The sequence below is a fragment of the Salmo salar genome, chromosome ssa11 (genome assembly GCF_905237065.1).
Source record: "Salmo salar chromosome ssa11, Ssal_v3.1, whole genome shotgun sequence".
NCBI classification, from domain to species: domain Eukaryota; kingdom Metazoa; phylum Chordata; class Actinopteri; order Salmoniformes; family Salmonidae; genus Salmo; species Salmo salar.
This window is the reverse complement of record NC_059452.1, coordinates 75,689,232-75,940,540: the sequence shown is the minus strand read 5'-3', so window position 1 is coordinate 75,940,540 and position 251,309 is coordinate 75,689,232. Positions and strand designations below refer to the sequence as shown.

At 43.7% G+C, this 251,309-nt stretch overlaps 3 protein-coding genes and 1 long non-coding RNA gene across 7 annotated transcripts in view; all 4 read right to left on the bottom strand.

Moving 5' to 3' along the window:
* Nucleotides 1–1,694: 1,694 nt before the first annotated feature.
* Nucleotides 1,695–4,690, bottom strand: LOC123725187 (uncharacterized). Its single transcript, XR_006757636.1, has 2 exons — nt 3,553–4,690; nt 1,695–2,607 (listed from the first exon to the last, which is right to left on the bottom strand). It is a non-coding gene; the product is annotated as an uncharacterized lncRNA (long non-coding RNA).
* A 3,070-nt stretch (nt 4,691–7,760) lies between these two features.
* On the bottom strand, nt 7,761–130,509 carry whrna (whirlin a). Of its 2 annotated transcripts, none has more exons than XM_014128373.2 (12): nt 128,814–130,509; nt 73,583–73,801; nt 73,049–73,174; nt 44,854–45,062; nt 38,003–38,039; nt 19,433–19,645; nt 18,566–18,787; nt 15,702–15,785; nt 12,723–13,263; nt 12,344–12,510; nt 11,669–11,791; nt 7,761–8,483 (listed from the first exon to the last, which is right to left on the bottom strand). In XM_014128373.2, exons 1-12 carry the CDS (start codon nt 129,558–129,560, stop codon nt 8,301–8,303), a joined length of 2,871 nt encoding a protein of 956 aa, XP_013983848.1. In that variant the 5' UTR covers nt 129,561–130,509; the 3' UTR covers nt 7,761–8,300. The 2 variants fall into 2 exon arrangements, with proteins under 2 accessions (XP_013983848.1, XP_013983849.1); XM_014128374.2 differs by having other exon boundaries at nt 15,714–15,785.
* Nucleotides 130,510–140,493: 9,984 nt separating this feature from the next.
* On the bottom strand, nt 140,494–154,201 carry man1b1a (mannosidase, alpha, class 1B, member 1a). Of its 2 annotated transcripts, none has more exons than XM_014128376.2 (14): nt 154,100–154,201; nt 152,642–152,785; nt 150,687–150,795; nt 150,308–150,543; nt 149,981–150,117; nt 149,714–149,835; nt 149,374–149,565; nt 149,073–149,221; nt 147,855–148,043; nt 147,331–147,521; nt 147,008–147,128; nt 146,617–146,811; nt 145,947–146,078; nt 140,494–145,039 (listed from the first exon to the last, which is right to left on the bottom strand). In XM_014128376.2, the coding sequence occupies exons 2-14, from the start codon at nt 152,741–152,743 to the stop codon at nt 144,830–144,832; spliced, it is 2,085 nt and encodes a 694-aa protein (XP_013983851.1). In that variant the 5' UTR covers nt 152,744–152,785; nt 154,100–154,201; the 3' UTR covers nt 140,494–144,829. The 2 variants fall into 2 exon arrangements, with proteins under 2 accessions (XP_013983851.1, XP_013983850.1); XM_014128375.2 differs by having other exon boundaries at nt 153,698–154,178.
* Nucleotides 154,202–171,582: 17,381 nt separating this feature from the next.
* The window catches only part of LOC106563133 (collagen alpha-1(I) chain), a 143,542-nt gene continuing 63,815 nt past the window's right edge, over nt 171,583–251,309 (bottom strand). The window contains exons 1-63 of one of the 2 annotated variants that reach the window (XM_045689932.1): nt 238,390–238,763; nt 212,484–213,182; nt 206,355–206,390; nt 205,877–205,996; nt 204,881–204,919; nt 204,575–204,628; nt 204,252–204,305; nt 199,753–199,860; nt 195,596–195,649; nt 193,472–193,525; nt 193,131–193,175; nt 192,969–193,022; nt 192,810–192,854; nt 192,601–192,654; nt 192,180–192,224; nt 191,981–192,034; nt 191,785–191,829; nt 191,620–191,673; nt 189,368–189,412; nt 189,129–189,182; nt 188,896–189,003; nt 188,749–188,802; nt 188,452–188,505; nt 188,188–188,232; nt 187,640–187,693; nt 186,890–186,934; nt 184,620–184,673; nt 184,328–184,381; nt 184,182–184,235; nt 183,868–183,921; nt 183,681–183,734; nt 183,503–183,547; nt 182,237–182,281; nt 181,957–182,064; nt 181,603–181,656; nt 181,312–181,365; nt 181,173–181,226; nt 180,971–181,078; nt 180,743–180,796; nt 180,252–180,359; nt 180,026–180,079; nt 179,573–179,626; nt 179,364–179,417; nt 179,201–179,254; nt 178,992–179,099; nt 178,732–178,785; nt 178,499–178,552; nt 178,187–178,240; nt 177,955–178,008; nt 177,685–177,738; nt 177,504–177,557; nt 177,260–177,313; nt 177,118–177,171; nt 176,105–176,158; nt 175,836–175,889; nt 175,274–175,291; nt 174,959–175,012; nt 174,595–174,657; nt 174,322–174,487; nt 173,916–174,025; nt 173,337–173,417; nt 172,961–173,143; nt 171,583–172,751 (exon numbers count right to left, since the gene is read on the bottom strand). In XM_045689932.1, coding sequence (XP_045545888.1) covers nt 172,599–172,751; nt 172,961–173,143; nt 173,337–173,417; nt 173,916–174,025; nt 174,322–174,487; nt 174,595–174,657; nt 174,959–175,012; nt 175,274–175,291; nt 175,836–175,889; nt 176,105–176,158; nt 177,118–177,171; nt 177,260–177,313; nt 177,504–177,557; nt 177,685–177,738; nt 177,955–178,008; nt 178,187–178,240; nt 178,499–178,552; nt 178,732–178,785; nt 178,992–179,099; nt 179,201–179,254; nt 179,364–179,417; nt 179,573–179,626; nt 180,026–180,079; nt 180,252–180,359; nt 180,743–180,796; nt 180,971–181,078; nt 181,173–181,226; nt 181,312–181,365; nt 181,603–181,656; nt 181,957–182,064; nt 182,237–182,281; nt 183,503–183,547; nt 183,681–183,734; nt 183,868–183,921; nt 184,182–184,235; nt 184,328–184,381; nt 184,620–184,673; nt 186,890–186,934; nt 187,640–187,693; nt 188,188–188,232; nt 188,452–188,505; nt 188,749–188,802; nt 188,896–189,003; nt 189,129–189,182; nt 189,368–189,412; nt 191,620–191,673; nt 191,785–191,829; nt 191,981–192,034; nt 192,180–192,224; nt 192,601–192,654; nt 192,810–192,854; nt 192,969–193,022; nt 193,131–193,175; nt 193,472–193,525; nt 195,596–195,649; nt 199,753–199,860; nt 204,252–204,305; nt 204,575–204,628; nt 204,881–204,919; nt 205,877–205,996; nt 206,355–206,390; nt 212,484–213,119 — 4,602 coding nt within the window. In that variant the 5' untranslated portion in view covers nt 213,120–213,182; nt 238,390–238,763 and the 3' untranslated portion in view covers nt 171,583–172,598. Of the gene's footprint in view, nt 172,752–172,960; nt 173,144–173,336; nt 173,418–173,915; nt 174,026–174,321; nt 174,488–174,594; nt 174,658–174,958; nt 175,013–175,273; nt 175,292–175,835; nt 175,890–176,104; nt 176,159–177,117; nt 177,172–177,259; nt 177,314–177,503; nt 177,558–177,684; nt 177,739–177,954; nt 178,009–178,186; nt 178,241–178,498; nt 178,553–178,731; nt 178,786–178,991; nt 179,100–179,200; nt 179,255–179,363; nt 179,418–179,572; nt 179,627–180,025; nt 180,080–180,251; nt 180,360–180,742; nt 180,797–180,970; nt 181,079–181,172; nt 181,227–181,311; nt 181,366–181,602; nt 181,657–181,956; nt 182,065–182,236; nt 182,282–183,502; nt 183,548–183,680; nt 183,735–183,867; nt 183,922–184,181; nt 184,236–184,327; nt 184,382–184,619; nt 184,674–186,889; nt 186,935–187,639; nt 187,694–188,187; nt 188,233–188,451; nt 188,506–188,748; nt 188,803–188,895; nt 189,004–189,128; nt 189,183–189,367; nt 189,413–191,619; nt 191,674–191,784; nt 191,830–191,980; nt 192,035–192,179; nt 192,225–192,600; nt 192,655–192,809; nt 192,855–192,968; nt 193,023–193,130; nt 193,176–193,471; nt 193,526–195,595; nt 195,650–199,752; nt 199,861–204,251; nt 204,306–204,574; nt 204,629–204,880; nt 204,920–205,876; nt 205,997–206,354; nt 206,391–212,483; nt 213,183–238,389; nt 238,764–251,309 lie in introns of those variants that run through there. The other variant, XM_045689931.1, reaches the window with a different exon arrangement.

The window sequence follows — 251,309 nt, the reverse complement described above, 5'->3', positions numbered from 1 at the left end:
CTCAATTATAGTGGATTTAACGGAGGTGACAGAGTTTCCTATCCTCAGTGCAGTGGGCAGCTGGGAGGAGGTGTTCTTATTCTCCATGGACTTTACAGTGTCCCAGAACCTTTTTGAGTTTGTGTTGCAGGAAGCAAATTTCTGCTTGAAAAAGGTAGCCTTGGCTTTTCTAACTGCCTGTGTATATTGGTTTCTAACTTCCCTGAAAAGTTGCATATCACGGGGGCTGTTCGATGCTAATGCAGAACGCCACAGGATGTTTTTGTCTTGGTTAAGGGCAGTCAGGTCTGGAGAGAACCAAGGGCTATATCTGTTCCTGGTTCTAAATTTCTTGAATGGGGCATGCTTATTTAAGATGGTGAGGAAGGCATTTAAAAAAAAATAACCAGGCATCCTCTACTGACGGGATGAGGTCAACATCCTTCCAGGATACCTGGGCCAGGTCGATTAGAAAGGCTTGCTCGCTGAAATGTTTCAGGGAGCGTTTGACAGTGATGAGTGGAGGTCGTTTGACCGCTGACCTATTACGGATGCAGGCAACGAGGCAGTGATCGCTGAGATCTTGGTTGAAAACAGCAGAGGTGTATTTAGAGGGCAAGTTGGTTAGGATGATATCTATGAGGGTGCCCGTGTTTACGGCTTTGGGGTGGTACCTGGTAGGTTCATTGATCATTTGTGTGAGATTGAGGGCATCAAGCTTAGATTGTAGAATGGCTGGGGTGTTAAGCATGTCTCAGTTTATTCCCACAGAATGATGCCGCCACCACCATGTTCCACCGTAGGGATGGTGCCAGGTTTCCTCCAGACGTGATGCTTGGCATTCAGGCCAAAGAGTTTGGTTTCATCAAACCAGAGAAATTGTTTCTCACTCTGGAGCTCTTTCAGAGTGACAATTGGGTTCTTGGTAACCTCCCTGACCAAGGCAATTTTCCCCCGATTGCTTAGTTTGGCCTGGTGTCCAGCTCTAGGAAGAGTCTGGGTGGTTCCAAAATTCTTCCATTTAAGAAAGATGGAGGCCACTGTATTCTTGGGGACCCTTAATGCTGCAGAAAATGTTTGGTACCGTTGCCTCGACAGAATCCTGTCTCGGAGCTATAGGGACAATTCCTTTGACCATGGTTTTTGCGCTGACATGCACTGTCAACTGTGGGACTTTATATAGACAGGTGTGTGCCTTTCCAAATCATGTTCAATCAATTGAATTTACCACAGGTGAACTCCAATCAAGTTGTAGAAACATCTCAAGGATGATCAATGGAAACAGGATGCACCTGAGCTCAATTTTGAGTCTCATAGCAAAGGGTCTGAATACTTATGGAAATAAAATATTTCTGTTTTTTATTTGTAATACATTTGCAAAACAAAAAAGTTTTTGCTTTGTCTTTATGGGGTATTGTGTGTAGATTGATGAGGGGAAAAAAACAATTACATTCATTTCAGAATAAGGCTGTAACGTAACAAAATGTGGAAAAAGTCAAGGGGTCTGAATACTTTCCAAATGTACAGTACCCTGCTTTAGGTTTTCACTCCAAATCCAGTTGTCACTAACCTGGTTCAGCTTATCAACCAGCTAATTATTACAATCAGGAATCTATCAATCATCAACATTTGTCTACCCTTATAGATTCACAGAAGATATTAATATAAGCTGTCCAGGGCTATGTGGTGTCAAACAGATGCTAGACATTCAGATATCCAAAGAATGTTTGTTTATTTCTCAAAATCTAAAATAGAGGAGATTGTACACTATTTAATGCTAACTCAAGAGAACAACAATGTTATATGGTAAAAGTAACATACAAAAAATGGTATGAAAAGTGTAGTACAGTTCAATGTGTCAGAGTGTGTCTCAGGTGTAGAGACACACAAGTGCCGAAAACTGTAGCTACAGATTGTTACGCCAGATAATGTGATTTACCCAAAGATTTTTGCCGACATCTTGTCTATTTCAAGTCTTCTCTCACAGAGCTCTATGTCATGACACAGATAGCTGTCTCGATCAAAGAGAAGACTTGAAATACACACGATGGCGGCGCACATAGTTTGATTACTTGATGGATCAAAAAAAAAAAAGTATTTATTTTAATAACAGAGCATTTTCTAAATTCAAACTGACCCCCTGCAACTGGGCACAAACATTTTGAGAGACTCCTGTTTCTTCGAATCGAGGACAAATACGGCACCGCTAAGGTTGATCTTTCTGTGCTACACCAAACACTACCTGTCCTGTAAGTCCCAGTAATGGATACCAAACATCTTTGGTTAAATCACTGGTGTTATCTGCTGTAACGATCTGTAGCTAAGAGAACTGGTGATCAGCAGATGATGGGAGAGGTGGCCATGATAAAATTGCCATTCCAAAGAAACAGTAAGATCAGGGAATGCTTGTAAAAATGTGGGAGAAGTGGGACGATTGTTGTCATGATCAAACTGCCATTCAGCTCCTCGTGAGTCATCTTCTTGAATTCCAGCATAATGTCTAATCGCTCGAGATGGATACAGTTCACAGGATACAGTTCTGCTACAATGACACACGCAGGCAAATTAATTATGTTTCTGTATCTAGAATTCACTCCAGGATGTTGTCCAGGCACCAAACGGTATTGTCTTTAAGACAGAAAAATTATAATTATACTCTATTGAACATTTTGAGCAACAGTTGAACCGTGCCAGCATAATATCAACATTAGGGTAGACTAGTTGAACATGCATACATGTGCACAGGCAGAGAGATTACATTTACATCAATATCTATCCTAATAGAAAGAAATATGGCATAACCCTCAACCATTTTACAGTGACCAGACTGTACAAATGTGCCTAGGTAGGTAGGCAGACAGTATCTACCTACAGCCATGTCTATCAAGCATGCTGTGGAAAATATTTTTAAAGTAAAACCAGCTTCAGTTTTAGAGATTTACAACAGTAAATTGTTGTATTACTGTTTGCTAGTAAACTTATGTAGCTAGCTGGCTGGAAATTCATTACTTGTTATTTATATCTGTTGGGAATCCTATCTTGCGTCATGCCTATAATTCTGTGAGATTGAAAAGCATCCAAGGTCATAATCATAACCAATTTCAAACTTCGTCAATTACGGTACATACTGTAGCTAGCTAGTCAAATTATTTCAAGTTGCTGATGTTACACGTTTGCTAACAAGTTACAAATGTGAGGCGTGGCGCATAACAAGTTAGCAGGCGCTAACCTTTGCTGGTCAACCTAGCTTTAGGTGGGTGGGTGTAACATTGTAGCTTGTTGCTTAGTAGCTAGCCACATCTACGACATATTTATCGAGATACAAAAGATCTCTGATTGTAAAACCACTTCTATTTTTAGTCATTGATATGGCTATCGGTAGTTGTTTAGCTAGCTGACTTAGCTAGTTAGTGAGATAGTTAGCTTACTACATAGCTAGCTAAGTTAGCAAAGAGAAAAATAATTTGATTTTCCCCCACTGTAGTATGTTTGCCAGCAATACACAATGTGGGTTTCAGTAGATAAACTAAAGTTAGCTAGCTAGCTAGGTGGCTTTCTGGAAAAATAACTTACTTAGCTAGGCACCGTATTTGTCATCTGCCCTCTTGGTGCTGGCATCGGCTGTAGCTGAGCTTCTAACATTAGCTAAATCCAACTCTTTATTTAGAATCCTCTTCACTATATTCCGGTTGAAACATGTATGGTTGAATGTCACCATGTAGCTAATAGATGCTCCATCGTTGAATTCATGTTGATATGAGGAATCACTTGAAGCCATAGCGTCTGGTTATTTTTTTCAGTTTTGCCCAAAGGATTGTTGTTAGTGTCTGCCTCTTAAAAAAAAAAAAAAAGCCTGTCTTGGGGGAGGTACAGGGGCTAGAGCATGAAGTACCTACCCCCCCCAATACACCGGAAGCCGTCATTGGGTGTATCATTCAGCGTGTGAATCCCTGACCTGCCTTCCTCCTGGGCAATTACATCTCACCGTCCTCGAAATGCCGCAGACATAATGAAAACAAGCCCAGATTCCCCCAGGGTGAAATTCCCCTTTAATACACGCTCCTCCGGCTCAGCGGCTCCAGAGACGTGCACCGACCCCCAACTCTCTGTCATGTGCGCAGGGAAATAGATCACGAGCATATGGAGGAAAAAAACATATTTAGAACTGATAATTGATTGCAATAATGAATGCAATTATTTGATTATTGAATGTTATGATGGACACAGATTTGTAGAACCAAAACATACGCAGCCTCTGCTCAACAAACTCGAACTCCAGAACAAATCATTTGGGGGGGGGGGATGCAGTTCACGAAAGACATTGTGCTTATCACCCTCACGGCAGTCATTTATGAGTCCTTCACAATCTAGACCGGTTGTGGCCACAACCACACCTCATTTCAAATGTTTGAAGAAATAGGCTAATCTTATTTGTATGCCTAGCAATCCACAAATGTACATTGCTCATAGCACACGTTTACATGTCTCAGTCACAAATGGCAGCTCCAATAAGCCCGCTATGGTGAACGAAATGTGAACGAGAGACTTGTAGAATCATGACTCTTTCGATTTTTCAGTTAATCGTTCGGCGTTAGGGGGTCCTGTGTGCTCTGGGCTTTACCCACTCAAATTATCGAAATGAGTCGAACAATTTGTTATTTTGACTGAACGCGTTGAAAAGATCTTAGTCAATAAAAAGAGACAAACTTCCCATCACTACCTTCCACCCCCCCACCCCCCCCCCTTTCCCCCTCTCTCTCCCAGAGAGGAAACAAAATAATCCTCTTGTTCCTCCTTCCTCTCTTCTTTCTGATTGGCATGACTCCCTACTCATTCCCGTATGCATGTGTGTGTGCGTGTGTGTGTGGTAAGACGGCATGCCTGCGTGTGTGTGCTGGGCCACGTGTGTGATCTGGGAGTGTGCTTCTGTAGCAGCTTCTGTAGCAGTTCCTTTTCCCCAATGCCTCATTACCACTTCTTAGGCACAGTAATTACTAGGTGACACAGGTCCCAGCAAGCCCTCTGCCCAAACACAAACAGAGGGCAATTAAATCACAATCATCTCCATTACTCTTCACTTGAGGACATGTTTGCAGAAAAGCGGAGCGATTAAGGGACTTAACAGTTACACTTTGAAGTATTCAATTTTTTTAAGCATATAAGATTAGGATTTTATAATTCATAGATTATCTTTATATATATATATTTTTGTTGTATGTACATTTGTTCATTTGTACATATACAAAAACAAAACGGCATTGGAAAATGGTGTTTCCCCCTGCATCTTCCGCTCTGCTGGAAGGAAGGCAAGCCTGCGTCCCACCCTGTTCCCTATTTAGTGCACTACTTTTGACCAGGGCCCATAGGGTTCTGGCCAAAGGTAGTGCACTATATCGGAATAGGGTGCCATTTGGGACACAGCCCGCGCCCTCTAACGTGTGCGGTTGTCTCTCAGACTGACATGGATTAGTAGACACCGACCGCAGACTAACCACTGTAGGAGCACGTCTTCAGCTAGAGCTCTAGTGCCGATGGCCTCATTGTCCAAGTGTCCAATTGAGATCCACATAATGTAGCCACTAGCCAACACAGAAAGAGTGACAGCACATGAGATATAGATACACACAGGCAAGAGAAGGGACTGCTACAGGGAGTATCCCACAAACCACGGTCACAAGGACGGTGGAAGTCCATGATCCATGGGAGAAATCTCGGTAACACTTTACTTGACACCCAAGCGTCATAACACGTTATGACACGGTCATTACCATGTCATAATATGTCATAACACTGTCATGACACATATATTTAGGCCTGTGTTGACATATATTGCGTTATTCTATGGCTGGTTATGACACCTACATAAGTGTGTCCAAACTCACAAAACCTACCACACAAGGCAAAACATTCCATTACACAATAGCCTACGTGTCAACAGCATGTTTATGTTGTAAACTCAGCAAAAAAAGAAACATCCCTTTTTCAGAACAGTGTCTTTCAAAACTAATTCGTAAAAATCCAAATAACTGCACAGATCTTCATTGTAAAGGATTTAAACACTGTTTCCCATGCTCGTTCAATTAACCATAAACAATTAATGAACATGCACCTGTGGAACGGTCGTTAAGACACAGCTAACAGCTTTCTACTGACTCTGAAAAACACCAAAAGAAAGATGCCCAGGGTCCCTGCTCATCTGCATGAACATGCTTTAGGCATGCTGCAAGGATGCGTGAGGACTGCAGATGTGGCCAGGGCAATACATTTCAATGTCCGTACTGTGAGACGCCTAAGACAGCGCTACAGGGAGACAGGACGGACAACTGATCGTCCTTGCAGTGGCAGACCACAGGTAACAACACCTGTACAGGATCGGTACATCCAAACATCACACCTGCGGGGCAGGTACAGGATGGCAACAACAACTGCCCGAGTTACACCAGGAACGCACAATCCCTCCATCAGTGCTCAAACTGTCCGCAATAGGCTAAGAGAGGCTGGACTGAGGGCTTGTAGGCCTGCTGTAAGGCAGGTCCTCACCAGACATCACCGGCAACAACGTCGCCTATGGGCACAAACCCACCGTCGCTGGACCAGAGAGGACTGGCAAAAAGTGCTCTTCACTGGCGAGTCGCGGTTTTGTCTCACCAGGGGTGATGGTCGGATTTGCGTTTATCGTCAAAGGAATGAGCGTTACACCAAGGCCTGTACTCTGGAGTGGGATCGATTTGGAGGTGGAGGGTCCATCATGGTCTGGGGTGGTGTGTCACAGCATCATCGGACTGAGCTTGTTGTCATTGTAGGCAATCTCAACGCTGTGCGTTACAGGGAAGACATCCTCCTCCCTCATGTGGTACCCTTCCTGCAGGCTCATCCAGACATGACCCTCCAGCATGACAGTGCCACCAGCCATACTGCTCATTCTGTGCTGATTTCCTGCAAGACAGGAATGTCAGTGTTCTGCCATGGACAGTGAAGAGCCCGGATCTCAGTCCCATTGAGCACGCCTGGGACCTGTTGGATCGGAGGGTGAGGGCTAGGGCCATTCCCCCCAGAAATGTCCGGGAACTTGCAGGTGCCTGGGTGGGAGAGTGGTGTAACATCTCACAGCAAGAACTGGCAAATCTGGTGCAGTCCATGAGGAGGAGATACACTGCAGTACTTAATGCAGTTAGTGGCCACACCAGATACTGACTGTTACTTTTGATTTTGACCCCCACTTTGTTCAGGGACACATTATTCAATTTCTGTTAATCACATGTCTGTGGAACTTGTTCATTTTATGTCTCAGTTGTTGAATCTTGTTATGTTCATACAAATATTTACACATGTTAAGTTTGCTGAAAATAAACGCAGTTGACAGTCAGAGGATGTTTATTTTTTTTGCTGAGTTCTATATATATATATATATATATATATATATATATATAAATTATCATTGTAATTACAAACATGTTGATGTCAGACATGCACCTACCCCAATGCTCTGTTGCTGATGACTGGGATGAATGCAGGAACAGATTTCAGGACCTAGACAAGACACCCTCTTTTTGACTGATGACTGATATAAGGGCATGTACGTGATAGGCCTATCTGGCTTATATGATTATGATGGTCGTAATGCTTCTTGACAGTGTCATAAAGTGTATTTTCTTAGTTCAAGTAAAGTGACACAGGATGGTCATAATGCTTCTTGACAGTGCCATAAAGTGTATTTTCTTAGTTCAAGTAAAGTGACACAGGATGGTCATAATGCTTCTTGACAGTGCCATAAAGTTATTTTAAAACAAAGGATTTAAGAAACAAACTTTCAAACAAAAGGAAACTTCTTGGCAGGGAAAAAATACATTTCAATAAATGTGGATTTTGACACCCTTATATAAGTGTCATAACCAGCCATAAAATAACGCAAAATATGTCACAACAGGTGTAAATATATGGGTCATGACAGTGTTATGACCATATTATGACAGGTTATGACAAGTTATGTCAGCTGTTATGACATATTATGACATGGTTATGAATGTGTCATGAAACTGCCTGTCAAGTAAAGTGTTACCGAAATCTCATGGGTGCAACTCAACTTAGAGTGCAACTGTATCCATGTCTAGTTGTGTGGGCTAAAGCTTGAATTAAACTGGAGGATACTAAGGTGGAGGGAACAAGGGTAGTTGGTAGATGAACCCATGTAAAATACAGTATGTAGGCCTATGCCACTTTGCCCCAACAGCCCCCCTCTCCTCTCTACCTCTGCTGTGCCTATACCTCATCCCTTCTTTCTCCATGACAAGTCTCTCTCTCTCTACCTCCTCTACTTCTTCCTATAGCGCCACGTTGAACTCGGTGACCAGGAAGTCCACGTGGTCTCTCTCGTTGGTCTTGAAGGCCTCTGCGATGAGGCGTGCGGCGTCCCTGTGCTCCCGTCCCCTCAGGGAAACCCCGTTCACCTCCAGGATCACCTGACCCACCCGCAGCTGCCCGCAGTTATGCGCCGAGCCGCCCCTCTGAGAGAAAGAAAGAGATTGGAGGAGAGAGCGAGAGAGAGGAAGACCAACAAAATGAGTGATAAAGAGAGCACAAACAGATGTCAAATGCTCGTTGGTGATTGGTCACCATTACAACTGCTAACGAACCAGGAAGCAAAAGGACCTTTGTGATCTCATCTCTCACCACAGTTCCAGTCCCTTAAATGCCATGCATTATCAGCATGATTATCACTATACGTTTTGTTATTTAGAGCATTATTGGTTCTCTTTTTTACTGAGCTGGCCACAATTACCCCCGGCCACTGGAACGACATGGAGATGGCTGTGATAGGGACCGCAGCAGCAGCAGCTCAGGGAGTGTGGTATGGAGTGATAGTGGCCGCAGCGGCGCCTTCACTCTACAGGCCTACTGGCCTGGAACGTTCACCACATCGTGGACTGCGCTGACCTGGGAGACTGAAGCTACTACAAGAGGAAAAACTAACGTTACTACTAAAAGACTATTGTAGTGCTGTACAGGGCCCGGGGAGCACCAGACGGACCTAGATATGATCCCGAAATGTATCATCCTGAATGAAACGAACGTCTTAGGTGTTGTGAACGGTTGTGAATACTCTATATGTGTATACGTGTGAGTATGGTGTGAGTAAGCAATCATTCAGGAATGTTGCTAGGGTATGATGTGAGCCCTGTTTACAGTGATTGATATGTCTGGGACAAAGTATGCGTCCCAAGGATGTGCTTTGGTCAGAGGTAGGAAACAAGGAGCCATTTGGGACGCATAGTTCCATAGGTGATTTCGAGCCAATTAACGCCCAGTCCCATATTAACCTCGCTGATAATGGCATGGGTTCTTCACTGGAGCTACAGTGGAATGGGAGAGGTTATGATTGGACCATCCGACCCCCTCAACCAATATCGATGCTGATGAGGCCGTGTCCCCTGTGACTGATTGTGGACACTGTGATGTCATAGTAGGGGAGCATGGCAGCGCCACGTTGATATGAAAATCAGCCTGGTTGACGAGCGCGCTCGGATACTTTGTGCCGACTCCCAACTCCTAAGATAGTGAAAAGCGGAAAAACACATAAATAAAGGGAAAGGGGGATGAGACAAAAGAGAGGAGAGCGCGTCCATATATCATGGCTCATGCATTTTGTCTGTGCATTTCCATTACAGCCGTTGATGAGGAGAGCTACGGTCCTGGAATTAAAACCCACTCATGCCTGTCTGTCGCTAGGCCGCCTCTCTCTCTCTCTCTCTCTCTTTCTCTCTCTCTCTTCCTCCCCTATCTCCCCTTCTCTGCACCCTTTCTCAGTCCGCGTCCCCTTTATTATTAACACAGTATAACATATTCTCTTCTGTCTCTGTATATCTCTCACCCCTCCCTCTCTCCCTCTCCCCCTCCCTCTCTCTTGCTGTCTTTGATTTTGAATATGCTGATTTCCCAGAAAGAGCCTTTGTCGCTCTCCTCGCAATCAGTGGCTCTTTTATTTTTCATTAGCCTTTCACGCCGGTCGCACCAAAGCATCTTTCGAGCTGGGGCTTTCAGTGGTTCACTGAACTCCAGAGAACAGCACAGCTCCCTCCCCAGCCCTCCTCTCTCCTCAGTCTTTATGCTAATCAATAGAGGCACAGACAAATCAGAGCAGAACGGAGCTTCAGCCAGACTCACTGTTATTACCCTCAGCTTCTTATAGCTGTGGCCTTCAGCCAAGCTGGCAACACTTTTATTCCACATAATGGTCAGTGCTCTCAGTGGATGTACTCTTTCAGGTAAAGGGAGAGAACATGCTCAACTCTTATCTTCTTGCGTAAACAAATGAAAGGGTGCTTAAAACAAGTAAAAAAAAAACGTTTTGATGTACTCTTAGAGTAATCCATTCATGTCAAGCACCTGGCAAGGGTGATTCCAACGCCAGCGTAGCCCGATAACATTTGGGTTATCTCAGATTGTTCTGGCAATTTTCACATAGAAACTTAATTGGGAGGTAGGATGTTTGACCTGCTTTTTAGATTTGTACCACCTTTTTTTTTATCATGATGAAAGTGGCTATTTTCGGCCCTTACCTCCTGTAAGACCCTATGATCTGAGAACTATACACGATACAGACAACAGCTTGGTGACATTATACTCCTTATAGTGTGCTCCAACAGTATGTCTAGATTCAGAAATAAAAATGTTCACATTCATTTATTCAACATTAAATATATTAATAGTAACATCTCAAGAGTACAATTTTGGATTTTGTCTTTTTAAGACATTATTAGGAACATTATACGTACTCTACAAGTACATCACATTTCCAGAGAGGCTGGAAAGTTTTGATCCATTTTATGAGCACCACCATATTTGAGAGCACATAAGAAGTATGTCACCAAGATGTTTCGTGTACAGTTCACAGATCATAGGGTCAAACAGAAGGTATGCATAGGTCTAAAAAGGGCCACTTTCATCATAAAAAAAATAATAATTGTGAAACAAATGTACAAAGCAGATCAAAACATCCTTCCTCCCAATGAAGTTTCTATGTCAGAATTGCCAGAACAATCCGAGATAAATATTTTCGGGCCATCTTGAACTAGCCCCCAACAGACATCTTACCTCAGCCACGAGATCACAGGGTTTATGTTCGCCCCTGTTGCTATGGCTACTGCAATATTTGAATCTAAACCCTTCCCTCTTTGCAGCAGTTTCTCGCTAGCATACCAACACAGAACGTGCCATATGTGGAGTGAAAGGTAGCCTAGTGGTTAGAGAGGTTAGAGCATTGGGTCAGTAACCGAAAGGTGGCTCGTTTGAATCCCAGAGCCGACAAGGTGAAACACCTGTCGATGTGCCCTTGAGCAAGGCACTTAACCCTGATTGCTCCAGGATTGCCATTGAATGGCAGACCCTGGCTGTGACCCCACTCTCTGAGGATGACACATTTCCAATAGACACTTGTGTTCTAAAGGTTATAAACCTATAAAAGCTCTCAGTTTGAGTTCTCTAGTTCCAGCATGTAAACGCAGACTGATCTGACAGAGGCTGTGTTGTGTAGCCATGTGTTGAAGAGGAGGTGGCACGGACCAATGACAGCGCAGAGTCGCAGAACAATACCATAGTTGGATCATTTCTGACAGGTGCAGGGGATTGCCTGGCAAACTGTCATTTCGGAGATGACTTGAGATGGAGGGATGTCAGGCTGTTTGACACCCACCTGTATGGTGACGATGCGTGGCAGGGGCTGGCGAGTGTTGGCACCCCCTTCGATGGCGATGCCGAGGGTGCTGGCACTCTTTGCCACCCTCACTAGTGTGGAGGTGGGCTCCAAGAGACCCGGCTGCAAAAAGACAGAGAGAGAGAGGGTGGATAACATAACTCAGCTTTTTTACTCAAATATTGACCTTGGAGAGCCTGGTCTGCCTGGCCTGACCATGTACACTTTTGTTTTGCACCTTTGTTACCTATTAGTCCACCCATTCAGTTTGGAACGAATCAACAATTTCCCTTCCACCCAACCACCAATCAGCAATAAGCATAAAGGGACAGGCAGAGGACAAGAGAGACCTCTACTGCAGTATGAGATGTGATTGAATGGATGAGAAATCATTGAAAGGACACAGAAATGAATCAATGAGCAAAGAAAGAAAAACTATGTGCACAAAGAGAGAAGAAAACACAAAGAAATCACAGTTAGGATTGAGAACGAGTTCCAAGGGAGCAGTGACGGAAGACAACTCAGCTCTATTTCTCTTCTTGTCATCCCTCACTTTCGGCTCCCCCCATCCATCATCCATCCATTCATCCACCCATCCATCCATTCAACCCTCCATCCATCTCCCTCTTTTCTCTCTCTGTGTCTTCTCTCTTCCCGCTGGTGTGTCCTCCTCACCGGTTTGGCGGGGGTGTCCCCTCCTGCCCCCTGGGGATGTCGTGGGGGGCGTATGCGGGCGGGACGCGGACTGCTTTCCTTGCTGAAACGCCCTGACTCGCCAATGTCCACCCCGCTGTCCTCGCTCAGCGTCTGTCCACTGTCTGACAGCTGGGACAGGTTGGCACCTGGGGGGGTGGGGGGATGGGTGCAGGAGGTTAGAGACTGGCACAGGAACACACTCAGGTAGAAACACATACACCTATGAGTACACATAGACATGCACTTCCTCTTATTTGTGTAACCAATCCTTTGCGTCCAAATCAGCTCTCATGGTTTTCGGAGTCCAACTTCCAACCTCCTCCCTTCAGTAATCCTGGCTGTCCCCCATGCCTCTTACCTCGTGCCTGGGGCAGTGACCGCACCTCGTTGACATCAGACTCTGCATTGGGCCTATGGACCTCCACCATGACAAAGTGCTGTTTGTTGGAGCCAGGGGAGGACTTGTCCTGGCTGTGGGGAAGCGGAGGGGGTGCGGATGGGGCAGTGAGCGGCGGCGGAGGGGGTGGAGATGGAGAGGGGGCGGCAGGCTTGGTGGTCCTAGTAGGGGACTGGACTCGGGGGAAGGGGCCTATAGGGTGCTTGTTGACCATGGAGAGCTGGGCAGTTGCCATCTCCTTCTTAGGGGGGGCAGAGGGTTCCCTCTTAGGGGGGACTGAGGGATCCTTTTTGGGGGGGACCTTGGTTGAGGAGGGGGGCCCTTGCTCCCCCCTCTGGTCAATGGGGTTACGGGAGGGGGCGGTGAAGTAGAGCCCAGAATGGGAGGATTCGGAGGAGGGAAGCTTTTTGACCTGGTCCCGTCTGCTGGGGCGTCTCTGCACCCCTGGAGGGGGTGGGGGTTTGAAGGTGGGGGGAGATTCGGACGTGGAGTGCACCTCATCCTAAGGTAAGAGGAGAACAAATAAATCACATTCCCCTCATCCCACAAAACACTCATATACTACAGCACATCTCATCATTCCACACACACACGCACGCACGCACGCACACACACACCACCAACAGTCACGCCTCAGAACACAACACAACTGAATTAGTCAGGCCAGGACTCAGTTATGGTCTTTGTGTAACCTCAGGCTACACCTCCCCAGTCCGCGGCAACAAGCTCTCCCCTCCAACCAAAACCAACAGTGAAATGAACAACGAAAACAGTAACATGAGTGGCCAGAGAATGAATGAAGTGATTGGTAAAAAAAATTATAAGAGAAAGCAATCAGAACTAACACAAATATGTTCTGGCTGAATGGAGTTCAAGTGTTTTTAAGACTCTTCAGGTCTCTGCTTTCTGTGTCCCACATTACATCGCCTTGGAACCAACACAACCTCCCATCAACATCGGTTACCGTTGCTCTGGTAACCGTGGTAGGTAATTATAGCTTTTACCTCAGGTGTCAAACAGAACTAGTTCCTCCTTAGTAAGGAGGGAGGAGGAGGAGGAGGAAGAGGAGGAACAGGAAGAGGGTGTGAACTAATATCTATCTGTAAACAGACTCCTCCACAAGAAAGAAAGAAAGAAAGAAAGAAAGAAAGAAAGAAAGAAAGAAAGAAAGAAAGAAAGAAAGAAAGAAAGAAAGAAAGAAAGAAAGAAAGAAAGAAAGAAAGAAAGAAAGAAAGAAAAAGAAGGGATGAAGGCTATATATACACATATAATGTTGTTTAATATATATATATATATATATACAGTACCAGTACAAAGTTTGGACACACCTACTCATTCCAGGGTTTTTCTTTATTTTTACTATTTTCTACATTGTAGAATAATAGTGAAGAAATCAGATCTATGAAATAACACATATGGAATCATGTAGTAACCAAAAAAGTGTGACACAAATCAAAATATATTTTAGATTTGAGATTCTCCAAAGTAACCACCCTTTGCCTTGATAACAGCTTTGCACTCTTGGCATTCTCTCTACCAGATTCATGAGGTAGTCACCTGGATTTAATTTCAATTAACAGGTGTGCCTTTTTAAAAGTTAATTTTTGGAATTTCTTTCCTTCTTAATGCATTTGAGCCAATCAGTTGTGTTGTGACAAGGTAGGAGTGGTATACAGAAGATAGCCCTATTTGGTAAAAGACCAAGTCCATATTATGGCAAGAACTGCACAAATAAGCAAAGAGAAATGACAGTCCATCATTACTTTAAGACATGAAGTCAGTCACTCTGGAAAATTTCAAGAACTTTGAAGGTTTCTCCAAGTGCAGTTGCAAAAACCATCGAGCGCTATGATGAAACTGGCTCTCATGAGGACCGCCACAGGAAAGGAAGACCCAGAGTTACCTCTGCTGCAGAGGATAAGTTCATTAGAATTACCAGCCTCAGAAATTGCAGCCCAAATAAATGCTTCACAGAGTTCAAGTAACAGACACATCTCAACATCAACTGTTCAGAGGAGGCCGCATGAATCAGGTATTCATGGTCGAATTGCTGCAAAGAAACCACTTCTAAAGGACACCAATAATAAGAAGAGACTTGCTTGGGCCAAGAAACATTTGAGATTTTTGGTTCCAACCGCTGTGTCTTTGTGAGACGCAGAGTAGGTGAACGGATGATCTCCACATGTGTGGTGGAGGAGGAGGTGAGATGTGGGGTGCTTTGCTGGTGACATTGTCTGTGATTTATTTAGAATTCAAGGCATACTTAACCACCATGGCTACCACAGCATTCTGCAGTGATACACCATCCCATCTGGTTTGGGCTTAGTGGGACTATCATTTGTTTTTCAACAGGACAACAACCCAATATACCTCCAGGCTGTGTAAGGGCTATTTGACCAAGAAGGAGAGTGATGGAGTGCTGCAACAGATGACCTGACCTTCACAATCACCCGACCTCAACCCAATTGAGATGGTTTGGGATGAGTTGGACCGCAGAGTGAAGGAAAAGCAGCCAACAAGTGCTCAGCATATGTGGGAACTCCTTCAAGACTGCTGGAAAAGCATTCCAGGTGAAGCTGGTTGAGAGAATGCCAAGAGTGTACAAAACTGTCATCAAGGCAAAGGGTGGCTACTTTGAAGAATCTACAATCTAAAATATATTTAGATTTCTTTAACACCCATATGTGTTATTTCATAGTTCTGATGTCTTCACTATTATTCTACAATGTAGAAAATAGTACAAATAAAGAAAAACCCTTGAATGAGTAGGTGTGTCCAAACTTTTGACTGGTACTGTATATATACTGTATATATATAAAACTGCATATCCGTTGTTTCCTCTCCCTCACTCAGTCTTGTTGTTTTTTTCCCCTAACCCTCCATCCCTCCCTCTATCTTCTGCACTGTCCATCTTAATGAGGTTGTGGGTCTGGGTCTTACTTCAAGGCTCACCAGAGATATGTCAGGCAGCGCATCCAGACTCTCCTGAGTATCCCCCCCATTACTCTCCACCGTACTGTCATTCTGAGAGAGAGATAGAGAGAGAGAGAGAGAGAGAGAGGGGGGGGAAGAGAAAGGGTGGAGGGGAGAGTAAGAGAGAGAGAGACGAGGGGATAGAGAGAAGAGAGATGAGGGGATTGAGAGAAGAGAGAGCGGAGGGGAGAGAGAGAGAAGAAAGACAGGGAGTGAGCAAGAGAGGGGGGAGAACGAGGGAGAGTACGTGAACAGATGACAAACACAGCTGCTTGTTTATCCCAAAGCAAATGTTGATCCAAATTGCATTTCGTACGAGTTGTTCCATCTCTCCGTGGGAGGAAAAATAACTCAATAGCATTCTAAATCTACCTTCCAATCTCAAAGTTTGGGAGGCAGATATAGAACAAACACACACCTCTTTACCTCTGACCTTCAAAATCTCTAAGCTTGGAACGCAATACCACAGGTGGGTATTCGTCACACACACGGCACACAACCAAAAGTGCAAACACACAAATTGAAACCAAAGATATCTGCATGGTGTTGTTCACTGTTAGTGAGTTCAGAGCAGCAGTGCCCTTCATTAAACTCTTCCTGTACCAAAACAAAACCCTACCTATTCAGCCTAATTATACACTCACTATCGGCACGGGGAATACTTAGCTGTTTATTTATATGTGTGCGTGTGTGACAGAGAGAGAGAGAGAGAGAGAGAGAGAGAGAGAGAGAGAGAGAGTGTGTGTGTATGTGAGCGCACACACATGTAATCAGCTGTCAGTGTGTGTGTGTGTGTATGTGATTGGGTTTGTGACTGTACACCTCATTTTGTGTCTAGTTGATAAATCCAATGTTGGTGATCCCCCAGCCTCACTAATCTCTCCAAAACAGTAGCAGCAGCATTCAACTGTGACTCAAACATAAACAACTATAAGCTGGGCCACAGTCCAAACCACACACATGCACATGCACACACATACACACACAAACACACACACACGCATATACACACACAGAGATCTGGAGGTCTGGCCTTGTCCACGGTGTGCTATAGTAAGACAGCTGCAGATTATCTCAACTGTCCAGAGTGGATTGAGTCTGTGTGTCTGTGTGTGTGTGCATATGCCTGTGTGTGTGTGTTTGCACGTGCCTTGGCGTGTGTGTGTGTACGTGAATGCATGTGTGTGTGTTTGAGTGTGTGTGTGTGTGAGTGCATGTGTGACATAGCTAGCTGGTTAATAGTGTTGTCCTCTGGTTTGCGCCCCAGAAGGAAACATCAATAGTGGACGGGCTAGCAGCAGCTTAGTCTGACTGTCTGTAATTACTCCTGCAGAAACAATGTGTGTGTATGCACTGCGAATAGGGAAACACATACAGACACATGCATGCAAGCACACACCAGCATGCATGCTCATGTATGCCGCACGCACGCACACTGCCATGCGCACATACGCAGACACGCACACACATCAACACACACAGTCTTGTTTTACTAACCTTGTGGGGGGGACACAATTCTATATCCTATTTTTCCTAACCCTAATCCCGAAACCCAACCTTAACCCTACACCTACACCTAACCCTAACTCCTAACCCTAACTCCTAAACCTAACCTTTAACCCCTAACCCTAAACCTAATTCTAACCGTAACACTAATTATAATCCTAACCCTAAACCCCCTAGAAATAGCCTTTTTCAAGATGGGGACCGGCAAAACGTCCCCAATTTGTATTTTTTTTTGGTCCCCACAAGTATATGTCCACACACATACAACACACACAGGGATACACAGAAATGTTCAAAAGGACAGTCACATCAACAGAAAAAGTTAGATCCATTGTCTTTATGCAACCTGACAAATGAATGCAGACTGAAGCACTCCAAACCATATTCACTTCAAAATTAGAGGCAGAGAACCACTGCAAATGGATGTAAAATAAGAGAATTGGCAACAACTCCTACCTCCATCATATCTATCAACCACAGCAGTCTTTCCTGGGGGGTTGAAAAGGCAGGCGGGGAGTCGGGGTTAAACGGAGGAAGTTTCTAGATAAATACGTCTCTTTCATCTCTAGTGAAGGGTTTAGGCCGGGGTTTTAAAAATACATGTGGAATTTTCATTGTTGGACATAAAAGACTGTAAAAACACCAGAAAATTAGCTCCAAGTGATTTTAATTTAAGAAATCTGTTCCCATGTATTCCCACGCATAATAGAGAGACGTGATATTATACAAAGGTAAGCATGGTTTGAAATAATTATATTTCCGTCGATTTGCAGTCTACAAATTATTTGTAATTATGTTCTGGCCCCCCGCCCATCCGCTCCAGAAAAAAATCGGCCCACGGCTGGATCTAGTTAATGATCCCTTGTTAGGCCCTTTCCGACTCAGCAGGGGCACAGTGCTCTCATCCCTGACTATGTCCCAAATGGCACCCTGTTCCCTATTTAGTGCACTACTTTTTAAGGGGCCTGGTCAAAAGCAGTGTACTATATAGGGAATAGAATGGCATTTGGGACACATCACCTCTGTCCTGCTGAAACCCTTCTCCTTGCCCCATGCACTCCGAGTAACGATATGTCATCCTAACAGCTCTATCCTCTACCCCTCATCAAACAGGGACACCTTCAAATCGGTCTACTTCGAGACAAAAGTGACACCTAAAAATGAGGAGTGACTCAGACTCTCACAGACATACAGACAGACAGATGGACAGACGGCCAGACGGACACGGCAGCCTGACAGACAGACAAACATAGCCAGCCAGCGACAGCCAGAGACAGAGCCAGACAGACAGACAGTTTGGGTCCACTGCGGCCCAGCCTTCCTACCCGTGCTGAGCTGAGGGTGGTGGAGGTCATGTAGCTGGCTGACGAGGAGGCCAAGGTATCTGGGTAGGAAACCATGGAGAGGGAGTCAGGGTGGAGGGCGGCCGCACTGGCACCCCCCTGCCGGGCCTTCAAAGCCTGGATCTCGCGGCGCAGCACCATCCCATCGAAACGCTCCAGATCCTGGGGCGTCACCAGGCCACGCACCTCTGATAGCAGGGAGAACTAAGAGGAGGGTTGGGGGAGGAGATGGAGACAGGGTTCTAGAGTTATAGGGAGCTATAACATGCATCAGGAGACCATGAGGAAGACTGCAACAAAACAACACTGTTTAAAGCACTTTACCAATTGTGAATTCAATATATTTGATAAATCATTGTTTTATATGAGGTGCAGGGCAAGGACATTGACAGAAAGACAAGTGGCTTTCTAATAAACTGAGAAAAACAGATGTCTGAGCAACCACAAAAGCCTTAACATAAATCACGGAAAGTCTCACAAAACTTGCCATTCAAGTGATGGATGTACAGAGAAAAGGCGAGCAATCACCATAAGCACTATGAGTGAGGGAACACAAGAACCCAACACATGATGCACCTCACAACAACGGACACACGCATGCACACCGGAATTTGTCTTTCTCTGTTTCTTGCACACATGTATGCACAAACGATTCTAAGTCTCTCTCTCTCTCGCGCTCTTTCTCTCAAACACACACGCGCACACACACACACATACACACGTGCACACACACACATGCACACGCACAAATACAAACACACAAAAGATACCCATCCACCCACCCACACACCCATCCACCCACACCAACACACACACACCCCACGCTGTCTCTCCACAGTCACTCCTCACCTTGGCGTGTGTGTTGAGCAATTCAAACAGGGCCATGACTAGTTGCTCCACCCCTATGTGTCCGTCTCGGTACTCCTCCATGTAGTAGCCCATGGTCTGCCTCTCAGTCTCCGTCAGCAGGTGGCGGGCCTGTTCCTCCAGCATGGCTCTGCTCTGGTTCACCAGGCTGGAGAGGGTCACCTGGGAGCCCGCCACACCCTTATAGAACACCGGCTGGAAGGGGAGGGGGAGAGGAGGATGGGGTGAGGAGGAGGGTTGGAAAAGGGACAAGGTGAGGGAGAAAGTGTGTGTGTGTGTGTGTGTGTGTGTGTGTGTGTGTGGGGGGGGGGGGTGAGAAGTAGAAAGGTGACACAGGAGAGACCCAGAGGTGAGGGGGGAGGTGTATGTCAGGCAGGAAATGAGAAACAAAGGGACAGAAAAAGAACAAAGAGAGAAATCATGTACATGCATTTGTCATTGCTCATCATCCATCCATCCATCCCACCCACAGCTGGCGTGGAGGGGCCAGAGTACATCACTCTAACACTGGGCACTAAGGCTCTCATCTCTTCCACAGAACCACAGCCTACTCTATGCAACTGCCCTTCTCATATGCCACAGCCAGCTCAGCCAATCCAATCAATTCACTCAGCGATGGCACCACGGCACTTGAGAACCAGATGAGAATATTACCCCGAATTCATACATACACACACACTCTCTCTCTCTCCTTGCTCTTCCTTGTCCTGTCTTTCTCCCTCTCTTCCTATCTCTCTTTCTCTCGCTCTCGGTATCTCCTCACAAGCAGCTTTTCTTTAATTAACTCCTTAATCAAAGACACCACTTCAAAGTCACCAGCCCCAAGGCTGTGTAAGAGAGAGAAAGAGGAAAAAAGATGGGGAGAGGGAGAGAGAGGGAGAGAAGAGAGTGAAAGATGAAAGAGAGAGAGAGATATGGGGAGAGAGAGCGAGAGAGAGAGGGGAGGGAGGGAGGGAAGGAAGGAGAGAGGGGCAACTCACCCTCCCCCACCTGCCCCAGACTCCTCATCCCAAACTCTTAACCACTCTCATTCGTCTGTGTTAGCCACCAGGTCTGGAGGAGTGAGGTGTTGCAGCCTTTGCCAAACATAAGTCCCTACCCCAAGGTGAAGCCACACTTAGGCAGTATCCTAATTAACTCTATGCTTACAACATGCATTTACCTGAAGAATCCTATTGAAAAGTGCACATCGGTTGTGTCCCAAATGGCACTCTATTCCCCATAGAGCCCTGGTCAAAAGTAGTGCACTATATAGGGAATAGGGTGCCATTTGGGACACAGCCTGAGTATAGTTCAAACCTACAAGGCGTAAGAACAATCAATCCCTTAATGACAACTTATTTGATGGTTGTTAGGACATGTATGATGCCAATGATAATAATTAAAGAGATTAGCCTCTGAGACTCAGTTCTAACCTGTATCCCATGTTAAACTAAGACTCACAGGCTGACTACACCGTTCGCGTCACGTGCGCAAGCGTTGCAAACTAAATTTAGAAATCTATATTATTCAATTATTGCACCCACACTGCTTGCGCGCGCCAATGAGCGTCTGCGTTGCCAAGGGCTAAAATAGAAGTCAGTTCTATTTGTGACACAGATCGCGCTGCAAGTCCTGCCTCTCCCATCTCCTCATTGGTTTATAGAAGCAGGTACTGTGGTGGAAGAATCCAAAATTAGTTGTGTAACATGGATAATTAAGATGTCTTCTCTGCATAATATGCTTATGTGATATACTTGTTATTAGAATGTATCCCTTCGGGCTCTGGTGTTGGCAGTTGCACTTATTCCCTCAGCTGGGGCTCAGTCCCCTGGGGCCCAGAGAGGGGAAAGGTCAGGCTTGTCTTTCACATGTCCCTGGTGCTATGCAGAATATCAGAAAGGGAAGAGGACAGGAGGGAACATTGTCTTCATATGTGAATGCGTCTACCTATTCTTAAACCATGTGAAGGGATTGCGTGATTAATGCGGAACTAATTACTTGTCTCCACAATGTCTGTGCGCCAGTCACTCCCTCCTTTGGCATTGGGGGATGTGTGTGGTAGCGTCTGGAACCATTGTATGTCATCTCTGATGTTGCACTTATCCTGGGATAGTGTATGACCTAGAGGCTCACTCCCCTCAGTGAGCTTGTCCAGGAGTGGGGTCAAGAAGGGGTTTTACATGAGATGGGTGTATCTGGAGTTGACAATTGATTTATGCCATTGGATGAGTTGGTGTTTTTGTGCTATGAAGTACCAGGAACGAGCAAGGAACCTCGTCTTAGGGACCAAACTGAACGATAATTTATAGTGAATGCTATCTTGCTATGGGATACTCCTTTCTCATTTAAAAAGTCTCATCTTGTGACCCGTTCAAAACATCTGTGGTTTGTTATGTAGACTAGCGGGTGGATCTTTGCTATAAAAGATCTCAGTAGCCTTTGTGTTGCCGCTCTCAACGGATCATCAGAAACGGTGATTCAACGACAAGCCATTGCTCTCACTATTAAAGATTTAGTTTAAGTATGACTCTGACTTGTGTGATAAATTTGTCTCTCCTCATTTGATAGTAAAGAAATTAACCACCACAGTACCCATGTGCCATCTCCTCATTGGTTATACCCATGTGCCATCTCCTCATTGGTTATACCCACATTCCATCTCCTCATTGGTTATACCCACGTGCCATCTCCTCATTGGTTATACCCACGTGGGCAACTTAAAGACGAATGAGGTCGGTGGCGGTAATGCACCTAATTTATGAAAGTTGCCAATCGCAATATAAAGTCCAGAGAAGAAAAAGCCTAGAAGGAGGAGAGATGACTAGAAACAATTCGGGTTGACCATTTTATTATGTGGATTAATTGTCGGAGTAGAGGACCTTGTGCATTTCAGGTAGAATAACAACTCAATGTTTATATCCCAGGCCAAATTAGCTAGCAACAGCAAGCTATCTAAATAGGACACATTAGCTAGCAAGTGCAAGCTAGCTAGCCAAATTGACAGAAATGTTTAATGCTTTTCGACCTGTCCCCAGATTAATGTAATTGGTTCAGAGTTTGTTTTGATATTTTAACCTGCATGTCATGATCGCGTTTAGTGTGGGGGGCCAAAATAAATATGTGCACAATGTTGCACGATGGTGCACGCGCGCAGCCGGTTTGGGTTACGTGTCAGATCTAACCTGTATCCCATGTTAAACTAAGACTCAGATCTAACCTGTATCCCATGTTAAACTAAGACTCAGATCTAACCTGTATCCCATGTTAAACTAAGACTCAGATCTAACCTGTATCCCATGTTAAACTAAGACTCAGATCTAACCTGTATCCCATGTTAAACTAAGACTCAGATCTAACCTGTATCCCATGTTAAACTAAGACTCAGATCTAACCGGTATCCCATGTTAAACTAAGACCCATTAATTAATAATTAATCAAATACTACAATGGCCAGTGTGCTGCTGGATTCCATCTGCATGCCAAATGGCACCCTATTCCCTATGTAGTGCACTACTTTTGACCAGGGCCCATAGAGCTCTGGTCAAATCTTGTGCACTATGTTGGAAATAGGGTGCCCTTAGGGACACGCACTGGGTCTTTGTCAATTCTCGGTGTGCATTCTGCAAGACAAGATGACTGCTCCCTTTACCAAAGGCATCCACTACAAGCACCACTGACCCCATTCCAATGACTACCCAGAGAGAGGGATAGGACCAAAACAAGACAAGATGAGATGGAGACCAGACAGGTCCAATTCGCACCACTGCACTGTCTAGCACTCTGTTGTAGATCAATGTTGTAGATCAATGTAGATCAATGCCCTTTGATAGTAGGATCAAAGTGCTTATATTAAACTTCATGACACTGCTACCAGGGCCGTCAATACATATGAGGACACCCAGGTCCGGACCTCAGCAAGTTCAGATTAAAAAATACATTTTAAAAATGGGGGGGGGACTCAGTCGGGGTCTTAACTTCCTGTTGAGAGCTAGAATAGTAGAATACACAGGGTTGCAAATTTCAAAAGTTAGTTGTGCATCAGCAGTTTAACTCTTGTAATATGTCACTCACTCAATTAGCCCATGGCAGTAGATTTATAGATACAGTTGAAGTCGGAAGTTTACATACACTTAGGTTGGCGTCATTAAAACTCATTTTTCAACCACTCCACAAATTTCTTGTTAACAAACTATAGTTTTGGAAAGTTGGTTAGGATATCTACTTTGTGCATGACACAAGTAATTTCTCCAACAATTGTTTACAGACAGTTTATTTAACTTATAATTGTCACGTCCTGACCAGTGAAAGAGGTCATTTGCCATAGTAGTATGGTCAGGGCGTGGCAGGGGGGGTTTGTTTTGTATGTATTTTGGGTTTTCTGTTTCTATGTGGGTTTGTTCTAGTTGTCTATTTCTATGTGTTGGTTTTCATGTTCGGCCGGGTATGGTTTCCAATCAGAGGCAGGTGTCTTTCGTTGTCTCTGATTGGAAGCCATACTTAGGCAGCCTGTTTTTCCTTTGGGGTTGTGGGTAGTTGTTTTCCGCTCTAGTCTAAGTACCTGACGGGACTGTGTTGGTCGTTTTTGTTATTTTGTCAAGTGTCTTCATTAAAAGATTGAAAATGAGCACTATCCACGCTGCATCTTGGTCTCCATTTCACTACCCCTATGAAAATAATTCACTGTATTACAATTCCAGTGGGTCAGAAGTTTACATACACTAAGTTGACTGTGCCTTTAAACAGCTTGGAAAATTCCAGAAAATGATGTCATGCTTTAGAAGCTTCTGATATGCTAATTGACATCATTTGAGTCAATTGGAGGTGTACCTGTGGATGTATTTCAAGGCCTACCTTCAAACTCAGTGCCTCTTCACTTGACATCATGGGAAAATCAAAAGAAATCAGCCAAGACTTCAGAAAAAAGAATTGTAGACCTCCACAAGTCTGCTTCATCCTTGGGAGCAATTTCCAAACGCCTGAAGTTACCACGTTCATTTGTACAAACAATAGTACGCAAGTATAAACACCATGGGACACCGCAGCCGTCAAACCACTCAGGAAGGAGACAAACGTACTTTGGTGCGAAAAGTGCAAATCAATCCGCAAACAACAGCAAAGGACCTTGTGAAGATGCTGGAGGAAAAGGGTACAAAAGTATCTATATCCACAGTAAAACGAGTCCTATATCGACATAACCTGAAAGGTCGCTCAGCAAGGAAGAAGCCACTACTCCAAAACCGCCGTAAAAAAGCCAGACTACAGTTTGCAACTGCACATGGGGACAAAGATCATACTTTTTGGAGAAATATCCTCTGGTCTGATGAAGTAAAAATAGAACTGTTTGGCCATAATGACCATTGTTATGTTTGGAGGAAAAAGGGGGAGGCTTACTAGCCGAAGAACACCATCCCAACCGTGAAGCACGGGGGTGACAGCATCATGTTGTGGGGTGCTTTGTTGCAGGAGGGACTGGTGCACTTCACAAAATAGATGGCAACATGAGGGAGGAAAATTATGTGGATATATTGATGCAACATCTCAAGACATCAGTCAGGAAGTTAAAGTTTGGTCGCAAATGGGTCTTCCAAATGGACAATGACCCCAAGCATACTTCCAAAGTTGTGGCAAAATGGCTTAAGGACAACAAAGTCAAGGTATTGGAGTGGCCATCACAAAGCCCTGACCTCAATCCCATAGAAAATTTGTGGGCAGAACTGAAAAAGCGTGTTCGAGCAAGGAGGCCTACAAACCTGACTCAGTTACACCAGCTCTGTCAGGAGGAATGGGCCAAAATTCACCCAACTTATTGTGGGAAGCTTGTGGAAGGCTACCCGAAATGTTTGACCCAAGTTAAACAATTTAAAGGCAATGCTACCAAATACTAATTGAGTGTATGTAAACTTCTGACCCACTGGGAATGTGAAGAAAGAAATAAAAGCTGAAATAAATCATTCTCTCTACTATTATTTTACTAGGATTAAATGTCAGGAATTGTGAAAAACTGAGTTTAAATGAATTTGGCTAAGGTGTATGTAAACTTCCGGCTTCAACTGTAATTAAATTAGTCTAGTTAGTCTAGCAAACTATCTAAACTTGTAGTAATCATAGCGAATTACCGACCGGGCACGCAGGGTACATGCCCATGGGTACTGACCTCCCTGGGTGCCCCATTGATTTTGATATCATATTAACATGACATCTCATGGAACAATTTGTAGAATTACAGGAAATTAGCTTAAAAACTGCAACAAATTATCCCCAGCCCATGGCAAAAAGTGTGTTTTTATCGTACTGTTTCTGCTAACAGATCCTACTGTACGTATGAAATTATAGTTTTTAATCCCAGTGCTGAGTTAATGTGAGTTCATTTGTAGCGGCTAATTGCATAGCTAATAGGCTAGATGTTTGTGGATCGACTGAGGTGAATGGAGCTACAGCAATCGGGGGGGGGGGGGTTACGGCCCTGACTGCTACTAAAAGTACTGGATGGGGGAAAGCAACATACCTGGCAGATCAGTGAGAACTAAGAAATGGGCATGAACTAGACCGTGGGAAGGGTGCATCATTAGGAAACCAGTGTGAAGGGTGTTTAGTCTATTTCCCTACCTGTCCTAGCCTAGCCCCTCTGTCCCAGTATGGACTGTTCCAGAACACACCGATGCTGCCTGACACCACTCAGCACAGTCCCTAGTGACAATGACAGCGCTCTCTGTTTCCTCACGCTCAGTGTTTTTGGAGAAATGAGAACATTATCTTTCACAGGAGGGAAGAACACGTCCAAGGCTGCAGCTCAGGGATATATAATGACAGAGGAAGAGGAGGAGGAAGAGGTGAGGAGAGTTTTCACCAGGGGTAAGAAACATGTCCACGCAAAGGGAGGACAAATCGATTTCACATGATGTGGGACAGATAAGGTGTGACCTTGGAAGGCATACATCCAGGTATTAAACCCTATCCCTACTGAGAGTGGGACCCAGCAGACACGTATGTAATGGAACGGTATCAGGCCCAGGGACACATTCTCGAGTCTAGAACCCTTAAACCATGCTATACATTTCTACCTCTTCCAATTTCACCACATGTCGAAAAGAAGCCCAAACAGTTGATTTACAGTAAAAGCCTATGGAAACCAAAACAAATGAAATGTTCTTGTGGCTGAGCGTCTAAAGCTAGGCAGTTATCACAATCACACTGGGCATTTTAGATGGTAGGCCATTAGTGTATTGATTGACATCCATCTTTCCCACAGGGGAATGCCTGCTGATTAAATCACTTTACCAGACCACAGTGCTCCTTAATAATCCAATCCGATAGAGAAATGAAAGAACTATTGTTTCGTAGCAATAACCATCAAGCTAGTGTACTGGACTGGAGCATCTTGGACCCCCTGCTAAACCATGCAGAATCAAACGCTCTCTGTGTCCTAAATGGCACCAAATTCCCTGTGTAGTGCACTACTTTTAATAACCAGGTCAAAATCTGTGATTTGGGACATATTCCCAGTCTCACTCTTCATCCTCCTGCACATATCACTGACCACCACAGAAGTGAAATCAACCTCTAACCTAGCAATTAAAGGTGCACTATGCAGAAATCACGACGCCATTTTCCTGGTTGATAAAATTTCAGTTTGTATGACAAAACAATCAAGTATTATGCAGAGAATCATTGTACCATCTAAACTGCTGTGAAATATATTTTCCATAATTAAACACATTGTATGTTCAGCTGTTTGAAGCTGTTGTACAAAACCAAAAGTAAAAGATGCAAAAACTAAACTTAAGAACGGGAAGCATAGAAATAGTGCACATAGAACAGCTCTACCACTTCTTAGACTTGCTTTCAATGAGAATGACAGATCTATAACTCACATTACTACATAGTGCATCTTTAAGCGTTAGATTCAACTTCATCAGAGGGATGAGCTCTTACCTAGCTATACCGAGGGGCAACTTATCTGTGTGACTGTCCATGAGGAGCAGTGAGGCCCTGGAGCCACACAATGGCTACATCCTGGTACTAAACACACAAAGCCTTGTGACAGCTATTGGTCCCCCTGAAGTGGGGGTAAGGGTCAAGGTGGGGGGAGGGTGGTCTGGAGTGTGTGTTTGTGTGAGTGTGTGTGTGTGTGTGTGTGTGTGTGTGTGTGTGTGTGTGTGTGTGTGTGTGTGTGTGTGTGTGTGTGTGTGTGTGTGTGTGTGTGTGTGTGCATGCATATGTGTGTGCGTTCCACTGTTCCATTGTCAGATGTAAACGGAACAATCCAGCATGCTATCTTCTCCACTGATTGTGTGAGCTTCTCCAATCGATGGCTGAAACGGAGAGAATCGTATGTAAAAGCGTATCCACCTCTAAAATCTAATTGTGAGACCAGACTTTGTAATTCTTTAGACAAGGTTTCTTTGGGGTGAAAAGCTATTAGCCAATAATAGCCGTGTCAAAATCGATTAGAGCATAGCCACTGATTGGGCTATCCCATCCATTCACCATGAAATGAAAGGGGTCATATGCCTGATCCTTTGCTATGAGACTTTTGCTGCGCTGAACCCGTGCCCGGTTTGCCGTGCAACCTATTCTTAATTAATTAGCTTATCGGCCCATTCTGGCCTTTGGCTCTAATTAAAAAGAGAGGGATGGAGGGAGGGAAAGAGGGATGTGGCAGGACGAACAACGGTCCCTCTATGACCAGTGTGATGGACTGAATCAAGGTGAAGGACAGAGAATGGTGTGCAGCGGACGACAGTTCTCGGCTTGTGAAGATGTCACCATCTGGCTATATCTTCACAGCTGAAACGAGTTGAGAGCTGTCGACGTTGTATACGAGGTTGGGGTGGATGGATATTTAACTTTACAGAGTGTTCCTCCCTGTTCATATCGAATAGCTCTGAAGCTATTACACAGTGTATTAACAGCCTTCCCAACTAACAGCACTCAGACTGCAAATCCATGCTGCTCGCTTGCATGTATTACAGCCAGCTCTGGGCATGGTAGCAACTGGCTAGGGTACACTTTGAAAACGTATCGAAACTCCCTCCCTACTTCAGTAGAATTGCCCTCCTTATCTTCTCTCTCTCTTTCCTGTTCTCCCTCCCTCTGTCTTCCTCAACCTCTCCCTTCCCCTGTCCCCCTTATCATCTCTCTCTCTCTCTCTCTGAAGAGTGCCCTGTGTTTTTGTTTACTTCAAAATCCTTTTAAGAGCGTCAGCCACAGATTGCCAATTACTTGAAAGCAAGGTGTTTAAGTTAGATTGAAGGAGCTCAGAGATGTCTGGAGGGGTGAGCAGAGCTGGAGGTTTCTCTCTGCAACAACAATTACAATCACTACAGTAAACAGTCATCGGGGTCAGGAGAGACCTCACCTATCAGCACGCACGCACGCACGCACGCACGCACGCGCGCGCACACACACACACACACACACACACACACACACACACACACACACACACACACACACACACACACACACACACACACACACACACACACACACACACACACACACACACACACAGGTCCAGAGGCTACAATGGGGATTAACCCTGCTCTGCCTGGGTGTATTTGATTGACTTGACAGGCAGTCCATAGTGAAAAAACACTGACATTGGGTCTGACAGAGTGACAGATAATGGCTTCAGGTCATATCACAGAACCGCTGAATGAACCTTGGATGTCCAACAACATCCCAACAGAGTTCGTTTAAAAAAAAATGTGTTAATGAAACCAATGTCCTGCCTGTCTTTTTTGGGGGGGTCAGTTCAACCCCAGTCACAACCATAATCATTTGTATTTCTATGATCACAACCCTATGGCTGATGATGACATCACCATGCTTCGACTAACACTAGTCAATTCTCTGCTGTATATCTGTTAAAAAGCTGGCCTGAGGCTCTGCACAGGCAGACATGACACAAGAGCTTTCTAGGGGTGAGAGGACGCAGGGAAAGCCTGCTGGCTATTCACGAGTGGGACTCTGAAGCTGTGTCCCAGATGACAGTCTGTTCCCTACATAGTGCACTACTTTTGATTATGGCCCATAGGAATCTGGAGACAAGTACTTCATGTAGATTGTTTAGGATGGTTTGACCCAGGAAATCAAAGAAAACCAAATACATCCCATTTGAGTGATGCCCTTTTCAGGAAATAGTAGATACGTACGCATGCACACATACACAGAACTGTAGTGTTATGCTCCCCTCCCTCTCCTCTCCTCTCCCTGTCACGCCCTGATCTGTTTCACCTGTCTTTGTGCTCGTCTCCACCCCCTGCAGGTGTCACCCATCTTCCTTCCCCACTTATCCTCTGGGTATTTATACCTGTGTTTTCGGTCTGTCTGTGCCAGTTCCTCTTGTTTGTTAAGCTTACCTGCGGTTTGTCCTGTCAGCTCCTGTCTTTTCCCAGCCTCTCTTTATCTCGTCCTCCTGGTTTTTGACCCTTGCCTGTCCTGTACCTGCCCGCCTGACCACTCTGCCTGTCCCTGAGCATGCCTGCCGTCCTGTACCTTTGCTCCTACTCTGGATTATCGACCCCTGCCTGCCTTGACCTGTCGTTTGCATGCCCCTGTTACAATAAACATTGTTAGTTCACACAGTCTGCACTTGGGTCTTACCTTGATACCTGATACTCCCCCTCTTCTAAGCCATTATAAACGACTGTCCTGTCATAGTATCTGCGTTCTCATGCAGGGTATCATTTTTATGGAAATATATATAGTTTTGCATATGAACCACTATTGTTTTCACTATATATTTTACCTCTTGGTGATGTCATTCGGAAACATAATGTTAACTTTCACTGCTATGCGGACGATACACAGCTGTACATTTCGATGAAACATGGTGAAGCCCCAAAATTGCCCTCCCTGGGAGCCTGTGTTTCAGACATAAGGAAGTGGATGGCAGCAAATGTTCTACTTTTAAACTCGGACAAAACAGAGATGCTTGTTCTAGGTCCCAAGAAACAAAGAGATCTTCTGTTGGATCTGACAATTCATCTTGATGGTTGTACGGTCGTCTCAAATAAAACCGTGAAGGACTTCGGCGTTACTCTGGACCCTGATCTCTCTTTTGACAAACATATCAAGACTGTTTCAAGGACAGCTTTTTTCCATCTAAGTAACATTGCAAAAATCAGAAACTTTCTGTCCAAAAATGATGCAGAAAAATGTATCCATTCTTTTATCACTTCTAGGTTATACTACTGCAATGCTCTACTTTCCGGGTACCCAGATAAAGCACTAAATAAACTTCAGTTAGTGCTAAACACGGCTGCTAGAATCTTGGCTGGAACCAAAATATTTGATCATATATATTGATATATATTGATCAGTGCTAGCCTCTCTACACTGGCTTCCTGTCAAGGCAAGGGCTGATTTCAAGGTTTTACTGCTAACCTACAAAGCATTACATGGGCTTGCTCCTACCTATCTTTCCGATTTGGTCCTGCCGTACATACCTACACGTATGCTACGGTCACAAGACGCAGGCCTCCTTACTGTCCCTAGAATTTCTAAGCAAACAGCTGGAGGCAGGGCTTTCTCCTATAGAGCTCAATTTTTATGGAATGGTCTGCCTATCCACGTGAGAGAACGCAGACTCGGTTTCAACTTTTAAGTCTTTATTGAAGACTCATCTCTTCAGTAGGTCCTATGATTGAGTGTAGTCTGGCCCAGGAGTGTGAAGGTGAACAGAAAGGCACTGGAGCAACGAACCGCCCTTGCTGTCTCTGCCTGGCCGGTTCACCTCTCTCCACTGGATTCTCTGCCTCTAACCCTATTACAGGGGCTGAATCACTGGCATACTGGTGCTCTTCCATGCCGTCCCTAGGAGGGGTGCGTCACTTGAGTGGGTTGAGTCACTGACGTGATCTTCCTGTCCGGGTTGGCGCCCCCCCTTGGGTTGTGCCGTGGCGGAGATCTTTGTGGGCTATACTCAGCCTTGTCTCAGGATGGTAAGTTGGTGGTTGAAGATATCCCTCCAGTGGTGTGGGGACTGTGCTTTGGCAAAGTGGGTGGGGTTATATCCTGCCTGTTTGGCCCTCCCCAGGGGTATCGTCGGACACAGTGTCTCCCGACCCGTCCTGTCTCAGCCTCTAGTATTTATGCTGCAGTAGTTTATGTGTCGGGGGCTAGGGTCAGTCTTATATCTGGAGTATTTCTCCTGTCTTATCCGGTGTCCTGTGTGAATTTAAGTATGCTCTCTCAAATTCTCTCTCTTTCGTTCTTTCGTTCTTTCGTTCTTTCTTTCTTTCTTTCTTTCTTTCTTTCTTTCTTTCTTTCTTTCTTTCTTTCTTTCTTTTGGAGGACTTGAACCCTAGGACCATGCCTCAGGACTACCTGGCCTGATGACTCCTTGTTGTCCCTAGTCCACCTGGCTGTGACGCTGCTCCAGTTTCAACTGTTCTGCCTGCGGCTATGGAACCCTGACCTGTTCACTGGACGTGCTACCTGTCCCAGACCTGCTGTTTTCAACTCTCTAGAGACAGCAGGAGCAATAGAGATACTCTGAATGATCGGCTATGAAAAGCCAACTGACATATACTCCTGAGGTGTTGACCTGTTGCACCCTCGACAACCACTGTGATTAGTATTATTTCACCCTGCTGGTCATCTATGAACATTTAAACATCTTGGCCATGTTCTGTTATAATCTCCACCCGTCACAGCCAGGAGAGGACTGGCCACCCCTCATAGCCTGGTTCCTCTCTAGGCTTCTTCCTAGGTTCTGGCCTTTCTAGGGAGTTTTTCCTAGCCACCGTGCTTCTACACCTGCATTGCTTGCTGTTTGGGGTTTTAGGCTGGGTTTCTGTACAGCACTTTGTGACATCAGCTGATGTAAAAAGGGCTTTCAAATTAAATTTGATTGATATGAACAGAGGGGGATTTCACAGCATCTTATGAAGCTCACTCATCCACTAAAAAAAGCTCATGACACTTTGCGAGGGAACGTGTTCATCCTACAAGATCGCTCTGACCACACACACACACACACACACACACACACACACACACACACACACACACACACACACACACACACACACACACACACACACACACACACACACACACACACTTAGGGCTAAAGAGACCTTAGAGTTCTCCACAAGGTAAGACGACTGACTTTGTACACACAAGGGTTGTAACACTTTTTGTGGAAGTCTCCCCAATACCCCTCTCCTCTTCAAGTCCCTGTGGACTCGAAGACACTGCCTTGTAATATCAATGGAGAGGGTCAGCACTTCAGGAGATGTGTAATCGATGGTGATCTCTTCGCGTCTCTTCCTCTCCTCTTCTTCCCTTGCTGTCCTTCTTTTGGCAGCTGCTGTCTCTCCCAACTCTCCACCTGTCTCCTTTCCATCTAAATAAATCTTCCCTGTGGCACTGATGGCAAAAGTCAAGCACACCCACTAGACTATACAAACCATATACACCAGGGTTTGTCAACTAGGTTTGGCCTTGGGACAATTTCTTTATGTGCTAATAGTTGCCAGAACAATATTAGCACAATTTATTGGCCTACGCTACAAATTGAGCAACATTTTTAACACATCTGATTAGTACATAATAATTTCAGTGACAACAACAATCATTTTGATCGGATTACGCTCGTGAAATCATGTCTCTATTCAATTATTTGTGTCTATTTCTCTGTGCGTTGATTGGTGGGGGAAAACATTCGTTCAGAACAATTAGCTTGATAGCGAGAGAAAATGTCCCTCTCACAAAGTATCAAAAGAACAGAGAGAAATGCGCTCATCTTACCATCTTTTCCCAATGACAAGCCAGTGTGTCTTATTTGCAAAGAATTCAATCTCAGACATCATTATGAATCTGGAACTTTGAAGCATGGAACTTTCAAAGTGGCCTTCCTGTCCCAGACAGAGGCCCGAAGCAAAAACATCGAAGCGCTAACTGCAAGCAACGCACACAGCTTTTTTGCCTGACATTCTGTAAATGAAACGGGTTAAATCTGCAGTGAAAAGGAAGAGGGAAAACAGTGGTGGACATGGTGGGAAAACTTGAGGCCTTTACTAGGAAGCTTGAGTCGTTCGATTTGGACTTGTCATCTGGAAGGCAACTGCACTTCAGCACACTGAAGAAACAACAGGCAGAGGGACCAGGCCACAGCATTGTCACAGAGGTGATGGAAGATTTCAACAAGCAGTTGAGGGACAACTTCTCCACTAGATTTGAAGATTACAGCATGCCCAAGAATATCATTGCGTTGCATACGTGCTCTTCTCACAGTCCGCTCTGGTGGAGAATTCTCCTCCCTTGCTAAGAAAATGATTCCCTCGCTGGATGAGGCCGCAATTCAAACTGATCTGATTGAATTCCAGACATCGAGACAAATCAGGGATGCGCTCAGGAGAGCCGAGTCCTTGTGTGCGTTTTGGTGGCATGCTTATCCCTCTCTCTGGTCTCCCTACCACTCTCCAGGTCACTGAGACTCTGTTACAGCAGGTCTTCCGGCACTATGGCCTTCTGGAGGACATCGTGTCCGACCGTGGCCCCCAAGTCATATCACGTGTCTGGAGAGCCTTCATGGAGAAGCTGGGGGTCACGGTCTACCTCACATCCAGGTACCGACGTCAGTCCAACAGGCAGGTAGAGAGGACCAACCAGGAGCTGGGGAGGTTCCTGAGGAGTCACTGTCAGGACCAACAGAGGGAGTGGGCCCAGTTTCTTCCCTGTGCGGAAAACTCACTTCGTCACTCCTCCACCGGGTTGTCTCCCTTTCAGTGCGTCCTGGGGTAACACCTGGCCCTGGCTCCGTGGTACCTGAGCTAGACCGAAGCCCCTTTGGTGTATGAGCGGTTCCGACGCACAGTAGAGGTTTGGGACACTGCCCACGTGAGGCTCCAACGCTGATGCCGTCCCCCACGACACCCCTCCGCCTCCCCTGGACATCGAGGGTAGTCATGTCACATCCACTCCCACTAGACCCATCTCCAGCGAACCTTCATTACGCACACCTGGGCACCTTCATTACGCATACCTGGGAACCTTCATTACGCACACCTGGGAACCTTCATTACGCACACCTGCGCCTCATTAGGCACACCTGGACTTCATCACTAGCCTGATTACTTCCCCTTTACATAGCACTCCGTTGTTATCACCCACCAGGAAATATTGTTTTTGTTTCCATGTTTAGAAGCTTTTCTTGTTTTGTATCGTTCCATGTTCGTCGTCATTCAACTCACTAACTGCACTTGCTTCCGGACTCCCTGCATCTACATTACAGTTGAAATGAATTACTCGACTGGTGTAGTTTTTCTCCATCTGTTGCTGTGTGCCACTTGCATCAGACGTTAGCTATATTTTCAGCACCAGGCGCTGTTTACCTCCTCTTGATTGTGCTGGGGTTGCAGCTTTACGTTTCAGCACCACAAAATGGTCCGCTGCCTGCTTTATTAGTTGACTGTCTCCTGCATTCTCTCTCCTCATGAATGAAATGAAAATGTAACGTTTGCATTATTTAGGTGGGGTGACTCTCTTCTTGGGATATTGCATTTAGGACGTTTTGCATCTCAGGTTCGAGATTTACTCATTTCTTTATTTTAATGAAAATAATATTAATAATTAAATTTGGGGGCTTTGGTGGGGGCCCAAACAATATTGTTGGCGGGCCAGATATACACACTCACACACATTACATTGACACGCCCACACAAAACCCACAGACATTAACATACACTACATACGCCCACACACACACGAACAACACACACACACCCAGACTGACAACAAAAACACAAATACACATTGCACACATGCACACACACTTTTACACTCATCATATGCTGCTGCTACTCTGTTCTTTATTTTACTCTTATTATTGTCTATCATGATGCCTAGTAACTTTACCCTGCCTTCATGTACATATCTACCTCAAATACCTTATTATTATCTATCCTGATGTCTAGTCACTTTACCCTGCCTTCATGTACATATCTACCTCAAATACCTTATTATTATCTATCCTGATGTCTAGTCACTTTACCCTGCCTTCATGTACATATCTACCTCAAATACCTCGTACCTCTGCACAATGATCTGATACTGGTACTCCCTGTACATATATAAAACAAAATGTCACCTTTATTTAACTAGGCAAGTCAGTTAAGAACAAATTCTTATTTACAATGACGGCCTACACAGGCCAAACCCAGACGACGCTGGGCTAACTGTGCGCCGCCCTATGGGACTCCCAATCACGGCCAGATGTGATACAGTACATTCTACAATACATTCTACAGTACATTCTACAGTACATTCTTGTGTATTTTATTTTATTCCTCTTGTGTTACTTTTTTATTTTTAAACTAAGCATTGTTGGGAAGGGCTCATAAGCAAGCATTTCAAGGTAAAGTCCACACCAGTTGTATTCAGCGCACTTGACAAATAAAATTAGATTTTGAAGTCAAAGACAAAACACGGACCGTCTGTGAGAAACCGAGGACCTTTTAACTACAGGCTCTTTCTGCTGATCAGGCATTTCTCTCTCTCTCTCTACAGTACAAGCATACTGGGACATCATGTTCAGATAGAGCACTGCATGGTCAAGTAGGTGAAGAATGACAACCACAAACCACATTACATATAGTGCCTTAGGAAAGTATTCAGACCACTTGACTTTTTCCACATTCTGTTACGTTACAGCCTTATTCTAAAATAGTCTTTTCCCCCTCATGAATCTACACACAATACCCCATAATGACAAAAACAGGTTTTTAGAAATGGTTGCTAATTTTCTGACATATCGCATTTACATAAGTGTTCAGACCCTTTACTCAGTACTTTGTTGAAGCACTTTTGGCAGCAATTACAGCCTCGAGTCTTCTTGGGTATGACGCTACAAGCTTGGCACACCTGTATTTGGGGAGTTACTCCCATTCTTCTCTGCAGATCATCTTAAGATCTGTCAGGTTGGATGGGGAGCGCTGCTGCACAGCTGTTTTCAGGTCTCTCCAGAGATTTTTGATCAGGTTCAAATCCGGGCTCTGGCTGGGCCACTCAACGACATTCAGAGACTTGTCCCGATGCCACTCCTGCGTTGTCTTGGCTGTGTGCTTAAGGTCGTTGTCCTGTTGGAAGGTGAACCTTTGTCGCAGTCTGAGGTCCTGAGCGCTCTGGAGCAGGTTTTCATCAAGGATCTCTCTGTACTTTGATCCATTCATCTTTGCCTCGATCCTAACTAGTCTCCCAGTCCCTGACACTGAAACACCTCCCCACAGCATGATGCTGCCACCACCATGCTTCACCGTAGGGATGGTGCCAGGTTTCTTGTGACGCTTAGCATTCAGGCCAAAGACTTCAATCTTGGTTTCATCAGACCAGAGAATCTTGTTTCTCATGGTCTGAGAGTCTTTAGGTGCCTTTTGGCAAACTCCAAGCGGCGTGTCTTTTACCTAGGAGTAGTTTCCATCTGGCCACTCTACCATAAAGGCCTGATTGATGGAGTGATGCAGAGATGGTTGTCCCTCTGGAAGATTCTCCCATCTCCACAGAGGAACTTTGGAGCTCTGTCAGAGTGACCGTTGGGTTCTTGGTCACCACCCTGAACAAGGCCCTTCTCCCCCGATTGCTCAGTTTGGCAGGACGGCTTGCTCTAGGAAGAGTCTTTGTGGTTCCAAACTTCTTCCATTTAAGAATGATAGAGGCCACTGTGTTCTTGGGGACCTTCAATGCTGCAGATTTCTTTTGATACCCTTCCCCAGATCTGTGCCTTGACACAATCCTCTCTCGGTGCTCTACAGACAATTCCTTCGACCTCATGGCTTGGTTTTTGCTCTGACATGCGCTGTCAACTGTGGGACCTTATATAGACAGGTGTGTGCATTTCCAAATCATGTCCCATCAATTGAATTTACCACAGGTGGACTCCAATCAAGTTGTAGAAACATCTCAAGGATGATCAATGGAAACAGGATGCACCTGAGCTCAATTTCGAGTCTAATAGCAAAGGGTCTGAATACTTATGTAAATAAGGTATTTCTGATTTTTATTCTAAAAACCTGTTTTCGCTTTGTCATTATGGGGTATTGTGTGTAGTAGATTGATGAGGAAAATGAAAAGAATGAACAGCATCAGCAAGCTGCACGTAATGCCTTGGACCAGAGCTATGTACAGTCCCTCTCCCCCTCCTCAGGTCATGTTCTCTAACGCTGGCCTCTCGCCCTGCTGATGCCCTCACACTCAATAACACTGGGGCCCACCGCGTGACATGGCTGCAATGCCAGCGTCCCTTTCCCCCTACAGGCTGACATGATGCCACGCTGTCACAGATGTGGACACAGATGGAGAGAGAGCAAATATGATCATACAAACAACATCTGACAATAACATTTTATTTTATTTGAAACATGATAATGTGCACACACACACACACAGCCTCCAGTAAACACACAAACGCACAACCACACAAGCACGGGAAGTAAGTAGTGCGTTCTCACACACATGCGCAAACACACGCACACACGCACACAGACAAGCACATACGCATGCACACACAAGTATACGACTACTGATTTCAAAGACAGATCTCCGTGTGGAGGTGGGCCTTACCTTTCCTGATGCAGAGGCTCCTTGGTCCATGGACAAGCTGCAGGACACACAGATAAACAGAACACATTATTGCACTGTACTCATGACTCATGACAGTTCACTCTAGACACAAAGGTATCACTGCCAGCATTTTCTAATTTCCTGTCTGCTCTGAGAATATGTGGACACACACAAACGCATGCACACACACATGCACGCACACAAACAAACAAACAACACTGTCACGCCCTGACCTGAGAGAGCTGTTTTTCTCTGTTTGGTTAGGTCAGGGTGTGACATGGGGTGGGCATTCTGTTTTGTATTTCTTTGTTTTGGCCGAGTATGGTTTCCAATCAGAGGCAGCTGTCTATCATTGTCTCTAATTGGGAATCATACTTAGGCAGCCTTTTCCCTACCTGTGTTTGTGGGTAATTATTATTTCTCTGTGTGTTTTGTGTGCGCTTCAGTTGCGTCACGTTTCTTTCTGTTTACCTGTTTAATGTTTTGTTCGGTTTTCTCCAATAAAGAATGTAGAATTACCGGTACACTGCGCATTGGCTGATATATGACAGGGAGTTTGAAGATAGCGAACATGACAGAATTACCCACCACAAGAAGGCCAAGCAGCATGCGCTTGCTTACTGGGAAGACGAGCTGGCCAGGGGAGAATCAACAACGAGGCAAGCACGAGAGGCAGCCCCCAAAACATTTTTTGGGGGGGCACACGGGGAGATTGGCTAAGTCAGGGTTCAGACCTGAGCCAACTCCCCGTGCTTACCGTAGGGAGCAGGTGACCAGTCAGGCACCGAGTTATGCTGTGATGTGCACTATATTGCCAGTGCGCATTCATAGCCCGGTGCGATCTGTGCCTGCACCCCGCATTTGCCGTGCTAGAGTGGGCATTCAGCCAGGACGGATTCTGCCGGCTCAGCACTCCTGGTCTCCAGCGCGCCTCCTCGGTCCAGGATATCCTGCGCCAGCTTTACGCACTGTGTCGCCAGTACGCCTTCACAGCCCAGTTCGTCCTGTGCCAGCGCCCCACACTTGCCGGGCTAAACTGAGCATCCAGCCAGGACGGGTTGTGCCAGCCATACGCTCCAGACCTCCAGTGCACCTCCACGGCCCAGTATATCCTGCGCCAGTTCTACGCACTGTCACCAGTGCGCCTTCACAGCCCAGTTCGTCCTGTGCCAGTGCCCCGCACTTGCCGGGCTAAAGTAAGCATCCAGCCAGGACGGGTTGTGCCAGCCCTAAGCTCCAGACCTCCAGTGCGCCTCCACGGCCCAGTATACCCTGTGCCTGCTCTGTGCACCCAGTCTCCTGTGTGTCTCCCCAGTCCGGTGAGACCGGTTCCAGCTCCACGTAAGAAGCCTCCAGTGATGATCCAGGGTCCGACGCCTCCAGTAATGATCCATGACACGAAGCCTCCAGTGATGATCCATGGCACGAAGCCTCCAGTGATGATCCATGGCACGAAGCCTCCAGTGATGATCCATGGCCCGGAGCCTGTAGTGATAATCCATGGCACGAAGCCTCCAGTGATGATCCATGGCCCGGAGCCTCCAGTGATGATCCATGGCAAGAAGCCTCCAGTGATGATCCATGGCGCAGAACCTGTAGTGATGATCCATGGCACGGAGTCTGCAGCAACGGTCCCCAGTCCGGAGCCTCCAGCGAAGTCCCCCAGTCCAGAGCATCCAGCGGCGGTCCCCAGTCCAGAGCCTCCAGCGGCGGTCCGCAGACTCTGGACTCCAGCGGCGGTTCGCAGTCGAGAGTCTCCAGCGGCGGTCTCCAGTCCAAAGTCTCCAGCGGCGGTCTCCAGTCCAGAGTCTTCAGCGGTGGTCTGCAGTCCAGAGTCTTCAGCAGCGGTCTGCAGTCCAGAGTTTTCAGCGGCGGTCTGCAGTCCAGAGTCTTCAGCGGCGGTCTGCAGTCCAGAGTCTTCAGTGGCGGTCTGCAATCCTCAACACGGGGGCCCCTCAGGGGTGCGTGCTCAGTCCTCTCCTGTACTCCCTGTTGACCCATGACTGCATGGCCAAGCACGACTCCAACACCATCATTAAGTTTGCTGATGACACAACAGTGGTAGCCCTGATCACCAACAACTGTGAGACAGCCTATAGGGAGGAGGTCAGAGACCTGGCAGTGTGGTGATCAAGACAAACAAGATGATTGTGGAGTACAGGAAAAGGAGGGCAGAGCACACCCCCATTGACAGGGCTGTAGTGGAGCAGGTTGAGAGCTTCAAGTTCCTTGGTGTCCACATCACCAACGAACTGTCATGGTCCAAACACACCAAGACAATCGGGAAGAGGGCATGACAATGCCTATTGCCCCTCAGGAGACTAAAAGATTTGGCATCGGTCCTCAGATCCTCAACATTTTCTACAGCTGCACCATCGGGAGCATCCTGACTGGTTTCATCACCGCCTGCTATGGCAACTGCTCAGCCTCCGACCGCAAGGCGCCAAAGAGGGTAGTGCGTAGTACAGGGTAGTCCCCAGTACACCACTGGGGCCAAGCTTCCTGCCGTCCAGGACCTCTATACCAGGCGGTGTCAGAGAAAGGCCCTAAAAATTGCCTAAGACTCCAGCCACCCTAGTCATAGACTGTTCTCTCTGCTACCGCACGGCAAGCGTTACCGGAGCACCAAGTCTGGGTCCAAAATGCTTCTTAACAGCTTCTACCCCCAAGCCATAAGACTCCTGAACAGCTAACCAAATGGCCACCCAGACTATTTGTACTGACCCCCCCCCCCACCCAGTTTCACACTGCTGCTACTCTCTGTTTATTATCTATGCATTGTTACTTTACCTCTACCTACATGTACATATTACCTCAATTACCTCTATTTTCTTATTTTTTTAATTTTTTTAATTTATTGTTTACTTCAGTTTATTTAGTAGATACTTTCTTACAGTTTTTCTCAGTCGCTTTGGTGCATTTCTTAGATCAAAAGTGCCATTCTTGATACTACTTGTACAAATTCCAAATCATCTAGTCACTTGTGCACATCATTAAAGGAATTTCTTATTCCTTTAAACAAATTACAATTGCTTTTGTACATATTGCAATTGATAATGTACAAGTGTCAGCTTTTTTCCACATTTTCAATTGCTCATGTCATGTTGATCAAAATATAGTAGATGGTTCTCCGTTGAATAGTCTTACCCCTCAAAACATCTAGGCATTAGTTCCTTGCATAAGCCATTACATGCAAAATTGTTGAACTATTTGTCATATACTGTCAAGCATAGTTTTACACATTTCAATTGTTTTACACATTTCAATTATTAGACCTTTTGTACAAAAACGTGAATTGATGAATGGTGCAGGTGAAATTGACCCTCACTCATGAAGGAATGTAAAGTGTTAGTTCAACCAACAATCAACCAGTTGTCTAAATTGCTCAAAGGTGCATCTCATGAAGAATTCATTGGCAAGCATATATAGACAGACCACAACACAGAGTTGCAATTTTCCAATAATGGATGGACCAGGAAACGAACAGGGTCAACAGCCAAGAGGAGGAAGAAGAGGAGCAAGGATGCGTGGTGGAAGGCAAAACAGAGGAAGAGGCAGAAGAGGACATAGGCGCATATCTGATGACATAAGGGCCACTATTGTAGACCATGTTGTCAATCATGGCCTTACAATGGCTGAGGCGGGTCGAAGGGTGCAGCCGAATATTGGGAGATCAACCGTGTCCTCAATAGTTCAAACGTTTCGAAGAGAGAACAGGTATGTCCACCAATGTACAGTGCACAGTTACTGTATATAAGCAGTATACTGTATACTTCCTACAATGCTTCATATTACAGTAGTCCACTTGTATTTCACAGCATACAGAAATATACTCTATACAGATACATACTGCACCTTACATGCACCCACCTGTATGTTTTACAGTAAAATGTGTGTTCGCATAGACAAAAACTATGTGAAAGTGTGCGATGCATCACTGCATTTTTCCCCACATAGGACTGCAAGATTACCTCAAACCGGTGGCAGAGGACGCCTTTTCACACCTCAACAGGAGGAGGCTATTTGCACCATGGTCCGAGCAAAAAATGCCATGAGACTCAGGGAAATACAAAGGACCATTATAGAAGACAACGATGTCTTTGAAAACATCCATACGGTTAGCATCTCAACCATCGACAGGGTGCTGCATAGAAACCAGATGAGTATGAAACAGCTGTACCGTGTACCATTCCAAAGGAATGAGGACAGAGTTAAGGAGCTACGGTACCAGTATGTACAGGTAAAACATATATCTATGTAACTACTTTACAGCAACATTTTATAGTGATACATAGTACAGTAAGCATAAACTGCACACATTTCCATTGCTGTGGAAGGAACATGCAATATATGTACATTTTATGTCACTCTTCCTTACCAAAACAAATGTAACTGTGTGTTCTGGGATATAGCGTATTATGGAGTTGGAATCAAGTGAACCCTCTCACAACTTTGTATACGTGGATGAGGCTGGCTTCAACCTGACCAAATGCAGAAGGCGGGGTCGGAATATCATCGGTCACAGAGCTACTGTGGATTTGCCAGGCCAACGGGGAGGAAATATCACCATGTGTGCTGCTATTTCGGAGCATGGTGTCCTAACCCATATCCCCCTTATAGGGCCATACAACACCCAGCATCTACTCAAACTTTTTAGAGACTCTCTACAGGGCTCTCATCCCTGATGATGAGAGGGGTCTTTTTAGAGAGGATTTGCCAAAGTATGTGGTCATTTGTGATAATGTGAGTTTCCATCGATCAAACATCATAAGGCAATGGTTTATGACCCACCCGAGGATGCTCATAGAATTCCTCCCACCTTATTCACCATTCCTTAACCCAATTGAGGGGTTATTTTCAGCATGGAGGTGGAAGGTGTACGATCGTCAGCCACACACACAGATGACCCTGCTGGCTGCAATGGATGCAGCATGTGAGGACATCACAGTAGACGCCTGCAGAGGATGGATAAGGCATTCCAAAAGATTCTTTCCACGTTGCATTGGAAGGGAAAATATGTGATGTGGATGAGAATATGTGGGCCGACAGACAGGAACGTCTGGATGTGAGGAGACAGCACTAGAACAGTGCTGCGGGCAAAGTTGTGCCTTAGGGGAGGTTTCCTGTGTTTCTTTCTAATTTAGTTTTTTTTCCTTTGTGTCCCTTGGGTTGTCCAGTCTCTTTCAATCAATAACCCACATACAGTAATATGTAAATAGTACTGTTGAAATTGATATATGCCATAAAATTGCAGCCTTGTGCATTTTCAATACAGTAACTGTCATCCAAACTGTAGCCTAAGTTTACATCAGGTAATACTGTCAAAGTACACAGTTCCATTGACAACATGCCTAAACATTTTGACGACCTTGTTCGTGAACAATGACTCAATGACTTATCATTCTGATGACACTGACATGATCATTGGCATGAATATTGACTTTTGAGAGATGTACTAAGGATTTTTTGTGACTGACTAGCTTTAGAAACACATCTATTGTATATTGCAGTTTGTACAAATTGTTCTGAGAAATGCACTTATTATTTTGCACATGTTAGGGATGATGTGAAAAATGCACCAAAGCGACTGAGAAAAACTGTAAACATGTCCAGCTACCTTGCAGATGTATTTCTCTGCCTGGTGTGTGACCAGTACTCCAAAGCTTTCTTAATCAGGAGAGATGCATTACAGCAAATGACACTGAGTTGGAGCACCAGACAGACAGACAGACAGACAGACAGACAGACAGACAGACAGACAGACAGACAGACAGACAGACAGACAGACAGACAGACAGACAGACAGACAGACAGACAGACAGACAGACAGACAGACAGACAGACAGACAGACAGACAGACAGACAGAGGCAGACACAGGCAGACAGACAGATACAGACAGACAAAGACAAAAGGTATGCTTAGACACCAAGCTGTTCAGAGGTTGTGCTTCATGTGCTTGGGATTAGCTGGGAACTGACATTTCCATATGATTGATGGGTTAAGTAGGGACATTTATATTCCCTTTTTTTCTTCCTCTATTTCTCATGGAACTGCATCGTTCACGTCTGAGTGAAGTTTCTATTTTGTCCTTTTTTACTGTATCTCATTTAACTTTTTCCCGGAATGACACTAAATAACCTGGCACACATAGAAAATCCTTTGAATGGAAATGTATGGAAGTCTTTCAACTGAATTTACGACACATACGTGCCTCATGACATGCACACAGAATAGATCTACAGTACGGGCAGAATAGATAACAGCTACTTGTATCTTTCATCACAACACGAAGAAGTCCAACGTCTTTGTCTTTAGTGAAAGTGATTCTAGTTTATTGTAGCAATCTAAGCAGCCGATAACATAATTCGTTTTTAGACCATGAGAAAATAAACCAACTCAAAGCATGGCCGTTGGGGCCAGTAAAAGGAGAGGACATAATGTAAAATCAAAGACGCAAAAATTGTGCGATGCCCTCTTGAAATGGCACATTAAATCCAGCGCTTGTGCCACCCGGAGATTCCAATTTAATTAGCGAATCCTAGTTTTAAATACTCCCTCCCCCCCATCTCCCTCCACCACTCTCTCTCTCTCTCTCTCTCTCTCTCTATTGTAGCTTATCATCAAAAATCAATTACCCCCTCTGCAATCCCCTCGTCTATATCACACATACCCAAACCTCCATCTCACCCTTCCCTTTCTGTCATCCTGCCATATTTCATCCCCTTCAATCACTCTATACCCACCATAGTCTCCCTATCCCTCCCCTCCCCCCTCTCTTTTACCTGTACAGTCATACAGAGACCCTCTCCCTATGCCTCTCCCCACCCCCCTCCTTCCCCATCTCTCTTACCCGGCCACGCTGCCACTGGCGGAGCTCTCTGCTATCTGGGAGCTAGTGATCCACTTGGTCTCCCCCACCACCGTCCTGGCGTGCGGCAGGCGCCCCACATCCTTCACCGTCATCATCAGGTGGCGCGACGACTTGAGCATGCGCACCGCCTCGTCGTGTGGGATGCCCAGGAAGCTGCGCCCGTTCACCTCCAGGATCTGGTCACCCACCTGCGGGGCGGGGAAGGCATAGAGAGGAAGGGCTGGTGGGTGGACTGGCATGGGCAGACACTGGGTTACAGAAACAGGTCAGAGGTGACACAGTGGGGTTAGAGCGATAGAGTCCAGGTAGAGCACAGACGAGAGTGTTAGATAACAAACAGAGTGGGAGTTAGATTGGTATATTGATCAGTGCTGAACTTCACAGGGAGGTATAGTCCCTTCAGAAAGTATTCACATCACTTGGCTTTTTCCACATTTTGTTGTGTTATAGCCTGAATTTAAAATTGATTATATTTAGATTTTGTGTCAGTGGTCTATACATAGTACCCCATAATGTCAAAGTGGAATTACGTTTTTATAAATTTTTACAAGTTAATTAAAAATTAAAAGCTGTAAGTATTCAATCCCTTTGTTTATGCAAGACTAAATAAGTTCAGTAGGAAAAACCTGCTTAACAAGTCACATAATAAGTTGCATGGACTCGCTCTGTGTGTAATAATAGTGTTTAACATGATTTTTTTATGACTACCTCATCTCTGTACCCCACACACACAATTATCTGTAAGGTTCCTCAGTCGAGCAGTGAATTCCAAACACAGATTCAACCAAAAAGGCCAGAGAGGTTTTCCAATGCCAACCAAAGAATTGGTAGATGGGTAAAAATAAAAAAAGCAGACACTGAATATCCCATTGAGCATGGTGAAGTTATTAATTACAATTTGGATGGTGTATAAATACACCCAGTCACTACAAAGATACAGGCGTCCTTCCTAACTCAGGTGCTGGAGAGGAAGAAAACCTCTCAGGGATTTCCCTATGAGGCCAAAAGTGACTTTTAAACAGTTACAGAGTTTAATGTTTGTTCTCATCCTCCTAGATCTATCCACTGCCTTTGACATTGTGAACCATCAGATCCTCTCAGGGCTGGGCATTTTAGGCTATGCACATTCTTGGAGCGCATCCTACCTGGCAGGCCGCTCCTACCAGGTGACGTGGAGTGGATCTGTGTCTGTACCACGTACACTCACTACTGTTGTCCCCCAGGGCTCGGTTCTAGGTCCTCTCCTCTTCTCTAGGTCACTCGGCTCCGTCATATCCTAACATGGTCTCTCCTATCATTGCTATGAGGATGACACTCAACTTATTTTCTCCTTCCCCCCTTCTGACACCCAGGTGGCGACACGCATCTCTGCGTGACTGGCAGATATCTGAAATTGGATGTCGGCCAACCACCTCAAGCTCAACTTCGACAAGACGGAACTGCTCTTCCTCCCGGTGAAGGCCTGCCCACTCAAAGACCTCTTCGTCACGGTTGACAACTCCACAGTGTCGCCCTCCCAGAGCGCAAAGAAACTTGGCTTGGCCCTGGACAACACCCTGTCGTTCTCTGCAAACATCAAAGAAGTGACCAATTCCTGCAGGTTTATGCTCTACCACATCCGTAAAGTACGACCGTACCTCACACAGGAAGCGGCGCAGGTCCTTATCCAGGCACTTGTCCTTTCCCGTCTGGACTACTGCAACTCGCTGTTGGCTGGGCTCCAGGCTTGTGCCATCAAACCCCTGCAACTTATCTAGAACGCACCAGCCTGGATGGTTTTCAACCTTCCCATGTTCTCTCATGTCAACCCGCTCCTCCACACACTCCACTGGCTTCCAGTTGAAGCTGGCATCCACTACAAGACCATGGTGCTTACCTACGGAACAGCAAGAGGAACTGCCCCCCCTACCTTCAGGCTACGCTCAAACCCTACACCCCAACCCGAGAGCTCCGTTCTGCCACCTCAGGTCTCTTGGCCCTCCCACCCCAGTCCAAGCTTTTCTCTGTACTGAAAGGGAATAGAGCTAAGCACAGGTAAAATCCACTTGTGCTTTCCACCACTAGGAGACAAATTCGCCTTTCAGTAGGAAAATTACTTAAAACACAAGGCCAAATATACACTGGAGTTGCTTACCAAGACGACATCGAATGTTCCTGAGTGGCCTAGTTACAGTTTTGACTTAAATCGGCTTGAGAATCTATGGCAAGACTTGAAAATGGCTGTCTAGCAATGATCAACACCAACTTGACGGAGCTTGAAGAATTTTAAACATAATAATGTGCGAATATTGTACTATCTAGTTGTGCAAAGCTTTTAGAGACTTACCCAGAAAGACTCACAGCAGTAATCGCTGCCAAAGTTGATCTTAACATTGACTCAGGGGTGTGAATATTATGTAAATGAGATTCTGCTTTCACTTTGTCATTATGGGGTGTTGTGTGTAGATGGGGAGGAAATTAAATGAATCCAGTTTGAATTCAGGCTGTAACACAACTAAACGTGGAATAAGTCAAGGGGCATGAACACTTTCTGAAGGCACTGTAGATCCCAGGTAGAGACGTGGAACACAGGGTCAGAGGTATTCTCTGACCCCTGGTGAGACTGTGAGGAGTTTGAGGGTAGAGATTTAGAGGCCACTGAAGACTACTCTGTCTACTGATGTTGATCTCCAGCTGCAAACGGCACCCTATTGTAGTGCCGTTGGGGTTCTGGTCAAACATTGTGCACTATGTAGTGAATAGGGAGCAATTTGGGACACCGCCCATGTCTCTCTGCTCTCCCCCCTGTAGACTCATACATGACCTCTGACCTCACAGGAAGCACTTGGCTGATCTCTGATCATCTACAAGATCATCATATGCATTAAATTATATAGCACTCTGGACTGTGGACTGTATAGATAAATAATATATGCATCCCAAATGAAACCATACTCCCTACAATATAGAGAATATATCATGACGGGAATAGGGTGCCATTTGGGAGGTAGCCCATCTATGCAGCAGTACAATAAGTATAGCGACCCACCACACTAAACAGAGAGCAGACAGACGTGGGTCTTTCTATAAATAACGGGGGCAATGTGTGACATTGAGATAAACACTTCGAAATGGGTTGAAACAGAAAGAAATATTTCTATGCAGTTCCGCATGTGTACTTAGAGGAATGAAATGGAATATATGCAAATTGGCCCATAACTTCACCTATACAACAGCATAGGCTTATGCATCTTTTAAGCAGGGTTCATACAGACATTGGCAAGTCAAATCGAATAACTTTCAGGGATTTTTTATTTTTTTCACGGACCTCAATATTATCCAATTGTATAATTTATATAATTGTACATATTGGGCCTATTATAGAACCCCTCCATCCCTCCCGAAAAGCATGAAAAAGTAGGCTATTACCACTTTAAGAATAATGATTTTTCAGGCCTCGATAGTCAAATGATTATTACATGCTAAAATATGGGAGAATAATGTGGACATTGCCTGACTAAATAGACCAGATGCCAGCATGGCAATTTTTCTGTATCCTACGTGAGCGACGCAGGCACACATAGCATCAACCTCACCATCATTGTTTTTATAGTGAGAAAGTGACCAAAAACCAGGTTCCTTTTTTAATGGAGCATTGAAGAAATTTCTGATTTTCAAGGTAGGCCTATTCCGAGACTTGAATTTCTGAGCTACTTAAAGCCCCTTGTATTGTTTAAAATTGCAGGTGTAACATGGAAACCAAAATGTATTTGTCATGTTATTTCATTACCAGATCATATTGTGAATAAGCCCACTAGGCGATGTAATTGTTTGTCATTATATCCAGAATAATGAATAGGAATAGTGTTGGGTGTGGTGTAATGTGTTGTCATTATATTTATTTATTTTATTAGGCGGCCTACCCCGGCCAAACCCTAACCCGGACAATGCCGGGCCAATTGTGCACTCCCAATCACAGCCGGTTGTGATACAGCCTGGAATCGAACCAGTTAATAGGAATAGCGTTGGGTGTTGCACAATACTCCACACGACACAATATTACTCAGTAGACTCGGTGTCTAATCAGAGCCACAAAAAACATATGTAAACATGAACACATTACTTTCATGCTTTCTCTGTTCAATCTAACGAGACCCTGCTGTAAATCAAGCAGACAACAGATTATCAACAATTCACTAGGGATATTAGATCCAACGTGGACCCAGCCACAAACCGTCTTCACCGGAGTAACGAATGAGACGCCAAAATATTCTGGACATTCCTCACAAACAACTCCCCCCAGCACTTAGCGCATGCAATGCAACAACAGCCTATCACAACAGCTGTTCGTCACTTGGCTGTCATTCTGAAAATGTATGACGATGTGTGAAAATATGTGTGAAAAGAAACAGCTGAACCCCAAATGCACATCCAACGTGTATTATGCACAATTATTGAAGGACCACGTTAACGTCAGTATCGATGTAGGTTTTATGTATCAAGGTAAGGTGGCTCCTTCGGTTAGAAGCATTTGATTTCTCAATCGCATTATTTTATTTTGGACTTGTGTGCCCATGAAAACTGTTTCACCCCGTAACATAAGGAGACACAAAATATTACGTAGTTATACTGCATTTCTGAGATCTCTAGACAAAAAACTGTCCGACAGCAAGATCCAGGATTCTTAAAGGATTCAAGTTCAATGTCTAATTTAACTGATTAATGCTTAATATATGATTAACGATAACTTACACTGCCATAAATACAAGGACAGAAAAGTAATGCTTTATGTCACACGATTTTGGACAAATCCTTCAAAACACCAACCATGATAAAGGGTTAAACATACACTAGATATACAAAAGTATGTGGACACCCCTTCAAGTTAGTGGATTCGGCTACTTAAGCCACACCCATTGCTGACAGGTGTATAAAATCGAGCACACATCCATGCAATCCCCATAGACAAACATTGGCAGTAGAATGGCCTTACTGAAGAGCTCAGTGACTTTTAACGTAGCACTGTCATAGGATGCCACCTTTCAAGCAAGTCAGTTTGTCAAATTTCTGCCCTGCTAGAGCTGCACCAGTCAACTGTGAGTGCTCTTATTGTGAAGTGGAAACGTCTAGGAGCAACAACGGCTCAGCAGCGAAGTGCTAGGCCACACAAGCTCACAGAACGGGACCGCCGAGTGCTGAAGCGTGTAGAGCGTAAAAATTGTCTGTCCTCGAGTACAACACTCGTCGGGAGCTTCCTGAAATGGGTTTACATAGCCGAGCAGCCGCACACAAGCCTAAGATCACCATGCGCAATGCCAAGCGTCGGCTGGAGTGGTGTAAAGCTCACCGCCATTGGACTCTGTAGCAGTGAAAACGCATTCTTTGGAGTGATGAATCACGCTTCACCATCTGGCAGTCCGACGGACTAATCTGGTTTTGGTGGATGCCAGGAGGACATTAACTGCCCCAATGCATAGTGCCAACTGTAAAGTTTGGTGCAGGAGGAATAATGGTGTGGGGCTGTTTTTCATGGTTTGAGCTAGGCCACTTAGTTCCAGTGGAGGGTAATCTTAACACTACAGCATATAATGACATTCTAGAGGATTCTGTGCTTTCAACTTTGTGGCAACAGTTTGGTGAAGGCCCTTTCCTGTTTCAGCATGACTATGCCCCCGTGCACAAAGCGAGGTTCATACAGAAATGGTTTGTCGAGATCGGTGTGGAAGAACTTGACTGGCCTGCACAGAACCCTGACTGATCCCGTAGAGGTTAACAGCTTCTACCTCCAAGCCATAAGAATCCTGAACATCTAATCAAAGGGCTACCCAGACCCCTCTTTTACGCTGCTGCTACTCTCTGTTTATTATCTATGCATAGTCACTTTAACTCTACCTACATGTACATATTACTTCAATTACTTCGACTAACCTGGTGCCCCGCACATTGACTCGGTACCGGTACCCCCTGTATATAGCCTCGCTGCTGTTATTTTACTGCTGCTCTTTAATTATTTGTTACTTTTATTTTCTATTTTCTATTTATCTATTTTTTACTTAACACTTATTTTTATTTCTTTTCTTAACTTCTTAAAGCATTGGTCTGTTAAGGGCTTGTAAGTAAGCATTTCACTGTAAGGTCTACACCTGCTGTATTCAGCACATGTGACAATTAAAATAGATTTTTAAACCTGGAATACACTACAATTTGCATTGCCTACTGCGCAGGAAAATTCTCTATGACAACGGAGTTATCAAATGAAAATAGTACACCTGTAGAGTAGGAGTGCTGACTATTCATCAGGTTTGCCTTTTAGATCACAATGGAAAGTTTACATGTTCAAATCAGTTCACGGGAATTCGGATGGGAGTGAAGTGTACTGATGTGCTGTGACATGCATGGTTTGATCGTACAGTTGGTTGGTTGTTCTGCTGACAGGTCACTGAACACACACAGCTACAGAATTAACTCTCAGTCTCCTTCCACGTTAGCGCATTCGTTCAGCATTTAGAGTTTCATTTTGTGTTTGCCATTTAAACATTGTTTCCCATATGGCAGCTGTTCTTACATGTGTTGAAATATTTTATTTCACTCTGCTCAGTCATCCATATCTCACCATCGATAACTTCAACAGCCCCTCAGTCAAATCACTGCAGACACTGTGCTTGTGTGTGAAAAAATATATCTAGTGACTGGTGTTCAGTGACTGGTGTTAAGACAATACACTGAGTGTACAAAACATTAAGAACACCCGCTCTTTCCATGACATAGCAGACCGGGTGAGTCCAGGTGAAAGCTATGATCCCTTATTGATGTCACTTGTTAAATCCACTTCAGTCAGTGTAGATGAAGGGGAGGAGACATGTTAAAGAAGGAGTTTTAAGCCTTAAGACAATTGAGACATGGATTGTGTATGTGTGCCATTCAGAGGGCGAATGGGCAAAACAATCAATTTAAGTGCCTTTGAACGGGGTATGGTACTAGGTGCCAGGTACACCGGTTTGTGTCAAGAACTCCAACGCTGCTGGGTTTTCCCACACTCAATAGTTTCCCATGTATCAAGAACGGTCCACCACCCAAAGGACATCCAGCCAACTTGACACCACTATGGGAAGCATTGGAGTCAACATGGGCCAGCATCCCTGTAGAATGCTTTCAACACCTTGTAGAGTCCATACCCTGACGAACTGAGGATGTTCTGAAGGCAAAAGGGAGGCATGGAACTCAATATCAGGTACGTGTTCCTAATGTTTGGTAGACTCTCTCTCCCTCTCTCCCCCTCTCTCGCTCTCCCTCTCGCTCTCTCGCTCTCTCTCCCTCCGTCAGTCCCTACCTCCCCCTGTAATCAGAGCATAGAGAAGAGTCTCTGAATAAGCCTGAGTCACCACAGAGACGTCACCTGAATGTGATGGTGCTGCTGCGCTGACGCCACTCTTCCTGCTCTCTCTATCACCCTCCAGCTCACCCTCCATCTCACCCTCCTTCACACTATACATTCATTTGGGGGCTCAGAGAAGCTGGCATGGGAAGTAAGTACTGCTTTGTACACACACACACACACACACACACACACACACACACACACACACACACACACACACACACACACACACACACACACACACACACACACACACACACACACACACACACACACACACACACACAGATCAATGCACTGCGTCAGATCAGAGCGTGGCCAAGCCGCCAGGGAGCATCCTGGGTAATTAACCAGCAGCAGAAATGCTGGGCCAATGATAATGACATTTACAAACAAAAGGCCAATCAATGTGGAGATGAATAATAAGTGACTGTGTTTTCTGGGAATACGACTCAGGCCACAGATGAGTACAACTGGATCGATGGCCATTAAACACGGCCCATTGTTTTCCCCACACACACCTCTCTATCACAAGTCTCACATTGCCATCGATTCCTCCTCTCTCCATGTCCTTCCTGTTGTCTCTCTTTTCTGTCTCGCTTTCTCAGCTTGTGTGCCAAAAGCTCCACAAGGAAGCAACAACAACTCCCTCCCTCACTAGAACGACAACCAGAGAAACAGTCAGAGGAAGGAAGCCTGTTAAGCAATTGGGCTACTGCAGTGGTGGCTGGTAGGGTGGAGATATAGGAGGATGGGCTTGTTGCAATGGCTGGAATGGACTGAATGGAAAGCTATCAACAACATACTGTTCCATTCATTCCTTTCAAGCTATGACAGCTTTTCGTCCTATATCTCCACCCACCAACCACCACTGTACTACGGGTATACCACTGTGGCACTGTGACCAATACACAGACCGTATGAAATAAAGATCATGATTTTGATGAAGTCTGCATGTTAAGTGAATCAGATGAGAGAGTGAGAGCTGAAAGCTGACCAGAGCTGATCTCACAGCAGTAGGAAAAGGTTAAAGAGCCCTCATCTCAGGAGAGGAGAGCTGTGGAGAGCTGAACAGGCATCCCATTAAACCCCCTTTGAAGTGTCTTTCTTCCCTGACAATGTGTCTCTGTCCCAAAATGGCACCCTATTCCCTATATAGTCCACTAGTTTTGACCAGGGTCCACAGCGCTACGGTCAAAAGTAGTGCACTATGGTGTGAATAGTGAGCCATTTGGGACGCACCCTGTATCTGTTTGATCTGGCCCACTGTCATGAATCCCGTTGACATTACAGTAGGGGGAAGATGACTTTACTGTGAGATGGGAGAGGGGGGTGGGAAGATATAAGAGTCCAGTCATCTCTATACAGCCATACACTCATCTTTTGGAATGACGTGTCTTTCACTTCGTTGTCCCTGTCTGAGCCTCATTGTTGTTCTCTTTTTTTATGCCCATTCTCGTTTTTTTTGTTGTCTCCTTAACTGTCTCTCTCTCTCTCATTGCCTTTCTCTGCTCTTTCTCCCTCTCTCTCCTAGAGTGCAAGGATCCATGCTGTGACGGAGCAGCATTTGGCATTTGACCACCCTCCGCTGTTCTCTACACTGGGGCACCCCTGACATTTCTCTCATGTTCTGTTCTCCAGTGAAGAAAAGAGGAGAACTGGGGAGAGATTGGATATTGACTGGCGCCATGCCCCTCTGTCCAACTCTCTGCTCTGTGAAATGTAGCATTTTTACATTTACATTTTAGTCATTTAGCAGACGTTCTTATCCAGAGCGACTTACAGTAGTGAATGCATACATTTCATACATTTTTTTTCTCCGTACTGGTCCCCCGTGGGAATCGAACCCACAACCCTGGCGTTGCAAACACCATGCTCTACCAACTAACCGGGATTCCCTAAGTGAAGGAATGCAGCTGGGGGTTTGGGAATATGGGGAAGTGTATGTTTGTGTCAAAAAGAGGGATAGAGGAATGTCTGGCGAGCTGGATCCCTATTCTCTTTATAGTGCACTACAGTACTTTGTTGGTGTTAAACAAAGGCTGTTGTCTTCTTTACATCTCTCTATTTCTCTCTCTCTGTCCCCCTGTCTCACAACATCTCCCCCTCTCTCTCTCCCTCTGTCCCATTCTCACTACATCTCCCCCTCTCTTTCTCTTCCTCTGTCCCCCTGTCTCACCACATCTCCCCCTCTCTTTCTCTTCCTCTGTCCCCCTGTCTCACCACATCTCCCCCTCTCTTTCTCTTCCTCTGTCCCCCTGTCTCACCACATCTCCCCCTCTCTTTCTCTTCCTCTGTCCCCTTGTCTCACCACATCTCCCCCTCTCTTTCTCTCTCTTTCTGTCCCAGTCTCTCTACATCTCCCCCTCTCTTTCTCTTCCTCTGTCCCCTTGTCTCACCACATCTCCCCCTCTCTTTCTCTCCCTCTGTCCCAGTCTCACCACATCTCCCCCTCTCTTTCTCTCCCTCTGTCCCAGTCTCTCTACATCTCCCCCTCTCTTTCTCTTCCTCTGTCCCCCTGTCTCACCACATCTCCCCCTCTCTTTCTCTTCCTCTGTCCCCCTGTCTCACCACATCTCCCCCTCTCTTTCTCTTCCTCTGTCCCCTTGTCTCACCACATCTCCCCCTCTCTTTCTCTCCCTCTGTCCCAGTCTCTCTACATCTCCCCCTCTCTTTCTCTTCCTCTGTCCCCTTGTCTCACCACATCTCCCCCTCTCTTTCTCTTCCTCTGTCCCAGTCTCACCACATCTCCCCCTCTCTTTCTCTCCCTCTGTCCCAGTCTCACTACATCTCCCCCTCTCTCTTTCTCTCTCTCTGTCCCCCAGTCTCACTACATCTCCCCCTCTCTCTTTCTTTACATTCTATCTCTCTCTGCTATAGTCTACAAGTGACCCTTCTCATTCTGTAATTTCATTCTATATTTTCACCCACTGACAGGCTCTTGCTGTCTGAACTGCCCCCACAGCATCTTAATGAGCCCCCAGATCCTCTAACTGCATCCCATCATCTCACTGAGATTAATTGACATGGTGTAAAAGCATAATATGGTAAACCTCACGTATCCACATACCACATCACACTGGCTAAAAAATGTGGGTTCCTCAAAGGTTCTTTGGGAAGGGTGATGGTTATGTGGAACTATAATGACTCAAGTAACGCTTTGAGTTGTTCAATGGTTCTTTACAGTTCACAAAAGTTTGCTCTTTTAGTGATAACTAAAATGTAGGGGAGGCGGCTCAATAGAATATTTTGGCCGTGGTTTGCTCACAACTCTTTTTGTGCAACAGTGAGTGAGAGTGTCGTTCCAATTGATCTAATGTGTTGTGTTATGCCATTACATATTACTGTATATATGACTATACATGTATGGAACATGTATGGAATTATAACAACATAATATGGCTGACCGGAATACAAAACCCTGTATGGTTCTCTTCCTCTGTCCCAGTCTCACTACATCTCCCCCTCTCTTTCTCTCCCTCTGTCCCCCTGTCTCACTACATCTCCCCCTCTCTTTCTCTTCCTCTGTCCCAGTCTCACTACATCTCCCCCTCTCTCTTTCTCTCCTTCTGTCCCCCGTCTCACTACATCTCCCCCTCTCTCTTTCTCTCTCTCTGTCCCCCGTCTCACTACATCTCCCCCTCTCACTTTCTCTCTCTCTGTCCCCCGTCTCACTACATCTCCCCCTCTCTCTTTCTCTCTCTTTGTCCATGTCTGACTACATCTCCCCCTCTCTCTTTCTCTCTCTTTGTCCCTGTCTCACTACATCTCCACCTCTCTCTTTCTCTCTCTTTGTCCCTGTCTCACTACATCTCCCCCTCTCACTTTCTCTCTCTTTGTCCCTGTCTCACTACATCTCCCCCTCTCACTTTCTCTCTCTTTGTCCATGTCTCACTACATCTCCCCCTCTCTCTTTCTTTCTCTTTGTCCATGTCTCACTACATCTCCCCCTCTCTCTTTCTCTCTCTTTGTCCCCCTGTCTCACTACATCTCCCCCTCTCTCTTTCTCTCCCTCTGTTCCCCGTCTCACTACATCTCCCCCTCTCACTTTCTCTGTCCTCCGTCTCACTACATCTCCCCCTCGCGATCTACAAAGAACCTTCCAGATTGAGAAAGGTTCTATAAAGAACCATAAAAAGGCTTCTATATAGCCCCAAAAAGGGTTGTAACAATAGTGGAACCCTTTTTTTGGTGCTATATGGAACCTTTGTTAATGGTTCTTATGAAATGATTCTTTATAGCACCATACAGGTTCCATTTAGAACCTTATGAGCTTGGTTCTTTATTGAATCTTCAAAAAAAGGGTTCTATAGTATATGGCACCAAAAAGGGTTCCGCTATGGTTACAAGCCAAAGAACCCCTATCTGGTACTATTTAGAACCATTCTTTTTTTGTGTGTTCAGGAGTGAGCATATTTTTTTCACGATTTTGTCTCAAGTTCTCTCTTCAGCTACTCCTCGTCTCAAGGTCCTTTCTGTATCAACATTTTTTTGTTGACACTTTTGAATGACTGGCATGACACTAAATATCTCTGATAAGAATCTTGACAGGTCTCAGCACAGAGGATCCTCTGTAAGGGACCATAACGTGGAGAAGAGTGATCCAGCATTCGAGGGAACAGTAAAGGCTGACTTTGTCATTGAAAGCCCGGCAACTCTGTGCAGTTTATCAAAGGCAATTTCATTTTAGCAGTCCGGATCAAAACGCCTACAACATTCATCACGCAAATGACGTTCTATTCATAATTACACACTTAATAATTTGACACAATAAAACCCTTTCATAAACCACGTTTCCATCCACAGTTACGTGAGTAAAGTCATACCATGTATACAAAAAATCATGACAGCTGTGATCAAAACAATTTTATAAACGCTGACAGATCATTTCTTCGTTCGACATGGTGGGATCTTATGTCGGTACAATTAATTATGCAAGAAATGACAGTAAAAACGTCTTTATGCGCAAATATTGATATAATAACCATCACATGGAAGTAAAGTTGGAGTCATGCGATGACATGGTGTGTGGTCCTCCCACTACGACTCGGGAAACAATCCAGTTCATTAAGCTACAGATGAAATACATTATGAACTTCACTGTGTGGTGAAAGTGCACTGTGATGAGCTTGATGCTCCTTTCCAATAGATATCGAGGGTCTTATTCTGGTGACATGATGATCGATGCTTGGTTGCTGTTTTGACAAATAAAAACATTCTTATCCATAATCTCATCATGTAGACTACCCTACCTGCAGAGAGCACATGTCAAGATAAGAGTAGGCACATTTTCTATTTAAAATGGGAATTTCATTTTTTTGTGACAAAACTATCGGTGGAGTTGAACATGAAATGGAAACACATTGAACATTTTATTCAGTACACTACGTCATCATTCACTGATTTTATCTTCAACAAGTCAGTTTGGTGGAAACACCACTGGTGGTAAAATGTGCATGTTTTCTTTATGCAGATTGTAAAATATTTGCATTAAAAATGTTGCCATTTAGATGGAAATCTATCTATAGCCTTAAAATAGCATTTCCAATAGCTAGGTTTCCATCCAATTGGTGACAGATGTTCATAGGAATAATCTAGAATCTGCATAAAGAAAATATGCGCATTTTACCACCAGTGGTGTGTTTCCACCAAATTGACTTTTTGAGGATAAAATCAGTGCGTGATGAGGTAGTGCACACAAAATGTACTTTTTCGCTTAAATGTTCACGTACCGAATACAAATCTGAAGTTCAATGTTTCCAATCGTATTTTCAACTCTACTGTTGCTTTAAATAGCAAACATGCCTACTCTGTGTAATGAATACTCAAGGAGAAAAACGTGCCTACTCTGTGTAATGAATACTCAGGGAGAAAAACGTGCCTACTCTGTGTAATGAATACTCAGGGAGAAAAACGTGCTACTCTGTGTAATGAATACTCAGGGAGAAAAACGTGCCTACTCTGTGTAATGAATACTCAGGGAGAAAAAAACGTGCCTACTCTGTGTAATGAATGTTCAGGGAGAAAAACGTGCCTACTCTGTGTAATGAATACTCAGGGAGAAAAATGTGCCTACTCTGTGTAATGAATACTCAGGGAGAAAAAACGTGCCTACTCTGTGTAATGAATACTCAGGGAGAAAAACGTGCCTACTCTGTGTAATGAACACTCAGGGAGAAAAAACGTGCCTACTCTGTGTAATGAATACTCAGGGAGAAAAACGTGCCTACTCTGTGTAATGAATACTCAGGGAGAAAAAACATGCCTACTCTGTGTAATGAATGTTCAGGGAGAAAAACGTGTAGATTCACGCGCAGAGTGCGGCAGGTGTTTATTTCGCCTTCACAGAAGGCAGGAATCGTGGTCACAGGCAGGCAATGGTCATACACAGGTAGGCAAACAGGCAGGTGAATCAAAACTAGGACTGAAGGCTATAACTGGTTCTCACAAACGAGCTAGGAAAAGGCTTAGTAGAGTCTAAACCAACAATACCTCACAAAGGCACAAACAGAATGAACTGAACTAAATAAGGAGCTGATGAGACCAGGTGAGTAACTAACACAGGTGAAATCAATGAACAAAAATGAAAGACAGGGCTACGTTCAAGAACACAACGAAACAGAACACAAGGTTGACTAACTAAGAAAATAAATACAGAACCTTACACTCTGGTCTTGGCATGTGCGCTCTAACCAATATCTCGCCGATACAGTGCGGGTAGGCTGTGCAGGTATAGTCTAAATGATGAGGTTATTATGGATAACAGCGAGAATATGTGTATTTGTCAAACGGCAATCAAGCATCGATCATCATGTCACCAGAATAAGACCCTCAATATTTATTGGAAAGGAGCATCAAAATCACAGTGCACTTTCACCACCCTGTGATGTTCATTATAACTTATTATCATCACGTTATTCCAAGTTTACTTCGATACGATGGTTATTATATCAATATTTGGCGTTTCCACCGCTATTTCTTGCATAATTCATTTGACGGACACAAAAAGATCCCACTATGTCGAAAAGAACAAATGATCTGTCAGCAATTAGAAAATTGAACCGAAACTTGACTATACTCGGACAAAAGCTGAGGATGAAAACGTGGTTAATCACTCAGCTCACAATAGACTGTCAGCAGAACATTCATTCAATGGAAAACAAATATGGTGATATGGTATCATTTACAATCCATCCCCTACTTACTAGTTCTCACAATGCTCTATGCAAAACACAGCGAAAAGAACTGGCTTTTTATGAAAGACAATTCACTGGTATTCTTATGTAGCCTACAATTAGCAATGTTTTCCTTTGTAATGTCTTTATTCTTTTGGAACGCCTGTGAGCGTAATGTTTACTGTTCATTTTTATTGTTTATTTCACGTCTGTGTATTATCTACTTCACTTGCTTAAAGTCCCTTGAATTGAATTGATTAAAGAGAGTGAGTCCCCACCAAAGTATATCAGATTTTGAGACATGACATGTAGTATTTTCATATTTTAGTACACGCTGTTCATATTAATGCAACGTTCCTGTTCTTTTCCCAAGATTTCGGACAAAAACAAGCGCATCTCTGTGAAATGTCAATGGATCACTGAGCTTACCATAAGCTTTTCTCCCCCAAAGCCTTTTATATTTAATTCAGTTCGTGGCCTGCTAATTTTGCTATATGCGACCTGTGGAAACGACTTGGAAGACGACAACTACAAAATGTCAAATCTTGGACACATTAAATATGGTGGCATTGTATTATTTTTCAATCCATCCCCTACTTACTAGTTCTCACAATGCTCTATGCAAAACACGGCGAAAAGAACTGGCTCCCTTTGAGCTTTTTATGAAAGACAATTCACTGGTATTTCCTGTGTAGCCTACAATTAACAGTATTTTCCTTGATTGGGCCATTGAGGAGATTTAAAAGTGAGTCCCCACCAAAGTAAAGCAGATGGCATGTACTACTGCATGGTCTCCTGTCTGGCCCCCTAGCACCTGAGCAGGTGTGTCTGGGTAAAGCTATAATGGTTATTTACTCCCATCCTGAGAGCACCCTGGTGGCCCTGAGATTAGATGATGAAACCCAGGTGTCCATCGAGTCTACTATCAGCTGGGCCTGGGCTTTGATCTACGGGCCTTCAGGCTGCAATGATCTGTTTCTCTCTATAGTGGCTGTGTGTGTGTGTGTGTGTGTGTGTGTGTGTGTGTGTGTGTGTGTGTGTGTGTGTGTGTGTGTGTGTGTGCGCTTTTGTATTGGATGTAGCCTACATGATCAGAGACATGGATTTCCAAGTGTTTTTTCCCTACTAGCAAAAAGTTATTTGTCCATGACCAGATATACAATAGTAATATATCCATTATGAGTCATCATAGTAAAGTGTGTTCTATACCTCCAATCAGATCATCCATTCTCTATTTCACTGTGGAGGTTCTGCCTAGCTACAGTCCAAATGTACTATTGGACCACAGCGGTAGGTCACTGGTATTTTACATGCGTACTTCATATGCAATTTGTCAGTGTGTGTTTGTGTGTGTGTGTGTGTGTGTGTGTGTGTGTGTGTGTGTGTGTGTGTGTGTGTGTGTGTGTGAGTGTGTGTGTGTGTGTGTGTGTGTGCACGTGTTTATGTAAACATGTGTTTATGTGCATAATCTTGCATTTAAAGCAGTGTGTGTGTGTGTGTGTGTGTGTGTGTGTGTGTGTGTGTGTGTGTGTGTGTGTGTGTGTGTGTGTGTGTGTGTGTGTGTGTGTGTGTGTGTGTGTGTGTGTGTGTGTGAGAGAATCAGCCTTTCCAACAGAGGAACAGAGCACTGGGCAGGAATCTCAATCTGAGGCTTACAGGAGCAATCTAACCTGAGATAGAACGACAGTTCTTTGATAATGTAGGACTCCAACAGTAGAGACAGCCACGGCGCTGCATTGAAAACTACAACCAAACACCATTCACCCCAAATATTCATATATCAAATCCAGACAATGAACTGTATGACGCATTTCTTCACAGGCAACAACCAAAACAGGCCATTTAACTAGATACAAAGTACATAGAGCAGTAACTTTTCATTCATAGCATCAATGCTGTGTGTATGTCTTTATCTATGTACAGTATATGTCTTATTTTACGCTGCACAAGAATTGCCCTTCGAGACAATAAAGATGTAATGAATTAAATTGAATAAATGCACTGCCATTTTCAAATCACTAGCTACAGTACATACAAAGGAGATCACTACTACAAAGAAGACAAAGTAGATTCAACGAAGTCTGACTCAATGCAAACCAGTAAATGAAACCTTTCCTTAGAAGAATCATACAAAGAATGCTATAGACTTCCACAGAGGCCATTGAAGTGGTACTATAGTGTAACTAAAACCGAGTGTGGAGTCGGACTGACAGGCAGGTTGAACACCCTGATTTGTTTTCCGCTCTTTCAGCATAACCCTCTATTATCACGATAGATGGAAAACTGCCCAAAAACCAAATAGAAAATGTGTTCCTTAATCCATCTAAATGTAAAGCACTGTGTGCAAGAGAGAGCAAGAGCCCCGTTGGAACCATTTAGTTTGTCGACCGGAGCATTATCACCAGCTGTAATCAATCACTCTTGTTCAAGTGTGACTAAAAAACAACACGTGAGTACAATTTCTCGTATGTAGTCCCCTCTTCAGGTGGTGTTAGTAGTCAATTGACCTCGCCGTCCATAACAGTTTGTCTGTATGGTGTCCATATTAGGACAGACTCGGTCTGAGTAGGAGTTGTCTCATCCGTACCTCTGACACTCTCTCCCCACTGTGCATGTGTTATTGTGTTGACACAGTGTGACCTTTCTCAAGACATTCAATTCAATTAGACTGAAGCCGCCAGGTGTCATTAAAAGGGCAGACGACTGTTAGTAGCCTTTTCCAAAGCGGAGAAGACCAAGACCCATCCTGTGTCCCAAATGCCACCATATGCCCTATTTAGTGCACTACTTTTGACCAGGACCAATAGGGAATGTATAGGGCAGGGGAAGACAACCCTATCCCTAGTGCTGGAGTTACTGCAGGATTTTGGTACTAGGTACCACACCTGACCAACTGAGCTAATTGATCCGTTTCGGTGATTGCCTAAATTCAACACACCTAGTCTTCCAGGTCGGTTAAATCTAAAACATGAAGTGCCTGCCGGCCCTCCAGGAACAGGAATAGGGTGCTATTTGGGATACAGACCCACAGGCTTCTTTGATGGGGAAAAGCCTGTCCCCATGTAGAGCTCACTAACCTGGCTGTGGAGGTCAGGACTCAGACCTATCATTCCCTTCCATTATTTTCTATGCAGGACCAACATAGCTGTTAAACGCACCCCAGCACTTTATAACAACACTTTGGCAAGGCAGAGAGAGAGAGAGAGAGATCCATCAACCCAATGCTAGATGAATACCTTCACAAAGTACCTGTACAGACATCTCCCCCTGGTTAATATGACTACTAGCAGCAGGACTTTCATCCCCCCCAACATACACTATAATCGGCTGTGATTGGATAGTATCCCTCCCCACAGAGATCTGCTGCTCAGACGTCTTTAGGTGGACATCTGGACTGATAAGAGTTCATGGCTTTGTGCTGTGCATCATCATAATGTAGGTTATTGCAGAAAACTCTCATTGGCACATAAATTGACTGGGTGCACTCTTGGCAAATTCACTTCCCTTCAGAAACCCTATTCATTTTTTGGGGTTTGGATGCAGTCTGTACAATTGGGAAACTCACTACCCAGCAAGCACATAACGTTGTGAGACACGTTGCATACAACCTTCCCACAACTTTCTGGGAATGGTGCAGGATAGTTGCTTGGCTTTGGAACATTCTCAGCACATTAAAGGAACTTGACAGAATTTTTTTTTAATCTTCTTGGTATTTCATTACTTTAATAGAACTTTTCCTAAAAGTTCAAACATAGTTACTTTAAATTTCAATGTTGGTAATGTTCTAGGAATGTTCTTCATCTGGTTCAACATTAGGAATGTTTTCAAATTGTTTAGAGAACGTTAAGAAACAAAGTTCTTCTGTGGAAATGTCAGTACTCCATTATAACGTTTCCTACAGGATTTCCTCAACAATTTGAGAACATGACTTTAAATAGAACCATGTAGAAACATGTGGGAACTGTTATGCTGAAATATTGATATTCCCACTGAAGAACATTATTTCTTAATCATTCTCTGAACTATTTGAAAACATATTTAAAGTGATGTTCTTTAATTGTTTAGAGAACTTTAAGAAACAACAATCTTCTGTGGGAATGTCAGTACTTCCACAGAACATTCCACACAATGATGTACAATGCATTCGGAAAGTATTCAGACCCCTTCACTTTTTCCACATTTTGTTACGTTACAGCCTTATTCTAAAATTGATTAAATCATTTTTTTCCCCTCATTAATCTACACACAATACCCCATAATAAAAAATAATTACAAAAAAAAAAATAATAATGTGTGTAGGAGGAAAGGAATGTATGAATACATTTTAGAATAAGGTTGTAACGTAACAAAATGTGAAAAAGGGAAGGGGTCTGAATATTTTATATACAGTGCCTTCGGAAAGTATTTAGACCCCTTGACTTTACTCACATCTTGTGACGTTACTGCCTTATTCTAAAAAGGATTAAATAAAACTATTTCCTCAGCAATCTACTCGCAATACCACATAATGACAACATGAAAATAGGTTTTTAGAAATGTTTACAAATTTATTAAAAACAAAAAATAGAAATACCTTGTTTACCTATACGCATTCAGACTCTCTGCTATGAGACTCGAAATTGAGCTCAGGTGCATCCTGTTTCCATTTATCATCCTTGAGATGCTTCTAGAACTTGAATGGAGTCCACCTGTGGTCAATTTAATTGATTGGACATGATTTGGAAAGGCACACACCTGTCTATATAAGGTCCCACAGTTGACAGTGCATATCAGAAAAAAAACCAAGCCATGAGGTCGAAGTAATTGTCCGTAGAGCTGTCTGCAGCATTGAAGGTCCCCAAGAATACAACACCTTCCATCATTCTTAAATGGAAGAAGTTTGGAACCACCAAGACTGAGTAATCGGGGGAGAAGGGCCTTGGTCAGAGTGGCCAAGAACCAGATGGTCACTCTGACAGAGCTCCAAAGTTTCTCTGTGGAGATGGGAGAACCTTACAGAAGGACAACGATCTCTGTAGCACTCCACCAATTAGGCCTTAATGATAGAGTGGCCAGACGGAAGCAACTCCTCAGTAAAAGGAACATGACAGCTCGATTGGAGTTTGGCAAAAGGCACCTAAAGATTCTTAGACCATGAGCAACAAGATTATCTGGTTTGATGTAACCAAGATAGAACTCTTTGGCCTGAATACCAAGCTTCACAACTGAAAGAAACCTGGTACCATCCCTACAGTGAAGTATGGTGGTGGCAGCATCATGGTGTGGGGATGTTTTTCAGTGGCAGGGACTGGGAGACTAGTCAGGATCAAGGCAAAGATGAATGGAGCAAAGTACAGAAAGATCTTTGATGAAAAACTGCTCCAGAGAGCTCAGGACCTCAGACTGGGGCGAAGGTTCACCTTCCAACAGGACAACAACCCTAAGCACATAGCCAAGACAATGCAGGAGTGGCTTCGGGACAAGTCTATGAATGTCCTTGAGTGGCCCAGCCAGAGCCTGGACTTGAACCCGATCAAACACCTCTGGAGAGACCTGAAAATAGCTGTGAGCAACGCTCCCCACCCAAACTGACAGAGCTTGAGAGGATCTGCAGAGAAAAATGGGAGAAACTCCCCAAATACAGGTGTGCCAAGCTTGTAGCGTCATCATGCAAGGAGTCCTACAGGTTTGTAGGCCTCCTTGTTCGCACACACTTTTTCAGTTCTGCCCACAAATTTTCTATAGGATTGAGGTCAGGGCTTTGTGATGCCCACTCCAATACCTTGACTTTGTTGTCCTTAAGCCATTTTGCCACAAGGCCAAAAAGATCATCAAAGACAACAACCACCCGAGCCACTGCCTGTTCACACCGTTATCATCCAGAAGGCGAGGTGAGTACAGGTGCGTCAAAGCTGGGACCGAGAGACTGAAAAACAGCTTCTATCTCAAGGCCATCAGACTGTTAAACAGCCATCACTAGCACATTAGAGGCTGCTGCCCTATATACATAGACTTGAATCACTGGCCACTTTAAGGAATGGAACACTAGTCACTTTAATAATGTTTACATATCTTGAATTACTCATCTCATATGTATATACTGTATTCTATACTATTCTACGGTATCTTAGTCACTTTAATAATGTTTATATATCTGCCATTACTCATATGTATATACTGTTTTCTATACTATTCTACGGTATCTCAGTCACTTTAATAATGTTTACATATCTGGCATTACTCATATGTATATACTGTATTCTATACTATTCTACGGTATCTTAGTCACTTTAATAATGTTTACATATCTGGCATTACTCATATGTATATACTGTATTCTATACTATTCTACGGTATCTTAGTCACTTTAATAATGTTTACATATCTGGCATTACTCATATGTATATACTGTATTCTATACTATTCTACGGTATCTCAGTCACTTTAATAATGTTTACATATCTGGCATTACTCATATGTATATACTGTTTTCTATACTATTCTACGGTATCTTATTCACCTAATAATGCTTACATATCTTGCATTACTCATCTCATAAATATGTACTCTATTCTATACTATTCTACTGTATCTTAGTCCGTTCCGCTCTGACATCGCTCGTCCATAAGTCTTAATTCATTCCTATTTAGATTTGTATTGGGTATATGTTCTGTAATTTGTTAGATATTACTGCACTGTTGGAGCTAGAAGCACAAGCATTTCGCTACACCCGCAATAACATCTGCTAATCACATGCATGTGACCAATATAATTTGATTTGATTATTGTGTGTAGATTGATGAGGGGAAAAAACTATTTAATCCATTTTAGAATAAGGCTGTAACATAACAAAATGTGTAAAAGTCAAGGGGTCTGATGCTATGTACTGTCCATTGAAAGGCTTTGAAGCCACCGGTCGGCCATATTGGCACTCCCCAATAGGAGCAGTCCTTCATAGGAATTAATGTTATTCTACACTATTTCAATTTAATGTTTCAAGGACAAAATAACATGTCTTTTTTTGTTGTTGTATGTATTCTTTTCTTTTTTTTATGTTTAGCTCACATAATATAATTTCAAAGTATACATTAAGGTGTCTGTAATAGAATAAACAAGTCAAAAACTAATGTAGAGATTCATAGCTTCCAAAATCTTTTTTACAATGGAGGAGGAGTACCAAGATGGTTGCACGGTGGCTTTAATACAGCGCCCCCTGTCAGTGATCCAGGGTTTATACACATCATTGATTCCACACGATCCCATTTGGTTCTATTTAATGTCATATTTTTACTACATGAAGAAAACTTTCCATAAAAACCACAAGAAAACTTTTGTAATGTTCAGAATATGTTCTAAGACTATTAATTAAAAACATACATTCCATTCTCAACGCCAACAAAACTCTCTCTATACTCTATCTTGTTAAGTTTGTTGGCCGCTCCACTAATTGGCCACACCTGATCTTAATGAGTGCCTGTTTCCTTTGAAATGGGGTCTGCGTGAATAGATTAAAATGATCAGCTTTCTATGCGTAAAAAAATAGGGCAAATTAGCTACATCCTGGTGGTACAGTGGACTACTTCCAAGGCTAGAAAACAGAAGATCATATGTTCAAATCTCACTGATGTTGTGGTAAAGTTTTTAAAAAGCTGTTTGCATGATCAATTCCTAAGCAAATATGTGTCCTACTGTGCTTGAACCTAAACCAGCTAGCAGTGTTATTACAATTTAAGGTAATTATTAAAAAACCTAAAAGTTACCTTTACATTTAGTTCTTAAAGTTTTAAGAAAACTAAATTCACAGCATTTAGAGAATGTTATTTAATTAACTTTAAATAACCTATAATTTCCGTTCTCAGATCATTAATAAAATCTCCAAGAAAAACGTTAAAGAAAAGTCCCATTCTCAGAACCTCCCTGCAATCTAAAAATAAACATTCCCAGGACAGGCAACATTTTTACTTCTGTTCTCAGAATGTTTAAAAAACGTTCAGTTTGACCGGTCAGGAAACTTGTTGTTTCGTTCCCACAACCAATGTGAAGCCAAAAACATACGTTAATCTTCAAAGAAACCAAATGTGCTAGCTGGGTAGTCTATTCCATTCTGTTTTTGCAGTGATTTCTGGAATGAAGGACACTGTGTATAATAATATTCTGAAGTATTTCAAAATTTAAAAAATGTAATGGATTGAAGGCCTCCTCCAGGGTGAACGACAGCTTAATCAATACAATCTACAATGTTATAGCAATAGGAATAAACCCAAGATGACATACTCAATGGTGCAGAGCGAGATCCCAACATGGATTTAAAGACACCATATGCATCCCAAATGACACCCTATTCTCTATGTAGTGCACACATTTTGACAAGGGCCCATGTGGCTCTGGTCAAAAGCAGTGTGCTACATAGGGAATAGGGTGCCACTTGGGACACGACCACCTCCATTCTGTAGAGGGGGCAAGGGGGAGATGGACGGCCCCCTTGGCCTGTGTGCTACGCCTGTAATAACTCCATCAGTCAAAGTGTCGGGCTCCAATGGGTTACCAGACCTAGACCCCCCGATCCCCCCAAGAGAGTTGGGTCTCCTGCCCGCTGGCCTCTTATAACCAGCCCACGGGGGGCCATTACAAAGCACTGGGCTGGAACATTACAGAGACACATTCACAAAACACCGTGGAATAGAATGATTATGCACATCAAGGTTGCAGCGTACTGTATGGATGCATGTCGAATACCTCATTTCATGTGGTCGGTACCGATGATTGCTATAAGGTATCAGTGAAGTGGGTTTGTGGTGGTGTCGTGTGTGTGTGTGTGTGTGTGTGCGTGCATTGTTTCCGTGTCCATCGCGTGTGTGTGCGTGTGTGTGTGAATGCTGTGCGTGTCCGTGTGTTTTGACTTATGCTCCCCCCAACTCGTCAAAAGCGCGTGTGTCTCAGCACCACGATACCAGGTATCCATTGAAGCCTAGTTCAATCTCCCCCCGTCAACAAAGGTACAGACGCAACACATCAGACAGAGACATGGATATATTTAGATCCTGCCATCCTGCCTCCCCTTTGTGTTTCATCATGGCCTACTGTGCAATGTATACACGCTGCTCAATAGAATAGAGGACATGACTATAACCATTTCAATATATTCAGGTGAAAACATTCACCTTCCCTATCAAACCACATCAAACCACCACGCATCAAAACTCAGAGGTAAAAAACAAACTAGATGAAGATTTTTGAAAAACCTCAAGCAAAACAATCTCCTCAAGAACACAGGCAAATTGGCTTTAAGATGACATTGAGGCATAAGAAAAAAGCAAGCGACGGATGGATTGAGGGAGACGGAGAGAAGTAAACAGACAAGCGTCTGGAACAGAGCAGAGACGGATGAAGAGAAAGAAACAGAAGTCTTTTCCCTTGAAGCCCATCTCAGATGTAATGATGATGTTGAGCCTTTGAGCCTCCTTCTCCCTCTTTCTCTCCATTTCTATCTCTCCCTTTCCTTCTCCGTCTACCTCTCCCTCTTTTTCTCTCCCTTCTCTCTCCCAATCCCTGCAGGGCTTCAATAAAAACACCCCAACCAACCACAGTGTCATCACTCTCTCAGCCCCTCCTCTCTCTCCCCTCTCCATTTCCCTTGGGAGGGCTTGTCAGTCGCTAACAACACAGAGGATCCATATCCTGCCCTAAGTGTGTGTCTGGGTCCTCTAATAGGGGGGCTGTAGAAGTGCCTGCTTGGCCAGTGGGTGTTGAAACAGGTGCAAGACAAGCCATTGACGGGAGTGTCCACACTCCAACTATCCCTTAGTGACCTAATGTGTGACAAACTGCTCAAACACACACTGAAATAGAGCACCAGCAACTGGTTTAGATACAACCTTACGGGTTAGAAATGACCAGTAGGAGACAGGGATACAATCCACACACACCAAACTAGTGAATAGCGGTTTCATGGTACTAAGACACTAACACCATTTAGCAGTCACTTTTATTCAAAGTGACTTACAGTCATGTGTGCATACAGTTTACATATGGGTGGTCCTGGGAATCAAACCCACTATGCTGGCATTACAAGCACCATGCTCTACCAACTGAGCTACAAAGGACCATAATCATATTGGGGAAAGTCCCAGGTGAGGATTGTCCATTGGTGGAAAGGTCCAGATGCTGAGTTGTGATGGAGGACAGGAGTTTACAGATACCTTCTCAACCTGCCCTCCTAGGAACAACTAAGAAGTTCAGAAATACTGTTTGTAGGTTCAGCTACCCTAGGTAGGCCAATGATTGGCTGGAAGAGGTCAGGTGACCCAGGAAAAGTGTTCCAGAAGCTGAGCTGTGAATTGAAAGCCCATCCCCTCAGCACCTCTGCTCTCTGCAGAGTAATAAAGCTAGGCAGAGTTGAGAGCCAGCCTTAAAAGAGAGGACTTTCTACACAGCCCAATCACACACCTGAGCTGTTCCATTCCCATTCAGACAGCTGGTGAGTCTAACAGCTCTACAACTGGAGTCTCAATGGTCTCCACCCACAGCAGTGGCGGTTCAAGCTTGTCTGGCTCCCTGGGCGAACCCTCCCCCCACCCCCCCACCCACCTGCTCCCCCCCAAAAAGCACCATTCTGCACTAACTGTAATTTTTATTCAGACATTTGGAACAACACAAATAAATAATCATAACATTTAAAACTGTATAAATATAAAAATATATACAAAAATAAGACAAAGACAAATAAAGTAACAAAGACAAATATAAACAAGTTTGTGTTGATTTGGCACTCGAGCATCAATACATTACCCATCCACCAACACTGTCAACCAAGAGTCGAGACTAAATCAATTCACCTTGGTGGTGTGCAGACTGGTTTTATATTATTCTTAACAATTTCGCATAAAGCAGAAAAAAATGCAACAATATGTCGGTGAAACTATATATTTCACAGAGTTTCTTCAAGTGCAGTCGCAAAAACCATCAAGTGCTATGATGAAACTGGCTCTCATGAGGACCGCCACAGGAAAGGAAGACCCAGAGTTACCTCTGCTGCAGAGGATAAATTCATTAGGGTTAACTGCACCTCAGATTGCAGCCTAAATAAATGCTTCACAGAGTTTAAGTAACAGACACATCTAAACATCAACTGTTCCGAGGAGACTACGTGAATCAGGTATTCATGGTCGTATTGCTGCAAAGAAACCACTACTAAAGGACACTAATAAGACGAAGAGACTTGCTTGGGCCAAGAAACACGAGCGGTGGAAATCTGTCCTTTGGTCTGATGAGTCCAGATTTGAGATTTTTGGTTCCAACCGCCGTGTCTTTGTGAGACGCAGAGTAGGTGAACGGATGATCTCCGCATATGTGGTTCCCACCGTGAAGCATGGAGGAGGAGGTGTGATGGTGTGGGGGTGCTTTGCTGGTAACACTGTCTGTGATTTTTAGAATATTTAGAGACACTTAACCAGCATGGCTACCACAGCATTCTGCAGCGATAAGCCATCCCATCTGGTTTGCTCTTTGTGGAACTATAATTTGTTTTTAAACAGGACAATGACACAAAATACACCTCCAGGCTATGTAAGGGCTATTTGACCAAGAAGGAGAGTGATGGAGTGCTGCATCAGATGACCTGGCCTCCACAATTACCCAACCTCAACCCAATTGAGATGGTTTGAGATGAGTTGGATCGCTGAGTGAAGGAAAAGCAGCCAACAAGTGCTCAGCATATGTGGGAACTACTTCAAGACTGTTGGAAAAGCATTCCTCATGAAACTGGTTGAGAGAATGCCAAGAGTGTGCAACTCTGTCATCAAGGAAAAGGGTGGCTACTTTGATGAATCTCAAATACAAAATATATTTTGATTTGTTTAACACTTTTTTGGTTACTACATGATTCCATGTATTATTTCATAGTTTTGATATCTTCACTATTATTCTACAATGTAGAAAATAGTTTAAAAAATAAAGAAAAATCCTTGAATGAGTAGTTGTGTCCAAACTTTTGAGAGGTACTGTATATTTTCACTACAGTATGTGGACAACTGCTCGTCGAACATCTCATTCCAAAATCATGGGCATAAATATGGAGTTGGTCCCCCCTTTCCTGCAATAGCAGCCTCCACTCTTATGGGAAGGCTTTCCACTAGATGTTGGAACATTGCTGCAGGGATTTGCTTTTATTCAGCCACGAGCATTGGTGAGGTCAGGGCTCTGTGCAGGCCAGTCAAGTTCTTCCGCACCGATCTCGACAAACTATTTCTGTATGGACCTAGCTTTGTACAAGGGTTGCATTGTCATGCTGAAACAGGAAAGGGCCTTCTCCAACATGCTGCCACAAAGTTTGAAGCACAGAATCATCTACAATGTCATTGTATGCTGTTTGTATGCTGATTTCCCTTCACTGGAACTAAGAGGCCTAGCCCAAACCATGAAAAACAGCCCCAGACTATTATTCCTCCTCCACCAAACTTTACAGTTGGCACTATGTATTCGGGAAGGTAGCGTTCTCCGGCATCCGCCAAACCCAGATTCGTACGTCGGACTACCAGATGGTGAAGCGTGATTCATCACTCTAGAAAACCCGTTTCCACTGCTCCAGAGTCTAAAGGCAGGCGAGCTTTACTCCACGCTTGGCATTGCGAATGGTGATATTAGGCTTGTTCGGCCATGGAAACCCATTTCAACCGAGGACAGATTTTTACACGCTACGTGCTTCAGCACTCGGCAGTCTCGTTCTGTGAGCTTGTGTCGCCTACCACTACGAGGCTGAGCAGTTGTTCCTCCTAGATGTTTCCACAATAACAACACTTACAGTTGACCGGGGCAGGTCTAGCAGGGTGGAAATTTGACGAACTGACTTGTTGGAAAGGTGGCATCCTAGTCACTGAGCACTCCAGTAAGGCCATTCTACTGCCAATGTTTGTCTATGAAGATTACATGGTTGTGTGCTCGATTTTATACACCTGTCAGCAACAGGTGTGGCTGAAATAGCCAAATCCACTAATTTGAGGGGGTGTCCACATACTTTTGTGTATATATATATATATATATATATATATCATCTTTACAATAAAAAAACAAGGTGACCCCCGAAAGCCAGATGGAAATGTGTAAATTAAACGTGCATTCAGATATATTACTAGTCTTAATATTACTGTACCATAGACTATGCTGCAGCAAATGTATCTGTCACAAGACAAAAAGTTACCAGCTGATGAGATGACACATGCATTGTGAACTGTATTCCATATGAGATGCGCTGTCTGTCCCCACCCTGAGCATTGATGATTGATCATGCAGATAGCAGAGCAAAGAAGCCCGTAGAGAAGCCAGATTTAGACATGGCATATAATTTAACAGTTCCATTTCATGTCATGCTGTTCATAGAAATTATTTATTATAATTATATTTCTCACTGTTATTTATCCAGGGAAACGGGAGTGGGTTTGGGCAGGAAATCTCTTTAAATCTTGGTGACCCGGTTCCCGCTATTAAACATTAGTCTGTGCACCTGATACCCACTGCAGAGAATATAGATAAAACAGGGAGCACAAAGTAGAGAGGAGGAGAACTGCCCAGGACAGTATTCAGCACCATGGACAGCTCTAGTGACCTCAAATGTAGTGCACTATAGAGAAATGGTGCCATTTGGGACACAGCCCACGTCAGTGGTTACCTTGAGTCCTCCACACTCTGCAGCAGAGCCCCGGTCCACTCCTGTGATGTAGATCCCCAAGGCATACTCTGCCCCCCCCCGGATCATCAGACCCAGCGAACGGCCATCGTCCAATACCAAGTTCACCTGACAGAGAGAGGGGGGAAAGAGAGGGGGGAAAGGGGGGGTAAGAGAGAGATTTGAGAGAAAAGAAATATGCGGATTCCAGCATTGTCTAAGATTCTGAACGCTGTGTGTTTTATACAGTGAGTTGAGAAGCTATTGTGGCTATTGTTGGTGAGTTATTATTGGCTAAGCAGAGCATTTGTCGCAACAATAAAACATTATGATCCATGTGAAGGCCCTGAACAGCTGGCATCTGGAAACACTGTGTAAACGCCCAACACTAAATTACACTAAACTACGGCCTTTTTCCAGAGGCCAGCGATATTGTGGATGGACTCTATCTGGGTGGGTACTTGTGTGTTCAGTGACCTTTCACCCTGCCAGCCAACCAACTGGGGATCGACCGTGTGTGTTTGACTACCGGCTCACCTTCTTCTCGTCTCCCTCCTGCAGTAGCTGCATGTTGCTGCGTCGCTGGCTGTCGTTGCGTCTCAGGGTGGCACTGCGGTGCTCTGGGAGGTCAGGGGGAGGGGTCACACTGCGACCCTGAGGGTCCACCCAGGTGTACACATGGTTAGTGACATAACCCCCCGGGATACGCCCCACCGACCGCACCCACAGGGACAGCTTCTTACTGCCCTTCAACACCTAGGGAAAGGAGAGAAGGGGTGGAGGAGAGAGGAGAGGAAGGGGTGGATGAGAGGGGTTAGAGAAAGAGAAGATAGTCAGATGAAAAAGTAAATATTTCACAAATCATCCAAATCATCCATTCACACATGAGCCAGCGCTTCAAAGCACAATATACATACAGATCCTTCTGGTAATCAATCATGCCCGCATGCACACAGTAACGCACACATTAGCTGCACTGAGAAAAGAACACGGAGTTGTGCCTCATTGATTTCTGATAGTCTGCTGTAGATGCAGTCATATGTTTGTGCAGGGTGGTGACTGCATCAGAGTGTCAAAAGATCCTACTGTTCCTCCGTAGTACAGTCAGATCCTCAAAAAGCCATATATTTCAGACTGTTCTCCCACGGCTGTACGTAACATGCATCTCAGAGCTAGGAGTGCCCGTCCTAGATGTGCATTCCTACTCTGAGAAGATTTACGAATACAGCCCGTTTTGCAGAGAAGACAATAAATAGTTGGAGTACTAGGAGCGCTAGTCTCTACAGTGTAGCTCAGTTGGTAGAGCATGGTGTTTGCAATGCCAGGTTTGTGGGTTTGATTCCCACAGGGGACCAGTATGGGGAAAAAAATGTATGAAATGTATGCATTCACTACTGTAAGTTGCTCTGGATAAGAGCGTCTGCTAAATGACTAAAATGTAAATGTAGTCAGCTCCTAATACACAGTTATGCAGAGGCTTCAGGCCACCTCTGAGAAAAGGGATGAAAAACTCTTCTAAAGTGTCAACTTAGTGGATAGTCTGCTTTCCCCTGAGCATCTGGGAACCTTGCTCTCCAACCAACGTGAATGAATTGAGATTGCAAACTAAAGAGAAAACCAAATTCAGCAACTCTTGGAGGACAGTGGGAGTTGATAAAAAATGCTTCTTTATTGTTCAAAGTCAAACCGTTTCGGTCGTCTGTAGCCTTCATCAGGGTTTGGCAGCAGACATTACATTGTGGGGGCTTTGATTGGGTCAAGACGGAGAGCAGTCAAAGCAATCACAGTTGCATATGAAAGTGCCATTACAAACACCTCTAAACTGATCAATCTCACCTGAATAATCTCGGGACCCAGAACAAAATCTTGTGTTAGCTAGCTAGCTACCTCCATTCTGTCACCAGAGATTACACCTGAAATTCCTATTTGGCACTAACATGATCAGTATTCTAAAGGGGGAGGAGATGGAGATATAGAAATTGCCTTTATATTGTGTATCTGTGAGTATGGGAGTAGATGTGTATCTGTGGGCCACTTTGCCAAGTCTGTACTCCTATGATTTATGAGATCCAACAGGCTCTCTCTCTCTCGTGGTGCGTGCCACCGTGCCTGGCGCAGAAATGTTCCTTTAAATTTAGAAGAAAGAGAATAGGAAGCGGAAAATGAACTGCGTTTAGATTAAATGGAAATGGAAAAGGGCTGAGAGAGTTTGGTAGAGTAGCACTTAGGAAGGGCGGGAAGGGAGGAGAGGGGAAAGAGCGAAGAGGAGACATGGAGGGGGGGGATAAACTGTTCCCACTGTGAATAAAGGCACAACAGTAGTATAGAGCATTGCTGCTCTACAATGGCAGCAGCAGTGGTCCTAATGTGTTGTGTCCCAGCAGGAAAGTGCTGACTGGGACAGAGCCTGATGAAGTGCATCAGTAAGGCCCACAGCTACAGGACATAATGGCTGGTAACGGGAAATACAGGGAGAAAACAGGAAACGGTAAAGCCAGGTAATATACAGCCAGCAATCAGGCAAGAGCATAAAAACCTAAATCCCCCTAATGAAAATACTGACTGCCCCATTCTATATGAACACGCTACACTACCAGTACTGTGTGTGTGTGTGTGTGTGTGTGTGTGTGTGTGTGTGTGTGTGTGTGTGTGTGTGTGTGTGTGTGTGTGTGTGTGTGTACCAGAGCTACAATACACCTATTCTTTAAAATAATGTAATCTGGGGAAGTAATGGTGTGTGTGTGTTTGTGTCTCAGATAAAGGGGTTGTGGTAGGGACCATTGGGGTTCCACATTGAGCCTCCAGAAGGGCCCATGGATTTTATGCCACGAAGAGAAAACGGTCTGCCCTTGTTTCCCAGCGTAACAGCTTTTTAGGGGGCTACGGTGTCGTCCTGGCTCCTATAGTGAAAACACGGCTAATTGTTCCTGGTAATTGGCTGCGCTTGGCAGGTTCCTTAAACCGGCATACACACATGAGCGCACACACACTGACGCACACACACACACTCACTCACTCCGCCACTCCCTGTGTATTTACCGCTGTGTCCAAAGGGACCTATAAAACAACTGAGAGCTGAAGGGGAACAGGGGGAAACAGCTCAGTGCTCAGACACATGGGTGATGAGAAAGGGAAGAGAGAAGTACTCTGTGCTGTCCCTGAACATCTCTGCCTGTGATTGGAGACCATTGAGACTCCAGTTGTAGGGCTGTTAGACTCACCGGCTGTCTGAGTGGGAATGGAACAGCTCAGGTGTGTGATTGGGCTGATGCCTGATTGTGTGTGTGTGTGTGTGTGTGTGTGTGTGTGTGTGTGTGTGTGTGTGTGTGTGTGTGTGTGTGTGTGTGTTGTGTGTGTGGGTGGGTATGTGGTAAAGTTAGATCTTAACGTTAACAGTGACAGGGGAACGCAAACAAAGAGGTACCAAAACACAGCACATGTAAACAAAACAAACACCATTCATTCATTAACCCAAGAAGTAATTGGATCTTTTCTGGAAGTGGCGTGTGTTCAGAATGTTCCAAATGTGATTACACGATTACAAAGTCAACAAACGGGAGGGTGGAATATACCTGAACGGTTGGCCAGAAAGAACGTTTGTTTGAATTAGTCACAGTGCAGGTCGGCAGGCAGTCCAGTTGATGTCGTCTACATGGATCAATTAAGCATTGGCACATTGACCAGAGTTATATATACTATATTCCCACAGAACTTGTAGTAGACTCGTAGTAGACTTGTAGTAGAGGTCCATCTGAGTGAGCCTGATGATCCACAGTAGATGCCCATGTACCTGTCAATGGAGGCAATCCCCTTTGCAAATTTGTGTAAGGTACGAGAGTCATGCGTGAGTACGCATGTGCATAGCACATTTTTGACAGTGTCAGCATTTTCCCTCAAGTCTTGTGCACATTCTATGGTGTGAACATGTCTTTAAGTTTAGTGAATTAAAAATGAAATGCTGGAATGGCAAGCCTACATAAGTTCAGGAGGAAAAAACCTGCTTAACCACTCATATAATAAGTTGCATGGACTCTGTGTGCGATAATAGTGTTTAACATGATTTTTGTACACCACACACACAAATTCATCTCTGTACCCCACACACACACAAATAATTGTAAGGTCCCTCAGTCGAACGGTGAATTTCAAACAAAGATTCAACCACAGAGACCATTGAAGTGTTCCAATGCCTTGCAAAGCAGACACTTAAAATCCCTTTGAAGTATCACTACACCCATTTACTACAAAGATACAGGCGTGCTTCCTAACTCAGTTGCCGGAGAAGGAAAACGCTCAGGGATTTCACCATGAGGCCAATGGTGACTTTAAGACAGTTACAGAGTTTAACGGCTGTGATAGGAGAAAACTGAGGATGGATCAACAACATTGTAGTTACTCCACAATACTAACCTAAATGACAGAGTGAAAAGAAGGAAGCCTGTATAGAATGAAAATATTCACATGCACCCTCTTTGCAATAAGGCAGTCAAGTAAAACTGAAAAGAATGTGGCAAAGAAATACATTTTATGTCCTGAATACAAATCATTTAGGATAAAAAATAAATGGAATAGAGCGAAGCACAGGCAAATTAAAGAGGAAAACCTGGTTCAGTCTGCTTTCCAACAGACAGTGGGAGACAAATTCACCTTTCAGAAGGACAATAATCTAAAAACAAGGCCAAATATATACTGGAGTTGCTTACCAAGATGACATCGAATGTTCCTGAGCTGCCTCGTTACCTAGTTCTGACTTAAACCGGCTTGACAATCTAAGGCAAGGCTTGAAAATGGCTGTCTAGCGATGATTAACCACCAACTTGACAGAGCTTGACAATTCTTTTAAATAATAATGTGCAAATATTGTACAATCCAGGTGTGCAAAGCTCTTAGAGACTTACCCAGAAAGACTCACAGCTGTAATCACAACCAAAGGTGAAGCATGTTTGCACTTCGTCATTATGAGATATTGTGTGTAGTTGGGTGAGCATATATATTTTTTTATCCATTTTGAATTCAGGCTAACACAACAAAATGTGGAATAAGGCAAGGGGTATGAATACTTTCTGAAGGCAGTGTAGATGAATGGATGATAGACTGACAAGGTGTAACGATGTACGCTGAGAGTCGGGAAGCAAGTTCAGGGAGTGAACACATTTAATAAATAAATGAACAAAACAAGAACCACGAACAGCGCACCGACATGAAACAGGAACAATGACGACTGGGGGAAGAAACCAAAGGGAGTGACATATAAAGGGCAGGTAATCAAGGAGGTGATGGAGTCCAGGTGAGTGTCATTATGCACGTACCGCTGGTGACAGGTGTGCGCCCTAACGAGCCCTAACAAGCAGAGGCCGGAGGCCGGAGAGGGAACACACACGACACAAGACCATTCCCAGAATTAATGGACTAGAGGCAACAATCACAAGGAGATACTGTATCTACAATGCAAGTAGCTCCCTAACTCCCCAGCCATCTCTCTCTCTCTGGTAATCCATCCATTCCCCCAATCCATCTCTGTCTCTCACTCTGCCACTCTCTCCTATCTCAATTTTCAACCCATTCCAGTTTTTCTCTTGGGTCTCGTTCACACTCAACTTGTACAACTAATGTAGGCCCATCAGTTGTATCACAATGTCACGGGTGTCGTAGGGATTGGACCAAAATGCAGAGGGAACGTGTAAAATCATCTTCTTATTTTATTAAAGAAGGAAAACAAAAGAAACACGTATACAAAAACAACAAACGCCACTAAACAGTCCCGTCAGGTGCACGAACACAAAACAGGAAATAACTACCCACAAATCCCATAGAAAAAAACACCCCTCTTAAATAGGACCTTCAATTAGAAGCAACTAGGAGCAGCTGCTTCCAATTGAAGGTCAACCCAATAAACACCACATAGAAAATAGACATACTAGAACTAACATAGAAATAGACTAACAAAGAACATAGCCCAACAAACGCCGAAACACTCTAAACAAACTCCCCCTGCCACGCCCTGACCAAACTACAATAACAAACAACCTCTTTTACTGGTCAGGACATGACACACAACCATTGTGTTAAATGCGTTGTACATCAGTTGTACAATCTGAGTGTGAACAGGCCCTCTGTCCTTCAGATTCACTATAGCAACAATTCCATATACAGGATAATATTCTCAGAGGCAACAGTGTACAATCTGTAGCTACAGATAATATAGCATCCTCTTTGCAACAAATCCCACACTGTTGATACTGTATCTCAGGAAGATATAGAAATGATCATTGTAACAATGAATCATAAGTAACTGATAAGCAACTGACTATTAAAACATGCCCTTGAGCCTGAAGCTATGTAGATTGGACATTTAACTGTTTGAAAGCCAGAGGGTGAGAATGTGTCACATTAAACAATATGGAAGAGATGTGAGAAAGGGGGCCTGAGAATAGATTGATCCGGCCCCTGAGTGGCAGGACTGAGGGGCCCTGTCGGCCCCTTCCTCGAATCCTTCCCCCATTAATCAACCTCCTCCCATACCTTTCCTCCTCCCCTGCTCTATCTCTCCTCTATCGAGCACCACATATCTCAGCGGTCGTTATTTACAATGCATCTTCCCGGCCAGAGATGCCCCAAATGTACTCAGAGAGAGAGGGATGGAGAGAGAGGGGCAGAGAGAGAGAGAGAGAGAGAGAGAGAGAGAGAAAGAGAGAGAGAGAGAAAGAGAGAGAGAGGGAGAGATAAAGCGAGAAAGGGAGGGTGGAGAAGGAGAGAGGGAGATGAAGAGAGAGAGAGAGACAGAGAGACAGAGAGAGAGAGAGAGAGAGGGAGAGATAAACAGAGAAAGGGAGGGTGGAGAAGGAGAGAGGGAGATGAAGAGAGAGCGGCTGATGTAAGATTCAGCACCATGGACAGTGAAATAGCATCAACACTTCTCTATCTGAATCTACTTCACAATTGTACCGTTACTTACTGGCCCTTTTGTATCTATTAAAAACAAAAAACAAAGTTTTAAGTGAGCAGTAGGCATTGGTCTGAAGTCGAAAAAGAAAGGAAATTCACATGAGCATCACAATGCCAACTCCACCCATGCTCTACCAAGGTTTTCCAGCACACAGCTTTGACTACTACAGTAGCTATGTTATTCTACTGTACTTCAAACAATGTGTATGCCTAATTCATACTCTTAGAGGAGGTGCTCCCACAATAATGTGATTTGTACCGCATATAAGGTAAATTATTGGATTCTTCACACACTACACTTAATCCCATTCCACTACCTTTTATATATATTTTTTTATTATATGAAAACAAGCTTTGCTTTTATACTTACAAGACCATCATGCTTGATTGAGTGAGCTGTTTTGTCTTGTAGTAATGTGGCGCCTGCCTTAAACCTTTTTATTTAACAATTCATTTCATAAAATCTTTTTGGGGTCAGTAGGTACCCAACATAACACCAGGTGGTGGTGTATTGGACACAGTCACTCATATATATATATAGAGGTCTACAGAGCCTGTCTGTATCCCTGATTTCTGTAACCATTAGCTTACGTGTGATATTGACATACACTCAGAAACATTTGTTTTGCCAACACAGTCATGTTTTATCAATTGCTTTGCTGATCAATGGGCAGTTTATTACCTCTGTCAAATGAATAAGTAGCTTAACGTTCGGTGTGTATTTGTATTTATTTTGCAATAAAGACGGTGACGATACAATAACACACATTTACAATAGGCCTATATCTAAAAATACCTACAGCCTAATGATATCATATATATACATTATTTGAATAGCAGGACACTGTAAAGTCCATTAATCCACTGGTGAGTATGAGTTAGGCTGTTTGAGAAGGTTTGAATCCTTAGCAACCTGCATACACATTGTTTGAAGTACATTATACAACGGGTGGGTCTAGTCCTGAATGCTGATTGATTAAAACTGCATTCCTGGCGGTGTCTATTCCACAAGTTACCACCTGCTAAATTTATAAACTTGATCTCCACTATAAAAAGCATCTAGACATTATCTCACACTTCTTTTAGACTAACATTTGTTTTCAGCAGCGGAGATTTGTATAAACCTTGCAGTCTGTCTCTCTGGCATTTGCAACATTGTTTCAATATTCAAATTCGACCTCCAGCTGTCCCATTATAATGAATGTGTCGGAAGTCGGGACAAGACAGACAGACAGGCTGGCAGCGTTTCTCAGCCAGTTGAAATCATGAAACAGCTGGCATCATTTTTATCGATATAGACAAAGAAATGTCAATTGAAAAAAGGTAAAATGAAGTGCAGCTATTCTTTCCAGTTTGAAGTGATTGCGTTAGCTGTGTTGGTGGCCATCTCCTCTGAACAACAGTGTCCTGATGAGTGAGCACATTTTTCTGTGCCAGGCGAAATCGTACATCATTAGCTCATTGTCACGGATGTATCCAAATAAATGTCACAAAAAAACAGCTTAAACAAATGCAAACACAGCTACTTTGCTGTTATTCTGACGTGACTGTAAGTTAGCCGTAGTTGGCTAGCTAGCAAGCAGAACTTTGCCAGCGGGTATGGCAATGGAACATTTAGACTGAACGACTGGATCGCGTCTCTGGCAACCGAACCGAAAGAACAAATGACCAGCCGGCTTGGGTAGCAACCCTAGATTTGTGTCGGGACTATATATTGTGGAAGGATGAAATGGTATGAATAAATTCATCAAAATAACGTTTTTAATGAAAATATGTAAATCATTATTTGAATATGTTGGTAACCCGTTTTATAAAAGTGATAATGCCCTTGAATCCGGTGTTTGGAGGATATACCTGTATACACTACCGTTCAAAAGTTTGGCGTCACTAGGAAATGTCCTTGTTTTTGAAAGAAAAACATTTTTTGTCCATTAAAATAACTTCAAATTGATCAGAAATACAGTGTAGACATTGTTAATGTTATAAATGACTATTGTAGCTGGAAACAGCTGATTTGTAAAGGAATATCTACATAGGCCTACAGAGGCCCATTATCAGCAACCATCACTCCTGTGTTCCAATGGCACGTTGTGTTAGCTAATCCAAGTTTATAATTTTAAAAGGCTAATTGATCATTACAAAACCCTTTTGCAATTATGTTAGCACAGATGAAAACTGTTTTTCTGATTAAAGAAGCAATAAAACTTGCCATCTTTAGACTAGCAGAGTATCTGGAGAATCAGTATTTGTGGGTTCGATTACAGGCTCAAAATGGCTAGAAACAAATAACTTTCTTCTGAAACTCATCAGTCTATTCTTGTTCTGAGAAACAACGGCTATTCCATGTGAGAAATTGCCAAGAAACTGAAGATCTCATACAACGCTGTGTACTATTCCCTTGACAGAACAGCGCAAACTGGCTCTAACCAGAATAGAAAGAGGAGTGGGAGGCCGCAATGCACAACTGAGCAAGAGGACAAGTACATTAGCGTCTAGTTTGAGAAACAGACACCTCACAAGTCCTCAACTGGCAGCTTCATTAAGTAGTACCCGGAAAACACCAGTCTCAATGCCTTTTAAAATGATAAACTTGGGTTAGCTAACACAACGTGCCATTGGAACACAGGAGTGTTGGTTGCTGATAATGGGCCTCTGTACGGCTATGTAGATATTGCGTTAAAAATTGGCTGTTTCCAGCTACAATAGTCATTTACAACATTAACAATGTCTACACTGTATTCTGATCGATTTCCAAGTGACCCCAAACTTCTGAATGATAGTGTATATCCCTTAAATAGACCATCATACTGTAGTTGCTGTAGAAGCTCAAAGCTGTGTGCTGGAAAAACTTGGTAGAGCATGGGTGGAGTAGGCATTGCGGTGCTTATGTGAATGTTCTTCTTTTTTTTGGGGGGGGGTCCAGACCGATGCCTACTTCTCACTGGTTTTTACACCGGAAGGTGATTATTATACATTATAATATATAATGTTATAATATAACATTATATCACAGCGTAACACAGCAAAACGAGTAAAGTCAAAATATACAGTAATGGCAAATGGCAACAGAAATAATGTTGTTATTAGTATTTTTTTATATGAACAGCAGATTTTCCAGAGGGAAGTGAAAAAACGGAAATATAACAAGACAACTGAGAAAGCCCCTGGAAAATACACAAATAATTACCATGTAGCCATCCCATGAACTATTTACATAAATGATTGACTGTCACATCACGTGGCTCGGAGAACAAGGCATGAAGTGGCACATCTTTTACTAGATTACTTGTAGTTTTTCATGTTGTCTGTCTGTAATTGTGTAATGACTTGGTGCTGCCTATCTTGGCCAGGGGGCTCATGAAAAAGAGATTTCAAATCTCAATGAGCCCTTCCTGGTTAAATAAAGGTCAAATAAAAATAAAAATAAACAAACTGTTTGGTGTTCTGCGCCAGCGGAGGACCTGTGCTTACGTCTCCCCCTGACATCCTGCAGATGCTCAGATTTAGAGGTAGGTGGTCATCTGAATGTTTCCCGGGACAACGGCGTTCTCCTCTGATATCCAGCGGTGTAAAGTACTTAAGTAAAAATACTTGAGTAGGTTTTGGGGTATCTGTACTTTACTATTTTTAATATCTTTGTCAACTTTTTCTTCACTACATTCCTAAAGAAAAGTATATACTTTTTTACACCATACATTTTCCCTGACACCCAAAAGTACTTAGCAGGACAGGACATTTGTCTAATTCACACACTTATTAAGAGAACTGTAAGGTTCTGCTTTTCTTTTCTTCGTCAACCTTGTGTTCTTTTTCTTGGTGTTCTTGAACGTAGCCCTGTTCACCTGTGTTCGTTTCTCACCTGGTCTCATCAGCTCCCTATTTAGTTCAGTTCTTTCTGTTTGTATGGTTGTGAGGTATTGTTTGTTTTTGACCGCCTACCTGTGTTTGACCATTGCCTGCCTTCTGTGAAGGCTTAATAAACATCTGCCGCGCTCTGCCCGTGATTCTACAACTGTTTCTCCCTGAGTGTTCATTAAAAGAACATCCCTGGTCATCCCACATGCTTCGTTTGTAAATGATGTCTGAGTGTTGGAGTGTGCCCCTGGCTATCCGTAAATTAAAACAAGAAAATGATGCCGTCTGGTTTGCTTTATATAAGGAATTTGATACTTAAGTATATTTTAGCAATTACATTTACTTTTGATACTTAAATTTGTATTTAAAACCAAATACTTTTATACTTACTCATGTTTTTTTACTGGGTGACTTTCACTTATACTTTAAACATTTTCTATTAAGATATCTTTACTTTTACGCAAGTATTAAAATGGGGTACTTTTTCAACCAGTGCTGATATCACGCAGGTGTTGGACAGGCATTAGCTAAGGAAACTGGGTGCTAGCTAGGATTCTGGTACACAGCAGGTGGGATACTGAATATAGCAAGCTAGCTAACGATGGATAGGACACCGGCAGACAGTGTCCTCCGCCTGTCGGGCCCTGCTTTCCCACAGTTCTGTTAGCAACGGTGAGGGCAGGCGGGATCGAAGGACATTGTGTTAGCTAGCTAGCTAGGAGGACCGGTACACAGCAGATGGGAGGCGGTATTTAGCTAGGACAGACAGTGTCCTTCGCCCCTGAAGAACTCACATAATACTTGTATTTCCCTTTTTCATTTTAATCGCATAGACAATATCAAAAGTGTCACACACGCATGAAGATTGCGTACTCTACAGTGGGGGGATTGCTTGTCACTACTTACCACAGCCACAAAGTCATAAACCCTGCCTATTTCTACCATTTCTCTTCTTAAAATCTGATTTAAAACCTAACCCTAACCTCAACCCTAACCTTAACCACACTGCTTACATTATGGCTAACCCTAACCTTAAAGTAAGACCAAAAATCTTAATTTCTTCATGAATTTTACGATATAACCAATTTGGACTTTGTGACTGTAGTAACTAGTGGAAACCCTTCAGGTTCCATGGCGGTGATGTTAACACGTACACTACGAACCCTGTCATGAACGCATTGTCTTAAATGGACAGTCTGGTGATGACAGGACGCTTTTGTTGTTGATCATTCACTCAATACTGACTGAACATTTATTTATCTTGCTTGGCAATTTTTCTTTTGTCTAAAACAGTTGATGTATTGAAAACAGTCACATAGCTAACCAAGTTAGCAAGCATGGCGTTTTATTTTGACTGCGCAAAGGGGTCACGCAAGCAAGCAATTAATTTGGTGTTGTTCAACATGGTGCACCCTCACCCCACTGGCTACTTTTGAATTGGATGGCGAATTAATGTTTAAGGGAATACATTGAAAAGTAACTTGACACTGAAAATTGCATTGACAAAGGACGGAGTGTACTGAATCAATGCATAAGGTAAGGGCTGTATCTTCAGCTAGCTATAGTACATTGCTTAGCAAGCTAGATTGTTTATGTCATTATTGTGGGGCGATAGTCAATGTTATTGTGGCAACAACTAATAGCAAGACCCTACGTCTGAAACTGCATTTACACCTGACAATAACCAGCCTCTTCTAATGTGTCCAACAGACCGTAGATGACCGACATCAGGACTACCGGCCAGCAGCTTGCTTAACGAGGCACACTTCTATTACATTGACCTACATCAGTGGTTATGAGACTCCAAAGCTGCTTAAGTGGCGCCTTAAAGGCCAATGAAATGGTATGCAGTGGACTAAAGGAGAGCTGCTGGGCTGCCTCACAAATAGCACCCTACACTCTCATAAAAAAGGTTACAACAGAGTTCTTCGGCTATCCCCAAAGCAGGGTTATCCTATGGGGACAACCGAAGAACCCTTTTAGGATCTAGATAGCACCTTTTTTCTAAGTGTATTCACTATACAGTGCACTACTTTTGACCTGTGCCTGTATGGCTCTAGTCAAACGTAGTGCACTATATAGTGAATAGGCTACCACAGGCACCCCTAAAGTGCTATGTAGCCCCTTCACTACTCCATCAAATCTACCACAGCACTCTGTTTTGGCATGGATCCCAAAAAGTATTAAATGCTAGCCAAATGGATGAGCTCCTTTTCTTAGAAATGTGAGAGCTGATTTGGGGCCGCAGGTGATTGGGGCCGGCACCTGCCTGTGTCTCCTTTCATCAGCGACAGTGAATCAATTACAGTCTGTATGCTCCCAGACACAATAATGTACTGCCACACTTAAATGCATGCTGCACTCCCCCCACCGGTATCAGAAATGTGATGCTTTCAGAGTAATTATCGTCGCATTTGCTCCGAACTCCATTTCACGGGTAAGAAAGAACAAATTGAGTCATACTGCCATCTGTTTCACTGCAGAACTGTTCATTCCAGGAAATGCAGAGCAGTGAGCTGCTTATGAGGTGAAATGTTGATGAGCCAATCTATTCTCTCATTAGACATACTTAACCTGGACACAATCAGGTGTTTCTCATCTCTCTGTCCTCATTTTAGAATGGAGTGTGTTAGAAAAGCATGAATAGGATAAGGTCTACTTTATTGCACATTAACTTACAGAGAAGGGAAATTTGTCTTTACATTCACAACCCAACCCCCAGAGACAGACACACACACACCCTGAGGGTCTGGAAGAAATGGGTCAGCTGCAGTGCAGAGCACCTGGAGCAATTACAGTTGAAGTCGGAAGTTTACATACACCCTAGCCAAATACATTTAAACTCAGTTTTTCACAATTCCTGACATTTAATCCTAGTAAATATTCCCTGTCTTAGGTCAGTTAGGATCACCACTTTATTTTAAGAATGTGAAATGTCAGAATAATAGAGAGAATGATTTATTTCAGCTTTTAAGTGAAATAATCTGTTTGTAAACAATTGTTGGAAAAAATTACTTTTGTCATGCACAAAGTAGATGTCCTAACCAACTTGCCCAAACTATAGTTTGTTAACAAGAAATTTGTGGAGTGGTTGAAAAACGAGTTTTAATGACTCCAACCTAAGTGTATGTAAACTTCTGACCTAAACTGTATAGCCTTGCTCACGGGAACAACAACAGACAAATCACTCAGCACCAATGTTCCTATCTGAGCTGGGATTCGAACCAGTATCCCTCCGGTTAATGGCCTGCATCTCTAGCCACTAGGCTATCTCCCGTGCCCATATTACATGATCCATTGCTTGTGAGTAGTTTATGGAGTTTGAATGGTATAGGAACAGTGCATAAAGGGTTTATAAATGGTGCATGTAATTTATTATATGTTCATACTGCGCTAAATGCTGATGTGTGGCTATCTTAGAATAAACAGCTGAAAAGTCTGTCCAGAAAGTAAATGACCTACATCAGGTAAAACCAGTGTAGTGTTGATATTGCGTAGCTGGCCTGCCAGCCTGCCATACACAGAGAGAACACAGGAAACACAACCCTCTGCTTGTTTAATAACCTGCCTTTCAAACATCAACCATCTATTCAGGCCAACCAGTGCCTGCAGGGTCCAACAGCACTGAAAGATAACAATACCACACACACACACACAAACACGCACGCATGAATGCACATGCACACACTCGCACGTGCACACGCTCATACGTGCGCACAAACACACAAGCAAGCATGCACACTCGCCCGCATGTACGTTCGTACACATACGTGCACGTACACATATACAAACACACATACACAAGCATGCATGCACACGCGCGCACACACACACACACACTTTTCACAAGGTCACTGTACTGTCATATTGTCTCAACACGATACACATTAACAAATAGCATGACAGATGATTTCCAATTTGGTCTAATCCAAGCCACTCGACAATGAAATAACCAAATACCTTATACAGCGCTTTTGGAAAGTATTCAGACCCCTTGACTTTTTCCTAAAATGTTTACGTTACAGACTTATTCTAAAATTGATTAAATAAAATATTTTCCTCATCAATCTACACACAATACCCCATAATGAGAATTTTTTGCAAATGTTTTTTTATTTTTTTATACTGAAATACCTTATTTACATAAGTATTCAGACCCTTTGCTATGAGACTCATAGCTGAGCTCAGGTGCATCCTGTTTCCATTGATGATCATTTAGATGTTTCTACAACTTGATTGGAGTCCACCTGTGGTAAATTCAATTGCTTGGACATGATTTGGAAAGGCACACACCTGATGAAAGGAATTGTCCGTAGAGCTCCGAGACACGATTGTGCCAAGGCATAGATCTGGGGAAGGGCACCAAAACATGTCTGCATTATTGAAGGTCCCCAACAAACAGTGGCCTCCATAATTCTTAAATGGAAGAAGTTTGGAACCCCCTAAGGCTGGCTGCCCAGCCAAACTGAGCAATCGGAGGAGAAGGGCCTTGGTCAAGGAGGTGACCAAGAATCCAATGGTCACTCTGACAGAGCTCCAGAGATCCTCTGTGGAGATGGGAGAACCTTCCAGAAGGACAACCATCTCTGCAGCACTCCACCAATCAGGCCTTTATGGTAGAGTGGCCAGACGGAAGCCACTCCTCAGTAAAAAGCACATCACACCCTGCTTGGAGATCGCGAAAAGGCACCTAAAGGACTCTGACCATGAGTAACCAGATTCTCTGGTCTGATGAAACCAAGATTGAACTCTTTGGCCTGAATGCCAAGCGTCACGTCTGGAGGAAACCTGGCACCATCTCTATGGTGAAGTATGGTGGTGGCAGCATCATTTGTAATACATTTGCAAAAATGTATAAAAACCTGTTTTTGCTTTGTCATTATGGGGTATTGTGTGTAGATTGATGAGGATTTTTAAACAAAATCAATTTTAGAATAAGGCTGTAACATAACAAAATGTGGAAAAATGTAAGGGGACTGAATACTTTCTGAATGCACCGTATATACAAAAGTATGTGGACACCCCTTCAAATGAGTGGATTTGGCTACTTCAGCCTAAACCGTTGACGACAGGTGTATACAATCGAGCACACCGCCATGCAATCTCCATAGACAAACATTGGCAGCAGAATGGCCTTAATGAAGAGCTCAGTGACTTTCAACGTGGCACCGTCATAGGATGCCACCTTTCCAAAAAGTCAGTTTGTCAAAGCTGCCCCGGTCAACTGTAAGTGCTCTTATTGTGAAGTGGAAACGTCTAGGACAACAACAGCTCAGCTGAGAAGTGGTAGGCCACACAAGCTCACAGAATAAGCCTAAGATCACCATGCGCAATGCCAAGCGTCGGCTGGAGTGGTGTAAAGCCATTGGACTCTCGAACAGTGGAAACACGTTCTCTGGAGTGATGAATCACGCTTCACTATCTGGCAGTCCAACAGACCAATCTGGGTTTGGTGGATGCCAGGAGAACACTACCTGCCCCAATGCATAGTGCCAACGTTTGGTGGAGGAGGAATAATGGTCTGTGGCTGTTTTTCATTGTTTGGGCTAGGCCCCTTTAGTTCCAGTGAAGAGAAACACTACAACATACAATGACATTCTAGACGATTCTGTGCTTCCAGCTTTGTGGCAACAGTTTGGGGAAGGCCTTTTCCTGTTTCAGCATGACAATGCCCCTGTGCACTAAGCGAGGTCCATACAGGAATGGCTTGTCGAGATCGGTGTGGAAGAACTTAACTGGCCAGCGCAGAGCCCTGACCTCAACCCCATCGAACACCTTGGGGATGAATTGGAACTCTGATGTTGGCCTAATCGCCCAACACCAGTGACCAACCTCACTAATGCTCTTTTGGCTTTAATAGAAGCAAGTCTCCGCAGCAATGTTCCAACATCTATTGGAAAGCCTTCCCAGAAGAGTAGAGGCTGTTATAGCCCATGCCCATGATTTTGGAATGAGATGTTTGACGAGCAGGTGTCCACATACTTTTGGTCATGTACTGTACCTATTATAATATCTCATATTGCCTGAATCTGTATGATAATGAACATTTCATACGGGTGTTATTGCATTGAGATGACGTTGCACGAACATGCTTCTCGTCAGGAGCAATCTGTTTGTATCGGTCGCCATAATGGAGCGTCTATAGCTGCCCTTTGATGTGTGCAGTTGTTGGGTGTTTATTTGATGTTTGCCTAATTCACTGCACAACAAAAAGGGAAAGAGGTGGAAGCGAGGGAGGAATGGAAGGAGGGGAGGGAAACATACGTAGTGAAAATGATTGCTTATTCTCTTTAAAACAGGAGAGTGCTATCGGTGTGAAATCTATATTTTACACTAATGCTTTCCCTATTTACCTGTTGATCTACCTACACACTGGGGCACTGCATTAGCTTGAGTAAAGACGTTTCCATCATTTCATTCATGTTAATTCTCACTAAAATGTGCTATTTAGCAGACACTTTGATTCAAAGTGCCTACGTTTTCACATGGGTGGCCGCAGCAGGAATCAAACCCATGATCTTGTGGTGCAATAGCCACGCTCTACCAACTGAGCCACACAACACGACGCAATGACCTTCCGCCTATGAGCTGCCACGTCCCTCGATCGTCCTCTTGTTACAGTATAGTTGATTTTCAAAGTGGAGTCACAGTTATTGCATCGTACCAAGTCCTTTCACTGAGGCCCACATACACTTGATATTTACCAGGACAGACAGACAGATAAGTTCACCAAAGGCCACATCATCAGTGAATCCAGCTCTCCTCCATCCATCCCTCCCTCCCTCCTGCCAGTCTCCCAGGGAATGGACAGAGTGCTTTTTTGATTACAGAGTGCGTGTTTGGCGATCAGTCCAACCCACATCTCTGCAAGGAGAAGAGAGGAGGAGATGAGGAGAGGCAGGTGAATGTTGGCTCGACATGCGGGTAATGAACAACCAATAACGTTCCACAGAAAACCACAAAAGAAGGTCACGTCGAGGCCTTAGATGCTAGTCTCTCAGCTGTGCAAACTATTACTCAGGAGAACAGCTGAGAAGTGAGAATACAGCTCTGAGGCTGCCATATAGAACACAGTGGGAAGGAAACTCTTAAAACACATGCACTTTCTGGGTTCTATATCACCCCTCCACCCTGCCAGTTAGAAGCCATTTAAAGCATTTATTTCCTGGACGTTTATGAATATATTGGAGATATTGATGGGGTTTTCATTGGCTTTCTGGCCAAGCAGCGCTGCACTCGGAATCCTGCAGTCAGCAATGGAATAAATCACGGCTTCTCATAACAAACCTGGAGTTACTGTAATAGTGCTTGACCGCTTCCTATGAATCATTAGAGGACAGAGTGGGCTAGTACTTCCTAGTACTCACTCTAGCTAGCACATAGGACAAGGAGCAGTGGGCTAGTACTTCCTAGTACCCACTCTAGCACTCAAAGGTGTGGTTTGGGCCCGTATTTATGAAGCGACTCAGATTAGGAGTGCTGATTTAGGATCAGGTTTGCCTTTCAGATCATAACAAATCAGATTGCTATGGATAGGGATGACCTGATCCTAGATCAGCACTGCTACTTTTAGACACTTTATAAATATGGATGCTGACTGCTGTAAGTGACCTGGGGGAGGGGAGGGAAAGGAGGGGAATGAATTCTCCCCTTTACCCTACTTCCTCAGACTGAACAGGGTGGTCTGTGATGATGAGACACTCTTTGGCCTCAGTCCTAGCCTGACCTCTGACCTATAGCCTGAAGATGATTCGTTTTGATAGTTTGTTGCTGTTGCTGTGTTGCCATTTGGCCGATCAGGCTGGTGATGCATCAGTTTCCTTTGGACTGCCGTTGTGCTGTCAGACAGTTCTGCTGGCGCACTGACATGATGCATTGTCTTATGAGTTGCTCTCCGCTGCCACAAGCAACTGTTTTACCTAGTTTCAGTGCTCAGTTATGCGGGAAATGAACTCCCAAGAGAAAGGGTGAGACCCCTTCCAAAGGGGGATCAACACACACTCATTCATACAATCCTTCACATTGCTTCAAATACACACACACACACTTTTATCCATACGTGCACACACACCACACACACACCCCGACCCATACACCACATTCACATGACATCCACACCACCAAACACATCCAATCTGACATACAGTACATCTAAACTCACATCAGCAGTGAACTGGAACTGAGCAACTTTTCATTACATACAAGAACCTGCTTATGTGCCTCCTCATATAGCCACCTAACAGCGTTTCAATTCCAATAGTCACCACTTCACTTTCTTCAGCATTCAGGGAAGGGTTGTGTCAGGATCTGATTCCCAGGGCAGACTGTGTCTCTGTCTGAGACAGCTGACAGACACGCCTGCTACTGTCACCAGCCATCCCCACTCCACCTACCAGGGCAGAACCAGGAACAGGGGGACTGATGAAACAGATGGGTCCTGGCTGGCACCCCCCCCCCCCCCCAGACACCCAGTGGGTGACACTAATGCTCACAGAGGGACTGATAGGGACAGGAGAGACATGCCCATCTGGGGCTGCCAGTGCTAGGAGTCCTCTGTCCAGGAGTGAATGAGTGGAGAGGTACAGAAATATCTTACTGCTAATTAGAGAGACAATAGTGCAGATATTAGACTGAATCAACATTTGTTACGCACTACGGACATCTGGTTCCTATTCATTAGTGTTAAAACGGAAAACATAGTTACCACGGAAAACAACATCAAGTGTTTCTTATTGAACAAACTTAAGTAGGTCGCTCCCCATTTCAGCCCGTTTGTTTCAATTTGGTTCCTAGTGAATATGAACCTGTACTTGGTAGACACTCTAAATAGAACAAAGGAATGCATTGTGGAACATAGTCTCTGGTCTAGTTGGTCGAGCACAGCTTTTAGTCTTACGTAGAGAAATAACTTTGCCACATGCTGTTTTTTTATTCTCATTTAGAGAACGCTAATGAGCGACGATTTGACTTAAGAGCAGAGCACACTCAGAAAACACATTGAATCTATTATCAGACAGCCCGTAGTGACCATGAAGTGTCCAAGTCCTTCATTATTCACAGGAAGCCACTCAGCTAATAGCCTTCATGCCTTCGTTACAGTTAACAGGTCTGTTGAATCAAACCGCGTTGTAGAAGCTGGGATTGCCACGAGCTAATTCTTTCAATGCACTAACCACGTAAGTCAACTGTGTGTACCTGCATGCACGCATTGCATATATAATCTATAATTGATGTACAAATAAGTGTGTATGTGATAGTTATTCATGATGATGTGCTTGCATGACTGAGAATCCCAAATTGTGTGAGTCCAGACTCCTTCATATACTGAGAAATTGCAGAATGCAGACATCCCCTCAGTCCACACCAACTCATTCCACGAAGAAACAGACTGGTCTTGTCCCAAATGGCACCCTATTCTCTACACAGAGCACTACTTCCGGTCAAAAGTAGTGCTCTATGTAGGGACTAGGGTGCCATTTGGGACGTGGTCTTTACGCACTTCTATGCAAAGACCATTCATTAAACAGGCCTCATTGTCACCGGTGGCCTTTCTGAAGAAGGCAGATGAGGCCCGGTGTAGCTATGGTAGCAGCCTGGTGATAAGACCCTACCGCTAAGTCGCGCTCAATCAAATCACAGACACTGCAACGTCAGCACAACTCAACTGTACTGCAGGTAATCTGCTAAAGTTAGGTCTGAACACACTCACTACAATCCACTCTCCTCTAAAGCTTAATCAGTAGAATTTTAACACAAGCTAAATTCATTAACACAAAAGGTAATCTCTTAAAGTTGTGTCTAACATTCACACACACACACACACACACACACACACACTCGTCACATGCACACCATACGCTCACCTTCACCCACGCACACACACACACACAGTTTTCCTGCATATCTGGTGCCGATGTTGATTACACAGCATACACAGATCCACATGCTCAAAACAGCATCAAACAACCCAACAAAGAAAAGCACCACACTTCCTATACCGCGAAGACATTCATATCCTAAATTGAATTTCACAGAGCTATATTTGTTGTTGCTTCGTATGGATTGCTGCTGCTATCCCGCAAGCGTAGTATTACAACACAATACAGGAGACAAATCTAAAAGAGGAGATGGTATTTATCCTGCTGTGAATCCTGTCACCGACCGACAGCAACACAACAGCCAGAACACAAATTAACATGACAACCCAGATGAAACAGGCTGCTCCGTTTGTTCACAGTCAATCAGCAGAGTTGCTGCAGTATTTCTCCTTGCCTTCTCTCTCTGCAGTGCTAAATCGAAGCAAATCTCCCAAAGCTGTAGGCTTCCTCTATCTCTGGTCACAGAGTGCAGTGGTTAGCCGGTCTGCTCCATGGTGGGGATGGCTGCGGTAATACTGTAGTAAGGCCAGCCTGCACCTGTACATGTGTCTGCTGTTACTGTGCAGGTCACCGGGGAGGTTAAAGAGAGTGAACACAAGAGACAGACCGACGCGCAGACAGACAGACAGACGCGGCAGACAGAGAGACAGACCGATAGATAGAGGCGGACGGACAGACAGACAGGTTTATCGTGTGTGTGATGGAAGGTCTGTGAACGGAGGCCCGCCATCGGCAGCATTTGAAAGAGCGTTGATCTATGTTAAACTGCCTCTCTAGGGTGATGAGAAAGAAGAGGAAAGAGTGCACACACACACACACACACACACAAGACTACTAAATGTTAAACCACTGGGATTTTAAAAGAAAGGAAAAGCCACACACTGTAGGAGCTCCAATGCAATAACTTATTTTTCACTAAGGTTTCAACAGCAAGATGGCTTCATCACAGCACCGCGTCAAACACTGCAGGTCACCAGTTAATATAGGATTTCAGTTGGTCACGCACAGGTGTTTGTAATCATGGCCGGCTGTGTTATAATATCATTGGTCAATTTACAAATATCAGTAATGCATATAAAAAAGCATGCCTGGATATCCGACGATCATACACACAATTTGATCATAATTAAACACAATTTTATTTACAAGCGATAGCAAAAACGCAATAATCATAGGAATGGTTTCAGATCAAAGTCTTTACGTTTGAACAATACATTGTTAAGGTCAACCCCTCTCCTAGGGAGGGTGACGGGTTCGATGCGGATGTATCACTAGAACAATACGTTGTTGCCATAACTACAAAGGACAAATACGGAGACCACTGCCTTTTTAGTAGGTGAATCAATATCAGTTTAAAGGCCATTTCTCTCTCCCTAATTTTATTTTCTATTGTGCTTTTTACAAGTAACAAAGTCTAGGAGCCCTAATGGCAAATGCCCGGTCTCCTTTAGTTTTCAACCGAGACTTTGGAACGGTCAACAGTGCCCTGCCAGAGTATGTCAGGCTGTGTCCTGGCTCGTAGAGAGACAGATAAAATATCTGACATATAGGATGGGGCAAAACCGAGCATTAAAGGAAAATACCACTGAAATCGATCTTTTGGTATTTGTTTCATTAGTCCATTGCTGATACAGTCCCACAATGATGCAAAATGCCTCATACTGTGACACTTTCTGTATTTTGTAAGTTCTAAATCTTGAAAACATGATTGCTGACGTGAAACATTTTGGGACTGTATTAACTGTGGACTCCAAATACTTAAATGTCGTTTTTGAGTGGAATTTTCCTTAAAGGCTCAGTTTTTCCCCAACCTAAAAGTGACTGACAGCCAGTGCAGAGAAGCTAAAATAGGTGTAATATGGTAACACTTCCTGGTGCCTGTTAAAAGCCGAGCTGCAGCATTTTGAACTAACTGTAGACGATGGAGGGATTTCTGACTGACACAGGTATGCAGTTACAGTAATCTAGACGTTCTCCAGAGCAGTGATTGAAATAAAACACGACTTTAGCTATATTTCTTAGATGATAAAATCAGGACTGGGCAACCTTCTTAACATGCACCTTGAGGTTTAGGTCACGGTAAAAAAAAAAGAGGCAGCAACGTTTCTGGCCGTAGGCTTTACATTGGTGGACAAATGACCAAGGTTATTTACAATATGGGGTTCTAGTAAGGTGGGGGCCAAGTAAAACAACCTTGAGTCCTCTCTCTCTCTCTCTCTCTCTCTCTCTCTCTCTCTCTCTCTCTCTCTCTCTCTCTCTCTCTCTCTCTCTCTCTCTCTCTCTCTCTCTCGTGTGTGTGTGTGTTTTTGCTGACACATGGAGTGTTGAGGCAGTGCCATTACTCCTGACCTCCTAGCTCAGCCCCTCTTCAGCTGAATGGAGACAAATGGAGGCACGCCGCAGAGTGTTTTATAGAGAGCGAATTAGAGAGAAAATGCAACAGATACTACACTGAAACAACAGTCTCACAGAACGGGACCGCCGAGTGCTGAAGGGCATAGAGTGTAAAAATCATCTGTTCTCAATTGCAACACTCACTACCGAGTTCCAAACTGCCTCTGGAAGCAACGTCAGTACAAGAACTGTTCTTAGGAAGCTTCATGAAATGGGTTTCCAAGCCCAAGATCACCATTTGCAATGCCAAGTGTCGGCTGGAGTGGTGTAATGCTCGCCGCCATTGGACTCTGGAGCAGTGGAAACGGGTTCTCTGGAGTGATGAATAACGCTTCACCATCTGGTAGTCCATTGGACAAATCTGGGTTTGGCGGATACCAGATGACCCTTACCTGCCCCAATGCATATTGCCAACTGTAAAGTTTGGTGGAGAAGGAATAATGGTCTGGGGCTGTTTTTTATTGTTTGGTCTAGGCCCCTTAGTTCCAGTGCAGGGAAATATTAATGCTACAGCATACAAAGACATTCTAGCTGATTCTGTGCTTCCAGCTTTGTGGCAACAGTTTGGGGAAGGCCCTTTCCTGTTCCATCATGACAATGCCCCCGTGCACAAAGCGAGGTCCATACAGAAATGGGTTGTAGAGATTTGCTTGGAAGAACAGGACTGGCCTGCACAGAGCCCTGACCTCAACCCCATCGAACACCTCGAGGACGAATTGGAACGCCGACTGTGAGTCAGGCTTAATTGCCCAACATCAGTGCTCGACCTCACTAATGCTCTTATGGCTGAATGGAAGCAAGTCCCCGCAGCAATGTTACAACATCTAGTGGAAAGCCTTCCCAGAGGATTAGAGGCTCCATATTAATGCCCATGATTTTGGAATGAGATGTCCGATGAGCAGGTGTCCACATACTTTTGGTCATGTAGTGTAGGTCGCTCCACATTTCAGCCCATATGCATCCAATTGGTTCCTAGTGAATACGACCCAGTACTTGGCAGACACTAAACAGAACAAAGGAATGCATTGTGGAACATAGTCTCTGGTCTAGTTAAACTAGCACAGCTTCAAGTCTTACATATCGAAATAACGTTGGCCACATGCTGGTTTTTGGTTCAAATCTCACATAGAGAATGCTAATCAGTGACGATTTCACTTAAGAGCAGAGCACACTCAGAAAAGACTTGGTACATTGACTCTATTAGCAGCCAGCCCATAATGACCAGGAAGAGGCCAAGTCCTTCATTATTCACAGGAAGCCACTAAGCTAATAGCCTTCGTTCCAGTTAATTGTCATGTATGTTGAATCAAACCACGTTGTAGAGGTTGGGATTGTCACAAGGTATTTCTTCCAATGCACTAACAAAAAACACTGAGTATACAAAACATGAGGAACAACTACTCTTTCCATGACATAGGTAAATCCAGGTGAATGTTACGATCCCTTATTGATGTCACTCGTTAAACCCACTTCAATCAGCGTAGAGGAGACAGGTTAAATAAGGATTTTTAAGCCTTGAGACAATTGAGACATGGATTGTGTATGTGTGCCATTCAGCGGGTGAATGGGCAAGACAAAACATGCAAGTGCATTTGAACGGGGTATGGTAGTAGATGCCAGGTGCACCGGTTAGTCTCAAGAACAGCAACGCACTGGGTATTTCACGCTGAACAGTTTCCTGTGTGTATCAAGAATTGTCCACCACCCAAAGGAAATCCAGCCAACTTGACACAACTGTTGGAAGCATTGGAGTCAACATGGGCCAGCATCCCTGTGGAACGCCTTCGACACCTTGTAGAGTCTATGCCCCGATGAATTGAGGCTCTTCTGAGGATAAAAGGGGGGAGGAGCAACTCAAAATTAGGAAGGTGTTCCTAATGCTTGGTACACTCAGTGTACATCAACTGTGTGTGTGTGTGTCACGGGTGGCTGGTGGCACCTTAATTGGGGAGGACGGGCTCATAGTAATGGCTGGAACGGAATTAATGGAATGGTATCAAATACCACCCATGGAATGGTATCCATGGGTTTGATGCCATTCCATTTACTCCATTCCAGCCATTATTATGAGCCCGTCCTCCCCTCACCAGCTGACTGTCGGTGTGTGTGTGTGTGTGTGTGTGTGTGTGTGTGTGTGTGTGTGTTTGTGTGCATGCACTTGCACTTGCGACAATAATATGTAATTGAAATACATTAAGTGTTTGTAGTCATTCATGATAATGTGCTTGAATGACTGAGTGTCCAAAATAATGTGTTCATTTATAATACATTACTGTGCACTTTTGAGTCAAGACTGCTAAATATATTGAAACATCCCTTTAAGGCGTCCTCATGCTTCCCATCAGAAACAGTTCAGAACAGTTTGTGTATACTGTATCTTATGACGCCATTTTGTGACGTTTTTGTTCGTTTTCAGCAAACATTTTTCTTGACACAAGCCAAAGTGGGAAGTCGAAGTCGATAACCGAAGTCAGTAGCTGAAGTCTACGCCCCTTAGTCAGTGATTGGTCAACAGTAGGAATTCTTCCATTAAGTATTTGTTGTCATTCAATGGGAGACGGAGTATGTGGCTGTATGTGAGCACTCTCGTTTGGGTTGCCTAGCCGAGATAAGCTAGCCACCAGCCCAACCGAAGCATGCTGATGCCTTCAGTCCACACCAACTAATTCCACTGAGAAACAGATAGTCCCAAATAGTACCGTATTCCCTATATAGTGCAATACTTTTGGTTAAAAGTTAGGTGTGAACACACACACACACACACACACACACACACACACACACACACACACACACACACACACACACGCACACACACACATGGAGAAACAAACCCCAAAGCCAACACACACACACTACAATCCACTTTCCTCTAAAGCTTAATCAGTAGCATTTTAACATAAGCTAAATTCAATTACACAAAAGTTAATCTCTTAAAGTTGTGTCTAACACTCACACTATCACACACACATGCATGCACAAGCACACCCCACAAGCTACTCTCAGCATCACAAAAGCTAGTTGAGGTGAGTCACCTCCAGATCAATTCAGCTTTCAATGTTCCTCACAAATCTCACAAAAGGGGGGGTTAAAAAACAGGAAGTGGACTTTTTTGTCAGCCCCACTACTACATCTCCCCTTCCCCTGGCAAGGCAGACAGGCAGAAGTGGCTGTGTTCTCTTTTATACGATCAATCCAGAGAGTTGAAGTCTCTAGCCCCGAGACTAGCATCTGAGACTAGCATCTAGTATGTGGACAGCTGCTCGTTGAACATCTCATTCCAAAATCATGGACATTAATATGGAGTTGGTCCCCCCTTTGCTGCTATAACAGCCTCCACTCTCCTGGGAAGGCTTTCCACTAGATGTTGGAACATTGCTGCGGGGATGTAGTGAGGTCAGGCACTGATGTTGTGCGATTAGACCTGGCTCGCAGTCGGCGTTCCAATTCATCCTAAAGGTGTTCGATGGGGTTGAGGTCAGGGCTCTGTGCAGGCTTTGTTCCACACCGATCGCGACAAACCATTTCTGTATGAACCTCGCTTTGTGCACGGGACATTGTCATGCTGAAACAGGAAAGGGCCTTCCTCAAACTGTTGACACAAAGTTGGAAGCACAGAATTGTCTAGAATATCATTGTATGCTGTAGCGTTAAGATTTTCATTCACTGGAAACCATGAAAAACAGCCCCAGACCACTATTCCTCCTCCACCACACTTTGCAATTGGAACTATGCATTCGAGCAGGTAGCGTTCTCCTGGCAAGCGCCAAACCTAGATTCGTCCGTCGGACTGCCAGGTGGTGAAGCGTGATTCATCACTCCAAAAAATGCGTTTCCACTGCTCCAGTATCCAATGGTGGCAGGTTTTACACCACTCCAGCCGACGCTTGGCATTGCGCATGTTGGCCTTAGGCTTGTGCAGCTTCTCGGCCATGGAAACCCATTTCATGACGCTCCCAACGAGCAGTTCTTGTGCTGATGTTGCTTCCAGATGCAGTTTGGAGTGTTGGAGGGCAGATGATTTTTACGGGCTACAGCACTCGGCGGTCCCGTTCTGTGAGCTTGTGTGGCCTACCACTTCACAGCTGAGCCGTTGTTGCTCCTAGACGTTTCCACTTCACAATAACAGCATGTACAGTTGACCGGTGCAGCTCTAGCAGTGCAGAAATTTTACAAACTGACTTGTTGGAAAGGTGGCATCCTATGACGGTGCCACGTTGAAAGACACTGAGCTCTTCAGTACGGGCCATTCTACTGCCAATGTTTGGCAATGGAGATTGCATGGCTGGGTGCTCAATTTTATACACCTGTCAGCAATGGGTGTGGCTGAAATAGCCGAATCCACTAATTTGAAGGGATGTCCACATACTTTTGTATATATACAGTGAGGGAAAAAAGTACTTATTTCCCTCATTAAAATGCAAATCAATTTATAACATTTTTGACATGTGTTTTTCTGGATTTTTTGTTGTTATTCTGTCACTCACTGTTCAAATAAACCTACCATTAAAATTATAGACTGATCATTTCTTTGTCAGTGGGCAAACGTACAAAATCAGCAGGGGATCAAATACTTTTTTCCCTTACTCTAGTGTATAATAGCTAAAGAGGCACTGCCCTTCTCTGCAGTTCCTCCAATTAAAACGTGTCTAGAACATTAATATATTATATTCTGAGAACATGGCAACCATGAAAACTGAGCAGGTCGAGCATAACACGTCAACTCTGTTACCCATAGATAGACAAGCTAGAAATGTTTTAACAATTACATATTTCTTTTGGGAAGCTTGTATTCAAATGCCACTCCCTGTTGCACACAACAAGCTTCCATTCCCCCTGTCACGAGGGGATTCATGGCTGATTTAAGAAGAAATCGGCAACCTTGTTACAGTCAAACCTGTTTGGCACTTAATAGGCACTTTCTATAAACATTATTGTATTTAACCTCTTCAGATGGGAAAACATGTTTTTTATTAAGTTGAACAAGTGCTCTTTTTGACAGAATGTTAATATTAGGTGAAATCAAATTGAGTTTTTTTGTTCTAAAAAGCCACCCGAATTGGTGGAACCGCTGTGGTGATGAGATAGATGTGGGAAAAACACACATGCACACACACACAGCTGCACATCAGAGGAGTATTAAATGTTAAACCCCTGGGATTGACAAGGATTTCCATTCCTTTCCACATTTGGATGTGAAGCAAAGCGTAAATGTCTTTTTTTTCCCATTAGTGCGTTTCAAAAGACAGATAAGCTCAGGTTACCCTCTCTTTTGAAATAATTCTCACATACTTTTGCACTTTTAATTTCCATTTAGCCATTCAACAGACGTTTTTATCCAAAGTGACCACAGTGGGAATCGAGACCGTGACGCCATGTTCTGCCAACTGAGCCACACAGATCACCTGACAGTGGACGGACAGTTAGTCACAGAGGCACTTCACCCAGAGCCACTCTAGAGAGTAACTCTGCTCACCCCTGCTGAACCTCAACATCACTAGAAGACATCATTGATATACACTTACTGAGCAGTATATTAGGTACACCCATCTAGTACCGGGTCGGACCCCCTTTGCCTCCAGAACAGCCTGAATTCTTTGGGGTGTGGATTCTACAAGGTGTCGGAAATGTTCGTTATTCAATTGGTATCAAAGGACCTAACGTGTGCCAGGAAAACATTCCCCACACCATTATACCACCGCCACCGGCCTGTACCAGACACGATGGGTCCATAGACTCATGCTGCTTACGCCAAATTCTGACTCTGCCATCAGCATAATGCAACAGGAACCAGGATTCGTCGGACCAGGCAACGTTTTTCCAATTCTCAATTGTCCAATGTTGGTGATCGCATGACGCTGCTTCTTGTTTTCAGCTGATAGGAGTGGAACCCGGTGTGGTCGTCTGCTCCAGTAGCCCATCTGTGACAAGCATCAACGAGTTGTGCGTTCCCAGATGCTGTTTCGTACACCACTGTTGTACTGCTCCGTTATTTGTCTGCTTGTGGCCAGCCTGTTAGCTTGCACGATTCTTGCTATTCTCCTTCGACCTCTCATCAATGAGCAGTTTTCGCCCACAGGACTGCCGCTGACTAGATGATTTTTGTTTGTCGCATCCTTCTCAGTAAACCCTAAACACCGTCATGCTTGAAAAGCCCAGGAGGCCGTTTCTGAGATACTGGATGTGGCGTGCCTGCTTTATATAAAGAAGCCACGGCCACATGACTCACTTCCTGTAGGAGCGATCCATTTTCGTGAACGTGTTGGTGTACCCAATAAACTATCTGGTGAGTGTAACTACAAAGCACAAATATGAAGACCGGTGGCCCCTTCAGTAAGTGAATCAGTTAAGAATTTCATTGCCATTTCATTGTCCCTCTTTTTCTCTCGCTCTCTCTCTCTCTCTCTCTCTCTCTCTGTTTTTTGCTGACACATGGAGAGTTGAGGCAGTGCCATTACTCCTGACCTCCTAGCTTAGCCCCTCTTCAGCTGAATGGAGGCAAATGGAGGCAGGTCATGGAGGCTCGAATCAGAGTGTTTTATAGAGAGGGAAATTAAATGCTATGGGTGTGTTCCAAATAGAAGCCTCGTCCCTATGCAGTGCACAATTTTTGACCCAGGCCTGTAAGTTAATTGATTCCATCCCAGAGCTAAAGCACTATATTGCATACAGTACAGTATCTGCCTATGTAAGGGAAACCAGGCAGATTGCATAACATTTGAGAGACTAGTATTGGAAACATATTTACAGAAGACAAATGTCACTTCTAAGACACTTCAGAGCACCTTTGGGAGAACCACAACCATAGCCGCAGGAAGTAGGGGTGCTGAGGGTGCTGTAGCACCCAATGATAAATCTCAATTTAAAAAAAAATATTAAAAATATTGTGAATTTCCCCCACCAAATTAGTGCACTAGGCCTTTATTACTCCTGCATGAGTGGAGCGGATCAAAATACTCGACACATTTCCATACGTAACGCACTACTTTTGACCAGGGCCCATAGGGTGCCATTTTAGAATTCTCCACATGGTGCTTGATTGATGTGACAGTGAGGATTCTGTTTGTGTACCTGCTACCAGTGATCTTCTATTAATTATGTGTTAACCATGCTCCAGTGACTGGAGCTCCTATCTGAGCCAATAAAAAGCCTGGACTCTGCAGGGACGGGGCTCAGTCTTTCCGTAAATTACGAGATAAGGGATGAGGGGGAGGGAGGCGTCAGGAGGGTGATGATTTTATAGCTCCTAGCTTCCCTCCTAATCCATTAACTAACATGCTAGTGGTGGCTCCTAATAGCCGAACATGATGGAGGGGGGCAGAGTGCAGGGGGACGTTTCTCTTACTGTGATATTGACTGTATTAACTATCAGTAACTTAAACCTGAACCCTGACCCACTTCCAATGGGATTGTTTACAGAGACTGACACCACATCCTGGGTAGACTGATAGACTGAGGAGGTGTTCCAAGTTGCACCTTGTTCTCTATTTAGTGCACTACTTTTGACCAGGGCTCGTCTGCACTATTAGGGAATAGGGTGCCATTTTGGACACAATTACGGATCTCTAAAGAAGGTTACATGAAAACGTAGAGAACATATGATATACTGTATGCCCCATTACACGATGTAAACAGGGAGGATGCCAGTGTTCCACAAAGTGCAGAGGCTTGCTGGAGGCATTTCTATGTTTCTAACCTTCAGGCCATACGCTTGATATAAATTAGGATCTGTCTGTTCTTATGAGGCCAGGACTCAAATCATGTATTCACTGAGTGTAAGACAAATATAAAACATGTCAGTGAGAATATGGAGACCAGAGAATAAGACAAAACTATTGTATTATACTGAACAAAAATACAGTGCATTTGGAAAGTATTCAGACCCCTTCCCTTTTTTCACATTTTGTTACGTTACAGCCTTATTCTAAAATGGATTAAATAATAAAAAACCACATAATATCCCATCATGACAAAGTGAAAACAGGTTTTTAGATTTTTTTGCTAATTAAAAAAATGAAACAATAAAACAGAAATAGCTTATTTACATAAGTATTCAGACCCTTTGATATGAGACTCAAAATTGAGCTCAGCTGCAACCTGTTTCCATTGATCATCCTTGAGAGTTTTCTACAATTTGGAGTCCTCCTGTGGTAAATTTAATTGATTGGACATGATTTGGAAAGGCACACACCTGTCTATATAAGGTCCCACAGTTGACAGTGCATATCAGAGGAAAAGGTGAAAGGAATTGTCCGTAGAGCTCTGAGACAGGATTATGTCCAGACACAGATCTGTGGAAGAGTACCAAAAAATGTCTGCAGCATTGAAGGTCCCCAAGAACACAGTGGCCTCCATCATTCTTAAATGGAAGAAGTTTGGAACCACCAAAACTCTTCCTAAAGCTGTCTGCCCAGCAAAACTGAGCAATCGGAGAAAGGCATTGGTCAGAGAGGCGCCCAAGAACCCGATGGTCACTCTGACAGAGCTCCAGAGTTTCTCTGTGTTATTTTATTGTTTTGATGTCTTCACTATTATTCTACAATGTAGAAAATAGGCAAAATAAAGAAAAACCCTGGAATGAGTAGGTATGTCCAAACTTTGGACTGTTACTGTACATTTGAAATGAGTAAAACATTATGTAAACATTATTCCATGTCTATGTACATAGGGCAGCAGCCTCTAAGGTGGAGGTTTGAGTAACCGGGTGGTAGCTGGCTAGTGATGGCTATTTAACAGTCCTTTTGGCCTTCCTGTGACATCGGGTGATGTAGGTGCCCTGGAGGGCAGGCAGTGTGTCCCCGGTGATGCGTTGGGCAGACCAGACCGCACCATGCACTGAGGATGCGGCGAGGGATGCCGTCTGGGCCGGCAGCCTTGCGAGAGTTAACACTCTTAAATGTCTTACTCACGTCGGACACGGAGAACGAGAGGCCACAGTTCTTGGAAGCGGGCCTCGTCGGTGGCACTGTGTTATCCTCAAAGCGAGCGAAGAAGGTGTTTAGCTTGTCCGGGAGCAAGACGTCGGTGTCCGCGACGTGGCTAGTTTTCCCTTTGTAGTCCGTGATTGTCTGTAGACCCTGCCACATACGTCTCGTGTCTGAGCCGTTGAATTGCAACTCCACTTTGTATATGCACTGACATTTTGCCCGTTTGATTGCCTTGCGGAGGGAATAACTAAAGCAACTGTAAATTTAGCAATATTGCATGTAAAGTGTAATACAACTGTTCATTAAGAATTACCTGTTTAAGATGTTAATGGTTTGTGCCATGTTAGGGCAGGCCAAGTGGCACAGTGGTCTAAGGGATGGCATCTCAGCACAAGAGGTGTCACTACAGTCCCTGGTTCGATTCCAGACTGTATCACATCTGGCTGTGATTGGGAGTGACATTGGGCAGTTTGCCCAGCAAGTTTTTGTTCTTAACTGACTTGCCAGGTAAAATTAAAATGTTGTTGAAGATGCCTGTTCTCCTAATTCTAGGAGGGCTGTTCAGTTTAGGTAACATGTAGTTATTTCAAGCTCTGATGCTTGAGCCATTGCAGTCTGATATTTTTCTGGCTGTTCTGGTTGTGACTGATGAGCTGCTTATTGTCTTGATGTAGTCCTCATTTTCATCCTGTTGATGTCATGTGCCTGTCTTTCTGATACTGATGTGTTGATTGTGCTGTCTTGATCCAGGTCTCCCTTGAAAAAGAGAGGATTTTTATCTCAACGAGACTAACCTGTTAAATAAAGGTTAAATACAAAATTTAAAAAAGTATAGCTCTGACAAATATCCTACCTACTCAGTTGGTTGAGTTTACTATATTGACATTGTCCGTGGTTATAGGCGTTTTGCCTTTCTCCTTAAGTTGAGGAGACAATGGTCGAGTTCTTTCCTGACTACATTTGTAACGACTTCTGACGAAGTCGGTTCCTCTCCTTGTTCGGGCGGTGTTCGGCGGTCGACGTCACCGGCCTTCTAGCCATCGCCGATCCATTTTTCATTTTCCATTTGTTTTGTCTTGTTTTCCCACACACCTGGTTTTCATTCCCTCATTACGTGCTGTGTATTTAACCCTCTGTTCCCCCCCATGTCTTTGTGTGGTATTGTTTGTTTGTAAGTGCTTGTGCACATGTTGACTGCTGCGCATTGGGTTTTGAACCCAAGTTGTTATTTTCTTGATGCCGTTGGTTTTGGATTTAAACTGCTCCGGCTATTACCTAGTTCTGCTCTCCTGCGTCTGACTTCCCTGCCACTAGTTATGCACCCCTTACAACATTGGAGACGCCAGATCTTACAAAGGCCTGGATAGGTATTCAACATATCAGATGACCACATCATATGATATAGCCATCTGATGCTCGACTGCACAGTCGATGATTTGGCACGCAACCATAGGTTGATGCAATGCGATGCCTGCGCATCTAGTCAGGCAGGAACTCAACCAATATATTGGCCAACTAACTAAACACCAAATTTGTGCACCTGATCCTCTGACTAACTAGACTGCCTGGTCGTCTATCTTAACAGGCTGCAAAAAGTAAAGAACACACAAACATGCACTCCAACTGCCATGCGTCAAACACTTCCACTTCCTGGCTGTTGTCGCCCCCTCTATCCTATGGCTGATCTATCTCTATAGCTGTCGCCCCCTCTATCCTATGGCTGTTCTATCTCTATAGCTGTCGCCCCCTCTATCCTATGGCTGTTCTATCTCTATGGCTGTTCTATCTCTATAGCTGTCGCCCCCTCTATCCTATGGCTGTTCTATCTCTATTGCTGTTCTATCTCTATAGCTGTCGCCCCCTCTATCCTATGGCTGTTCTATCTCTATGGCTGTTCTATCTCTATAGCTGTCGCCCCCTCTATCCTATGGCTGTTCTATCTCTATAGCTGTCGCCTCCTCTATCCTATGGCTGTTCTATCTCTATAGCTGTCACCCCCTCTATTCTTTGGTTGTCGCCCACCTTTTCTATGGAGTATTAGTCAACGCAGGTCCACAGTGGAGAGCCAGCGAGAGAAAGAAGACTAACTCTGACAACAGCTAGGCTGAAGCATGGGTTTCAAGGGCCATTGTGCTCCAAAGGCAGCGCCCGGCCCTCATCATGGAGGCGCAATGAAGTGGCGTGGGCGGGAATTTGTGTTGTCTTCCATGATGTGTGTGTGTGTCATGACGACAGTAGACGACAGAAGTGGATAGGGCGAGGAAGAGGGTGAGAGCAGAGAGAAAACACTACTACTGACGTCAGACCAGGTTCTCTTCGCACCCTGTCCCAAAATATAACCTACCTCATACATAAAATATAACCTACCTACCTCATTACCATATTGTTTTTATTTACTTTTTTTGCTCTATTGCACACCAGTACTTCTACTTGCACATCATCATCTGCACATCTATCACTCCAGTGTTAATTTGCTAAATTGTAATTACTTCGCCACTATGGCCTATTTATTGCCTTACCTCCTCATGCCATTTGCACACACTGTATATAGACTTTTTTCTATTGTGCTATTGACTGTACATTTGTTTATTCCATGTATAACTCTGTGTTGTTGTTTTTGTCGGACTGCTTTGCTTTACCTTGGCCAGGTCGCAGTTGGAAATGAGAACTTGTTCTCAACTGGCCTACCTGGTTAAATAAAGGTGAAATAAAAATATTCAAATGAGGAAGAGTGGAGTATTAAAGCAGACCAAAGACTGAGGCCCTGTTAGAATACTATGGAAATGTATCCTTCGTCCCTTTTCCTTGAGGTACATTAAGCACATATCTATACCTGAATGGATAGGTGCAAGCAAGGTTACCGCCCTGTTACTTTCACCAATCCAACTAATTCAAGGAAGGTAGGAAGGAAAGATGCACTTCTGAAGGCCTCCCCTTACCCCTCTCCTTCTGCTTACATCTTGAGGCAACATACCCCATGGCCCCCTCCCTTTAACTCCTAACAGCATGCTGTAACTCAATCAGCTCAATCTGATTTTACAACACATCAGTTAAATAAAATGGAAACAAGCTGCATAGCCCTCAAAAGCCATCAGAGCATTGACTTATATCTGTCTGGTCACTTGACCAACTCATTCTTTAAACCTAATAGCGGACTTATGTCCACCGGACACTATGTAGCCGAGCTGTACATGGTTAAAAAACAATGACGTGGCACTGAACAAAGGGTTAAGCTGTTTAGCCCGCGGCTCTTATTGTTGAGGCGGTGAAATGTGTGTGTGTGTGTGTCTAGTCCACATCACATGACTCTGTAATGCAGCTCTGACCTGACCTGCATAACACTTCTGGGCTTTTATAAGCAGACTTACCTCTGAGCTAGAATCATGAATAAAAGCTAAAAGCTCAGTATTTCATACACTAAAAGAACCTGGCTGTGGAATTGTTGAGCCAGATAAAGAGAGAGAAAGAGTGAGATAGAGAGGTAGAAGAGAGAGAGGGAGGTGTGGAGCCAGATAAAGAGAAAGAGCGAGATGGAGAGGTAGAAGAGAGCGAGGGAGGTACAAATGAACAGTCTGATCCAAGTAGCTCCTAATCCCCTTTAATTAACTCCAAAATCCTCTGGCGTTTCATCAAAACCAGCCAGTGGGAAGAGAAATGACGGATTGCTTGGGATATCACTTTAAAAGCCTATCCTCCCTCTCTCCCTCCCTCCCTCCTCTTCTCCCTCTCCTCCCCCTCTCAGGGTCACAGCTGTGTGGAGCACCTGGTGGCTGCAGCAGGGAGAGCGAGTGTATGTGTGTCTGTGTCTGTGTGTGTGTGTGTGTGTGTGTGTGTGTGTGTGTGTGTGTGTGAGGCTGATTGTTCCACAGGTCCTTCAGAGTGTTGCCGCCACGCTGCTCTGAGTGCCTTTTAACCCAGCGCCAATACACGCCACATGGCCAGCCAGACCCTCCCAGCATGCACTGGGGCACAGCTTTTGTCACAGTGAGGGCTGTTGTCCCAGCAACCAGCCAGACACACCTGTCCACTAAAAGAGCCTCTTGTTACAGAAATGAATTGAGTGAAAAAGACTCCCAGTAAAACCTTACTGTATAGACAGTGTACAAAACATTAAGGACACCTGCTCTTTCCATGACATAGAATGACCAGGTGATACCAGGTGAAAGCTATGATCCCTTATTGATGTCACGTGTTAAATCCACTTCAATCAGTGGATGAAGGGGAGGAGACAGGTTAAAGAAGGATGTTTAAGCCTTGAGACAATTGAGACAGATTTTGTATGTGTGCCATTCAGACGATGAATGGGCAAGACAAAACATTTAAGTGCAGGGAATGGTAGTAGATGCCAGGTTCTTAATGTTTTGTACTCTCAGTGTATAATAACATGCACACGTAGAAGATATTGTCCTCATGAATATGCATTGTATGAGTTGCTTTTCTCATTGCCTACAAATCAAGAGTATTGTGATGGCTCGGTTTACAGGGAGATGTGCTGACACTCAGGCAAAGACCGTATCAAAGACAGTTTCCCTCGTCTCTGTATGTGGGCTGTGCAGAGAAGCTAGGCTATACTAGGTATACAAATATAGTCACAGAAATGCCACATTTTGACGGATGCTTTCCAAATGAACATTAGGCAACGTTGGAGTGTGGTTAAGCAGGCTGAAGGCCAAACCAGTGCCTGGGAGGCTGCCTGCTACCTCCGAGGGAGGGAGGGAGGTCACTGGTGTATGTGAAATAGATGCAGGAGTGGCACCCTAAATTGGCTGTCACCACTAATCTCCTTGCCAACTCCCACACCCCCCCTCCCTCTCTCTCCCATTACCTTCCCCCTCTCCCTCCCTCTGCTCTCATCCCCCTCTCGTCGGCACTCTGTCACTCCGCCTGCATCCCTCCTTCTGAAACATCCTCCTCTCCTGCCATGTTGACATGGGTCTGGCACTGACAGTCCTGTCTCTCTCCCTCCCTCTCTTCCCCCCTCTAACCCTCTCTCCAACTCCCTCCCTTTTGTGTCTCATCCATCACTTCCTCCTTAGGTTGTTGTCGGGCCTTGGAGGTTTTGTGTGTGAGAGGTGTGTCTGTGAGGTGTGTGTCTATGACCTTTCACATATGACTAGGAGTGTGCATATGCATATGTGAGTGTATTTGTGTGTCTGCGTGTGGGTGCCAGGTTTCCCGAATTCAGTCAATTCAGGAAATAAACTGGAATCTAAATGACAATGTTCCCTCATTGCTTCTCTGAGAAAAAAAAGATGGTGTTCAGGGCCATCTAGGCAACAGCTCTGAGATGTAGTGTTAAATGGAGAGATCAAGGTCTGTCGAAGTTAAAATGCAAGACGCAGCCTCCCAGACTACTGTATCTGCTATGTGTCGCGGTCCTTCTCTTTCTCACGCTTTCTCTCTGAGGTATCGCCTACAGGAGCTTAGAAGCAGGTGAGACCACGCTCACGCTCACGCTACACACACACACACACACACACCAGCCGCCTCCTCCACCGGACTCCCCTGCTCTCCAGCTGTCCCCGGTCACCCAAGGCCCTTCTCAGTGGAAGTTGGTAGTTGGTAGAGAAAAAAGACAATATGCTATAAGGAAAAGGGCCAGATGGCTAGACGAGAGAAAGCTTCTTTCTAGCCCCACATGGTGTGTGTGATTTGTATGTGAACTCTTCGTCCCAAATAGCACCTTATTCCCTTTGTTGACCCTGGTTATTAGTAGAACTGCACTAGGTAGAGAATAGGGTGCAGTCTGAGACATGTAGTGTGTATGTCAGGTCTGGGCTATAGGGTCTAATAACTAAGGGTTGTTGATAGCCTCGGGGTGCGGAGGAGGTAATAAAATGGGAACGTACTTCCCTATCCAGAAGCGGGGCCTCTAGGGAGCGTTTTGTCTCCCCACATGCAAGTTAATTGGGGGCCAAGCTGAGGGCGAGACATGCATTATCAGCCAGGCTCCGTGCCATGTTTTTCCTAACCTTGACACTAAGGCATTACCTAAGTTAGAATACAGAGGAGAAACAAACAGCACACCTCTATTTCCTCCAGTCACTAAGCCCCATGCACGCACACACACACACACACACACACACACACACACACACACACACACACACACACACACACACACACACACACACACACACACACACACACACACACACACACACACACACACACACACCAACACACACTAAATGTCCTCATGAAGAGCGACTATATTCTCACCTGACATTCCCTCCCATGGATCATACACAGAACCCATTACAATAGAGGGCACATAGAGGGCGTTATGTCTGCGATTGATCGAGTCTTAATTACAAGGATTAAATAGGAATAGCTGTGGAACAACGCCAGCTCAATAACTCATCTAATGTCCCTCCCAATCTCTGTGGAACCATCTGCTTCATAACCAAGTACACAAAGATTCAGGAAACAATCCTCATCTGGGAAACAATCGAACCGAAAAAATAATCTGCCTTCAAACAGATTCAATTATCCTGCCTTGGTTGGCTGCAGGTTTTAGTCTTTGGACATGGCTTCTCATATCAACTCAAGCTATCATAATCCATCCGTCCAGCCACGCTACAGCTCATAATGAAACACTATGCTCTGTATCTCTGGTGAATTACTGGCCGCATATTTATCCTAGGTTGTGTCCCAAAACGGCACCCTATTCCCTGTATAGTGCACAACTTCTAAGCAGAAACCCAACCAGGGCCTAGGACTCTGGTCAAAAGTAGCGCTAAATAGAGAATAGGGTGCTATTTGGGACGTGGTCCTACTCTCGTGTACCAATCTCTTTAGCTCGGTCCTCTAGTGTCTGATAGTCCGATAGTCCCAGATCTACTTCCGAACGTATTAGGAGAAGGAGATTTCCATCAGTGTCTATGGAGACCCGATCGTCCTTCAGTCTCTAATCCCTCTCCAGTGCTTATTTGTAATAAAGGGCATTAACGTACACTCATTTTCATTTGGAGGGAAATTGTGTCTTCATTTGACCACAATTGGTAATAGCATAACCATGAACATGCCTCCCTGATCTAATATAACAAGGGATACAAAACAAGAGGAGGAAAATAATGTGGCCAGAATTGGCCCCAATAGGCGATTATCATAGCTTCTGGCTACCAGAATGGCTTAATGGATACAACTGCATTTGGAGGACAATGAAGCGTGAGACGCCAACAACATTTCATTAATATACACTCAGTGTCCAAAATGTCAGCCTATTCCCTAATGTGCCCCATAAACCCCATAGTGCTCTGGTTAAAAGTAGTGCACTATATGGATTAGGGTGCCATTTGCGAAGCAGCCGTAGAATAAGCCTGTCATTTCACCTGGAGACAATATGTCTAGCCTTTATGGCTATGCTGTGGCTGTGACCCTGTATTCTGAAGGACACCTGGGTCAGTTGAGTGACTATCATAATCTGGCACAGATTCCCACACACATGCAAACATGCACACCCGCATGCATATGCCCACAGGTCGGATCCAATCCGACTCTCCAGAGGCCATGCAGATGTCATGTCAGAATTGAAGGTAATCAATTCAGGAAGTAAACTAAAATTCCAATTCAACAAGGGCCCGATTCTGACCCGAGTTTAGGCCATGTAAATGGAACGTAATTCCGATTTTATGCATTTTTCTCTCTACGTTTATTCTGATCTTGAATTTAAGCATGAGAATAGCATGCTATTCACCTGCTATTCCTTTGGGGGGAGATAGTATAAATGAAGGTGTGTCTACAGATAAACTGTATTCTGACCTTGATTTAATCCCCTAATAATTCCACCACCATTACGCGTGGTTGAATAACATTTATTCAGAGTGCAAGGTAGCCACACCTGTAGAGCGTGTTACGCAATTGAACAACACGCACACCAGAACCTTCCAGGATTCTTCCAACTGGAATTTCTGGAGAACATGGGAAATTTGGGGAAAGTTAACAGAATTTAAGAGCTGACACTGTTCCAGGAGCAATATGAAAAACACAGTCAAAGAAGGAAAATTCATCCAATGACCCCCAAAGCTTAATGGTTTGTATTGCAACGGAATGCATATACCGAATGCAGCTCAGGGTTCAACACCATAGTCCCCTCCAAGCTCGTCACCAAGCTTGGGACACTGGGACTGAACACCTCCCTCTGCAACTGAATCCTGGACTTGCTGACGGGCCGACCTCAAGTGGTGACGGTCGTGAAGAAGTTGTGAAGAAGGCACGTCAACGCCTCTTCTCCCTCGGGAGGTTGAAACTTTTTGTCATGGCCCCTCAGATCCTCAGGGACTTTTACAGGTGCACCATCGAGAGCATCCTGACCGGTTGTATCACCGTCTGGTATGGCAACTGGACCACCCTTGACTTTAAGATCCTACAGAGGCTGGTGCAGATGGGCCAGCACCTCACGGAGCGAGCTCCCAATCATCCAGGACATTCATGCCAGGTGGTATCTGAGAAAGGCTAGAAAAATTGACAAAGACTCCAGCCACCCGAGCCCTGGACTGTTCTCTCTGCTCCCATCCAGCAGGCGGAACGAGACAACTTTTAGCCCCTGGCCATAAGACTGTTAAATGGCTACCAACTACTGCCCTCCCTCTCCCACGGTTATTGTCAACTCTATCTACCTGACTCTATGTTCATCCACAGGTCTCTATCCACAGAGGTACACATACCTACACTGAGACTCTTACACACACACGAACACACACAAACTCACATACATGCTCACGCACACACTCATTACTGACGCAACACACATGCACCCACCCATACACACCCACTCACACCTTATGCTGCTGCTATATCAACTGAATCTCCAAATAAAACCTGTGGCGTGACTGCAGTCACAGAATTACGCCATGTGGCTTGACATTTTAATTATTACCATGTGGTGCCGTATTTTAGCTGTCACAGAATTAAATTAATTACGCCATGTGGCGCCGTATCTTAGCTGCCAGTCAAACCCCGCAAAAGTGAAACTACATTTAAGTTTAGGCATTAGTTCCAAATAGTTAAGGTTAGCGTTAAGGATAGGGTTAAACCAATCATTTATATATACACTAGATGACTAATAGGGGGTGCTGTGTTGAAGCCAACGTGCCCTCCATCTTGGTACTCCTCCTCCGTTGTAAAAAAGATTTTGGAAGCCATAGAAAAGCATTTATTGATGTCACATTCATTCTATTACAGACACCTTAATGCCTACTTTTAAATGTTATGTGAGATAAACATAAAAATGAAAAATAAAAAATATCTAAAACCATTACTTATGTTACTGTCCCTATTACAACAAAAAAATACTTAAATGTAATTTAAATACTGTAGAATAACATTAATTCCTATGAAGGAGTGCTCCTACTGGGGAGTGCCAATATGGCCGACCGGTGGCTTTATAGCCTCTCAATGGCCAATACATAGCATCAGCAATCCAGAGTTTATATACATTATTTTGATAAACTTCATTTTAGGCTTTAATTCTGAGTGGTTAAGGTGTGGGAAAGGCTTAAAACAAAAACAAATGCCTAGAACTGGGATTAAACACGTGACCCTCTGAGCCGAAATATGCGGCTTAATCTAGATGCAACCTTAAATTTCTGCAAGCCTACTAGATGGTAACAAGGGCTCACGTTGCCCCTAGTGGACGGTATAGCTTCCACATTTCGCCAGGTCCAACCGTAATCTGGAACCTGCAGAATCAAATCAAATCAAACTTTATTTGCCACGTGCCCAGAATACAACAAGTGTAGACTTTACCGTGAAATGCTTACAAACAAGCCCTTAACCAACAGTGCAATTCAAGAAGAAGAAAATATTTACCAAGTAGGCTAAAATAAAAAGTAACAATAAAAAGTAACACAATAAGAATAACGAAGCTATATACACGGAGCACCAGTACCGAGTCAGTGTGCAGGGCTACAAGCTAGTTGAGGTAATCTGTACATGTAGGTGGGGATGAAGTGACTATGCATAGGTAACAAACAAACAGCGAGTAGCAGCAATGAGGGGGGGGTGGACAATGTAAATTGTCCGGTGAGGATTTTTATGAATTGTTCAGCAGTCTAATGGCTTGGGGGTAGAAGCTGTTGAGGAGCCTTTTGGTCCTAGACTTGGCGCTCCGGTACCACTTGCCGTGCAGTAGCAGAGAAAACATTCTATAACTTCGGTGACTGGAGTCTCTGACAATTTTATGGGCTTTCCTCTTACAACGCCTATTAAATAGATCCTGGATGGCAGGAAGTTTGGCCATTCGCGTTAACCTCTGTAGCGCCTTACGGTCAGATGCCGAGCATTTGCCATACCAGGCGGTGATGCAACCGGTCAGGATGCTCTCAATGGTGCAGCTTTAGAACCTTTTGAGGATCTGGGGACCCATGCCAAATCTTTTCAGTCTCCTGAGGAGGAAAAGGTTTTGTCGTGCCCACTTCATGACTGTCTTGGTATGTTTGGACCATGATAGTTCGTTGGTGATGTGGACACCAAGAAACTTGAAACTCTCGACCCGTTCTCTGACCTCCTCCCTATAGGCCGTCTCATCATTGTCGGTGATCAGGCCTTCCACTGTTGTGTCGTCAGCAAACTTAATGGTGGTGTTGGAGTCGTATTTGGCCACACAGTCGTGGTTGAACAGGGAATACAGGAGGGGACTAAGTACACACCCCTGTGGGGCCCCAGTGTTAAGGATCCGCGTGGCGTTGGCTACTCTTACCACCTGAGGGCATCCTGTCAGGAAGTCCAGGATCCAGTTGCAGAGGGAGGTGTTCAGTCCCAGAGTCCTTAGCTTAGTGATGAGCTTCGTGGGCACTATGGTGTTGAACTGGATGCTGTTGATGTGAGCCATGACCAGCCTTTCAAAGCACTTCATGGCTACCAACGTGAGTGCCACGGGGTGGTAATCATTTAGGCAGGTTACCTTCGCTTCCTTGGGCACAGGGACTATGGTGGTCTGCTTGAAACATGTAGGTATTTCAGACTCTGTCAGGGAGAGGTTGAAAATGTCAGTGAAGACACTTGACAGTTGGTTCGCGCATGCTTTGAGTACACGTCCTGGTAATCCATCTGGCCCAGCGGCTTTGTGAATGTTGATTTGTTTGAAGACTTTGTTCACATCGGCTACCGAGAGTGTTATCACACTGTTATCCAGAACAGCTGGTGCTCTTGTGCATGTTTCATTGTTGCTTGCCTCGAAGCGAGCATAAAAGGCATTTATCTCGTCTAGTAGGCTCGCGTCACTGGGCAGCTCGCGTCTGGATTTACCTTCGTAGTCCATAATAGTTTTCAAGCCCTGACACATCCGACGAGAGTCAGAGCCGGTGTAGTAGGATTCAATCTTAATCCCATATTGACGCTTTGCTTGTTCGATGGTTCATCTGAGGGCATAGCGGGATTTCTTATAAGCGTCCGGATTAGTCTCCCGTTCCTTGAAAGCGACAGCTCTAGCCTTTAGCTCGATGCGGATGTTGTATATATCCTGTAGCGCACTGCACTAGCTTCGAATAGTCCCCGCGATATGCAACTTTTCAAGGAAGTCAGGAACCAATATTCACAGTCAGTTAGAAATTTTCATCCTGCAGCACTAATTCCAAAAACTTTTGGGACACTAAAGTCCATGGGGAATAAGAGCACCTCCTATCAACTGCCCACTGCACTGAGACTAGGAACCACTGTCACCACCGAGAAATCCACGATAATCGAGAATTTTAATAAGCATTTCTCTACGGCTGGCCACGCTTTCCACCTGGCTACCCCAACCCCGGCCAACAGCTCTGCACCCCCTGCAGCAACTGGCCCAAGCCCCCCCCCCCCCCACCCCCCCACCCCACTTCTCCGTCACCCAAATCCAGACAGCTGATGTCCTGAAAGAGCTGCAGAATCTGGATCCCTACAAATTAGCTGGGCAAGACAATCTGGACCCTCTCTTCCTATAATTATCCGCCGCCATTGTCGCAACCCCTATTGCTAGTCTTTTCAACCTCTCTTTCGTATCGTCTGAGATTCCTAAAGATTGGAAAGCGGCCGCGGTCATCCCCCTCTTCAAAGGGGGAGACACTCTAAACCCAAACTGTTACAGACCTATATCCATCCTGACCTGCCTTTCTAAAGTCTTCGAAAGCCAAGTGAACAAACAGATGACTGACCATCTTGAATCCCACCATACCTTCTCCGCTATGCAATCCGGTTTCCAAGCTGGTCACGGGTGCACCTCAGCCACGCTCAAGGTCCTAAACAATATCATAAACACCATCGACAAAAAAACAATACTGCAGCCGTCTTCATCGACCTGGCCAAGGCTCTCACCATATTCTTATCGGTAGACTCAACAGCCTTGGTATCTCTAATGTCTGCCTCGCTTGGTTCACCAACTACTTCTCAGATAGAGTTCAGTGTGTCAAATCGGAAGGGCTGTTGTCCAGACCTCTGGCAGTCTCTATGGGGTTGCCACAGGGTTAAATTCTCGGGCTGACTCTTTTCTCTGTATATATCAATGATGTCGCTCTTGCTGCGGGTGATTCTTTGATCCACCTCTACGCAGACGACACCATTCTGTATACATCTGGCCCTTCTTTGGACATTGTGCAAACAAACTTCCAAACGAGCTTCAATGCCATACAACACTCCTTCCGTGGCCTCCAACCGCTCTTCAACGCTAGTAAAACTAAATGCATGCTCTTTAACTGATCACTGCCCGCACCCACCCGCCCGCCTAGCATCACTACTCTGGACGGTTCTGACTTGGAACATGTGGACAACTATAAATACCTAGGTGTCTGGCTAGACTGTAAACTCTCCTTCCAGACTCATATTAAGCATCTATAATCCAAAATTAAATCTAGAATCGGCTTCCTATTTCGCAACACAGCCTCCTTCACTCATGATGCTAAACATACCCTCGTAAAACTGACTATCCTGCCGATCCTTGACTTCGGCGATGTCATTTACAAAATAGCCTCCAACACTCTACTCAGCAAATTGGATGCAGTCTATCACGGTGCCATCCGTTTTGTCACCAAAGTATGTTTTTTTATCCCATGCGTAACTGTATTGTTGTTTTTGTCGCACTGCTTTGCTTTATCTTGGCCAGGTCGCAGTTGTAAATGAGAACTTGTTCTCAACTGGCCTACCTGGTTAAATAAAGGTGAGATAAAAAAAATCATTAAAATAAAATGTTGCCTGTAATCCATGGCTTCTGGTTGGGATACGTATGCACAGTCACTGTGGGGACAACTTATTGATGAAGCTCCATGGCATATTCCATAAGAGAATGGGCTTTGCTATAAAGATGATATTGTTTAGATGTATTATTACCATTACGCTGCTGCTCGTTGATTATTATGATTTCCATTGCTAATAGTATGCATCTATTTAACTCACTATCAATCACTTTTACCCCTGTTTACATGTATATATTACCATTAGTATACACTACCATTAGTATTTATAATATATTCCTACTATCAGACCGTTTACACGTACACTACCATTCAAAAGTTTGGGGTCACTAGAAATGTCCTTGATTTTGAAAGAAAAGCAACTTTTTTGTCAATTAAAATAACATAAAATTGATCAGAAATACGGTGTAGACATTGTTAATGTTGTAAATGACTATTGTAGCTGGAAACGGCAGATTTTTAATGGAATATCTACATAGGCATACAGAGGCCCATTATCAGCAACCATCACTCCTGTATTCCAATGGCACATTGTGTTAACTAACCCAAGTTTATCATTTTAAAAGGCTAATTGATCATTAGAAAACCCTTTTGCAATTATGTTAGCACAACTGAAAACTGTTTTGCTGATTAAAGAAGCAATAAAACTGGCCTTCTTTAGATTAGTTGAGTATCTGATCCTCAACTGGCAGCTTCATTAAATAGTACCCGCAAAACACCAGTCGTAGTAAGAAGGACTCAAGCGGGAAGAGAGATGCTGGCCTTCTAGGCAGAGTTGCCTAAGATTAAGATGAGCAAAAGAACACAGACACTGGACAGGGGAACTCTGCCTAAAAGGCCAGCATCCCGGAGACTGGTGTTTTGCGGGTACTATTTAATGAAGCTGCCAGTTGAGGACTTGTGAGGCGTCTGTTTCTCAAACTAGACACTTTAATGTACTTGTCCTCTTGCTCAGTTGTGCATTGGGCCTCCCACTCCTCTTTCTATTCTGGTTAGAGCCAGTTTGCGCTGTTCTGTGAAGGAATAGTACACAGTGTTGTACGTGATCTTCAGTTTCTTGGCAATTTCTCACATGGAATAGCCTTCATTTCTCAGAACAAGAATAGACAGACGAGTTTCAGAAGAAAGGTCTTTGTTTCTAGCCATTTTGAGCCTGTAATCGAACCCACAAATACTGATTCTCCAGGTACTCTGCTAGTCTAAAGAAGGCAAGTTTTATTGCTTCTTTAATCAGAACAACAGTTTTCGGCTTTGCTAACATAGTCATTTATAACATTAACAGTGTCTACAATGTATTTCTGATCAATTTGATGTAATTTTCTTTCAAAAACAAGGACATTTCTAAGTGACCCCAAACTTTTGAACGGTAGTGTACATATTACCATGAGTATTTATCCTACTACCAGTCACTTTCTATGTACATACCTACCTCCACCACCTCCTGTACCCCTGCACATTGAGTATGGGACAGGCACTGACCTGTATATACTCGCATTCTCCGGTTTCTTTATTTTATCTCACATCTTGTGTGTTTTTATTAGATGTTTTATTATCTATATTATTTGTTTTATTACTGCACTTGGGAAAGAGCTCTCAAGTAAGAATTTCACTGTACTGTATTACACCTGTTGTATCCTGTGCTCTCTGATCGACAGACAGACAGGCAGGCAGGCAGGCAGGCAGGCAGACAGACAGACAGACAGACAGACAGACAGACAGACAGACAGACAGACAGACAGACAGACAGACAGACAGACAGACAGACAGACAGACAGACAGACAGACAGACAGACAGACAGACAGACAGACAGACAGACAGACAGACAGACAGACAGACGAGAGAAGAGAGGATTGCCAAAGAGCAGCAGAGAAAGAAAACCTCTTTCTCTGTCTAGCCCTTTCTCTTTCATAGACAGACAATACGGTGAGGCTTAGCTCTTGTTCAATAATTCAGACCCAGGAAGCCTTGAGCAGGGGACACAGCCTATCAGACGTCTTCAAGGAGAGGGGACTGAACAGGACTGGGCATCCGGGCTCTCCCATGTGCTTAAAATCAATACCTTCTCGGATCACTCATTAGCAAGGCAGATGCCCACCTAGCTAGCAGTGGTACACAGAGATCTTATGCAGAGGAGGAGAAGGGCACTCATTCATTCTGTGTCTCCTTACCTTCTCCTCAGGTATGTGTTTGTTTGTGTGTGTGTGTGGCTGCGTGGGTTTATATGTGTGTGTGTTTGTTTATATGTACTTGCATATCAGTAGTGATAACAGGTACCAGTGAGAGTTATTTTATTGTACGCAACAGATGGTAGCGAGGGAGGGAGGTGGCAGACTGAGTGTCCAGGGTCATGTGACGTGGGAGAGAAGAGGCTCGATGCTGACGTGCATCAGATGACCCAGAGAGAGACAGAGCTCCTCCCAGGTGATCCTGAGATAAAGAAGACATCTGGATCCCCTAGATAAAGGCGAGGTCCCAAGTGGCACCATATTCCCTACATAGTGCACTAGCCTGTAGGTCCTGATCAAAAGTAGTGCACTAAATAGGGAATAGGGTGCCAAAGAAAAAGCTCTCATACTGTCATGCTCTGTAGATAGATCTTTGTTGTAGCTATAGGACCAATCATTATCTATTACAACATGAAACAGCTTGATAAGTGGACTAGCAGAATCGACTTGTGACCAATTAGCTCACTATGTCATACCAGACTTGACACTGCATGCAGTTGAAAGAGACTGACTGTTGTAATTACAGAGTGTGAATTACACCGTGACAATCGGGGGCGCCTAATAATAATGCTGTTATTTAATGGTAAAAATGAATTACCTTTTAACGTGGCATAAACACCCCAAAAAATGTAAGTAGCATACGTGTGCATGTTCATCTGCTCCAAAATAATCCAAACAGTGCAATGCATGTAGCCTACACTCGCCATTTGATAATTAAGTTATAATGCCCAAGAAGTCGGTGTTTGGAGGATATATTGTCACAGGTGGTGTTAGACCCTAGATGCAGTCGAGGTCTGGAAAACCATGCCAATATACCTTTTGTAACCGAAAGGTACCAAGATCGAATCCCCGAGCTGACAAGGTAAAAATCTGTCGTTCTGCCCCTGAACAAGGCAGTTAACCCACTGTTCCTAGGCCGTCATTGAAAATAAGAATTTGTTCTTAACTGACTTGCCTAGTTAAATAAACTATGGGACAATGTTGCAAATGTCGGACAGACAGCAAGGTTTATACAAATCTCTGCTGTTGAAAACGAAATGTTAGTCAAAAGAAGTGTGAGATAATGTCTAGATGCTTTTTATAGTGGAGATCAAGTTTATAAATTGCCTGGCTGGGCTGATGAGACACTGTATTGCGCAGCCAGATGGAACAGAGTAAATAGGCATTTTAACACCATAGATTTAGCCGGTTGTAACTTGTGGAATAGACACCGCCAGGAATGCGGTTTTAACCAATCAGCTTTCATGATTAGAACCACCTGTTGTATAAATGGAAATAAACATCTGTTTACAAAACACCAAAAAGTGTGCCTAATGAAATTTGCCAATTGCCATTGATTAAGTCTGGACACCTGAAATGGGGCTGAAAATTGTCCTGGGAAAAACAGGATGGTCACCCTAACACACACAGTACATTTTATACAATGGGCTACAATGTGTATTACCATGAACTTCTAATAGGCCTACCCGTAGCCAGTGACATAGTGGTAAAAAAAAAAAATGGTGGGTAAACTCTGATCGCTGGTCGCGGTAAAGAAATATTACGCTCCCTAGACGTTCAATACATTTTTCTGTAAATGGTGAGATCGCCATAAATGCACTGTAAGTGTAACTATACCTACGTCACATTTCATTATGTTTCACCGTGAAAACAGTTCTCATGGGGACACAAATCCACAATAATGTAGTCCTATGCCGTTACAAAATCACATGCTTCTAAAGAGTCTAATACAGGCCTACTGTCATTAACGTTGGATGGATTGGATGCGCATTGGTGTCCAGCTGTAGGCTAATTGTCAATTGATATTGGCGACCACCATCCGCTGATCGAGGAAAGAAAAACAAACACCAATATAAAACATTGATGCTAAATAAACGGTCGACTTCTTTTGGCTGAGCGCTCTAAACAGAGGACTGACAAAAGCAAACAATGATAAATCAACAGATAAATCTAATGCATTGGAATAAAGGCATTGGTTATTTTTATCAAGGACGCATGGAAAACAGATGGTGAAAATGAGGAGAAACAAAATAAATCTTTGTGTTTACAGGAGCTCAGCTGAGGCCGAAATTCAGCGCTACTGAGTGAACAGCGCCGTGGAAAGGGAGACGGTTTGTGCAGCCATGTAGAAATATATGGTTTAAACCATCAGAAAGAGGTGCTTTTATTTTCAAATTTGCCACTGTAAAACATGTTTACCACTGCATTTTAAACAAACAGGAGAATGCTTAAATTAGCATTATTTAGAAATCCCCCCCAAAGATAGATTTTTGTTGTATTTAGGGGAGCTAATATCTCATTCAGGGGAGTTGAGCACCCCCTGACTCCCTCATAATTCGTACCCTGGTTAAATATATTAATATTGAACATGATTAAAGATTGATAATAATATTGAAAGTGAATAGGGCCAGTAATTGTTTCCTTACTACTTTGACCTGACAGGGAAAAACTCTGGGTCTTCATGTGCTGTAACTTTTCCTGTTCTGTGGTTAGGATCACTTCTGGTCCTGAACATGGGTATACCACAGTGAAACATCCGAGAACTTCAGAATTTTCCATCTAGTCCCATACCTTGAGATGATTCAAATCCTATCCCATTCTGCAACTCTAACAACCCCCCCTCCCTCTCTCCATCTGGCCCTCCCCCTCTCTCTCTCCTCCTCCTCCTCTGGAAGGGAAATCGTTAGCTGGCGGCACCCATCAGGCAGTAAGCAGCAGCAGGGTGTGTGTGTGCGTGCGTGCGTGCGTGTGTGTGTGTGAGAGAGAGTGTATGTATTTGTGTTTTTCTCCAAGGAAAATGATTTCCACTCAACATGTTTCAGTGTGATACTAGTGAAAAGCCCCTGATGCGCTCCTCATTGTCTCCCTCTCTCATCCTTAGTGAAGGGAACAGGATTATCAACACACCAGCCAGGGTGGTCTTCCTTTCCTTTGCAGGATAACTAAGCCCTAACTAAGGCACAACCGTGTGTGTGCATGTGTGCGTGTGTGCGTGTGTGCGTGTGTACGTGCGTGTACGCGTCTGTGTCTGCACGCCTGTTTAAATCTCCATCCTACATCAAACACATACCTGTCAAAAGCTACTGATAGCCCAGACAGAGCCATCCCTCCATCCCTCCATCCCTCCATCCTGTTATCCTACTTAATATTCACCTCAGACCTCCACCGGAGGCTCACCCTTCCCACGTAACCTTGGGAGGAGAGAGGGGCTGTGTCCCATATGGCGCCCTATTCCCTTTATAGTGCACTACTTTTGACCAGAGCAAAAGTAGTGCACTACGTAGGGAATAGGGTGCTAGTTGGGACACAGAAAGGGCCTTTGAGAGAATCCCCCATGCCCAGTTCAGCTGTAAATCCATCGGAGCTGAAATCAGACATATGCTAAGGGTGCTATCTATGACCAGAGTGATCAACACACATTGTAAACAGTGTCAGAGTCCATTGAGGAGGCAAGGTACTCCACAATAAATCATGCAGTTTGTGTCCCAAATGGCACCCTATTCCCTACATAGTGCACTACATTTGACCAGAGCCCAGTTGTGCACTAAATAGGGAACAGGGTTCCATTTGGGACACAGTTAAAGTAATAAAGCTGCAAGTCCCATACAAGCGCTTCAATTGTCTGAGTTTAGCCCTACATTTTCATGGTGTCACCTAAACCATGTACCACCCAGACAATTGAACTGTCACTTTAATGGTGCTCCCAATGCGGTCTCCAGTGTCTCCATTGAAATCAATGTTAGCGTAAGTGAACAGGCCAGACGCTAATAGAATGAGTGATATTTCAGCACATATCTGACCACAGCTCTGGGCAGTGACTAGGTGATATTAATGGCTAGTCCAGCAATACTCTGCCTGTAGAGAACAAGTGAGACCAGGTGATGGATTAGAGACACCTTGGCTGTGAACTGACCCAACCTTGCAGTCCATTGTAAAACAATTAGACAGCCAGAATGGAATCAATGTGTTAGGGCAGCTGTGGAAGATCCCAGGAGAGACTGGAGGTGAATACAAACAGTACTTTAAGACAGACAGGGGATGAAGAATGTTGACAAAGAGTCTGCCAGTGTGTATGTGTGTGTGTGTGTGTGTGTGTGTGTGTGTGTGTGTGTGTGTGTGTGTGTGTGTGTGTGTGTGTGTGTGTGTGTGTGTGTGTGTGTGTGTGTGTGTGTGTGTGTGTGTGTGCGTGCGTGCGTGCGTGCGTGCGTGTGTGTGTGTGTGTGTATTGCGTGCCTTCGTGCATGTGACCAATATAAGCCGGTGGCAGGAAGAGAGGGATGTATGTGTTTTCTGTTCATGATGAGGAAACGGGGGAAGTAAAAAGATGACAAGGAAGAGTTTGAGTATGAGCGACAGTGAAAACATGAGAAAAAGGGTAAAGATTATGGCTGAAAGATTGTGTGAAGGATAGCTCCAACTTCTCCCGTGGCTGTAAAATGCATAAATTGGGATCAGCGAGACGGGTGTGACTTCAGGCCGTGTCCCAAATGCCACCCTATTTCCTATGGGCCCTGGTCAAAAGTAATGCACTACATAGGAAATAGGGTATCATTTGGGATGAAATCTCCTTCTTAACCCGTCCTCCAAACGCACCCCGGGAAAACATTTCAATATTAATCAAACCGGTGCACCGTCACACAAAGGCAAGAGGAATTAGTCTCCGCCTGTGTAATTAAAGCATTTGATATATAATTCACTTCGTAATTAAAAAAAGGAATGGACCCAAGTGACCACAGCAGACCCCAGCTGGCCTCAGCACTCTGTTTTGGTCTCTTCTCTCTTTAGAGCTATCTGTGTGGAGAGGATGACGCACGGCACACCCCCGCATCATTACGAAAGTGGGCCGGTCCTGTACTTAAACAACAAGTGGTGAGCCAGGAAACCCTGGCCAGGATTGGACCACAATTATTTAGGGCAGAAAACATAGGGGTTGTTGAGCTGCAGCCAATGTCCATATCGGTAAATCATGAACGGAGCTCAGTGCTGTTTTTGCAATTTTTACAATTCTGCAAAATGTATTCTCGACAAGGGAGCGGTGAATTTTGGACAGATCATTTAATTATTTTAAAAGGTGTTACAAATTGCGGTCTCTTGGATATGAGCTATGACCACTCAGTGTGACCTTATAGCATAGCATGACCTATAAGGAATAGGTAACAGAAGCACGCTAAAAGTCCTCTTACAATAAATACACTGTCATCACTTTGCCATTTGAACCTCAGGACACAGATGACAGAAGAAGAAGAATTAGAAGAACTACTACAGTGGTAGAAATCTACTTAAGAATCCAATATTCCTGTTGACCTTACTCTCAGTCATGTACCTGCTTACATACCTGCTCCTTACACATGCAGTCCACACACAGACAGGCCCCTAGGCTCAGCCAGAGGGAATTGTACGTTCATCATGGCCATGACAATTTACCGTCAGCTAGAGAAAGTTCAATCTTTGATGATCACTGACCCCCAGAGACCAAGAGAGGCCTGACTTACAGCATGCCTGGTGGATCTTTACCAGTTAACAGCATGCCTGGTGGATCTTTACCAGTTAACAGCATGCCTGGTGGGTCTTTACCAGTTAACAGCATGCCTGGTGGGCCTTTACCAGTTAACAGCATGCCTGGTGGATCTTTACCAGTTAACAGCATGCCTGGTGGATCTTTACCAGTTAACAGCATGCCTGGTGGATCTTTACCAGTTAACAGTATGCCTGGTGGATCTTTACCAGTTAACAGCATGCCTGGTGGATCTTTACCAGTTAACAGCATGCCTGGTGGATCTTTACCAGTTAACAGCATGCCTGGTGGGCCTTTACCAGTTAACAGCATGCCTGGTGGATCTTTACCAGTTAACAGCATGCCTGGTGGATCTTTACCAGTTAACAGCATGCCTGGTGGATCTTTACCAGTTAACAGCATGCCTGGTGGATCTTTACCAGTTAACAGCATGCCTGGTGGATCTTTACCAGTTAACAGCATGCCTGGTGGATCTTTACCAGTTAACAGCATGCCTGGTGGATCTTTACCAGTTAACAGCATGCCTGGTGGATCTTTACCAGTTAACAGTATGCCTGGTGGATCTTTACCAGTTAACAGTATGCCTGGTGGATCTTTACCAGTTAACAGCATGCCTGGTGGGCCTTTACCAGTTAACAGTATGCCTGGTGGATCTTTACCAGTTAACAGCATGCCTGGTGGATCTTTACCAGTTAACAGTATGCCTGGTGGATCTTTACCAGTTAACAGTATGCATGGTGGGCCTTTACCAGTTAACAGTATGCATGGTGGGCCTTTACCAGTTAACAGTATGCCTGGTGGATCTTTACCAGTTAACAGCATGCCTGGTGGATCTTTACCAGTTAACAGCATGCCTGGTGGGCCTTTACCAGTTAACAGTATGCCTGGTGGATCTTTACCAGTTAACAGCATGCATGGTGGGCCTTTACCAGTTAACAGCATGCCTGGTGGATCTTTACCAGTTAACAGCATGCATGGTGGATCTTTACCAGTTAACAGCATGCATGGTGGGCCTTTACCAGTTAACAGTATGCCTGGTGGATCTTTACCAGTTAACAGCATGCCTGGTGGATCTTTACCAGTTAACAGCATGCCTGGTGGATCTTTACCAGTTAACAGCATGCCTGGTGGATCTTTACCAGTTAACAGCATGCCTGGTGGATCTTTACCAGTTAACAGTATGCCTGGTGGATCTTTACCAGTTAACAGTATGCATGGTGGGCCTTTACCAGTTAACAGCATGCATGGTGGGCCTTTACCAGTTAACAGCATGCCTGGTGGATCTTTACCAGTTAACAGTATGCATGGTGGGTTAACAGCTGGGTTAACTAGTACCTCTACCTTAATGCTCCACATATCCGTTCCCCCATCCCCCAGCCATCCACACACAGGCAGCTCAGACAACAGCAGAAGTCCCAGTGGAGTAACTCTGAACAACTGTAAGAGTGTGCATTTCATTTCACTAGTCAGATATTCTGTTAATTCCTAAACAGCAAAAGAGTACGCTGCCCTGGTATAGAGAGAGAGAGAGTCCAGCCAAAGGGAAGGTCATCTCCTGCCTGTTTGGCCCTGTCCGGGGGTATCATCGGATGGGGCCACAGTGTCTTCTGATCCCTCCTGTCTCAGCCTCCAGTATTTATGCTGCAGTAGCTTATGTGTCGGGGGGCTAGGGTCAGTCTGTTACATCTGGAGTATTTCTCTTGTCTTATCCGGTGTCCTGTGTGAATTTAAATATGCTCTCTCTAATTCTCTCTTTCTCTCTTTCTGTCTTTCTCTTGGAGGACCTGAGCCCTAGGACCATGCCTCAGGACTACCTGGCATGATGACTCCTTGCTGTCCCCAGTCCACCTGGCCGTGCTGCTGCTCCAGTTTCAACTGTTCTGCCTGCGGCTATGGAACCCTGACCTGTTCACCGGACGTGCTTGTTGCATCCTCGACAACTACTATGATTATTATTATTTGACCATGCTGGTCATTTATGAACATTTTAACATCTTGACCATGTTCTGTTATAATATCCACCCTGCACAGCCAGAAGAGGACTGGCCACCCCTCATAGCCTGGTTCCTCTCTAGGTTTCTTCCTAGGTTTTTGGCCTTTCTAGGGAGTTTTTCCTAGCCACCGTGCTTCTTTCACATGCATTGCTTGCTGTTTGGGGTTTTAGGCTGGGTTTCTGTACAGCACTTTGAGATATCAGCTGATGTACGAAGGGCTATATAAATAAATTTGATTTGATTTGATTTATTTGATCTCATCTCCAGCCTTCTCTGTTTCATCACTGAGTCAGAGACTCAGATCAATCGGATGAAGCGGTAGGTAGACAGACGTCTCTCTCTCTCTGCTTCGTCCAATTGGACGTGGCCACGGGATGGCGGGATTTACGACCCAGTTCCCGTCACGATGCTGTTCCTCGCCGCCAAGCGTGCCACGAAAAAGATGATCCTAAAAAAGCTCTAAGTGCTGACTGTGTGGCCCACCCTGGCACAGACTCCAGAAGCTGAGCCAAGACAGACTGCTCAGTTAAGAGCTTCAGGGGAACTTTAAAAAAGTGGAGCATAGGAGAGCTAGTAGAGGCAGGCTGTACAGTGGGAGTAAAACATTGTAAACCAGCATCAATTTCATCTGAACCCTGTTTTAAAGTATTTCCTTTCGCTCTCTTCTGTGTGTGTGTGTGTGTGTGTGTGTGTGTGTGTGTGTGTGTTGTGGTGTGTTTGGTGTTCTCTGTATTAACTCTGTATTGTGATTACATGCTATATATTGCTGGGCTGAAACGTGACAGTTAATATAACACACACACACACACACACACACACACACACACACACACACACACACACACACACACACACACACACACACACTTACCTTCACTGCTTCAGCATGCGTGACTTTATCGAACACTGTGTTGTTGACTTTCATAATCTGATCCCCAATCCTTAGTCCCTCTTTTTCGGCCAGGGATCCCGGCTCCACCAGAGACACATAGATCCCGACCCCGTGCTCCGAGCCTCCGCGGATACTGAAACCCAAGCCCTCGTTGCTCTTGTGCCGTTTCAGGGTCACCTGTCGAACCTCTCCTGGAGGCTCGTGCAGAAAGCCTCTCCCGAGCAGCGGGACGAGGGGAGCTGTCCCATCACTGCTGGTGCTGAAACTATCCGGAGAGCCGCGCATCGCAACTTGAGATCCGGGAGGTGTTGACAAGAAATGCCCAGGAGGAGTTGGACTCCCACTGGGAACTTCGCCCAACGCTTCGGCGCTCCCATTTCTGGCAAGTAAATCCGATTTCAAATAAAGGCCCTCCGAGGTGTGCTGGTCAAACAAAAGCTGGTCTGAGCGGGGAATGACCTGCCGTAGCATGGGCAGAAGTTGGCGTTTGCTGGGCGCATTGAGAATGACTTTAAGTGTTTGAACCAGGTCGTAGACATTACGCTTGGAGTGGTACACGTTGAGGCAGTGGATGAACTGCTCCCGCTCCAATTCGTTGAGCAGCAGGTTGAGCGCGTTGTGCAGCTTCTTGACATTGGCTGACAGCGTGCGGGCACTCGAGGCCACCGAGTTGGCCGAGGAGGAGTTGAGCGACATACGCTCTAGATCCGTGCTCATTCTAGACATGTGACTGGGTCACGCAGCAACACTGGAGCGGGGAGACATTTGGGCATTAGGGGCTGACAGTGCTGGGTTGTGCTCCTTTAAAACGGAGCGTGGCATAGCGATTCCTGCAGGACGTCCACTCCACTAATAGTCATACTGGTTAGGTCTGAGCCCTGGTCTGGCTTAGCCAACCGGCTGAATTCCAACAGTCTTACAACGCAGCCTCGAGCAATGAAATAAACAACTTTAAGTACAATGTTATAATTTCAAACACAAACTATAGGACATATTCAACAGATTTGCAGTTTAATAATAGCCTAACATCAGAACTTCAGTAGGCCTACTGCGTAATAAGTTAGGCTAATCATGCGTCAAAAAGGCACCTGAAATAGACTAACGCACATAGAAGAAACATTTTGGAACCTTGGTCAGAAAACTCACAACCCTGTCAGAAAGCGTAATGGTGAGCACGACAAGCTTCTTTGTCACTAGCTCGTGTCTTTCTTTTGTGCATGAAGAGATCAGGTAGCCCGCGAGCTGCTTCTCCAGTATCCACTGATATCACCTCGTCAACAGGCACTAGAGAAAAGCTAGAGCGCAAAAAAAAGAAAACATGTCTACTACTCATGAATATCAAGTGGTAAACTTAAGCCTACCATTATGTGTGCGGAAGATGCGGAAAATAATACGCGCGATGTTCTTGATATAAGTTATTTTGCTTGGTTCCTTTATCGGCGACCGAAGTTCATATTGTGGAGTTGTCTATCCAAATATATCCAGGCGGAGCATTAAAAGTGTTAGAAATAACGATAATTCAGCCATTTTCAAGTAATCCAGAGTTTAAAAAAATCCTGGTAGTTTTTTGTTTATATCCCTCTTTATTTTTATCCAGCCTTGGGTTGACCTCGTCGGCAGATGAGTCTCCGCGAGCTTCCCGAGCATATAGACGCTGCCAGAGTGTATCGCTCCCTCTCTCCAGTCTCTTGTCAGGAGGAAATGACGCAGCCGACAGTGTGGAGTGAATAAGTTGCTTGGTAACAAACAACACACACTCGTGGGGTCGACGGAGTGCAGACAGAACTCTAATTGGCGATACCTTTTTAGTTTAATTGAAAAGTTTAATATTCGAAGCGCGCTACAGATTGACGCAGTCATTATGCACGCAGGCACGCACAGATGCATCGATAATAATAACGATGCGAATACACATGGCATCAATATGCAGTGAGCAAAGAAATGACTGATTGTTTAATTGGCTTTACCACAGCAATCTGATGTAATTATGTGGGCTTTAGTGCACAGACAATGTATTCCTTTCCCCTGTGAATAGACACATCCAAAAAGTCTAAGAATGACACATCTCTCATAGTAAACATTTTGCCCAAGGTCAACATTTCAACCAAGACCACTAATAAAACAATATGATAGTAGAGATATAGCAATATAAGTAATTCTAGTCACATGTTGTTATCAGTGAGTAGACATTGTTATCATTGAGTGGGAAGCATGGCGGAAAGCACAAATCTACAGATAACATCACATCTAGCTGGTCTAATTATAGGCCATCTGTGATACTGGATTAGCACTGGATTATCGTTGGACAGAATCAGCCTGCCAGTCCACTGCGTCGACTAATGAGACAGAAAGCAATGAGTTAAATAGTAAACAAATGCACAAGTGACCGCAGATCAGGGACGTGTTCAGTAGGCAAACATTACAGATAGACGTGTCACGTATAGAGCTGGCATGATTCTACATGTCAGACTCAGAGAGGTTTGTTCGAAATCACATGTTTCTGTCTTCCACAATATTGTGCCCTGCTGAATGCATCCAAGTTTGCCAGAGAGGAATCATCCAATAGCAATGTCAATAGAACAGGACTTTGCACCGTGCACCATGCGCCGTGCATTCCATCAACATGTTATTAGCATGTTAATAAGTCCTTTTCCCTTTCCAAAGGTGCTCTCTATAAGATCTGTTTATGAGACAACAGCGCAGCCATGTTAAACTATGCTCATCTGAGAAACGTCCAGTGGCTCTGGGAGACGCGGTCCAACCGTCTCAGTAAAGGTTCACCTGTGAAGGATAATGAGGAATGGAGTCCTTGTCTCCACTAAACTGAGCTGTGGGTACGGGTCAGAGAGAGAGAGAGAGACGGAGAAAGAGAGTGGGAGTGATTGATAGCACTAATTAAAGGAGTTTGGGGGCGATCGCTTAGGGAAAGCAAAATAAAACACTATTATAAAGCAGAGCATCCACAATCGGATGGAGAAAGAGTGACCAACAAGAACAATTCCACTACAATAAGCAGAGATGAGAGAGAGAGAGAGGCAATTAACAAGTCTCTTCCCTCACAGAACCGGCCAAGCTAATGGCTTTGGCTATCAGCTTGATTTTCAATGTTACTGCAGAAGCTCCGCATTGCGATTGCAAGGACAGACAAATATTAATCCTATAGTTCATAGTGGCAGACAATTAAAGTATAATTGAGGCTGCTGTAAGCCACTACCGACTGTGGTGCAAAAATCAAGAACCTTCTGACAGAGCCATCTGAATGGACTTCAATGTGTGTGTGTGTGTGTGTGTGTGTGTGTGTGTGTGTGTGTGTGTGTGTGTGTGTGTGTGTGTGTGTGTGTGTGTGTGTGTGTGTGTGTGTGTGTGTGTGTGTGTGTGTGTGTGTGTGTGTGTGTGTGTGTGTGTGTGTGTGTGTGCGTGTCTGTGTGTGTGTGTGTGTGTGTGTGTGTGTGTGTGTGCGTGTATCAGGGGGTTTTAGCTATCAACAGTTGTGAATGACATAGAGAGAATGAAAAATGATATAAATAGCAGACAGAACTGTTCCTGATTATTTGAATAATTTTGTACTGCGAAAGAGACTTAAGTGCTTTATGTAATAGGCTTAGTTGAATATGACTCAGTCCTGTCCCCAGTCATCAGTTTTGTGCAAATGGAAACTGTTTATTCCCTCCATACTACTGGAATGGTCTCCATTCAGCAACATCAGCCCCTCTAAAAACTACAAAAATCTATATTATCATAACAGTGTGCTATTGCCACTCCTAGTTCCATTACCTTCCAATTTCTATAGTAGACAGGGCAATTTGTTGTAGATTTTTTCATTATAGAAATTGATGATGTAGACGTACGTATATGGGTCAATAACAATTAATAACAGGCGGCAGGTAGCCTAGCGGTTAAGCAACCGAAAGGTAGCTGGTTCGAATCCCTGAGCCAGCAAATCTGAAAAATCTGCCAGTCTGAGCAAGGCAGTTAACCCCCAACAACAATGGCTCCCTGGGAGCCGATGAGGTGGATTAAGGCAGCCCCCTGCACCTCTATGACTCAGAGGGGTTGGGTTAAATGCAGAAGACACATTTCAGTTCAATGTACTCAGTTGTGCAACTGACTAGTTATCCCCCTTCCATAACAGTTCAAAACAAATCTTCTGATACACAGAGTAGTGTGATATCCCAGAGGTAGGCTAGTCGGATGCTAGTGATTTTGGTAAGCCATTTGACTGAGAGCTTAGTGCATTACGTTTAAATGGCTAGAAAGGCTGTTGAACTGGAAGAAAGAGTTCCTTGGGGATTAACAACTATTCTTATCCTGTATTTCATGCATGCATTTATTTTGGTCCATTTCTCAACAGCAGGAAGTGAATTTGCATTGCGCGTTATCCAAAGGGATCTCTCTCTAGAGTCATACACAGAGATATATATGGCTCCATCCCTCCCCATGTCCATTCGTTGTCTTATTTGATTTGTATCCCTGTTAAAGCCAAGCACTTATCAGGTAATGCTCGCTACACCATTGAATTGTAGGAATCATTTACTTCAGCTCTCCGCTCTCATTCCTCTAAATGCAGTACGAAGATGAAAACCGACCAAGGCTGTTATGGTAGTTTGCTACCCTGCTAGTTTTAGTATAAATTGCACACCCTCGGCTGCGGAACTTTTGAATAAAGACAATTCAGTGCCTATCATACAAATACAGGTCCTGATCATGTTGTATCCCATCATTATATTTTCTAGGTTAGGCCTATGTGAGACGACTGATACAGGAACGAATAACTGCCTTCAACTTGGAAGAGCCCTGGTGAATGAGACTTCCAACACATTTTTATTGACAAATGACAAAACAACTTGGACTGAACTGAACTGATTGCTTCAGCCTTGGACTACAGGGAGCGACACAATCCTCTCAAACAATCAATTGGTGTTTGTTTCTAACAAGCTCTATTATATTACCATACACTGTAAAAAAAAAATCTAGTTGTTTCAATTAATTATTATTACGTAACTGGTTTCACAGCTTAGCTCCAACATGAGAAAGCTTAAGCAAAAATTCTGTCAACTTAAAATCATGTATTTGCTCAACTTGTCTCATATGTTAATTTAACTAGAAATGATTTGGGCATTTTCAAAGAAAAAGGCTTTGGAATGAGTTAGACACACACAGTGCTTTTGTTTTCAACATATTTGACACATGTTGATTTACATGATTACATTGTGCATGTCATTTTGACAATATAAGACAAGTTGAGCAAACACGTCATTTTAAATTGACAGAATCTTTCTCAAGTTGGAGCTAAGTTTGGGCCAACTAAAAATAAACTCAGCAAAAAAAGAAACATCCTCTCACTGTCAACTGCGTTTATTTTCAGCAAACTTATTTAACATGTGTCAATATTTGTATGAACATAACAAGATTCAACAACTGAGACATAAACTGAACAAGTTCCACAGACATGTGACTAACAGAAATGGAATAATGTGTCCCTGAACAAAGGGGAGGTCAAAATCAAAAGTAACAGTCAGTATCTGGTGTGGCCACCAGCTGCATTAAGTACAGCAGGTCATCTCCTCCTCATGGACTGCACCAGATTTTCCAGTTCTTGCTGTGAGATGTTACCCCACTCTTCCACCAAGGCACCTGCAAGTTCCCAGACATTTCTGGGGGGAATGGCCCTAGCCCTCACCCGCCAATCCAACAGGTCCCAGACGTGCTCAATGGGATTGAGATCCGGGCTTTTCGCTGGCCATGGCAGAACACTGACATTCCTGTCTTGCAGGAAATCACACACAGAACGAGCAGTATGGCTGGTGGCATTGACATGCTGGAGGGTCATGTCAGGATGAGCCTGCAGGAAGGGTACCACATGAGGGAGGAGGATGTCTTCCCTGTAACGCACAGCGTTGAGATTGCCTGCAATGACAACAAGCTCAGTCCGATGATGCTGTGACGCACCGCCCCAGACCATGACGGACGCTCGACCTCCAAATCGATCCGGCTCCAGAGTACAGGCCTCGGTGTAACGCTCATTCCTTCGATGATAAACACGAATCCGACCATCACCCCTGGTGAGACAAAACCGCGACTCGCCAGTGAAGAGCACTTTTTGCCAGTCCTGTCTGGTCCAGCGACGGTGGGTTTGTGCCCATAGGCGACGTTGTTGCCGGTGATGTCTGGTGAGGACCTGCCTTACAACAGGCCTACAAGCCCTCAGTCCAGTTTCTCTCAGCCTATTGCAGACAGTCTGAGCACTGATGGAGGGATTGTGTGTTCCTGGTGTAACTCAGGCAGTTGTTGTTGCCATCCTGTACCTGTCCAGCAGGTGTGATGTTCGGATGTACCGATCCTGTGCAGGTGTTGTTACACGTGGTCTGCCACTGCAAGGACGATCAACTGTCCGTCCTGTCTCCCTGTTGCGCTGTCTTAGGCATCTGCAGTCCTCATGCCTCCTTGCAGCATGCCTAAAGCATGTTCACGCAGATGAGCAGGGACCCTGGGCATCTTTCTTTTGGTGTTTGTCAGAGTCAGTAGAAAGGCCTCTTTAGTGTCCTAAGTTTTCATCACTGTGACCTTAATTGCCTACCGTCTGTAAGCTGTTAGTGTCTTAACGACCGTTCCACAGGTGCATGTTCATTAATTGTTTATGGTTCATTGAACAAGCATGGGAAACAGCGTTTAAACCCTTTACAATGAAGATCTGTGAAGTTATTTGGATTTTTATAAATTATCTTTGAAAGACAGAGTCCTGAAAAAGGGACGTTTTTTACTGAGTTTAGTACATTCATGTAAAACTTTGATCTACAATTTGAGTTTAAAAAAAATACTTTTGAACCATTTACTTAATACATTTATTTGTAATTATTTGTATTACATTTTTTATAGTGGAGGGGTTCAATGAGGCAGCAGGAGCAGCCTTGAGACACACAGACTCTGTATGCCCCCAAATTGTCAACATTTAAAGTACACATACAGTACATTACCATGTACACTTAACACATACACAACACAATGCAAGTACAGTAGCCAGCAAGAAAATGTAACAGCTGGGTTTGCCTAATGTGCTCGATAACGCTCACAGCATAACAATAATGGGTAAATACTAGGTATGTGTGCAGAAGGCTGTGTGGTGCATATGGCTAGTTTCTACTTTTATCCATTTGATTTCTCTAAACACATCAGTGTGATAAAAAAAAGATAATTCCACAATGTCCACTACACAAAGTGACCAATTTTCCAGCTGATTAGCTCAGTCTATGGTAGCTCCACTGATGAACATTTAATATCGCTAAAGTCCATCTTGGTCTGACACTTTTCCCTATTAGAATGGGACCAGAGACAACAGAAATGGAATACATGAAGATGTACTAAGGGAATCTGTGTGCTCTACCCCTTAATGACGAAGAAGACAATTATAGAACGTGGCATCTCCAATGCATAATTTACATTAATGGATCTGCTTTTTCTGAAGAAACACTTACAGTCCAGTAAAAATCATTAGGAAACTGCATTCGTCACATTAGTGGAGTGATATGAGCAATAACAAAAACAAGTCCTTTGGCAAATGTTCCATTGTTTACCCAGTATCAATCTGTCTACTATACAGTGAGTCACTTCAATGTATTCAGCGTATTTTGCCTTGTTTTTTGCCTAATTTGTCTGACAGAGGTTCGGACTTAAATCACCACAAAGCTGTAAGTCACCCAGATGAAGGTATACGTAGGTGGGTGACGCACCGCGCCAGACTGTGGTGTGTAGAGTGGCGGTGGTGGACCGGTGTGTGTCATTAGCTTTTTAGCAGCAGACTGAAGGTCCACAGGGATAGGCTGCCTGTCAAGCCCATTGGCATAGGTGTGACTCATGATTCAATCCTCTGTTTAGCTTTCTTGTCCGACAGAAAGCACTGCCAATCTCCAGGGATTAAATCAAATCAAATGTTATTTGTCACATGCTTTGTAGACAACAGGTGTAGACTAACAATGCAGAGTCAAAGATTAGATAAAACATTTAATTGAAGTAGTGTCAGTGAATAATGAATACAAATAATGAGTAAAAAACAACATGGCTATACACAGTATAGGGAGTAAAAAACAATATGACTATATACAGTATAGGGAGTAAAAAACAATATGACTATATACAGTATAGGGAATAAAAAACAATATGACTATATACAGTATAGGGAGTAAAAAACAATATGACTATATACAGTATAGGGAGTAAAAAACAATATGACTATATACAGTATAGGGAGTAAAAAACAATATGACTATATACAGTATAGGGAGTAAAAAACAATATGACTATTTACAGTATAGGGAGTAAAAAACAATATGACTATATACAGTATAGGGAGTAAAAAACAATATGACTATATACAGTATAGGGAGTAAAAAACAACATGACTATTTACAGTATAGGGAGTAAAAAACAATATGACTATATACAGTATAGGGAGTAAAAAACAATATGACTATATACAGTATAGGAAATAAAAAACAATATGACTATATACAGTATAGGGAATAAAAAACAATATGACTATATACAGTATAGGGAGTAAAAAACAATATGACTATATACAGTATAGGGAATAAAAAACAATATGACTATATACAGTATAGGGAATGAAAAACAACATGACTATATACAGTATAGGGAGTAAAAAACAACATGACTATTTACAGTATAGGGAATGAAAAACAACATGGCTATATACAGTATAGGGAGTAAAAAACAATATGACTATATACAGTGGAGATTGTCAATCTGTCAGCAAGACTGGCCAATAGTCACCAAATGGAAACCAAATGGAAGAAAACGTCAGGGACTACCTGAACCTCCAATAAGAAACATTGAAAAATGTTTTCCTTTGCAAAATGGTTGCTACAGTGTGTACAAATGAATACGACCATGACTGCCGGGTTGTCTTTGTTTTTGGTGTCAACTCTGGACAGGACACAGAGTACCCGAAGCAAATCCATCCTTTTCCTTTCTTCCTACCTCCTCTCTGTTAATTTCTCATCTGAGGAAGCCTGGCGCTGCACCTGACATTTCCATGATAGATAACCAAGTCTGGGCAACGGCGCTGGAGCCAAGGTTTCAGCTCAGATGTATTTAACTTAAATTAATTTAACTGATCTCACCAGCCCATTTTCATTTTCTGCCAGTCTGCACCGCCCATGGATCACCCCATACAGGAGGAGGAGGAGGAGGATAGTTTCAGGACTTTAACTACCTTTGGGAAGTACAGCACTTATATCATAGAGAAAGCTATTTCTATGACTGATCTTATGGGATATCAATGACTCAGGGCCTTGTCTGTCTCAGCACTTCTTCATTTGCCAGGACAGAAACACTCAGCTTCTCAATGTCCAGGAGCTCTTAAATATCCTTACAGATATCCTTAACAAACAGCACATTTCATGTGGTACCTCTTTACTACAGTTCCCACAATGTCGGGAACTGTACTTGCACTTTGAAACTCAGACCACTACTTTTAGCAAGAGTGCGTTTTTGTCTTTTTCAGTGGTTATGTGGAAAAGGAGCTGGATATGCTTGGAGGTGAACTAATTTCTGTGGTTGTCCTCATAGATCTTTCAGAGCCTAATTTCTTGGCAAGGGGCTCACAGACAGCTTGTGAAAACTCTCAAATTCCTCTCCAGGCGACAATTAGAAGCTTCCAGAAGCCTATGCCTGCTAGAGTATCACCGAGAGAAATACACAGCAAGACATACAGCAGCAAGCCCCCTGGCGCTTCCCCCTGGGCCTGGTACCCATAATCCAGAGCAGTAGCAACAGCAGTGACACAGGAGAAGCGGCAAAGCCTTAACGCTTCATGACAATCGCTGCTTCTTTGCTCTGATGCAATTGAAATACAACATCAGGTAAAAACTTGACATCTCACAGGGATTATATCAAACGTGCACAGATTGAAAATGGCCAAAGTGATAGCTTTGAATTGGAAAGGTTTAAAGAGGTAAACAAAGGGCTAACATGTTCAACAACTACTGTAGGCCATCATAGGAGAACAGTACATGTCAGCAGACTGGAAAGCACTACATGCGTTTATATTGTAGAGAGGGAAGGCAGAGCTGGGTCCTGTCACACTTGACTGTCAAGAGCAAAGTCGGGTTAGCCTCTGTTGTAGACAGAGAGATGGGGACAGAGATGTGCCACGTGGCGTCATATCTACAGACAGCCTGCTCAGAACACAACCTAACTCTGCACTTACAGGTAGACAGCTGAGTGCCCAGACACCTCTCAGAAGACACACACACACACACACACACTCAAAGCTCTCCGTTTCACCCAACATGTCCTTCCTCTCTTCTTCCACTCAGGCCACTATCAGATGTGTGTACAACACCGTACAAAGTCTGTGTATGCGGTCATTGTAAAATGATTCCGAAGATGATCTCGCCTCCGGGGAATAACAGAGGGAATAACAGTGGGGATAACAGAGGGGATAACAGAGTTCTGATTCACATTACAAGCAAAGGGCTCTATGAGACACAGTCACAAACTACCCAGCCTGGAATAGTAGTAATTTACAAAAGGTTATATCCATACATGTTTGGCGTGGAATGTGCAGTAGTGGTCTGGTAGAGTATAGAGGACTCCTACCCATGTTCTTCTCCAACAAGAAACAAAGTAGTCAGGGTCTTTGTCCCAAACGCCACCCTATTCCATAGTGCACTATGGGCCCTGGTCAAAAGTAGTGCACTATATAGGGAGTAAGGTGGCATTTGTCTTACCTTGTCTGATACAAATGAGCCCCATGCCAATTTGCTGACTGACACTTGACTGAAGGAAAAAGCACAAATGACAGATGACAGCAGTGTCCCAAACCCAAATACTCATAATCGTTATTTGTCACACGCCAATCACACAGTGACCTGAGGAGACCAGCTTTCTGATCAGATCTAATTAAGTGTCAATCAAAATGAGAACACACGTGCACACCCACACACAAGATCAAGCAGTCTGAGCTTAACAAGCGGCAAGCCTTATACATAAAGCTAGTTAAAAAGTTCCCTCGTGGCTAAGGAAGAGTTGCCTTAATTACTATGCTGTATGCATCACTATGACGCTTTGGTTATAAAAACAAAGCTTCATGCTTCTAGCAAAGTTTCATGCTTCAAAATAATGCACCACAGGTACACGTACATCCTGTTTTTGCTGCCTCCTGGTGTTACAACTTAGTACAGAACTATTATTGGCTTTAACAGGAACAGTGGGTAAAGAAAATACAAGGAAAAGTTTATTTAAAAAAGGCGAGACTATGAATCATACATGGCACACTAGAGAAACTTGTAATTAACCCCCCAGATCAGTTTCAATACATGACTAATAATGTACTCTGCATGATACTGTAGCTCTGTGAAATAAATCATAAGTACCCTGTGACAAGCCAGAAGAGAAAAGGTATGAACTATGGAGTCATTAACTAGAATCAAATTATCTATATTCTACATAATGAAGTATTTTACCTTTGGCTCGGTCCACAGTTAAAAGTACCAACAGGCAGGAATTTACATAGATTTACATTATTTACATTAGCAAGGACAGAAATTCTCAACTCGTTAATGAAATACAATCATCAATCAATGAGGCTTTATGTACTGGAGGGTATCTATTCACAAAAAAGGAAAACAAGATTAACGGCTTAGTTTAAAATCTTTATTGTCGATCCAAATGACAGAAAAACTGGTTATTGTTGTATGGACAGGGTTTGAGAGAAGCTGCGGCCGGACTTACAAAAGCAGTGTGGAAAATATTACAGTCTGTGGCGTGACAATCTTAGAGAGCTGAAAGGATTCTCCAAAGTCAAGCTTCATAGGTAGCAGTTCAACGGCAAGGCAATCCCTGTGACCACTATCTTCATTAAGAAATTGCCAGGCTTAGTAGTCTTTGGGGGAAGATTTGACCCTTCTCTAATGGACGCTACTCCTTAAACAGTTCAATGAATTGATTGTGAGAACACAAAACACTATTAATCATGTCTTTGGTCTATGACGCAAGGGTCATATTTGCAATCTGCACCAACAGATCGCTACATGAGAGAGCAACATTATCAATCTATAAATCAGTATTGAGTGGACAACATTTTATATTTTGTAGGGCCTTTTAAAACACGTAATGTCAGTGAGTTTCTACATTTCTAAATGAGCGGCAGGTAGCCTACCAGTTAGAGCGTTGAGTCAGTAACCGAAAAGGTTGCTAGTTCAAATCCCCGAGACGACTATGGAAAACAAATCTGTCGCTGCCCTTGAGCAGGCTATTAACCCTAATAACAGATGTGCAAAAAACACATTTCCATTTTACCACACACTGTAAAGGTCACGTTGGAGAAACAACAAATAAGTACCCCTATTTTGACTTTTTTTCCCTCCCTCTCATTTCTCCCCATGGAGCTATTTAATTTCCAACCCAATAAAAGTACCGGGAGATGTTAATTCAATCTTCGGATGCTTTTCATTATGGCCATGTAATAGTTTCAAATATGAAAAATCATGATGTGTTAAATATAAAATGACCTCTCTGAAACTCCGAGTTGTGTATTGAAGTGTTCGCCATGGTGACAAACGACTACATTCCTTTTCTCAGGTCTTTAGTCTCCTCCAATCTTTAAAAACTCACACCAACTATGCACCAATGACTATCATGAATATTTGATCGCGTTTAAAGCCTGACTGGGGCCAAAGCCGAGAAGCAATTACAGGAACAGCACACAATCTCTGGGAGTGAGGAAGCTGCCACTCGCTAGTTGCTATAGCTTGGAAGGCACAACGTTAAAATAACTTCCAACACACCACAACAGGTGGTAGGGAAGGTAAGCTGTGCTGTGGATGACAGACCGTGTGGAGGAGTGTTCCGCCAAGCACTGGTGCAGGGCCAATTTTGCCTACTCAAATCCTGATGGTATAGGTCAAGATTTGGTTACAGAAATCTACCTATGAAATATAGCCTACTGTAATGAGTGATGATAGGTTGTGCTTTGCTAAATTATGTATTTTTTTTTTAAAGCAGTTGATCAACTAGAAGAATTATAGTTAAAATGCTTAAAGAAGCACAATACAAGGGCTATGAAATGAAACAATTGATGTCAGCGAAAGTGTGTGACTTCAGGACAACCTGTCTCAAATGGTACCCAATTCCCTATATAATGAACTACTTTTGACCTGGGCTCTGGTATATAGGGAATAGGGTGCTATTAGGGACGCACATCTCTCCACCTCTCTGGAGAGGTCTATAATTCATACTGGGAGAAGCACAATTAAATATAAGCAACACCATTGGTTAAAAGGTTCAATGCAGCAGTTTTTATCTCAATAGCAAATCATTTCTGGGTAACAATTAAGTACCTTACTGTGATTGTTTTCAATTAAAATAGTCAACGAAAATATTTAGCAAATAGCAAAATAGAATTTCACTAGGACTGTCTGGGAGGGGTCTGATATTGGCAAAGGCTTGAAACTCTCGATCTTATTAGTCTAACTAATTTACCCCATGGTGAGGTCACCATGGAAAGACCAGTGCTCCAACCCACCAAAACAGGCTGAAATTTCAGGCCAAGTTCAAGCAGCTCTTACACTAAAACGGCATTCTCATTTTCACAATATTATTCGAAACTCATAATGTGGAAATATATACAAAAACACTGAAATCACATGTTTGACTGCACTGGGCCTTTAACACGTCAAAAGGGGGAAACACAATCACAACATTCAGGAGACCATTTAAAAAGAATGCCCATAAAATATTTACACTTGTTACGCAATCATTTTACTTGAAACCTCCCAAATAGTAAGCTATAAGACACCTTCCTTGCCAAAATGCTCTACAAGACATAACCATTAACTATATACACTGTGTACAAAACATTAGGGACACCTGCTCTTTCCAAAACAGACTGACCAGGTGAAAGCTATGATCCCTTATTGATGTCACTTGTTAAATCCAATTCAATGTGAGTGTAGATGAAGGAAAGGAGACAGGTTAAAAAAATGATTACAAGAGACAATTGAGACATGTAATGTGTATGTGTGGCATTCAGCGGGTGAATGGGCAAGACAAAATATTTAAGTGCCTCTGAACAGAGTATGGTAGTAGGTCCCAGGGGCACCAGTTTGAGTGTGTAAATGAAACGCAGCTGGGTTTTCCACGCTCAGTTTCCCATGTGCATCAAGAATGGTCCACCACCCAACTGTGGGAAGCATGGGAGTCAACATGGGCCAACATCCCTGTGGAACGCTTTCAACACCTTGTAGAGTCCATGTCCCGACGAACTGAGGCTGTTCTGAGGGCAAACGGGGGCACGACTTTATTAGGAAGGTGTTCCTAATGTTTTGTACACTCAGTGTCTACCCTGGACATCTTCAGCAGGCACAGCATAAAATTGGGAGAAACAACCATTTGTGATTGAGCGCTCTGTAGGTGTGCTTAACTAGCCCTCAGCCTAATATCACAAACACCTTAAGAAAACAAGAACCCTTCTCATAGACTCTTACTAGTCTATATTCATTCATTCTGGTATTAATTCTGACTGATAATGAGTCGGGCTTTGTAACAGATTTAATTCAAGCAACAAGAATATATTCTACCCAGAACCCAAACATGAGAATTCTCAGTGGCAGCACTCTAATTAGGCTGTGGCAAGTCCATTAATCTAGGAAACCAGAACCCAAAATGTCGCAGTTCAGTCATGAGAGACTTGCCTACAAGTCGATTGCATAAACCTTAACTCCCTCACGATGAGACGAATACACAGACACATGGTCCCAAATGAAATATGCATGAAATTCTCATAACACAGCAATATTGAGTTATTTACACAACTTATGTCTGCATTGGTGAAATCACATTTAAAAGTATACAAACGTGCCATTACTTCATTACCTCGATTCCGTTCCCAATTACCCTTCATACAATCCCATGAAACAGGAGGGTTAGACTTGTTATAAGTCATCATGAAAAACACAAAAACAAATCAATGAAAAAAAATAAAAATAAAACACATTGACCATAAATACATTTTAAAAAATAACTGTCATTGTAGGCTGTGGTCCCATGTGCAACAATGATTCATGGCATTTCATTCATAGGCCATCAGTGTTGGTTTTTATCTATTCAGCTAAATCACACAGAATCACCTGTATGCATCACTACTCAAAATCTACTCCCACATCACTTAAATATACAAAAAGACAAATCCTTACATTTTAGAGATGAAAGTGCAAAGCATTTTTTCATCACAGGAGCTTCACAGTCACGGTACTATAGGCTACTTCAACTGGTCCTCCACATCGACAGTAGTAACTAGTGGTGTAAGGCCCATAGAAATAGAATGAACACACAAAATGGATTAACCGACATAAATGGCGACGCCCATTCTACTCATTCTATTTCTGTGGTAATGGCTATCAAGGAGAGGAACTCCTGAAAGACCTATGGGGTAGGAGTGTTTCACCTACCATTAAAGCCTCTCAACAATTCAACCCATGTATTCAGTACTCCCTTCAGGGTAAACAATGCTCTAACATAAATGTATAGGACAAATCAATGGGAAAGCGTAATCATCTTCTGGTACTTCCACCTTATTACATATCCTTCGTCAGCCGGTCGGGGAGGGGAAGGGAGAGGATTATACTACTTTTTAGTGTTTGATTATTTTCTAACTGGCACCTGGGGGAGTCTCAGTCTAGTTTCTGTTGAGCTGATTCTGTAGACCTTCACTCTTCTTGTTTCTTTTAAACTGAACAGCAAGCCATCAAGATTCTCAAGTGTGTCTACTCCAAAAGATTTGTACAAGAGACCAGCTCTATACCAGCTCTATCTCCCCCCCCCATCCAAGGAAAACCTCTCCACTTGAAAACCCATTGACGACTTTGTCTTCTACTGTGCACAGTGAGTCAAGCTGGATCCATTGAGAAGGCAACAGCTAGGAAGTTCAAACCCTGGATCTCGTGGTAGGCTACTTCCCTATGACATCACTTCCTGTCTCAGACAGGGGGCAATTGCCAGATGGGTAGTGGGTGGGCCTCTGTGTTGAACACGTATTTGTCCAGGCTGAGCAGCTCCAGGTCGTCTGAAAACAGCAGGTAGAAGTACTTGAGCGTCTCCCCCAGGAAGAAGCTCTCCATCTTGTCCCTCGGACCCGGGTTCACGGGGTCGCGCACGTTACTGATGGAAGTGTAGCCTCCACTTGGCACCTGGACAGGAAGACGAGCATGAGGGGAAGCAGCGAGTAACACAGGAAACCCAAACGAAACCCCATCTACAAAACTGTCTTTGACTGTGCACCACCACCACAGCGAGTCAAGCTGGATCCCTTGAGAAGGCAGCTTGGTATAACAGCTCAAGATGATTATGTTAATTGAGAAATTCAAGTACTCACCCAATTGTCTTCCTACAGATGGTGTCTTTCTAATGCAACCGTGTTGCCATGAGCTATCTGTCATGCAAATTGTGGAACTTTTTTTTATTTTTTATAATAATAATAAAGATTCCTCTGCAGCTGCATGATAGTAGAACCTGTTTTTTTTTAATGACGGCGTTCTGGCATTGACACGCTATGAAACAGCTGGCAGACGCACCAGCTGGCCGAACCCATACACCACCAGTCAACCAGGTGATCAAACTTGTTGTAGTTAGCACACACACCTTACAGACATCAATGTTTTAACTTGGAGCAAGCTGGCTGATGGAAGTCATACTCCCCGGAATGACGGGGCTGTTCTCAGAATTTAGCTTGTTTCATAACGCAGCCAGCGGGATTGGCTCAGCTAACAACCAAGCTAGCTAGCTATAATATTCAGGCACATTTCAAACTTCAGAAATAGCGCTTCTTCAACCACAAAACTCCTTAGCTAGGTGTAGAATTTCGTAATTAAGACTTGCCCAGGAAGAAAATGTCAACATTTACCACAGGGTTATATAGTTTTTGTTAAGATTCATTCTGACTGTTAGTGGGTTAATTAGACAAAGTCAGCGCAGTAACATTGTTGCCAAACAACTATTGATCTATCCAATGACTGTCTGGCAAGTTATCAGACGTAACAGATCAGTGAAGGTGGAGTCGCTGTGCTGTCTGGCGTACAGTAAAACGTTGGGACTCACCCTGGTATATTTGTTGAAGCTCTCTAGAATGTCCCAGCCCCAGTCTCTGTATTTGGCGTCCTTAGTGAACCTGTACAGGTAGAACAGACTCTCCACGGTCTCTGGTCTCAGGAGGTTGTGTCTGTCTGCAGGCTGGGGGGAGAAAAGACGTGCAAACTCACATTGGGGTGCATCCCATCCCCTATACAGCGCACTACTTTTAGGGAATAGGGTGCCATTTGAGGCTCAACCATAAACATTAACGGTAAAGTGAAGGCAAACACATTTTTGTACGCTTTGATTGGAGATGTTTGTATATGCTGTAGCAGTTCCAACCTAAATCAAATGGAATTTTCAAACGACCTTAAGAACTGACGAGACGTATTTGGAAAGCAAATTGAGGGTTAGTTCCAGCAGTGAGGAGAAAAAGATCAGAGCTGTTTTCAGCTTTATTACGCTGTAGAGCCACACTTGACTCCTGTTACTCCGCCATTAAACATCTCTAGAGAAGGAAGACAGAGAAATAAGACGCGCATCATAGTAAATTAGGATTGGAAGACATACAGTAGGAGCCAAATACATCTATATCTCACACAGTGTCCTAAGTTGCACCCTATTCCCCATGTTGTGCACTAAATAAAGAGCAGCGTGCCATCTGGGATGCTCTCAATATTGTTCTTGTAGAACCCACCTTGACGTCGATGTCTCGCCCGTCGTAGGGCTGCAGGTTGAAGTGGGCAATCTCAGGGCTCAGGCCCGTCTCCATCTGGATGTACATCTGGTGGCACGTCTCCATCAGCTGCAGGGCCAGCTCCATGTGATCCTCCGGCAGCCCATTGTGGGCACCCAGCGCAAGCGTGCCAGGCAGGAAACACACCAGGTGGTCCTGAGAGAGAGAGCGAGAAAGCCAGATTGAGCGAGAGGGACAGGGGTAGAGAGAGACAGGGGGAGAGGGTGCGAGAGGGGGGAGAGAGAGTGAGCGAGAGAGTGAGTGAGTGAGAGGGGAGAGAGCGTTTATTGTAAACATGTAAAGTAGTACATACAGTGTGTATTGGTATTGGATGTTCTGTGTAGTCTCTCACCATCTTGGGGTTAAAGCGATTGTGGTTGAGCTCCCCTACGAAGGTCAGCTTTCTGGGGCCACTGGTTCTCAGCAGGTGCTTCTTGACCCCCTCTATTGCCTCCAGGTAGTCCTCCAACAGACTAAACAACACACCCATCAATCTCTATTAGTTTATCTGAAATCCGGCAGTCTCCTCAAAGCACTCTAATCTAATCATATATGTGATCTGGGCCTGTATTCATAAAGCCTCTCGAGTAGGTGTGCTGATCTAGGATCAGGTCCTCTGTGTCCATGCCATCTTAGTCATTATCTTAAAGGCAAAATTGATAGGAAGGTGCTTACTCTGGTTCCGTCTTGCCTCCCTGGATCCACTGTTTGAGCAGGTACTCATAGTAGCTGTCAGCCCGGGCCCCCAGGGTGAAGACTCCTTTGTGGGTGAATTGGCCGCTGTTGGTGTTGATGAACATGGGCACCAGGCCGTCATGCTTCCCTGGCAGCTTATGGACCAGCCTCATCACCTCATTCACCACCTCCTAGGGATGCACAGGCAGGTTGATAAAGACTTGGGTCATATTCATTAGAGCGGACTGTAGAAAAACGTTTTGCAACGGAACACCTTCTCAAATTCAAACCTATGCAATAACAAGGTAAACTCCTCACACTTCAACCTATTCGGCTGGACAGAGATTTGGTGTCCGAAATTTACGTATTGAGACAATGGTTTTTCAATGGGAGTCATCCGTTGACAGATAACAGAGATCACTGTCTGAACATTTTTTATAAAAAAAAAAAAAAAAAAAAAAAACGTAGTCTACACTCAGAACACACATGACACGATACATAGAGCCCCCCCTCTCTGGCCTCACCTGGTACTGCGGGTCCTGGGTGAGGCGGCTGAGCTCTCTGAACTCCAGCTGGACACTGGTGACCTCGGCCAGGGTGCTGTCAGACGTCCAGCGAGGGGGGTGGGCCGTTCCCTTCCCAATGTTCACATCAGAGAAGGGGATCTTGGAGGGGGTTTTGAAAGCAGGCATCAACCTCAAGCCAATATCTTTCTACAAGAGCACAAGGGAAGGAAAGATGAGAACATAGCTATCAATCCTCATTAGCACTCATTAGTAAATTAGCTAATTGAATTAAGTACTTGTCTGACTCATTAATTCTTCAGATTTTTTTTCAAAATTGGCTTTGAATCAAAATACTTTCCATTAATTTATCATAACCTCAGGCAATGAAACGTACTAAGTTTGTAGATACAATTTGAGGTTTTCAGTGATTTATTTAGAAAGAAGAATTTGAACATTGGTTGAGAATGTGCATGTTTGAATTTAGGTGGGTGATAAAAAAAAAAGGTTGATCTCATATTTATCTAACTTGCGCATCACCAGTTAGTAAACAACTTTGCATAGAGCTTTTATGACCGGTTTAAATTAAAAACATTTTGCTCGTGGTATTCCCATGTGGGAAGAAAATAGTATTTTTCCTGCTCTGATGTACACTGAGTATACAAAACATCTTCCTAATATTGAGTTGTACCCCCTTTTGCCCTCAGAACAGTCTCAATTCGTCGGGGCATGGACACTAAAAGGTGTTGAAAGCATTCCAGAGAGATGCTGGCCCATGTTGACTCCAATGCTTCCCATAGTTGTGTCAAGTTGGCTGGATGTCCTTTGGGTGGTGGACCATTCTTGATACACACGGGAGACTGTTGTGCCAGCGTTGCGTAGCAGTTCTTGACACACTCAAACTGGTACGCCTGGCACCTACTACCATACCCCGTATAAAGTCAATTCAATCTTTTGTCTTGCCCATTCGCCCTCAATGGCGCACATACACAATACATGTCTCAAGGCTTAAAAATAATTTTTTAACCTGTCTCCTTCCCTTCCTCTACACTGACTGAAGTGGATTTAACAAGTTACATCAATAAGGGATCATAGCTTTCACCTGGTCAGTGTTCCTAATGTTTTGTACACTCAGGGTATGTGTCAGCCAGAAGCCCCAGGGATCAGTGAATAGTGAGATTGAAAGGGTGAAAGAAGAGTCGCCCAATCTGTCCTAGCCTTCCTTCCCATGTCACTCACAGCCTTCTCCAGGAACATCTCGTCGCCAGTCAGGTGGTAGGTGCTTAGCAGGCCTCCCAGGATCCGGATGGTGCTCTCAAACAGGTTCACGTCTACATTCTTAGAGAATGACAACTCAGTCTCCACCCACTTCCTCGCCTCCTCAAACTCTGTGAGCGAGCGAGCAAGCAAGCAAGCGAGAGACAGGGAGACAGAGAGAGAAATTCAGCCTTGGGTTCTGTTTCACAGCTGCAAATAGAAAGAAGCAATTAGTAAAGAGAGAGCGGGGTGTGTCTGTTTCTGTGTTAGGAGACCTAGCTACCTTCTTTCAGTCCCAGGATCCACATTGTGTCCAGAGCATCAATGAGAGTCAGGCCCAGGCCAAACCACTCCCCGTAGGACTTAGACACAGGCTTGAGCTCATCATGACCCCAGGCAAACTCCTTATAGCCCTTCCACGCATGCCTAAAGGCCTCTCGCACCATCTCCAGCCTGTCCACAGGCTTCACTGAAACTACACACAGTAAGCACATTCTCTCAAGCACACACACAAACATGTATATTCCTGAAGCCAAAGACACCACAACTGGTCAAGCTCTGGAGTGGGTGAGGGTGTGCGGTATGGTTGAGGGTGTGAGATGGTGCGTGTGGCAGAGACTTACCTGGTGCCAGTGGGGCTGTGTCCTCAGGGTTGACTGGCACCGGAGGTACAGCGACATCCTTCTCATGGGCAGAGGGTGGGGGTTCTGTAGCCTCGTCTGCCTCGATCATGGCTCCTCGCCAGCTACGTGTATGAAACACATAACACATATAAAGGACATGGAGCTGTAAATAAATAGTAATAACAGTATTACCGCAGAATGATCCTGATTGGGCAAGAGAGTTGAATTCGACATCGAGTGTCGTTACGGTTGACAATAGGTTTTTACCTGACAAGAGGCTTCTCTCCCTCGTCCTCTTCAGCTTTCTCCACTGGCACTTTCTCCACTGGTTTTACCAGTGAATCTGATACATTCCGCTCCTTCTGCAGGCTTGGAGGTCCTCTCTTGTTGGGGAATGGTCTCTTCTACATAGGTAAACAGAGCTAATTAGAATACTTTACAGCAAGTTCTGACAAAGGTGCTGACGGACAGCCAAAACAGTTGCTTCACTGTCTGTTCTTGGACCCAGAATCACTTGAATGGTTGTTAGGTTTTATTAAACATAAAACCAATCAAAGTAGTTAAGTATAGTGCAATAGCCAGACTGGTCCTGACCTTGGCTGGAGGTTTGGGTATAGAGGGGACCTTTGGCCTCCGGGGTTCTGGAATGACCTCTGGTATGAGTCCTGGACCCACAGCTAGACCCAACTCTGGGCCGACCGCTACACCAGCCAGGCCCACAGCCGGACCTCCAGCTGGGCCAGCCACAGGGTTTACCCCTGGAGGGACGGGTTTCAGGCCTCTTTCCCAGTCTTCATCCCAGTCCTCCCTTACCGCCCTGTCCGACATGCCTTAGTGCACGCACACACACACACACACACACACACACACACACACACACACACACACAGCACAGGAGCATGCTCTGAAACATCAATAGCAGCATACAAATACAAAAGACTAACAGCGAGTGAGAGTGGGGAAAGAGGCCTACCTCTCCATTGCTCTGAGAAGCTTGGGTAGGAGAGCAGTCCACATATCAGCAGCAGAGCCAGCAGGAAGAGGATGAGACTGCGCTGCAGCCGAGACAGCTGCTTCCACTTCTACAGAGGAGAGAGGAAAATAAGCACTCAAAAGCAATTTAACATCTATCAATTGATCCTTCGCTAAGCCTGGCCCCGGAACTTTGGGCAACCAATTGCAGCGCTCCAATGTAGACAGCAACTGTTGACGAGTCTGACACCTCGGACAAGCTCACGTTAGAAACGCATGACGCAAGCCAGTGGGGGAAAACATTTATTGTTTAAATGGCTAAATAATTGAAAAGTATACCAGGGGTACTTGCCACTGTGATTCCTGAATTGCAGAGCCTGTTGGCGTATTTTTAAAAATCCCAAATTATACTTCCGTTACATTGTTTGTTAGCTAGCTTTCAGTCTCATTGACCACCAAATGTTGCTAACGCTAGCTAGCCACTTAATAGAACTTGGCTATATCATGAATATAACTAATCTGCTGTCGACATCAGCAAACGATTTGAGAGCACTTTTTAGCTCCAAAAGTGCTTAGTAGCTTCGACTGCATGCACAGTGCATTCAGACCCCTCCAGTGGCTAGCTACACTACAACCAGAATTTTACCAGGTTCCCTTGAAGCAATTGTAATGACAGTCCACCACAACATACCCAAGAGATTCCTGATTAGCAAGGGGTAGTCTGTGCTTAATTTCATTGTGTATTAAGAAGGGGATTTCGCCAGTGTTTCCTGAGAAAATGTTGCCTGCGCTTGCGACAGTAAACAAGTGGGCAGGGCTTAGCGAAGGGTCAATTCAAATGACAGTAGGACCGTAGCTCATTTCCCCATACCAAATCACCATTTATGAGGGATAAAAGGTTTTGACAAACACTGTGTAAGCTATTGTGTTACTTGCCCGGTACAACTCCAACATCTCTAGATGGTTGTTTTTCCACTAGCTTACACAGACTGATATATGCAAGCAAGCAGTGAGGATAGAGGGATGCTCTCCCATGGGAGACAACAAAAAATAGCTAGAGGCACAACAGGCTACACGCAAATACTGTAGGCCGGCTACTTAGCCTAATTAACACTTGTGTTGAGCTCAAATACCTCTCTGAGCAATTATCAGTGAGCCATGATGGAAAACAATGCATCACTGTCTCAGAAGAGACTGTCACTGGAATCCATCTAAGTAAGACAATACACAAGAAGACATAGCCTAGTCTGCCCTATACCAATGAAAACTACTATAAGCCATACTCCTTACATTCATGATAGCTATTATTTTTGCATATTGCACCAGCATATACGAAACAAAATAATGGCAGGTTTAAAAAGCACATCTCTGCTGGTTCTGTTAAGCACCTGAAAACCAGGGGCGTATTCATTACAGAAACAGCAAAACAAAAGTTTCTATTGGATAAATTCAGGTAGGTCCCTTCTCGTTTCATTCCGCTTGCTTCTGTTTAATAAACATTTTACAACAGCTCTAGTCCATGTTGATCTCCCAATCAGTTATCTTTCAATCAACAAGAAAGTACCAACGACCTATCTGGAAGCATCTCAATGCTTGACTGGAGGAGGTAGGCTACAATACCTTTTATCAGGGGGGATTTCCTTTGAGAGTGAAATATGAAACCAGTTTGAAAGAAGGACAGCAAACACAAGGACATGCTGATTTTGGCATAACAGCACCGTATTGAGAAAAGAGTGGGACAAAGCCTGGGGCCGTATGCATAAATCTTCTCCGAGTAGGAGTGCTGATTTAGGTACAGTTTAGCCTTTTAGATCACACTGAATAAGATTAAGTGGAAAAGGGGGGAGCTGATCCTAGATAAGCACTCCTACTCAGAGTTGCTTGATACATATGGCCCCAGTTCACAGTTGTGAGAAAGTGGCTGCAGGACAAGGGCTTGAAATAAATAATACTCACCCTCCAGCAGGACTGGCGGCGGTGCTTTCCGTTGTTGTAGCTGCGGCTATGTTGGTCACTGAGGGTCAGTGCGATGAAGTCCTTTCTAGATGGAGGGTACATCTCTCCAGCTGAGTGGTACCGTCATATGTCAAAGACGCTGGACTGAGGGATGGGGAAGAGAAGGGAATAGTTTAGGATTAATTGACCTAAAAAAAGCCAGAGGAAAAATAACAGGAGTGTCTCAACTCTTCCTTTAAGTTAAGGGTCCATTTGACTCATTATTTCATTTAGTTTGTTTCAATGTCCACAAGGTGGCTTTTTATTGTCAGCTAGCTAGCTAACATTACTTGAACTAAGAGTAGCAACTAAGGCATCAAGGCCAGTTAGATAGCAACTGAACTAGTTGTCTATGGAATAGCCCCTGCCTGGAGATCAAAAAAAGAAAAAGTAGAAACAGCTTTAAAAAGCAGGCAAAGGTTTTAATTTGGACAAGGTTGCGTCTATAAGAGAAACCACTCCACACCCCACTGCTGGCCAGGTGTATTTATTTTAATGATAGGTATGAGGTGCAATGAAGTTTGTTTTAATGTTAAATTAATATGGTTGATTTTTAAGGTTGGGGAAAGTGCAGTGAATAGTGCCACTTTTTAGGATGTCAACATAAATGAATGCATTTATGGTTGTTTGTAATTTTGTCTTGGCTTTTAAACCATTATAATTGTTATTACCATCGAGGACCACTTTGGAAACAAGCGTTTTAATGAATACTTTCATGTGATATCCTCTGGGTCCACATTGTACATTTTGTTGTATATGTCTGTTGCCCAAATTAAATTAAATCTGGCTGGCTAGTTAGCTATGATTCATAACTCCAAAAGACAAGGCTTTTTGCAATCTGTCTTGTCTTTGGAGTTAAAAACTATAAATATAGTTTGCTAGGAGTTATGAATCATACCTAGCTAGTTGGCTGACAATTTGTCGCCAACTAGCTACAGCTATGTCACAGACAAAAGTAGGAACCTTTTAGTTCTTTGGCTAGCTATGTCACTCAAAAGTACCCCATACGCTTATTACCTTTTCCCGCTGTGCCCAGGTAGCGAACGTTAGCCTCCGTTGTTGTCACACTGACTGTATTCTCTCCGGGCGCGTTAGGAAGAGCGAGTCATGATGAGCTAGCTCTAGCTAGCTACCTATCCTATAACCTACAACATTGGAAAGCTAGCTATCATAGTGTTGACTTGTACTGTTGACAATTGATCCACATATCTCGCAAGTGAAGAGAGAATCCCTTTAATTTCCCCAGTAACAACAACATGGCAAGCTAGCTACTATATATTGTTCGCTTACGTTAGCTAGCCTTTCGATAGCTGCCTCTAGTTAGCTATCTTACTTTTTTTCGCTTCCAAACAGTGGACGGTTTTGTAAAGACCAACATCTATCTAGGTTCGGGTGCCCAGTCTGGTAAATTTTACTAACCTCCACTGGTGAAAATTGTGGTTAGCTGATAGCAGCTTGCATCCTCAAAAAGTGACAGCTCACCAATGGGCGTATTCGTTTTGCATGGTCCGGTGCCCCGGTTGGCGGAGATTGTTATTTTGGAAACTCCACCAACCCCGGACATTTCAGTGTGGGTCACATGACTCGAGGCCGCGTCATCATTGGCTGTGAGACGTCGCGGCCCTGCCCACCCGTGGGGAAAATAACCCTGTGGTTATTGCCCGCCTGTGGGGAACATAACCCTGTACTTATTACCCCATTGGCTCACAGTAAAAACGTGACCTTTTCAAACTCAATTTTGTTGTTGTCCTCTTGTTTTAGTCAATTACAAAACTACATTTAAGAAAAGTACAATATGTCTAAAGATTACTTTTCCACAATGCCTGCTCACTACTTATAAAAGCGTAATATTTGAGGGCTTCCCTCATGCTTGTTTTCATGAAGGCGTTAGCAGACACTTGAGTGAGTTAGTGAGTGAGTGATAAACTCCCATATCGATTGGGTGAAATACCACAGCGTGCAATCACAGCAGCAAGATTTGTGACCTGTTGCCACAAGAAAAGGGCTACCAGTGAAGAACAAACACCACTGTAAATAGAACCTATATTTATGTTTATTTATTTTCCCTTTTGTACTTGAACTATTTGCACATTATTACAACACTGTATATAGACATAATATGACATTTGAAATGTCTTTATTATTTTGGAACTTTTTCTGTAATTTTTTTGTTTATTTCACTTTTGTTTATTATCTATTTCACTTGCTTTGGCAATGTAAACATATGTTTCCCATGCCAATAAAACCCCTTAAATTGAATTGAGTGAGTGAGTGCTAGCTACTGTAGTTACCCGACCGGAACATTAAGCTAGCCAAGACCAACAACACAAGCAAACAGACTATACAGCTACAAGTAGTGAATGGAGTTACAATGTTTTACTTGTGATTAAATGTTTTCCACACACGTAGCTAGCGCAATGTTTCCCTATAAAAATAACAATTAATTTACTGAGGAGGATGGTCCTCTCCGTCCTCCTCTGAGAAGCCTCCACTGGTGAAAACAATATGTTTTGTAATTTCTCGTTATAACAAGTTTGGTAGCAACATGTGAAAATTGTTGTGGAAATCTGTTGCAGCTCAAGTCGACTACAAAATCCACAATGCAATGTTCTCTCTCTCTAGGCTTGCTAGTTAGCAAGCAAACTACATACAATAATAGCAAAGTCAGTATCTGCATGTGAAGTAGATAGCTGTATAATCGCCTAAAAAACAGAACTATCAATTTAGGAGTCTATCTCACCGATTTCAACTTGCAGTTGGCCTCTGCACAGAGCAAGTGCAGAGTACGTTGCTATGGCAACAACAGCCCTTTCCCACGTTTCCCAGACACACAGGGTGGATTGCCAGATGGTACTTGAAGGAGAAACTGAGTTGAATCATTTGGTGCACTATTTAGATTGAGCATATCTAAGCGAAATATATATGTCCCAAGACCAGCTCAGTTAATCCATACCATTGTGTCGCTGAGTTGTGATAATGCTACAGCAAATGTACATTATCCTAGGAGCATTGACAGACAATGTAAGTAACCTAATTTCTGTCACTCTAACTGCCCTGAATGCCTCTGTTGATCCTACAGCTATTGTATGCAGTAATCATGTGCCTATGCACCAGAGTTATATTGTTAGAACTGAGGCGGTGTGCCCTAGTAGGAAGTCCACTGTGTGCACCTCACCCTGCAATATCAGCTCAACCATAAATAACATGAGCATGTCTACTTCTGATACTCTTCCCAGAATAGTGCTAAAAAATAGCCCACATTAACATATGTAGCCTAAGAAACAAGGTTCATGAAATCAATACCTTGCTAGTAACAGATGACATTCATATTCTGACTATCTCAGGAACTCACTTAGATAATATGTTGTTATGTGTTAATAACATTTAGATTACTTTACCCAGCAGGCAATTGCAGGGGGCAGGTGGTTGAAGAATGCCTTGCATCGCTAAACATGGAGTTTTCTAGCTGAAGTATATGTTCATTAAAAGTAGTTAAACCTACGCCCCGGTTTGTCATTATATAAGTGTCACGTCCTGACCAGTAAAAGGGGTTATTTGTTATTGTAATTTGCTCAGGGCGTGGCAGGGGTGTTTGTTTTGTGTGTTTCGGGGTTTTTGGTGTATGTTCTATGTTTTCTATTTCTATGTGGGTTTTCTAGTTTTCTATTTCTATGTTAGTTTTGGGAACGACCTCCAATTAGAAACAGCTGGTTGTCGTTGCTTCTAATTGGAGGCCATATTTAAGTGGGTTTATTTTCTCTTGTGTTTGTGGGTGGTTGTTCCATGTGTAGTCTATGTACCGTACAGGACTGTTTTTCGTTGTGCTTTTGTTCAGTGTTCATTTCTTTAATAAATCAAGAAGATGATTCACATCCCCGCTGCAGTTTGGTCCGGTCGTTACGACGGTTATGACAATAAGGAACAAACATAACAAGGTGTCAGATTGGTAGTCGCTATGACGAGACAGAGAAAAGAAAGGAGTAACTGCAAATTTCAGCACAAAAATTGAACATTCTACCACAAGTCAAGTGACGTGAGTAGTCGAAGATGCTAGCTTGCAAGAGTGAGGGCAACGAGCCGCAGCAGCGAGAGTTTTATTTTTTTATTTTTTATCTTTATTTTAACAGGGAAAACAGCCTGAGACCTGGATCTCTTTTACGGCTGTGCCCTGTGTAAACATGTTGACATGTACAGTTTTAGGCATACAGACAAGAACATTTCAAACATACAAAACAAAGACACAATTCAACAGTGGCAGCAGCGAGAGCGAGGCTGCATTGGAATCTGTTGATGAGCAACATACTGAAGTAAGAGAAATTGACACTGTTCTTGTTCTCTGTCATGGATAGGATTAGTCCTCCTACTCGTATGGGGTTAACAGGCAATTTAGCTGACAATTGGAAACGTTTCAAGCAGAGATTCAATATCTAACTAGCAGCCAGTGGTGCAGGGGGAGATGATGACATATTGAAAGCTTCCATTTTTCTGCATGTTATTGGAGAGGATGCATTGGACATTTACAATAGCTTTCAGCAAGACAAGGCAAACTTGACATTGACTGTGCTAATGGATAGATTTGAGGAGTATTTCGTACCAAGCCAGAACGTCACGTTTGAGAGATACAAGTTTTTCTCTCATGATCAGAAACAGGGAGTTAGTTTTGAGCAGTATTTGGCTGAGCTGAACACACTGAGCAAAACATGTGAATTTGAAAATCTGAAAGACTCACTAGTGAAAGACAGGATAGTCTGTGACATACTTGATAATGGACTCAAGGAGAGATTGCTGCGTGAGCAAGATTTAACTTTGGATAAAGCAGTGGATATGTGTCGAGCAGCTGAAACCACCAGAGAACAAGCTAAAGAGCTGTGCAGGGATGGGACGTCAGTGCATGCAATAAAAAGAGAGGAGCACCACACACAACGTCTTACAAAACAAAAACAAGCAAAAGAGAGAAATCAAAACACTACATGTGGAAAATGTGAATTTATCCACCAGACCAAAAAATGCATATGGCAAATCATGTAACAACTGTGGGAAAAACAATCATTTCTCAAAATGCTGCAAAGCTGAGGCTACAAAGAAAAAGGTTCACACAATCGAGGAGATTGAAGAATTCTTTGATTCTGTGGAAATATGCAATGCAGTAAATGCTGAATGGATTGTGCCATTGACTGTGAATGAAACTATAATACCATTCAAGCTTGATACTGGAGCACAGGTTAACCGGTTGTCGCTGGATGACTACAAAACACTGAAGGTGAAGAGCAAAATACACCCGGTTAAAATTAAGGTTACCGGTTATACTGGGGAGAATGTACCAGTCAAAGGTAGCTGCATTGTAATTTTACAGCACAAAGGAAAACATTTCAGAGCACAGCTGCTGATTGTGGAAAATAGTGTACAGCCTATTATAGGAATCAATGCATGTGAAAAGCTCAATTTGTTGAAAAGAGTGTATGTAGTGACATCACAGACTGAAAATGACCAAGAATCGCTACTGGCTGAGTATGAGGATGTGTTTGAGGGTCTTGGATGTTTACCAGGAGAACACAAAATATGTACTGATGACAAAATTACTCCAGTTGTGCATGCATGCAGAAAAGTTTCATTTGCACTGAGGAAAAAGCTCAAAGAGGAACTCGGACAAATGGAAAAGATGGACGTCATCACAAAAATGGATGAACCTACAGACTGGGTAAGCTCACTGGTTATTGTGGTGAAAAAGAACGCCGATCTCAGGATATGTCTAGACCCGAGAGATCTCAACAAAGCAATCAAGAGAGAGCATTTCAAGTTGCCAACCAGAGAAGAGATAATGTCGCAGTTTGCTGGAGCAAAGTGGTTCAGTAAGCTTGATGCCTCATCAGGATTCTGGCAAATGAAGCTAGATGATGCAAGCTCAAGGCTATGCATATTCAACACACCTGAGGGCAGGTACAGTTTTCTTCGTCTACCATATGGGATTCTCTCAGCACCAGAGGTCTACCACAAGACAATCCACATGATCTACGAGCACATTCCAGGAGTGGACACTATGATGGATGACATCATCGTCTGAGGGTCCACAAAAGAAGAACACGACGCAAGAGTGAGACAAGTGCTGGACCTGACACGGAAAGTCAACCTAAAACTAAACAAGGACAAATGCGAGTTTGGTGTGAAAACACTTACCTTCGTGGGCGACGTACTTTCAGAAGACGGAGTCAAACCAGACCCGAGGAAAACATCAGCCATCAACAACATGGAGCGCCCGAAGAACAAGGACGATGTGAGACGCTTCATGGGCATGATCACCTACCTTGCAAAGTTCATAGCTCAACTGTCAGCACAGTCCGCTCCACTCAGATGTCTTCTGGAACAGAAAAATTCATTGGAATGGTCCCATGAACAGGAAAACTGCTTCAAAAACCTAAAGAAGACAATCACAGAAGAGCCAGTGCTCAGATTCTATGATCCAGAGAAAAGCACAAGGATTTCTACAGAAGCGTCACAGTTTGGCCTGGGAGCAGTTCTTCTGCAACAGCATGACGACACATGGCAACCCGTCGCTTATGCGTCCAGAGCCTTGACAGGCGCAAAGACAAGGTATGCACAACTAGAGAAAGAACTACTGGCGAGCACATACACTTGCGAAAGGTTTCACCAATACGTCTACGGATGAGACTTCGAAGTAGAAACTGACCACAAATCAATCATGTCTAAGCCACTGAATGATTGTCCAATGAGAATCCAGAGAATGTTAATCAGACTGCAAAAGTATGATGTGAAGATTATCTATACCCCGGGAAAGTTCATGTTCGCGGCCGACACTCTTTCTTGAGCAGTCGACAAGAAGGAGAGCTTCGACACACAGAAAACGCTGAGATTCAGGCCTACGTCGACATGATCCTAGCATCACTTCCTGTGTCTTCTGAGAGAATGGAGCAGATCAAAAGAGAGACCGCAGCTGACCAAACAATGACAGAGTTGAAAGAAACAACACTGATAGGATGGCCCGCACAGAAAAACAACTGTCCAAGGAGAATACAGGATTACTGGATGTGCAGAGCAGAGCTCACCGTTGTGGATGACATAGTGTTCAAAGGCAACAAGATTGTCATTCCCGTGACACTACGCAAAGAAATGCTACAGAAAATACACGAGGGCCACTTGGATGAGGAAAAATGCAAACGACGAGCACGAGAAGTAATGTACTGGCCAAGAATGAACCAGGAAATCATCCAGACCGCTGCTTCATGTGAACTGTGTTTGACCTACAGGCCAAAGCAACAGCAAGCCTCAACCAGTACCCAACAGACCCTACTACAAAGTTGGAGTTTACCTTTTTGACTGCAATGGCAACAGTCGCATTGCTGTTACCGACTACTACTCAAACTACCCTGAAGTAGCAACACTGCCAACTACCTCCAGCAAAGCTGTAATCACCTACCTGAAATCAGTCTTTGCAAGACATGGGGTTGCGTCTGAACTGTACTCGGACAATGGCCCGCAGTTCTCAAATTCTGAATTCCGATCATTCGCTAACGACTGGGGATTCTGACACAACACCTCCAGCCCCAACTACCCAAGGTCCAACGGCTTAGCAGAGAGTTCAGTCAAAATTGTCAAAGGTCTGATGAAAAAGGCACATGATGGAAAGGAGGATTTCCTAAAAAATCTGATGATCTACCGCAGCACACCGCTGCAGAACGGACTTTCACCTGCACAAATGTTGATGGGACGTCGCATCAGAACCAACCTACCCATCCATGAGGACTTGCTAACACCCAGAGGTGCTCACAAAGTCAAACTCGCGAAGGAAAAACAAAAAGACAAACAAAAACAGCGACACGACAAAAGTGCAAGACACTTGCCAGAACTGAAACCTGGAGATCATGTACGACTCCGAGACATCACTACAGGAACCTGGATTCAGCAAGGGTGTGTGCAGAGAGAAGTTGCACCGCGATTCTATGAGATCCAAGCGGAGCATGGATCACAACTGAGACGAAACAGAGTGGATCTAAGGCTTCAGCCATTCCCTCAAGGAACTGATGATCATCAGGAGGATACTGCTGAAGCGTCAAATGCCTTTAGCAATGGACAATTCAGTCAGAACACCCTGACTGACAATGAACGCTGTCCAACTGTTTCAGGAAGCACTGTCGGAGCCCAAAAAGCAATGTCAGAGCCCATGAAAGGCTTATTGAGAATTGCAAAAAGAAATACAAAAAATACAAAAAAGGGGCACCTGGACTGAATGTTTTGTTAATGTGAAAAGACATAGAGCCACAATAGAGTATTGTTGGACAGACTATATTTAGTTGAAAAAAATTATATACAAAAAAATAAAAAATGGGGGGAAAGAAATGTGTGTTATTGAACATTGCATGTTATGCAAGTTGAGTAAACAAATGTGATGTGACGTGTAGTTACATAGAAAAGTAGTTTTCTTTTAAGGAAAGAAGATGTGTTGTTATGTGTTAATAACATTTAGACTATGTTACCCAGCAGGCTATGCGGGTGGCAGGTGGTTGAAGAATGCCTTGCATGGCTAAACATGGAGTTTTCTAGCTGAAGTATATGTTCATTAAAAGTAGTTAAACCTACGCCCCAGGTTTGTTATTATATAAGGAACAAACATAACAGATAATACCTTTGATGATACAGTGGTAACAATACATGGTTATAAAATATACAAAAAACACAGTGTTGCAGCATCTGACAGTAAGGCGCTACAGAAGATAGTGCGTACGGCCTAGTACATCACTGGGGCAAAGCTTCCTGCCATCCAAGCCCTCTAAACTAAGCGATGTCGGAGGAAGGCCCCAAAAATAATCCAGCCACCCAAGTGCCGCGAAATACAAATACCTCAAAAATGCTATAACTTCAATTTCTCAAACATATGACTATTTTACACCATTTTAAAGACAAGACTCTCGTTAATCTAACCACATTGTCCGATTTTAAAAAGGCTTTACAGCGAAAGCAAAACATTAGATTATGTCAAGAGAGTACCCTGCCAAAAATAATCACACAGCCATTTTCAAAGCAAGCATATATGTCACAAAAACCAAAACCACAGCTAAATGCAGCACTAACCTTTGATGATTTTCATCAGATGACACTCATAGGACATTATGTTATACAATACATGCATGTTTTGTTCAATCAAGTTCATATTTATATCAAAAACCAGCTTTTTACATTAGCATGTGATGTTCAGAACTAGCATACCCACCGAAAACTTCCGGTGAATTTGCTAAATTACTCATGATAAACGTTGACAAAATATATAACAATTTATTTTAAGAATTATAGATACAGTACTCCTTTATGCAAACGCTGTGTCAGATTTTAAAATAGCTTTTCGGCGAAAGCACATTTTGCAATATTCTGAGTACATAGCTCGGCCATCACAGGCTAGCTAATTTGACACCCACCAAGTTTGGGGCAACCTAAACTTAGAATTACTATTAGAAAAATTGGATTACCTTTGCTGTTCTTTGTCAGAATGCACTCCCAGGACTTCTACTTCAACAACAAATGTTGTTTTGGTTCCAAATAATCCATAGTTATATCCAAATACCTCCGTTTTGTTCGTGCGTTCAGGTCACTATCCGAAGGGTAACGCGCGATCGCATTTCGTGACAAAAAAATTCAAAATATTCCCTTACCGTACTTAGAAGCATGTCAAACGCTGTTTAAAATCTATTTTTATGCTTTTTTTCTCGTAAAATAGCGATAATATTCCAACCGGACAACGTTGTATTCATTCAAAGACTGAAAGAAAAAAATGGAGAAGTCTCGTGAAAGCGCATCTCAGTCTCACTGTCCCCAGGCAGGCCACTTACAAACTCTGCTGCTGTACTTTGCCCAGAGACAGGAGACACGTCATTCCACTTTCTGAATGCTTTAGAGAGCCAATGGAAGCTTTAGAAAGTGTCACGTAACAGCACAGATGCTGTAATATCGATAGAGATGCAAATTGTCAGACAGGGCACTTCCTGCATGGAATCTTCTCAGGTTTTGGCCTGCCATATGAGTTCTGTTATACACAGACACCATTCAAACAGTTTTAGAAACTTTAGAGTGTTTTCTATCCAAATCTACTAATTATATGCATATTCCCATTTCTGGGCAAGAGTAGTAACCAGTTTAAATCGGGTAGGTTTTTTATCAGGCCGTGAAAATACTGCCCCCTAGCTCCAACAGGTTTTAACAGCTTCTAACCCCAAGCCATAAAACTGCTGAACAATTAATGAAATGGCTACCCGGACTATTTGCGTTGACCCCCCTTTTTTATACACTGGTGCTACTCACTGCATAATCAATTTATCTGTACCTACATGTATGTACATATCACCTCAATTACCTGGACTAACCTGTACCCCCGCACATTGACTCAGTGCTGGTACCCCCTGTATATTGTTATTTTATTGTGTTACTTTTCTACTTTAGTTTACTTAGTAAGGCAAGGGGGCAGTATCCTGAATTTCCAGATGACTGACGTGCCCAAAGTAAACTGCCTGTTACTCAGGCCCAGAAGCTAGGATATGCATATATTGGTATAATTGGATAGAAAACACTCTGAAGTTTGTAAAACTGTTAAAATAATGTCTGTGAGTATAACAGAACCGATATGGCAGGCAAAAACCAGAGGAAAATCCATCCTGAATTTTTTTTTTTTGAGGTCACAGGGTTTTTCAATACTAGCCTATGGGGTATACAAATAAATAGGACCCAGATTGCAGTTCCTATGGCTTCCACTAGATGTCAACAGTCTTTAGAAAGGGTTTCAGGCTTGTTTCTTGAAAAACAAACAAGTAGTTGTAGTTTATCCAAGGTGTTCTCATCAGGACAGGTAGACTTTTGGCGCGCATGAATGGGGGCGCACTCTTTGTTATTTTCCTTTTCTATTGAACACCATTCTTTCCGTCTGCAATATTATCATTTATTTACATATTAGGGTACCTGAGGATTGATTAGAAACATTGTTTGACTTGTTTGGACGAAGTTTACCGGTAGCTTTTTCTATTCCTTTGTGTGCATGTTGAAGGAGTGTATTACTGAAATCAATGGCGCCAACTTAACAGACTTTTTTGGATATGAAGAAGGGCCTTATCGAACAAAACAAACATTCATTGTGTAGCATATTAAAACACTCACTCCTTGAACTTGCTTCCCAACTCGTTACATTCCTCACAATCCTGGACTATCGGACCACCATTTTAATACGTTTGCAACTGCAAAAAAATATCTGCTCAGACTCAAACCAAGGATTATCAAAAGCCATGGTAGAAATTCTCTGACAACCCAAAGATTCCTAGATGCCCTTCCAGACTCCATCCACCTACCCAATAATATCAGATTACACAAATCAGTTAACCACCTAACCGAGGATCTAAATTTAACCTTGCGTAATAGCCTAAATGCAGTCACACCTCTAAAAACAAAACACATTTGCACAATAAATTAGCTCCCTGGTATACAGAAAATACCAGAACCCTGAAGCAAGCTTACAGAAAATTGGAACGGAAACCACTCCACCGAACTGGAAGTCTTCCGACTAGCTTTGAAAGAAAGTACCATGCAATATCGAAGAGCCTTCACTGCTGCACGATCAGCCTACTTTTCCAACCTAATTGAGGGGAATAAAATTAATCCTACATTTATTTTTGATACTGTCGCAAAGCTAACTAAAAAGCAGCATTCCCCAAGAGAGGATGGGCTTCACTTCAGTATTGATGAATTCATCAACTTCTTTGACAAAAGATAATGATCATTAGAAAGCAAATCACAGACTCCTCTTTGAATCTGTGTATTTTTCCAAAACTCAGTTGTCCTGAGTCTGCACAGAACTGCCAGGACATAAGATCAATGGAGACACTTGCTTTTCAATCCTGTATCTCTTGACACATTCACGAAAATAGTCATGGCCTCTATATCTTCCAGCTGCCTACTGGACCCTAAACTACGGAAATAGCTACTTCCTGTGCTTGGCCCTCCTATGTTTAACATAATAAATGGCTCCCTATCCTCCGGATGTGTGCCAAACTCACTAAAAGTGGCAGAAATAAAGCCTCTCCTGAAAAAGCCAAACCGTGACCCGGAAAATGTAAAAATCTATTGGCCTATATTGAATCTCCCGTTCCTCTCCAAAAACATTAGAAAAAGCTGCCTTCCTGAAGACAAATAATGTATACAAAACACTCCCGTCTCATTTTAGACCCCATCATAGCACTGAGACTGCACTCGTGAAGTTGGTAAATGGCCTTATAAATATATAGAATATATTTTTGCCATCGCGGGCCAGAATCATATTACAGGATTATACATCATGTGTATGACTGTGTTGACAGATATATCTAATGTAAATCACATCCAGATATGCTACTTATTTTACTTTTTTAACATGCACAGAAATAAACCACATCCATGTTCTCCTTTTGGTCGGTATTTTCATTATTCAACATGCAATGAACTACACGGAGGGAAAAGTACACTGTGCATTCAGCACCACGGACAGAACTCTTGTTAACGGGTATGCATAAAATCACAAGAGAGTGAGCTCAACATTACGTTTAAACAACTCAATCAGTGTGAGGAGTGAAGTCTCTGATGGGCATTGACTGGAGCAGTGAAGTCAGGTATAGTTTCTGACGTCACTATGCACAGGCTTGCTGAGAGGTGAGAGTCAGTAAGAGATGATCTGTGTCTTGACTTGTTGACCCCAAACAGTACAAACATCTTCTGAGCATGACTCCTAAATCTTTGGAAAATTTTGTTCACAGAGAGATGCATAGAACCTCGTCAGTGACATTGTTTTTGAATAGTTCTCCAATTACTGCATCAGACTGAAGATCAATAAGCTCAAGTTGCAGGTCAGTGGGAGCGTTATCCACATTGAAGGTGAAAGGAGAGGAAACCAACAGCATGTCATTTTCCAACACTTTGAAATCCTCAAAACGACGAGAAAACTCACCGTTCAAAGCACGCAGCAATGATGTATACTTCTCCCGCTGGTCATCTGATAGGGAACAGACTAGTAGTGTCGGAAGGTGGGTGAGATTGTTGGCTTCTACTTGGCGGGTCAGGAGGAGTAATTTTCCCTTGAAAGCTTTGACAAGGCTGTACATCTGATGTGCAAAAAGCCACACAGCTTTCCCTGATACCTCTTGCTGGAACACCCTACACTCATTGTCTACTTTCCTTTTCTTTGAAATCTTTGAAAAAGTAATTTTAATAAATAAATGTCCCACAAGCGGTGGGAGTTAAATCATTATACAAAGGAGAGTATTCATTGGGCTTTTAATTTGAGTAACAAATACGTTTTTCAAAACTTTACTATCGCAAATTCTTTATGTGATCTGAGCATGATTCCTTGGGCCGTATTGAATCAGGTTGCGGGCCGGTCTTTGCCCAGGCCTGGTCTACACGGACAAGTTCTGGCCTGGTTCAGATCTTATCTGTAGGAAAGATATCAGTTCGTCTCTGTGGATGGTTTGTCCTCTGACAAATCGATTGTACGTTTCGGTGTTCCTCAAGGTTTCGTTTTATGACCACTTTTATTTTCACTATATATTCTACCTCTTGGTGATGTCATTTGGAAACACAATGTCAACTTTCACTGCTATGCAGATGACACACAGCTCTACATTTTGATGAAACATGGTGAAGCCCCAAAATTGTCTACCCTGGAAGCCTGTGTTTCACACATATGGAAGTGGACGGTGGATTTTTTTTACTTTTAAACTCGGACAAAACAGAGATTCTAGGTCCCAAGAAACAAAAAGATCTGCTGTTTGATCTGACAATTAATCTTGATGGTTGTACAGTCGTCTCAAATAAAACCGTGAAGGACCTCGGTGTTACTGTGGATACTGATCTCTCTTTTGATGAACATATCAAGGGCAACTTTTTACATCTTCATAACATTGCAAAAATCTAACTTTTTTTCTAAAGATTATGCAGAAAAACATCTGTGCTTTGTCACTTATAGATTAGATTACTGCAATGCTCTACTCACCGGCTACCTGTATAAAGAACCAAATAAACTTCAGTTAGTGCTAAATACGGCTGATAGAAACTTGACTAGAACCCCAAAATTATATCATATTACTCCAGTGCTAGCCTCTCTATGCTGGCTTCCTGTTAAGGCTAGGGCTGATTTCAAGGTTTTACTGCTAACCTACAAAGCATTACATGGACTTGCACCTACCTGCATCTCTGATTTGGTCTTGCAGTACATACCTACACGTACGCTATGGTCACAAGCAGTGGCGACCCGTCATTCAGGGCAGATGGGGCAGAGCCCTACCTGTTTTGAGCCCCACATTTCTAGCAAATAATTAACATTTAAATGTTTCTTTTTTGGGGGGGGGCTGCCTGTTTTGCATGCTATTTTGGCATTAATAGATGTCACATCAGTTTGCAAACGATGTAAAAATATATATATATTTAATTGAGTTAATAAAGCCTCGTACAAACGGTCCCTTTTTTGTTTTCTTGAGTAAGCTCCAAGCTTAGTGCTTTCTGTGGGGGTGGGGCAAGCCAGCAGACAATACGGAGCTTTGCGCCGTGATTGGCTCAGTGTTTTGTCACTCATGGGGACACTACGTCACCACCAAGTCTAAGGGTAGAGCTCAAAAATTCAAGCCCCTTGGGTGCTGCCATAGAGTGACATTAAAAGTGCCCATCCAAGAAGGCTCAAGGTCATTGGCCACAGATAATTTTATGTCAAATCACGTGATATCTACAGTAGCTTTGATTGCACTGATCAACATCATTCTTTCAAAATCTTAGCTAGTGGTCATCATCATGAATCAAGTCGACAATCTACTGGCAAATCCTTTTTAATGCTTGCCATATGAAGAGAAATAATGAAGAGAAATTATAGAGAAAATGTATCGGTGCTCATCGGCCATTGGACATAAACATTACATAAGTTGCAAATTCAACAATGAGTGGTTTGCAAGGAATCAGTGGCTGCAAGTATTGCAAAGCAATCATTAGACTGCTATTCAGTGGAGTGGCTGTGTGGTCCCAAGTCTTGGATTAAGGGTCTCTTTTCCTAGTTTAAAATGATAAACATTCGACATTGGCCATGCTGTCAATGAAGCATGATTTGTGCCGCACTCAAAACAACTGTTAACTCAGAACTGCAAAATCTGACTTTAGTGAGTTCAAGACAACTGGGAACTTGGAAAAATGAGCTACATCAGGGAAAATAAGCTTTGAACTTTCATCCAACTCGGAATTGTAAATCCAGAACTCGGGCTTCTTTCTAAGGCTATGACCTGAAGCCACCTTCCTGTTCAAGTGAGCACAGCACAACAAGTTGAGTCCAAAAATGTCTTGTATGCTGCTGTATAAATTATGTAATATGCCAGGGAGATATGTATACTGTAGCTAAGAAAGTAATACTAAGTGCATGTTGTGTAGGAAGCTGTTAGTAGCCCATGTGCCTCACCCTAATAATTTGGTCTATTTTCACCTCTTAATTTTGCTTACTGTTCTGACTTGGTGGTGCACATGTAGCCTATAACCTGTTTTTGAGAAATGTAATCATCGAATATGCCCCCTTTTATTTATCCCACGGTTCTGACTTGGTGTACAGGGAGAACACTGCAAGAACAGCCCATGTTCTGAAATCTGTGTCTGTACATTTCAAAAATGCTGAACAAATAGTTATATTGACTATGTCCGTCCTAGCTCGCTCATTAATGTCTTAATTGAAATTAGGGATTGCCTCTTATCCGCTCGTTGCTCCCTTAAGCCATAGTTTGTACGTCTCAATTGTCAGTAGAAACCACATTTGGCTAATCAAGTAAGCCATAACAGGAATGTTTTTTTGAAAGGCAGTAAATGAGGCTTAATGAACTGTTTTGCTGCCAGACAAGGCTCCGCTGATAGCCAGGTGTGGCAGTGTTAAGGTGTTGGGACTCTGCTGTTGTGACAGCTTTATGTAGGCCCTAACAGTTTGTGGGCACCGTTTGTTCACCATTATAGTGCAATTCATGTATTGTTTAGTGTTGTGTAGTGGCTTTGCTGGCATGCATCCCCCATTTTAAATGTTTTTCCCCCACCAAAATTTAAATGCTAAAATTGCTAATGGTCACAAGACGCAAGCCTCCTTATTATCCCTAGAATTTCTTAGAAAACAGTTTCGAAAGTCCAGTTTCACACTCGAAAATCCTAGGCTTACAGATAGGATCTTCATTTGATCACCCTGTTACACCTTTATGAGCACTTTCATGCAAGGCAGGAAATGTAAAACTTGTAGTGTATTTGAGGTTTAAAAAGGCATCTGATGTTTGTCATTTTTAGACTCGATTTTACCGTAAATTTTTTTAATCAATCCTCCAAAAATGCCCATTAATTATACTCCACATAATAATCCACATTTCCTGTTGCTGCAGGATTATTTTCCTTCTGTAGCAACCTGGCTCAGATTAAGATTCTACATCTCTAAGGCAACTGAAACATTGTTTACATTGTGGGAGGCAACATGTCTGCCTAGGGAGACTAAGCACTTGGTTCCATAATAAACTGCTTTACTACAAGAAACCTTTTCTTTTCAAGAAACCTATAGTCTTTTGGGCTATAGTTGATCAAATTTGAAACAAAGCAAAGAACAGAATACTGATATGTGATTTTTTTTTATTCAGCTGATACATTTCTTTGAATGAGCTGCTGCATTATACACAGGTATAAAAATGTCCAGCATATCATTTCAAGACAGTAATAAGAAAATCTCAAATGATGAGGATTTGTACAAAACAAGAACTAAAAAGCACCAATGATCAGTCTCAGCCAGCTAAGGCAATCATGTTCAATGTTGATGTTAGGCTACTAATTGCATGTGTTCAGGGTTGGATGAACCCCTATACATTGTTTACAAAAACACCAACAGCTGTAGGAGCCTAAGAAATGTTATTACCTATCAGTGATCCAAGTGTCTACAGTGAAAAATAAAATATTTAGCTGATAAAGAATAAGCCCTACAGTATACTAGAAAGGACACTTGTCTTCTTGTACTCCACATAGTGATGTCCACCCTTCTATGAAACATTTCTATCTGCAATGCTTGGCATGTTCTTCCTGGAGTTTGGTATGGGAGGTGGTTACTGATTGGAAGTTGACTACTTATAAGACAGAACATTATACATATTCCTTAATGCAAGCTACTGCATGCAAAGATACTGTATATTCCCTGAGACCTTCCTGAATTCCCTGTTCGTTGGTTGGCCATTACACATACACTATATGACCAAAAGTATATGGACACCTGCTCGTTGAACATCTCATTCCAACACCATGGGCATTAATGTGGTGTTGGTCCCCTTTGCTGCTAAAACAGCTTTTACACTAGATGTTGGAACATTGCTGCGGGAACTTGCTTCCATTCAGCCACAAGAACATTAGTGAGGGCGGGTACTGATGTTGGGCGATTAGGCCTGGCTCGCAGTTGGCATTCTAATTCATCCCAAATGTGTTCGATGGGGTTGAGGTCAGGGCTATGTGCAGGCCAGTCAAGTTCTTCCACACCAATCTCGACCTCGCATTGCGCACGGGGGCATTGTCATGCTGAAACAGAAAAGTGCCTCCCCAAAACTGTTGCCACAAAGTTGGAAGCTCAGAATCGTCTAGAATGTCATTGTATGCTGTAGCGTTAAGATTTCCCTTCACTGGAACTAAGGGGCCTAGCCCAAACCATGAAAATCAGCCCCAGGACATTATTTCTCCTCCACCAAACTTTACAGTTGGCAATATGCATTGGGGCAGGTAGCGTTTTCCTGGCATCCGCCAAACCCAGATTCATCCGTCGGACTTCCAAATGGTGAAGCGTGATTCATCACTCCAGAGAATGCGTTTCCACTGCTCCAGAGTCCAATGGCGGCGAGCTTTACACCACTCCAGCTGACGCTTGGCATTGCGCATGGTGATCTTAGGCTTGTGTGCGGCAGCTCGGCCATGGAAACCCATTTCATGAATCTCCCAACGAACATTTATTGTGCTGATGTTGCTTCCAGAGGCAGTTTGGAACTCGGTAGTGAGTGTTGAATCTGACGACAGACAATTTTTACACACTACGCACATCAGCACTCGGCGGTCCCGTTTTGTGAGCTTGTGTGGCCTACCACTTCGCGGCTGAGCCGCTGTTGCTCCTAGACGTTTCCACTTCACAATAACAGAATTTACATTTGACCGGGATAGCTCTAGCAGGGCAGACATTTGACGAACTGACTTGTTGGAAAGATGGCATCCTATGACAGTGCCACGTTGAAAGTACCTGAGCTCTGCAGTAAGGCCATTCTACTGCCAATGTTTGTCTATGGAGATTGCATGGCTGTGTGCTCAATTTTATACACCTGTCAGCAACAGGTGTGGTTGAAATAGCCGAATCCACTCATTTGAAGGGGCGTCCACATACTTTTGTATATATAGTGTACATATGTAGGATCTTAATTTGAGCCAGTTCGCTACAGGAGGAAAATAATCCTGCAGCAACATGAAATGTGAATTGTTATGTGGATTATAATTAATGGACATTAATACACTATAGGTTTGCAAATTCTCAGCAACAAAATAGTGTTCAAATTAAGATCCTACATTTGTAGAGGCAGATGACTACAATACTGAATTGCTTTATGATCAAAAATATGATGGAACAAAAATTAAGTGCACTGCTCTCATTGGCCCATATTCACAAAGAGTCTCAGAGTAGGAGTGCTGATCTAGGACCAGGTCCCCCGGTCCATATAATTATGATTAAAAGGCTAAACTGATCTGAGATCAGCACCCCTACTCTGAAACACTTTGAACACAGGCCAATAATGAACCCCCACCTCTTGAGCAATCCTGGCATTGCTGAGCAGCTGCAGGGACAGGGTATGCTGCTTCTTCACTTAGGCTAATTGATTGAATGAAATGATGACTTGGAAAGCAATTGCTCAGTGCTAAAGTGCTTGGGCGGGAGAGCCAGCAGTCCAACATAATGCCTCTTTATTAGAACACCTGAAATAGATCTATAGCACTTCAATTGAGTTACGTTTTGAATGCACATAAGATACATCACGTAGTGTGCACAGCAGCTTCAGTAGGGTGTTGAATATCAAGACTGCACCTGAGACTGTACCACAAGAACGAGCTGAAACGAGCACTGATAATATGCGGTGCATGGTTTTTTTACAAAAAAAATAAAAAAATAGGCCAGTAACTGTACAAATGTCAAGGATGGCTGAAATGCCATCAGGGAGGGGATCAGTTAATTGCAAGAGATCAGGGTTTTAGAACAGGTTGGTCATTATCTAATCTAAAGAAACAAGTTCAACAACGCAAAAGCGAGTTCCTTGGCTCCTGAAGTACAAGCAGTGGTTTGTCAGTGAGCACCTTTGGGAAGGTCAGTGATGACCTATAGGACAACGTTAGCTGTGTCCAAATGGAACACATTGTTGAGAGGTTGAATCCACTGCATCGGATACAAAACAGACCATTAGGGCATAGGACTGTTCATATACAAAATAAGTTGTTGGCTATTATGGAAAGCATTACAGCATAATAAACTGTTGCTGTGAAAACAAATGGAAAAAGATTCAAAATAACCATTTTATATAGAAATCAAAACAACATTATATAAATTATTCATTACAAGATAAACGTACGTCTCTGTAAACGAAAACACAATTGTCCGAAAGAACTTTGGAAATTGATGCGCGCTCAAAGAGTAATTTATGTGGAGACAGTCAATTAGAGAATTGATTGATCTCCACCAAAAATATCAAATGGAAAGAGGAGTGATGCCCTAACAAAATGCCAGAGCGATTGATTCCCTTTGTCTTCTCGCTGTCTTGGGGTCCTGAACAGTCTCTTATTCTCCCTCGGTCAGTCCAAGGGGGCGGGAAATGAGCCTATGGGCCCCATGCCTCCCTCTCTAGCTGAAACACACGGGCCCGATGGTGAAGCCAAACTCGCGCGTGACATTTCCGCCCCCGAACACAGCCACATCTCTCACAGGAAGCAGGTTGAGGTCCTCAAATTCAAACACAGACTCCCGCGGCTCCAGCGAGTCCACCTCTTCTCCCGGCTGCCACAGCACAAACACAGAAAAACAATTACGCAGTTGGCCAATAATAAACATCAGCGATCATGAAAAACTATATTTTTTTAATCCTATTTCTCATACTTTATCTTTTGACATCCCATTGTCACTCTTAGCAAGGAGTGTATAACTCTAAAGTATTTGTAAGTGAAATACTAAGCCAAATGACTTAAAAAAATTAAATAAAAACTTACAATGCAGTCTCTAAGAGCTCCTAAGTAACTCTGTCTCCTTGTATCTGTCAGGAACTTGACCTCTCTGTCTGTGAGGCCCAGTCTGTGTCCTGGGTGACAGGTGTAGGTGATCTTCTGCACGGCTCTCCAACTCTGCAACCTCAGGAAACGCATCTGGACCACATTGGCCCCTGGATAATAGAACTGCCAGTGGCGGCAGAAAGGGAGACATTATACTTTAGAACTCTGCTATGAGAGACTGTGAGACATCAGTACAAATATAATCCACTCAGTTGATGCAGTTACAGTTGCATTAGCTTTCCGTTACTATAAATTGAATAGTTGACACTAGAGAAAGAGAGTATATTTCAGAGGAGAAGTCGAGAGAACAGTCAACCTGAAATCCTTGTTCCTGCTTGCTGAGCCATTGGAACGAGCTGTCTGTCTCTGAATCCATAAGCCAGGCCTTCGTGGGCATCTTTAGTAGAAACCAATATGATTATGTATTATGAGTATTAAGTATGAATAGGATCATGTATTATGAGTATGGTATTAAGTATGAATAGGATCATGTATTATGAGTATGGTATTAAGTATGAATAGGATCATGTATTATGAGTATGGTATTAAGTATGAATATGATTGTGGATATTAGCTTGCAGGACCTGCTCAATTGTTAGATACACACTGGTCGATGGCATGAATTCTAAAAAGTTTACACTGATATCTGGAGGCATATTTAAAAGTGTGTCTGTTGACAGTCTCTGTTCTTGATATTAGCATTTAGCCCAAAGGTGAAAAAAACCAAACAAATAAATTGGATTCCTGTTAAAAATGTATTTATTCTCTGCTTGTCCAGACAGCATCTCATTATTCTGCAGCCATTTGTTGCAGGATTATTCCCACTGTTGGTTTGATAGAGAGGTGTGAGGGTGAGAGGTGAGATGTGTGGAGTACTGATGATGTTATTGTCTACCTGGGCGTCTCTGGGGTGAAGGCAGGTGTGTGCGGCAGTGCCAGAGAAGTTGCAGTAGGCCAGGAGAGCATCAGCAGGGCTGCCCTGGTTAGGATCGATGTAATACATCCCTGTACAGACAAACAGCAACCATCATCTCAGTGTATCCTCATCCTGACCTGTAACATTCCGGTATATTCACTAGTCGTCATACGCTATGATGTGCAACGACACATCATGAGATCTTCCTCTGAGAACTAGCCATACAATGGATAACATTGTCTTTCTCTACCGTGCTTCTAATTTGCTTTGACAACTTGGGAGCCATGGTATTAGGATGCTGTGGCCACTCTAATGAGTATTTCCAAGCAGCACAAAGGGCTTTGGCTCATAGATATACAATACAGGTATAGATAGGGTTTCTGACCACTGGTGTAATCGGGGTGGCAGAGCCACAGCTCCAGGCAGGTGGTGGCAGGGTGCTCCTTGCTGCCATCAGGGGGGTCCATCAGCAGCCTCAGGTCCTGGTGCAGAGAGTCCAGCAGGGTCTGGATCAGGGGGTAGTTGGGCTTGTCTGACAGGTACATCAGGTCCTACAATGGTGATGAGAACGATCTGATCATTATGGAGTTTTTCCTTTCACCACTTCATCTAATGGCTTTTGGGACACAGTCCTACTTGCCGAAGATGAATGACTTGCCTTGAGTTGAGTGAGGGTCATATTCACTGAAGGACCTGGAAGTCCTGAGAGTCCAGGTGCCCCCTGAAACAAACGCAAAAAAAAATAAAAATAAAAAAAGAGTGGGACTAGGGTTGTAAAATTCCAGTAACTTTCTCAAAATACCCAGGTTTTCCAGAAATCCCAGTTGGAATATTCCTCAAATCAGGTGGGAATAAGCAGGAAATCCGGGAATCCTCCAACAAGTATTTCTAGAAAATTTGGGAATTTCGGGAACATAATCAGAATTGTGTAACCCTAAATGGAAGGTTAACTGTGTGATGGAAGCAATCGCATTTGACGAAATGTACTATTGACCATTGTGTATGAAATCAGTGCCACTTACCGGCAGGCCCCTCTGACCAGGTTGCCCAGGATATCCCTCAAATCCTTTCAAACCCTATGGACATACAGGCCGTATAGTGAGACGAGAGTGGATTTCTACCATTCCATACTTACTATGCCATATTCAAAATGTAGTTAGATAAGGAAATGCCCACTGTGGTACTATCCCACTACTTTCCCCTCTGTGCTTTCCATTGTGATGACATATGTGATTGTGAATGTTTGCTTTCACTGTGAGAAAAGCTAACACGCAACTCTACATGGGGTTTGGTTTTGAAAGGTTGAGAAAACAAGAAACTCATTTGTTATAGCATACCTTTTCTCCAAACAAACCCTACAGATCGAGAGGAGAAAAAAGGAGATGAGTTTGACTCTCAGGACTGAAGCACACCGCTCTGCACTAACAGCTGTTGCAACCTTGCAATGCCTTGACTCACTGCATTATGATCACATTAGCTCCAGCTTCACTGCTTTTAAGAGCCGAGGCAATGGTGAGTTGAACAGAGTAATAATCTACAGCTAAACTCAGAGAGAACGGCAGAACAGTCTGGTGATAACAAAGAAATTGACTTATATAAGACAGTCTGCAATTTAAAAGGAATTCTAGACATTATCATAATAACTTATTTTTAGGCATTCAGAGTCTTCGTCTTGATGGTTAATAGACATGGGGGTTGTTAAGCTATGTGGCTGAATGATGATAGTGGTCTAGTGCTCGTTTGTCCTTGCAAGAACTATGATTTTACTTACCCTGTGCCCCAAATGGAACACAGATTCCATATATAGTGAACTACTTTCGACCAGAGCCCTACGGAACCTGGGAGGATTGAAAGGGCTTGGGAAGATATTTCTGAGATGATCCAGGAAGGGTTACTTACAGGTAGTCCTGGCATCCCAGGTGTTCCTCTTGGCCCAGAAGGTCCAATATTCCCCTGGTGGGAAATAAGAGATCATGAAACGTTGATAAACAGTTAGCAATGAATCTTTTCAGAAAGAAAAAGAAAGCAAAAAACTCTGATAGATCACTATTGGTTCAATGAGCCTCATGGCTTTTGGTAATTGTCACTAATGGCTATGGTGCTATCATAGAGAGTTCTTGCTATAGATGGTTTGAAAGGAAGAGTGTGTTGAGATAATGTTGTTTCACCTGATCTCCCTTTGGGCCTGTCTGTCCTGGCACCCCAACAGGACCCTGACTACCCTGTAAAACATACAGTTAGTCAGTCTGTTTGTCACAGCCCATCTCCTACTTACAGCATAGTATTTTAGGCAACATCCTATTTCTGGAATGTTGCCAAACCTGTCTTTCGTTTTTCTATGGTGTTAAAACTGACACCAAGGCTTGTTTGTAGTGTCTCAGAGTAGGAGTGTTGACCTAGGATACGTTTCGCATTCTAGATTGTAGTTGATGGTGTTAGGGTTCGTTCCTTACGTCCTTCTTTGTCAATCATTGGTTCATTGGTGAAATTAGCATTATTACAATATCTTTAATTAAATCATTCAAAAACCTTTATTAATGCAATTGCAGACAGAAGTTGACAAACAGGAACATAGCACGCATGTTGCTGAGTAAGTTCTGCATCAAACAAAAGGTCTCCAGTTGTTCTATTAAACCCTAAGTCGCGCCCTGGTGTTGTCACTGCTTACGTCATCATCCTCTACTCCTGGGACCAGAACCATGCCTACAAAGCTGTAGAAACAGGGCCTTTATTGTTAGCTAAACACTTAGCAGTAAATGTCCCCTTCCCCCAAAGTTGATTTTTTGTGGAATGTTTGCCTAGTCTTATCTCCTTCAGTCCCCTGCAGAGTTCTGTCTAAGTCACACATTTCTAAGAGGGGCCTCTTCATACTGAGGCAGAAAGAGAGAGAGAACTAAAATACAACTGTAAAACAATACTAAACTTCTACAGTGAATATATTTTGTTAATCCGTAGTCTAAAACCCTATAAATGTAAGGAGGGAGGGGTCTTATAACCCCTCCCCTTCTATTCATAAAACATAAGCATAATCAATTATTCTGATACATCAAACACTTGTACAGCCCCAAATCATGACCGCTAGGTGAATCCTGACAATGGACAGGTGGGGACCTGATCCTAGATCAGCACTCCTACTCTGAGAAGTTTTATGAATACCAGACGTTTTTCAATCAAAACGTACCTTTAGGCCATCACCCCCTGGTGGACCGAACGGCCCTATGTCCCCTTTCTCTCCCTGTGGGGGGGACGGGACATGTATGGTAAATAAGGCTTCACAATGCAACTCTGATTCACTAGTATCAATAATTCAATTTTATTCCTACCCTGCTCCCTTTTTCACCCTGATCCCCTCCGTCTCCTCGCAAGCCTGGGATTCCCTGAGAGATTAAAGACATCAGCTGTGTATCAATCATCAGCCGACCTAAAGCATTATCATGTAACAATGCTTTACTCTAATAATACAATACTGCTCACAGTGAAGTACATCAGAGACTATCTCTGCCTGGGATTGAATGATGAAATGGTGAAACAGAGCGTGGATGATGACAATCAATCTGTTGGACTTACTATAGACCCTGCCCATCCTGGAGGACCAATCAATCCCACATTTCCCCTTTTCCCCTGTAGGAATGACAGGACACAACGTTCGTGCACACCATGATATGTATAATATACAGCATGGTTAAGAGATTGGAGTTCGGGTGTGTGTGTGCGCGCGTGTGACCCTTCACATCACCCAACCTCTGACCTTTGGTCCTCTCTCTCCTCTTGTGCCCCTGATTCCAGCCTTGCCTCTTTTCCCCTGTGAATGTTAACAATGTTGGTGAATGAGGCAAGGGTAAAACACACTGACACATCTCGGTCGTGTCCCAAATGACACCCTATTCCCTTTGTAGTGTGCTACTTTTGAGTGCATCCCTCATCTTTCATTCATGAACCTGGATAATCCATTTTCCTAGAATACAACCACTTTTATTCACACTGTGAAATTGAATGGATTGAAAGAGGGAGCCCTCACCCTCCTTCCAATGTGACCTGTCTTTCCAGGTGATCCATCTCTGCCATCATCTCCCTGTTGAGCAAACACAGCATCAACAAACAGGAGGATATAATCTAGCCTCTGTGTGCACAAGTGCCCCAGAGAGGTGAGCTGAATGCAGGCCAGTGCCAGACTTGAGATTGGGTTTCACAGTACAAAGAGGAGAAGGAATGAGAAAAGATAATAGAGAGATGGAGCATCTTGATCTCACCTTCTCTCCTTTCAGTCCCTGTTGTCCCTCAGGTCCTTGGCTTCCCCTGACACCCTGCAACATTCAACACAATAGAATGACTTTAAGAAACATCCACGATGTCAGAGAAAGCTTATCGGGTTTAAAAATATATAGGTGACCTTCTGGTAGTGCTGTTAGTTTCACATACTGAAGATGACCATTTGACACTGCTTGAGGTCATCATTATTGGCTAGACAACAAACCCAGAGGGAAACCCGCTGCTGTAGGAGCCTAATGCAGTTACATCATCCATGGCATCCCTGTGCCCCACCCTTGTGTCTGTGTACTCACCAGCACCCCAAGGGGACCTTCTGGCCCCTGGGCTCCCACCTCACCCTGTGGCCCCTGTGGTGGGGGAGGAGACAATAACAAACAAGGAAGAATGAAGCCGAAGCAAATAGTATGTCTTTGAGGAAAGATTCTTCTAGCCTGAGTGCCAGACATGTTTGACTTGACAATGAGCAACAGAGTCGGCAAGTGCACAAACAGATATGGGACCAGACTAAGATGTCGCTGCTCTTTACCTCTAAACCAGGAAGTGCTGGTGGCCCTCTGATGCCTGGCAGACCGTCGAGCCCCTAGAGAGACCAATGCAAAATCAAATACCTTGAAGACTTATCTATTTCTGATTTATTGCATGGTAGAGTATATTATGAAAATTACATTCATAATAAAACCAGACATTGAATTGGAGTTGAAGGGGGGTACTGTCTATTTCACCTGAACTGATGTGTTGCTTTAGGGGCCTAAGGGCCAAACTGGCAGCAACACTGAATGTGCTCACCTGTTCTCCTGGCTCGCCTGATCCCCCTGGCTCCCCTTTTTCTCCGTCTGGCCCTGGCTCACCTTTATGGCCCAAGTCTCCCTCAGGCCCAACCTTCCCAACTGGACCCTGCAATATACACCACACCAGCACATGGATAATGCTATTCGTAGGGGAAATCACTGGGAATATGGCTGACTTGACTAGACGGTGGTCTAAAAGACACAGACCTGTGCTCCTGGCTTCCCTGGGTCACCTCTGACCCCTGAGACTCCAGCTACCCCCTGAGAATACAACAACAAGACAACATGAAATTATACCAAAATGACAAATGCCATTCACCCTGCATACAATATCAGTACTGTAGTAATTAGGTTATGAAGCGACTGTTACCGGAGGCCCTGTTCTGCCAGGATGTCCGATGGCTCCGCTAGACCCAGACTGGCCCTAGAGAAAGAGAGAGACAGAGAAAGCAGATGGGAATTACAGATCTGCTCTGATGTAATTGCTCTGATTTTTTTGGGGTAGTGGAAGCATTTAGCATTTCCCTGTCCTGAATTGCTCCTCCATTTGATGTGCAGGCCAGGGAATCAAGTCATTACCTTCTCTCCTTCAGGCCCATCTGGCCCTGGAGGCCCCCTGGGGCCCATGATACCCTGAGAAGAAGCAGAAGAGACCAATGAATCACTGTCACCCTGACAACACTATGTCCAACCGTCTTTCCTCAATTCCTCCCATCCTATCTCCTCGCCTCCTTCTCAACCATATTGGAGGACTAGATTCAAGGTCCCTCCCTTCAGGTCTTCTCCAATTGGTTTTGAGAAAGAAGCAAAAAAAGAGGATGTGATGAATCGAGGAAAGATAAATTGAGAAAGAGCCTAACAGAGCAGAAGTCTAATCTATATCCTCATTGGACATTGATCAATTTGAGTTAATGTCAACAAGAAACGTCGAACTTTGAGTGACATATACTGTAGTAGTATCTGGTAGTGGTCAATACTTGTCAGAGAAAAACACATACATTTCATTGACATAAATATCGCTTCCTGACTCACCTGTAGCCCTGACAAGCCTGCAGGTCCTATTCCTCCCATAAATCCTGGCTGACCCTGGTGGAGACAGCACAGAGGTGGAGCACCAGTCATCAAACTGATCACCCAAAGCCACATCTCAAAAATCATATTGAAAATCACTTCAGTTGATTCCATTTGACGGTTTCAACGTGCGTTGAACATAAGCTAGAATGTGCAGCTCATTATGTATTGTCATCTGAGCACTCACCATAAGTCCGATGTGGGCCTTTTCTCCTTTTGGTCCCTTCTCCCCATTCTCCCCCAGCGCCCCCCATGGACCATTCCGCCCTGTTGGCCCCAGAGGCCCCACATCACCCTGCAAATAACAGCCATGTCAGTCAGACATCACCATGATGTAATTTCAACCAGATTTCAACCTGTTTAATGACATCCTTTCAACCAGATTTCATTCAACCTGTTTGTAATTACGTTATTTCAACCTGTTTGTAATTATGGGTAGGCCGTCATTGTAAATAAGAATTTGTTCTTAACTGACTTGCCTAGTTAAATAAAGGTTCAATTAAAATAAAACAATTTATTTCAACAAATGTTCAACATGTTTGTAACCCCTACCCACCCCCTCTATGGCCCTGTCCATAATTTGTGTCCAATGCAATAGATATGAATAGAATAGATATGTAGTATACATACAGCACATTCACATTGATGCTGTGTGTCGAAAAGTCAGTGTTTGTTTACCTTCTCCCCTTTGAAACCTGGACCACCAGCATCGCCAGTAGGTCCAACATCACCCTAAGAACCAAAGGAGACATCTCAAGAGTTACACTGTAGAGTATATTGTATGGTCTGGTTGTGTGTATGATGCTTGGGTAAAGGGATATGTACTACAGTAAGTGCACATGTGAGAATCTACAGCGGATGGTTCAGCTAGGTAGAGTAGACATCAACTGACAAAGGCACGCTCACCTCTTTTCCCATTTGTCCATGAGAGCCTTGCAACCCTTTGAGCCCCTGTAGGCCTCGATCTCCAGGCTGCCCTGGAGGACCAAACTTCCCACAAGGCCCTAGGTCCCCCTAGAATACATGTGAAGTAGAAGAAGTATTGAGAAGTGAAAAATATATTTAAACCATGTGTTTGTAGAATCATCATTGTGTCAGTATCACTGACCTGTTCTCCTTTCGTTCCTGGTGGCCCCTCCAATCCTGATTGGCCAGGAGTACCCTGGAAACAGGAAACGGAAGAGAACTATCAGAAAACGCACCTGCCTGAAACATTAGACTTCCTATTTGAAGTGTGTTCTACCAACCTGTTCCCCATCTAGTCCAGGAGGACCAAGATCCCCAGGAGGTCCCAGCATACCCTGTCATGTTCCAAAAACAGTGTGGTTTAACACACAGCACATCAAACATTGCTAGATCATACATATTTAGGGTTTCAGAATTCCGGCAACTTTTCCAAATCAGTAGGGAATAAGCAGGAAATCCGGAATCCTCCAACCAGGATATCTTGAAAACCGGAACATTTTGGGGAAAGTTACCGGAATTTTGCATTCCTAGACATATTATTGTCATCGTCTCATTATATTTGCTGTACTTACCATTTCTCCTCTTTCCCCTGCTGATCCTATGAGTCCACCAGCACCTGAAATTCCCTGGGAATTGGACCACATAGAGTTTAAAATGGTGGACAACACAGCATCACACTGAAACATTGCTAAAGGGCTGTGCTTGGTATCCCAAACCATGCCAAATAAGCATCCGATGGGTAACGAATCGTAAGCCATCTAATCACTTACTAATACATTGATTGATTTCACCTACTGAACCCTGACAAGAAATCCATCCAACAGGCATCAATGTCCCATACGAGATTATACAGAGGTTCTAGAGGTTACAGTCCTCAGAGGTTGTTTAGAGGAGAAGAGAGCAGCGGCTGGAAAGTACCCACTCACTGGGGTTCCTGCTGGTCTGGCAGGACCTTGTGTCCCCGGAGGCCCTCGGCTTCCCCTGTGCCCCGGCTTCCCTGTCCCGCCATCTGAGCCCTGCAGACCCGGGGGTCCCTGGAACACACAGGTGAGTATTGGTCTTGTTCCCATTGTATATTGTGTAAACACTTTTGGTCTGGCCAAGCAAGACTAACTGTACATTGACAGTGTATTATAGATCATGGATATGTAAGAACATTTGGACTGTTGATGGAGTGGTGATAAGGCCTGTTCTGCTTTAACTCACCTGTAGGCCCTCTGACCCTGTGGGTCCCAGATCCCCCAGCCGACCCTGACGAGAAAACCAAAAGATCATTAAGGAGGAAAAGCATGGAGCTTCAATGCCATACAACTCTCCTTCCGTGGCCTCCAACTGCTCTTAAATGCAAGTAAAACTAAATGCCTGCTCTTCAACCGATCACTGCCCACACCCACCTGCCCACCCGACTAGCATCACTACTCTGGACGGTTCTGACTTAGAATATGTGGACAACTACAAATACCTAGGTGTCTGGTTAGACTGTAAACTCTCCTTCCAGACTCACATTAAGCATCTCCAATCCAAAATTAAATCTAGAATCAGCTTCCTATTTCGCAACAAAGCATTCTTCACTCATGCTGCCAAACATACCCTCGTAAAACTGACCATCCTGCCGATCCTGGACTTCAGCGATGTCATTTACAAAATAGCCTCCAACTCTCTACTCAACAAAACGGATGCAGTCTATCACAGTGCCATCCGTTTTATCACCAAAGCCCCATATACTACCCACCACTGCGTCCGGTACGTTCTCATTGACTGGCCCTCGCTTCATACTCGTCGCTAAACCCACTGGCTCCAGGTCATCTACAAGTCTTTGCTAGGTAAAGCCCCGCCTTATCTCAGCTCACTGGTCACCATAGCACCCCCTACACGTAGCACTCGCTCCAGAAGGTATATCTCACAAAGCCAATTCCTCCTTTGGCCGCCTCTCCTTCCAGTTCTCTGCTGCCAATGACTGGAACGAACTACAAAAATCACTGAAGCTGGAGACTCATATCCCTCACTAGCTTTAAGCACCAGCTGTCAGGGCAGCTCACAGATCACTGCACATAGTCCATCTGTAAATAGCCCATCCAACTACCTCATCCCCATACTGTATTTATTCATCTTGCTCCTTTGCACCCCAGTATCTCTACTTGCACATTCATCTTCTGCACATCTATCACTCCAGTGTTTAATTGCTATATTGTAATTACTTCGCCACCATGGCCTATTTATTGCCATACCTCCCTTATCTTACCTCATTTGAACACACTGTATCGACTTTTTCTACTGTATTATTGACTGTATGCTTGTTTATTCCATGTGTAACTCTGTGTTGTTGTATGTGTCGAACTGCTTTGCTTTATCTTGGCCAGGTCGCAGTTGTAAATGAGAACTTGTTCTCAACTAGCCTACCTGGTTAAATAAAGGTGAAACAAAAAAAAGTCATCAAAATTGATTGACCAATATGATTGAGGTTGATCTCACCTGAGGTCCTGGAGGGCCTCTCTCCCCAGGAGGTCCTGATAAACCCTATAAAATACAGCCCAGTCAGCACAGACTCAATACACCCAGCACCCAAACTAACGCCAGACTCAATGAAGTTGTTCACAAGGACTTGTCACATACAGTATGTGGACTTGTCAATGACAGCACAGTTACTTACTGGAGGTCCAGGCTTCCCAGAAGGACCAGGCAGGCCTCTCACACCTGTCTCTCCCTGAGACACAAATGCAGTCAGTCGCAATAACGACTAATAACGAAATACACATAGAAACATGTGATGCTGGTGCAGGTCTGGTATAGCCGTTTGGAATAATCACTGACTACGTAACTCATACGAGTGTCCTTACCCTCTCTCCCATGTGACCTGTTGTACCACGCATTCCCACGTTACCCGGGAAACCCTGGGGGCAAGAGAGACACGGGAGTGGTAATATAAGGACGTTGCACACACACACACACACACACACACACACACACACACACACACACACACACACACACACACACACACACACACACACACACACACACACAAAAACACACACACACACACACACACACACACACACACACACACACACACACACACACACACACACACACACACACACAGTGCTGATCAAACCCTTTGCCCTGTACGCCCTACAGAAGCATCACTTACATACGTGCCTACTGAGCCCTGTGGTCCCTCCACACCTTCCTTCCCAGTGAAGCCCTGATGGAGAGAGACAGCGTCATACACACACAGTTCAAAGTTGTCCTATTGAGAATCACATCAATCACTTCCGTGTTAAATGTGTCACTCACCCTCTCTCCCAGCGGCCCAGGGATACCTGTTGGTCCTATCCGTCCAGGTGGGCCCTGTCAATGAGACAGTAGTCACTCACACTGCACGCTGTGTGCTGATGGCCTCAGTCCCCAACACTAACTCTGTTCATGGCTCCACATTGCAGCTAGTCATTGATTATATAGGAATGTCTGCCAGATCATTGTGCATGTTTATGATAGCAATATCCACAATCAATGTCCTATGATTGTTGGTGGAACACAATAACTTAAGTGTCTGATTGGAATAAACTTTGAGGCTTTCTAGACTCACCGGAGGTCCTGAGGGGCCGTCTGGACCTGGCTCTCCAGCAATGCCCTGGAATCCCTTGAGGAAGGCGAAAGAGTGATGGAAAGAGTAAGAGGAGAATGAGAGAATGATGGAGAGAGGAAGAAAGAAGAGAGCTTATCGCATGGGTGTACTCAATGAGAACATTAAAATGCAAATAAAAAAACGAATTGGAATTGATTACATATAATACAATTAAAATGTTTGCACAATGCTGTGAGTCAATTCAGTGTTTAACTATGTTTATAAATGTTTTGCTATTCAGCTGTTTAATCTACCGCTTAATGACTTTGTAATCATGAGTTAATTGGACCAACTATATGCAGGCTATTCAGTAATTATGCCTCTGGTTATGTACAGAGGTTAACTGTAACAAATTTAATTGGCTACCTCGTCCATCTTTGTTACCAATAATACCATCTAATAATGTAACCATCAACAATGGAGTAATGTCTATGTTCCTGCAAGGAACATTAAATCAAACAACAACTTTCAGCTATCTAAATTGAAAATCAAAATTTTTTATTTTGTGGTTTTTATGGATATGCTGATGATGGCAGTGGCACATAACTTTATCAAATGAATACCGTAATTTCCAGACTATTAAGCGTACCTGAATATAAGCCGCACCCACTGAATTAAAAAAATATATTATTTTGAACGTAAATAAGCCACACGTCTATAAGCCGCAGGTGCCTACCGGTACACTGAAACAAATGAACTTTACACAGGCTTTAACGAAACACGGCTTGTAACAAAAGTAAATAGGCTTTAATGAAACACGGCTTGTAACAAAAAATAAAACATTTGCAGTAAGCTTTAGTTGTCTTTTTGCACTGAGTCAATTTCTCACGCTGCTGTTCCCAACATCTTATCATCGACTCATTAAGACCAAGCTCCCGTGCAGCAGCTCTATTTCCTTTTCCAACAGCCAGATCAATCGCCTTCAACTTGAAAGCTGCATCATATGCATTTCTCCGTGTCTTTGCCATGATGAGGGTGACAAAATGACTACCGTAATCAGAATGATGGGAATTTGAGAGCGCTCGATTTAATCTAAACAGTAAACCAAAAAGTTGTTTGACCTTAACCCATTCGGCAATTTCTTTGGTCTAATGAAAGCTTCATGCCGCCAAAAAATTGAGCACGTCACAGAATGTGTTTTTTTGGGAAAAAAATTGGAAAGCGGGAAAAATCCATATATTAGCCGCGTCATTGTTTAAGCCGCGAGGTTCAAAGCCTGGGAAAAAAGTTGCGGCTTATAGTCCGGAATTTACGGTAATCAATTGGTGATAATGCCTACATGCCAAATCATTTATCTTGGCCATCCCTCTTCCTCTGCTTCCTTCTCCTGTCTCCCCTCAGTGTTCTCTCTGCCTGGTAAGCAGTCTATATTTAAGCAATAAGGCCTGAGGGGGTGTGGAATATGACCAATATACCACGGCTAAGGGCTGTTATGCAAGTCGCAACACGGAGTGCCTGGATACAGTCCTTAGCCGTGGTATATTGGCCATACACAAACCCCTGAGGTGCCTTATTGCGTTTATAAACTGGTTACCAACGTAATTAGAAAGGTAAAAATAAAATGTTTGTCATACCCGTGATATACGGTCTGATATACCACAGCTTTCAACCAGTCAGCATTCAGGGCTCAAACCACCCAGTTTATAATACAGTATATAGCTGAGGTGGAAATACAATACACTGGCCAGCTCACAGACCCTCTGGAGGTGACTGACTAGGCTAGAAACCACTTTCACGCCTCCTCATATTATATTATCCACACTCTCATATGTTTATGTGAGTGCGTGTGTGAATGCACACGTGGGAAACCATCAGTGTGTGTGGCGGTGATGCAATATGACTGACCTCCTGAACCTTTTACAGCTCCCGTTTACAAGCACGGAGAGACACCTGATATAATTAACTAGCTCGGTAGCAAGTACTTCTTTGCTCTGTTACATTTTTTGGGCCTAGTCTGCGTTTGTTGTGATTGCAAGGTCACAAAATCATATAAAACCCATCATATATTTCAGGGGTGTCCTATAAAATGTGATAAAGTGTTTTTATTAGCTGAGCTGCGAGAATTACAGTATATCATTGACCAACCAATGAATTTAAACATCGTGAGACTGACTATAAGAAGTTCTTATAGCTACTAAGTCTCATAGTGACCTTTACGTGAACCACATGTATTGAGTCTGAGTTTCTACGATAAGCCCATGTATGCTGTTAAAGTATCTTCTTGGTTTTACCTTTAGGCCTTTACTGCCAGTTACTGCCACTGAACCAGAGAGACCCTGCAACACATGAGAAACAAGTGTTAACTCAATAGACAGCAACAGAGGTCACAACAGAGGTCATACACTGTATGCACAAGCACTAATGTGAATGAGAGACGTAGCGCTGACCATTAGCAAATACAGTAACTCCATAACTACACATTTTAAATAAGGACACAAACGCCATTCATCTTGTCATATTCATGTTAGAATGTAATGATATGAGGTTGAAGTTGATGAGGGATGAATTAAAGTTGAGAATGCACATTCCGGTTTGTCTGCCCCACATGCAATGACAATCGCTTGTGAATATGTCACACCAAGCAGGGTTGTGAAGATTGCCATCTGCTGTTCAGAACCAGAATGACTACAGTTGTTCACAAATCATTATCTGATTCTACCGAAACCCTCAGGAGTAGGGTTGCAAAATTCGGCAACTTCCGGGAATTTTCCATCTGAATTCTGGAAACACAGGACAACCCTACTCAGGAGACATTTTACCATAATCCTTTCTGATTGCACCTATACTTTTCTTGAGCAATACCTTCAAATATTTTCTCAACAATCTGCCAATATATGCAGTGCAGACAGGAAATAATCTGACAAAATAAACTGTTGTTTGGCAGTCTATTTTGTGTACATGGCTCAGTGTATGCAGTATATACAAGCTCAGTGTTTTCAGGGGTGTGATCACTGTATTGAAATATGATATAGAATGGGAACCTGTGTACCAGGCTTTCCTTCTGGTCCCTCTGTCCCGGGAGGGCCTGGCAAGCCCTGTTGGAAACAAGTGGAAACACAAACACATAATAAGTGTACTGTGATTCCATCTTTCATATTCGTTTTTAGTCAGCTCCATTAGATAAGCCCGTACAACCTTGGATACCCTTTATCACCAAGCAAGTGTTAGCATCTGGAGTTTTAACACTTAGGTATATTACTGAGAAGACAGATCTTTCCCTCCGCACACACCAGTGGAGGCTGCTGAGGGGAGGAGTCCATGGAACTTTATCAAATGTATGGTTTCCATGTGGTTGATACCATTCCATTGACTCCATTCCACCTATTACTATGAGCCGTCCTACCCTCAGCAGCCTCCACTGACACACACGCGCACACACACACACGCACACAGTTCTGCCAACATAGATATTGCCCATTGAGGCGTCCACTTTATATCTGATTTGTCAAGTATATTGATGTATTTTGCTATGCAAATTGATCAAGTAGATGGCCCCACTAGTGTTCGTCTGTGAATGGTCTGTGCTTACCGGTTGACCAGGCTGGCCAACATTCCCTCTCTGACCCACGCGACCCTGGGTAAAAGAGGGCAGTGCCAATCAGGATACCATTCAAATATCAAGAGCAGAACTTAAATCACGCTTTACTTAATACTAGGGTTGCAAAATTCCGGAAACTTTCCCATAATTCCCAGAAATTACAAATCCTAGAAATGCTGGATAACCTGAACATTTTGGAAATGTTACTGGAATTTAGCAACCTTCATAAACACATTCAATAGGAGAGTGTCCTACCTTGTTCCCTCTGTGTCCAGGCTTGCCGTTGCGCCCATCTGTTCCTCTATTCCCCTTCAAAGAAACACAGAGATATTTAATACACTACATGTCCCAAATGGCACCTCATAGGACTGGTCAAAGGTAGTGCACTACACAGGCCGGGAATAGGGTGCCATTTGGGACAAACTATTTCAGGACATGAAATCCACAGTTTTATCATCATTTTGACCAATCCTAACAGGCAGACTGATAAAATAATGACATTCTAAATGTTACATTCATTGTGATGCATTCCTTTTTGAAGTCTTCTCTGACCTTCAGCCCCTCTCTGCCCAGTTTTCCCTGAGGGCCAGTTTCTCCATTCTCCCCCTGAAAGACAAGACCCAATATCCATCAGTCTTCCAGTGGTAAAGTGTCAGTCTATAACTTTAGATGCAGTGATAAGGCAGAGAGGCTGCCTACCTCAATGCCTTTAGTGCCAGGTTGACCTTTGAGCCCAGTAAAGCCAGGGGGGCCACTGGGACCCCTCTCTCCCTGAGGCCCTTGGATACCCGAAGCATCTTGAACACCCTGAGAGAGAACACAGAGAGAGAGAGAAACAGATAAACGGGTAACTGTCAATAGACGTAAACAGTATGAATCAACAGCTTTAGTTTTGCGGAATGTGTACAGGTCTCCAGAGGCCGGGTTCTTACTCTCTCCCCCTTCAGTCCAGGGTCTCCCTTATCCCCGTTTGGTCCTCTTTTGCCCTGTGGAGGTCAGAGGTGAGGGGTGAGTTGTCAGAGAGGGGTCAGATGAAGGCAAGTAAAGTAAGTAGCTGAAAAGCATGCAACCTGATTCTTCATAGTGTTTTGAATCACTCCAAGGACAACACAAAAATGGATTCCATCTAATTCAAAATAAACGTCAGTAAATGCAGTACTAATATACTTACAGTAATACCAGGTAAACCCATTGGACCTTGTGTTCCCAGTGGGCCCTTCAATCAAAGAGTGACAGAATGGATTGAAGCATTAGTTCCTTTTAGTTCGTTTTTCTCACTTCAAGTAGAGGATGGAGAGAAATCATGGCTCCACCAAATCTTCCCTTCATGATGATCTTTTGTCTGATCTATAGCCACACTTCGGCCACACTGACTGACAATGTAAACTTACTAACACATTTTTTTATGACACATCTGATAACATAATATAAGAGACATAGTGCTTTCGGAAAGTATTCAGACCCCTTGACTTTTCCCATATTTTGTTATGTGACAGCATATCTAAAATAGGTGAAAAAAAATAATACTAATCCGCAGCAATCTACACACAATACCCCATAATGACAAAGCGAAAACAGGTTTCTAGAAATTGAGCTCAGCTGCATCCTGTTTCCATTGATCATCCTTGAGATGTTTCCACAACTTGTTTCCACCTGTGGTAAATTCAATTTATTGGACATGATTTGGAAAGGCACACATCTGTCTATAAGGTCCCACAGTTGACAGTGCATGTCAGAGCAAAAACCAAGCCATGAGGTCAAAAGAATCGTCCGTAGAGCTCCGAGACAGGATTGTGTCGAGGCACAGATCTGGGGAAGGGTACAAAACATTTCTGCAGCATTGAAGGTCCCCAAGAACACCGTGGTCTCCATCATTCTTAAATGGAAGAAGTTTGGAACCACCAAGATTCTTTCTAGCACTGGCCGCCCTGCCAAACTGAGCAATCGGGGGAGAAGGGCCTTGGTCAGGGAGGTGACCAAGAACCTGATGGTCACTCTGACCAGAGCTCTATAGTTCCTCAGTGGAGATGGGAGAACCCTCCAGAAGGACAACCATCTCTGCAGCACTCCACCAATCAGGCCTTTATGGTAGAGTGTCTGGACAGAAGTCACTCCTCAGTAAAAGGCACATGACACCCCACTTGGAGTTTGCGAAAAGGCACCCGAAGGACTCAGACCGCGAGAAACAAGATTCTCTGGTCTGATGAAACAAAGATTAAACTCTTTGGCCTGAATGCCAAGCGTAACATCTGGAGGAAACCTGGCACCATCCCTACAGTGAAGCATGGTGTTGGCAGCATCATGTTGTGGGGATGTTTTTCACCAGCAGGGACTGGGAGACTAGTCAGGAGTGAGGCAAAGATGAATGGAGCAAAGTACAGAGAGATTCTTGATGAAAACCTGCTCCAGAGTGCTCAGGACCTCAGACTGGGACGACGGTTCATCTTCCATAAGGACAACGACCCTAAGCACACAGCAGGAGTGGCTTCGGAACAAGTCTCTGAATGTCCTTGAGTGGCCCAGCCAGAGCCAGGCCTTGAACCCGATCGAACATCTCTGGAGAGACCTGAAAATATCTGTGCAGCAACGCTCCACCTCCAACCTGACAGAGCTTGAGAGGATCTGCAGAGAAGAATGGGAGAAACTCCCCAAATACAGGTGTGCCAAGCTTGTATCATCATACCCAAGAAGACTCAAGGATGTAATCGCTGCCAAAGGTGCTTCAACAAAGTACTGAGTAAAAGGTCTGAATACTTATGTAAATGTTATTTCCGTTTTTTAAATTTGTTATATTATTAGCAAAAAAAAAAGAAAAATCAGTTTTTGCTTCATCATTATGGGGTATTGATTGTAGATTGATAAGGATTAAAAAATATATACATTTTAGAATAAGGATGTAACCTAAATTAACAACATTTGGAAAAAGTCAAGGGGTCTGAATACTTCCCGAAGGCACCGTATTCTGTGTAGAATTTAGTGAAAACTGGAGGAGCTGTCAACCTAAACATCGCCTAGAGGATGTCTGGATAACAGCCAGAGTTACACTCACATGCAAACTGCCTGGGGGTCGGATCTATGGCAATCTAGCAGTTTACAACCTCTCCAAATGAGTAATTTGATATCATACGAATATACAGTGTGGTCATCATCCAGACATACAAGTGACCTTGACTTGCCCATTTTAAAGTGGGTTTACTTTCTTAAGTTAGAGCCTTTCATCCATTAGCTTAGACCAGCTCTACCACAACCCATCAAAGCTAGATGATGTAGGACAAGGGATACACAAAGCATAGTAAAATCTGTAGCCTAACACTGACAGAGCTCTGCCACATGGGGGCACTGTGGGGTTACTGTGTGAGTGAGTGTCTCTGGCAGGAAAAGTGGGGTGTAGGTGGTCAGTCCACTGGGTACTATGCTACTCACCATGGGCCCCTCAAACCCTTGCTCACCCCGGATACCCATCATCCCCATTGGTCCCTGAGGAAGACAGAGAAAGGAAGGAAGCAAGGGGGTTGGAGAGAGACGGGTATAGTAGTTTCTTTTACTAGAGCAGAATGAACTTTACCAGTGAAGAGAGGAGAAACTTACAGGGTCACCTTTCGGACCAGCGGCACCACTCATCCCAAGCTGTCCCTGTGAAAATATAAAACCGTACAGATGACCTTTAACCCCAGATATTAGACGTTACTGTGGTGAGAAATCCCTCCGAAAAACACGTTTCCAAAGACAATCATCTGGTCCCAAGTCTCTGTTAGGGAAAGTTGTGCAGCTGATTGAGACTGACCTGAATTCCCCTGAGACCTGGAGGCCCACTCTCACCATCTAAACCCTGGGGCCCCTGGTGAAATAAACAAACTTTTAAAACGTGTAATGTATGCGTGTAATATTTCCTTTATAGTCTAACAAGCATAGAGCATGGAGTTCTGTTGAATGTGACCCAACTTCAGGCAAGAAAACACAACAAGACAAACGTCTCCTCTTACCTGCGGGCCTCTGGGGCCAACGACTCCAACAAGGCCCAACTCTCCCTAGAAGATTAATGCAGGTTACCTTTGGCAAAGACTGACATGCACAGATTTTTTTTTAATCAGCTGTCCCCATAAGAGAAACCTTTTTGTTTCCAGGGAGAACCCTTTTTGATTCCACGTAGAACCCTTTTTGGTTTCCATGTTGAACTCTCTGTGGAAAGGGTCCTACGTGGAACCCAAAAGAGCTCTTCCTGTAACCAAAAAGTGTTCTCCAATGGGGACAGAGGAAGAACCTTTTTAAGTTCTAAATAGCAATTTGTTTTCTACGAGTGTACTTAGAAAGAGCTACCAATAAAGTACCGTAGGTGCTAAGTTTATACATTATCTAAAATAAATGGGAGGACTGTAGTCTCCTGGGATCAAAATGCAATCTTACCTTTGAGCCGTTAACTCCCTGAGCGCCAATAGAGCCTGTGAAACCAGCGGCTCCCTGCGCAAAACAAAAATACACACACTGAGTGATATGATGTGGGATGACTGACATATAGTAGCACTTGGAATTATGGCCCATTAGAATACTGTGTTTTACTGTATGTTGGAATACATAGTAGGGAAAGTCCAGACTCCTGTTGCCTGTCTACTCACCATTGACCCAGGAGGCCCTGGAGGCCCATCAAACCCAGCCTCCCCCTGGAAAGTCAAACACATGGACACAAGTTAATGACACAGTCAACTTTAGTGATAAACAATGGACAGTAACTACCAGTTTATTTGTTTGTAGTATTGTTACTGTAGGTCACTCACATCAGGGCCAGGGGGCCCCTCTGGGCCAGTGGCCCCTCTGACTCCCTGAGGTCCCTGAAGAGAACACAGACACAGTAAACCTTTAGGGTTTTGGTCAAAAATAGTGCACTATGAAAGGAATAGGGCGCTATTTGGTACGCATACGGTGAGCGAAACACTTACACGTGGACCAACAAAACCGCGACGGCCTGGTAAACCAATGGAGCCCTACAGGACAAACAAAGATCAGATCCTAAGCTTTCAATTGAGAGGACTATTCACACAAAAGTCATCAGCAACATGCATACTGAGCATTACAGGGATATGAGAAAAGAAAATCAAGATAAATGTAATGTAAACTGATGTGAACGGTACCAGAGCAGTCAGATCTCATAGTACTTACTCTTACCACTAAGAGGCAGCATATTCAAAGTAACAATATTGACTGGTAAAGACTGGAGATCGACATAAGTCAGTTTGGTACTCTAGTAATTACGAAACAATCATACTTCAGTCAAAATTACCTTCTGGCCCGGTTCTCCCATACGGCCTCGTCGACCCTTTGCTCCAATAAGGCCCTATAAGGCGTTAAAAAGCATTATACATACAGTACCAGTCAAAAGTTTGGACACACCTACTCATTCCAGGGGTTTTCTTTACTATTTTCTATATTGTAGAATAATAGTGAAGATATCAAAACTATGAAATAACACATATGGAATCATGTAGTAACCAAAAAAAGTATAAAACAAATCAAAATATATTTTATATTTGAGATTCTTCAAAGTAGCCAACCTTTGCCTTGATAACAGCTTTCCACACTCTTGGCATTTTCTCAACCAGCTTCAGCTGGAATGCATTTCAATTAACAGGTGTGTCTTGTTAAAAGTACATTTCTGGAATTTCTTTCCTTCTTAATGCATTTCAGCCAATCAGTTGTGTTGTGACAAGGTAGGGGTGGTATACAGAAGATAGCCCTATTTGGTAAAAGACAAAGTCCATATTATGGCAAGAACAGGTCAAACAGCAAAGAGAAACGACAGTCCACATTACTTTTAGACATGAAGGTCAGTTAATCATGAACATTTCAAGAACTTCGAAAGTTTCTTTAAGTGCAGTTGCAAAAACCATCAAGAGCTAAGATGAAACTGGCTCTCATGAGGACCGCCGCAGGAAAAGAAGACCCAGAGTTACCGCTGCTGCAGAGGATAAGTTCATTAGAGTTAACTGCACCTCAGATTGCAGCCCAAATTAATGCTTCACAGAGTTCAAGTAACAGACACATCTCAACATCAATTGTTCAGGGGATACTGTGTGAATCAGGCCTATATGGTCAAATTGCTGCAAAGTAACCACTTCTAAAGGACACCAATAATAAGAAGAGACTTGCTTGACCCAGGAAACATGGGCAAAGAACATTAGACCAGTGGAAATCTGTCCTTTGGTCTGATGAGTCCAAATTGGAGATTTTTGGATCCAACCACCGTGTCTTTGTGAGACGCAGAGTAGGTGACCGGATGATCTCCGCATTTGTGGTTCCCACCATGAAGCATGGGGGAGGAGATGTGATGGTGTTTTACTGGTGACAGTATCAGTTATTTATTTAGAATTCAAGGCACACTTAACGAGCATTGCTACCACAGCATTCTGCAGTGATACGCCATCCCATCTGGTTTGCGCTTAGTGTCAAGGGCATCGTAGTGATTGGACCAAAATGCAGTGGGGATGTGAATGCTCATTTTCTTCGTTATTCAAATAAATGAACACTGAACAAAAAGAACGATGAAAACAGTCCTGTCAGGCACACAGCTAAACAAGAAACAACTACCCACAAAAACCCCATGAAAAACACCCCTACTAAATAAGACCTTCAATTAGAGGCAACGAGGAACAGCTGTCTCCAATTGAAGGTCAAAACAATAAACTAAACATAGAAATAGAATAACTAGAAAATAGAACATAGAAATACAAAACATAGAACACTACCCAAAAACCCCCACAACACAAAACAAACACACCCCTGCCACGTACCTGACCAAACTACAATAACCCCTTATACTGGTCAGGATGTGACACTTAGCGGGACTGTAATTTGTTTTTCAACAGGACAATGACCCAACACACATCCAGGCTGTGTAAGGGCTTTTGACCAAGAAGGAGAGTGATGGAGCTCTGCATCAGATGACCTGACCTCCACAATCACCTGACCTGAAGCCAATTGAGATGGTTTGGGATGAGTTGAACCGTAGAGTGAAGGAAAAGCCGATAACAAGTGCTCAGCATATGTGGGAACTCCTTCAAGACTGTTGGAAATGTATTCTAGGTGAAGCTGGTTGAGAGAATGCCAAGAGTGTGCAAAGCTGTCATCAAGGCAAAGGGTGGCTACTTGGAAGAATCTAAAATCGAAAACACTTTTTGATTACTACATGATTCCATATGTGTTATTTCATAGTTTAGATGTCTTCACTATTATTCTACAATGTAAAAAAAAATTTAAATAAAGAAAAACCCTGGAATGAGTAGGTGTGTCCGAACTTTTGACTGGTACTATATGTACTTCATAGAAAGTGTTAACGATTTATGCACTTGATTAGTACTCTTCATTAGACCCATGTTTCAGAATTCATAATGCCAATGTTTCACCTTACCTCCTCCCCCTTTTCTCCTTTGGAACCGCCATCTCCCCTGTACCCAAAGGGTCCCTAAGCAAAATGAGACAGCAATCATTGATATAATCAGAGATATAGCATCTGGAATGACACCCTATTCCATATAGTGCACTACTTAGGGAATAGGGCCCTTAAGACCCTGGTAGGGCTGTGGCGGTCACAAAATTTTGTCAGCCCGTGATTGCCAAGCAAATAACTACTGGTCTTACGGCAATTGACCTTTAATTAACATAAACACATTTAGCATCTCCTGGCTTCGACACATAGCCTACAAGCCACTGATGCAGACCTTTGGAACAACTACATTTAAAAAAGTCAAATAAATCCATGTAATATAGCCTAAACCTTCACAATAAATCACTTATTTATTTTAGACAGGTTTAAAGAAACATGATATGAAGAAAATGTAATCTACTTCAGAAGAACAGAATAGTATACTCTGAGTTGTCCGTATGTTAGGTCCTCACCTGGCTATGTCATACGGCTGTGGGCTACAATAGCTCATTTAGCAGACAAGATTTGCTTAGAATTCCGTGCCATCATTTTATATAATTTATAGTATAAAGAATACAATTGAAAAAAGCTGAATAAAATAGAAAGGATATTTTCTCCAAATGATTTGAGAGACTGCGCTATTCTGTGTTGAGTGGTTAACTAAGAAATAGGTACTCCTATATGTTTCATTTAGAGTTCTTAATGTAACTTTAGTTGTTGTACAAACGTTGGGCTATACGTTTAGATTTTTTAATACATTGTAAGGCTGCATGATATGACTCTAATGATGATTTGTAATAAGTTGCTTGAAAGGCATGAGCTCTGCTTTGTTTTTTGCACAGGCTGTACACACTTCATCAGTCTCTCATTCACAATTTGACCAGTACTTGAGAATGCCCCGAATTTCCTGGCGAAATCCCCTTTGTTTGCCTGTAATGCCCCCTAAAAAAATCCAGGTCTTTTGCGGCCAGTGGCCATTGTGACCTTGAGCTGAATATAATAATTATATTTCCCTTCTCCCTGAGTGCTGTGTGCTCCGAAGCACCTCTCACTCACATGGCTCTCCATCACGTGATCGGGTCTTTATCACAGGCTACAAGGGAAGACAGACACATTGGGGACGCAACTGCGCAGGGTCCCATCCAATTCTGTGGTGCATATTGAAGATATTGGAAGAACTGTCCACATTTACTTTTCGTCAGCCAACAAGATGAGTAGGCCTAACGAACAGCAAAAGCACTAGCCTATGTCAATCTACTATCCCCCATAGTACAAAAGTTGACCTATTCTTTTCTGTGCAAGAAATAAATATTACAAACATAGTCTGGGACAATGTTTGGAATAATACAACCACTAGCATCCCAAAACATTTTTACGCAATGAGGCTGAAACAGATCGGAACGTTTAGCTTAAAAAGTTGATAAACTAGCAGGATATTTCTTCACATTATAAGCACAGCAACGTGCACACGGCAGTAGGCTATAAGCGCGAATGTTCCATTAGCAGGAAAACACCACTATCAAAAGTGACCGCAAATGTGATTATGCATGTAATACTTTGATTATAAAGTTGCATTATGGTGAAAATGATCTTCCCCAAACTTTAAACTCACGCGCTGCTTATGAATGCCAGTTAGCCTCTACACCCCTTGTAAAGCGGATTCATGTGCTTAATTTTAAGAAGTTATTTGGCCACTTTACAAACCTTATCAAAACATATAGGCCTATGGGCTAGGCTACATGAGGTGTGTGACTATGATTAGAAAAAGTCAACAAAAAAAGGCATTGTTTCTTGCATTACGCTGGGCATCATTCACAAGTGATAATATATACTTCACAAGTGATAGGCTAATATTGTCACCCATCAGAATATTCTAAATTTAACCTTGTCTTTACATATAGTAAATAATATACAGTGCATTCGGAAAGTATTCAGACCGCTTGACTTTTTCTTATGTTACAGCCTTATTCCAAAATAGATTAAATCCAATATTTTCCTCATCAATCTACACACAAAAGCAAAAACAAGTTTTTAAATTTTTTGCAAATGTAAATAAAAATAAAAAATAAATAAAAATTAAATTCAGAAATATGAAATCTACGTAAGTATTCAGACCCTTTACTCAGTACTTTGTTGAAGCACCACAGTTAGCGATTACAGCCTTGAGTCTTCTTGGGTATGACGCTATCAGCTTGGCACACCTGTATTTGGGGAGTTTATCCCATTCTTCTCTGTAGATCCCCTCAAGCTCTGTCAGGTTGGATGGGGAGCATTGCTACACCGCTATTTTCAGGTCTCTCCAAAGATGTTCGATAGGGTTCAAGTCCGGGCCCTGGCTGGGCCACTCAAGGACATTTGTCTCGAAGCAACTGCTGCGTTGTCTTGGTCGTGTGCTTAGGGTCATTGTCCTGTTGGAAGGTGAACCTTCGCCCCAGTCTCAGGTCCTGAGTGCTCTGGAGCAGGTTTTCATCAAGGATTTCTCTGTACTTAGCTCTGTTCATCTTTCCCTTGATCCTGACTATCCCCACAGCATGATGCTGCCACCACCATGCTTCACCGTAGGGATGGTGCCAGGTTTCCTCCAGACTAAATGCTTGGCATTCAGGCGAAAGAGTTCAATCTTGGTTTCATCAGACCAGAGAATCTTGTTTATCATGGTCTGAGAGTCCTTTAGGTGCCTTTTGGCAAACTCTAAGCAGGCTGTCATGTGCCTTTAACTGAGGAGTGGCTTCGTGCTACCCACTCTACCATAAAGACCTGATTGGCGGAGTGTTGCAGAGATGGTTGTCCTTCTGGAAGGTTCTCCCATCTCCACAGAGGAACTCTGGAGCTCTGTCAGAGTGACCATCGGGTTCTTGGTAACCTCCCTGACCAAGCCCCTTCTACCCAAATCGCTCAGTTTGGCCGGGCGGCCAGCTCTAGGAAAAGTATTGGTGGTTCCAAACGTATTCCATTTGAGAATGATGGAGGCCATTGTGTTCTTGGGGACCTTCAATGCTGCAGAATTTTTTTGGTACCCTTCGCCAGATCTATGCCTCGACACAATCCTGTCTCGGAGCTCTACGGACAATTCCTTTGACCTCATGGCTTTGTTTTTGCTCTGACATGCACTGTCAACTGTGGGACCTTATATAGACAGGTGTGTGTTTTTCCAAATCATGTCCAATCAATTGAATTTACCACAGGTGGACTCCAATCAAGTTGTAGAAAATTCTCAAGGAGGATCAATGGAAACAGTATGCACCTGAGCTCAATTTTGAGTCTCATAGCAAAGAGTCTGAATACTTATGTAAATAAGGTATTTCTGTTTTGTTTCTTTTATACATTTGAAAAAAATTCTAAAACCTGTTTTCACTTTGTCATTAAGGGGTACTGTGTGTAGATTGATGAGGAAAAACAATAATTTAATCAATTTTAGAGTAAGGCTGTAACGTTTCAAAAAGTGGAAAAAGTCAAAGGTCTGAATAATTCCGAATGCACTGTATGTGTGAAATTTGTTTTGATTTAGAATGGACCATTAACATGCACCTGTCTCAAAACAGGGGAAAAAATACATGTCATCTACGCACTTAAATAGCGAATGGAGGACACTTGTCCCATGGTTAATTTTCATGCCAGCCAGGTAGGCTTTACTCCTGTTGTAAAGAGAAGCAATGTGCTTAATAGTAGGAAAGTTGAGATACAGTATATAGTAGGCTTAGCCTATAGACAGCTGATGGGATCCTCCTCTTTTTAATATTGGCCATCACTCTGTTTTAGGAATGTTGCGCAACATGAGGTCATGGGTTCTCATGAAGTGTTTAATTAGATTTTCAATTACATTTGCATTGATGTCAGAGTGATTAGAGGGACAATAGAGTGCTGAATACCATGCAGTTAGCAAGTTTGTACAAATGACCATCAGCAGCATCAGAGCTTGGAGAAGCCTAATTACCGTGACTAAACGGTCACATGGAATTTGACTGGCTTCACGACTCGTGACCACCGGTGTGGAGGAAATATGGTCAAATAACAGCCCTAGGCCCTGGTTAAAATTAGTGCACTAAATAGGGAATAGGGTGCTGTTGGAGACTAGAATGGTTGTTTCTCAGAACAGAAGGTTATCGCGTAATAAGTCACTGAGTGGTGCCCTTTGACCTCACCTGTCGCCCGGGATCACCCAGCGTCCCAGGCTGACTGTCCTGCCCATTCGCTCCATCTTTCCCATGGAGCCCTGCTCTGCCCGCCACGCCATTTGGCCCCGGCTCACCCTGCAATACAATAGACACCATCACCCAATCAGAGGCTGTGGACTGTGACAGAAACACCACCACCCAATCAGAGGCTGTGGATCTGTGAAAGAGACAACATCACCCAATCAGAGGCAGTGGATCAGTGACAGAGACACCGCCACCCAATCAGTGGCTATGTGGACCTGTGGCAGTGAGGAAGCATCCCAAATGGCACCCTATTCCTATAGGGTACTGGTCAAGAGGTGCACTATATATTCTTATTCATTCCTTTACACTTGTGTGTATAAGGTAGTTGTTGTGGCACTGAGAGCTTATCAAGAGGATGAGAAGCTAGACTTCAGACCTCCTTGTCATCAATAACACTGCTCTGCAAAGAGGTGGAGACCATGTACAAATCTGAAAGCTTAAACACCTGTTAGCAGTGTGGAGTCTGAACTGTTATATTTCTGGGCCTGAACAGTGATTGATATTGTACATTTATTTATTGTATTTAACATTTTACATTTACATTTTAGTCATTTAGCAGACGCTCTTATCCAGAGCGACTTACAGTAGTGAATGCATACATTTCATTTCATGCATTTTTTTAAATGTTTATTTTTTGTACTAGCCCCCCGTGAGAATCGAACCCACAACCCTGGCGTTGCACACACCATGCTGGCGTTGCAAACACCATGCTCTACCAACTGAGCCCTTATTCTGCGAGGAAAGTTGACTGAGAACACATTCCAATTTACAGCAACGACCTGGGGAATAGTTACAGGGGAGAGGAAAGAACCAGTTGGTATCTGGGGGGGATTAGGTGACCATGATGGTATGAGGGCCAGATTGGGAATATAGCCAGGACACCGGGGTGAACACCCCTACTGTTACGATAAGTGGTATGGGATCTTTAGTGACCACAGAGAGTCAGGACACCCGTTTAATATCCCATCCGAAAGGCGGCACCCTACACAGGTCAATGTTCCCAATCACAATCCTGAGTTATTGGGATATGTTTTTTAGACCAGAGGAAAGAGTGCGTCCTACCGGCTCACCAACACCACTTCCAGCAGCATCTGGTCTCCCATCCAGGACCAACCCAGTTTAGCATCAGAGGTAAGCCAGCAACGTAATGCATTTTTTACATAAACATTTTACATTCACATTTTACATACATGGTACTTTTATATAAAGCAATTATATAACAATAATACATTACCAAACATAAACTCTTTAATCCCGCCACTCAGCCACTCTCAGCCCATCCCACCTATCACCATAGACCACCCTCGTTTGGTTTCCATGTGCCATATATTTTTCAATTGTGCTGTGATGTTTTACATAAATGTTGAACCTTTCTAATCGTATAGTATCCACAGGTTGTGAGCTAAAGATGAAAACCTTTCCTATGAGTATTATGTTATTTATATAGCGCAGCTATCAACATTTTTGTCCTCAAATGAAACTGGTGTATATTTCTATTTATGCCAATTCCTTTCAGCCAATTTGTATCTTTAATATACGGCAGGCGAACAAGTTCCCTACTTTCTCCCTTTTCCTCTTGCCTCCTCCATTTTTGTGGTAAGGCTGCAATCATTTGGTTATACATTTGGATTGAGCAGATATTGCCATATATTTTCGATAGCTGCATATGTGACATAACATTTATTAACATCATTAATAAATATAATACAATTGTAAAACATTTTTCCATAAATAATGTTTTTTTTATTAATCAGCATATTTGAGTTTTACCATACTATTTGTTCTATCTTTTCAGGAGGATAAAACTGAAATTGTAACCAGCTTTGTATGGCTTGTTTAAGAAAGGGCGATACTTTAAACAATTTCATTTTCAGTTAGTTGGAAATTACAAATTGTAATCTGTATAAAGGCAAAAAGTACATTTTTCAACAAAGGATGAGCCTTTCTTAATAATCTACTAGAGATCCACTTTTAGTGAGAGGTTTAAAGCTTTAATAATTCTAGCCCCCCCAAACTCATATTCATGATATAAATTGGCATGTTTAAATTTGTCTGGCTTAGCATTCCAAATACAATGAAATATTTTTTGCTCAAACGATTTAAAAAAAACGAGTCGTCTGGACTAGGCAGCCCCATTTGTAAGTAAGTCAACTGTGATAGGAACAAAGAGTTAATCAATGTGATTTTTCCATAAATAGACAAGTATTTACCTCTCCATGGTTGCAGAATTGTATCCATTTTTGCAAACTTTCTATCGAAATTGATTGCGGTAAGTTCCTTTATATTTTTTGAGATGTGAATACCAAGAATGTCTACTTCACCATCCGCCCATTTTATTGGTAAACTGCAAGGTAGTGTAAACACTGTCTTTTAACGATCCAATACTTAATATGGCACACTTGTCATAATTAGGTTTCAGTCCACAGAGGCTAGAAAAAGGTGATCAAGATCTTCAATGAGACAGTACAGGGATCTAGATTGCGGACTTAAGAAAAAACTAGAGTCATCAGCATACATTGACACTTTAGTTATTATTCCCTGGATTTCTAACCCCTTGATGCTCTAATTGTAATAGTGAGAAAGACTTGCTACAATGGTCATTCACACATAATACAGCCATTCTCCACGCCACGTGTGTGCCACACAGTCCAGACACCATATTGTCTTGTATTGGGGAGGGAGAGGAAGTGTTTACAGCTGTACCCAAAACCTCAGCAGTCTTTGATGTGGGCCATCTTGTTAGGCCATAGCCATACTTTATTGCTCAGTCAGCTGAGGTCTCTGACAGTCTAAGACGCAACACGGCAAAGCCTCTTCGTTGCCCCCAAAAAGGCACCCTATTCCCTATTTAGTGAACTACTTTTGACCAGGGCCCAAAAGGAATAGGGTAACATTTTACAGTGCCTTCAGAAAGTATTCAGACCCCTTGACTTTTTCCACATTCTGTTACGTTACAGTCTAATTCTAAAATGGATTAAATAAATACAGTCGACACAATACAGTCCACACACAATACCCCATAATGACAAAGCAAAAACAGGTTTTTAGAAATGTTAGCAAATGTATTAAAAATAAAAACAGAAATACCGTATTTTCAAACATTCAACCATTCAGACCCTTTGCTATGAGACTCAAAAATGTAGTTCAGGTGTATCCTGTTTCCACTGATCATCCTTGAGATGTTTCTACAACTTCATTGGAGTCCACCTGTGGTAAATTCAATTGATTGGACATGATTCGGAAAGGCACACACCTGTCTATATAAAGGTCCCACAGTTGAAAGTGCATGTCAGAGCCATGAGGTCAAAGGAATTGTCTGTAGAGACAGGTTTGTTTCAAGGCACAGACCTGTGGAAGAGTACCAAAACATTTCTGCAGCATTGAAGGTCCCCAAGAACACGGTGGCCTCCATCATTCTGAATTGGAAGAAGTTTGGAACCACCAAGACTCTTCCTAAAGCTGGCCGCCCGGCCAAACTGAGCAATCGAGGGAGAAGGGTCTTGATCAGGGACATGACCAAGAACCCGATGGTCACTCTGACAAAGCTCCAGAGTTCCTCTGTGGAGATGGGAGAACCTTCCAGAAGGACAACCATCTCTCCACCAATCAGGCCTTTATGGTAGAGTGGCCAGACAGAAGCCACTCCTCAGTAAAAGGAACATGGCAGCCTGCTTGGAGTTTGCCAAAAGGCCCCTAAAGGACTCTCAGACCATAAGAAACAACATTATCTGGTCTGATGAAACCAAAATTGAACTCTGTGGCCTGAATGCCAAGCGTCACGTCTGGAGGAAACCTGGCACCATCCCTACAGTGAAGCATGGTGGTGGCAGCATCATGCTGTGGGGGTGTTTTTCAGCTGCAGGGACTGGGAGACTAGTTAGCGTCGAGGCAAAGGTGAACGGAGCAAAGCACAGATGAAAAACCCATCCAACCTGACAGAGCTCGAGAGGATCTGCAGAGAATAATGGGAGAAACTCTCCAAATATAGGTGTGCCAAGCTTGTAGCGTCATACCCAAGAAGACTCGAGGCTGTAGTCACTGCCAAAGATGCATCAACAAAGTACTGAGGAAAGGGTCTGAATACTTATATAAATGTGATATTTCAAAATGTCTAAAAACTAGTTTTGTTTTGTCATTATGGGGTATTGTTTGTAGATTGATGAGGAGGGAAAAAAACTATTTAATACATTTTAGAATAAGGCTGTAACGTAAACATTTTTGGAAAAAGTAATGGGGTCTGAATACTTTCTGAATGCACTGTAGGATGCAGCCTTGATTAGATAACAGAATGGCCCGCGTACTCGATATGATCCTAATTACCACTTTTATGACAACGTTTAGATCCAGAAGTTTTTTGTCAGGTCACCTTCGTTCCAAATACAGTGTGCAGACTTTTCTGTATTTTTCATGTATTCTTTATGTTTCCTGTCATTACTACTTACCATTTCTCCCATTACTCCTGGAGGCCCACGTTGGCCAGGATCACCTGTTGGCCCCTGGGTGAGATGTGAGAAGAGATGAATAGAGAGAGAGACAGACAGATAGGAACAGATCAGACAAACGTGTAACTCACAACACAGAGGTCAAACAGTATTAATCAACACTTTTGCTGAGTGTGTAGACTAGAGAGAGAGAGAATTATCAGGCGTTCATCTCAACTACATCATGTCATGTAAACCAGTATTCATGGTATACTACCCAGATGATGAGAATCTTCACCACACCTAATGTAGGACCAAATATGCAGGGAAGGGGTCTCACTCACCTGTGGGCCTGGCTTCCCCATCTCCCCAGCTGGTCCTGGGGGTCCCTGCTCCCTCTGCAAGCAAACAGAACAGAACAGTGTCAGGAAGAACCATAACACACCCTGCTGTATTCTATGACCCGTATACTCTATAAGACCCTAATTGTGTTCCAAATGGCACCCTATTCCTGTTATAGTGCAGTATTTTTGGCCAGGACCCATATGGCTCTGGTCGAAAGTAATGCACTATATAGGGAATAGGGGGCCATTTGGGATGCATTCCCAGCCAGTCTAGTCCCAGTCATGGGAGCGATGTCCATTACTTACAGGCCAGCCAGCGCTGAGCAACTGGTAGAAAGAGGTTTGCTGGAAGAAACATGGAGACATGGCAGATTATTTCAAGTCAGAATTAGTATATTTTTTATAAAATAAGGAAATCTATATGGATTTACATAACAATTTTTTTCTTCCATCATTCATATCATTGCCATGTTAAAGGGACATTTCACTCATAAATTAAAGTGCCAATGTTTTCAGATGCTTTCACGACATTGGGTGTGTACTGTAGACTCAGCTATACGCCTCAATCCCAAATGTCCAATTTCTTGGTTTTCCTTCTTTTATTCAGTGCCATATCCTCTCAAAACAAAGCACTGGTGCTAAAATAAAACATATTTTCGTCATCCTCACTCAATAAATACTGCAGCACAGTATCAGTTCAAAGCCCAGTGTAACAAATCGCCCATCACTACTTTATTCTTACACCGCATCTTTATTCAATAATGTCCATGCAGTTTTCCATCACACTGATCATCATGCCGTATTACACAGCCTGGAGCTGTGTTCAGACTCAGGGCAGGCAGGCAGATCAAACTGATGAGGGATGGCTGGAGCACGGGCTCACACGCACCAACAGTGTGGGGTCAAAGACTATACAGCTAATCTGGGAAAATCTCTGGGGGGAAAAAAAAAAAAAATAGGGTTGCAAAATTCAGGTAACGTTCCCCAAATTACCAGGATTTCCAGAAATCAAAAACATTTTCCAGAAATAACTGGGAATTTAGGGAAAGTTACCCGTATTTTGCAACCCTACACAGGCAGATTATAGGTTCATAGCATTAGACTATATGTCACCCTGGAGTTGGGGTAAGGCTAAGGTGGGAGTTGGGGAGAGGTTGTGTTACAGCTGGGGGTTGGGATTTAGGGGTGGAGTTGAGGTGGAACAGATTTCAGTTGGGTTTGGAGTGAGGTTCAGCTTCAGGTTAAGCCAGATAGGGTGACGTTGGGGTAGGATTCGGGGTGAAATGAGGGTTGTCAACTCACCTGAAAAGTAGCCCACTCCTCAACAGTGTTCTTCCACAGGTAGAAAGAGGGCAGGCCAGGTGGGCCAGGGGGGCCTGGCTCCCCCTGTCGCCCTGCACGCCCCTCAGACCCCAGCTGGCCCTGTAAGAAATATAATAGGTATTAGTTACAATATCTACACCTAGAATAAACTGAAATTATACAGTCAGTCCTATTGGACTGTGAGAGAAAACAAATGTACAGGAGGACTTGGAGTCAAAGAGAGGCTGCAGAGGCTAGGGGTTTACGACTGTAAACACATTCATTATCATCTGTACTTCAGTCGTAAAAAAAAGAATCTGTCACGCTCCGATCCTATTGCAATTCCATAACTTAATAGGACACAGTAAAGGTGCATTGAAATGTGAGTAGGTCAAGCAGCCTAACCCAGCATATAATCATAGGCCATTATGTCATTTAAAACCACCTCAAGCCATTCCAAAACCTCAACTCCTCTTACCTTGTCACCTTTGAACCCACGCAAGCCAGCAAAACCCTGGAGAACGTAAACAGAGAGAGCGAGATCACAGAACATGTGAGACATTAATTCAAGTTAATTCAGGGATGCAGTGGGGTGCATAGGGACAGCCCTCTCAACTTCTCATATAGTTCCTGTATCATACAATCAAATGTGATGTAACCGATGTCCTAGTAAGCTCAAGCACAACAACAAACACATTGACTAACAGATTAATCCTAAAATCAAAATGAGTTTCGACAAAGAGCCCCCGAGGTATCATATCCATCTACAGCTTAATAGTACTGTTATAAACATTAACTACCAAATGGGTTACAACATCCGCCCTGCCCACTACTAACAGACTGAGACAGGCTGCCAGTCAGAAGAGAGCAGCTGACCCCAGTAAACCTTCCCTTTACCAGGGTTTCCACTGCAGCCCTCCTCCTATGAAAGCCAAAAGCCATGACCTTTTAGAGGTTTTCCTGGCCACAGTTTAGATACCCATTAAGCCAGCTAAAAAGACAAGCTTTCAGAAGCCTATAGAGCACAGCAATATGGCCATGCATTTAACCTTGGCCCCGTGGAAACTGTGGAAGCTGCAAAGCATACCACCACAACCAACAAAATGGCTTCCTCTTAGTGGGGAGAAATAACAATCCAGCAACATTAACCATCACCAATCAACCACAAGGAATATGGTCCAGTACATTCAACACACAAAAATAAGGAGATGAATGTTTCTGGTATTTTTAGTCAGCTATCATATGCAGTGCCTTCGGAAAGTATTCAGACCCCTTGACTTTCTACCCATTTTTTTCTAAAAGGGATTAAATAAATAAAAAATTCTCAGCAATCTACACACAATACCCCATAATGACAAAGTGAAAAAAGGGTTTGAGATTTTTGCTAATTTATTACAAATAAAATACAGAAATACCTTATTTACATAAGCATTCAGACCCTTTGCTATGACACTTGAAAATTAATCTGAGGTGCATCCTGTTTCCAATGATCATCCTTGAGATGTTTCTACAACTTCATTGGAGTCCACCTGTGGTAAATTCAATTGATTGGAGATGATTTGGAAAGGCACACACCTGTCTATATAAGGTTCCACAGTTGAATGTACATGTCAGTGCAAAAACCAAACCATGAGGTTGAAGGAATTGTCCGTAGAGATCCGAGACAGGATTGTATTGAGGCACAGATCTGGGGAAGGGCACCAAATCATTTCTTCAGCAATGAAGGTCCCCAAGAACACAGTGGCTTTCATCATTCTTAAATGGAAGAAGTTTGGAACCACCAAGACTCTTCCTAGAGCTGGCTGCCCGGCCAAACTGAGCAATCGGGGGTGGTGACCAAGAACCCGATGGAGAACCCGAAGCTCTAGAGTTCCTCTGTGGAGATGGGAGAACCTTCTAGAAGGACACCCATCTCTGCAGCACTCCACCAATCAGACCTTTATGGTAGAGTGGCCAGACGGAAGCCACTCCTCAGTAAAAGGCACATGACAACCCACATAGAATTTTTCCAAAAGGCACCTAAAGACTGTTAGACCATGAAAAACAAGATTCTCTGGTCTGATGAAACCAAGATTCAACCCTGTGGCCTGAATGTCAAACGTCACGTCTGGAGGAAACCTGGCACCATCCCTACGGTGAAGCATGGTGGTGGCAGCATCATGCTGTGGGGGTGTTTTTCAGTGGCAGGGACTGGGAGACTAGTCAGGATTGAGGCAAACATGAATGGAGATCATTGATGAAAACCTGCTCCAGAGTGCTCAGGACCTCCGACTGAAAATAGCTGTGCTGCAATGCTCCCCATCCAACCTGACAGAGCTTGAGAGGATCTGCAGAGAAGATTGGGAGAAACTCCCCAAATACAGGTGTGCTAAGTTGGTAGTGTCATACCTAAGAAGACTCAAGGCTGTAATTGCTGCCAAAGGTGCTTCAACAAAGTACTGAGTAAAGGGTCTGAATAATTATGTTTTTTATATATATATATATAAATTAGCTAAACTTTCTAAAAACCTGTTTTAGCTTCGTCATTATGGTGTATTGTGCTCAGATTGATGAGAATTTTTTTTTTTTAAAATTCATTTTAGAATAAGGCTGTAACCTAACAAAATGTGGAAAAGTCAAGGGGTCTGAATACTTTCCCAAGGCACTGTATGTCACGTCATGTCAGCACGAGTCCGTAAAGCTTAGATAACACAGAAGATTTACATGCAACAAGGACATAAAAATTCCATGGAATGCCATCTACGTCAGGGGCTATAGCCAGACCAGCTTCACCTATCATTGTCACACACACACACACACACACACACACACACACACACACACACACACACACACACACACACACACACACACATACACACAGTACAAGTATCTGGGGTTGATTATTCATGTTTTTTTTATTACAATGTGTCTGTTAAGTAAATAGCTAACCATATGAATCGTGCCCTTGGCCCCATCATTGCAAAGTCTAAAGCCATGGGTGGCCTACCATTTAAATGTTTCATTAAACTGTTTCATTCATTGGTGCTACCTATAATTACGGTACTTGTGCTGCAGCAATATGGGGGCACTGAAATTATACTTGTGTTAACGCCTATTTTTAACCATGCCTGCAGATTTGAACTTGGTGTAGGTAAATACATGACAAATGCTGCTATTCAAGGCGATATGGGCTGGGAAACTATATGGCATCACCAGTCGCTATATATATACTGCTCAAAAAAATAAAGGGAACATTTAAACAACACATCCTAGATCTGAATGAAAGAAATAATCTTATTAAATACTTTTTTCTTTACATAGTTGAATGTGCTGACAACAAAATCACACAAAAATAATCAATGGAAATCCAATTTATCAACCCATGGAGGTCTGGATTTGGAGTCACACTCAAAATTAAAGTGGAAAACCACACTACAGGCTGATCCAACTTTAATGTAATGTCCTTAAAACAAGTCAAAATGAGGCTCAGTAGTGTGTGTGGCCTCTACGTGTCTGTATGACCTCCCTACAATGCCTGGGCATGCTCCTGATGAGGATGGTCTCCTGAGGGATCTCCTCCCAGACCTGGACTAAAGCATCCGCCAACTCCTGGACAGTCTGTAGTGTAACGTGGCGTTGGTGGATGGAGCGAGACATGATGTCCCAGATGTGCTCAATTGGATTCAGGTCTGGGGAACGGGCGGGCCAGTCCATAGCATCAATGCCTTCCTCTTGCAGGAACTGCTGACACACTCCAGCCACATGAGGTCTAGCATTGTCTTGCATTAGGAGGAACCCAGGGCCAACCGCACCAGCATATGGTCTCACAAGGGGTCTGAGGATCTCATCTCGGTACCTAATGGCAGTCAGGCTACCTCTGGCGAGCACATGGAGGGCTGTGCGGCCCCCCAAAGAAATGCCACCCCACACCATGACTGACCCACCGCCAAACCGGTCATGCTGGAGGATGTTGCAGGCAGCAGAACGTTCTCCACGGCGTCTCCAGACTCTGTCACGTCTGTCACATGTGCTTAGTGTGAACCTGCTTTCATCTGTGAAGAGCACAGGGCACCAGTGGCGAATTTGCCAATCTTGGTGTTCTCTGGCAAATGCCAAACGTCCTGCATGGTGTTGGGCTGTAAGCACAACCCCCACCTGTGGATGTCGGGCCCTCATACCACCCTCATGGAGTCTGTTTCTGTCCATTTGAGCAGACACATGCAAATATGTGTCCTGCTGGAGGTCATTTTGCAGGGCTCTTGCAGTGCTTCTCCTGCTCCTCCTTGCACAAAGGCGGAGGTAGCGGTCCTGCTGCTGGGTTGTTGCCCTCCTACGGCCTCCTCCACGTCTCCTGATGTACTGGCCTGTCTCCCGGTAGCGCCTCCATGCTCTGGACACTACGCTGACAGACACAGCAAACCTTCTTGCCACAGCTCGCATTGATGTGCCATCCTGGATGAGCTGCACTACCTGAGCCACTTGTGTGGGTTTTAGACTCCGTCTCATGCTACCACTAGAGTGAAAGCACCGCCAGCATTCAAAAGTGACCAAAACATGAACTGAGAAGTGGTCTGTGGTCCCCACCTGCAGAACCACTCCTTTATTGGGGGTGTCTTGCTAATTGCCTATAATTTCCACCTGTTGTCTATTCCATTTGCACAACAGCATGTGAAATGTATTGTCAATCAGTGTTGCTTCCTAAGTGGACAGTTTGATTTCACAGAAGTGTGATTGACTTGGAGTTACATTGTGTTGTTTAAGTGTTCCCTTTATTTTTTTGAGCAGTGTATATATTTTTTTTTAATTGGCAGATGAACGTCAAATGAACATCTATGTAAAAGTGTATTTTTACGGCTTGCGATGCTGCAAAGATTTTTTTGTTCATATACCATGTCAAAGCCTTTTATAACTCCATCCATATGACTCGACACCGATACGGACAAAGTGTACTCTAGAAGTAAACATAGTGCTTTTGAATCAGCACTTTTAGAGAGCAATGAACTAAAATGTTACTAGCGGATAAACACACCTGAAAGTAACAAAGTGTGCAACTACTGCCTTTTTAAAAAGCACTTTTGGGATATAACCTTATGTACGTACTGTTAAATCCAAGCAATATAGAAGCTCGTTTGCTAAATTTAGATGTCAAATGGTCCCTCTCGCTATCGAGACTGGGCGATACATAAACACTCTCATAGATAAATGTGTATGTACTTTTTGTAACTCTGGTTCCATTCATACTTAAGCTCATGCCTTACTGTGGGTTAAACAATGAAATTAGGGATGATCTTTTTTTGTCAGTTGTCCAGCCAAAATGAACATTCTAACGGTCTTGATGAGAATAATGAACTGTGTGAAATGTTATCAGGTAACTATAATGTAAATGCCTGTGCCAAAGCCTGCCATCTTATCCTCCAACGGAAACATTTTTAGTGCCTAATTATTAGTGCTATTGTCCTTTAATCCACCGTATTTTTCAGGGTTTATGCATACATGTGTATAGATTACAGTACCAGTCAAAAGTTTGAACACACCTACTCATTCAAGGGTTTTTCTTAATTTTTTACTATTTTCTACATTGTAGAATAATAGCGAAGACATCAAAACTATGAAATAACACATATGGAACCATGTAGTAACCAATTTTTTTTAAACAAATCAAATTATATTTTAGCTGTCATCAAGGCAGAATGTGCAAAGCTGTCAACAAGGCAAAGGGTGGATACTTTGAAAAATCTCAAATATGTTTTGATTTGTTTAACACTTTTTTGGTTACTTCATGATTCCATATGTGTTATTTCATAGTTTAGAAAATAGTACAAATAAAGAAAAATCCTGGAATGAGTAGGTGTTTCCAAACTTTTGGCTGGTACTGTATGTCTGTACTATTATAGATGACACTTGTACCATGTTTCACCATGATTGTTTTGAGCGTCTCAAAACTCAATTTGAGAAAATATTATCGAATCATTGTTGAAACTCTAAATCATTTTACATTTACATTTTAGTCATTTAGCAGACGCTCTTATCCAGAGCGACTTACAGTAGTGAATGCATACATTTCATACATTTCTTTTTCTGTGCTGGCCCCCCGTGGGAATCGAACCCACAACCCTGGCGTTGCAAACACCATGCTCTACCAACTGAGCTACAGGGAAGGCTGACCATGGCCAGGAGCCCATGAGACCATAATGTATTCTTGCTTTACAGGAGAGGGTGCTTCATTACTGCAGTCTTCCCCACTGCAGAGCCTTTTACTCTTCCTTCATGTTCTCTACAGCCGGGATTAATCACAGTAATGGTGTCGAGTGATCACTGGCCTTCATAACAGACAGATAGCCAGGCTGAAGCTCCAGAACTAAGCCAGACTGGGCCAGATGTTGCTCCATCTGGGTCTGGTTCTGAAGGATCTAAGTGGCCCGGCCCGGTGTGGCCTCGTAAACCGGGCAAACCTCTGATTGGACCGGATAGCAGAGCTTCATGCCCCCTCCACCAATTAAAGAGGCTTGTTGATATGATTGCTGTGACTAATGCGGTAATGAAGGCATTGACACTTGGTGCCATTTGGAGCTATGGAGTTGCTAATGTAAAGAGAGGAATATGAAAGATATCAGAAGACATTTACCTCCTTTCCTGGGGGCCCCATTCTGCCTGGGGGCCCTCTCTGGACCCTATACATCTGGCCATCAGAGCCCAGAACCAGGTCCCCTTCTCTGGATACGATGGTCACAGTGCCTAGGCGTTCTGGTCCTCGTTCCACAGTGATAGCACAGTCAGGGTTTGGGTCAGGCTGGGTGGGGTAGTGTGTAGTGGGTCTCCTCTCCTCAGTCACAGCTTCTATAGGGGGGGCAGGAGGCACTGAGGTGGAGGCAAGGGCGGTCCGTGAGGGGGTCTGGGGCCCCTCCACCTCCTGCCTCAGCAGGTTAAAGTCTGGGTGTTCCGGGTCCAGGGGGGTCTTTATCGGAGTCTTAACAATGGAAGGCTTCTTCGAGGAAGACCCAGGGTCCAAATCAATAATGATGTCATCCGAGGGTTTCCCGGGAAACGGGCCGATACCCCTCCCTCCAGAGTCTGCCGTCTTCTTGTCCGTGGTGATGTTCTCCTCCAGGAGTTTGGAGGAGGGCTCAGGCTTGCCCTCATGGCTGCCCTTAGGGCCCTGCCTGCTGGGTTTCCACTGAGGATTAAGGTGCCCCCTCTGGAAATTTGGATCAGCCAGGTCTGTGTCTTCATCCACCACAAAGACGTCCCCTCGTCCCACCATGCCTTTCTGGTGGGGACCCCATGTCCCGTCCCCACGCTGACTCCCAGTCCGCCCAAACACATCCTATGGAGACACAACACAAACACAATTTATGTATTGTGGTGCTGAATAGGAATATACACTGAGTGTACAAAACAGTAGGTACACCTTCGTAATATTGAGTTGCACCCACTTTTGCCCTTGGTGTCCTTTAGCTGGTGGACCATTCTTGATACACATGGGAAACTGTTGACCGTGAAAAGCCCACCAGCATTGCAGATCTTGACATACTCAAACCGGTGTAACTGGCACCTACTACCATACCCCGTTCAAAGGCACTTAAATATTTTGTCTTGTCCATTCACCCTCTGAATGACACACATACACAATCCATGCCTCAATTGTCTCAAGGTTAAAAAAATAAATGTTTTATCTGTCTCCTCCCCTTCATCTACACTGATTGGAGTGGATTTAGCAGGTGACATCAATAAGGGCTCATAGCTTTCACCTGGACAATCTATGTTTTGTACACTCAGTGTATGAGATCATAGGTTGTGTTAGCAATTGATGTTTTTCTTCAAAAACACAAACTCCAAAGCAAATCAGGGAGAGAAAAATAGGTTTATTTGAGAAGGACAAATCATAGATTGTTACGTACCCCAGTTTCTGTGTTGTTGTGGGTTTGTATGTGTTTGTATTTCAGGATGGCTTCCTGGATTCCAAAGCAGCTGATTGGTCGGCCCATCACTAGTTGGAGCTCTGACCCCGCCCTCTCGTCAGGAGATACAGCTATCTGCAATTACTGACTCCTTCTGCAGCTTGAAAAGCCAGTGTTCCTTTGTTAGCAGAGCGAGCTTCTTTGTATGTCCTGTGTTGGTTTGGTAAATTTGTTGAAAGTGTTTTTGTAGTTGCTCCTGAAGAGGTAAGTGTATACCATAGTACGTAGTGTTTTTGGTTTATTTAAATTGTTCCCTAAGTTTGAATAATTCTTATTTCATTTGTTCCCGGGGGAAAGACACATTGGGAGTGTTTAGGCAAGTGGCCTGCAGGCATACATATACCCATAGTATTTACTCTATGCACACTAGGTAAGACCTGGGCGGACCACCCTGTGTATTTTGGTTAGTGTGCCAGGTGGTGCTAAGAATAGGGAACCAGTGGGTAGGCAGGTAAGGTAGGAGAGGGGAACTTTAACTTTCTTTGTTTTGGTTCCGTCCAGACCATTTCCCCCACCTTACCGTGTGAAGGAAGAATAAATTCCCTGTAAACGGTAATATTCTCTGCCTCTGTCATCCTTACCTGCACCTACAATCACATACCTTTCTTCACTCCACGGGGAGTTGCGTTGTAGCAGGGTGTTGCGTTCCCTCCAAGAAGTGTACGTAACAGATGTTATGCTGGGAGGTAGATGTTCTGTCTCCCCTGTCCTCAGCTTTTCTCCACCGAACAAAGGAACAAGATGCCATTTATAATCCCCCACCCTAGCCTGGGGTTGACCTATCAGAAGTCCTTGCAGTACAACTAGGCCAATGGCCAAATAACAAGCATCCTGCTCCTGACTCAATGTCCAGAACGTAGGACACATAGCTCTGAGTTCAGGACTTGACAATCCATAGATTCTAAACGGCTGTTGAACTGAAACCCAACTCCTATTTATAATTCCCTATTGACCATTAGTTAGGGTTGCAAAGGGTCGGAAACTTTCTGGTAAATTTCCGTCGTTTTTCCGGAAACTTTCCATGGAAAGTTAAGCCTGGGTATTTTGCTTAAATTCATTTTAAAAAAGTTAGCTTATAACAGTGAACCTTTTTTGTGCGATACACAAAGTAATTCTAGGTATTGTGGCATATTTTGGTTAAACTATCCCCAATTCAATGGAATCGCAACCCTCTGCATGCACAGTGCATTCTTCCATCACATGTACAGCTGATTCTCAAGATCTTGCACATTAATGAGATGCTACTGAGCCTACACTGTCTGAGCCAAGGACTACATGCTTTCTGGTAAGTTTTGATTACAATACTGGGTGGGGTGAATATATTTTATGACATGATTTTTTTGTTAACTAGTAAATAGTAGCCTACAGCAAAGTGTTTAAATAATTTCTAACTTGTTAACATTGTGTTAGTTTTTGCTACCATGTGGGTTTTAGCTTGCTTGAGCCTGCTAAATGAGGAGTGTTAATTCACCTGATTCCATACATGTTTCATTTTAAAACATTTATCTTACAAAGGAGTTGTTTTAATCTAACTATTTATCTGTACATGGAATTGTATTTGTTTACTCATTTTTTTCCTAATCTTTACAGGAAAATGCCACAGGCACTATCGGTGTGGAGACATTTCACTGCAGCTAATGTAGAAGCAAAAGCTGTGCACGTTTGCAAATACTGTACCAAATCATATGTGAAGAATGCAACAAAGATGTAGAATCATCTGGCCAAGTGCATAAAGTTCCCTCAGCGCTCACAACAAGCAACCTCTGACAAAAGTAGCTCTACTTCTATTCGAGGTGAAAATGATGAATCAGACACCTTATCGATAGCAACAGCTCATGGTCCTCCTGGAATCCAAAGTTTCTTTGACTCAATGGAGGAATGTAGTCAGAGAAATGCTGATGCAAATCTTGCTTGAGCTGTGTATGCAACCCAGCATACACCCCTCCAACCAGACATGCATTATCTACTCACTCACAAGGCCACAAGTGTAGGTCAAGCAAATCATAGAAAAAGCAGACTGCATTGCAATCATCTCTGATGGGTGGTCGAATGTTCGTGGGAAAGGAATAGTTAGCTACATCTCCACCCCTCAACCAGTATTCTACAGGAGCACAGACACAAGGGACAACACACACCGGTCTCTACATTGCAGATCAGCTGAAGGCAGTCATCAATGACCTTGGACCACCGAAGGCATTTGCACTGGTGACAGACAATGCTGTGAACATGAAGGCTGCTTGGTCTAAAGTGGAGGACTCCTACCCTCACAACACACCCATTGGCTGTGCTGCTCATGCATTGAATCTGCTCCTCAAGGACATCATGGCACTGAAAACAATGGATACACTACAAGAGAGCCAAGGAAATGGCTACGTATGTGAAGCGTCATCAAGTTATAACAGCAATTTACCTCACCAAGCAAACTGAGAAGAATAAGAGCACCACATTGAAGCTACCCAGCAACACCCGTTGGGGTGGTGTTGTCATTATGTTTGACAGTCTCCCGGAGGGGAAGGAGTCTCTCCAAGAAATGGCCATACCACAGTTTGCCGATATGGACAGCCCCATCAAGAGGATCCTCCTGGATGATGTATTTTGGGAGAGAGTGGTAGGCAGCCTGAAACTCCTGAAACCTATAGCAGTAGCCATTGCACGGATTGAGGGAGACAATGCCATCCTGTCTGATGTTCAGACTCTGCTTGCAGATGTAAGAGAAGAAATCTGTACTGTCCTGCCCACTTCAATATTGCTCCAAGCAAAGGAAACTGCAGTTCTGAAATGCATCAAAAAGCGTGAAGACTTCTGCCTGAAGCCCATATACACCGCAGCGTACATGTTGGACCCCAAGTATGCTGGCAAGAGCATCCTGTCTGGTGCAGAGATCAACAAGGCCTATGGTGTCATCACTACCGTGTCTTGCCACCTTGGCCTGGATGAGGGCAAGGTTCTTGGCAGTCTGGCGAAGTACACTTCCAAGCAAGGGCTTTGGGATGGAGATGCAATATGGCAGTCGTGCCAACATATCTAATCAGCCACCAGGTGGAAGGGACTGTGGATCTGAGGCTCTTTCCCCTGTTGCCTCCATCATCCTCCAAATCCCACCAACATCAGTCGCCTCAGTGCGCAACTGGTCCTTGTTTGGGAACACACACCAAAGCACGCAACTGGCTGACCAATACAAAGGTTGAAAAATTGGTGGCCATCCGGACAAATTTGAGGTTTTCTGAGCCTGACAACGAGCCATCCTCAACGATGTTGAAAAGTGACAGTGATGTTCAAGAGGTGGACATGGAAGCCTAAGCAGAAGACAACCAAATCTTTAGTTTCTAGACTATCATTTTATAGATGTATGTTAAATGTTTTTGGGAGATGCAATGGATCATTCAATATTCCCTTTCTTCTGTTCAGTGAAATCATCCCATGTGAAGAGTCAACTCATTTAATTAAAGTTCAATTCATAACTAAAACGTTTTTTTTTTTAAATTGATTGGAAGGATTTAATAATTTGCAATTGTGTCTACTTATGATAAGGTAAAACATTTTGTTTTTGTCTCCATAGGGTAAATATATCCAATGCAAAAAAACATCTACATTTAAATGGTATTAATTTGCATATGTCTGTTAATTCCATTTTTTTTCCCCACGGGAAGTTTCCACCTCTGAATATTCCCCAAAATGTGCAACCCTACCATTAGTACTCTATTTAGTTTAGTACTCTTGTCCTTTCATCCTCTTCTTTGTGTATTTATCTTCAAAATATTCTTATAGTTGGATCACAAACATATTTCTCAGACAAAAGCTGTTTGTCTGTTTATTGTCTTTATGTCTGTGGGGTAAAATCAGTTTTTCTTGTTGTGTATACATAACTTGTGTATACAAAACCCCAAAATATTTCTCACAAGACGATAAACATAATTGACCTATCAATCACGCTGGTTGAATTGGTCTTGTTCCTTATCAACAGGGAACAAAGCAAACTGTAAAACATTCATAAAGTTGACAGCACCCTGAACTGCAGTACTACCTGTAGACTACCATCATGCCCCATTGACGCACCTATCTTTCTACACCTTTCGCATTCAACAACCTCAGTAAAACATCACCTCTTAAGAACTTTGTACTTCCCTTCCCAGTTTAACACATACAATACCATTAGCAACTAACTGCCTTCAGAGGTAAGAGTGAAAACCCCTCCAACAAAACACATCCACAACAACCTGAAGTTACATTCGCTTCCCTCCCTTCCTGTGCACATATCTAGCCCAGGAGAGGTTGTTGGGCCTGGGGGAAACTACAGAAGAGCTGGATGTGTAAATGTGTATTTCAAGTTTCAAAGTTTACTAGCCACGTGCACAGGATACAACAGGTGTAAAAGAGTACAGTGAAATCTTTCTTCAGAGCTTTTTCCCAACAATGCAGTGACGATAATACAGATATTAATATGAAATTGAATTTTTAAAAAACACAAAGTAGAAGAAACACGAGAATGAAAGCATATACAGGTCAGAGCCAGTGTCACACCAGCCTTCGCTTTGGCTCCTCCTGTGCAGCTCAGGCATTCAGCGTCGCCGGACTTCTAGCTGCTGCCGAACCTGCTGCTGGCAAACGCCCTTCACTCATCAACCCTGGACTTGTCTCGTCATCATTACACACACCTGGTTCCAATCCCCACTCTATCACTGTATAAATACTCTGTCATTTGTCTTTGTCGGTCATTATAAATGTTGCTTGTTTTCCTGAGCGGAATTTCTCTTACTGAGTCCTTTTTATTTTGCACTTTGGGTTTCGTCCCGCATTTATATAAATTATATAGTGTTTTAATAAACTCAGATCTAAACCTGTGACTGCCTCCTGCCTACTCCTCTCTACACTTGTGTCAGAATGACCAACCCAAGAGAACAGGAAGCAGCAGGACATTCTGACCTCTCCGCCTGGAGTACCTCGGGACTGCCATGGACGAGGTGCTCCGGACCGTACGCCAGCTGCAGGCTACACCACCACCTTCCCAGCTCCCTGCGGTCATTCCAGCCACCACACCACCATCTACATCCCCCGGTCTGATCAGCAACGTCCACCTGCCCCTCCCGGAGCGGTTTGATGGCACCCCAGCTCACTGTAGGGGGTTTCTGCTGCAGTGTGACCTCACCTTGCCCGTCATGCCGGCACGGCCTCCGATAGGGACAAGGTGGCCTTGGTGATCTCGGTGCTGACAGGCCGGGTTCTGGAGTGGGCGCACGCCGTCTGGGAGAGGGATGGTCCAGAAGTGCAGTCAAATGAGCGCTTCACCCAACTCTTCCGTGCCATTTTCAAGCACTCTACAGAGGGCCGAGAGGGAGGTGAGCGTCTCCTCCGTCTACGCTAGTGGTCAAGGACAGCGTTTGAGTACGCTCTGGATTTACGGACGGTGGCTGCATCCACTGGCTCGAATGACCAGGCCCTGTTGACAGTTTTCCGCAGCGGGCTACAGGCGGACGTCCAGAGCACGCTGGCCTGTCGCGATGAGGACCTCACACTGGACCAGGTCATCGCCATGGCTATCCGCCTGGATAATCTCCTGCGTGGCAGTCGTCGCCTATCCTGGGGGTTTGGGTTTCTCCCAGGAACCTCCAGCCAGATTGAGGCCATGGAGGTGGGCATGACACAACTTCCCCCAAAGGAATGTCAACGCCGCTGTCAACAGGGTCTCTGCTCCTTCTGCGGGGAGTCGGACCTCGCCTGGAACACCTGTCCCAGAAGGAGAACCAGGCGAGGAAGCGACAGGCTGAGGAGCGTTCCTGCACCTTCCCAGGTAGTCGTGGATGAGCCTTGCTCCTCTCTGTCTACCCAGCCCGTCCTCCTTCCTGTCACCTTCCCAGACTATTCTGGCCCCCCACTGAGTCCTTCCCTAGTGGACTTAGGTTCTGCAGAAAGTTCCTAGACCGGTCAGTGGCCTTATTGGTACACATTCCTCTAGTCTCTTTACAACCCCCTATCCCAGTTCATGCCCAGACAACCGTCCCCTAGGAATAGGAATGGTGTGCCAGACCACGATTCCCATTTCCCTCACAGTTGCTCACAACCACCATGAACACATCCTCATCTTAGACTCTCCTGCACACCCTGTAGTTTTAGGTTTCCCCTAGTTACAGTTGCATAACCCCAGGATATCGTGGACAGAGAGGAAGTTGTTGGGTTGGTCGCAGGAGTGTCAGGGGAGGTGTCTCTCTGTGTCTATCTGTGCCACCTCTGTGGAAAGTCCAGACCAGGCTACCCACGTCCCTATCCCAGAGGAATACCGGGACCTACAGGTGACTCGTGCCACGTGCCTGCCCCCTCATCGCCCATGGGACTGCACTATCGACCTACTGCCTGGTTCTACTGTGGGGGCACATCTACCCCCTCTCGCATGCAGAGACCGAAGCCATGGAGGTCTACGTCCAGGAGGTGCTGGCCAAAGGATTCCTCCATCCATCCACCTCTCCGGACTCCTCCAGCCTCTTTTTCATGAAGAAGAAGGATGGAGGTCTCCTCCCCTATATCGATTACCGGACACTGAATAAGGCAACTGTTAAATCATATCCACTGTGGTCGAACAGATGCACAGTGCTCAGTACTTTACCAAATCGGATTTACGCAGTGCCTACAACCTGGTGCGCATCAGAGAGGGGGATGAATGGAAGACCGCCTTCAGCACCAGCACCGGGCACTACGAATATAGGGTAATGCCCTACGGCCTGACAAATGCACTCTCTGTGTTTCAGGTGTTTAGTGACATGTTGGGTCGCTGTGTAGTGGTGTGTGTATATAGACAACATCTTGGTGTACGCCACGACACACGAGTAACGTCTCTCATGTCAGGTCCGTTTTGGAGAGGCTGATAGGGCATCACCTGTACGCCAAGGCGGAGAAGTGCCTTTTCTTCCAGCAGGCGGTCTCCTTCCGGGGCTGTCGGATATCCACCGTGGGAGTGGAGATGGAAGAGCAGAGGGTCAGTGCAGTATGGTTGTGGCCTGTTCCATCCAACACAAAGGCGGTGCAGCGCTTCCTAGGTTTTGCCAACTATTTAAGGCGCTTCATTAAGGGTTTCTGCACAGTGGTGGGCCCTCTCACCTCCCTCCTGAAGGGAGGTCCTAGACAGCTGTGCTGGACTGAGGAGGTCAATGAGGCCTACTGTGCGCTCAAGGAACGTTTTACGAACGCACCTGTTCTGGCTCATCCTGACCGTCATCATGGAGGTGGACGTCTCCGAGGTTGGAGTAGGGGCTGTTCTCTCCCAACGCACTGGATTGCCGCCTAAACTTCATCCATGCGCCTTCCACTCATGGAAGCTGTCTCCCGCAGAGCGGAATTACGACGTGGGGGATCGTAAGTTGCTGGCCGTTAACCTGTTAGGGCTAGGGGGCAGTATTGACACGGCTGGATAAAAAACGTACCCGATTTAATCTGGTTACTACTCCTGCCCAGTAACTAGAATATGCATATAATTATTGGCTTTGGATAGAAAACACTCCAAAGTTTCTAAAACTGTTTGAATGGTGTCTGTGAGTATAACAGAACTGAAATGGCAGGTCAAAACCTGAGAGATTCCTTTACAGGAAGTGGCCTGTCAGACCATTTATTGTCTTTCTTTGACATCTCATTCCATTACAAAGGATCTCTGCGGTAACGTGACACTTCCCACGGCTCCAATAGGCTCTCAGAGCCCGGGAAAAACCTGAATGTCGTCATTCCAGCCACAGGCTGAAACACATTATCGCCTTTCTCAAGTGGCCGATCAAGGGACTGTGGGCTTAGGCGCGTGCACTGGCCGCCCCGTCTTTGTGTTTTTTCCTCTGTTTACCGAAAAGGAGATTCCCGGTCGGAATATTATCGCTTTTTTACGAGATAAATTGCATAAAAATTGATTTTAAACAGCGGTTGACATGCTTCGAAGTACGGTAATGGAATATTTAGAATTTTTTTGTCACGAATTGCGCCATGCGCACGACCCTGATTTACCATTTTGGATAGTTTCTGGAACGCACGAACAAAACGCCGCTATTTGGATATAACGATGGATTATTTGGGACCAAACCAACATTTGTTATTGAAGTAGAAGTCCTGGGAGTGCATTCTGACGAAGACAACAAAGGTAATAACATTTTTGTTATAGTAAATCTGATTTTGGTGAAGGCTAAACTTGCCGGGTGTCTAAATAGCTAGCCCGTGATGGCTGGGCTATCTACTTAGAATATTGCAAAATGTGCTTTCACCAAAAAGCTATTTTAAAATCGGACATATCGAGTGCATAGAGGAGTTCTGTATCTATAATTCTTAAAATAATTGTTATGCTTTTTGTGAACGTTTATCGTGAGTAAATTGTTAGTAAATTCCCCGGAAGTTTGCGGGGGGTATGCTAGTTCTGAACGTCACATGCTAATGTAAAAAGCTGTTTTTTGATATAAATATGAACTTGATTGAACAAAACATGCATGTATTGTATAACATAATGTCCTAGGGTTGTCATCTGATGAAGATCATCAAAGGTTAGTGCTGCATTTAGCTGTCTTCTGGGTTTTTGTGACATTATATGCTAGCTTGAAAAATGGGTGTCTGATTATTTCTGGCTGGGTACTCTGCTGACATAATCTAATGTTTTGCTTTCGTTGTAAAGCCTTTTTGAAATCGGACAGTGTGGTTAGATTAACGAGAGTCTTGTCTTTAAATAGCTGTAAAATAGTCATATGTTTGAGAAATTGAAGTAATAGGATTTTTAAGGTATTTGAAAATCGTGCCACAGGATTCAACTGGCTGTTACGTAGGTGGGACGAATTCGACCCGCCTGCCCTAGAGAGGTTAAGAAGGCGCTGAAAACATGGCGGCACTGGCTGGAGGGTGCTCAACACCCATTCCTGTTTGGACGGACCAACGGAACCTGGAGTATATTCGAGCAGCAAAGAGGCGGAACCCGCGTCAGGCCAGGTGGGCCCTATTCTTCGACAGGTTTGACATTACCCTCTCCTACTCGCCGGGATCTAAGAATGTCAAGGCTGATGCGTTGTCCCGGGTGCATGACACAGAGGATCGGAGGGAGAAAGTGACACCCGTTATTCCCCTGTCCCGTATTGTGACTGTCATTTGAATCCTCTGCCTGGTCTCTCTACGGCCATGCAGACCGCAGAAGCTCTCTCACGTCTTCCCGACACTACGGGATCCCGGAGGATATCGTGTCTGACCGTGGTCCTCAGTTCACCTCCCGTGTCTGGAAGGCCTTCATGGAATAACTGGGGGTCACGGTTAGCCTCACTTCCGGGTACCGTCCCCAACCAAATGGGCAGGTATGGGACAGAAGGCACGCCGTTATCGCAGTGTGGCCCGGTCTTTCACACCAGTGACAGGGTCTGGCTTTCTACGAAGGACCTGCCCCTCCACCTGCCCTGCCGAAAGCTGAGCCCGCGGTTCGTGGGGCCGTCCAAAGTCCTGAGGAGAGTCAATGAGGTGACGTACAGATTACAGCTCCCCATCAATTACCCTCATTTCATGTATCTCTCCTCAGGCCAGTGGCAGCTGGTCCCTTGGCTAGTGCTGGACCCCACGATGCACCTCCCCCTCCCTTGGACATCGAGGGGGCCTGGTGTACTCCGTCCGTAGGCTGTTGGACACTTGTGACTGCCAGCACCTTATTCAATGTGCAGGAGTACTGTAGTGGTTGAGGTAGGTTTATACATAAAATTAAACTGGTAGTAGGAAATGCATAAAAACAGGGCTGACAAGTGACTGGTAGCAGGAATATATAAATACTTATGGTAATATATTAAAGATACTATATACATATAAACAGGAGTAATAGTGACCAGTAACAGGATAAATACATACAGTGCATTCTGAAAGTATTCAGACCCCTTCAATTTTTCACATTTTATTACATTAAAGCATTATTATAAAATTGATAAACTTTTTTTTTTCCCTATCCCATAATGACATTCATGATGATAAATCAAATCAACTGAAATATCACATTTACATAAGTATTCAGACCCTTTACGCAGTACTTTGTTGAAGCAACTTTGGCAGAGATTACAGCCTTGAGTCTTCTTGGATATGACGCTAAAATCTTGACCACCACTTCTATTTGGGGAGTTTCTCACCATTCTTCTCTGCAGATCCCCTCAAGCTCTGTCAGGTTGGATGGGAAGCATTGCTGCACAGCTACTGTATTTTCAGGTCTCTCCAGAGATGCTCGACTGTCCAATCTCTGACTGGGCCACTCAAGGACATTGAGACTTGTCCCAAAGCCACTCCTGCGTTGTCTTGTCTGTGTGATTAGGGCAGTTGTCCTGTTGAAAGGTAAACCTTCGGATATCTTCGGAGTCTGAGGTCCTGAGCACTCTGGAGCAGGTTTTCATCAAGGATCTCTCTGTACTTTGCTCCATTCAACTTTCTCTCAATCCTGACTAGTCTCTCAGTCCCTGCCGCTGAAAAACATCACAAAGCATGATGCTGCCACCACCATGCTTCACCGTAGGGATGGTGCCAGGTTTCCTCCAGACGTGATGCTTGGCATTCATTAATGGGTTTCATTAGACCAGAGAATCTTGTTTATCATGGTCTGAGAGTCCTTTAGGTGCCTTTTGGCAAACTCCAAGCGGGGTTTCATGTGCCTTTTACTGAGGAGTGGCTTCCATCTGGCCACTCTACCATAAAGGCCTGATTGGTGGAGTGCTGCAGAGATGGGTGTCCTTCTGGAAGGTTCTCCCATCTCCACAGAGGAACTCTGGAGCTCTGTCAGAGTGACCATCGGGTTCTTGGTCACCTCCCTGACCAATCTCCTTCTCCCCCAATCGCTCAGTTTGGCCGGGCGGCCAGCTCTAGGAAAAGTATTGGTGGCTCTAAACTTCTCCAATTTGAGAATGATGGAGGCCATTGTGTTCTTGGGGACCTTCAATGCTGCAGAATTGTTTTGGTACCCTTCGCCAGACCTGTGCCTCGATACAATCCTGTCTCGGAGCTCTACGGACAATTCTTTCAACCTCATGGTTTGGTTTTTGCTCTGACATGCACTGTCAACTGTGGGACCTTATATAGACAGGTGTGTGTTTTTCCAAATCATGCCCAATCAATTGAATTTACCACAGGTGGATTCCAATCAAGTTGTAGAAACGTCTCAAGGATTATCAATGGAAACAGGATGCAACTAAGCTTAATTTTGAGTCTCATAGAAAAGGGTTTGAATACTTATTTAAGTAAGGTGTTTCTGTTTTACATTTTTAATACATTTGCAAAAATGTCTCAAACAGTTTTAACCTGTTTGGGATAGAGGGCAGTATTTTCACGGCCGGATAAAAAACATACTCGATTTAAACTAGTTACTACTCTTGCCCAGAAACGAGAATATGCATATTATTAGTAGATTTGGATAGAAAAACACTCAAAAGTTTCTAAAACTGTTTGAATGGTGTCTGTGAGTATAACAGAACTCATATGGCAGGCCAAAACCTGAGAAGATTCCATACAGGAAGTGCCCTGTCTGACAATTTGTTCTCCTTCTAGGGCATCTCTATCAAAAATACAGCATCTCTGCTGTAACGTGACATTTTCTAAGGCTTCCATTGGCTCTCAGAAGGCGCCAGAAAGCGGAATGACGTCTCTGCAGTCTCTGGGCAAACAAAAGCAGGAGTTTTTGTGAGTGGTCAGGCAGGGAACAATGACAATGGAGTGCACGTCCACGAGACGACTTCATGTTTTTCTTTCAGTCTATGAATGAATATAACGTCACCCGGTTGGAATACTTTCGCTATTTTACAAGAAAAATAGCATAAAAATTGATTTTAAACATCGTTTGACATGCTTCGAAGTACGGTAATGGAATATGTCACAAAATGCACCCGCGCATCACCCTTCGGATACTGACCTGAACGCACGAACAAAACGGAACTATTTGGATATAACTATGGCTTATTTGGAACCAAAACAACATTTGTTGTTGAAGTAGAAGTCCTGGGAGTGCATTCTGATGAAGAACAGCAAAGGTAATCCAATTTTTCATATAGTAAATCTGAGTTGGTGAGGGCCAAACTTGGTTGGTGTCAAATCAGCTAGCCGTGATGGCCGGGCTATGTACTCAGAATATTGCAAAATGTGCTTTCACCGAAAAGCTATTTTAAAATCTGACACCGCGATTGCATAAAGGAGATCTGTATCTATAATTCTTAAAATAATTTATGTTTTTTGTCAACGTTTATCATGAGTAATTTATTAAATTCACCGGAAGTTTGCGGTGGGTATGCTAGTTCTGAACATCACATGCTAATGTAAAAAGCAGTTTTTGTTATATAAATATGAACTTGATTGAACAAAACATGCATGTATTGTATAACAATGTCCTAGGAGTGTCATCTGATGAAGATCATCAAAGGTTAGTGCTGCATTTAGCTGTGGTTTTGGTTTTTGTGACATATATGCTTGCTTTGAAAATGGCTGTGTGATTATTTTTGGGAGGGTACTCTCCTGACATAATCTAATGTTTTGCTTTCACTGTAAAGCCTTTATGAAATCGGACAATGTGGTTAGATTAAGGAGAGTCTTGTCTTTAAAATGGTGTAAAATAGTCATATGTTTGAGAAATTGAAGTTATAGCATTTTTTAGGTATTTGTATTTCGCGCCACGCTCTACCATTGGATATTGGTGAGGCGTTCCGCTAGCGGAACGTCTGTCCCTAACAGGTTTTTAACTTTGCCATTATGGGGTACTGGGTGTAGCTTGATGAGGGAAAAACAATTATTTAAAACATTTTAGAATAAGGCTGTAACGCAACAAAATGTGGAAAAAGTCAAGGGGTCTGAATACTTTCCGAAGGCACTGAATGTGTGAAATTAGTCTTGATTTAGAATGGACCAGGGAGAGGGAAAAAATGCATGTCATCTATGCAGGTAGACTCCAATGAAGTTGTAGAAACATTTCAAGGATGATCAATGGAAACAGAATGCACCTGAGCTCAATTTCAAGTCTCATAACAAAGGGTCTGAATACTTACGGACATAAGATATTTCAGTTTGCACGCAAAAAAAACAATTGTTTCCGCTTTGGCATTATGGGGTATTGTATATAGATTGGGCCATTTTTCATTTAATCCATTTTAGAATAAGGCTTTAACGTAACAAAATTTGGAAAAGTGAAGGGGTCTGAATACTTAACGAATGTACTATATATACTAATGGTAATGGACATCAATGATCAATGAATCAGTGTAATGGTAGTAATAAATCGAATCAAAAATAATTTTAGCGGCAGAGTAGGTTTAAGTGGGGTGTGTGCGTATGGGTGTATGTGTGTGGCGTCAGTAATGAGTGTGTGTATGTGACGGGAAATGGCAAGTGTCTTCAGTGACGCTTTCAACCTCTCCCTGACCCAGTCTGTAATACCTACATGTTTCAAGCAGACCACCATTGTCCCTGTGTCCAAGAACGCCACGGTAACCTATCTAAATGACTATCACCCCGTAGCACTCACATCTGAAGCCATGAAATGCTTTGAAATGCTGGTCATGGCTCACATCAACACCATTAACCCAGATTCCCTGGGCCCAATCCAATTTGCATACCGCCCCAACAGATCCACAGATGATGCCATCTCTACTGTACTCCACACTGCCCTCTCCAACCTGGACAAGAGGAACACATATGCTAGAATGCTGTTCATTGACTACAGCTTAGTGTTCAACACCATAGTGCCCTCCAAGCTCATCACTAAGCTAAGGACCGTGGGACTGAACACCTCCCTCTACAACTGGATCCTGGACTTCATGATGGGCTGCCCCAGGTGGTGAGGGTAAGCAACAACACATCTGTCACTCTGACCTTCAACACGGGGGCCCCTCAGGGGTGTGTGCTTAGTACCCTCCTGTTCAGCCAACGACTTTGTGGCTACGCACGATTGCAACATCATCATTAAGTTAGCTGACGACATGACGGTGGTAGGCCTGATCACAGACAACGATGAGACAGCCTAAAAGGAGGAGGTCAGAGACAGTGTGGTGCCAAGACAACAACATCTCCCTCAACGTCAGCAAGACAAAGGAGCTGATCGTGTACTACAGGAAACGGACATCAACGGGGCTGTTGTGGAGCGGGTTAAGTGCTTCAAATTCCTCGGTGTCCATATGAGTAAGGATCTATCATGGTCCACACACACCAACAAATTTGTGAAGAGGGCACGACAACGCCTCTTCCCCCTCAGGAGGCTGAAAAGATTTGGCATGGGCCCTCAGATCCTCAAACAGTTATACAGCTGCACCATTGAGTGCATTGTTGTAGCGTTTGCTGTCATTAAATGTGACGACTTATATTATCAAATTAATTCTCTACGTGTAATTAAACAAATCGGAATAGTAATTAACTAGGAAGTCGGGGCACCCCGGGAAAATGTTGTATAGAGTTGCAATTTCCCGAATATAACTCTTCAGATATTTTATTATATTATCGATTACAGTCTTCTATTAATGTATTATTACCTCATCAGTCTCATTCCTGAATGTCGCAAACCCTTGGATATCTTCACGAACCCTAGCATCATAAATCATGAATTAGCGATATACAAATTGGCTTAATTATTTATTTACTAACTAACTAATAAATCACAATTACATAAACACACACATGGTAGGTAATACATGGGTTACTAACATGACACAAAGAAAAGTCCCTAGTTGACGAAACCAATATGACGGCTTGGTAGACAAAGGAAAGGGGTGGGGACAGCTCAAGAGCGAGAAATTCAGAGTTGATAACTACACTCAGTGTATGCCTTTGTTGTCTCTCTGCGATCGCCGGTCCATCTGCTGGATAGATTGTCGACAGAAAGTCTCTGGTTTGTCCACCAGAGATCAAAGTCTTCGTAGTTGTAGCTTGTTATAATGGATATGTCAGAGTACCATTCGGTCGTTCGACCGGTTGCGTTATTGTTCTATAGTTTGTTTTTCTATGCCATTTCAACATGGGAATGATCTCCACGTTCTCTGGTTTTGTCCTTTTAGTAGAGTTGCCAACCATTTCAACATGTAGCGACATCTTCCATGTTTTCTGGTCTAATGTAAATTGTCGGAAGTGGGTTTTACACTTTAGCAGAGAAGGGGGCGTTCCATGACGCTGTGTAATGTCTGTGATCACGGGGGCGTGACCACTGACTGATCCTAAGTTACTATGAAAAATTATTGTAATTTAGAAGACTAAGACCACATTGTTATCTTTCTAAAAGTATTCCTATACTCAATCAATTATTTTATACAACATTCAGATGCAAACCCCATCATTGAGAAGTGTATACAAACAAAGAAACAGTAATGTGTCACCTGTCCTTCATGAGGTCACCAAATGAAACAAACTTGACATGACTGTTTCTTAAGTGTCCACGGACCACTCCAACTGCTTGGAATACAGAAATACTGTTCAATTATTCAACGTTTTGATGTACAAGTGTCTCTCTGTGTTCCACCGTCACATTCCAATCTCAATACTACAGAGCCCAGAAGCAGAGATTTTTACGACCACCATAAAGCAGCCCCCTGCACCTCTGCTGGAGAGAGAGGGCGCTGTAGAGCGGACACACTGTAACCTGATCCTTCAGATCTTCACAGGAGAGTTATGACAGTATCTTGACTGGCTGCATCTCCGCTTGGTATCGCAACTGCTTGGCATCCGAACACAGGGCGCTACAGAGGGTAGCGCGTACGGCCCAGTACATCACTAGGGCCAAGCTCCCTGACATATAAGACTTCGATACCAGGCGGTGTCAGAGGAAGGCCCTAAAAAGTGCCTAAGACTCTAGCCACCCAAGTCATAAACTCTCTCTGCTACCACATGGCAAGCAGGACAGATGCACCAAGTCTGGAACCAACACGATTTCTGAACAGCTTCTACCCCTAAGCCATAAGACTGCTAAATAGTTAGTTCACCAAATAGCTACCAGGACTATTTAACTATCTGCATTGACCCTTTTTGACTCATCACATACGCTGCTGCTACTGTTTATTATCTATTTTGTTGCCTAGTCACTTTATTCCTAGTTATACAGTGCCTATAGAAAGTCTACAGCCCCTTGAACTTTTTTTCATTTTTTTCTGCCTTAAAATTACATCTAACAAGGGATTCAATTACAAATATTGCAACTCAATATCATGAAGGTGACTTTAATGTTTTGTACAGTCAGTGTATATCTATTGTTTTTGTCAAAATTGCTCAATTTCATTAAATTTGGTTCAGAATCATTGATGGATAACAATATTCAAACGTTGTTCAAAAGTCAGGACTGAAACTTCACCACTCTGGAACACTCAACACCTCTTGGAAAGCGATTCTGGTGTGTCTTTGGCATTAAAATGTGTGTAATTGTCTTGCTGAAAAATAAAACTCTATCCCAGGGTTAGGTTTTCAGAAGACTGAGGCGGGGCTTCCTCTAACTTTGTATCTGAGCTTTACTCCTTTCAAATGTATTTTGATCCTGACAAACTCCCCAGTCCCTGCCGATGACAAGCATACCCATAACATGCTGCTGCCACCACAAAATGTTATGCAAAAGACACACCAGAATGGCTTTCTAAGAGGTGTTGAGTGTTTCAGATTGGACAAGTCTCAGTCCTGACTTTTTCTTTTTTAAATATTTTTTTATTTAACCTTTATCTAACTAGGCAAGTCAGTTAAGAACAAATTCTTATTTACAATGACGGCCTATGGGACTTCCAATCACGGCCGGATGTGAAAAATCTGCTTAAAAAATCATAGACAAGGTTTAAATATCGCTGTCCATCAATGATGCCCAACCAAATGTAACCTCTTGACGGTCGCCTAGGATAGGGGGCGCTACAGCGATTATTTATTATTATATATTTTTTTCTTCATTTTTTTCATTTTATTTTTTTTAAATTTTTTTCATTTTTTTTAAACGGCCTCCTACTCAAACTCAGAAGCTAGGATATGCATATAATTAATACTTGTGGATAGAAAACACCCTAAAGTTTCTAAAACTGTTTGAATGGTGTCTGAGTATAACAGAACTCATATGGCAGTCAAAACCCGGAGACCGATCGTAACAGGATGTGGAATTCTGAATTGCGGACTCAACTTCATCACTTTGCCTATAAATCACACCGTGAGCAATGGTTCATTGAGCACTTCCTATTGCTTCCACTACATGTCCCCAGTCTTTACAAAGTGGTTTGAGTCTCCTACTGTGAAAACTGACTGAATGAGACGCTGTGGAAAGTGGTCACATGAGGAGGGCCATCACCATTATGACGCCGGCGCACCTGGCTACCCTCCCCTTTCGAAACGTTTTGAAAGACAATGCAATCGTCCCCCTTGAATGTTATTGGAGCTCTGGTTGAAAAAGGCCCTAAAGATTTATGTTATCCTGTTTAGGATAGGGGGCAGTATTGACACGGCTGGATAAAAAACGTACCCGATTTAATCTGGTTACCACTCCTACCCAGTAACTAGAATATGCATATACTTATTACATATGGATAGAAAACACCCTAAAGTTTCTAAAACTGTTTGAATGGTGTCTGTGAGTATAACAGAACTCATTTGGCAGGCAAAAACCTGACAAGGTTTCAGGCAGGAAGTGGCCTGTCTGACAAGGTGTCGTTCTTCTTGTCTCTGTTTATTGAAGAGTGAGGATCTTAGCTGTCCCGTGACACTTCCTACGGCTGCCATAGGGTCTCAGAAGGTGGCAAAAAGCTGAATCGTGGCTTTGCAGGCTCTGGCTGAAACAAAGTAGCGCGTTTGGGTAGTGGCTGGTTACAGTACTGTGAGACTCAGGCGCGTGCCCGCGCCGACCGAAAGCTTTGTTTACTTTCCTCAGTTTAGCTAAATGGACATTCCCGGTCGGAATATTATCGCTTTTTTACGAGAAAAATGGCATAAAAATGGATTTTAAACAGCGGTTGACATGCCTCGAAGTACGGTAATGGAATATTTAGATTTTTTTTGTCACGAATTGCGCCATGCGCACGACCCTGATTTACCATTTCAGATAGTGTCTGGGACGCACGAACAAAACGCCGCTATTCGGATATAACGATGGATTCTTTTGGACCAAACCAACATTTGTTATTGAAGTAGCAGTCCTGGGAGTGCATTCTGACGAAGACAACAAAAGGTAATCAAACTTTTATAATAGTAAATATGATTATGGTGAGTGCTAAACTTGCCGGGTGTCTAAATAGCTAGCCCGTGATGCCTGGGCTATGTACTTAGAATATTGCAAAATGTGCTTTCACCAAAAAGCTATTTTAAAATCGGAAATATCGAGTGCATAGAGGAGGTCTGTATCTATAATTCTTAAAATAATTGTTATGCTTTTTGTGAACGTTTATCGTGAGTAATTTAGTAAAATGTTAGGGAATTCCTCCGGAGGTTTGCGGGGGGTATGCTAGTTCTGAACGTCACATGCTAATGTAAAAAGCTGGTTTTTGATATAAATATGAACTTGATTGAACAAAACATGCATGTATTGTATAACATAATGTCCTAGGGTTGTCATCTGATGAAGATCATCAAAGGTTAGTACTGCATTTAGCTGTCTTCTGGGTTTATGTGACATATGCTAGCTTGAAAAATGGGTGTCTGATTATTTCTGGCTTGGTACTCTGCTGACATAATCTAATGTTTTGCTTTCGTTGTAAAGCCTTTTTGAAATCGGACAGTGTGGTTAGATTAACGAGAGTCTTGTCTTTAAATAGCTGTGAAATAGTCATATGTTTGAGAAATTTAAGTAATAGGATTTTTAAGGTTTTGAAAATCGCGCCACAGGCTTAAAGTGGCTGTTACGTAGGTGGGACGAATTCGTCCCGCCTAGCCCAGAGAGGTTAAACAACGGTTGACATGTTTGAACGAACCTAAAAAAAAAAAAAAGCATTTTATTGAAAGAGGAGTCCCGCGGCCGACGGAACTTTTGGTGCAGCCTTCAGAACGCGCTAACAAGAACAAGCTATTGGGACGTAAAGGATTAACTTTTTCGAACTAAAATACATTTGTTGTGGACCTGTGATTCCTGGAAGTGCTTTCTGATGAAGATAATCAAAGGTAAGGGATTATTGACAATAGTATACAAGAGTAGATTTGATATGAGATTGTTCCAATATGGCGGTGACCTGTAACGGTAGCCTATTTTTCTGAGTATCGCATCCCATTTTATCGCAAAGTGTGATTACCCAGTAAAGTTATTTTTAAATCTGGCATTGCAGGTGCTTTCAAGAGATGCTAATCTATAAATCTTAGAATGACAATATGACATTTAAAAAAATGTTTTCGAATAGTAATTTAGTAAATTGTAGCGCTGTTTCACCAGACGCATTTGACGGAAAATAGTTAGTCAACGTTATGCGCCGATGTAAAATGCTGTTTTTATATATAAATATGAATTTTATCGAACAAAAGAATGCATGTATTGTGTAACATGATGTCCTAGGAGTGTCATCCGATGAAGATTGTCAAAGGTTAGTGCTGCATTTAGCTGTTTTTTGGTTATTTGTGATGCATGTGGTTGGTCGGAAAATGGCTGTGTGGCTACTTTTACGATATACTCCTCTAACATAATCTAATGTTTTGCTTTTGCTGTAAAGCCTTTTTGAAATCGGACAACGTGGTTCGATTCAGGAGAGGTGTATCTATAAAACGATATAACATAGTCCTATATTTAAAAAAAATAAATGTTGTTATGCTAATGGCGATAGGATTTTTCGCTGGATTTCGCTGGAGCCCGACCAGGGGTTAATGCGCTTGAGCAATTTTGACAAAAACAATGGATATATGTTGCCCCAAGAGTTGTGCAAAGTTGGTAGATTCTGAATGAAAATTACTCACCGCTGTAAGGGCTGCCAAAGGTGCTTCCACCAAGTATTAACTCTGGGGGGGCGGAGACATATCTAGTTACAATATTTCTGTTTTTTATTTATATTTTGTATTATTTGTAAAATTTTCTATAACTTTCTGTGGATGTGTAGATCTGTAGAAAAAAACTAATCCTCAGTGATGTGGACACAGAAGAACTTGAAGCTCTTGACCCTCTCCATTGTGGCCCCGTTGATGAGGATGGTGCAAAGCTAGGCACCACAAGGTACATGTACTTACTGTCTCTCATCAAAGCTCATATGACACTGAGCTTCAAAGATCCAAACTCAAGGGCTCTCGGGTGACAGAGCAGGGGGGAACAGAGGGGCTATGAGGGGCCCGGCCAGTGAGGAGCTGGTAGGGGTGCTCCACCTCTGGAAACAAAGGTCCTTTCTCCGTCTGCCTGGCCCACAGCCGGCAAGTCAGGCCTCTCCGATAAGCCGACATGGGATCTGCCCCTGGCCGCTGCCGGCCCTCCAGCTTATCTACCCTACAGTTTGCCTGACATCCCTCTGACCCACGGCCTGAGAGGCTGTGCTAACCTGGGGTACCATTACACATGAACACACACACTGCCCAGTCAGACAGGAGCCAGGGGCACTGAGCTGCTGTGGCACTACTATGTCAACTCACTAGGGGGCAGTCAGGAAAATTATGCTTTCCAGTATGGTCCAGCAATGTCTTGGCAATCTCCAACTAAGTGACGTTATCCAATACCTGTCACATCCTGACCATAGTAAGAGGTTATTTTCTATGGTAGAGTAGGTCAGGGCGTGAAAGGAAGTGTTTTGTGTTTTTCTAGTTTTTCTATTTCTATGTTGGGGTTGTTTGGGTTAATCTCCAATTGGAGGCAGCTGGTCCTCGTTACCTATCATTGGAGATAATATTTAAGTAGGGGTTTTCCTTCCTGGGTTTTTGTGGGTTATAATATTTTGAGTTGTGTTTGTTTCTCTCTGCGTCACGGTTTGTTGTTTTGTCACATTCAGTTATTTGTGTATTGCAAAGTTTCACGGATTAAATCAAATGTGGAACTACAACCACGCTGCACTCTGGTCCGCTCCTTTCGACAGCCGTGACAATACATTACATTTACAATACCTCCTTATGGCGCATCTATCACCATATCAAGAGCTTCCATAAGCAAATCACATCATGATTAATGCTTTGGGAATCACAATATGCAAATCTCTTTATAACTCCAGTGCCAAGACAAGAGGCTTTATTTGCCCTCTTTAACAACGTGGCCTCTGGCGCAACAGGCTCAAACAGGCACTGTATGTGTCATCAACAGTAATGTTTTCAACCAGCGTGCTGAGACACAATAAGGAAATGTGAACTCAGCACAAACGGAGGAATAAGGGGAGAGTTCATGTTCAAGAATATCTACAGTAAGTGCAGAAAGCTACGTTTGCATGAAGTGACCTCATGAGAGAAATTCTGTTTGTTTTTAATATAAATTTTCCTGGTGTGTTTTGAAACAAATTATATTCAGTACCAGTCAAAAGTTTGGGTCTTCCTTTCCTGTTCCGGTCCTCATGAGAGCCATTTCTTAAAATTTTACGGATAGACTGACTTTCATGTCTTAAAGTAATGATTGACTGTCGTTTCTCTTTACTTATTTGAGCTGTTCTTGCAATAATATGGACTCAGTTTTTTACCAAATAGGGCTTTCTTCTGTATACCAACCCTAACATGTCACAACACAACTGAATGGCTCAAACACATTAAGTAAAAAAAATCCACAAATTAACTGTCACGGATCCCTCCGGACCTTTCATTATGCACACCTGTCCCCTATTCCCACTGATTAGTACTTGTATAAGTGTGCCCTTTGGTTTCCATTGGGCTGTCGATTATTGTTACAATGTCCGTTTGTGCGTGTGAGTACTTGTGCTGTGTGTTTTGGCTTTCATGCCATTGTGGATTGCACAGATGATTACGGGTCTCGTCCCATGTGTTAATCATTGTGCGCGTGTGTTATTTCTTTGAGGTACTCCTTGCTCTTTTGTTTTGGGTTTGTATAGTGTTTGTTTGGTGTTCGTCCCCGTGCCTTTACACGGCACACCGTAATTTGGGTACAATACAAAAGCCTATTACGCATTCCTGCGTCTGTCTCCCGAATCATTCATACCAACGTGACATTAACTTTTAACAAGGCACACCTGTTAATTGAAATGCATTCCAGGTGACTACCTCATGACTACCTCATGAAGCTGGTTGAGAGAATACCAAGTATGCAAAGCTGTCATCAAGGCAAAGGGTGGTTACTTTGAAGAATCTCAAATATAAAATATATTTTGATTTGTTTAACTCTTGTTTTGGTTACTACATGATTCCATATGTGTAATTTCATAGTTTGATGTCTTCACTATTATTCTACAATGTAGAAAATAGTAAAAAATTAAGAATAACCCTTGAATGAGTAGGTGTGTCCAAACTGGTGCTGTATATGAGGGCCAAATGTATAGGTGATTGACAGGGAATTATGAACTGTACATAGCATGTTTGTATGGTTGTAGGCTCAGGCAGCCAGGCATGGCACTAACAGCCAGGCATGGCGCAAACAGCCAGATAGTGTGAAGGTGAACGGAAAGGCACTGGAGCAACGGACCGCCCTTGCTGTCTCTGCCTGACCGGTTCCCCTCTCTCCACTGGGATTATCTGCCTCAAACCCTATTACTAGGGCTGAGTCACTGGCTTACTGGTGCTCTTCCATGCTGTCCCTAGGAGGAGTACGTCACTTGAGTGGGTTGAGTCACTGACGTGATCTTCCTGTCCGGGTTGGTGCCCCCCCCCCTGGGTTGTGCCGTGGGGACAGATCTTCGTGGGCTATACTCGGACATGTCTCAGGATGGTAAATTGGTGGTTGAAGACATCCCTCTAGTGGTGTGGGGGCTGTGCTTTGGCAAAGTGGGTGGGGTTATATCCTGCCTGTTTGGCCATGTCCGGGGGTATCATCGGATGGGGCCACAGTGTCTTCTGATCCCTCCTGTCTCAGCCTCCAGTATTTATGCTGCAGCAGTTTATGTGTCGGGGGGCTAGGGTCAGTCTGTTACATCTGGAGTATTTCTCTTGTCTTATCCGGTGTCCTGTGTGAATTTATATATGCTCTCTCTAATTCTCTTTCTTTTTCTTTCTTTCTCTCGGAGGACCTGAGCCCTAGGACCATGCCTCAGGACTACCTGGCATGATGACTCCTTGCTGTCCCCAGTCCACCTGGCCGTGCTGCTGCTCCAGTTTCAACTGTTCTGCCTGCGACTATGGAACCCTGACCTGTTCACCGGACGTGCTTGTTGCACCCTCGACAACTACTATGATTATTATTATTTGACCATGCTGGTCATTTATGAACATTTTAACATCTTGACCATGTTTTGTTATAATATCCACCCGGCACAGCCAGAAGAGGACTGGCCACCCCTCATAGCCTGGTTCCTCTCTAGGTTTCTTCCTAGGTTTTGGCCTTTCTAGGGAGTTTTTCCTAGGGAGTTTTTCCTAGCCACCGTGCTTCTTTCACATGCATTGCTTGCTGTTTGGGGTTTTAGGCTGGGTTTCTGTACAGCACTTTGAGATATCAGCTGATGTACGTAGGGCTATATAAATACATTTGATTTGATTTATAAATAAATTTGATTTGAGATGCTAAATGTGTTTATGTTAATTAACATTCAATTACCATGAGATCGGCAGTTATTTGACTGACAATCACCGGCTTAAAAAATGTCATGACCGCCACAACCCTAGATACAACTCCCTATTATACTCACTATTAGTTAAATAAAGGTTAAACAATTACAAATAAACTATTAGGAAGGTGTTCCTAATGTTTGGAATACTCAGTGTATAGCTTTAACCATAAATCCAGTTTATGACCCATCCACACACTCATATTATAGCACATACCTTAGACCTGCTCTACTTGCTTTACTGCCCAACTTCCCCCTCAGGCAAGCAATGTAAACATGTCTCCAAGTGTGTGTGTGTGAGTGAGTGTTTGTATGCATGTGAGGGTGAACATTGATATTTTCATTGGTAAAACAGCTGCACAACCTTTCCTAAAGGCAAGCATGCATGTTCCAGTGCATAGTGCAATGAAACAGAACCTGCCAAGGATGAACTAATCTCCCCAGTACTCAGTGTTGTAATGGTGAACTTTAACTCAACCAAAGGGGTACTTTAGGTTAATACAGCTCACTGATGATGGTTTTCTGAGCTAAACAACAAAAAACCCTGGGAACTTCTTAGATCTGAAACTTCAAAACCACAAGCAGCATTCAAGAGAAAATGAGTAAGTGTGTTAATCACACACACACACAAACATTAAACACACACTTAAACACAACCTACTATCAAGCCAATCCGTTGCACAGTAATTAACATGAAAATGAACTCAATTAAAACATGATCAAGCCCTCTTTAACAGTGATGCTATTGTGTTCAATACTGTATGTGTATGTTTCCCGCACATCCCAATGTCACTGACAATTTCCTATCTAGGAAATAAACATCTATGGCCCTGTAGCCTAATGTTTATAGTATGTAAATGTTCGCTCACATCTCAATGTTACTGAACATATCCTATCTAGGACATGCACATCTACGGCCCTGTAGTCTTGCCATATTGAGGACCTACAAAAAGGCACTACATGAATACATACTATACATCAATGGAGCATAATCACTCTACATCAACCCAATCGAAACATCTGTTTTTAGATGAGGCCCTACCTTCTTTGTCTTTGGTATCCTTTCCCCCCCACACAGGGTCCAAGTAGTTCAAGTAGCAGGCACCCAAGAACCAAGTGCCATCCAACATGGTAGTGCATGACTGCAGGGAACATGTGTCTTTCTGCTCCCAGTGGTTTCACAATACCCCCAGTCACACACACTCATTGAGGAGGAGGAGAGGCTGGTCCAACACAAATCATACACACACACAGTCCCACACACTTTCCGGATATACACCAACTCACTGATACATCTTGCACAGGACAATGTTTATCTTTAATCCTACATCCAGTTTATGACCCACCCACACACTCATATTATAGCACATGCCTTAGACCTGCCTACTTGCTTTACAGATTCTGATCCTGCCCAACTTCCCCCTCAGGCAACCTATGTAAACAGGTGTGTGTGTGTGTGTGTGTGTGTGTGTGTGTGTGTGTGTGTGTGTGTGTGTGTGTGTGTGTGTGTGTGTGTGTGTGTGTGTGCTTGCGTGTCTCTGTGTGCGGGTGTTGATGTTTGATCGATGAGGGACACAAACACCAAAAATTCAACCAACGATTTACACCCAACATATATTGGACTCATGCAATGCATGTGTTCTAAACTCTGAATGAAGACTCTGTCTACAACATAACTCACTCCAAACAAGGCCTAACCAAGTTAGATTGAGGTAAAAGTAAACGTGATTATGGACATCCATTGGCTCAACAATAGAAAAAGCTGATTTATGGACAACCAAATGTCTCCACTTTAGTGAACCCCTTGACAGACTGCAAGACACAGCTAAGGGGAAGAAGATGAGGAGGCCCAGCAGGGAATCCCTACTGAATCCCCACTGTTTCCCCCCCTACTCACAAGGCAGGCGATACGCTTGACCTCATCTTTACTAGATGCTGTTCTACTAATCTCACTGCAACTCCCCTCCAAGTCTCCGACCACTACCTTGTATCCTTTTCCCTCTCGCTCTCCTCCAACACTACTCACTCTGCCCCTACTCAGATGGTATCGCGCCGTCGCAACCTTCGCTCTCTCTCCCACTACTCTTTCCTCTTCCATCCTATCATCTCTTCCCTCTGCTCAATCCTTCTCCAACCAATCTCCTGATTCTGCCTCCTCAACCCTCCTTCCCTCCCTTTCTGCATCCTTTGACTCTCTATGTCCCCTATCCTCCCGGCCGGCTCGGTCCTCCCCTCCTGCTCCGTGGCTTTACGACTCATTGCGAGCTCACAGAACAGGGCTCCGGGCAGCCGAGCGGAAATGGAGGAAAACTAGCCTCCCTGCGGACCTGGCATCTTTTCACTCCCTCCTCTCTACATTTTCTTCCTCTGTTTCTGCTGCTAAAGCCACTTTCTACCACTCTAAATTCCAAGCATCTGACTCTAACCCTAGGAAGCTCTTTGCCACCTTCTCCTCCCTCCTGAATCCTCCTCCCCCCCTCTCTGTGGATGACTTCGTCAACCATTTTGAAAAGAAGGTTGACGACATCTGATCCTCGTTTGTTAAGTCAAACGACACCGCTGGTCCTGCTCACATTGCCCTACCCTATGCTTTGACCTCTTTCTCCCCTCTCTCTCCAGATGAAATCTTGTGACTTGTGACGGCCGCCCGCCCAACAACCTGCCCGCTCAACAACCTGCCCGCTTGACCCTATCCCCTCCTCTCTTCTCCAGACCATTTCCGGAGACCTTCTCCCTTACCTCACCTCGCTCATCAACTCATCCTTGACCGCTGGCTACGTCCCTTCCGTCTTCAAGAGAGCAAGAGTTGCACCCCTTCTCAAAAAACCTACACTTGATCCCTCCGATGTCAACAACTACAGACCAGTATCCCTTCTTTCTTTTCTCTCCAAAACTCTTGAGCGTGCCGTCCTTGGCCAGCTCTCTTGCTATCTCTCTCAGAATGACCTTCTTGATCCAAATCAGTCAGGTTTCAAGACTGGTCATTCAACTGAGACTGCTCTTCTCTGTGTCACGGAGGCTCTCCGCACTGCTAAAGCTAACTCTCTCTCCTCTGCTCTCATCCTTCTAGACCTATCTGCTGCCTTTGATACTGTGAACCATCAGATCCTCCTCTCCACCCTCTCCGAGTTGGGCATCTCTGGCGCGGCTCACTCTTGGATTGCGTCCTACCTAACAGGTCGCTTCTACCAGGTGGCGTGGTGAGAATCTGTCTCCGCACCACGTGCTCTCACCACTGGTGTCCCCCAGGGCTCAGTTCTAGGCCCTCTCCTATTCTCGCTATACACCAAGTCACTTGGCTCTGTCATATCCTCACATGGTCTCTCCTATCATTGCTACGCAGATGACACACAATAAATCTTCTCCTTTCCCCCTTCTGATAACCAGGTGGCGAATCGCATCTCTGCATGTCTGGCAGACATATCAGTGTGGATGACGGATCACACCTCTTCCTCCCGGGGAAGGACTGCCCGTTCCATGATCTCGCCATCACGGTTGACAACTCCATTGTGTCCTCCTCCCAGAGTGCTAAGAGCCTTGGCGTGACCCTGGACAACACCCTGTCGTTCTCCGCTAACATCAAGGCGGTGACCCGATCCTGTAGGTTCATGCTCTAAAACATTCGCAGAGTACGACCCTGCCTTACACAGGAAGTGGCGCAGGTCCTAATCCAGGCACTTGTCATCTCCCGTCTGGATTACTGCAACTCGCTGTTGGCTGGGCTCCCTGCCTGTGCCATTAAACCCCTACAACTCATCCAGAACTCCGCAGCCCGTCTGGTGTTCAACCTTCCCAAGTTCTCTCACGTCACCCCGCTCCTCCGCACACTCCACTGGCTTGCAGTTGAAGCTCGCATCTGCTACAAGACCATGGTGCTTGCCTATGGAGCTGTGAGGGGAACGGCACCTCCGTACCTTCAGGCTCTGATCAGTCCCTACACCCAAACAAGGGCACTGCGTTCATCCACCTCTGGCCTGCTGGCCCCCCTACCTCTGCGGAAGCACAGTTCCCGCTCAGCCCAGTCAAAACTGTTCGCTGCTCTGGCACCCCAATGGTGGAACAAGCTCCCTCACGACGCCAGGACTGCGGAGTTAGTAATCCTTCTAACCCCCCCCCCCCCCCCCAATTTTTTAAATGATATAGATGTACTATTGTAAAGTGGTTGTTCCACTGGATATCATAAGGTGAATGCACCAATTTGTAAGTCGCTCTGGATAAGAGTGTCTGCTAAATGACGTAAATGTAAAATATAATGTTTCCAGAAGTACACGGTTCTGGTCGACCCTAGGGGCATGGATGGGAGTTTGAGAATGAGGGAAGCCACAGAACCCACATGGATTACATGCTCTGGAGGCAGGAAAACTCTCCCGACACAGAGCTCCATAAAAACCACAGTTGAAAGCACAAAAGGGAAATATTTTCTCGAGAATCTTAGAGGTTTAATTGATTTATATGAGTCGGAGGAAGAGGAGACCTACAGCACATTGAATCATAGGCCGTAACATAGCGAGGATGTTCCCTAACACAGAAATAATTACTTAATGCCTATGGGAACAAAGAAGAACCACACTAATGCAACAATAAGCCATTTTATAGCATGAGTTTGATTTAGAGGGGGGGGTTTGAGTTGGGGTGACAGACCCTCCTGGGGATTCTCTGAGACTGTGCATGTATGAGCAGGGGATCAGTGGTTTCCTCCCATCCAGTCTAGCTAATAGCTTCCAGAGAACTCTACTGTCTTCAGTAGGATAGTGTCCCCCATAAAATACTGATCTGGTGCAGAGCTATGGCTGAGTCCCTGAGTCCCTGCTCTCAACACATGTGCCACCCTGCCGGAAGACCAGGTTCAGTCCCCGACTCGACCCTTCTAACTCCTCATCTGTATCCCTGTTCAATTTCTACTTAGTCTGAATGAAGCATCAATAAAAAATAACACTGGTCTGAGGGGACCTGTTGGAATATGGCTATCCAACAACCCCCCTCAATCTACCTTTGGGACTCCATGACACAGGTATGGATGGGTGAGAGAGGTGGAAAGAGAGGGACAAGGGAAATAAAGGTTAAGGCATTGATGTGGCACTAGTTGACATATCTGCATCGCTTTGCATTTAATGTATGTGATTTATCCTCGGTGCCGATCTCTCGTCATCTAAATTACAGTGTCTGAGAGCATAATTATAAGTTAAAGTGCTGGGTGGCTCAGGCCACTGACGACTGGCTAACACTGCTGAGGGACAGAGAGATAGAAACAAGGCAAGGCTGTCTCATCCTCCTTCCTTTTCTCTCTGCATTCTCCACCTCCCCTTGCACTACCACCTTGTCCTCTTCTCCTTCGTCTCCTCCCCTCCGTTTCCTCTCCTCCATCTCCCCTGCTCCTCCATCTTCACCCCCCCCCTTTCCCTACTTCCTCCTCCATGATATGAACACCCTCTGTCTGCTGTAATCACCCCACTACAGATTGGAGCCAGTCTAGAAGCATTCAGACTATTGTTTATCACAAGGGTAAATACTTTAATCCCAAACCCTTTGGCTGTAGCATTAAATCAAAAGTTGACGCTACACAGAACCTTCCTGTTGAGGAAATACACAGGGCAAAAGCCTAAAGCCGTTTTCCAGAAAACATAAACTAATATAGTTTCCCCTCTTGCAGTGTTTGTTACTTACTAGAGTGGTTTTAGAGTGGGGGTGAGTGCCCTTTGGCTTTCCTCTTCAACCTCATGTTGCCCAAAGGAGAAATGGGTATGTCCCTAATGACAACCCATTCCCTATATGGGCCCTGATCAAACTTAGTACACCATATAGGGACTACTGTGTCATTTAGGACGCAGACATGATCTCCAGCCCCCTATGTATCCTAGCAAACTCAACCTGGATGGAGGGCTGTTTTAAGTTCTTATATGAATTGAGAGAGTCAAATATGTGTTCCTCCCTCCTTTATATGAGAGCGCTTGATATTGGATGGAGGTTTGCTCCGACTTGCCCTGGCTGCTGGGTCATCTATCAGTGGTTCTATGGGGCATCAGAGATAAAATACACTGAGATTCACTTCCGTTCTGTCTTACCCTCTCTAACCTCCTTCCATTTAATGACCAACAAATCATCCCTTACTGAGGTTTCATTATCCTTAGCGTCAACAAATTACAAATCTGTCCGAATAATGAAGCAGGGTATATTGCCAGTGATTGTCATCAATAACAATCCCAGGTATGATGAGAATGAATATTACAGTGCTAACATGAGCCTGATGATGGATTGCCTTAATGTAAACTATGTACTATATGCCACACCTAACAAACAAACACGCAAATGCCAAAACTCACTTATGATCAGGCAGGTGAGTATATATAAGGGTGTGCATGCATGTCTTTCAGTGTGTGCGTGTACTCGTGTGTGTGTGTGTGTGTGTGTGTGTGTGTGTGTGTGCACATTTTATTTGTGGTGGATCTGGCTGATCTTTCAGCAGGGTAGGTAGAATGGAGAGGTAACAGATAATGACTCTAATTATATAATAGGCTTTATCACTACCTCCAATTCTTTACCGCTTTCTCTGCCTCAGCAGTCGTAAAGCAATTCGGCAGCAGTGACACCCACTTAATCATCCCATCAGAGCCAAAGAACAGCCAGAGGAGAACAAGACCAGCCAACAGATACACAGTACTGTATGTTGTGTACACATTCAGCAGATTAGGGTCGTATTCATTAGTGCATTTCCGTTCAAAACGAAGCAAAAGGAAAACAAGCGTATCTAATTGGACAACGCCAAGTAGGTCCCTCCCTGTTTCAATCAACTTTCTTCTGTTTGGTGCATAATGAATGACCCAGGTCTGATCATCTCTGAGCTGAGCGCTGAGGTGTGTCTGATATGTTATGTCAGGTTGGCAGAGCACCATATACCATCATACATGGGTAGGATCTGCAGCGCTGATACACAGGTCACCCATCTACTAAAGCAGGGCCTTGCTAATGCTGGCTGAAAAGCTGCTCTGCTGCTGGCACTGGAACATTATTCAAGGTGCCTTGTGTCTGAACGATACCTGCTCCGCTCGGTCCTTGCCGCTAGGCAACCACACAAACCTTTCTGTGTTTTGCAACTTCATCCCCTTGCCTACTGAACTACGGGGAGAAAGTAAGATTTAGAGGCAAACTTCAGGATCAGGATAATGCGTCTGAGGGAAAAAAAGAGAAAAACCCTGGAAAGCGATCTGTGGTATGTATGAAAAGGGAGAATGTATGTCTTGGCTGGCTTTGTAGAGTTTTGGCCGGTAGAGTATGTACATATCTTACGGATGCACAGATAAAAACGAGTCTCCATTATCCCATTCATAGCACATTAATATAGGAATCATCATATCCTGACAGGTAGATGGTGATACTGATCCTGGCAGAGCCTGATCTGTAACTAGAGATAATGTATGACTAGACATAGCTTATACACCGAGTATACAAAACACTAAGAACACCTGCTCTTTCCATGACATAGACTGAACAGGTGAAAGCTATGATCCCTTATCGAAAGCTATGATCCCTTAAGGATTGTTAAGCCTTGAGACAATTCAGACATATTGTGTGTGTGTGCCATTCAGAGGGTGAATTGGCAAGACAAACGATTCAAGTGCCTTTGAACGGGGTATGGTAGTAGGTGCCAGGTGCACCTGTTTGTGTCAAGAACTGCAACGATGCTGGGTTTTTCACCCTCGACAGTTTCCCGTCTGTATCAAGAATGGTCGACCATCAAGCCAACTTGACACAACTGTGGGAAGCATTGGAGTCAAGGTGGGCCAGCATCCCTGTGGAACGCTTTCGACACCTTCTAGAGTCCATGCCCTGATGAATTGAGGCTGTTCTGAGGGCAAAAAGGGGGGGGTGAAGGTGTTCCTAATGTTTGTTATACTCAGTGTACACAGTATGTAGACTAGAGATAGAGGTACAGTAGCATATTAGAGATAGTGATATGTAGACAAGATATAACATATTAGGCCAGTGGTAAGCCCAAAGATAGTGTTTGCGTGTGTGTCCCAGCTAGACAATAACGTTCGGAGAACGATGTTTCTTAGAGCTTGTTTCTTTGTTCCCACAACTTTTTGGTAATGGTGCTGGATAGTTGTTTGGCTTTGGAAAATTATCAGCACATTTAAGGAACTTGACAACAAAACATGTTGGTAATGTTCTCGGAACGTTCTCTAACTGGTTTGACATTGGTAATGTTCTCAAATAACTCAGAGAACATTTAGAAACAATGTTCTTCTGTGGGAATGTCAGTACTTCAGCATAACGTTTCCTACAGGTTTCGTCATGGTTCTATTTAAAGTCATGTTTTCGCATTGTTCCGAGAATGTTACGAAACAACATTATTCTGTTGGAATTTCAGTACTTCAGCATACGGTTTCCTACAGGTTTCCTCAAATTGTTCTGAGAACGTTGAGAAAACTTTCCATACAAACCACAAGAAAACGTTAGTAACGTTCAGAGAACGTTCTAAGAATGCTATTTAAAATACACTACATGACCAAAAGTGTGTGGACACCTGCTCGTCGAACATCTCATTCTAAAATCATGGACATTAATATGGAGTTGATCCCCCCTTTGCTGCTATAACAGCCTCCACTGTTCTGGGAAGGCTTTCAACAACATTGCTGCAGGGAAAAGGTGTTAGGGTTGAGGTCAAAGCTCTGCACTTTGGTGTGGGATTCAGGTTCTCCCACACCAATCTCACAAAGCATTTCTGTATGGACCTCGTTTTGTGCATGGGGGCATTGTCATGCTGAAACAGGAAAGGGCCTTCCCCAAACTGTTGTCACAAAGTAGGAGCACAGAATCGTCTAGAATGTCATTGTATGCTGTAGCGTTAAGATTTCCCTTCCCTGGAACTAAGGGGCCTAGCCCGAACCATAAAAAACAGCCCCAGACCATTATTCCTCTGACCTCCCATATAGGCTGTCTCATCGTTGTTGGTGATCAGGCCTACAACTGTTGTGTCGTCAGCAAACTTAATGATGGTGTTGGAGTCGTGCTTGGCCTCGCAGTTGTGGGTGAACAGTGAGTACAGGAGGGGACTAAGCACGCACCCCTGAGGGCGCCCCGTGTTGAGGATCAGCGTGGCAGATGTGTTGTTGCCTACCTTTACCACCTCGGGGCGGCCCGTCCGGAAGTCCAGGATCCAGTTGCAGAAGGAGGTGTTTAGACCCAGGGTCCTCACACACCTGTGTATGTGCCTGTATGCTGTGTCTACAAGCCCAAGGGCACTCTTTCTCTCTCATGTCTGCCAGACTGTATTCTTTTCAACTTAATCAGTAGCAGAACTAACCTTACATTTTAGGGACTCTGATCAGTGACATCATGCATTCCATGGTGGTAGCGCAATATTCACACAGTGCATCTGTAAGTTGGTTATTTGTGCATGACCAACATGGATTAGAGTAAGGAAACGTACACACGGTTTTACTAACCCCACAGCGTCAGAGGGATTTCTACTTTTACAAACCAAACTTAAAGATCAAGTCATTCAGATCTGTTCAGTTTATACACGGCTTCTGTGATAAAATCACAACACTTTTTCTTTTGTTGCTTAAAATCCTTACCTGAATTACAAACGACTCAATGCCGAGCCCAAACTAAACTAGGCTATGCAAAGACATGAAAATGCTAGCTGGGTAAAGTCATTTAAAAAAGGGAAAAAACACCGTCAAACGTATCTTTAAAGAGAATACTGTACAGTATGAAAGCGGTGGCTTTACACAGTCATGGAAAGTGTCAAATAAATGATGGATGTTTCTTTCCACTCATGTCTTGACAGTTGAAAGAAATCATTTATAAAAGATTCTTCCCAAGAGATTTGAGGGAAAAACACAGTTGGGTTGTACGACCCTGTATATTGTGTAATATTTCTTAACCGCAGAAATATGTCCATGTTTCTCTCTGACAGATGTAGCCTTAGGGACAAAGTGTTAGCTAGATCTAAACCATTTATAAAACCACATGGCTTCCAGCCTGTTGGACTGGAACTTGTCTGCCACAAAACGTTGCTGGTATTAGACACTCACCACACACACACACACAACACCCACGCACGCAACACACAGACACACGCACACACACACATAAACATTGTCATGCACTGTCAAGCAGAAATTGTGAGGCATGTAATCCTAAACATAACAGGCAAAACTTTAAAATTAGGACTGCATCCCCGCTTGGGACTAGAACAGTAGTGAAGTTGTGAACAACTCACAATGACACAATGAGAAACTCCAATTCAAGAGTCTCAGACTGATGTTTGCTGATGTTAAGACTGGGCGGGGTTATGAAGGTTCAAAACCATCAGCTAATGTTAAAACTCCTTGCTTTGGTTTTTAGTAATGATGTCTTTACCCAAGGTCCCTGACCTCCAGGACTGTTTCATATTTTTAGGGTGCATTGTGGGAGTTGATGATTAACTAGGGAGCACCTCAGGGAGCACCAGTCAAGAGAGCCGAGGTCCCAGACGGAACATGCATCAAAGCCAGGAACAGCAACAGCAGAACAGGCTCCGACAGTCACAGACCACAGAGGCCTCGGCTTCAAAGAGCGGAGAGAACAGAGAGGCAGGCAGACCTTGGTCAAAGAAAAAACAGATGCTGGTAATGTTGGCTGTGTCCCAAATGGCACCCTATTCCCTATATAGTGCACTACTACTATGGGCCCTGGTCAAAATGAGTGCCCAATGTAGGGAATAGGGTGCCATATGGAACTCTTTCAGGTTTTAGGGCTGGAGCCTTCAACATGTGCTGCCTTAGAAGCAGTGGAGGCTGCTGATGGGAGGACGGCTCATAATAATGGCTGGAACGGAGTAGATAGAATGGCATCAAACACATGGAAACCATGGGTGTGATGTATATGATACCATTCCACCAATTCCACTCCAGCCATTACTACCAGCCCGTCCTCCCCAATTAAGGTGCCACCAACCTCCTGTGCTTAGAAGTAACATTCCTTCTAGCAGAAAGCCAAAAGAGGGGAGGAAGTGTTGTAGATGTAGTTGGCATGGTAACGCTGTTCTGCTGACATGGCATAGCATGATTTGAAATGTTTTTGAAAGTTTTATTCTTACACGGGTAATCTGTAGTTCAAACAATAGCAAAGTGCTTAACCAGCCACTGTTTCGGTAAACAGCTGAGGGATGGGGCTAAAGAAATGAGCCAATCTCAAATTGATAGACAAACTGACCATCCATGATATCAAAATGATACAGAGGTTTTAATCATGTTTTGAGGCTATATAGTCCTTGTTTACAATTACATTGTTTACAAAAAAGGAGAAAAACAAGTTTATATTGTGGGTTCTGATGAGACATTTCAAAGTTACAATCTTCAAGAATCAATTAATATACACTACCGGTCAAAAGTTAATAATAATTATTCCTAATAATTCAAGGGTTTTTCTTTATTTTTACTATTTTCTACATTGTAGAATAATAGTGAAGACATCAAAACTATGAAATAACACATATGGTTTCACCTACAACAGTATTCTGCAGAGATACGCCATCCCATCTGGTTTGCGCTTAGTGGGACTATCATTTGTTTTTCAACAGGACAATGACCCAACACACCTCCAGGCTGTGTAAGGGCTATTTGACCAAGAAGGAGAGCGATGGAGTGCTGCATCAGATGACCTGGCCTCCACAATCACCTGACCTCAATCTAATTGAGATGGTTTGGGATGAGCTGGACGGCAGAGTGAAGGAAAAGCAGCCAACAAGTGCTCAGCATATGTGGGAACTCCTTCAAGACTGTTGGAAAAGCATTCCAGGTGAAGCTGGTTGAGAGAATGCCAAGAGTGTGTAAAGCTGTCATCAAGGCAAAGGGTGGGTACTTTGAAGAATCTAAAATCTAAAATATATTTAGATTTGTTTAACACTTTTTTGGTTACTACATGATTCCATATGTCTTTTTTCATTGTTTTGATGTCTTCACTATTATTCTACAATGTAGTAAATAGTAAAAATAAAGAAAAACCTTTGAATGAGTAAGTGTGTCCAAACTTTTGACTGGTACTGTACAAAAAAGACATGGTTTCTATGTGTTTGATGCCATTCCATTTGCTCCATTCCAGCCATTATTATGAGCCATCCTCCCCTTAGCAGCCTCCACTGGGGTGAACGTAGCGCGTATTGATGGTTTATCAGCTGGCGATAACCTAGTACCATCGACGGCTGCAATAGGCCCCTTGTTATTTGATTATATTCCAGTACATTCTTCATGCTAGGTGAAAGGTGAAAACTGATAATAGGCTACTGTTTGTTTTTCCCCGACTGAGATGATGCACTGATTTGGGCCATCAGTTGATTGACTGCTGATTGAACAACTTGTTGAACAGCTGATTTCACCACCCACATTGTTGCAATTCGCACCCACCCTGTCTCTAAAATCATGCGACAATACTCATACTAACCGCACTAACCATACTTTTTGTGACGTAAATTGAGTATGTAGTATGTTTAATAGTCATAGTATGGATATAGTTAGCATGCCAAAAGTTCCCGGATGTCGTACTACATTCAAAAAATATGAATTATACAAGCAATGGACACTTTCCGTGCTTTAAGGGTCCATAATGCAATTCTTCAGAAATGGGTGTGGCTTCACAACATTTTCAGATTTGAAGAAAATGGAGGAAAATATGCAGCTGATGTCCAACGAGAGCGGATACAAATTCGTTGCTTTAACTCATGACAAATGTTAAGAAATTGTTGAGCAATGTAATAAAGTAATGACGTTTCAAATAAGTTACGTAACACATTATGTTGGTTGACAATTTGTTAGCTACGCTACGAACCGCATAGCATATCGTTACAGCAGTATGTAGTGGGTAACGTTAGTTGGCTACTGTAACGTTAGTTGGCTACTGTAACGTTGGCTACTGTTAGTTGGCTACTGTAACGCCTACTGTAACGTTAGTTGGCTAATAATACATTGAATTTGCCAGTATAGTTACTTTATGCTATCTAACTAACTACCCAATGTTTATTGACTTGATTATTCACATCATTCATAGCTTAGCAAAGTGATATAGTAGCTCGGGTGTGTTCATACATTTGCTCTGGCTATCTACTCAAATTTCAGAGCACTCTCTTCTGACTGTGTCAGAGTGCAGAATAACTGATGAATTTACAAACGCTCAACACCCGTTGAATGTGGCCGGTGTCAGTAAACGTCATCAAAAAAACGTATTTAAATTGTTGCCAGCAGCACAGTTATAGTCACCAACGCCCTGGATAACATGAAAACTGCATAACCAGCACTGCTAGGGCGAGTAAATTGGTCAGAGTGATCTGTTCTCTCATTTGTGTCTGGAAGTAGTTAGCAAGTTAGCCAGTTAGCTTGGGTGCTTGACTGCCGTTGTGAGGTCAGAAGGTCAGAACGCTCGGATCTACCCTACTCCTCGGCCAGAGCGTCTAGTGTGCGCTCTGAACGCTCCGAATTTACGAACTGACAATCTGACAACGCCCTGAATTTACGAACACCCAGAGCGCACTCTGGCACTCCAGATTGAATTTACAAACACACCAGAAGTCTAGCTAGTAATTTGTTAGGCTATCAAGCTAACAAGAGGTTGCATAGCAACAGCATCAACTCCCGGTAGACAGGCGAAGCACTAGTACACTCAACTGAAAGGAAACTGTTTGTTTACAGTATACTAAAATGAACTAATTATATATAGTATGTAGTATATATTCATTAAGTATGTAGTATACAGTATGTTAGTATGGGTATTCGAACACAGCTAATGATTTGGTCATTATCATTCAAGAATCTGGCACTTTGCCACACCCATGTGTTAATGTTAAAATCCTCCCACTAAATGGCATATTTTTAGGCTTCGCCTCAATCGTTATTATACTGTATGATCATAATACTATACAAGCCTATTATTATTTAAGGTATTTTTTAAGGAGTGTGGCAGTCCCACTAGCCTCAACAGCAC

Excerpts from the sequence above, each read along its gene's own strand:
- man1b1a (XM_014128376.2), bottom strand. The coding sequence starts at position 152,743 with ATGTACCCTCCATCTAGAAAGGACTTCATCGCACTGACCCTCAGTGAC. Across the intron at positions 150,796-152,641 it reads GCCGCCAGTCCTGCTGGAGG|AAGTGGAAGCAGCTGTCTCG; the intron begins GTGAGTATTATT and ends TCTCCTCTGTAG. Across the intron at positions 147,129-147,330 it reads GGAGGCAAGACGGAACCAGA|TCTGTTGGAGGACTACCTGG; the intron begins GTAAGCACCTTC and ends TGTGTTGTTTAG.
- whrna (XM_014128373.2), bottom strand. The coding sequence starts at position 129,560 with ATGTCTAGAATGAGCACGGATCTAGAGCGTATGTCGCTCAACTCCTCC. Across the intron at positions 19,646-38,002 it reads GAGCCTCTGCATCAGGAAAG|CCGGTGTTCTATAAGGGTGT; the intron begins GTAAGGCCCACC and ends CTCCCCTTCCAG. Across the intron at positions 18,788-19,432 it reads TGCTCAACACACACGCCAAG|TTCTCCCTGCTATCAGAGGT; the intron begins GTGAGGAGTGAC and ends CCCTCCTCTTAG.